Genomic DNA, 288,358 nt, shown 5'->3' with positions numbered 1-288,358 from the left:
GACTCTGCCACATCTCCGCAATGTGATTCTGTGGCTGTGGTGCTGCCTGCACTGTGCCTTCTTTCGATGGCCTCCGGAACAGAGACGCTGCTCACGCTTGAGGCAGCCTCACTCCCCTCCTCCCCTCCCAAACTGCTGGCACTGATAGTCCCAGACTGCAGATGCTCCACTGCAGTGGTCACTCTCTCCAGGGACTTTGCGACATCCCCGCAATAATAACCCAAATTGACCTGCAGGGACACAGATCTGCGCGACAGCACAGCTGTGCTATTGCACAGCTTAGTGATAGGTCTATGGGTGGCAATAGTACGGACCATGTTCTGGCGATGCCTATGGCGCTCGCTCTGTTGGCCTGCAATTACAGCACATGTGAGTTCCTGCAGGCACAGTTTGATGTCCCTGTTGCCCTCAGCAACAGCTGTGGTCATCTCGCGCATTGCGTCTGTCATGGTGCCAATTTTGTTTGTCAGTTTCACAATGTTGATGTTCATAGCACCCATGTGTCTCCCCTGCAGGCGCTGGACACACAGCATCCGTGTCTCCACCACTCCGTATCCGTGTGCTGGATCATCTGCTCTCTCAACAGCTCTACCTAGGGGCCTGGCCCGCTGCCTGACTCGGACACGTGCTACTGCTTGGGTGGTTGGAGCAACGACTGTCTGTCATGGGACAATTGTGTCAGCTGGCCTCTGCTCTGACTCCATCAACTGCAGGGAGGGGACATTTGCCCTGTGGCTCTGTGTAGTTGGCGGTGATGTCCGCCGTGGTGATGGTGGGGGTGGTGATTTCCGCCGTGGTGGTGGTGGTGGTGTGGGTTCAGGTTCCTGCGGGGTCTCAACATCTGTCACCACTGGTGTCACTGAGATGACGAGGCGTCCGCTGTCATCTGAGTCGAGGGGTGATGCATCTGTATGTGAAACAGTGCATAGTTAATATTTTGCCATGATGTATCTGTGTTGCATGATTTAACCTACATAAAGGAGATTTTGCAGTGACATATGACCATGTGCAGCTGGTTTCATTTCTATTACATCAGGAGTCAGACATTGTTTGCTTTCCAGAGAATCTGTGCCATGTGCTCTTTTTGGGTGACTGAAAGATAGCCAGCGTACGCTGTAACTACCCCAGGCTGACATTTCATTCTTTTCTTCCCTGAAAACCTAGATACAACATTTACATGTTCACAAATTATTATGTTTTAAATATTAAGGAATTCTGAGTTAAGAAGTGATATCGCCCCTGTGAAGATTTCGCTGTACAATCTGTAATTTGTAAAACCAGCGCTATTTATAATGGGAAACACCCAACTCAGGTACTGATTTTGATGTGTGTTTTTGTGGAGTATAATCCATTTTTGGAGGCTGAAGTATTTCCTCCAGAATCGGTATTAGCATGCTATTTTGTTTCTTAGAATAGTGGTCAGATTTACAAGCCCTGTACGGCACATTTGCTCCGCCGTTGCGCCACTTTTGTGACGCAGCAGTGGCGCAAAGCCAGCGCCATGCTGCGGGGTATTTACAACGTGACGCATCTAGGGAGATGAGTCACATTGTAAAGCCCTTCGCCACATGTGGGCGTTCCAGCACAGTTCCTGCGCAGGAACGCCTCCTAAAAGTAGCTGAGTGAAATCTACAAGATTTCACCTAGTCACTTTTATGGCCATGCTGCGTCAAAACCCTACACCTGCTTGAAGCAGGCGTGAGGAGTGATGCAGCATTTTAGACATAGGGGTACCCCGAGCCTTGCTGGAGCTGCGTTGCGCTTGCAACGCAAATCCAGCAATGCGTCACCTTTCCAGCATCAGATGCGTCACGCATCTGTCTATTCTTGCCCCATGGTGCGACGCATTGTAAATGCAGGGCATCCATGGTGGCGCAAGCGGTGTCTGCTGTGATACACAATAACTGGCGCACCCCTGCTGATATGCAGGGATGCGCCAGTTATTGTAAATCTGCACCAGTGTCTTTAACCAGCCCATTACTCCAAAACTATTGGCGGTAATAACATTTCCTCCACTGACAGTTCATCTCCAAAAATCTGGAGATCATTCCATGTCTACCACTGCTGTTGTTTTTTTTTATCCCAAATGAGTTAATATGCAGCTAATTTTGATTCCACTTACCTACAGTTTTCTAGAGTTATTTGTGGAGGTATTTTCCGCCAGGGAGAAGCTCGAGTCAGCTACTTCATTTTACCTCACTGACAAGGATTGTGGTCATTTCATCTCAAGAAACTCGTTATATATTTGTCATTTGTGTATTTTATCATAGAATACACGTTTGTCAAAATGGCAGCTATAGGTGCTGCTTTGCGGAACAACGTTTTACATCTTGTACAGACACAAGTGCCTGTTCAGTCTGCTGATTATATCCAGAGCCACTGGGATTAGATGGCAGGAGAGGGCCAGATTGTTCGGTAGGGTTAATTGAGTTATGCGGCCAGAATAGGCCAAATATGCATGCATAATGCGGCACATTTTGTAATTGTATTGCTTCATTATTTGGTCATTTTTAAACTTGGTTACACTCTCTTGGCATTAGTTGCACCCCATTAATGCCAGTTTAACACCAAAATATAGCAATAGGCAACAGAAAGTTGACCAGTCGAGCTTTGCAAAGGGCCTTCCATTGTGCAGCAACACGTGTGAGGTAGAAACATTTTTTTTATTAAAATCTGCAGACTAATGCAGCATATGATTGATTATGTGGCAAATGCGGCAAATCTGCAATAATGCAAAAATCTTGGCAGCCGCACAATTGCATAATTCCAGTGGCCCCTTTTATAGCACAAATTGCTTGCTTGCATCCATTTTTGATGAGAGAACTCATCGCTCGCTAAATACATAGTGCAAAAAACAGGACTGCATCAGCAGCCTCTAGAGTTCTGGTCATTCGCATTGTTCTCTGCTACATATGTGTTGCCTATGAGGCTTAATTGTGCGACATCGGCTATACATTCATTTTGGAAATGTTGCTTAACAAGTGTAATGTAAAACATACCAAAATTCTGCGAGATTAGGTTCAAGTAATGGACATTTCATTAGGGCCTAAAGATAGTTTATTTGAACAAAACGAGAAGGGCAAAAGCTTGCCAGGCTATTTATTTGCTGCACATTCCAGAGTGGTATCAATTCCATCCAGCAGGATCCATAATCTCCAACACTATTAATTCAACATTACTGAGGTTAAGCCCTAAAGGACACCTGCCACCTTTCCCTTTAGCGTGCTGCTTTGCCTTTCTATAATATTCACACACTTTCCTGCGCAGATCACACCACCTCTTTTTAATATCAGTTATAAGATGTTTGGTACTGAAGATGGTATGTATCCTAATTTCCCAGATACCATTTATAATGTGCAGAGATGTATGAAGGGACTGTGCACCAAATAAAAGATCCTAGTTTTCCAGAACAGAGTCAACAAACAGTTCCAAAGATTGTAAAACAAATGTAGCCTTCCTTTTTCGCCATTGATTTGCATTGCTCATGTTTGCAAATAGATTAACTTCAGTGGAGTAGCCTTGATTGCAATAACTAATCTGCCAAACAATCCTCTGAACAGAAAAAATGTTTCTTTTGTCTTCTGAACCTGGCTTTTCCAGAAGCAGCTTGAAGAATGATTTACTGGCAGCTAAATTAACAGGTCAAATTATCTGTTAGCATACAAAAATGTAAACACCCCTGATAAGGTTTGCTTTTAACTCCACAAATCCAACTCCCACATATTTCTGACAATTTGTAATGGTTGTCAGGCAAGCTCTTCTAAAATATCAACAGAACACCAACTCCCTACTGAGGACTTAATTGGATCCTTTGAAATAGGTACATAAATATCATTACACGTCATATGCTAAACTGTTGAAAGAGAAATGGAGATAATTAATTGCACTTCTTTTTTTAACAAAATCAGCACCTTGGGTTGGCGAACACATGTCGTATTATTGGTGATATCCCCCATTCCATTGTGCGAAATTGGCCGTCGTGTAGAATCTGCATTTCAATTCCACAATAAACAATTGACATGTGCAGTTTTACCTCCCAGGATCTGGGATTACACAGAACTAGTAGGTTCTAAATTCATTTACAGAACCATACGTGACACTGTTATTGACTACAGCTATATAATGGATCCATCCCTGTGCGCTGTGTGAGGAATTCATATTGTGAACTCACATACCTTAGATGTGAACCAGAAACCTCGAGTTGGTTTTTGATATGTAGTAATCCGTTCCAAAACCTTTTGAGCGTCAAATTATTCCTACATGTTATACATGTGGATTTCATCTGTATCTTCTTTGATATTCATTATCCTGTCTCCTGTTTCCATTCTCTTCTCTGTGGCTTCATCTTAAACACAGAGGTTTTATCATGATTTGTTGCCCATCTCCTTTCAATAACAAACCAACCCTATACACAAGTATGATAAAATATAGAGAATGAAATACTGCACACTGCCCAGGAAACTCACTTTATGGACAATGGCAAAATTAGGGAGCTTCTCATATTATTTTCATCAAGTCAAGGTCATGCATTTTCAAGCCCTGTGTGCTACAGAATAAAGTTACACCTTGGAAAAAGAGACAGCATGCTGAAATTGAATCAGGGTAAGACAAATGTAATGGTTGATTTGCCTGAGACCAGGCTATGAAGGTGTCAGGAATTGGGTGATGCTCCATTTATAATCGAGTAAAAGCTTCTTTAATACTTAAGGTATGGTGCTGGGGGAAATATCTAATTTATACATCAAGATGGAAACTGGTAGCTGGCACTGTGTGAGTAGGGTCTTATTTATCCATACTATTGTACTGTAAGATCTCAATTTTTTTTATGGAGATCAAGCTATTTAAAGTACAGATACTAGACTGTTGAAATTAAAGTTTAGTATTTTTAGGGGGATTTGTGATTTCTTGTAAAATCCGTATCTTCAAACATTGCCTTGCTTTGTTTTCAATTTGCCAATTACTCGCTTAGTTAACATGATATGCCTACTCAAAAGCTGCATTTTTTTATTACGTGAAATAGTAAATACAGTTGTATTACAAACATACTGCAAAATGCTATTCAAGAACCTATGGACAGGAAACTCCCTGTCTCCTAGCATTTCTGTGCGGAGATCTCTGCCATGGTAGCAGAGATCTCAACACTTGTAATCCTTTGTTTTGATGGAAAATGAAGATGGTCAAGAAAGAGTAGCTGCAAAATGGGGAAAACGTATTAAATGGGAGGAGTGTAGGAAAAAGTACAGAAATGTTTTCAAAGGGACAGACTTCTACACCCGTCCACAAAAGTTCACTGAGGTTCCCAAACTATATAAGTTACTAAAGGGTGCAGAAATGTAGTAAATGTTCTCCGGCCCAGTCTTAGCATAAGTGAAACACCACACATGACCATACACATTTACTGCAACACACTTACAAACAAAATAATGGAAGCAAGAACTTAAAATAACACCCAAGTGAATTATTTAAAAATAAATACAATTATTGCATAGATGCTGAAGACCACATTTTCGAAGGGTATGTATATATATATATATATATATACATATATATATATATATATTCACAGAAAAAACCATAGGTTATAGACCATATATAGTTAGGAATTAGCATTTACAAAACCTTGAAAATTCACTGAAAAAACCATAGGTTATAGACCATATATAGTTAGGAATTAGCATTTAGAAAACCTTATTTTACTCACACAAAACCATTGAAATTCCATATATAGTTAGTTGCACTAACTATATATCGCGCACCCGCAATCCACTGCTGATGATGTCACATATTACATCATTCATGACATGGTCAGTGACATCACTGATAACAACATCCAGTGATTTTTTGTTTCTATAAAGTTTAAATATGTCTTACATATTGAAGAATGAGTGGATGTGTAAGTGTCTGGACGAAGGATTTAGTAGGTGCATGACTGACTGTATGAGTGAGTGATTAAATGTGTCTCACTGACTGCATGGGTTAGTGACTAAACTGTCTTAATTTGTGCATCATTATGTCTGTTGTTCTGTAAACTGCTGCATGTGTTGATCAGTAGCTATATGAGTAACTATATGGGTTATTGATTGATTGCCCAAGTATTTGTATGGGAGACTGAGTGTGTGTGTGGCTAGCTGGGAGGTGTGTGACTCTGTGCAGATCAATCTGTACTTGTATCAATGATTGTATAAGAAGGTAAGTATGTGTTAGTATATGTTTGAAAATGTAAGGTGCTCTATGTTTAACTGTATAGACAAGAAAATGGAAGTGTCATTGATTCTTTACAGGACTGACTAGGTTTGTGAGTAACTCCATGGATGAGTGGCAGACTGTGAGTGTCTGTATAGGTGTATGAGTGCATATGATAGTGTTGTAAAGATGAGTGATTGTATGTATGAATGATTGTATGGGTGAATGAGTGAAGGTGTGTGTAGACGTAGCAATCAGTGAGTGCGTATGTAGTAACTAGTATTGGTGTGTCAATGGTTTCAAAAATTATACTCTCTTTTTAACACTGGGTGAAACAGAGGTTATATTAAAATGTGAGGAGATGCATTGTATTGTCACATGAATGATATCATCAGTGATGTGGTCATTGATGTCAAATGAGATGTCATCAGTGATGTCATCAGTGATGTCATTTGAGATGTCATCAGTGATGTCATCAGTGATGTCACTGACCATGTCATGAATGATGTAATATGTGACATCATCAGCAGTGGATTGCGGGTGCGCGATATATAGTTAGTGCAACTAACTATATATGGAATTTCAATGGTTTTGTGTGAGTAAAATAAGGTTTTCTAAATGCTAATTCCTAACTATATATGGTCTATAACCTATGGTTTTTTCAGTGAATTTTCAAGGTTTTGTAAATGCTAAATCCTAACTATATATGGTCTATAACCTATGGTTTTTTCTGTGAATTTCATTGGTTTTTTAACAGCTAATATCTGTAGCTGTAAAATGTATTCTTCTTTAAATCCAAAAATATATTTTATATGTTTATGAATAATTTTTTTTTTTAATATTTTTTTTTCTTCGTTCCCGCTTCGCGAATCGGGAAGCTTCCCGTTAGCTGACCTTGATGCCGCGAAATAGACCGCGAGCCGGTAAACGTTTCTTTACCGCAAGTGCCGCGTTAGAAAACAACATCTTGACGCCTCCCGTCCGCATGACGTTTCACGTTGTCGCGTGATACGTCATATGACGTGCTACGTTAGCGAACTGGTACGCGAAGCGAGTCGCAAAGCGCAGGTTTCTGGAAGCAAACCGGGAGGCCCTGCAGAGCGCTTAACGTAAACACAGCAAGTCATGTGACTTGGTAATAACACTTTTCATTGGTTCATTTCACTTTTGGTTTCCTAATGATGTAAGACTAGGTCATATAATCTAAAATGAACACTTTTGATTGGTTGAGAACTCTTGTTTTTCCCAAATGATGAAAATCCCTCCTTCTTTCCTCACTCTGACTTTCATCATTGTGAGAGAAAGACCCTTTGTGATCACTGAGCAATGGCTTCTTTAGTAGCTTCAGCTGGTGCTTCCCCACCACCTCCACCACATCCAAGGAAGAGTGGACCACCTGCTCAAGTTATAATTCAACAAGAAGAAGAAGAAGAGGAACAGAACGACGAGCACGAAGAGAGGCAGTTTTTGCCTGAGCAGCCCAGGACGTCTCACCGGAAAGAAAACTTCATTTGGCAATTTTTTTAAATTCCCAAAGGTCAGAAAAAAGTAAATGCAAGATACGTAACTTGCCTTATATGTCAAGATAGACTGTCCAGAGGAACCTTGAAAAAATACAGTTTCGGAAACTACACAATGCATCGCCATATGACTAGGTGGCATACTAACAACTACAGTGCTGCACAGTTTCGGAACGACCTAGATAATCTCCCTATTATGGCCAGAAGATCTGTTGTACCGGAAGTAACGGGACCAGAGGGCAGGGAGATGGTGCCAAATATACAAATGAAATTTGGTGAAGTAAAACACACCTGCGTATTTTGCGATGGATTCATTTCCTACGGAGAAAAAAGCATCACTCTGATCAATAGAGCTATTGACTATCATATGCAAGTTTGTACGAAACGCCCAAAATAATAAATACTTCTTTTTTTGTTTTGTTGCTCCTGTTGAGCCCTTTACAATGAATCGTTTTCATTGCCCCCTCCAAGAAAAACCCCAAAAAATATAAAACTTCAGAAAAATTCAAAAAAAGTAAAAAAAAATTCCGAAAAATAATAAAAAAAATATAAAACAACAAAAACAATAAAAAAAAAAGTTCTTTTCAGAACTACCTCCCCGTTATTAAAAAATTGGTACAATATTTGGAACTGTGCCAACCTCTATTTCTCTTAGTTCGCTTCCCAGTTCGCTCGCCGGTACGCGAACTAGAAGCGAACCAAAAACAGTAAGTATAAGGGAAGGAAACAGACACTTATGTTAAAAGAAAGACAGCTATAGGGGAGTAAACTAGAGATACTATTACCCGTAATCCACTGCTGATGATGTCACATATTACATCATTCATGACATGCTCAGTGACATCATCAGCAGAGGATTGCGGGTTTTTTGGCAACGTGCCTTATCCACGGTTTAATAACGCTGCCTTTTGCTTTATATAAGTTTTCAAATTGTATGAAATATATACCAATAGGTCGTTATGAACCTTTAGGTAGTGCTTTTCTTCATGAGGTCTGGTCGCTTCCATACACATACAGATGTTTCAAAGATGATCAAGAAGTTTATCTGAATGGAGAGGAATGCACTGAGACGCCAGATCATTCACTAATGTGTAGGCACATACAGTTACACGGTTCATGCAACAAACACCGACCAAATATGGCTTGCGTGTTGCAAGGCACGCCAGTTCCTGCTATCATCCCCACGTTCAAGTTGTTGGAAAATGGTAGTTATTTGATGCTCAATAATGAAGATTGTTCTGAGTTAATTGAAAAGGGTCTGCACCTCTGTACGGGTGTTCGCTATGTGAAGCACGAAAGTTTCACGGGCCGAACTCAAGGCCACCTCTCTCTGAGACAAAAGAGCTCTTATTCTTGCCATGCCGTTGAAATCTGTCCCAAGGTTGGTATTTGTGGCCAGATTGAAAACTCCCTATGTTCATGTGTGGGAGGAAATAGAACATTTCTGCAGCAAATAACCCGTTCACTTACTGTTACGATAAAAGGAATACTTTTAATTCAGATTTGCCTTTCAATTTCAGCAAGATGGTTCCGACTATCTTTAACGCATCCTCCACAAAGACCCTGGCGCACTTTTTTAAAGTTGTTACCAGTGGTCTCGTGACTTCATTTGAGAAAATCTTTGGAGTCATCCCTGCTTCCTTTCATTCTATTTTCTCCACTCTGGTTCGTGGATTGGCATTTTTACTTGCATTACCAGCGGACGCTCTTGTGCTTTTTTACATTTTTAAATATGGATGTCCCTCCTATGCAACCTCCCACCCTGCAGCTGCTGACACTGTTCCGCAATCGCATGCTAGAATATTATGGCACAATGCCGTTGGCGATATTAAGCACGGCATATGGATTATCTTTTCGATTCTCCTACTTCACCTGTGTCCAGCCTGTATTTCACTGCCTGACCTGTGATTTCGATTGGGCCATTGATTTGTGTCTCTGCGGACCGGTTTCTCCTGACGTCGACTTTAATCAGCTGATGACTCCTATCATTACTCACGAGTTGGTTTGTCCTGGCGAAAGGATTATGGCTGTGGCATTGATGCAAGGACTACTTGGTCCCTGGAATTTACTGGCGGCAGCACAGTCTTTCTTGGAACAGAGCTTTCTTGAAAACCCACCGAGCTGTCCTCTGATGGTGATAGAGGATCCGGTGCTGGGAGAGCACGTATGTTCTTTTCCGCTTTTAAATTGGATGGCTGAACTGTTTTCGGATGAAGACGGTGACTTCCTATTGGAGGCTGTTGCAGCTTATTTTGCATACACAGTTATGTCATAGACCTTTTTCATGTTTGATATGCTGAGTACTAGCATTTCATTGACAATTCATTGACTTATTTGTCAAGTTTTTATTATTTACCTTGCCTATTGGCTTAAGACTCGATAAAGTACTTGGCTGTTTTATTTTTCTTTAGCATTACATTTTCCTAGTTTTTAATGCTTTACCTTGCGGACCGTCCACATATAAACTTGCAATCTGCTCTCATGAGATGGCACTTCTATTATCTTATTCAGTTCGTTTCCGGATCATGGGGAGGTGTCATCTAGGTCCTGGATATCTTTACACCGTGTTAAGTTAGCATGGGCTCATTACCGGTTTAAACGCCATTTTTCCTTTTTTGCAACTTCTGCACACGACACTTAGTTGTTGCTTTAGCTTTCCACCTAGTAGTTCATCGTGGTTTACATGAGAATAATATGTTATTGCTCTACTATCTGCTTTGCTTGTTAAACTATATCTGTACAGCGAGTGCTAAAGTTTCAAGAACAACACGATACAGAATTGTTATGAGGTCTGATCTCCACGACTTCATACTCATAACATAAGTGCAACTTCTGCCAATTCTGGGCATGAGGCGGGTTTTATATTGCTTTGCCGAACACACATACACAACAGTTGATGCGGTTCACATGAAGAGAGAGCTGGTGTATGCTGATGTGATTCCTTCAAATCTAAGACACTAAAGTATGGGCACGCCCTAAACCAACACAAAGAGACCTTCTTAGCAAATAATATAATATGTGTATTAGGGAGGGTGAGATATAAGCAGCCGCGGGCCGTGGAGGGAGTTACGGTGAGGCAGGGAGGCGGGGAGGGGGAGAAGCAGGGTGGAGCCCTCTCTACCTTGCCCCTCCCCCTCCCCGCCTCCCTGCCCCACCGTAACTCCCTCCACGGCCCGCGGCTGCTTATAAGTGTTGCTAACTCTTATTCATTTACAGCATGTTAACATACTGTCACCATTTGATTTTTATGTACTAGTAACTATGCTGGTAATTTTGCTACTGATAATATGTGTACTTGTATTCTCCACCCTGCTTCTCCCCCTCCCCGCCTCCCTGCCTCACCGTAACTCCCTCCACGGCCCGCGGCTGCTTATAAGTGTTGCTAACTCTTATTCATTTACAGCATGTTAACATACTATCACCATTCGCTTTTTATGTACTAGTAACTATGCTGGTAATTTTGCTACTGATAATATGTGTACTTCTATTATCTAAGATACTACGCCTGAGAAGACGGCATTAGTAAATAAACATTTCAAATACACATGTGTTCTTCTTAACTCCATGTTCTGGTTTCTAAGAAATATATAACGACCGACTGTTCATGAGTTCCACGTATCCTGAGGTACTATAAGTTCATATTCTGGATTGTCTAAACATTGAGAGTTTGTTATATCCAATGTGACACTGTACCTAGCTTGCTAAGGAGTTTTTGATTACTAACGTGAGTTTTGGGACACCCTAATTCGCCGAGGTTCCAATCCTCTGTCCACAGTTCTGTGTGAGAACAGAAACCCTGCGACAGGGGCACCCCCGACCCTTGCTGGAGCTTCATTACACTTGCGATACAACTCCAGCAATGCGCCACCTTTACGGCACAGATACATCACGCATCTGTGCTGTTTTTGCCCCATGATGCGCCGCATTGTAAATGCAGCACACCATAGGTGACGGAACAGCGGCACAGAATGACTAACACATCCCTGGTGATGCGCCAGTCATCATAAATGTATCCCTATGCTTCTTATCTTGTTAGAGATGAACCGCCATATGTATCATCAAAGTTTTTTGCATTTCCTAAATAGCGAACTTTAAGGAATAAATAGCGATTCTTTACCATTCCTAGTTTGCGATGAGCTATTTGCTAATTACAAATTACCCATTCATTTCCTTCATTTCCATAGGGCGGTTGGACTCACTTTTAGCTCGAACGGCTGAATGGATTTCCACGAAACTTGGCAAAATTGTAGGGACTGGTAGCCCGATGTGCCTTTGCTATGTCTCAAGATATATGCTCCAGTGGTTTTTACGAAAATTAACTTTGAAAAATATATATTGGGCTACATTGGCCTATATATATGTTGGAGCCCAAATGTAGCCCAATGTAGCCCAATGAAGCCCAATGTAGCCCAATGTAGCCCAAAGATGGCCGCCAGACACACAAAAAAACAAATGTAGCCCAAATATCAGCCAGATGTAGCCCAACTATAGCCCAGTGACAGAATGACCAATCAGCTTCGCAAACCTCCGTTACGCGAAGCGGAGCGCTGTTACAGATATATATCTTTTTTTTTTTTTTTGAACGTTAATTTCTCAAAATCCACTGGAGCACATATATTGAGACCTAGCAAAGGCACATCGGGCTACCAGTCCCTAATATTTTGCCAAGTTTCGTGCAAATCCATTCAGCCGTTCGATTATTATTATTATTTTATTTTTTTGCCCCGCGGGGCCCTTTTAAAACCTCCACATCAAACCTAGGGGGTCAGCGAGGATCTACTATGCCCCCTTATAGTTATTTCCCCCTTTGTTTTGACCTCCTCTTGTCTCTCGATCCTACCGAGAGACAAGATGGCGGCCGCTACGGACTTTTTGGAATGTTGACAGACGCCAGAGAACCAATCAGCTTCGCTTCACAAAGCTCCGTTGCGCGTAAAGTACGCGTCCTGGGACGCTGCCAGGTCCGCTGTTACAGATATATATCTTTTTTTAAACGTTAATTTCTCAAAATCCACTGGAGCACATATATTGAGACCTACAAAAGGCACATCGGGCTACCAGTCCCTACAATTTTGCCAAGTTTCGTGCAAATCCATTCAGCCGTTCGGGCTAAAAGTGAGGCCAACCGCCCTATGGAAAACTCAATGTTAAAAACACGTTTTGGGACCCCCCTTTTTTCTCAGCCCCCCCTTGACGAACCCCCCCCAAATTTTCAAGGGCTGCTCAGAAACAAAATGTGCCATTTTCCTGAAAGTTTCAGCCAATTCCGTCCACAAACGCCAAAGTTATTAGACATAGAATTTTCAAAAATCCCATAGAGAAAAAATCCTAACTATATATACCTACTGGCGACCGCCAGTAGGTAACATATATATATATATATATATATATTTATTTATATTATTTATATACATATATAGATATATAGATATGTATCCTATATATGTTTTCGAAGGATATATATATATATATATATGTATATATATATGATGAATCTTGTCGCATAGAACAGCAAACAGCAAACAGTTCAAATACTCAGCAACAAAGAGCCGACCCAAAAGGTGCTGGTGAACGGTGTCTTTATTCCATAAAAGCCAGCGCTGCCGCCATGACGCGTTTCGCCTCCAGGGAGGCTTGATCACATGACAAACTGCGTGCATCAAGCTAGACCATTTAAAGTGACAATGCATTACCTCGTGTCATAGAAATGGAAGAAATATTCCAAAAACACACTTGCTGTAAATATAAACAGCGGAAAACGAGAGGATGAAGCCCATGTGAGCTACCTTGATTCAAGATAAAGCAATATACATATTTACAATCAATTATGTATCTGAATTTACAAAAATACACGATAGAAACATGTAAAAATTGCAAAACTTGATCAATACAAAAAACACACTACAATTATTATGCACATGATAAATTAATTCATCTATGTACAATCTAAAGTGTAAACATCCCAAAACTTTATTTCCGCCATGTGTAAAAAAATAAAGTATTTACAAATAGTGCAAATAGTACAAATCCAAGTATCAGCAAGAGTAATGACACGCAAAAATATGTATTCTTAAATTGGGCCCCAGTGGGCAAGTCACTGTAATAGTCATAGACATGAAAGTGCATATATAAAGTGCAAAAGTGCAAAGAAATAATCATGAGTGATTCCAAGGTTAAAATCAGAAACAGTTGTATACTGAAGTTAAAAAGAGAAAATGTCATCATGTGTACATCAAGGAACAGATAGGAACAAATTGGCAGGGAACAATTCAAAAAGTACTCAAAAAATACTCAAAAAAGTGCTCAAATCTTGCTCAAATATCCGGACAGGCATGAATAGGCAAAAAAATGGGGACTAAAGACAAGTGTAAAGGTCTTCCCTGTCATTGAGGCCGTTAGGATTCTTAGTATTTAATTCCAGAATGTATCTGGTCTCAAGGAGACGGAGCTTGGCCTCACGGTCCCCTCCTCTCCTTGACGCCTCGACACAATCAATTAAGAAAAATATAAGTGAATCTGGGACCCCTGAATGTTTGTCCTGAAAATGCCTGGCAACCGGATAGTTTTGGTCGTGACCCGAAATTGCACGTATGTGTTGGAGTATTCTTTTGTGGGCGGGCAGCTTAGTGCTGCCCACATACTGTAGCCCACAGGGGCACTCCAACACATAAACGGCGTATTCCGTTTTGCATGTAAGCCACTTTGAAATGGCAGTAGGATGCTCAAAAAAAGGACTTTTAAAGTGTGTCCTATTACTACCGAAACGGCAGGCTTTGCACTGAGGGCAGATCTTAAAGCCCTTCTTCAGAGCTGACCAGGTAGCAGAAACCTTGGGTTCCAGAGTGTTACTAACCAGAGCTTTGGACAAAGAGGGGGATCTTCTGAAGGTCAGGGTTGGCTTGGTGTCCACCAAGTGACCAATCACAGGGTCACTGAGAACCAAATTCCAATTCCTATTGATAATTTTTCGAAGAGCCCCATGCTGTCTATTGAATGTTAGAATAGCCCTGGAGGAGCACGTTTGAGCATCCTTGGTCACATCATTGGTCAATTGAGCAATCTTAGTTCTTGGTATTAATGCCTCCTACCTGCTCATAGAATTGGAACGTGTGATTGCCTTTGCCAAAATTTCAGTGGAATAGCCCCTAGTCAGGAAGCGTAATCTGCAAGCTTCCTGCGCAGCCGCGCATTCGGCATTAGTACTGCAGATTCTTTTAATTCGCAGCATTTCCCCAAAGGGAAAACTGCGAATTAGATGTGCTGGATGTTGACTATGGGAGTGCAAGATGGTGTTTACTGCACTCGGCTTCCTATACAGTCTGGTATTTAGACTGGTGCCCTCTACCACAACCTCAACATCTAAAAAACAGATAGATTCAGTGCTAAAGTTCGCTGTGAAATTAAGATTGATGGTATTCAGGTTAATCAAATCAACAAACTTCTTGGCCTCATTTACTTCACCCCTCCAAATCAAAAAAACATTGTAAATGTAACGCAAATATAAAACAATGTTGTCAGAAAAAAGATCATGGTGCTGCCCGACTAGGACCTGTTCCTCCCATAGCCCAACGTGGAGACACGCGTAGCCAGGTGAGAAACAGGCCCCCATCGCCACACCTCTAACCTGATGATAAATTGCGCCATTGAAAATGAAAAAGTTTTGTTCCAGGCACATTCTGGTCATGTCCACCAGCATTTTATTATGTGCCGTTGGGAGCGGTAAATCTTTGTTCAATATATATATATATATATATATATATATATATATATATATATCTCAAGCTCGTGTTAGCGCCCGTCCTGCCGCTCAGTTTGCACCACCCACGGAGCTTGTTGTATTTAAAAGCTCGCATGTGGAAAGCAAGTATGGATTTTGGGCACGCGTTAATGGAGGGGTTCATGCGGACCTTTCACGAAGCACGGAATGAAAGCTGCATCCATTCAGATTTGAAATTGGACAATTTGTATTCCTAAGGTGACACACACAATTATGAATTAGCACGCCAGGGAACGTGATCATGCCAAATGAGGAACTCAAATGCCCATAATGCAGCTTCCTGACTAACAATGCCCTGGAAGAACTGAACTCACGAAATGCGTCGGCACAAGTCAGGTGCTTAAAATTTACTCCATGTGCGAATACCCATACCTATTAAAGCGCTTGGGGAAAAAGCGAACTTGCTGTCGAGTGCTGCTGATACCTTGGACGCATCCCCAAGAGCTTGATATGTTAGCGGCTGTCCTGCCGCTCAGTTTACACCACCCACGGAGAGTGGGGCCACAGAGCTTGATGTATTTAAAAGCCCGCATGTGGAAAGCAAATATGGATTTAGGGCGCGCATTAATGGAGGGGCTCATGCGGAACCTTCACGAAGCACGGAATTAAAGCTGCATCCATTCAGGATTGAAATTGGACAATTTGTATTCGCAAGGCAACACGCACAATTATGAATTAGCCCACCAGACAACGTGATAATGCAGAATGAGGAACTCAAATGCCCACAATGCAGCTTCCTGACTAACAATGCCCTGGAAGAAGTGAACTCACGAAATGCGTCAGCACCGGTCAGGTGCTTATAATTTGCTCCATTGGCGGATGTCCATACCTATTAAAGCTCTTGGGGAAAAGCTAACTTGCTGGCGAGTGCTGCAGATACCTTGGACACATCCCCACGAGCTTGATATATATGTATATGTATATATATATATATTCACTGAAAAAACCATAGGTTATAGACCATATATAGTTAGGAATTAGCATTTACAAAACCTTATTTTACTCACACAAAACCATTGAAATTCGCATATATAGTAGTTGCACTAACTATATATCGTGCACCCGCAATCCACTGCTGATCATGTCACATATTACATCATTCATGACAAGGTCAGTGACATCACTGATGACATCACTGATGACATCTCAAATGTCATCACTGATGACATCACTGATGACATCTCCAATGACATCACTGATGACATCACTGATGACATCTCAAATGACATCACTGATGACATCACTGATGACCTCTCATTTGACATTACTGATCACATCACTGATGACATCATTCATGTGATAATACGATGAACCTCTTCAGACTCTAATATAACCTTAGATACACTCAGTGTAAACAGACACTCACAGACTGTCACTCATCCATGGAGTGACTCACACACCTAGTCAGTCATGCAAAGAATCAATCACACCTCCATTTCCTCAACTATACAGTTATGCACACCTTACTTATTCAAACATATACTAACACATATTTACTCTCTTATACAATCCCTGATACAAGTTCACAATGATCCATACAGCCACTCACACATTCACTGGCTCTTATGCACAGTTATTTATATATGTCAACTCTCACCTGTACTGTGTTTTACATATGTACTTACTTTGACATGTAGCACTGAGATATCCATTCACTCACCAATACACTCATGCACACAGCAGTCAACCGCCCATACAGCTGTTTCCACATGCACTTTTGAACCCATACATCTAGTGAATCAACTGCTCACACATCTATGCACAGAGTCATACACCTCCCAGCCACCCACACACACACTCAGTCTCCCATACAAATACTTGGGCAACCAATCAATAACCCATATAGTTACTCATATAGCTACTGATCAACACATGCAGCAGTTTACAGAACAACAGACATAATGATGCACAAATTAAGACAGTTTAGTCACTAACCCATGCACTCAGTGAGACACATTTAATCACTCACTCATACAGTCAGTCATGCACCTACTAAATCCTTCATCCAGACACTTATACATCCACTCCTTCTTCAATATGTAAGACATATTTTAACTTTACAGAAACATACAGTCACTGGATGTTGTCATCAGTGATGTCATCAGTGATGTCATTTGAGATGTCATCAGTGATGTCACTGACCATGTCATGAATGATGTAATATGTGACATGATCAGCAGTGGATTGCGGGTGCGCGATATATCGTTAGTGCAACTAACTATATATGCGAATTTCAATGGTTTTGTGTGAGTAAAATAAGGTTTTGTAAATGCTAATTCCTAACTATATATGGTCTATAACCTATGGTTTCTTCAGTGAATTTTCAAGGTTTTGTAAATGCTAATTCCTAACTATATATGGTCTATAACCTATGGACATCTCAAATGACATCACTGATGACATCACTGATGACATCTCAAATGACATCACTGATGACATCATCTAGGGTCTGTGTGTTTTGTAAAGTTTAAATATGTTTTACATATTGAAGAATGAGTGGATGTATGGAAGACTGAGTGTGTGTGTGGCTGGCTGGGAGGTGTGTGACTCTGTGCATATCAATGTGTACTTGTATCAGTGATTGTATAAGAGAGTAAGTATGTGTTAGTATATGTGTGAAAAGTATGGTGTTCTATGTTTAACTGTATAGATGAGGAAATCGAAGTGTGATTGATTCTTCACAGGACTGACTAGGTGTATGAGTGCATATGATAGTGTTGTAATAATGAGTGACTGTATGTATGAGTGATTGTATGGGTGAATGAGTGAATGTGTGTGTAGACGTAGGAATCAGTGAGTGCGTATGTAGTAACTGGTATTGGTGTGTCATGATGTCATCAGTGATGTCATTTGAGATGTCATCAGTGATGTCATTTGAGATGTCATCAGTGATGTCATCAGTGATGTCACTGAAGTATGGTGTTCTGTGTTTAACTGTATAGATGAGGAAATGGAAGTGTGATTGATTCTTTACAGGACTGACTAGGTGTGTGAGTAACTCCATGGATGAGTGGCAGTGTGTGAGTGTCTGCATAGGTGTATGAGTGCATATGATAGTGTTGTAATAATGAGTGACTGTATGTATGAGTGATTGTATGGGTGAATGAGTGAATGTGTGTGTAGACGTAGGAATCAGTGAGTGCGTATGTAGTAACTGGTATTGGTGTGTCATGATGTCATCAGTGATGTCATTTGAGATGTCATCAGTGATGTCATCAGTGATGTCATTTGAGATGTCATCAGTGATGTCATCAGTGATGTCACTGACCATGTCATGAATGATGTAATATGTGACATCATCAGCAGTGGATTGCAGGTGCGCGATATATAGTTAGTGCAACTAACTATATATGGAATTTCATTGGTTTTATGTCAATAAAATGTCCAGCTAACTATATATGGTCTCTAACCTATGGTTTTTTCAGTGAATTTTCAAGGTTTTGTAAATGCAAATTCCTAACTATATATGGTCTATAACCTATGGTTTTTTCAGTGAATTTCATTGGTTTTTTAAAAGCTAATATCTATAGCTGTAAAATATATTCTTTATTACGTGACGTATCACGTAGCCACGTAAGACGCCTCATGACGCGTCGCATAACCGTGACGTATCGGCTCTGCAGCGCAAACAAAACCCGTAACGTAAGCGTGCCGGAGCACGCTTACAGATATATATATTTTTTTTAACCTTAATTAGACAAAATCCACACGTGCACATATCTTGAGGCCTTGCAAAGGCACATCAAACAAACAGTCCCTACAATTTTGCCAAGTTTGCTGGAAATCTATTCCCTTAATTTTTTTTTACTGTTTCTCTTGGTTTTCCCCTTGTTACGCTTACCTGGACGCTACCTGGTACGCGAACCGGACGCTCCAAAAACACAAGATGGCGGACTCCCGTTACGCTGCCGGTTAGCTGCCCGGTTCGCGTACCGGGAAGCGCCTCTACCGCGAAAAATCGCGGGGGACTTTAATATCCCCCTCATCAATCCTAGGGGGTCAGGAGGGGTTTACCTTGCCCCCTTTCCTTCATTTCCCCCTTCTTTTTTCACCACATCTTGTCTCTCGAACCTACAGAGAGACAAGATGGCGGCCGCTCCGGACTGTTTACAATGTTGACAGACACCGGAGAGCCAATCAGCTTCGCTTCGCGAAGTTCCGTTACGCGTCAGGTACGCGAACCGGGGCGCTAACCGGAGCGCTGTCACAGATATATATATTTTTTTAAACGTTAATTTCTCAAAATCCACTGGAGCACATATATTGAGACATAGCAAAGGCACGTCGGGCAAACCATATCTACAATTTTGCCAAGTTTCATGTAAATCTATTCAGCCGTTCGAGCTAAAAGTGAGTCCAACCGCCCTATGGAAAAATGAATGGGAAAAACGCGTTTTGGGACCCCCCTTTTTTCTCGGCCCCCCCTTGACGAAACCCCCCCATATTTTCAGGGGCTGCTCAGAAACAAAATGTGCCATTTTCCTGAAAATTTCAGCCAATTCTGTCCACAAACGCCAAAGTTATTAGACATAGAATTTTCAGAAATCCCATAGAGAAAAAATCCTAACTATATATACCCACTGGCTATCGCCAGTAGGTAATATACATATATAAACATATATAATCTGCATATCTATATAAATATAAATGCATGCATACATATACATATATGCATACATATGCATGTTATTTACATGAAAGTTTTAAAAACACTAATAAAAGCAAAGCTAAAAAGCCACCTCATTACAAACAGAATGGCTTTAACTTAAACGAGGGCGAGATCTATTGCATTTTCAATGCTTGTTTACTTTGGTTCTATCAAGAAGGCATTCAGATGTGTCACACATTTGCCATAAATTCTGAATGTTAGCACTCTAGTTGCTCATTAGATCACTGTAGTAAAGCTAGTGCTCACCAGGGAAGTCTGCTGCTAATCATGGTTTGCAGCCATTTTCCCGCATTTTTTATCCCGCAGACTTTCAGTCCGCATACCATTATCCCGCAAGGTCATTGACCTCGCATACCATTATCCCGCATTTTTTCAAAACGCATGTGCATTTATCGCGCATGCCTTTACAAAGAATTACGTTTTAAAGGCATATATGGTAAATGCATTTGCGTTGTGAAAACCACGATGACGAGAGAGGTAAGTGGGTTTGTGTTAATTTTTTCGTGGGTTAGTGATTGTGTAGTGTAGTGTAGTGTTGTGTAGTGTAGTGTTGTGTTAGTGTAGTGTAGAGTTGTGGTGGTTGTTTAGTGTAGGGTCATGCTGGGGGTAGTGTTTTAGGGTTTAGGGTTGTGTTGTAGTGTTTGCGTAGTGTAGGGTCATGCTGGGGGTAGTGTTTTAGGGTTTAGGGTAGTGTTGTAGTGTTTGCGTAGTGTAGGGTCATGCTGGGGTGTAGTGTTTTAGGGTTTTGGGTAGTGTTGTAGTGTTTGCGTAGTGTAGGGTCATGCTGGGGTGTAGTGTTTTAGGGTTTTGGGTAGTGTTGTAGTGTTTGCGTAGTGTAGGGTCATGCTGGGGGTAGTGTTTTAGGGTTTTGGGTAGTGTTGTAGTGTTTGCGTAGTGTAGGGTCATGCTGGGGGTAGTGTTTTAGGGTTTTGGGTAGTGTTGTAGTGTTTGCGTAGTGTAGGGTCATGCTGGGGTGTAGTATTTTAGGGTTTAGGGTAGTGTTGTAGTGTTTGCGTAGTGTAGGGTCATGCTGGGGGTAGTGTTTTAGGGTTTTGGGTAGTGTTGTAGTGTTTGCGTAGTGTAGGGTCATGCTGGGGGTAGTGTTTTAGGGTTTTGGGTAGTGTTGTAGTGTTTGCGTAGTGTAGGGTCATGCTGGGGTGTAGTGTTTTAGGGTTTTGGGTAGTGTTGTAGTGTTTGCGTAGTGTAGGGTCATGCTGGGGGTAGTGTTTTAGGGTTTTGGGTAGTGTTGTAGTGTTTGCGTAGTGTAGGGTCATGCTGGGGGTAGTGTTTTAGGGTTTTGGGTAGTGTTGTAGTGTTTGCGTAGTGTAGGGTCATGCTGGGGGGTAGTGTTTTAGGGTTTTGGGTAGTGTTGTAGTGTTTGCGTAGTGTAGGGTCATGCTGGGGGTAGTGTTTTAGGGTTTTGGGTAGTGTTGTAGTGTTTGCGTAGTGTAGGGTCATGCTGGGGGTAGTGTTTTAGGGTTTAGGGTAGTGTTGTAGTGTTTGCGTAGTGTAGGGTCATGCTGGGGGTAGTGTTTTAGGGTTTAGGGTAGTGTTGTAGTGTTTGCGTAGTGTAGGGTCATGCTGGGGGTAGTGTTTTAGGGTTTAGGGTAGTGTTGTAGTGTTTGCGTAGTCTAGGGTCATGCTGGTGTGTAGTGTTTTAGGGTTTTGGATAGTGTTGTAGTGTTTGCGTAGTGTAGGGTCATGCTGGGGGTAGTGTTTTAGGGTTTAGGGTAGTGTTGTAGTGTTTGTGTAGTGTAGGGTCATGCTGGGGGTAGTGTTTTAGGGTTTAGGGTAGTGTTGTACTGTTTGTGTAGTGTAGGGTCATGCTGGGGGTAGTGTTTTAGGGTTTAGGGTAGTTTAGTTGTTTAGTGTATGCTAAAGGCATATTCGTTCTAAAAGTTTTCGTTATTTTAATTTGCGGCCTAATAGTACATGCGGGATTTTTTTTGCGGACTGATGGTATGCGGGATTTCGTCATATATTCGCTAATCATACTTTCTATGGCAAAATGAACCCCCTCATTTTGTTCCTTTTTAAATTAAATGTTCTAAGAGTTACCACTTTCTTCCAATCAAGATGGCTTCAGGTGTGCCATACCTTTGTAATAAGTAGGACTGTTAGCACTCTAGTTGTTCTTTAGAACACTCTGGGACATTCTGTCATTGGGCTATAGTTGGGCTACATCTGGCTGATATTTGGGCTACATTTGTTTTTTTTGTCTCTGGTGGCCATCTTTGGGCTACATTGGGCTACATTGGGCTACATTTGGGCTCCAACATATATATAGCCCAATGTAGCCCAATATATATTTTTCAAAGTTAATTTTCGTAAAAACCACTGGAGCCTATATCTTGAGACATAGCAAAGGCACATCGGGCTACCAGTCCCTACAACTTTGCCAAGTTTGGTGTAAATCCATTCAGCCGTTCAGGCTAAAAGTGAGGCCAACCGCCCTATGGAAAATTGCATGGGAAAAACACGTTTTGGGACCCCCCTTTTTTCTCGGCCCCCCCCTTGACGAAACCCCCCCAAATTTTCAGGGGCTGCTCAGAAACATAATGTTCAATTTTCCTGAAAATTTCAGCCAATTCTGTCCTCAAACGCCAAAGTTATTCGACATAGAATTTTCAAAAATCCCATAGGAAAAAAATCCTAACTATATATACCTACTGGCTATCGCCAGTAGGTAATATATATATATATCCTTCGAAAACATGGTCTACATAAATAAAGAGAGATGAGGAGGATATTTAACTAGTATATAGAATTATATAATCATTAAATTATTAATTTATTTCATTTACATTCAATAAAACACCTAATTTAAAAATGTAATTGCATTTTCACATTTTTGTTGAAAGATATTTCCATATTTTACAATAAGAGCTAGATTACAAGTACAGCAGTCCGAAAACTGCCATACTTGCGGTGGTGGTCCGACCTCTGTCTCCTCAGCAATGGAACCGCCTGAATATGACCATGACAGTCAGAGTGCCACAAGACTACCTCCAGGATCCTGGATCCTGAGGTGGCAACGGTGGGGAAAGCGGTGGGCATAGGAGACAGTGCAGATGCTAGAACCGGCATCCCAATTATGATCTGCCATTCTGTCAACCTTTTAATGACCAAGACCTCGCCATGTAAAGGTTAGTAGAAAGGCAGGGAAGGGGCTCAGGATGATTTTGCTGATTGACCAAAATGCATTGTACAGAGTGCACCCGACATGCAAATGGCACTGCCACGGTGGTGGCATATGCTTCCAGCTCTCTATGAGTCGAAGCATTCTGCCATAGCACCACCAACAGAACACCACCAGCCAGGCAGTGTAATCGTATTATGGTGGTCAGGATGCCCCCGGCTTGGCGACGTTCTTCCAATCGCCGCAACGGGACTACGAATCTTATAATCATGCCCATGATCTACACATAACTTTTAACAAAATGTAATACATATCAAATAAAAATAATAATGTTACTGTGGGTGGAATTTTTAAAATGAGGCCCTGATTACGGCTCATTGTGACGGAGTAACCCATCCACCAAGATAATAATCAGGCTAGTATCCTTTCAGAAATATTTTGTAAGTGTAATTGCTAAATTAAATATATATATTTTAATTATTTAATTATGTAACAACACACATTTCCTTTAATGAGTTAATGTAATGTAATATTTTATTTTAATTCTTACAGGTCTAAAAAAGCTATTTTTCATTATTTGAAAGTTATATTGTGACTTGAAATAAGTTTATTTTTTTTGAAGGATTAATATTTTTAATATGTGTTGCTATACTTTCCCATAGGGAGTTCTCCACCATTGTGGTGCCGATCTCGACCTACCTGTGGGAAGTTACATGTATTGACTTTTTACTTGTCCTCTTGTAAGAGGCTCCACCGGGGAATGGAGACGTAAGTTAACACTTATGAAAGCTTCTCTTAGAAATAGTGAATTGCAAAAAAGTGTAGATTTATACTAGGTGTAGTAGTAGATTTACACTCGTAAATTTACCCTTGTGAGTCAGGTGTATAAATTGTTTTCTGACATAATTATGAATTTCCTCACTTGTGTATTCTAGATAAATACCTTAAACCTCTTATGGAAATAAGATATTTATTTTGTTGATTTGTAGATTTGTAGCACACATACATAATGTTTGCAGATCCTGCATCACATAAGAATTATAAAGCAAATTATTTGTTTTTGGTGTATAACACATACATAGCTGAGGAGAAAGTTTTAGGAAGCGCTATTTTGGTTATGCTGTGACATGCTGAAGCTGGGTCGAGGTTCCCCTTCCAATGTTGGAGAAACAGACATAGGTACAGTCTCTGTATGTCAATACTTTCACTGTCATCTTGCTGTAGATGAGTTGAGGTGATTAGTCCGGTAATGGACCGAGAATCTGTTAGCTCGATTATGGCGACAACCCATTGGTGTTTATTTTGCAAGGTTTGCATTTCTTTCATTTGTAATGCTGGTACATACATTCAACAGTTTATCCCTTGAGACATCTACTGCCTTCCCTCAAATTCTAACACAGAAATATACTGCTGATATTATTCTGGCTGGCTTTGTCAAGACCAATGTGTCCCTAAACAGTATATGAGGAATCCTATTGTGATTCACGATTTGTATATTTTGTCACACAAGTACATGGACACACTAATGCAAACTTACATACATGGGAGGAGGCATACATTTACAATGTGCCTGTACAAAATGCATCTAATCATTAAAGACCTAACAAGCTGTAACCATTCCGCACTCACCTTAATTAATAACTTGAAGGATGGACACAAATTAGACAGGATAAAAAAAAAACAACAACATTGTACTAAACAACCGACCGGTGGTTCAACTACTAGAAATACAAAATACAGGCTCATGAAAAAAGAGTCAGGTCTCTTAATGGAGTAGCTAGTACTATTCATAATATGTAGTGAGTCATAGACTGCTTACTGCTTTCATTTAAACAAGACCACAGTTCAGCTACAGGAATAGCAACCAACTACCTGCCATGCAAAGTTCTGTATTGTACCAACGCGTAAAAACTATTTAGAGGTTAATTGGTCAATAATAGGCAATAACAACCACAAATTGGGACTAGTATTGAGCCAACAATCACAACAATCAGAACCTGCCGTCATTTTAGCATGTCAATCATCTATTCTTTAATCTACATTTTGTAAGGTATATCTAAAAACAACTTTCTAAAATCTTTTCAAAAGAGTCAAAAGCACAAAAGAATGTAACAGCACCCATGACAGTCACCAAACTACACTGAGATAACAACATAGTACGAGGCCGTCACTTGTGCTATAAATGACTAGAAAAATAATGGGAAGCAGATTCTAAAGAGCCGTGCCCTTGATAGAGATCGCGGCCCGCGGGTCACCCGACAAATAATTTCACCAGACACGTACTAGGCCCATGTATCTCTCTCCAATCAAACCCATATACATTAATCGGGTGACCTTAACACTCTCTACTACCAGTAACCCTGGGTTCCTTCCTATGCAATTTCTGATGTACCCAACTTACCAATCCACCGTCACAGGTATCTAATGACCACAATGGATCAGGGAGCTAGCTGTAAAAGAAAGGCAGGCAAAATACAAATACCAACTTATATTCTTTTGTATTCATAAAATGACCACGGACAACTGGGAAGTTTTAAAAGTTAATCTTAGTATTTCAGGGTCTAAGAGTAATACATTCCACTACAAGGAGGCAGTCTATAATCAGATTAGCAAAGAGTACATAACCATACAAAAAAAATATAAGGGTAACCATTTTATGAGTCTAGGATGAGAAGAGAACTAGAAACATACTAAGCAGATAAATTGAAACTCAATAATAGACATCTATAAAGGGGAAGCTTATGCACGTACTAAAATTACACTATTGGGACGTATTTCATAAGTGAGACTTTAGGAAAACCTATACTTCTATAGGAAGGGTAAAAAGTGGAACACACTATAGTTCTAGCATCATTACTTCAAATCAGATTTCAGGAGAAAAAATATAAACCACATCTATATTTCATAAACAGTATGGAGAGAATTGTATTCTAAAAGGTAGGGAAACATAGGAACATGCTATGGAAAATATATGCTTTGATTCTTCATATAGTAGATTTGCGGAAAGCATGGAAAATTAACGTATGCAATAGTATGTCTTTATTGAAGCAAAAGACCGAGCAGTATAGAGTTTCGCTCTTATAATTACCTAGACTGGTGTGAAAACCAACCCTGGCCACGGGTTAGTTAAAGACAGGAAAAACCCTCAAGGAAGGACAGTCATCAGTGGGACAGCAGATGCAGAATGGACACCCCAGGACAGGACAGGAAAACCAGATTAGGATCAGAACAGGACCACCAAGACACGACCAGCACCCGCAGTTTGGAAGCAAACGCCTGCGCTCCACCCTCTCTGCAGCTATCAGTCAGAACCCCGATTAGGTTATCGAACTCCCCAGCAAAGTGCTCCGCCAGCACTTAAGGTTTAGTAAAACCTTTGAGTCTATGGTCAAATTCGGACAGAGTGCTCCGCAACACCTCTGTATTCAGTCACCTATTGAGTGCGATGGGTCAGTGACAGGTCAGCTATTCGGACAAGTCGGGCAAAATCTCGAGCTAGACCTAGGCTAGATATACTGTTTTCGGGTCAGTGTACCACCCCCCAATGTTGCAAAGTGTCAGAATCCCCAATTTCGATTGGTCCCCATATAGGATAGGTTAACACACCAATCAGAACAAACTTTCTACAAGCCTAAATTTACATACTCAGGGACCGCCTAGTGAATTTGGGGTTCTCATGAGACAATCTTTGGAATACAATGGAATATTAACAAATGTTTCAACTTGGGTACAGACAACTCCATCCTGCTGGGTCGCAGGTCATTTTCTCAGGAGCATCTTGACTGTGGCTGCCAGCTGGCTGAGTTCCACTGCTCAAGGCTGACTTCTCCCTGGCTGCGCGACATGCGCAGAAGGGACCTTCAAGATGGTTCTCGTCTCATTTAGACACCCCAATTATCGTGGTACATGAAAAGTAAGCGAAAACAAATTAAAACATAGAAATAAATGAATTCACGACATACCATGAGTAACTACTTTCGTACTCCTTCTAAAACAAAACATACTATTTGCATTATAATTAGTGCAACAACATTAACACGAGAGCATCTGCGCAAGCTTCACCAGGTTTAATACACAAGCAGCCATCTTGAGGCTATTACGCATGCGCACATTTTCCCACCAAACTGCAACCACGTCACGTCAAGTGAGTGTGACTAACGCATGCGCAGAAGCAAATTCCAAAGCGGCGGCCATATTAAGACAAGGGTTATTCGTATTAGTAAAACACATAAGCAAGCGTCTCTAAGATACACGTACATCCAAAATAAAGGGAAATTAGTAAGACATACCCATTGGATTACGGAGTTATAAATGATTCGAGGTTCTTGACTCAAGCAAGTCGCGTAATATGCGAAATCTTGCTCTGTCAATCCCCTCTTTGATGATATTTACTATCATCATAATCTAATGGAACCAGATGCCAACTTTTCAGACTTTGTGCATTTCCATCTCCTCCAACATTCGATTCATTTTCTCTTTCACATCTTTATCAGGGTGAGAATTTTTCATCTTTTTGTAAATCTTATTATTTAGGTCTTCCAATTCAAGCTCGTCCACACTCCGTTTCACACCTCTTCGATTCACAGTGTATTTCTTTGTGTGTTTGCGACATTTACAACAGACAAATATGAGGAATATGATGAAACCTATCACTCCAATTGGCATCAGTACCTTAAACAATAGACCTTTAACTAAGTTAGAAAACCAATGACCTATATTGGAGAGACCATCAACAAGTCTCCTCCAGGCACTATCAACCTCCAGTGGTTTGAGTTCCTTTTCCAAATTAGTAATGTTTTTCACATATCTTTTGATCTGTACACTTTTGTCCGGTATGTAAGTACAACAATGTTGCGTTTTCAGCATCAGGCAGACTCCGCCCTCTTTTGCTAATAGGGTATCAAGAGCAAGTCTGTTCTGTAAAACCATTGATCTGATCGCAACCATTTCGGTATTGACCAACAGAAATCCATGAGCTGTGTCAGTAGACAGCACATCCACTATTGTGGTCAATTTGCAAATTCTGTGTGTGTTCAGAACCACTCCCACTCCAGGTATCAGTGCACTAAAAATACTACCCATTATTTCACCTACGCTTTCTCTTTTACTACGCACTAAGCCATTAGTGTTTTCATTGCTTCCAGCAATTTCATTCACATGGTATATTTTCGGGAAGACAATGCCAAAGTAGCAGCTTCCATACCAGTGATCCGGCAATTTGAAATAAGCTTTGTTTCCACATATATAATAAATTCCGGGAAACACAGGTTCTGACCCATTTTTGAAACCCCAACCTCCAATTACCTTATAATTGTGCTCACATTGACAGGAACCAATGAAAATGTTATTATAATAACTAGTCTTCTCGCGGTAAAGACAGAGTTTCCCTTTCCTTTCGAAATCCAGCAACAAAGCAGGACCAGCCCCACCATTTGAGGTGCTTTCCATGTTTTCAGCCCATTTAGGAGTTTTCTGTCTTTTGTCATTTGCCTTTCTTTGGAAACTCTCCCTTCTTTTCTCTGCCATGTTTAAAATATTTTCTCTTGTTCATGTAATGACCAGGTCAAGTTGTCTCTGTGTGCTTCATTTAAGTCTATGGTACCTATAGTCAGAAAGTATTCTCCCATATAACGTGTAACGTCACTTTTAGTAGGTACAGGATTCAGATTTCCACGTATAGGAAGTTCAGAAAATATTACGTCTGCGTTAGAGTAGTAGTACTGTAACGGTCCTCTTTTGTAAAATAAGCTTGCTAAAATACTGCAGGAAATTCCATAAGTCAGGGGCAGGTGATGATAAGTCACGCCTTCAGCTACAGAAGTAGGTAGCTTCATGCAGACATAGCAGTCTTCTATCTCCATAGTTTCTACATAATGCACTAGCAGGTTTGCGAAAACATTGAAATGAGTCTGATTCTTAACTCCGTGGTAATGTAGTCCTTCCTCATCTGATGCTTCTAAGTCTCGTTTTGTTTGTCTGAGTGCTTTTTCACGTCTTCCTACACTTCGTGTTGTCAGTTCTTCAGTGTCAGTAGTCACAGTCTGTGTAGGGTCTATATTAGTACCTTTGCTCATCATAAAAGGAATGAAAACTGTTAGTCCTATCCATATTATTAACACTATAGCTGTACTACATATACATACTTTGCAGCATGTTTTGCAACAATTGCGTTTAGGCCTTCCATTCACATTTGAATCAGACATTTTTTTGTTCAGAAGAAGTTTCCCAACCCCTCTTTGTAACTTTACACAGGTAGCTTACACTGGGTAACTTCAAGTGAGTTCGTCTTCTTCGGCAGACAGATCAGCAATCTGTTCTTCGTCACTTTCGTCAGTTATATCAAGATCCTCAAACTCTTCCAAAATTAGGTATGTCCATTCAGGATCTTGGTATTTCTCATTCAGTCTTTTTATTCGATAACTTCGTCTTTTGGAGCTTTCTCCAGCTTGTTCTGTAATACGGGAACTTTTCCTTCTTTCTGCAAGTTTTTCTTCTACTGTTTTTATTCTCAGTCTCAGTTTCTTAATATATCCTGGTTTAATATTTTTCTTTTTCTTGAGTCTTTTAGCTGGCACTGTGATTTGGCTTTCTTCTAATGCTCTTTTATTTTCATGTATTTTTGGCACTTCTACTTCTGTTACTTCCCTTCCTGTCTGACTAGTTCCAGGTCTTGTATCTATTTCTTCTGCCTGGTTACTAAGCTGACCTGGTTCAGGTGAATTTTTGTTTTGGCTTTCGAATGTATCTATTTCTGAGTCCTGAACATGTTCTTCTGTTTCTATCTGATCCTGTTCAAGCACTTCGATCTCTTGATTTTCTTCTGCTCGAACTTTTGCACTAGTTCTAGTCTGTCCCTTTTCAGTTTCAGGAGTATGTGGAGGTGTATCAATCACTTGTTCTGTCCCTGTCTGACCTTCTCCTTCCTCAGACTTGACGTTAATCTCAATAATCTGAGGCTCTTCGCCTGTGCCTATCTCCTCCTCTCTATTCCACTCTCTATCTTCGTAGGTTCGATCTCTTGTTCTGATTGGGTCTTCAGTTAGGTCGATTATGGGTATCCAATCATCTTGACTGCTGCTCGGTTGTTCGTCATCAGCTACTTCAGGACCAACGTCTGCAGACCCCTCAGCTGGACAACCTTCAGCGCCTTTTTTCTCATCTGGAATCACCTTCTGTGTATGGCTGGCATGGATCCACTTGGGAACGCCTGCACACTTCACCGCTGTCGTGGTCACCAGTATTATTTGGCGTTTTTCTCCCCACCTCGGTGCAAGGCAACTCGAGCGAGTATGTTTCTTGATTCTAACCCAGTCGCCAGGAACCAATTTGTGGACTGGAGTTGTTGGATTGGCGACGGCGTCTTCCCCAATCTGGCGAGAGATAGAACGCACTTGGTCACCTAGTTGCTTGCAGTACTCAAGTACCAAATCATCAGAAATGTTTAACAGTTTGTATCCTAGTACCCATGCTTGTCTCATCACTCTTCCCATCGGGATTTCATGAGGGCTCATGCCTGTTTTTCGGTCTGGAATACTTCTGAGTCCCATCAGAACAAGAGGCAAGGCATTTATCCAGTTCATGCCAGTAGTATCACACATTTTTGCTAATCTCGATTTTATAGTGCCATTTATTTGCTCTACTACTCCAGAAGCCTCTGGACGATATGCACAGTGCAGTTTTTGTGTGATCTTGAATGCTTTACAGAGCTGATCGATTACCTCATTCTGAAAATGTTTGCCTCTATCTGATTCAATAGTGACTGGAACCCCGAACCTAGGTATCAATTCTCGTAGTAACAATTTGGCTACTGTTATGGCGTCACTCTGTTTGGTAGGGTAGGCTTCCACCCATTTTGAAAACAGGCAGACGATGACAAGGACATATCTTTTTCCCTCACAACGAGGCATGGTGATGAAGTCAATCTGTACTCTCACAAAGGGACCCCCTGATTTCCCAATTTTCCCCAGTTCAACTACTGTTCTTTTGCCAGCGTTGAACTGCTGACATGTCAAGCACCTTTGGCAGAGTGATTCTGCTACTTTCCTGAACTTCGGATTGTACCATGTTTGTTGGAAAACCAGAACCATGGCGTCCCTACCAGTGTGTGAATCTCCATGTATCAGTCTGGCCATGGAAGCAAGCAGATGTCTAGGCAACACAGGCATACCATTTGGGCCCACAATGACACCATCCTCACTTCTCGGTCGACAACCAAGTTTCCTCCACTTTTCTTTCTCTTTCCATGGCACAGCATGCTGCCAATCTCTCACTTCTTCCCAGGTAGGCACCTCTTCAAACACCATAAGTTGGCTGCTGTTTCCAGGTCCCCCCAGTTTAACATTTACAGACATGCGATTTTTGGCACAATGTCTGGCCACTTCATCAGCAAAATTATTTCCCAAAGTTATAGGGTCAAGGCCCTTTTTATGAGCAGCACATTTGACCACTGCCAATTCTTTTGGTAATTGGATTGCCTCCAGTAAATCTTGTACCACCCTTCCATTTCGAATGGGAGTACCAGAAGAAGTCAGAAATTCTCTTTGTAGCCACAATTGGCCAAAGTCAGGCACAACCCCATAACAGTACTGACTATCAGTATATACTGTTATTCTTTTGTTTTTCCCAATTTTACAGGCTCTTATCAATGCAATCAATTCGGCTACTTGTGCAGACTTTACTCCAAATAAACAGGATGCTTCTTTAATGCTGTCCATAGTGACTACAGCATAAGCGGCACTTAGGCCTACTAATTCGTGTCTCATACATGAGCCATCCACAAACAGTTCTTCATCTTTAACAGGCGAAGGCATTTCTTTAATGTCTGGGCGGGGTTTAGTACTGAATTCTGTCAAGTCAATGCAGTCATGCTCGTTCTCTCCCTCAGCTTCTACAATCATTGAGTCAGGGAGTTGGGTGGCTGGATTCAGGATATTACACCGAGTAATGACTACATTTGCAGCACCCACGAGAATCCTCTTGTATTTAGTCAGCCGACTAGGGGTGAGATACTGAGTCTTAGTTCGGGTCAACAAAATCACAACTGCATGAGGAACATACACAGTTACAGGATGTCCCATTACAATGGATTCAGTCTGTTCTAAACTCGTGCAAGTTGCAGCTACTGCTTTCAGACATCCTGGTAATCCGGCAGCCACTGGAACCAAAGTGGCAGAAAAATATGCCACTGGACGTCTAGTCAAACCATGCTCCTGGGTTAAGACTGACAGTGCACAATTGTCTCGTGTGTCACAGAAAAGGGCAAACTCTTTAGAATAGTCAGGCATTCCCAAAGCAGGGGCTGTACAGAGACAATCTCGTAATTTAGTGAATGCTGTTAAGCTTTCATTATCCCATTCCACTGGGTCCTTTGCTCCTTTCTTTGTCATATTTATCAAAGGCTTTGCCAGGACTGCGAATCCCACAATCCATTGCCTGCAGTAACCTACAACCCCAAGGAACATTCTGATCTCTTTCTGAGTATGGGGTAACTGCATCTTTTGAATTATTCTGACTCTCTCTGAAGTGACTTTTCTGATGCCTTTTTCTATCTGGTGCCCCAGATATTTCACTGACTTTGAACAGAACTGCAATTTTTCAGGGGCCACTTTATGTCCCTATTCACCTAGGTGATTCAGCAAGGCAATGGTGTCAATCACACAATCTTTATGACTTTTAGACGTCACCAAGAGGTCGTCTATATATTGCACCAAAACAGACTTTCCAGGTAAGACTAGTTCAAGTTCAAGTTCAAGTTCATGTATTTATAAAGCGCACTACTCACCCAGAGGGTCTCAAGGCGCTGGAGGGAGGGGTTTACTTTTTATCGAATAGCCATGTTTTCAGTTCTTTTCTGAAGGAGATGTGATTCTGAGTAAGGCGGAGGTGGGTGGGGAGTGAGTTCCAGGTCTTGGCAGCTAGGAAGGAGAAGGATCTGCCACCCATGGTGGTTTTTCGGATGCGCGGGACTGCGGTGAGGGCTTGATTGGATGATCTTAGTTGGCGGGTGGGATAGTAGAAGGACAGTCGGGTGTTGAGGCATTCGGGTCCTAGATTATAAAGGGACTTGTGAGCGTGGGTAAGAAGGCGGAAAGTAATTCTTTTGTTGACGGGAAGCCAGTGGAGGTTTTTTAAGTGACCGGTGATGTGCTCTTGACGCGGGATGTCTAATATGAGTCTCGCTGATGCGTTTTGGATGTGCTGGAGTTTTTTCTGCAATTTTGTTGTAATTCCGGCGTAGAGTGTGTTGCCATAGTCCAGTCGACTCGTGACCAGTGCATGGGTGACAGTCTTTCTTGTTTCGAGGGGGATCCAGCGGAAGATCTTTTTGAGAATGCGAAGGACGTTGAAGCAGGAGGACAATACGGCGTTGACTTGTCTGGACATTGAGAGGGAGGAGTCTAGAATGAAGCCAAGGTTGCGTGCATGGTCTGTGGGTGTGGGCGCAGATCCCAAAGTGGAAGGCCACCAGGAGTCGTCGCAAGCTGAGGGGGAGGATCCTAGGATGAGCACCTCCGTCTTGTCTGAGTTGAGTTTTAAGCGGCTCTGTTTCATCCATTCGGCTACTTCTTTCATACCTTCGTGAAGGTTGTTTTTGGCGGTGTTGGGGTCTTTGGTGAGGGAAAGGATTAGCTGGGTGTCGTCGGCGTAGGAGATGATGTTGAGGTTGTGTTGACGTGCGATGGAGGCGAGGGGACTCATGTAGACGTTGAAGAGGGTGGGACTGAGTGAGGAGCCTTGAGGTACGCCGCAGATGACTTCGGTGGGCTCTGAGTAGAATGGGGGGAGTCGGACTCTCTGTGTTCTCCCGGCTAGGAATGAGATGATCCAGTCCAAGGCTTTTCCTTGTATGCCGATGTTGTTGAGGCGTTGTATGAGGGTGTTGTGACAGACAGTGTCGAAGGCGGCGGAGAGGTCGAGTAGAATGAGGGCCACTGTTTCACCGTTGTCCAGGAGTGCTCGGATGTCGTCGGTCGCCGCAATGAGGGCGGTTTCGGTGCTGTGTTTGGCTCGAAAGCCGTTCTGTGAGGGATCCAAGGAGTTGTTGGATTCAAGGAAGGCTGCTAGTTGGCTATTGACGGCTTTCTCGATGACTTTGGCCGGGAAAGGGAGTAGGGAAATGGGTCGGTAGTTTTTCAGATCTGAGGGGTCTGCTGTTGGTTTTTTCAGAAGGGCGCTGAGTTCGGCGTGTTTCCATATTTCTGGAAAGGTGGCGGAGTCGAAGGAGCAGTTGATGACATCGCGGAGTTGGGGAGCGATGATGGAGTCAGCTTTGTTGAAGATGAAGTGGGGGCAGGGGTCAGAAGGTGAGCCAGAGTGGATTGAGTTCATGAGGCGAATGGTGTCTTCAGTGGTGATTGGGTTCCAGGAGTTGAGGTAGTTAGTTGGAGGGGTGGGATCTGAAGTGGGTGGGGTGAGTTGGTCATTGGGAGTATTCTTGAAGCTGTTGTGGATGTCGGCAATTTTGTTGTAGAAGAAGGAGGATAGCGCATCGCAGAGGTCTTGGGAGTTAGGGATGTCGTTGGATGCTGCGGGAGGGTTGGTGAATTCTTTGACGATATTGAAGAGTTCCTTGCTGTTATGAGAATTGTTGTCGAGACGGTTCTTAAGTGCTGATTTCTTGGCGGATCGGATCAGTTGGTGGTGTTTGCGGGTGGCTGTCTTGAGGGAGTCCATGTTGTCTGAAGTTGGTTCTTTTCTCCAATTCTTCTCCAGGGTGCGGCATGTCTTCTTGGATTTTTTAAGGTCATCATTGAACCAGGGAGCTTTTTTGCTGGATGATTTCGACTGGTGTTTTTTCAGGGGTGCTAGTTCGTCCGCACTGTGGGTAATCCATTGCCTGAGGTTGGTGGGCGCTAGGTCTGGGTCCGTTGCCAGGGTGGGAATGTTTTGGCTGAGTGATGTGAGGAGTTGTTCGGTGGAGATTTTGTTCCATTTTCTTCGGGGAATGGGTTGTAGACGGTTGTTGGTCAGGGTTGTTTTGTAGCTGAAGTGAACACAGCTATGATCCGTCCAGTGGAGGGCTGTAGTATGATCGAAGGAGATGTGCTTGCTGGAGGTGAAGATAGGGTCGAGCGTGTGTCCGGCTATGTGAGTGGGGGTGTCAACAAGTTGTTTGAGTCCGAGATTGGACAGGTTGTCCAGAAGGGTGGTGGTGTTGTTGTCGTGAATGTTGTCAAGGTGGTAGTTGAGGTCTCCTAGAAGAATGTAGTTCTCGGAGGCGAGGGCGTGCGGGCTGACGAAGTCAGTGATGTCGTCACTGAATTGAGATCGGGTGCCTGGGGGCCTGTAGATAAGTGTTCCTCTAAGTGTGGTCCTGGGGTCGGTGTGGATCTGAAAGTGGAGGTGTTCGGCGGTTGCGAGATTTACGTCAGAGCTGGTTGTAATTTTGATGGTGTTTCTATGGACCATGGCGATGCCTCCTCCAGTTTTTTTATTGGTGCGGTCTTTTCGAATGATCTTGTAAGTGTCCGGTATGGCTATGGCGATGTCGGGGGCAGAGGATGCATTCATCCACGTTTCAGTAAGGAAGGCGATGTCAGGTGACGCAGTGTCGATTAGGTCCCAGAGTTCGGTTGCATGTCTGTGGACCGAGCGGGTGTTCAGTAGGATGCATTTCAAGTCGTTGGGTTCGGAGTTGTGTGTGGAGGAAGTGTGTTTGGTGAGGGTCCTGACGCAGTTGAACTTACAGGAGAGGCAGGAGAATGGGCCGTGGGTACGTCCTGGGGTAGCTTCGCAGCAAAGTGGGGTGCGTCCAGCGTTGAGGGCGAGGAGAGTAGCGGCATCATAAGTTACTCTGGGGGGTTGGGAGCGGCAGAGAGCAGGGGGACGGGCGCTGGGTGCGGTCCAGGCGCGGACGGGCGCAGACGGGCTTACCTTTGGCGCACCTTCGGCGCGAATGGGGCGCGGTCGCTGCGCGTGGACGCTGCGCGTCTAAAGATTCAAGGCACTTTTTCAGGATCTGATTAAAGATAGAGGGGCTTTCTGTGTACCCCTGGGGGACCCGATTCCAAACATACACGTGACTGTCAAAAGCAAATGAGAAAAGAAATTTGCTGTCTGGATGCAATGGGATTGAAAAGAATGCGTGACATAGGTCTATCACAGTAAACCATTCGGCATCCCAGGGAATCTGATACAGGATGACTGCTGGGTTCGGGACAATGGGACAGCAAGGAACAACAATTTTGTTTACCTTTCTCAGGTCCTGCACTACCCTGTACTTGCCACTAGGTTTCTTGATTCCAATTATGGGTGAATTACACGGACTACTCATCACTTCTTGTATAATGTTTGCTTCTAGCAATTTTTGTAATTCAATGGCAACTCCTGCTCTCACTTCGGCACTCATTTTGTATGGCTTGGTATTGGGGTAAACTGCATTTTCTTTCATGGCTATTTGTATTGGGTCTACATTTGCCATTAATCCTACATCTTTTCCAGTAAAGTCCCATACTTCTGGTTTCACTGTCTGTTGGAGTTCTTCGGGTAAGTCTTGTATAGTCATTCGTTTAATTTCTGAGTCAGGTCTTATTAACATTAATTTATAGATGCCATCTTTGTCTGGGGTCTGAATTTCAACGCCCTTTGGTGTGCAAAAGATGGTGCAATTCATTTTGCACAACAAATCGCGTCCCAGTAAGTTTACTGGACTGATATCACAAACGACAAATCTGTGCATTTCTTTAAAGTTCCCTATTGTGATCTCCATGGGCTCAGTAACTGGGGTACTAATCAATTGATTAGATACACCCACCACTTGGATTGCTTCTCCCGAGAGGGGTAGGTTCGGAACGTCCGCTGTTCTCACAGTAGAACGGGTAGCACCAGTGTCCAATAGGAAGGTGACATCATTTCCATCAACCTTTCCTTCAATGTATGGCCCTGTCTGGTCTACCGGCAAGGAGGCGCCAAGTATGCACTCCTCGTCCTCCCCTCTCAGGCCCCGTCAGTATCGGTCGTCACAGAGAAAAGTATCATTCAACAGAAACTGCGAAGTTGCTGCATTTCTATTCTCATGTCCTCCCCAGATTTCTATGTCGTCACCCTGCGGTGATTTTCCCTTATAATTTTGTCTTGGCGCACGGGGCAATTGACTTGCTTTTACCTGTTGCTGGGTCTTTCTTGGTTTTTCATTCTGCGTCTGTGGAATTAAATCAGGGGTTTGGGTATTATCATGCTGTAAATATGGACACTCGTCTCTCCAGTGCCCGATTTCTCCGCACTGGTGACAGGAAAATTTCTTTTTAGCTTCTTCTCTGCTCATTTTTACTTTGGGTTTCCCTCCACCCCCAGATCCTTGATTTTGGGTATTCTTATTCATTTTACTCAATTGTTTTTCCTGCTGTTCGGCTAACTTTACTTGTGCCCACATCACCTTTTCCTTCAAGGCCTTTCGCTTTTCTGCCATCTCATCCTCACAGTACTTTGCGTACCGTAGGACCTCATCTATTTTCTTAGACTGCCAACAAATTTTATTATCTTTGATCCACTGGCAAATTTCGGGTCTTAAACCGTTTACAAACCTGTAAATGAAGTGGGTCATGTCCTTCATCTCGATGTTATCTATACCACTGAAGGTTTTGAACACCTGTAACAGTCTTTCATAGAAGGAGTGTACAGTCTCATCCCTTTCCTGCGTGGTTCTATCTATCTTGGTCCAATCAGTTTCCTTCGCAGGCACTTTTCCTTTCAGGTGTAATATTACCTGGTCATATTTTTTCATCACCTCATTAGAGGGTGCTCCTGTGTTAGGGTCCCTCGGGTATTCCTCACTAGGCCAACCTATGGCAATCTTACATTCAGTCCATAAATCCACAGGAACCACTATATCGAAGAACCCATCCAGATCCTTCCATAAGCACTTTTGTACTTTCACAAATCTTTCCACCTGCCTGTACCAATCCACAGGTTTCTCTCGTAATTTTGGGAAATCATTTGTAAAGGACACAATATCCTGTCTGGACCACGGAACATGTACATATTTTTCACCTGGCACTTCGCGCATGGGGTATAACTGTTCTGGCTTATCAGCTTCCTTTAGAACGAATTCGGGAGTCGCCTGTTTGGATCTAGCCTCATCTTTCTTTTTGGCCCATCTGGTTTTTCATCTTTCTACGTTTCCCCATTTCTGCAACACAGTCAATAATTCTTTTGACCTGTGCCTTTTTTCCTGACACATTCAGGCTTTCCAAATCTCTGTCTGAGAAATCTGCTCTGTACGGTTTCTGTAAAGGTTTTGATTTCGAAATATCTATTCCCATACTAGCTGCAGTGTCAGTTAGTTTTTCATGGAGTACCCTGGCATTTCGGGTAAGACTCTTGCAGATAAACAGCAGTTCTTCCTCGGAGTAGGTATTTAGTCTGTCCAATCCTACATTTCCTGCCATTAGTTCTTCTATTTCTACTCTCAGTTTGTAGAGATCTAAATGTTTCGACTGAGGAACTTGTTTTTCTAATTCTCGACTCCATCTCTCAATTGCTTCAGGAGTCACTAACGTGACACTCTTGGTACCCGAAGTTGATTCCATTTGAATCTCCCTCGTGTTGAAAGGATTATGGGCCAGATGTAGGTAATTCTATTTTACCGACTCATAAATACCGAATTTTACCGATTCGGTATTTATGAATCGGTAAAATAGAAGTACCGAGATGTAGGTAAATCCAGATGTGGATTTACCGAATCTTTAAAAGTCGGTATTTACCGATTCGGTAAATACCGACCGGTAATGCCCCATTCATTTCTATGGGCTTTGAAGCCCATAGGAATGAATGGGGCATTACCGGTCGGTATTTACCGAATCGGTAAATACCGAATTTGACAAGGGTGCAGGGGGTGTCACTTTGACACCCTCTAGCACCCCCAAAAAAGGTTCGGGGGCCATGTGGCAGGCATACCTGCCCTAAGGGCAGGTCTGCCTGTCATATGGCACAGGTGTGCATGCACACATGTGCATGCACACCTGAATCGGTATTTTACCATCAAATTGAATTTGATGGTAAAATACCGAATTTGTAGGGCTTGTGGGACTCAGAAGAGTCCCACCTACATCTCAATTTTACCGATTCTGTAAAAATACCGGTCGGTAAATTTACCGACCGGTATATTTACCGAATCGGTAAAATTACCAAAATGGCCTGTTTCCTGCCCCCTACATGTCAAAAGCCAAATACCGGTCGGTAACGGCCGAAATCGGCCGTTACCGACCGGTATTTGGCTACCTACATCTGGCCCTTAGTCTTTTCTGTAATCTTTTCCCTGCACTGCTAATGGGCAAATCCATTAACGAAACCTCAGACTCGCATTCGCTTGTCTGATCATCTACGATTAAGGGTTCTGGTCTCGGCTGTGCTATAACTGGGGTAATAACTGGAGTTTTTGGACTCCCTTGCAGGTCCCCATACAACAGAACCACTGGTCCAATAGTTACCGGGATTGTTAATGCTTCAGGGCTTGTGTTTAACTGGGAGATTTTATGAATTATCTCAGCTCTCTGTTTTGCTAGAGCCTCTCTCTCTTTTTCTTCCAATAACCTGTCTAAAGATTTTTCATGTAATACCTGCGGGGTTAAAGTTGGAGCAAAACTCGGGGCAGTGGGATGCGTCTCACTTGGTCCTTCACCATAGTTGGGTTTTGGAAACGAAGTTCCTGTGCCTAGGGATCTTGGTTCTTCCTCATAAAGAGGGTTTAGGAACGGCATTCCTGAACTGGATGGTCTTGCCTCACCTTCGTAGAGAGGTCTAGAGCAAAAGTCTCTTTCGCGTGAGTATCTCGCCTCTCCACTAGTGGATATTCTTGGATAAATATCTCTTGCATCTATGGGTCCTAAACTCTCGGTATAGGGAGGTATTTGACAACTCCCTCCTACACTTGCGGATCTGACCTCATCCTGGGGCGGAGGTCTTCGAGAATTATCCCCTTCACTAGAAGGTCGGTGTCCTTCATTATAAGGAGGCAGACTTCTTATAAACATGTCATCTAACAACTCATTATCCGACTCTCCAATGGGCACCCAGTGTTTGCATTTTTCTGTTTTCTTCTCCCCCCCAGGAGGACCACCCATGGGCATCATTGGAAACAGTCCTTCTACAATCATATTCTGTCTCCACTGTTTCATCTTTTTGTCTCGGGTCTCCTGTTTCAATTTCGGATAACATTTTGTTAACCCTTTATCCATTCAGGGCTTGTCTCTCTCAAAAGCCTCAATTTCCCATTCCTCTAGGGCTTCGTACTGTGTTAATCTAGGTCTGGGATGTAAATCATTCATTCTGGTTCTCAAATTAAATAGAATCCTGCCATTAAAGGTGCCCTCTAACGGGAAAGCCAATATTCGGTCATCCTTTGTGTATTCCGCCCAGTTTTCCAACCATACACACGAGTGGTACCCTTAATCAAACATAATGAATGATACGGGAGTATTAGGTGGCGGAATGACAGCACCTTCTCTGGTTCTAATCGGTTTGTCTTTTTTGAAATAATTTTTCACCTTGTTTACAAGTGACAATTTTCTTTTATTTCCGTACATAATGCTAGTGTTATGACCTTTCCACTGATCGTTCTCAAACCCTAAATGTCTTGGATCCGGTCTAGTATGTGGTCTGTACATATGCCACATATAATTTCCTTCAAGCGACTTTTGTTTACAAAATCACTCCCAATCTAAACGCGTCTCTTATTTTCCGTGCGGCCAATGAAATGCACGAATTCAAATAATCTCGACCAATGGGTGCGCGGCCTTTTCGCGAGACAGTTCTCACGCTTCGGCACTCACCCCTCCTTTACAATTTCAGCTCCGCTACACACCCGCTGTGTCTACCAATCCCAGCGCGGCACAGAGTGACATCAGAGCAGCTTCGCAACTGACTCCCTCCTTCACAAGGTAACGGAAACTTAATTTCTTTCTCTCTAAAGTGCAAGTGTTTTGTTATTTAACAACTAATACACATTCGCCACTGTACTCAAGTGTCTAGACAGTAAAGATTTGTTTCACTGCAAGTAAACTTCTTCTGTCTACCTTTCACACACTACGGATAGATCTCTTCTGCCTACCCTTCACTCAAGCATTAGGGAACCTGTTACTTCCTCAGACTCATCCACTTTCTGGGATATATGCTAAGTCTAAAGTTTCACCCGCGAACCCCTTTGCTATCACCCAAGCTCCGATGAACCTGCTACTCCTTCTGGTGTGACCCTTAGTAGGTTGTATCACGATAGAAGTTTTGCCAGCGATCTCGTTGCTAACATTTATTCAAACATGCATTCAGAAAACCCTAGTTAGTGCTTCCAGTTCTACCTAACCTGCACCAACTTTCCTAAAGCCAGTGACCTCAAAGCAAGTGGATTCTCTTCACCACTCGTTTATTCAATTCCCCCGGGGATTCCCAACAACATAAAACGCTTTACTAACAAATGTGTTAATACATATATCAGTACAATAATAGGAAAAACAATTTAAAACATTTCATATTTTTTTCAAAGCAAACATTTCACGTGAGTGATCAAGTCATACGAATTGTTTACTTTCGTAGCCGCATAAACACAAAAAAAAAAACTTTTAGCAGCATCCAACTTATCTAGCTTAACAAGTCCTACCTAACTTTAACTAGTCCCTAACCATTACCTCTGCTACCAGAAAATTACTGATAGAGATCGCGGGTCACCCGACAAATAATTTCACCAGACACGTACTAGGCCCATGTATCTCTCTCCAATCAAACCCATATACATTAATCGGGTGACCTTAACACTCTCTACTACCAGTAACCCTGGGTTCCTTCCTATGCAATTTCTGATGTACCCAACTTACCAATCCACCGTCACGGGTACCTAATGACCACAATGGATCAGGGAGCTAGCTGTAAAAGAAAGGCAGGCAAAATACAAATACCAACTTATATTCTTTTGTATTCATAAAATGACCACGGAGAACTGGGAAGTTTTAAAAGTTTATCTTAGCATTTCAGGGTCTAAGAGTAATACATTCCACTACAAGGAGGCAGTCTATAATCATATGAGCAAAGAGTACATAACCATACAAGAAAAATATAAGGCTAACCATTTTATGAGTCTAGGATGAGAAGAGAACTAGAAACATACTAAGCAGATAAATTGAAACTCAATAATAGACATCTATAAAGGGCAAGCTTATGCACGTACTAAAATTACACTATTGGGACGTATTTCATAAGTGAGACTTTAGAAAAACCTATACATCTATAGGAAGGGTAAAAAGTGGAACACACTATAGTTCTAGCATCAATACTTCAAATCAGATTTCAGGAGAAAAAATATAAACCACATCTATAATTCATAAACAGTATGGAGAGAATTGTACTCTAAAAGGTAGGGAAACATAGGAACATGCTATGGAAAATATATGCTTTGATTCTTCATATAGTAGATTTGCGGAAAGCATGGAAAATTAACGTATGCAATAGTATGTCTTTATTGAAGCAAAAGACCGAAAATAGAAAGAGCAGTATAGAGTTTCGCTCTTATAATTACCTAGACTGGTGTGAAAACCAACCCTGGCCACGGGTTAGTTAAAGACAGGAAAAACCCTCAAGGAAGGACAGTCATCAGTGGGACAGCAGATGCAGAATGGACACCCCAGGACAGGACAGGAAAACCAGATTAGGATCAGAACAGGACCACCAAGACACGACCAGCACCCGCAGTTTGGAAGCAAACGCCTGCGCTCCACCCTCTCTGCAGCTATCAGTCAGAACCCCGATTGGGTTATCGAACTCCCCAGCAAAGTGCTCCGCCAGCACTTAAGGTTTAGTAAAACCTTTGAGTCTATGGTCAAGTTCGGACAGAGTGCTCCGCAACACCTCTGTATTCAGTCACCTATTGAGTGCGATGGGTCAGTGACAGGTCAGCTATTCGGACAAGTCGGACAAAATCTCTAGCTAGACCTAGGCTAGATATACTGTTTTCGGGTCAGTGTACCACCCCCCAATGTTGCAAAGTGTCAGAATCCCCAATTTCGATTGGTCCCCATATAGGATAGGTTAACACACCAATCAGAACAAACTTTCTACAAGCCTAAATTTACATACTCAGGGACCGCCTAGTGAATTTGGGGTTCTCATGAGACAATCTTTTGAATACAATGGAATATTAACAAATGTTTCAACTTGGGTACAGACAACTCCATCCTGCTGGGTCGCAGGTCATTTTCTCAGGAGCATCTTGACTGTGGCTGCCAGCTGGCTGAGTTCCACTGCTCAAGGCTGACTTCCCCCTAGCTGCGCGACATGCGCAGAAGGGACCTTCAAGATGGTTCTCGTCTCATTTAGACCCCCCAATTATCGCGGTACATGAAAAGTACGCGAAAACAAATTAAAACATAGAAATAAATGAATTCACGACATACCATGAGTAACTACTTTCGTACTCCTTCAAAAACAAAACATACTATTTGCATTATAATTAGTGCAACAACATTAACACGAGAGCATCTGCGCAAGCTTCACCACGTTTAATACACAAGCAGCCATCTTGAGGCTATTATGCATGCGCACATTTTCCCACCAAACTGCAACCACGTCACGTCACGTGAGTGTGACTAACGCATGCGCAGAAGCAAATTCCAAAGCAGCGGCCATATTAAGACAAGGGTTATTCGTATTAGTAAAACACATAAGCAAGCGTCTCTAAGATACACGTACATCCAAAATAAAGGGAAATTAGTAAGACATACCCATTGGATTACGGAGTTATAATTGATTCGAGGTTCTTGACTCAAGCAAGTCGCGTAATATGCGAAATCTTGCTCTATCACCCTGATTGTCCCACATAATATGCGGCCACCGAGGCATGTCCTAACTGGCCAATGTAGCCATGGCCTGGATCGACCTCCCTCCCCAAGTCCGGCAAGCTCCCACACCGCACCAGTTCAGGAAGGACCTCAAGACCTGGGGCCTCATTTATGAGGCTATGCGTCACTTTTACGCCGCTGGTGTGTCACTTTTTGTGACGCACCAGTGGCGTAAAAAATGCACCTTCTTGCGCCATATTTACAAAGTGACGCATCTAGGTAGATGCGTCACTTTGTAAACCCCTGCGCCACATTATACCTGCGCCAAGTATAATGTATGCAAGGGGGCGTATTGACGCAAGAAATGATCGTAGAAGTGACGCAGTGAAATCTATGTGATTTCACTGCGTCACTTCTAGGACACAAATGCGTCAATTTCTTACACCTGCCTCACAGCAGGCGTAAGACTGACGCAGGCCCTTTCACATCGGGCTTGCCCCATGTGAAAGGACACATTGCTGGAGATGCGTCACTTTTGTGACACACTCCAGCAATGCGCCACTTTTGCGCCATACAGATGCGTCAGAAATACTGACGTATCTGTATCTCCTTGCGACATGATGCGTCCTACAGTAAATATGACGCGTGAATCATGTCGCTAGGAGGGCGCACTGAGAAGTAACACATCGCTGCTTTCACGCAGCGATGCGTCACTTCTCATAAATGAGGCCCCTGGCTCTTTGGATGACCCAAGCACTCAGCGTAGCAAAGCGCCTTGAGACCCTCGCAGGTGAGCAGTTGCGCTTTACCAACCCCTGATTGATTGATAGCATATGATCATCATAGTGTACATCAAGCTCTGACGCCAACAACACTGATTAAAGGGGGTGTCCGGACCCAACACTTCAACATAATGGAAGTACGGAACCAAAATAGGTATGAATCCGGGTCCCTTGATGACATGAGCAGGACACTGGACGAGAATGTTGCATGCACCTGCCCATTTGAATAGGTGGCTTTTGATTGATGCACTGCAACTAACGTTTGGAGAGTTTCTCTCTCTTTACTTTTGTGACATATAGCCCTGCCTGCATGTAGCTGCATGGTGCTAAGTAAAAGCCCTAAAGTAGGTGTCTAAAGTGCCATATTCTTGATGTTATGATAAAGAGTCCTCCGAACTCTAAAATACAGATGATTTATGTTGATGTGATGCTCGCCCTCGTGATTTTGCTCTTTTTTATTTGCTGATCACATGCGAGTGTGGGAGAGCGAGCATAAGGATGAATATAGATGTGCTTTGCATCGATGTGAAGAAGTCACTGTTCACCGCACAAAATGAATATTTTTAGACAATTATCAAAGCGAGGAGTGAAACACCAGTGTCAAACAGGTGTGTCGGGAAAAATTAACTGACTGAAAATTCTGCTAAAAATCTATTTATTTCCTATTTGGCATAAACGTCAAACCGGATAGTCCCCAGCAATGAAAAGTTCTGTATTTTACAATTATATGTGTGTGCATGGTATGAATGTTAAGCATGGGCGGATTTTGCGGATTCGCAATCCGCGAATTTGCGTATTTGCGTATTTGCGGATTGCGAAAATCCGCAAATTCCGCGAATTCTCGCGGATTTGCGTATTTTTTGGGGGGGGTGTGTTCGCACGGGTTTCTGCAAGTTCGCGAGGGTTTTGTACGATTTCGCAAATTGCGAACTTACTTGTCGGGTCGCCAGTTTTGCGAACTTGTTGTTTCTACTTGCCCAGCCTGTTTGCAAGGCTTTCTTCATCACTGCCACCCTCTGTCACCACTGGCACTCTCTTTAGTCACCCATGCCACCCTCTGGCTCACCCATGTTACCCTCTGTGTCATCACAGCACCCTCTGTACATTATTGGGGCAAAGCAAAGCACTGCCATCCTCTGTCAACACTGGCACTCTGGTTCACCCATGCCACCCTCTGGCTGACACACCCATGCCACCCTCGGTGTCATCACAACACCCTCTGATTGACCAGTGAGTGTACATTATTGAGGCAAAGCAAAGCACACCTGCTAAGTGCTTTAAGTTTTGCAAACAACAACACCTGCCCTGCCCCGACTGACATTAATGAAGGCTGGCACCTGCTTGTCTGCTCCCTTTCCTTTTTGTTGCAATGTAAAAAAAATTTAACAGGATGCAATGGCATACTTGTAACTATTCTGTGACTGTCAGAGCAGGGTCACACAATAGTTGCAAGTAGGCAACCGGATTCTGGAGGGCCCCTTCAGGAAGCACTATAGGTAAATGGTTACAAATGATGAGCTTGAACTTTTGCACCTGCTCGTTGGTTTTGCTTTTGCAAAACTCGTTTTTCGGTAATTTCGCATATTCGCGAGGCGCGGCGTCGTGCGAAATCGACCGTGGAAGCCGCGAACTCGTGCGAGTTACCCCAAGGTTGAGTATGGGCGCCGCCATTTTGTTTGCGTGACGTATTTCCGTTTCCGCCCGCTATGTGTAATCTCGCGCGATGAGCGCCTTGCGAATACAAGTTTGCACGAGTTCGCGAGAGAAATCGCGTGCGAACTTACTTACACGCACGTGTTCGGGCGGCCATCTTGTTTTTCATTCATTCCTATGTGTCTGGGCATGGTGTTTCTATCCTCTGTATATCTCTGCCATCCTTTGCTTGGTTTTTTTTTTTTTTTGATCTATTAAACTTTTTTTCTATCCCTCTTGTTTTCTAGGTCTATATTTTTGTGTTTTAGTCTACTTTTGTTTACTTTTCAACTACTTTTTTAAACTTTTATTTCCTTCTTTTCTACTCTTATTCTTTTTCATTTTGTCTCCTTACCTGCCCAGAACATGGTGAAGACAGCAGTCAAGCTGCCCAAGACGGGCGATCAGCCCGTGCCCGGCTCCCGTGTGGCCGCTTGAGGGCGGAAATGGTGGTGCCCCGGGAGATCTTCAGTCCTGAGGAGGTGGGCTCACTGGTTTATTATGTGCAGCGCCGTCTCCCCAGGACCATCGCGGCAGGCGGCAGGATCGCTGCCGGTTACACCAACAGCCAGGAGCGACGGAAGCGGTGGGGGCAGGTGTGCCGGGCCCTTTTTAACATCACGGGGGTCCAGCGCACCTATAATCAGGTGACCCACCGCTGGACCGATATCCTGGACCGGGAGCACGACCTGCTCGACCTGCTGGGAGTGGAGGTCCCCGGGCTTGGTGAGTAGTAGTAGCAATTTTTTCATCACTCGTCACTACTCTGTTTTCTCTCCTGCTCTGTGTGTTATATAATATTGCAAATGTTTGCTTTAACTTTTTTACAAAGAGCAATAATGCTGCTGATTACATTGATAGGAGAGGTAAATTAATATTTCAAAATCTTCTGTGCATTTCAGGTGCACTGCTCTCCTTCTCTGTGGCGGTGCCACTGCTTATTTGTTTTCTATTTTGTGTTCATTTATTTGGGCTGAGTAATGTATGAGTGTACTTTACAGAACTGCGTAATGCTAGACACAAAGGGGCAGATTTACAAGCCCCTTGCGCCACGTTTACGCTGCCTTACCTGACGCACAGCGACGTAAACGTGGCGCATCCCTGCGAGTCATGTACGTGATGCATCTAGGGAGATGCGCCACATTAAGACCTGGGCCTGCGCCACAATGGGAGCGTTCCCACGCAGGGGGGGGGGGGGTGGCGGTCAGGCAGATGTGTGCCTCGCAAAAGTGCCTGCGTGAAATCTACAAGATTTAACGCAGGCACTTCCGCGACGCTGCTACGTCAATTCTTTATGCCTGCTTGCTTGAAGCAGGCGTAAGGACTGATGCGGTATGTTGAGTATTGGGCAGCCCTGAGCATTGCTATAGTTGCATATACATATATAGCCTGCAACGCGACTCCAGAGATGCACCCCTCTTTCGTCACGAGATGCGTCACGCATCTGCCTACCCTACCAACGATGGCGCAGCTCCAGCAATGCTGCGTCAAGCCGTAAGTCTGCTTCATGCAGGCGCAGGGTTTCAGTGATGCATCATTGTCCTAAATGACTGATTGAAATTTTATATATTCCCCATAGCCACTTTTAGCATGCGTACCTGCGCAGGAACGCCCTCCCTTGCGCTGGACCGCTCCCTTATGGCGCAGGGCTTTAGAATGGGATGCATCTCCCATATGCGTCACGTTGTTAATATACGCCACACCATGGCGCCTCTCTTGTTGTGGCGCTGCGTCACAAAAGTGACGCAAGAACGGAGCAAAAGAGCTGCAAGGGGCTTGTAAATCTGCCCCTAGAGTAGAGGCTCAGATGCAGTCCTTCCTTTGTAGCCCTCTTTTTGGCTGAAATAGTTGGTTCTTGTTCTTTCTAAATGTTTGATTTGGTTGACAAGGACATCGACACGCAGCAATCATCAATTTTTTCTGTTCTTTCTTTCATGTTGTACGTCAGGTCCGCCCAGGGGCAAGCGGACAGAAACAGTGAATGCAGTGGCTCCAAAGGAGGAGGAGGATGCAGGCCAGGGCGGCGAGTGCTCCTTTGCTGGCCCCAGTAAGTTTTCATTTAAATATAGAGGACCTATTGTTGTCCAAGCGTTCCTAATTTAATTTTTTCGAAACAGTGTTTAGATAGGAGCAAAATCAATAATACTACTGTTGCAGGGACAATTCTCCACAAACCAAACTATGGACACCAAAGACCAGAGTCATAATATTTCAGAGTGGTGTGTTTGGCACACTGTATAAACCTGGTAATGTCAGCGGCATGGACTCCTCCTTGCAAAAATTACAAAACCTTTCGCTCAGTCACTCTAGTCTGGAGGACCAAAAACCACAGAGTCTATTCAAGTTTAAAAGCTTTATTAAAAGTAAAAGTAAACACATATATTAAAATAAAGTTAGCTGGAAAAGGAAAAGTGCTTGGTGCTGAGTTGATGAGTAATGGAAGTTGGAACACATTTCTTGTGGTCGAGCTGAGCTTTCACCTGGTTTAGTTGATGTTGCTCTTGTCCGTAGAAGTCCAGCGTCTGTCTGTTCAGAGAAAAATGGTGTGTGTTAAAATTAAGCAAGCATTCATCAATTGTGACAAAAAAAAGCAGCAAGACAACAGCCTTCCATGGAAGGAGGGACATTTTTACTTTAGACTAGAGTAGACAGTCAATTATTTTTTCTGTTGTTTTCAAATTTCTTCCTTCCTAAACCAAATACTAGTGAGTGGTGTAATCTAACAGTCTTAAATATATTTTTTAGGTGGAACATCTGGTGGCGGGGCCAGCTCGGACGTGATCGTGATTGACTCCGAGTCTGAGGAGTACTCTGTGGAGGATGCGGCGCCAGCGGACAATCAGACTGTGAGGAAGCAGGCAGTGGTGGTGGCGAGTACAGGTAAGCTGGATCATGGTACTATCTGACTCTTAGATAGCATATGATGTGTATCCAGTGCTGGCCCAGTGACAAATTACAATATGGTAATTACAGCAGGCTGGGACCGACAGACAGATAGAGGCAGAGAGAGAGGAAGACAGAAGGAGAGAGAGAGAGAGGGAGGGAGCCAGAGGGAGGGTGAGGAAGGGAGACAGAGAGAGAGAGACAGCGAGGTAGAGGGAGACACAGGGAGACAGAAAGAGGGAGACAGAGAGAGCGAGAGAGAGAGGGAAACAGACATATCGCCTCGGCCTGGTGCAGATGATACGGTTGCTGGTGTGGTTAACGGCTCAGAGGAAAAGTCACTCACTTCTGCCAGATCTCTTTCATATGAAAGAGCACCAAACCATAAGCGCCCCACCTTGCTCCTCCATGCAGACGCCCATGATACTGGCCTGAATAGATTTGTACTGTGCTGGCTAGTTGCTAGTTGTACTGTGACACAACTTCCTGCTGAATCATTTTGTGTTAATCATATTTTTAAAGAGCATTTGTTACAGATTATGTCTTTCTTTCTTCATATAGTTGGTAATACTAAAACTGCAAAACCGAGCAGGAGTATGCTGGCTGTACTGGCCCGGCAACGGAGGCTGGATGCCACTGTTGCGCAATATCGCCGGCTGGTGGAAATGGAGGGGGACGACACGCACTCAAGTGCATCAAATGTTACATCTTCTGCATCCTCCTCCGTGACCCCACGTTCTGCCGGTAAGCGCAGTGCTCCAGCCAACCAGAGCCGTGCTGGAAGACGCCACCGCCGAGCAGCAAAGGCTGCACCTCCTCACAGTACTGTAAAGGCTCGCTTGCGCCGTGCACTCCGCAGAGTGTCCAACCTGGAGGCGGAGGTCAAGAAATGGGAGGAGTACAAAAAGGTGATGGAGGGCCTCCGCTTAGATCACGTCATGCTCTGGGAGGAGTACGATGCCCTGGCCCTAAGGCATGATGCCCTGGAGGCCAAAGTGAACAACCTGCATCCGTAGAGTGTCCCTTGCCCCTTTTTTAGAGACTTTTGGGGGGTGGGAATTGGGAGTTGGGTTTTTTGGGGACTTTTGATGGACTATTTATTTGGGGTTAGGGAGGGTCTTGCGGGAGATTATTTTGTTAGGGAAATAAATATACTTTTTCAAACTTTATCTGAGCATACCTGTTTTTTACTACTTTTGAGCCTGGTGGGTGGTGGTTTTGCAGTAAGTTCGTTTTACTGAACACTGTCATCGTGTTGGTTCACGTGTAATAGGCCAAATGTTTTCCGAAGTAAATGCCTGTCACAGAGTTTGTTAATTCAAGAGCCCTAGGACTTTACTGCTAGTACCACTGTCACTCTCTCGCCTCTCCGAACACTCCATTATACTACCTCCCATCCAAACGCTTATCTTACCTGTAATTTGTGTTTGAGGGCTGGCTCCACCTGGAACTCACAGTGTCCTAAGGCGTTCTGCAGCAGGGCCCCAACTGGAGTTTCCCGGCGTGGATTTTCTGCAAAACAAAAGCAATCAACATTAGAAATGTGGCAGCGGTGCTCACACAACCCAAAAACCTAGAAGCCCCACAGACAGCACCCCTGAGACAGGCAAGCGAGCAATAATACCGCCTAAACGTTCACGTGTAATAGGCCAAATGTTTTCCAAAGTAAATGCCTGTCACAGAGTTTGTTAATTCAAGAGCCCTAGGACTTTACTGCTAGTACCACTGTCACTCTCTCGCCTCTCCGAACACTTCATTATACTACCTCCCATCCAAACGCTTATCTTACCTGTAATTTGTGTTTGAGGGCTGGCTCCACCTGGAATTCACAGTGTCCTAAGGCGTTCTGCAGCAGGGCCCCAACTGGAGTTTCCCGGCGTGGATTTTCTGCAAAACAAAAGCAATCAACATTAGAAATGTGGCAGCGGTGCTCACACAACCCAAAAACCTAGAAGCCCCACAGACAGCACCCCTGAGACAGGCAAGCGAGCAATAATACCGCCTAAACGTTCACGTGTAATAGGCCAAATGTTTTCCAAAGTAAATGCCTGTCACAGACTTTGTTAATTCAAGAGCCCTAGGACTTTACTGCTAGTACCACTGTCACTCTCTCGCCTCTCCGAACACTCCATTATACTACCTCCCATCCAAACGCTTATCTTACCGGTAATTTGTGTTTGAGGGCTGGCTCCACCTGGAACTCACAGTGTCCTAAGGCGTTAGGGGACTCGTCAACGTAAGTTTCTTCATTGTGCAGAATCCAGGCATCAGCATTATGGGTAATGGATAGGGTGAGTCTGGAGGAGGAGGACTCAGGATAGACGACCAGGACTGAGTTCTTGTCAACTAACTGTTGTGAACCTGAGGAATGCTGCGGCATCAAAAGCAAGACAGTTCTGTTGATGGGCTTGTTGTTTTATTGGTTGATTACAGTTTTGTTGGGAATGTGATGAAGCACTTGCTAAAGAAAGACAGACACACAGGAATAAAAGTGAATAAGGAGGACTAAATTTACAATTAATGAATGATTGACTCGTTTTCAGAACTCGCTGTCAGGGAAGCAGAACTCGTCCTCATACTCTGCTAAATCATCAGTCGGGGTTACTTCTAGTAACTGAGGAGAACTTTCCTCAGGTAGGTCGGTGTCCTCTTCTTCCTGCGTGGATTCTCCTACTCTGTAATCTGGTGGTATGAAGTGCTGGTTCATCTTTATCAAGGTGAGCCGCTCCACATTTGCGGGCAAGAGGCGGGACCTTTTGGAAGTCACAATGCCACCAGCAGAACTAAAAACACGTTCTGAGGACACGCTTGCGAGTGGGCAAGACAAGTAATTGATAGCCAGGTTGGTGAGCTCTCGCCATATTTTTCTTTTCCCATGCCAATACGCCAATTGGTCCTCAGTAATATTGACCTCTGTTGAGTCATCCAGATAGGCCTGCACCATTGAAAGAATGTCCTCCCGGATTCCTGTACTTTGCACTTCTGTGTCCTTTCTAGGACAAGGAAACCCTAGCTGAGTTAGCCAACCCGCTTCAGACATATCGCCTGGGCCTGGTGCAGATGATACGGTTGCTGGTGTGGTTAACGGCTCAGAGGAAAAGACACTCACTTCTGCCACAGGCACAGATGCAGAAGTGCTTTTTTGGGACGCCTGATGGCCTACTGATTCACTAGTAGTACTGTCTTCTCCTACAGTTTCCTTCCGCTCTCTTTCAAAACGAATGGCTAACTGAGCTAGCCAACCTTTGTACTCTGTAACATCCGATGTTTCAAAAGGAATTATTACTTTGCCAAACAATGGCTTTTTGTAACGTGGATCCAGAATAGTAGCACAAATGTAGTGCTGTTGTTTCTTGATTTTTACAAGCCGTTCATTGCTAACTAGGCGTTGTAATAATCTCTGCGCCAACTCATGTGCTTCGTTCTTTCCAACGTCCTTTAATTGTGAAGACACCACCTTGACTTGGTGCTCGAGCTTCAGCAACAATGGGATAGCTTTGCTCAAAGAACAGTCCTCCCTGCTGACGTCACGCGTGAAGACCTCAAAAGGACGAAGCATGTCTGTCAGGCTTTTAACTAGCTGCCATTGCTCCACCGCTAGCATCATTTCTGTTGTATCACCACCCAGGTTGTAGAAATACTCATTGACTACTGGAAACAGCTCATGCAGACGCTCAAGCATGTAGAAGGTTGAGTTCCAACGTGTTGCCACCTCCTGGATAAGTGCTTTCACTGGCATTCTACGTTCATTTTGCTTGCGCCTCAGCTCCTTCCGGGCCTTAAAAGAATGGTTGAAATGTGTGCATATTCTTCTGCAGATGGTCAGTGTTTTGTCGACTGCAAGTTCTTTTTTCAAAATATTTTGCACAACAAGGTTGATACAGTGCGCCAAACACGGCACTCTGAAATAGAAACCGTCCTCCATGGCCCTAACTACATTGCTGCCATTATCTGTAGAAACATAACCAACCTTGCAATTTCTTGGGGGCAGCCATTGCGAGACCTTTTTGTTAAAGTCAGCCAAAATGTTGACTGCAGTATGACTTTTCTCCATGCCAAACATGGCTAATGTTGCATGTTTACGAGCACCCTTAAAAATCTCGACCAAGTCACCACCTGCATTTATCTGTTTTATAACCCCTGAAAAAGAGACCCAGTGTGCAGTGATGCACATGTAATCAAGGGCTTGGCAACTGGTCCACATGTCTGTTGTCAGGTGTATAGTGTGAACAGCACTCTTCTGCAAAGCTGCCCCCACCAACTCAAGCACCTCTTTATGTAGTGCTGGAACAGCAACCCTGGCAAAATAGAACCGGCTAGGAACCTTCCATTTAGGGGCCAGTGTTGCCACGAGTTCAAGGAAACCCACACCTTCGACAAACGAAAAAGGGAGAAGGTCCACCGCTAGCATTTTAGCCAGCTTAGTGTTATACAGGCGTACAGTTGGGTGGTTGCGTTGAAATTGCACATCTGAGGAGAACATGGCTGAAATGGTGCGCTGGACAAATTTACGGGATGATGCTGATGCCTTCTTCGACCCACTTCTGATCAGTGTTGACATTTTCCGCATTGGTGTGTCTCCCAGACTCTCAGTGTGCCTTCTATGTGTTCCGGAGGGTGTGGTGCTGCCAGGGGTACTGGGTGCAACCGGACACATGTCTGACGCTTCTTCTACCTCCCCGTCATCTTCAGATGAAACACCTAGTATGGGTATATTTTGGCCACTTGCCCTTTGGGATCGCTTTCCCTTGACGTTTGCTAGGTGCGGAAACCATTCGACAGCGTGTTTTCTTTCAAGATGACCTATCTGGCCTCCGGTTCCATAGTTGGTACCAGTCTTACCACGGCTAACGCTAGTCTTACAAATGCAACAAACGGCTATGTTATCATACTTTTCATGGACACTAAAAAAGTTCCAAACTGGGGACTGGAAACTTCTGGTTTTGCCGCACGAGGTGATACTGCTGCCAATGCCAGATGAAGCAGTGGTGGATGAGCCTTGCAGACATCCACTGGGTTGTGCAATTATTGCAGCAACCTTACTTGAGGGAGTCGAGCTGGATGGAGTCCCCCTCTGGGGATAAAATATGGGAGCTGTAGGTTTTGTTGAACTTGTTGTACTACTTGACTGCGTTGGTGGTGCTACCAGTGGCACGTCGCCAAGGTCACGCTCAGCATGATGTCGGGATAGGGTATAAATGTCTGTCTGCTGCATGGCCGGTGTGGCTGGACTGACATGTGTTATGACTAGGTCATTGCTGTCATCCTGTTCAACAACATCAGAATGCACCACTTCATCAAGTCCAACGTTCGGATCCATAAGTATGAGCTTTCCGGTGCCCTTCCTTTTAACATTTGATACCTTTCTCAGCTCATGGTGTGCCTCCCTCTCAGACGTCAGAGATGGTTGCCAATCTAGATCCAGATCATCATCTGATGGAGCGGGGCTTGAAGAGGAACTTCTACACACCCTCCTTGATCTTTTCCTTGCTGGGGAGCTCGGAGAAAATGAATCATCAGGAGGAGTGGCTTCGTCTTCCTGACATGATACCCCGGCTTTCCTCCTGTGCCCCTACTTCTGGAAGAACAACCATTGTGGGCACTTGCACCGATCCATGCGCCGCTACATGGGCATCTTCACTGACCTCTACTTGCAAGTCTCCATGGACCTCTCCTTCTCGGTCTTCTCCTTCTCGGCCTTCTCCTTCTCGGCCTTCTCCTTCTCGGCCTTCTCCTTCTCGGCCTTCTCCTTCTCGGCCTTCTCCTTCTCCTTCTCGGCCTTCTCCTTCTCCTTCTCGGCCTTCTCCTTCTCGGCCTTCTCCTTCTCGGCCAGCTCCTTCTCGGCCAGCTCCTTCTCGGCCAGCTCCTTCACAGCCAGCTCCTTCACCGCCAGCTCCTTCTCGGACAGCTCCTTCTCGGACAGCTCCTTCTCGGACAGCTCCTTGCGCATGTACTTCTGCTTGTACTAGTAGCCCATGCAGTTGTTGTTGCGGCTTTGGTTGTTGAATAGTACTTGTGAGATGAGTTACAACCTGTGTTGATGGTGTGCTGCTACTTTCTTGCGATGAACCAACATCACTGGTCGTTGGTGATTCAACAACTAAACAGGCTACCTGTGCAGCACTCATGGTGGGCATTTGTTTTTTTTGTTGTTTTTCCCCAAAAAATTTATTGGTTGAGCCACCAGTCTCCTTGGTAAGTGGTGCCACTTGCTTCTTCTTCTCCTTAGTAGAGACATCTTTCTTGCAACAGGACCTACGGGCACCTCTTTTTGGAGCCATCTTCTTCAGATGTCGGAACAACAGGCCGCAGCAGGACTTCTTCCTGGCACTGATGCTCAACGATGATGCGGAGTTTTGTGCACCTAAAAGCAAACGAAGACAGAGGAACATCAGTAAATATATGTTGCATATGTAGCGCTTCAATAAACAGTTTGCAAGTAGGCATTTATGAATACACACGTGCACACCACACAATATGGAAATTTCAAAATTAGGATTTGCTAAATTTTTGGGAAACAGGAATTTAACATTGATCCAAGAGAGCACACACAGAGAGGGTTGTACTTTCATGTACCCCTGACTCCGCCTGGGCACAATGGGTGAAAGCAAGGCACAATGGGTGCAGGCCTATGTCTCAAAGCTCACTGCCTGCCTTCAAAATGGCCGCTTGACCCCCCCATCCACATGGCCAGGACCATGCCTCAAAATGGCCACCACCAACATAGCCAGCCCCCAACCCCTACTCCAAAAAGTGAAAAAACACAACACAAATCAAATCATCACCACAATCCAATGCCATCCATCAAGTTTCAGAAGGCTTATGCTGCCTGCTGGTGGTTTTCCGGTGCAAAATTTCAATTTTTACAATTTCGCGAGTGCGAGATTGTTGCTTCACGGCGCGAACGTGGCGAAAAACCAGCAAAATCCGCGAACAGACCGATTCTGGGCCCCCTGGGCATAATGGATGACATCAGAGCACACTGGGTGCAGGCCTATGGCACAAAGCACACAAACTGGCTTAAAAATGGCCCCTAGACCCCCACCCACACGGGACCAGGCAATAAAATGGCCCCGACCCACATAGCAAGCCCCCAACACCACCCCAAAAAGTCGTAAAACACACAAAGATCACTACAATCCAATGCCATCCATGCCCTGGCCAGAATCATGTTAAAAAAAAATTCAACAAAACAGTTGTATCATGCATGCACCCATAACTAAGCCTGGTGGTTTTCAATTCATGTGCAGAATTGTAATTTTTACAATTTCGCGAGTGCGAGATTGTTGCTGCGCGGGACACGAGCAGTGCGAACACAAGCAAAAACATCCTCAGCTCGCGAACTTGCAGATTTTCCCCCCAAAAAAGTCGGAAAAAAAGCAACACACACAAAAATCACCACAAACAAACAACATCAACTTACTTGTTTGTGAAATCAAATTTCGAATCCAAAAGTAATCCAAAAGGCCTCAAATCCAAATATCCAGCAGCAACCACAAAAAGTAATCCTTCCCAGTCAAGATCGAAATCAAAGTGGCCAGGAAATGGAGGAGCTTGCTGGACAGGAACAGGAAGTTGGAGACTGGGGCACTTCCTTCACCCCACCCCTATGAGAGGAGCTTGCTGGACAGGAACAAGAAGTTGGAGACTGGGCCACTTCCTTTACCCCTCCCCTTGTAATTTTTGTACTTTCGCGAGTGCGAGATTGTTGCGAGATTGACCGCGAGCAGTGCGAACACAAACAAAAAATCCGCTTCGCGCGGATTTGCGTATTCTCGCCTGATCCGCGAGAGTTCGCGGATTGCGGATTCTCCGAAAATACGAAAAATCCGCGAGCGTAACGGATTTTACGCCCATGCTTAATGAATGTAGAGAAATTCGTATTGTGAACCCTAGACATATGTTCAGGACCTGGAAGGTCCAGATGAAAAGAAAGCTGGGTGAGCTTTTTAGGCAATAACAACCACCTAAAACACATTGATCCATGGATTTGTATTGATTCTCCTGAGACATTTGACATCTTCTCCTTTAAGGTGTTCCAGGGTGTCCATAGAATAAACTGTTTTATTTTAAGGCATTTTAACCTACTTTGTTCCTGGTCCCAATTGCATGCTCCTTCATGATATGAAAGTGCTCCCCCCTAAACTGGGGGAGTTGGGAAACATCCTTTACAACGCAACTTTTACCACGCAGTGCTTTTACATCGCAACTTTTACAACGCAAACCATTACAACGCATTGCGCTGGGGGGCGCTCTAGGATAGGGAATAGATTTCATTTACTATTCAACACCTTCCCTACTATCCACGTTGGCTGGAGTTGGAATAGTAAATTAAACTATTCACTATCCAGCACCCCAAAGCGCTATGCGTTGTAATGGTATGCGTTGTAGGAACTGCGATGTAAAAGCATGCGTGGTAAATGCATGCATTGTAATGTCATACATCCCGGGGAGTTGAGACACCCATGTTTCTTTCAGTATACCGGGTGACAACTTGATGATGAAGCATGCCACATAGAAAAAATTGGACAAGAATCTGATTAAAACTCTTTCTCTGACTTGCAGTTGGAATATCAGTCAGCACCCACAGAAAATTCCGATAAGTCCAGATAAGACATGCACTGGGGAGGGCAATTTCCAAAGGGGTAGGACCTCCCTGAGTTCGCCCCGTTGAAAGACAGACTACTAGATGATTTCATGCAGGTAAAAGCAATGTCCCTAACTTATCAGAAAATATTAAATAATGCCCCAGACAACATGGTGAAGGTGCATGACAAATGGATGGCAGATCTGGGGCAATTGGAGGATGATGAGAGGTAGGAGGCACTGGTGTCTCCTAGGGAGGTGGCCATTCACTCCCGCTTTAGACTGGTGCAATAAAAGTTATTTTTTAAGGCTGTATTTTGCATGCACAACATTGGTTAGGATGGGCAGACATGAGTCACCATTGTGCCCCAAGGGGTGTGGCCAAGACAGCACCTTTTTTTGAAGTGGGTGGTGGTACTATCCATCAATTCAGGAATACTGGACGGCAGTGTAAGCCAGTATGATGGCATTGTGTAAAGAAAATATAACAACCTCACCTCAATGGTACATGTTGAATGTCTGGGAAGCAACGGACATAAGACCAGGAGAAAGACCATGGGTCACACTAGGCCTCATGGTAGCCAAACGCAACATCGCCAAGACATGGAAAGCGGCCTCACCACCAACATTGGGAGACTGGCAGGCAGACCTGGATTCGTGCATGGAAGCGGAAAGTGTGGTATACAGGGGCGGCTCCTCCATGTGGGCGGAGGAGTGTCACCCCACTGCTTTCTTGTAGTGTGAGACACAGAAACATAAAATAGTATTATAACTACCATTTTATGTTTCTGCTTCTCACGCTGCGAGAAAGCAGAAGGGTTTGGTTGGGGGTGGGCGGATCTGCTCTAGGGCAGGAGAGGTGTGGTTTGTCCACTGCTGAGGGTGCTCACTGTTTGGCCGGCCCTCTGGGGCCAACCAAACCAGTCATGCACACTCTGCCTTTTCTCCATGTAGACTGCATGCACCCCACATGGAGAAAATGGCCTCCCCATAGACGCCTGGCTTTTTCGGCTTCCCGTCCAATCACAACACTGCCATTGCAGCATTGTGATTGGCTTAGGGGAGGGGAGGGAGGCTGCCTGCTTCCTGTTCAGGAGCAGAGAAGAGAAGCAGAGGCAATGCGGGACCAGGCTGGCAAAGGTAAGTTAACTTTTTCTTTTTATTGAATTAAATCTCCCCAGCGTGACTCCCTCCCCACGCGACCCATGCGAGTCATGCAGGTTTCAACTTTTGGCATTTGAGGGCAGAGGGTGCCCACAGAAATGGACAAGAAACAGGGGGAGATGGAACGAACATAGTGGAATGCCTTGCGCGCCAGTTAATGTTGGACAGTTCATCTCCATGAGGAATGGCAGGAGGGGATGAGTAGACTGAGCCATAAAAGGGGTATACATGACATGATGTTTGTTAGGACATACCACGCTAAGCTATATGCTATAACTTTTTATACCGAAAGTCTTAAAATTGGGATTTTCTCAGTTTAGTAGTAGTAAAGTTAGGACTCCTAACTTTACTACTCCTAAACTGAGAAAAATCCTAATTGTATGACTTTAGGTATTCACAGAAGGCATTTAGGAGTCCTAAAGTTATGAGTCCTAACTTTACTACTACTAAACTGAGAAAAAACCCAATTTTAAGACTTTCAGTATTCACTGAAGGCATTTAGGAGTCCTAAAGTTAGGACTCCTAACTTCTGTGAATACCGAAATGAGTAAGTGCCCTCTGTGAATACCAAAATGAGTAAGTGCCTTCTGTGAATACCAAAATGGTAGTAAATTTAGGATTTTGTCTTAAGTTAGTTCTGTGAATCGGGACCAGAGTATCTATTTGAGCATGAAATAGAGGGAGAAATTGACAGAGCCCTGAAATACAGAGACAGCAGTAGATATAGTACTCATGATGACATCCTGGAAACCAGTTTGCAGAGGAATATCAATATATATATAGCATCCCACATAAAGGTGATGTAAAATCTCTACTCCAGAAATGTTATCGGTTAAGATAATATTTGATGGGATAGAGCCACGCAAACACATAGACACAAAAGATAGCTTTTGATGAACACACACTGATCATCTTGCAAGCGGCACCATTTGGTCCTTCTTAATCTCCTCTATCCACTGTTCCTCCAAAATGGCTCAACCAGTGACCTTGTATACTTTGATTTCCTTGTCGTACAACTCACCACCAAAGATATTCTCTTTCTTGTCATTCTGGTGGTTCTCGCAACACATTCTAAATACACAATCCACTAAGATGTTCTTAGCACCAGGAACATAAACAACACTAAAATCAATTTCCTGCACTGCAATCACCCACTTGCACATTCGGGTGGAAACTGAATCAATTCCCTTAGATATAAATATTTGCTTCAATGGCTTGTGATCCATCTTAAACACAAAGTTACTATCCTATTAGAATTTTCTCCACTTTCTAATCACCCAGAACGCTCCCAATGCCTCCTTCTCAATCACTGAAACATTTCTTTCTGCACCTTTCAAACTCCTAGCAACAAACAAAATATTTCTCTCCTTTACCATCAACCACATATATAAGAACCGCTAACAAGCACTTTGAGCTGGCATCAGTCATGAAAAACATTTCCTGCCCAGGTTTGAAACTGTACAAACTGGGAGCATCCTTCAACTGTACATTTATGAAGACACAAATTCACTCTCACATTCGTTGTTCCTCATAAATTCAATACCCTTTTTAAGCAACCCCATTATCTTCTTACTCTTCTCGGTAATATTTACCAAAAAGTTGTTGTAGTATTCAGCCATGCCAAGGAACTTCACCAACCCATCTTTACCTTCTGGAAGAGGCATTACACTGATTGTAGCCAACAATTCTTACATTGGGTGGGTACCACCGAAGGAAATCTAATGTCCCAAATACTCAATGTTGTCCACATTAAACTTACACTTGCTTAGCTTCAGAGAGAGAACACATGAATCGAATCTTGTAAGGACAGCTTGCAATCTGTTGTCATGCTCTACAACTGAACTATTTTACACCAAAACATATTCCTTGTATATCTTGACCTGAGCTTTCCCTTTCAATATATCCTCCATCACCCTCCAGAACATGAACAAGGCCAATACTAATTTGAATGGCATCCTGACATACTTAAACATCCCTTTTGGAGTGATAAAAGAGGTCAGATTTTGAGACAATGGAAGTCACTTAATCTGATGATAAGTGGACGTCAAGTCTAGGGAAGAGAAACAATCGGCATCCCCTATTGAACTAAGCTGCTCTGTTATATTGGGTTGAGGGTATCTGTCCACCATGACACACTAATACAGCTCTCTCAAATCGACAGTCAACCACACCTCCCCATTTTCTTTCTTCACCATCACTACAGGGTACAACCACTTGGACCCTTCCCCCTTTTCAATTTTGCCCTCTTTCTCGAGTCTTTCAAATTTACATAACATGTCATCCCTTAATTTCAACAGTATATTTCTTTTCTTTATAAGCCTTGGGCCTGGATCTCGGCTTAATCTTTATAAAATGAGTGTACTTCTTCACAAAACCAAATCCCTCTCTGAAAACATTAGGATATGAATGTTCATACTTTTGCCACATTACCACATTCACTCTTTCTGTCAACTATTCTGCTCGAGACTCATCGGGTCATAATAAACACCTAACTCTCTCAATCACTAAAGTCTGGAAGATGTTTACACACTTCTTATCCCTCCGGACCCAAGAAGTGTATCACAATAGATGTTTTACATTCAGAGCTTAATGACTTGCCACACACCAGTGGTAAAGACTTTCTTCCACTTCAACCAGCAAAGGACAGGTTACACAAGGGATGATAAGGAAAATGATAAGGACTTGTGCTCTGCATAGTTATAACTAAATGATGCAATTCACAAGCTCAATTACATAAGATATTATCGAAAGGGATATTTTCCTTAGTCGATAACCAATATGTTACCTTAACAATGTCACCGGTATTTGAATAATAAACAAGAGTCCAGTCAAGGATAGCTTGACTCCAATTGCACTAGGCCAAGGATACTTATTTCTGGGTCAGGGAGGCCAAGGCTTGGCAGTTGGGGCTGACCTGTTCCATGTGTAACAGGGTCAAGACTGCATATGGCTGGTTCCAAATTGGAATGGCGTGGTGAGCACAAAAATGACAGAGTTAGACCCAGATCTCTGACTGGGAGTGAGTGTGTGACATTGTTCAGCATTGCGACCAAACATTATTCTTCTGCATTTGTCACCCCAAGTGGGACGTGGATAACAAGACGTGGTCCCATGCTTGCCATGCCACTGGATTCAAGCTATGTTCGCCGATGAGGGTTCATACCCCAAAACTGGTACTAAGATGCTTGTTTCCAGTTCAAGGAGGACCTGGCCTGGCAGTTCAGGCTGGACTATTTCCAAGGGGAGCAGGGTCAAGACTGATTTGCATATGGATGGGCCCAAACTGGAATTGCGTGGTGAGAAAAAAACAATAGATTAAAGACCAGATCTCTAACTGAGATGAGTGTTTGACATTGTTCAGCATTCCATTCATCAATTGTTCTTTTTGTATTTGTAACTCCAAGTGGGTGCCGGTATGCCCAGACGTGAGTCCCAAGCTCACCATGCCAGTGGATTCAAGCTATCCTGACAGATGGGGGGTGGTACCCCAAACCTAGACCTAGGATGCTTTTTTCAGGTTCAACGAAGTTCTGGAGGGACTGTTTTCTTGGGGAGACTGATTTGCATATAGCTGGGTTCAAACTGAAATGAATTTAGGCTAGGCCTTGGAGGAACTTGTGGACCTTCACTGAGGTTACCAACAAATCTGCCTAATTCCAAAGAGTTCTGCGAGGGGGCAGAGTATTGCTCTGCCAGTGCCCATCCCTAGTTAAAAGGCGGCACTGGTGGTATGGGGGCAGTGCTTGGTGTGGTGCTAGTTGAGCCAGTGGCTGGGGCTCTCCTTGAACGAGATGGAGCGTAGTGGAAGTCAGGTGAGCAGCTCCCTGGTGAGGAGGAAGGAGGCTGCTCTGACACTGTAGCTGCCATCAGGGAGGGGGCAAGCCGAGAGCAGCACATGCATGTGTTCCCATGGGGAGAGGGGCCCAGAAGCTGAGGACACTCCACTTAGCCCCAGGAGGGGTGATGCAGTTCTCCTCCTCCTGGACCTTGTCTTGCAGACAGAAGGCACCTAGCAGCAGGGGCTGAAGCTGGCCTCACCTACTAGCGCTTACCCCACCTGCTTCACCGTCACATGAGGTCCAGCTTTATTTGCTTCTGCACACAGAAACTGCAGCCCTACCAAACAAAGCGGTACAAAAGGGGGTGGTGATGGACGGAGCATCTGAACCAATCAAACACTCACACCCAGTCAACAGATCTGGGTTTAATCCATCACCGTTCTTTAGCCCACTCTGCCACCCCAGTTCAGACATGGCCAAATATGCAAATCAGTCTGACCCTGTGGATCATGGGAACAGTCCAGCCCGAACTGCCAAGTCATGCCTTCCCTGGACCGGAACAAGCTTCCTAGGACCGGTTTCTGGCATTACAGCTGTCTTCAGCCAGGCTTGCTTGAATTTAGTGTCAAAGTGAGCAAGGGACTCAAGTTTGAGCATACCCTGCCAACTTTTGGCGAACAAAGCAGTACAAAAGGGGGTGGTGATGGACGGAGCATCTAAACCAATCAAACACTCACACCCAGTCAACAGATCTGGGTTTAATCCATCACCGTTCTTTAGCCCACTCAGCCACCCCAGTTCAGACATGGCCAAATATGCAAATCAGTCTGATCCTGTGCCTCATGGGAACAGTCCAGCCCGAACTGCCAAGCCATGCCTCCCCTGGACCGGAAACAAGCTTCCTAGGACCGGTTTCTGGCATTACAGCCATCTTCAGCCAGGCTTGCTTGAATCCAGTGGCAAAGTGAGCAAGGGACTCACGTCTGAGCATACCCTGCCAACTTATGGCAAACAAGGCGGTGCAAAAGGGGGTGGTGATGGACGGAGCATCTGAACCAATTAAACACTCACACCCAGTCAACAGATGTGGGTTTAATCCATCACCGTTCTTAAGCCCACTCTGCCACCCCAGTTCAGACATAGCCAAATATGCAAATCAGTCTGACCCTGTGCCTCATGGGAACAGTCCAGCCCGAACTGCCAAGCCTTCCCTGGACCGGAAACAAGCTTCCTAGGACCGGTTTCTGGCATTACAGCTGTCTTCAGCCAGGCTTGCTTGAATCCAGTGTCAAAGTGAGCAAGGGACTCAAGTCTGAGCATACCCTGCCAACTTATGGCGAACAAAGCAGTACAAAAGGGGGTGGTGATGGACGGAGCATCTAAACCAATCAAACACTCACACCCAGTCAACAGATCTGGGTTTAATCCATCACTGTTCTTTAGCCCACTCTGCCACCCCAGTTCAAACATAGCCAAATATGCAAATCAGTCTGACCCTGTGCCTCATGGGAACAGTCCAGCCCGAACTGCCAAGCCATGCCTTCCCTGGACCGGAAACAAGCTTCCTAGGACCGGTTTCTGGCATTACAGCCGTCTTCAGCCAGGCTTGCTTGAATCCAGTGGCAAAGTGAGCAAGGGACTCACGTCTGAGCATACCCTGCCAACTTATGGCAAACAAAGCGGTACAAAAGGGGGTGGTGATGGACGGAGCATCTGAACCAATGAAACACTCACACCCAGTCCACAGATCTGGGTTTAATCCATCACCGTTCTTTAGCCCACTCCGCCACCCCAGTTCAGACATGGCCATATGCAAATCAGTTTGACCCTGTGCCTCATGGGAACAGTCCAGCCCGAACTGCCAAGCCTTCCCTGGACCGGAAACAAGCTTCCTAGGACCGGTTTCTGGCATTACAGCTGTCTTCAGCCAGGCTTGCTTGAATCCAGTGTCAAAGTGAGCAAGGGACTCAAGTCTGAGCATACCCTGCCAACTTATGGCGAACAAAGCAGTACAAAAGGGGGTGGTGATGGACGGAGCATCTAAACCAATCAAACACTCACACCCAGTCAACAGATCTGGGTTTAATCCATCACTGTTCTTTAGCCCACTCTGCCACCCCAGTTCAAACATGGCCAAATATGCAAATCAGGTTGACCCTGTGCCTCATGGGAACAGTCCAGCCCGAACTGCCAAGCCATACCTTCCCTGGACCGGAAACAAGCTTCCTAGGACCGGTTTCTGGCATTACAGCTGTCTTCAGCCAGGCTTGCTTGAATCCAGTGTCAAAGTGAGCAAGGGACTCAAGTCTGAGCATACCCTACCAACTTATGGCGAACAAAGCAATACAAAAGGGGGTGGTGATGGGCGGAGCATCTGAACCAATCAAACACTCACACCAAGTCAACAGATCTGGGTTATATCCATCACCGTTCTTTAGCCTACTCTGCCATCCCAGTTCAGACATGGCCAAATATGCAAATCAGTCTGACCCTGTGCCTCATGGGAACAGTCCAGCCCGAACTGCCAAGCCATGCCTTCCCTGGACCGGAAACAAGCTTCCTAGGACCGGTTTCTGGCATTACAGCCATCTTCAGCCAGGCTTGCTTGAATCCAGTGGCAAAGTGAGCAAGGGACTCACATCTGAGCATACCCTGCCAACTTATGGCGAACAAAGCAGTACAAAAGGGGGTGGTGATGGACGGAGCATCTAAACCAATCAAACACTCACACCCAGTCAACAGGTCTGGGTTTAATCCATCACCGTTCTTTAGCCCACTCTGCCACCCCAGTTCAGACATGGCCATATGCAAATCAGTTTGACCCTGTGCCTCATGGGAACAGTCCAGCCCGAACTGCCAAGCCATGCCTTCCCTGGACTGGAAACAAGCTTCCTAGGACCGGTTTCTGGCATTACAGCCATCTTCAGCCAGGCTTGCTTGAATCCAGTGGCAAAGTGAGCAAGGGACTCACGTCTGAGAATACCCTACCAACTTATGGCGGACAAAGCGGTATAAAAGGGGGTGGTGATGGACGGAGCATCTGAACTAATCAAACACTCACACCCAGTCAACAGATCTGGGTTTAATCCATCACCGTTCTTTAGCCCACTCTGCCACCCCAGTTCAGACATGGCCAAATATGCAAATCAGTCTAACCCTGTGCCTCATGGGAACAGTCCAGCCCGAACTGCCAAGTCATGCCTTCCCTGGACCGGAACAAGCTTCCTAGGACCGGTCTCTGGCTTTACTGCTGTCTTCAGCCAGACTTGCTTGAAACCATTGGCAAAGTGAGCAAGGGACTCACGTCTGAGCATACCCTGCCAACTTATAGCGAACAAAGCGGTACAAAAGGGGGTGGTGATGGACGGAGCATCTGAACCAATCAAACACTCACACCCAGTCAACAGATCTGGGTTTAATCCATCACCGTTCTTAAGCCCACTCTGCCACCCCAGTTCAGACATAGCCAAATATGCAAATCAGTCTGACCCTGTGCCTCATGGGAACAGTCCAGCCCGAACTGCCAAGCCATGCCTTCCCTGGACCGGAAACAAGCTTCCTAGGACCGTTTTCTGGCATTACAGCCGTCTTCAGCCAGGCTTGCTTGAATCCAGTGGCAAAGTGAGCAAGGGACTCACGTCTGAGCATACTCTGCCAACTTATGGCAAACAAAGCGGTACAAAAGGGGGTGGTGATGGACGGAGCATCTCAACTGTTAGAACTGGCTATTTCTGGTAGACTAAGGCTGATGCCAAAGGCAGGCAGAACCCAACCATTCTAGTCAGGGCAAGGGAGTCACATGCCAAGATAACCCCTGCTCACCCCCTTGGTAGCTTGGCACGAGCAGTAAGGCTAAACTCGGAGGCAATGTGTAAAGCATTTGCGCCAGCACACAACAGCAACAACATACTAGGCACACCACAAAAGGAGCTCCACACAAGGTTATATAAAAATAACTTCTGTATTGTCAAAATCACATCAGATTGAAATCACACATGTACATTGTGCCAACTGGCACGGGCAATATTCATAAGGGATTATTTACAATACAGGGCCACGTGGGCTACTGTCAGAATCAACACTTTTAGAAATAGAATATAGGATGTAAAATTACAGTAGCACAAATTAGCAAATATAAATCACAACCAGTAACTACTGGTAACAGGTAAGTACCACCTACGCAACCCTAACCACCTTAGGAAAATGTCACGCAGGGGACCAGGACCTCACTAGGACCACCTGTACTGGAAAGAACAACCACCTAAGAATAAAATACATTTAGGGGTATCAGCAAGAACATATTACACATGATGCATCACAACATTCAGAGGTGCAACATAGGAAGAACACATGATGCATACAAATACATTCAGAGGTGCAAGGAAAGAAAACACATGATGCCTAAAACATTCAGAGGTGTAAGGAAAGAAAACACATGATGCCTAAAACATTCAGAGGTGTAAGGAAAGAAAACACATGATGCATAAAAATACATTCAGAGGTGCAAGGAAAGAAAACACATGATGCATAAAAACACATTCAACGGTGTAATAACAAGACACATGATGCATCAAAAACATTCAGAGGTGCCAGAACAAGGAAGACACATGATGCATAAAAACATTCAGAGGTGCCAGAACACAACTCAACAGCGCAAAAACACATGATGCCTAAAACATTCAGAGGTGCAAGGAAAAACCACACAATTGTGCAAAACCTTACATAAGCCACCACCTGTGGCAGTCCCTAGGCCAACTGGCCTTGTTCGGGCTAGGACGCCCTGTAGTCCAAAAGTCAGGGGCCTAAACGGTACAGGTGCCCACTACTTGCTGGGCACCTGTGGACAATCCCAAGCGCCTAAACGGTGCAGCTGCCCACTAATTGCTGGGCAGCTGGGAACCAAAACTGCGACAGGGTCCTCACTGACCCTAGAACAGAACTGCGCCAACTGTTGGAGCCACACAGGCTCTGAAGACACATATGCGCAGGCTGTAGCCACACGGGGCTCTGTAAATAAAGATGTCCCCCAAGTCCCTCGTGGGGACGCTAAAATCACTGTGGCCTTGGAGCACCTTGGCTCCTCTCACAAATAGGGGGGGCAGGGGGAGCCAACTCAGCTACTTAAAACAAACATGCCCCTGCACCGGTGGAGCCTCTTGGGCTCGAAATACAAACTGCGCCCTCTGAACCTTGGGGGCTCAGAAGAAAGAATGCCCCCTTCGTTGGAGTCCCTCTCTGGGGACTCGAAGTAATCTATGCCCCCAAGAGCCTCTCAGGGCTCCTCACCAATGCCATCTTTCGTCGGAGCGGCCCGCTATCAAGTGGGGCTGCTCAATGACACCACCTGCCCCCGACGTTGGAGCACCCCCCTAGCAGGCGGGGGCTGCTCTGAATAGGATGCTGCCCTGCCCCCTGCACAGCCCTCACTTACCGGGCTTCGGGGACTTCTCTATCCGGAAGCAATCGCGGGGCTCTCCTCTTTTCCGGTCTCCCTCTCATTCATGGGAGACCGGCAACACCGTCCATTGCACCAGCAGGGCTCTCCCCAGAACACGGGAGCCCTGCTCACACCGGCGCCGCCATTCTCATTCTTCCTCTGGCCGGGGTACTGGCCAATCAGTGCGCGGCGGCGGGGACTTCCTCCGAAAACCGGAAGTCCCGCCCCGCGTCAGGCCCTACGATGCCTGACTTCCTGATGGCGGCGCGAGAGGGCCGCAACGGTGATTAACAAGGGCCAAAATGAGGGGTGGGCACCCTCGGTATCACAAATAAGAGTAGAAACGGGGTGAGCACCCGTTAGGCAATAAAATAAATGGGATGGCACCCGTAAATAAAAATATAGCGATATCGGGCATAAAGCAGGGTGGCACCTGCAATTCCTCACGCAAAATGCGGGGCGGAGAAACGCTCCCATAAAGTAAAAAGCGCTCCCAAGCGCTAGGAAAGACAAATCAAGCGCTCCCAAGCGATATAGCAAAGAAAAAGCACTTCCAGGTGCTTAGGGGAGCAGAAAGTCCAGCAACAAAGTCCTTTCAGGGGTCCAGGGGCTGGGCAGGGCAAAGCAAAGTCCTTCAGGAGTCCAGGGGCTGGGCAGGGCCCAGGGATTCCCCTGGGCCCAAGCAGCAGCACGCCCCTGGCAGATTTAAGTTAGAAACAAGAACATTTTGTGAGGGGACACAGCCCCTTTTTATACAGAAAAATCCTTTGTCTAAAGGGTGCAGGCAGTGTGAGAACCAGCTAGAACTGGTTATAGGGAACTTCTTTGAGTGTGAGGGGCAGAGGCGACAGTCGCCCAGCAGGAGGTGGAGCCAGCATTGTGGCAGGCAGGCACAGCCCTCTTCACTCACAGGTGCTATCTCCTCTCACTTCCCTGGCAGCAGATGCAGCCTTTCATCCACGGGCTGACTCAGACAACCTCCTGGAACTCCCCAGCCCCTGCCACCCTCAAACCAGACAGTCAATCCACAAGCAGGCCCAGGCACTCCTGGAGCCAGGCTCCAGCCAATCACGTGCCAGCAGACTCACTACACATGCACCCACATGTCTAGAAGTGGCACTTCTACACTAGACACAATCATGCCGCATATACCATTGCGCAGCATTCAATCTCACGAGTTCGTACATACCAAACTCGACCCTGCACTCCCCACACATCAGGAACTACCATCGGCATACATATTCCCCATTCATTCCTATGGGAGGGCAGGTCACTCACCACACATACACAGAGAGCACACGCACTTTACACTGTACCACAGTGAAAAAGTGCGCAAAGGCCTAAAATCACCAACACCAGGTTCCAGAAACAGGCTAGGAAAAAGCAAAAAGTTTCGGGGTGAACCTGCCAAAAAGGGCCAGGTCCAACATGAACCAATCAAACACTGACACCCAGTCAACAGATCTGGGTTTAATCCATCACCGTTCTTTAGCCCACTCTGCCACCCCAGTTCAGACATAGCCAAATATGCAAATCAGTCTGACCCTGTGCCTCATGGGAACAGTCCAGCCCGAACTGCCAAGCCATGCCTTCCCTGAACCGGAAACAAGCTTCCTAGGACCGGTTTCTGGCATTACAGCCGTCTTCAGCCAGGCACTGCTTCAGACTTCCAGGACCCTGAGTATGCAGTGCCAGCTCTTCACAAAATGTGCCAACACCTATCACTGAAAGCCCTTGGACTCCCTTGAAATAAATGTTGGCTGGTCTGCCCTTCAATGTGCAAATAACTCACCCTCTTCTCCTACCTGCCAGGGCATAGAGTGTATCGCTGTGAACACACTGGCACACTTTGTACTGCCCCCTCAGCACTGGTGACGAATGGGCACCGTTAGTAGAATTTTGGGTTACTCTGAGCCAGCTGAGTTTCTGCTGCTGATAAGGGTAAAGAACAGATTGCTCCTAAATACTTGCAATTTGAGCCTGAGCTCCCTGTGGCAAAATGGGCAGCTGAGATCAGTTGTTGTGGAAAACATGTGGGCATTTGCATTTAAACAGATGAAAAACAGAAAATGCAGATCAAGATATCCCTTTGAGCTTTCTTTACATTGCTAGAGCCTCCCCAAGTTTGCAGTCTTCTAGCACAAGCCAACAAAAATGCCCTCGCAGTGTAAGCACCAGAGCACTCATTTGGGCCTCAGGCACCTGCGAAAAATGCACCGTCGTCACCTCCTTGCGGAGCTGCTTGTAGTGTTTGCCTTGGGGCGCCTATGACTCGCGGTTCTTGGTGGGGGGCCAACCTGCTGGCCTCTCAGGGTGGAGCTCTGTGGATCCCAGCAGCTCTGCCTCGTTGGTCAGGCTCGATGTCACATCACATGTACTCCTCGCAGCCTCCTTTCACTGCCAGTGAGAGTGCAATACTACCTACAGCTTCTAATTGCCAAGGTGCACTTCTTACTGGCAATAGGGCCACAATCCAGATGGACCCACCACCGCAGTGGGAGTGGAGGCTCTTCTGTGGTAATGCTTGGAGGCTGTAGCAGAATAGGCTCCGCCTAGCACCTACAAGGTTTGCGCATGCTCTTCAGATGCGAAAGGGCGAGGCTATACTGTTCTGTCTTCTTTGCGTCAGGCAAGACTTCATCCTCTAAATACTTTTTTTCTTTGTTCAGTTGCAACATATTGTTTTTTGGCTACTTTAACGTGACTGCAGGGCTTGGGAGGGTTTGTGTATTTGTCTGCTTAGTGCACCAATAATGCCGCTCCACCAGTAGTTGACGGAGTTTTGCGAACTCCATGCTCCATGGCAAAAACGCTGGGGACTTAGCAGGCGGTCCAGAGTTTACCACCCAGGCCGAATTTAGGCCCAGATCTATGACTCGGGGTGAGCGTTTGACATTGTTCAGCATTCCATGCATCAATTGTTATTTTTCACTTTTAAAATAGTGCATTTTCCTGCCATAGCCATTTAGTGCCTGCAGCCTGACTCTGCGTCACATGACTGGGTGTAGTTGGCAGTTGGTCTTTGTGTATTCCTCCTAGACAGCCACACACAATTGAGAGCTTAGGTGTGTCTGGTTGAGCCATCACTGGCAGGATGTGAGGGCAGAACTAGGCACAGCTCACTTACACCTAAATAGCCTGTGTCCTGCCTTCCCACACAAAGAATTGAATAACCTCTGTAGTTGTTCTGGAGCATCTCCCAGTTCAAAGAAAGCACCAGACACCAATTCTCCAGTACACTTTTGGACCCGTGAATGACAAGTCAATAAGAAGTACTGTTGTGCTGCAGAAAGGACTACCACTCCACTGGACTGCTGTCCTGAACAACTGCTGCCCTGCTGTGCTGGCCTGCTACCCTACTGCCCCTTACCTGGAGGAGAAGGACTGGACCAGCATCCTATACCCAGCTTCACCAGAGTAATTCCAAGGGCTAATCTTTTATAACTGGCACCTAGACTGTGCAACTATGAGTCCTACCCTGCCAAATGGTTTCACCCAAGTACTGGCCCCTTATAAGTTGGCCTGAGAGTGCTCTGAGAGCTCTTCTGTGGACTCAGTAGAACTGCCGAATCCCCTCTGCTGTGCAGCACTACCCCAAGAAGAACTGATGCATCACCTCTGCTGCACAAACTTTCCCAGCACCAAGACTCCGCTTCGCAAACCACAGCCACATCAGAACTGTTGCTGTGCAATGCATCCTTGACGTAGGCCCTTGCATCGCAAGCCACTCATGAATGGCAGCCTCAACGACAAAGCACGATTTGGAATCGCAAGTCCCACAGCTTCTTGGGTACCAGTCGCTGCACAATGCATCCTCAGTGCAAGAATTTGCAATTAAGGCTCCCTCGTTGACTATCTTATTGACTATAATTCACAACCTCATATCTCAGCCTCAGAGAACCCTGGAACAGGCGCTGCACAATGCAACTCTGATTCGGATCTCGGCTGCATAATTCATCCTTGAGGGTGGACCTCACAATGCTCTACAATCTGGATTTTAGGTACTGTTGTTCTGTGAGCGTAAAGCGTTCCCTGTAACTAGTTCACACTCCATCGCGGTTGGCCTGAACTTGTGAATTTGTCCCAGTCTGGCACAACCTGATAACCACAGTTGGTGCTGTGTCCTTTTTGGTGCTATATTCACTAAAATCTTTAGAATTATATATCTCCGGTACAACTGATTTTTGTCATTTTGGTCTTGGTTTACTTATTAAAATGTACTCTATTTTTCAAATGTTGTTAGGGATGTTTCTTCTGTGGTGTTTCTACTTGATTACTGTTTCGTTGCTGCATAAATACTTTACACATAGCCTCTAAATTAAGACCTGACTGCTCTGTGCTAGACTGCCAAAGGGATGAGCACAGGTTAATTTGGGGTTTGCTGGTGACTTCCCCCTGAAAAGATTGTGGTTGCTCCTTAAGTAGCGTTTCACCCTCTCGACCAGTAACCCAACTTCTTACATCTATCTAGTGGGATATACCTGAGTTTGTGTGGTATTTCAGCATAGCTACTAGTATTGAGAAATACCACAAAATAAAAAAAGAGATGTAGTGACATATCAAGTACTGGTCACCTCTGTATTTGACAGAAAAAACTTTGAAACTGTGAGTGATGAGGCTGTGATGTAATGGGAGGATGGGTATAACAACTCCATTAAGCAAACAGCCTTCTGAGAAATGCTGGAGGCTCTTTTTCAGTTGTCTTTGGTTGTGTGAAGCATGTACACATTTGACCTTACAAGAGCCTTATGTAGAGTTCGGCTAAGGGAATAATCCATCAAAATGTGATGGATTTCCATTCTACTGAAGGTAGAAGGTAGATAAATTTGTTTATTAGTTAACTAAAACTGTAAACATTGTTAAAAAACATACAACGCACTTTATATACTTCAATAAAATCTTAAAATAAGGTTTATCGATTGTAGTAAAAACACATAAAGCGATGTCGTTGATACAGTGGTTGCTAGGCTAATAATTATGCAAGTAAAGCCTAAAGTGCATAATGTCTTGACTATCTGAATCTCTAAAAGCAAGAGCAATGTATACATTTTCAAGGAAAGGTCTGCCATTTGATCAGGATTGCATCTAAGCATCAGTTGTTCAGTGTAAAAGCAGTGTGTTTAGCAATAAACAACTCAGGCTTAAAGTGCAATAGTGCCAGACATTGATATCTCAGACCAAAGGGCCCAATCATGTGCAGATTGTAATAAGAATGCTAACCTTTATCCAAAATAACATGGGACACAAGTTTTTGATGCTAGAATAACAGGGATTCAGTAAGCAAATCAGAGTGCCAAACATTGATATCTAGAATTTAAGGTGCCTCACTAATGTGCAAATTTGCAGGAAAAGAGCTGACATTTAACCAAGGTAGTATTTTAAAAATGTTTGACAAAACATGAGAACAAGTGCCACGGTTTATAATGAACTTGTTATAGGGATTGTCCCATCCGCCAAACTCTCTATAATGCTTTTGGGTGCATATTTATTAACATTTCACACAACGCAGCACAGAAAGACAACTTGCTGGATGAAAGGGAGAGAGCAGGAATGTGCCATATTTACCGTTACATGACGCATTGCTGTCCCCTATTGCGCTGGTGCACACAGTGCAGCCTAGCACCAATGCTGGTACCTTCGCATCAGGGTGAAAGGTTCCATGTGTTGCAGGCAGGATTCTTTTTGTGCAGGAAGGGACAACAATCTTAGAGGCAATTTCGTCTTTCTAAGTGTGCTGCAGAAAACAGCCCACTTACAAAGATGATGCGAGGAGAAATAAAGATATTTCTCCTTGTAGCCCTTCTGAATCAGAATGCATAGGTGGATGCATGGGAACACCCACGATCCACCCATGTAACATCTCCAAATCGGAGTGTAACGCAGGGCAATGACTTGCGCTACCATGCGTTACACGAGATTTAACAAGTCATGTAGGGTGGCTTTGCTTGGTTTGGTAAATCTGATTCTCGGTTTTGCGTCGCCCTACGTCGCCTTGCGTGGTGCATCAGCCATGCAAAACGATGAAAATTCTGCCCCCAAGTTTACAACGACAGCTATGAGTGGCAGCATGTTATGGACTCCAAGAAAAACTGACCGCGAATTGTCAGTCAGTCAGTCAAAGGCTTTTATTCGATATGCAAGATATCTTATAAGCACACTTACAGTACAATCATTTTCAATATAACAAAAAGCATCACTTAAAGAAGTCAGTATAAAAAACACATTTAGGAGGAATAAAAGGACAAAAGATGTCCGCTGATAAATTAGCTAAAACAGAATTAAATCGCTACTGACAGTCTCTTACAACGAATGAGCCAAAACTGTTTTAAAAACTTAGCAATTCCACATACGATCGGGGGGGATGTGTCCGTGGTTAGGATGCGTAAAGCTGTTAGGTGGCTGCGTGTGCCCATATTTTGGCAGAGGGGCTTCAACCAAGTACCCCTGGGCCTTGCATAATCTGGGCATTCAAACAGAACATGCGCAACAGACTCTACCTTGCTCGGACAACATGCACAATTTGGGGACTTACGAACCCTGGAGCTCCAGTTAGAAACAAAAGCACCAAGAGGAAGGGAACCAACTCTAAATTTAAAATAAAGGGCACGATCAAAGGGAAGAGTAATTAAGTCCAGATAGGGTTCAAATGCCACAGTGTCTTTAACCAGTAAAAAGGCGGCTGTAGACTTGCAATGGGTCGAGTTTGTAATGAGGTGCTCCGCGGCCCATTTCCAAAAAAGGGCCTTTACCACATCTTTCGGTGGAGCTGAACATGATGACCAATAGTCCCCCAAACCAATTTTCTCCATAAGATTTTTGGTGTCTCTTAGCCATCTTATCTTTGCCCAGCCCCCCAGACTCATTATATCCCTCAGGCCATCAGCGTAGGATTTTAACTCTTCACCCCTCCAGATTCGTGTCCATAGGAGGAGAGGGCGAAGCAAGGCTTGATCTTTAATGCTTCTGCAGCCTGTGTCCAACAGCACTGGTACAGATGGAGTGCTCAGGGGGATGGCAATTATTGATTTCAGAAGCTTACTCTCAGCTGTCACCAGAGCGTCCAAACGGGAGTGGCCCCACAGTTCTGCCCCGTATAAGGCTGATGTAACTACCTTGGTCTTGTAAATTTCAATTACCGGGGTAAGCGATCTCCTTGGTGAGGCCCGGTACTCCCTCATAAGAGCTCCTCCTATAAGCATAGGTGGACGGCCCAATTTCCGTGGAGGGTTTAAGACTAGATATTTGGTTTTGTCCACGTTTATTATTAGCCCTTTTGCAACACAAAACTCCTGGAAGCGCGTTAGCAGTTTCTGGAGGCCTTGAGGAGTCTTCGAGATCAAAAGCGTGTCGTCCGCAAAAAGCAGGGTGGGGATCCGAACTCCTCCGAGACAGGGAGCGTCAGCTGGTTCTTGTTGGAGATGTTCCACCACCCCATTTACATAAAGTGAAAATAGGGTAGGCGCCAAGACGCAGCCCTGCCTTACACCCCTGGACACCGGGATTTTTTCAGTGACCTCTCCGTTTTTACCCCAACGGACCTGTGCATAGGTATTGGCATGGAGGTTAATAAGAAGGGACAAGATGTAAGGGGGTAATCCCATTTTATGAAGTACCCTCCATAGTTCTTCCCGGGGGACCAGGTCAAAGGCAGTCTTCAGGTCTATAAAGGCCAAATAAAGACTACCCTTGCCTAGATCCACCACCTTCCACCCCAAAAGTGCCAGCCTAAACACCTGCTCAATTGTCCCCATTCCTGCCCGAAAGCCTGCCTGGTAATCTGATAAGATTTTGTTCTCCTCCACCCAATGAAGAATCCTTCCCAATATAGCTTTACCGGCTATCTTTTGGGAGGAGTCTATCAAACTTATTGGGCGGTAGTTCCCCGGGGTTTCCCTGCACCCTTTTTTGTAAATCGGGACCACCACTGCCCCTTTCCAAGAATCTGGTACTGCTCCTCCCATCATGATGTCATTGAGGAGAGCAGCAATCACCCTTCCCCATTCTACTGGATATGCCCTCATAAGGTCCCCCGGGAGGCCATCTGGGCCCGCTGCCTTGCGGGGTGCTACCCACCCTATGACCCCCTCAATTTCTGCAGGAGTGAAGAGATCATAGACCGCGAATTATAAAACATCTATGAGAACATGAGATGTTCAAGGTTGCTCCCAAAAGAAGAGAGCTGTTCTTGATATTCCAAGCCAGGGGATTCAACTTGCCTCTTTTGGTAGTTTAACATGGCTACTAGAAGCTACATATATTCCCTTCCCCTGAGATTCACTGTCTCTCATGAGTGCACATAGCACATAACAGGTCTTAGAAGCTGTTCAGCATTGGCTACGCCTATCTTTTATAGTAAAAGCTTTAAAACTGTTCGTAATGAAACTTTCCAAGAACTGCGTGTGTAGCAATGCAATGGAAATGACTGCCAAAAACAAATTGGGAATATGTGAAAACACTTTGAAAATTGTTAAAAACTTCTCCAAGTGAAAAGAGGTGCTGTTTGTTGTCCAGGCCAGAGAGACACATTTGAGCTAGTCGTGTACTTTATGACAGCTACCAGGAGGAACATGCTAGGTACCCCAAAAGCAGCGCCTTCCTCGATAAACCATATGCCTGTATTTGACTATGAATGAGTCATGAGACTTATGAGAACTGCATATCCCAGAATGCCGTGGGAATGGTGGCACTAACATGTCAGTGATGCACAAATTAGACAACTGGCAATTCTTCAAAACTCCACTCAAGAGGGTAGAGCAGCTGCTGTTTGCCCGTGGCCATTGATATAGATAGGAGCCAATTTGGTAGTATATCAGAGGCGTTTTAAGGCATGGGCAAAGTGGGCTTTGGCCCAGGGCCCCAGCCTTTCAGGGTGCCCCCCTCATAGAGCCAGCTATGTTCTGCAGAGAGTCTTGACCTTGAATACTTTTTAAACAGAATGCTGCAAATTGCATTTGTTATCATGTATTTGTATTGTGCGAGAGTCTATTACAGAAATTTTGCAGACAAAATGTGTTTATGTTTCATGCAATATCCAAATAAAAAGTTTCTTTTAGATCAATACACGACCTCACATATGTGAGATGGGAGGGTGTGAAGGAGATTATGTGCAGTAACATTAGTGAGCTGCTGGTGTGTTACAATACTGAAAACGCACATTACTATCCCTAAATATCAGATGTACAGACATTTATAATTAGACCAGGAGAGGGTAAAGAAGCTGAAACTGTATCATAAAATCAAAGTCGTTCAAACAGGGGAGCCCAAAATATATTTGGCCCAGGGCCCCCAAAATCCTTAAAACGTCCCTGTAGCAAATATACCCCAGCTGTTAAGAGGATCTACATGCAGTGCTTAATTTGAGCTGGTGATTTCCGGTGCTCGACACCAGGCACTTAATTGTCGGCACAGTCATTTAATTGTCGACACTGGCACTTATGACAGGTTTCGCATGGTGGCGCTGTAGATATGAGCAGACCAGACCAGACCAGCAATTATTTATTAATTCAGTATGCATTAAAAACAACTAATACCTGCCGACAAGCTATTTTTATAGCTTTTGGAGCCTGGACTAGTCGAAATTGTCACACTTGTATCAGTGTGCTTTTAGTAGTTGCTTGGTTACTGTCATTGGCAACGCTGGCAGTGGCAATGGCTGGATCAAGCTGCAGGAACCTCCTGACTGGAGCCCTGGCACTTATCTTTTTACAAAGTAAGCACTGTTAACATGTGTCAACAAGGGATGTCTGGTTTGATAAGTGCCTGAGAGCACAATACACAAATATGTAAGCAGATGTCCAGCGGTTGCTTTACATTTATTTGGCAGTGGAAACTTAAATGTGTGTAACACGAATCTGGAGAACTGTGTATATATACTGGAAGCACATATAGCAACGAACATGCCCGCATATTTGTCAATCATAGCCTTAAAAATTATTGAAGGGTTCTTTCAAGAGTCAATACTTAGCGTTTTTAGAATTGCCTAACACCTGCTACTCAAACATGTTATAGACCCCAAGGGACGTTCTCCTTCGGATTAGTATCAGATATCTTGAGAAACGTGAACAATATAGCATGGATGTGATTTTTTGTACAGGCTTTTGAGAACTCTATACGTCAGATTGTAACTGGAGCACCAGCACACAAAGGTCAGCAGTGTTCAAACGAGACTTTGTAAATATTTCAAGGCTGTTCCTAACAAGAGAGAGATTTTTGTTTTCCAAGTTAGTGGAATTACCATGAGCTCATTTGATACAAGGCTACAACTGCTAGAAACAACGTTTTTTGTGATCCCAATGAGCATTCTTTTCTAATGAGCAAGAAACAAAACTGCCACAGGCGTTGTTTCTATTTGACGGAGAAAACTTTAACATAGTGATGGGAGGGTTATTACACACAGGCAAGCAGTATTTCTGCTATACCTTTGCAAATATTTAGATTGATCCTAGAAGCCATTTGTTTTTAAATGGAAGGCCATGATGGTAGGCAAATAACCAATTTTAACTCCACTGTTCATCACTATTTTTGTAACCCTTCTGAGATGGATAGACACCAAATTTGTGAGTAGCTGTATGATGTATGTCCATGATAATCTTTCGGACAGGGGTTCTTAACTTTTTTTATTTCTGTGCACCTCTACTTAATGATTACTGGAACCCAGGGACTGCCACTGAATCAGTATTGGAATCCCGACCGAGTCTTTACAAGAAGCGGAGGACCCTAGCCAAAGCATTTTCAATTATTTGAACCCAAAAACAATAAATACAAATACAGAAGCTAGCATTCAATCAATCAATCAATCAATCTTAGCTTTATTCGATTTCTGTATAAGAATCATAAAAGCAACAACAGTACATAAATATACACCAGAACATTTCATCAAAATTACATATGTAAAAATAAAATCAAGTCGATAAAATAAACGGATAAACATTCTAGGGCGAGAAAAGAGTCAAGTTGATCAGGCGTGGAGATGAATATAGCCACTTAATACAGGACCCCACCTGCCCATTAGGTGGTTGCTCTGTGAATTTTTTACAATTCAACTAAACATATAATGACCTTGGGTAGAAGTCACTTATACTCCAGATAGATATGGGACCATCTCCTATTTGAGGCTGCCAAAATTGGAGAAAGGGAACAACATATTTAGTCCTGAATTTGACAAGTACCAAATCGCCCACCAAGTCCTTGCGCAGAGGTCCTAGCCAACCCACCCTTCTGACACTAAGTATGGTTCCATCGATGTTGGGTGGTAGAGGTCTATTTTTGGTTAACCAAAACGTAACCTTGTTTCTTAGGTCCATATGGCTTTCATGTTTCCCCCTCATAAGTTCTGGTACTCCCGAAAGGACACACACAATAGGGGCGGCCTCTGGAGGCATATGTAGATGGTTGGTTTTGGGCAACATATTGTTATGATTGACCACTGTTCCCTTATTTGATGTCAATTGTTTGTTTAGCCCTGCTCTAGGGCGAGAGCTCCGTACAGTTGTGACAGGGGGATCAAAACTTTTCACATGTGGTGTTACTAGTTGGTTATGAGTGGTCTTGCTTTGTATAGAGGTTTCAGGCATTTCTGTGGCCGCTAAACACTGTGGTTGAGTGGATATTGCCATAGTTTTTGCAGGTAATGAATTGGCCTTGATGTCTTCCTCAACGCCCGTGAGCCTGTTCCCTAAACTAACCATTTTATCCATCAACGGGGATATAATAGTCCTAATCATGTTCTCAATCGAAGCCATTAATGAAGTATGGATAGGTGGATTCAATATAACAATGTTGGGAGTGTTGGGAGATACGGGGTAAGGATTTAGTTTCTGATGCTTGGCCTGTCTCCCCAATTGTTTGACCCCATCTCTCTTCCTTTTAGCGATAGTGAGCTGAGGGGACAAAGCCGAATGCGAGTTTTCTTTTGGTCGTATTAAAGGGGGTGCATCCTGAATATTGTGAGTTGGTTGAGGTTGATTGCAAGACCGAGGGCTAATATTTGCTATGGCACGGATAGGGGAATTAATTTGCACATTGTCTGATTCCACAGGAGCATACGTGGATTTACACATGTTGTTAAGTTCCTCCAGTAAGGATATCTCTGGAGCAACATCAGCAGTCTGTAAAGGAGAGCACATAGTGCGCGAACTATCCAGGGCAGAGGATCGCTCTATTCGCTCTAGTTCTCTGACAATGGGGAGCGTTACCCTCTTTAGATAGTGGTCCATCGTTCCTCTGAACAAGTCACTGTGGGCGGAGATAATCCTGGTACCCCCCTTGCAGGTCATATCATCAGCCATTTTCCAGTGTAAACAGATCAATAGTACCACAATGATGGCGAATGAGAAAGACCTATTAGTAAGAGGGGGATAGATAAAGGGTAACAGTACCTTTAATAATTTTTCTTCTTCTCCACGATCCGAGCCAAGGGGACTGGCCCCGTCCCGGCCTCCTCTGGCCTCTGATGGCCGCAGATGGCCCCGCCCTCGCCCCGGGCTTCTCCCGGCCAGCTCCCGCGCGCGACTCGCGGGGCGAGTGGAGGGCGCGAGCTATGAAGCGCCTTCTGTCGCGCTGGTGACTCCTCTCTAGTGCGCCAGTCCCGGGGCTGCTGGATAGTGTAGTTCCCCGATGGGAATTACCGCAGTTCCCTCACGGCTTCCCTGGTCAGCGCGGCCGTTCCCCTCACGGCGCTGGTGTTGGGTGGAATTCGCCCCTGTGCCCCTGCCACGGGCTGTGCAGGTAAGGCTTGATCTCCCCCAGGGGCTCGCAGAGGGCGTGAGCTATGAAGCGCCTCCTGTCGTGCTGGTGACTCCTCTTTAGTGCGCCGGTCCCGGGGCTGCTGGATAGTGTAGTTCCCCGATGGGAAATACCGCCGTTCCCCTCACGGCTTCCCTGGTCAGCGCGGCCGTTCCCCTCACGGCGCTGGTGTTGGGTGGAATGCGCCCCTGTGCCCCTGCCACGGGCTGTGCAGGTAAGGCTTGATCTCCCCCAGGGGCTCGCCGAGGGCGCGAGCTATGAAGCGCCTTCTCTCACGCTGGTGACTCCTCTCTAGTGCGCCAGTCCCGGGGCTGCTGGATAGTGTAGTTCCCCGATGGGAACTACCGCCGTTCCCCTCACAGCTTCCCTGGTCAGCGCGGTCGATCCCCTCACGGCGCTGGTGTTGGGTGGAATGCGCCCCTGTGCCCCTGCCATGGGCTGTGCAGGTAAGGCTTGTTCTCCCCCAACAAATCAAAAACTGTTTTGCATATGGCCATGTCTGAACTGGCGTGGCGAGCAAAATAACCATGGATTAAACCCAGATCTGTAACTGGGGGTGATTGTTTTGGCATTGTGCAACATTCCGTACATCATCTTGTGGGTTTTGCTGTTCACCCTATGTGGGAAGGGTATGTCCAGACGTGGGTCCCGTGCTCACTACGCCACTGGAGTCTAGCCGTCCTGGCGGAAGACGGCTAATAGCCAGAAACCGGTCCTAGGATGCTTGATTCCAATCTAGGGAAGACATGGCTTGGCAGTTAGGGCTGGACTGTTTCCATGAGGCACAGGGCCAGGACTGCTTTGCATATGGCCATGTCTGAACTGGGGTGGCTTGGTGAGCAAAATAACAATGGAATAAACCCAGATCTGTGACTGGGGGTGAATGTTTTGCCATTGTGCAACATTCCGTCCATCATCTTGTGTGTTTTGCTGTTCACCCTATGTGGGACAGGTATGCCCAGACGTGGGTCCCGTGCTCACTACGCCACTGGAGTCAAGCTGTCCTGGCTGAAGACGGCTGATAGCCAGAAACCGGTCCTAGGATGATTGATTCCGGTCCAGGGAAAACATGGCTTGGCAGTTCAGGCTGGACTGTTCCCATGAGGCACAGGGCCAAGACTGATTTGCATATGGCCATGTCTGAACTGGGGTGGCTTGGTGAGCAAAATAACGATGGATTAAACCCAGATCTGTGACTGCGGGTGAATGTTTTACCACTGTGCAACATCCCGTCCATCATCTTGTGTGTTTTGCTGTTCACCCTATGTGGGAAGGGTATGCCCAAACGTGGGTCCCGTGCTCACTACGGCACTGGAGTCAAGCTATCCTGGCTGAAGACGGCTGATAGCCAGAAACCGGTGCTAGGATGCTTGATTCCGGTCAGGGAAGACATGGCTTGGCAGTTCGGGCAGGACTTTTCCCATGAGGCACAGGGCCAAGACTGATTTGCATATGGCCATGTCGGAACTGGGGTGGCTTGGTGAGCAAAATAATGATGGATTAAACCCAGATCTGTGACTGGGGGTGAATGTTTTGCCATTGTGCAACATTCCGTCCATCATCTTGTGTGTTTTGCTATTCATCAAACGAAGACACATATGATGAAATATTAAAATGTTTAATTTAAATAGGAGGGCTGCAGCTTTGCTAAATTCAATTGAGGCTCCTCATCATCCATACTATATTCGGTCTGATGCATTTGCACTGCTCCCGCGAGTCAGTCTGAGGACACAAAATGTTAAGCCTGTAATTTCAAATGTCTTCATTTACAGATAGTTTTTTAAATTTCAATTGACATTTTGCTAACTTATTTGCAGACTTTATTAATCCGTTAATATTGTTTAATTTTGTAAGCGGTTACATAACTCCTGAGCAGGCGTTGCGGATCACCATTGGTCTATAAACCGTGGGTTAAGAACCACTCATTTAGGAGGTTACTGTTCAAGTTATTTTTTCGTAATTTTCCACAGGTATTGCCTATTTTTATGTGAAAGAAATAATGCAATACATCATCCTGGCGTCGTTTTTGTTGTAGTTTTTAACATTGGTGCAATAGTGAATTTAAAGTTAGCTCTGGTAAATCATTTGCACAATTGCCTAAATGTATCAATCGCACAATGGACAATTGGCATTTTATAAAACAGCAGCAGTGAACACATGTCTGAAAATCACCCAATCATTGCACCTGATTTGGCCAATTATGGGGACAGGCCAACACTGATTATCCTTTAAAGGTATTTGAAATAACAGCAACAAATCCGGTCCTACCCTCTGTTGAAGTGAGCCATCTTCTGTACAGAGCAGAGTCACTGGACAGAATCCCTCATAACCTTCCAAATTATCTCAGGCGTGATACTTAGATAGGATATTACTCTACTAGTCAGTTGCATTTTAAACATCCACAGCACAATCCTGCTGGGATATGTTTAAATAAAACTCTGAAGCTCTATCCTTTGAATGCATTGCTTTATGCACCCATCCCTCCTTTTTATCTCTATGTCAATAACACACAGTTGAAGTTCAAATTATCACTGCCTCCTGGCAAGGTTAGATCACATTTTTCTTGCATTTCAAAGAAATAAACAGAATGTTAGTTAATGGCAGTTCCAAACAAATTCCAATCATATCAGAAGTCTGAGTATGAACCCCCTCTCTCTCTCTGTGGCCTACATGTATCCTGTGGGATACTGTGTTTTTGTTCCAGTACCCCTCCAGTTTTTGCCTGTTTATTGATGCAACTTTGTCTGAGGTGTACTAGGTCCCTGCTAACCAGGTTCCCAGTACCCGTGTTCTTTCCCTAAAACTGTACCATAATTGGCACAACTTTAGCCCCCATATAAGTCCCTAGTAAATGGTACTCCGGGTAGTAACTAGGGCACTGGGACCGAAGATGGACCACTAGGGCTGCAGCACAATTTGTGTCACCCTAGGGACCCCTCATCAAGACTATGCATACTGCCATTGCATGCTGCATGTTTTGGTACAAGGAAAACTGAGCAGTCAACATGGCACACATCCCTGTGTTATGTGAAACTACAGGGAGAGAAAGGGTGTTTTACTGGAGGTACGGAGGAAACTCCTGGTCCCCTTAATCAATTTTCAAAAAACAAATGGAGGAGCATTGAAAAGCCTCTAGGAGGTACCCCTCCATTTGTTTGTTGAACACATCCCTGTGCGCCATGCCCCCAGACACTGTGTGAGGCATAGGCAAGTCACCGCTACTGCAGGCCTTACAGCTATAAAGGCAGGATACAATATATCATATGTGTGGTTCTATCTGCCTGAGCAGAAATAACCCTACAATAAGTACATTCTTGAAGATTATAAGTGCACAGAGAAGCCATAGAGAGTACATGGTTTGGACACCCAACATTATGAGTTCCCCTGCATTATGATGGCTTCCCTGTACTCAGGAATGTTTGGTACCAAACATCTCCTCTTAATTTATCCACACTGATGCCAGTGTTGGATTTATTCATAAATGCACACAGAGGGCACCTTGGAGTGCTGCCTGAAAACCTACCAAGCACTGGTGTGGTCACTGACTAGTCTTAGCCAGCCTGCCACCATAAGACATGTTTCTCATCTCATGGGGTGAACACCTTAGCTCTCAGAGGACTGGAAAAATGCCTGATTTGAACTAAGGTGCTTAACACCTTCTCCAGGCCAGAATGGCTTTCTAAGGTGGTAAGCTTCAAAGGTGATGACGCTTTTGAAATGCAAGCCAGACATCTCCAGATAGTGAAGGGGGCCAACCCCCCTGTTCTGCTCCACATTTGGAGGGAGAACAGGTGGTAACATTGGTTAGATTATGAGGTAGGCCGAAATTATTTAACATTGTTTGAGAGGGAATAATTAGCCACTTTAGGCTCAGGGTTGTTCCGGCTCCACAAAGAAGTGGTCACATAGAGGGTGTAGATACCCCAAAGGTAGGTAGACCATTTGCTATTACCTGTCTCTCCATGTAACTTCCCTAAATGTAGCATTTAAGTGGCACACCTGGATCCTGAATTTTAGATTCATGGGATCTAAGAAGAAAATGGACAAAGAAGAGCTGTTGACTTGAGAACAGAGTTTCTGCTGCCAAAGTTTGGCACAAAATGCTGCCTGCTGTTTCCAAGGACTCGACAATCGTGGTGTGCTGTCTCGACCTGCTGCTGTGAAGCCTCCAAGGACCCTGCAGTACCTCTTCTCCAATCAACAGAGAACTCCATTGGAGTAGAGAACCTGCAGTCTGCAGGCACCAAACCCTCAGAGTCCGGTTTACCGACTTGCAGCTCCCTTGCAATGCCAATTCAGCAACTGAACCAGAAGTGGTATACCAGTTCAAGAGGGTCAGGTCTGTCTGCCACCAAGCGACACCAGGATCTACCGGAGCCATGCCATATCAACACCCGAGGCACAAGACCACCTGCAACCAATACCGAGACAAAGAGTTCAATCCGGACTCTAATTGCCCAGTGAGCAAGCAAGCACCCATCAAGAGACTTCAATACCCCTGAGACCCATTTCATTAGTGGCCTAGCAGTCTGGAAATCATCCCTGCAAGCTTCTTGGCCTTGACCACAAAGATCATCTTGATGCACAGAGCCCGGCTGACCTATCTGCTCTGCACCTAACCCGCCCGGTCTGGGTAACAATGAATCAGCTGTGATCCCATGCTACTGAGGCCCTTGTTACCGGATCCCTTGTTTGGGGTCCCCTGGACTTACCTGTAAGTCCGCTTGTGCAGACTGTTTTGAGGTGACCCCTTTCTTCGCAACGCACCAGCTACCAGCTTCGAAAGTCCTCAGCACCCTGCTCCTGGGCGAATCTGGTACACTCCCGATGATCCACTGGTGGAACATTGATCCTTGCCCTGCTGCTACCCTAAACCTCGAAGGTGAAACCTTAGAACTGGCTGTACGATTTTATATGCATTTTTGTGTTTTCTCAATAGACTTTCAGTGCGGTAATTGTGCACAATAGTGAGTGTTTCTTCCCTGTGAAGGAAGTTCTTGGTCTTAAAAATTATATAAAAATCAGTGTTATTTTTCCAAATTGATTCTGATTTATTCTTGAGTGTGTGTTACATTTATTGCCTCTGTAGGTAGAACAAATTCTTAGCACTACCCTCTGATAAGCCTAACTGCTCACCAACACTACCACAAATAGAACGTTAGTATTATCTACTTTTACCTCTGTATACCGCTCTGAGTCTCTGTGGACTTTCTGCACAGTGTACTTTATTTAAGTGCACTATGTAGAGAGCCAGCTTCCTACATATCCTCTCCAGCACCTGACGGAGAGGTTTTCTCCAGTGCAATCTATGCAGTATCTCAAAGTCCTCTTTGACTTTAATCTTTAGTTTAAATATCAGAGAGGTATATTCTCAAGAACGTGTGATAATTACCGCACAATTAGCTAAACGCAACTCTTAATATTGCTGTCTATCGCAGGAAAATAACTCTGTGTAAATGTTGTATTCACAACACGGAGGTACCATGCGATAGGCCGACGTGAACCCGTCAAATTTCCGCAATAAAGTTAACACAACGCCACAAAAATGTGAAACACGAACGCAAAAAAAGTGGCGATGAGGTCAATCGCGATATAAAAAACAGCGAAAACCAGCGACAGGCCTGCAAATCCCAAAGGTCATGTGGGAAAATGCACTATAAAAGCAACAAAAAGAACACACCAAGAACAATTCAAAGTGCATAGCACCATGGATGCACCAGGACCAAGTGCAATGTCCAACGCGAACCCCACAAGCCCCACAGACCACCAGCAAGGAACCTCCGTGTCGGGGAAGGCCAAGGAGAAGACAAAGGTGGAGTGCACTCCGCAGCAAAACCAGATCAGCGTCACAGAGGTGACAGAACACTACCATCAACTGAACGCCAATTTGACAAGCGTGAATGCCGTTGGAGTGTCGAGGAGGTCAAGAGGCGCTCTCATGATGTGAAAAGCCAAACCAAGCACAAAGCCGCTGCCACAGGAAGGCAGCAACGGCAACAGGAGGTGTGAGTCCTGCGCCACAGGAGGAGCTGGAGGAAATGGAGGCCACAGTCATCAGTGTGGAGACGGTGCAAGAAGTTGGGAATAAAGGAGACAGCTCAATAGGACCTGACACAGCATCAACAGGGTGAGTAATGACCAGGGACTGGGGGACGGGGGAGAAAGGCACAATGGCACACATGCCCAATGATGTGTAGCACACTGCACACCCACAATGACTCAGGATCATTTCCCTGATCCCCATGGCACACTGCAGCACTCACATCCGTCATGTAGTCCAAATGTTCACTGTCCCGCATCAAATTTTCAGCACCTCCCAAACAGTTACAATGTACATTGTCATACAGTCTGCATATAAACAAGAACAATGCGCCAACATACATGTCAACACAATGTCAACATGCATCTCTCCTTCACATTGCAGAGGGACAAACAATACCTCCAGCAGAGCAGACCAGACAACTCATCAGTGATGCTGGAGAGGACCACCACACCTTCGACACCGACGCCCTACAACAGCTCTTGGAAATTTCAGACAACCCACCCCCAGGAGCAGGGCAGCCAATCTACATAGAGGGGACCCCATCTCCTGCACAGACCACACAGCAGGAAGCACCCACTACCACGGCTGGCTCCCAACACTCCACTGAGGCATACATCGCATTCAAATGCAAGGTGTCAGAATGCCAAAAGGAGGTGGTCGAACAGGTGCTGGTAGGGTCTGAGCTCATGGCAGCTGAACTATATCACTTGCGTGGGTGTCTAAGTCCCATCAGGGACCACCTACACCCCACAAAGAAGACCTACACTGCGACAGAGGCACATACATTTGCCCATTTCCTGTACTGTACCACACCCAGAGACCAGGAATTACCATTCACACACCCATGGTGGACCTCCGTAAAATGGCCCAGTCTACTCCTCTTACATATTGAGTGGGTGATGACAAAGCTACATGTCCAAAATCATACCCGCTGCCAGCGGGAACATGGTTGCGTCCGCTGTACACAGCACAATGTAATGTTGTTGGGCCTGGGGCTCTCATGCATACATTATGACCACACGGACCCACGCAGGTAGCTTGTGGAACTGGCTACAGGCACGTGCTCCCGTCCCCTTTATTGGCAGGGTCACATGTACAGTGACACCTGTGCTGGATGTGTGTGGAGTGAGTGTAAGCCAGCCCGCAAGGAGTGGTTGGTGTTGGCATCAACTTAATGAGTGAACACTATTAAAACAGAAACAGAAAACATCAGCATTACAGAGACAGCTGCGGAGCATCATGGTGGTAGCCGGAGCAAGTACAGAGGTCACTCACTGAGCAAACAGAAGTGTCTGTGAGTTGCAGTGCACTGAGGTTGGGGCACTAGAGCTGAGCGCGCTCATGTGAAGAAAATGTCTAGGATTGTGTCCCTTCAGGATATTCCTGATGAAGTTGCAGTGGGGTGTGTTACACCTGCATCATCTTCCTTATCATCGTCCCAGGTCTCCCACACTGCCTGAGGTGACATTGCTGTGTGAGCTCTCCACAGCGCAAAACTCAATCATAAATGGTCCATGAGTTGTGTGGTGCAATGAGTTAGTGGCATCTGGAGTGCTGATCAAGATATCAGGCAGATGATGGCATCCACGACAGGTGTGAGCAACTCTGATAGTCTGGCAGTAAGACTCTTTCGACTCTGGCAGTTGGTGTTTGGAGGTGGTCCTGGTGGTGGTGGCATGTGCCTCCTGCGTTGATGCGACGTCCAGGCAGGTCAGGACTCGATTTGATGTGGGAGACCTGGTTGACGCAGTGTAGGCCGGAGGCAGCAGACAGCCAAGGGCCACATACACATGGCGTTGACGACCCAAGGCTTTTGTCTCAGAGGCCATCCAATATCTCAGAAGACAGGGTCCCTGAGTTGAGCTGCACGGAGTTGTTGGCCAGGATGCACTGCGGCCGGCACAGGCACACCGCCACGGGACAGTGACTTGCAGTGCACTGAGGTAGGGCCACACGGACGGAGCGGGTCCTTGTCGATTTCCAAGGGGAATGTGGCAGAGGGCTGCGGGGACAGTGGAAGGTGTCCTCCAGGACATGATGCAGAGGGCAGAAGAAACCCGGCACCAGCAAATTGAGGAGTAGAATGCTACTGCCTCGTTATTACCACCAAGTCGGTATCAGCTACATGAGGATGAAGACAAGCCCCAGTCCATAGACTCAGACACCACCAAAGTTCAACCAGAGAGTGTCGATGAATGTCGTGAAACAGACTTAGTGGCTCTGGAGCTGAGAGGGGATGCAGTCTGTGATGAGGCCGGTACAATATATGAAGTCTGCCATTGCTAAATCAAGACTTAGTGCCAAATGAGTGACCTACTCGACCACAGTGTAGTCCGGAGGCAGCGGTCAGCAGGGCCCACAGACATGTGTCGTTGGCACGCGATGCACAGAATTAGTGACACCAGGGCAGTTGTTGGTAGTGTTCGATCACCTCCGTAACGATGATCCTTATTTCCTCCTGACTGACACGCATCTTCCTCTTACACCTCTCCTTGTGTGCAATGATAGGAACTCAGCCAATGCTAAATCAAGACTCAGTTCCAAATGCGTGACCTGCTCGAGCTTAGTGTGGCCCGAGGGAAGCAGTCCATGTGGGCTCACACACAAGTGTGGTTGGAATGCTATACACAGACTTGGTGGCCTCAGAGGCCATCCAATATCTCAGAAGACAGGGTCCCTGAGTTGAGCTGCACGGAGTTGTTGGCCCAGGATGCACTGCGGCCGGCTAAGGCACACCGCCACGGGACAGTGACTTGCAGTGCACTGAGGTAGGGCCACACGGACGGAGCGGGTCCTTGTCGATTTCCAAGGGGAATGTGGCAGAGGGCTGCGGGGACAGTGGAAGGTGTCCTCCAGGACATGATGCAGAGGGCAGAAGAAACCCGGCAGCAGCAAATTGAGGAGTAAAATGCTACTGCCTCGTTATTACCACCAAGTCAGTATCAGCTACATGAGGATGAAGACAAGCCCCAGTCCATAGACTCAGACACCACCAAAGTTCAACCAGAGAGTGTCGATGAATGTCGTGAAACAGACTTAGTGGCTCTGGAGCTGAGAGGGGATGCAGTCTGTGATGAGGCCGGTACAATATGACACGCATCTTCCTCTTACACCTCTCCTTGTGTGCAATGATAGGAACTCAGCCAATGCTAAATCAAGACTCAGTTCCAAATGCGTGACCTGCTCGAGCTTAGTGTGGCCCGAGGGAAGCAGACCATGTGGGCTCACACACATGTGTGGTTGGAATGCTATACACAGACTTGGTGGCACCACAACGAAGGGAGTATAGTGACATAAACACTGCCACACACATTCAGCTAGATTCATCAAAGACCCGTTTTGCGATTCTTTAATAGCGATTCATATGAAATCGCTATTACAGACTCGCAAAACGGGATTCATGTAGGAATCGCAATATATATTTATTGCGATTCCTACAGCTTCCTTATTTGCGATTAGCTAATAACTCCCCATTCCTTATTTGCGATTAGCGATTAGCTAATCGCAAATAAGGATGCGAATTCAAGGGTGCCAGGGGTGTCCAAAGGACACCCTGTAGCACCGCTGAAATGCAAATGTACACATATTTACACAGGTGTTGCGCACACACATGTCCAGAGGACATGTGTGTGTGTAACATGCAATTGAGAAAAATGCACTAAAGTGCTTTTTTCTATTTTTTCGCTATTTACCACGAAGTCAGACTTCGTGGTAAATAGCGACCAAAAATTGCGAATTCGCAATTTAAAAATGGTTAATGAATTGCATTTAAGGAATCTCAAATAGAGATTCCTTAAATGCTATTCCCCGCAAATATGCGATTTCGCAAATAGCGATTTTTGCATTTGGGATGATGAATCCCAAATGCAAAAATTGCGCTCGCAAAGGGCCAGATTCGCTGAATCTGGCCCTTTGCGAGCCGATTTTTCTTTCATGAATCTGGCTGTAGGTCCTTTGCCATAGTGTAATCAAGACTCAGTTCCAAATGTGTGACCTACTAGTCCTCTGTGTATGCCGGTCCGAGCAGGCTGCCAGGGTCGCGGACCTCGGCTTGGAGCTTGCACCGGCAAGTGGTGGGCCCTCCTTGACACATGCTGGTGTCGGCAGGTGAGCAGTGAGGCGTGAGTGTGCAGGGGCGGATAAGACGGGTTCGGGGACCAGTGGCCCGGAGTGCAGCAGGCGTACAGGATCGCAGGCAATATCGCTCACGGCGTCGGCCCTGTGGCAGGGTGAGAGGAGCTGACCTGGCAGAGACGTTGGGCCTTCCGGAAGAGAACCATGCCCAGAGATATGTGCTTTTTATTCACAACCCGATGCTGGCTTGGCGTACGCCGGGCCAGCCCACTCTGCTCACACTTACAGGGGGTGGACGTAACAAGCTACATTTCCGTGGTCTTCCCCAGTGGCTGGGGTGACATGGTAGCGTCCACTGTCAACCACACTCCAAACAGCAGCAGTGTATGTCGACATGGATCTGTCTGTCGTCTGCATACTGCAGTCTGTCCAGCACATACATGCCACACTTGGCAAAGGGTACATTCTCATTAATGGGTCACTTGCCTTCTTCGCACATGCCTGGTCCCCACCTCTCCCCACAATCTGCGATCATGTGGCTGAGGTACCATGCCATTAATGGCTTATGTACATGGCTGGACCAGGTTCCCGCAGTCAGTTGTGCTGTGGTGTCTGGTGGGTGGGCATGTTGTTTGATTGTGGAATTGAGGTGTGTGGTGTGTCTTCATTTGGTACTTGCTAACGAGCAGTGTTTTTCCATGGGTCCCATCCTGGTAGCACTGGTTGATGATGGACTGTCGGTAGATGTGGGAATCATGTACACTGCCTGGGTAGTTGGCGACGACGTTGGTGGAGATTCTCCGCTAGTCCACTATTGCCTGCACATTGATGGAATACGTGTGCTTGCTGTTGCGGTTATTTTGTGCAGTGTTGCCAGGGGGCACAGGTAGGACATGTGTGGAGTCAATTGCCCCCGTGACAAGTGTGGGAAGCCAATTATGGCGTAGATGCCCTGCTTGGTCTCCCGCTGTTCCTGCGTAGTGTGGGGGTAGTATAGGTAGTGGGGTACCAAGCTGATGATGTCATCCACGACCGTTGTGAGGAACTTGGATTGGGCTGGCTGTGAGACTCATCTGACTCTGGCGGTTGTTGGTTGGACGGTACCAGAGGCCAACAAGTGCAGAACTGACAGCAGCTTTGTCTGAGGCGGGATGTTGGTTGTCTGCTGTGTTGGTACCGTCAGTCTGTGGGCAATGCTGTTCAGGATGCGGAGAATGGTTGTCCTATTGAGCCTGTAGTGGGCTATGTCATTCAATGGTGTTGGGTCTGTGAGGTTGGTGCTTTTTCTGAGTGTGGCTGTCTTTGTCTGCGCTGCCTCTGTGGTGGTCTGGGGGGGCGGTGAGGGTCCAGAGGGGGGGTCCTAAGGGTGGTGGCGGTGGGTGTTGTGGCCCAGTTGGGGCTCCCAGCTCCATGGCCAGCGGCTGCCTAACATCTGTTGCCCTTCAGGTGGGGCTGTGGGCTGGGCTCCCTTTTCTGGTGCAGGCTGTCATCCGACTTTACACCAGGTCAGAGCATGTGTTAATTTCCTGCTGCTAACATGCCTTATCGCCTATTTTGGGATATTATCGCAGATCTGGCTGGTCTTTGAGAATGTTGTGACGAGGTGTTGTTGTGGCTTTTTGCACGGGAACGCCTACTCTGCATCTCATTAGCGATAGTTGTGGGGGTCATCCGTGGCGATGTTTTTTGTGGCTGCTATTGCAGGTAAACTGGTGATATGGGCTGTTAGCACCAGCTTGTGAATGGGGAGATACATTTATCACAACTTTGGCTGCAATAATGTGCAGATAACTCGGCGATAGATCCTTGAAAATATGCCCCAGAGTGTATGTTCAGTTATTTGTTCACAACTTTGTTGCACCTTCTGTTCCTTTCTATATTATGTGTTCTGAATATAGTCTGTGTGCTCCATAAATTCAGAATGTATAAGTTAGAGTGGTGCTATTATAAATCTAACAAGCTAATACAATATTGCCCAAATTATATCCACTGCCTTAGGGTCATGTGGCAATGCTTGTTTTAGAGCTAGTCCATGTTAGCAGTAGCACTAATATCTTTTGTTCACAGGATATGAGAGTAGGGATACAGGGTGAACAATCTTTAGATCAGCTATGTCTAAGGTGGACTTCCATAGAAGTAGAGTTCATGGTGCACAGTGTGAAGCCTCTCTGTCCTTGTCCATGCTTCAGTATTGGATCAAGCAGACTAAGGGGTTTACCTCACTTCCATGGGTGAATGTCCCTATGCAAAAGTGTTAATCTTCTTTGATAAAATTGCTTTTAGAGGAATGGGCATGCATTTCCTATAGAAGATGAGAGAGTGTGGACCTTGACTAATCCAAGTTTCAAATTATACATTGATTACAACATATTTTGAATTACTTATTTTTATGTATGGGCCTTTAACACACAAAAAATACAAAATGCCACATTTTATAATCAAAGACAATGAGATAATGGAAGGTGAGGAAAGGTTGAGAGGAAGTAATAATATGAGGCAATACAAAGAAAATGGTAACTATTATAAACCATTACAAGAACAGTATAAACCTTAAACAAATCCTAAAATTCAGACTTGATTTTAGTACGGTTAGAAGTAAAGAGAGAAAATTGTACAGCGGCAATGGAGTAAAATGAACTGTGTCAGGTAAAATAGCTTCATGAATACATATACAGTAAGCATAGTATAGGAGTCACATCTGTCAGATTTTTTGATCCTCCAGATTCCTGTTATGGTAATGAAAATGTTTCTACAGTGTTTATAGCCAAGAGAGCGCTGTTAACTTCTCCAGATCACCTCCCATGTATGGTTGGAATAGTAATTGTTCTCTTTTTTATTTGGCAAGAGTGGCTAATACTGATGCAATGGGCTTCAGTCAGCTTCCCCTGCCATCCGACTCCTCCTATAAATGTACTAGGCTTTCTACTGTGGTGTATTATGTCCAAATCAATTGAATATTCCAGTTCTTCATAGCTGGCTACAACTAGCTAACCAATTCCACCTATGCTCATAGCAACAATTATATTGGAATCTAAGGGCCTGATTATGAGTTTGGCGGTCTTACAGCCATACCACCGCAGTGGCAGAGCCAAGAAGACAGCTGCAGTAGCGGTCTCCTGTCCACCGTATTGAGATGTTCCCAATGCACCAGCAGCGGTCTTTCTGATAGCGTGAGGGTTTTTTTTATTTGTCAATGCATGTGTGTATATTTTGACTGCACAAGTGTTGAATGTACACACATGCAGGACAAGTGAAACACTACCCATTGCTGGCGTCTGGATCATATGGGCCCAGTTCAGTCAATGGGTAGATACTGCAAATCATAATTACCTGGATTTCAGTGCCAACAAGGTCATTTTCTTCGGGAGTCAAGATGCTGCTGCAAATGGAGGACCTGGAGAAAGGGATCCACATCAGAGACTGAAGGAAAGAAAAGGAAATGGGTCAGTATGCACCCCAAATCCTTCGATTTTGATGACTCAAAGTAGGCAGTCTTCCTGCCGTGGTCGGCTCATAATTCGGACGAGGGTGAAAATCTGTACCACCCTATGACAATGCTTTCCACAACCGATGCCTCGACCATCTACGAGGGACGGTTAGAGTCAGCGGTGCTTCATTGGTCTTCAACTCTGAAAACCAACAACATCACAATACAGTGATCGGACCACCAACTGCCTGCCAGTGGATCCGACACGATGGCAAAGGTGTGACCGCCAAACTCGTAATCAGGCCCAAAGTTAATTCCACGGAAACTTTCATTTATTTTGTGATAATTGCACTGCTGTGGTTGTGACAATCATTTAATTAATGTATTCAAATTCACTGAGAATAATTTTAAGCACTCTTATGATCCACTAGCTTCAGACATTGACTATACATTTGATTTTGCAATATCAATCACTCTGCCAATTATTATTTGGAATTTGTGCATTCAATAATATTAGTGTAGTGTCATTAGGTTTAGAAGGTCAGGAAAATGAACTACAGTTCATGCCTGTTATATTAAATGTTCATTTAGCAGTCTGAAATACCCGGAATATCGATGACTTTTGGCTGACTAAAAAAGCCAGATCTGTTTGTTGTTATGGATACTTGAGGCCTGATGTATTAAAAGTTTGTGAGTGCCAATCCATATCCAAAATGGATTACGACCACTAAAGCAGAATGGTACAATTAATCAAAGGGGACTGTTCACAAAAGTTCAGAAGCAAACCGAACCAATACTGTATCAAAATACTTCTGTAATTCCCAACTAGCTGTTCCTTATTTTTTGAAGTGCAATTGATGGGTATTATTCATTCACAAATTGCGAATGGTCGCAAAACGAATGTTTAGCCCATGCTAATTATTGCCATGCGGCAACAGAGGATTCCAAAAGATCACACTGATCACGTGATGTCATGTCGTAGCAGTAATGATGACTGACAAATCTTTATATTTCTAAGAGCTTTATTCTTCACTTCTGACTCTGACCCTGTCCCTACTCTAACTGCCCTTTCCTCTTCATGCTCCGCCTCTTCCCTCCAGCCCCGATGCTCCTCCCATCCCAACTACTAGACTGCACAACATCACATCTCCCCCCTTGTTAACAAAAGAAATTTGAACAGCTTCTAATCCATTTCTTCGATTAATCTTCTTGGTTTGACAATGTCTCTTCGTGGTCTGACATAGGGTTCACGGTCAGTTATCGCATTTCCTGGCAACTGACCCGACCGCAATGACGGGCTCGGTTGAGTTGCTTCTCTAATGTCTGGGTGCATCGTGTCCTTCTCAAGTATTTCCTTCATACCTGGTGTGCACTTCTGAAAATGGGACGCGTTGCGAGTAATTCGTCTTTGCTCCGACTCAGCCGTAATCATGGTGCCTTTGTGCTGGGTAACAGTGAGAGGCTCGTCTTTGAACCTGCAGTCAATCTTCTTGGTCTGTTCTTGCTTAACCACTACACAATCTCCAGTTTGCAAGGCGGGGGGCTTGGCATGCCATCGGGCATCAGCGTATATCTTCATTCGATTCTTCTCCGCACAGTCAGCTTCTGCAGTTTCGTGATGAAGGCGTGTCGGAGACACCGGTGTTAGAGCTCCTTCCCACGTAGGAATCCTTGTCCTGATGGGCCTGCCTGCCTAACATGAGTGTGGCAGGGCATTTCCCGGTGGTCGCGTGGGGTGTGGTTCGATACGGTCTTAACACTTCATTCAGAGCCATCTGCAGATCTTTCTTTTCTAGCGTGGCTTGTTGAAAGGTCTTTTTTAGGGTGGCCAAGAATCTCTCAACGGTGCCGTTTGCTTGTGGCCATAGAGGGGTGATCTTCCGATGGTGAAAATTCAGGTGTTTGGCAAACTCACTGAATTCATGACTATTGAAAGGAGGGCCATTGTCTGTTTTGAGTTCCTTAGGAACACCCCACGCAGCAAACACTTCATCCAGTACCGCTATTGTGCTGGATGCATTGGTGGATGACACAAATTGAGCGATTGGGAATCGTGAGTATTCGTCCATGATTGCCACCACATACCGACCAGATTGGAGGGGTCCATAGAAATCCATGGCTAGTTCCTGCCATACTCCATCCGGCAATGGAGTCATCTGAAGTGGAGCGGGAGGATTACCTGACTTTACCAGTTAACATTGTGGACAGTCTTTCAACGTGGACTCTACTATTTTATCTAGTTGCGGAAACCACACTCTCTCTCTCTTAAGGTCCTCTTGGTGGCAACCACTCCTCTATGAGCTTCATGCGCAAGATTAACCACTCCTTGGCGTAGTTGTCTAGGGATGATGATCCGATGGTCCCTCAGCAAGAGCCCTTCTGAGGTGGTTGATAGCTCATCCCTGACGTGACGGAAGGCTTGCATCTCCTGACGTATCTGTGGGTCTTTCATTTCATCTTCACTCTCATGTCTCCATCGATGTGTGCCTAACCGACGCATTACTTTCTGGAGGATATTGTCGTGGGCCGTCGCCTCCTTAATTGCCTCAAGAGGAACGTCAGGTGGTCGGGCTACACTTACCACGCAGTGTATGTATTCTTCAGCCATCGACGGGCGTGATTCATGAGCTGCCAGTGGGTGTCTGGACATGTAGTCCGCAGGATTCTCACCCTTCTCGGGGTTGTGAATGATTGTGAAGGTGTATTCCTGCAATCTCAGACCCCACCGTTCAATGCGAGGAGGCATCTTGGCCTTGGGGTTGCCAAAAATCGTGACAAGGGCTTGGTGGTCTGTGACCATAGTGAAATGTTTGCCAAAAATGAACTCATGGAAATGTTCACATGCCCACACAACCGGTAGGCTCTCCTTCTTGGGCTGCGAGTAGGCTTTTTCAGTGTCTGAGAGGCTGCGACTGGCGTAGGTCACAATGAAACGTCGCTCTGTGTCATTGTCATATTGTGCTAGAATGGCTCCTAGACCAACAGGACTGGCATCCACAGTGATTTCCGTCTTCCTTTTGGTGTTGAAATAGGCCAGGTTGTCCGCTGACTCTACTGCTTGCTTGATTTCTTGGAATGCCCTCTCACACGAGGGACTCCACACAAACGGTTGGCCTTGCTTTGTGAGGGCACGGAGAGGATGACTGATTGTTGCATAATCTTTGATGTATCTGGAGCAGTAACTGGCCATGCCCAGGAAGGATCGGACGTCGCTGACATCCATAGGGCTCTTGGTGGTATTTAGCGCAGTCACTTTCTCGGGATCAGGTTTCATCCCAGCTCCCGAAAAGACGTGACCAAAGAACTTGAGTGTTGATTGATGGAACTCGCACTTGTCTTTGTTCAACGTTAAGTTGGCTTCCAGAAGAGCGTGACACACACGATCCAAAGCCTGATCATGTTCCTGAGTGTTTGACCCATACACCAGTATGTCATCACTGTAATTCAGTGAATTGGGGATGTGCCTGATGACTTGGCGGATCACCTCTTGAAAAATTTCTGCTGCGGAATAGAGTCCGAAACTCAGTCTTTTATAGCGAAATAAACCCAAGTGTGTTGCAAAGGTCGTGATGTATCTCGATTTTTCATGTAATTCCAGTTGATGATAACCTTTGTTGAGGTCTAATTTGGAGAAAACCCTGGCTCCATTAAGCGCTGCTATTATATCGCTCAAATGAGGTCCTGGGTGTCGTTCCCGTTCAATTGCAGTGTTGGGGATTCTCATGTCCACACACAATCTCACTTTCTTAGGTGTGCCCTTCTTGGGGACAATGACCACAGGGGACACCCATGGTGTGGGACCGTCTGTTTTTTCAATAATGACCGCCTGAAGCAGTTCTTGAATTTCGTCCTCTACGGCCTGTTGTAGGTCGAAAGGGACTCGCCGTGGATGTTGGGCAATGGGACGCACTTGATTGTTTATGTGTAAACGAATCAGGCAGTTCTTCATTTTGCCAAGTCCTTGGAAGAGTTTGGGAAACTTCCGAATAATGTCAGGATTGTCATGGACTCGATATAGTATTTCAACCAGCCTGAGTCTTTCAGCTGTGGGCAAACTGAGGAGACAGTCAGCCTCCGGTCCATGGATGACATGAATATATGCTTGAATTGTTGTTGACTCATGCTTAAGTGTTGTGGCGAACTTGCCCAGATAGTGGAGTGGTTTTTTCGACATCCAGGTGAATACTCTGACGTGTGCAGGGCTCAACATAGGCTGCGGTCTCATCTTATTGTATTCAGTCACTGGCATGTAATTGAGTGACGCCCCACTATCAAGTACAAATTTGGTGGCATGAGTCCCCACTTCGCTGTCCAGCGGAGGATATTTTTTTAGTTGATCCGGGTCTGCCACCATGCAGACATATTCGTCAGTGTATTTTGTCTCTCGAGAGGTCGACCTGGAGTCCCTGGACGTTGACCGCCTAGTCCAGTGCGAGTTGTGAGACTCTCTGCTGGAATGTGACAAGCCAGAGGGTGACACGGCCCTGTCTTGCACAGCCTTTACATGGTGGCGCCTTTCATCAGTTCGAGATCTTGTTTTTTCACTCTTCCTCTCCGTGTTGTAGACTCCACACATGATTTCGAAATGGTTCATGCGTCCACATTTACGGCACAGCTGGCCCACCGCTGGGCAGGTGTCTGTGTGTGGAAAATCATAACCACATCTGTAGCACTACCGTGCGCGTTCCGGCTTTCTGGCATAGCTCAATTTCTTTTCTCCTCTACTTGATTCATAGCGTCGGTGACTCCTTTGGGTGTGTCGGGACGCTGGACGGGATCTTCTCTGGTGGTCACCTGATCTTCGTTGGCCTCCTGAGCTTTGAGTCCAATACGCTTGCTCTTTTCTTTCTCCCTTGCCGGTTTCCATGTTTTTTGCGTGTGCTTCCGCTTGGTCATATACCCTCGTCATTTCTTCAATCTCGCCGAGATTGTGACTCTTCCTTAGTAACCTCCTGCGGAGGGTCTCCGAATGACAGCCGTCAATGACTCTCAGCCGGATGGCATCTTCCGTTGAGAATGTGTCAAAATTGCAATATTGTGATAGTCGGCGCAGTCGGGCAATGAAAGTGCCCATCGTTTCATCTTTGTCCTGACGCGCCTGATGGAACACGTACCTTTCGTAGTCCACATTTCTCTTGTGCACAAACCTTTTGTTAAGGGCATCACGTACTTTGTCATACGTTCCTCTGTCATCTGTCGGTAACTCTTTTATCACCGTCCCAATTTCCTTGCCAACAAGATTACGGAGTGCAATGAGTTTGTCTCTGTCTCCCATGACTTTCGATCTTTCTAAGTAGTCCTCAAAATCCTCCAGCCACTCCTGCCACCGAGGACCCATGCTTCCGCCTGCCACCAGGGTCAATGCATCTGGGGGGCGCAAATGCGAGACGAGGGGCACGACTGGGGCAGCCGCAGCCGCTGCTGTCCCACCTCCGTTTTGGGTAGGTGAATTTGACATGGCTGAGTTGATGTCAAAGACACTCCGATCTTCTAGCTACTTCTCACTTTGGAGAGTTCAATGCTTGTTCCTGCACCAGTCACTCTCGTATCGTTTCGTTACTTGTCTTCTTCACTTGCATTCGCCAATGCTTGTTTGCATCTGTCAATGCTTGTTTTTTGTTTGTTTTTGGCTTTCCAATGCTTGTTTTGCCTTTTCACTGGCAATGCCTGACTTCAAGATGGCCACCCATTCACTTCATAGGGATGTCCTTTCCTGTTGCCTGACTCCAAAATGCCCGCCACCAGTCATCCACGAGGCTTGAGCTCCTCTTCAGCCTCACTCACACTGGGGTCCCTTCTTCCAGTAGCAGGGATTTGGCAGCTCCACCTCTACTTCTGGGCCACTTTCCACCTTTCAGGTAGGCCTGGGCAGGCTCCAGCGTCTTCCGTTCGCCGCGTGCCGTTTCTCACGCATCGGGGGTGAGACCCGGTGTTGGCAAAATCGGCGCTTTTGTCCTGGCGCCTCTGCGGGTTTCACTCGCCTCTTGCTGCGCTCCTCACTTGAGCAGGACGCCTCAGGAAGGCTGGGGTGGGCTCCCAGTTCCTTCCTCTTGATGCAGTCTTCGTGACACACTCCCGATTTTTGGCGCGGAATCGCGCCGGACACCGGAGGAGCAGTGTTTCACTTTTCACTGCTCGGGAGTGGCCTCACACGATCTCCTGGTCGTGAGACGACTCCTCCACCGCTGGCCTCTAGCTTTAGGCGGCGGCGACCTCAGGGCACAGACGTCACAAACGGCGATCGCGTCTTGCTAGTGTCCAGGACAGGTCATTTTTTTTTTTCTTGTTCTCTGGCAGGACTAACAGGTCACTTGTATCCCATCCTCGTCGCCAGTTGTCATGTCGTAGCAGTAATGATGACTGACAAATCTTTATATTTCTAAGAGCTTTATTCTTCACTTCTGACTCTGACCCTGTCCCTACTCTAACTGCCCTTTCCTCTTCATGCTCCGCCTCTTCCCTCCAGCCCCGATGCTCCTCCCATCCCAACTACTAGACTGCACAACATCACACGTGAGAAGGGTAATTCTGTGTTTACCGCTTTTTCTTAGTGCAAATATTCCCTCTTGCTTCCAAAATGGACGTGAGGAATAATTTTACACTAAGAAGGAGAGCTAAATGCAGCAAAACATGGATAGTGAAGGCGAGCAGCTGCTAGCACTCTCTAAATTTGTTCAATGTAGGATATTTTTTCTCAAATTATTTTTATTTATGCAAGAGGAGTAATTGCATAATTATCAGTAATTCTGCATCAAACAGTAATGGGGAATTACAAAATGTACTCTGATTACTATTGTGTAATTGAAATTGTACCCAGATCTATATTTGAACTTTTTGCTAACATACACTCACTATCACATTTAAACACCCAAATACCAGCAGTTGCTCGTTGTATAGGCTGAGGGCCATGACCCCCTTCTGTTTCCAGGCGAGAAGAGTGTCTGTCTGGCTGAACAAAGGTTAGCCTGACAGACACTCTTCTTGTTCAAGTCAGGCAGATAGGACCTAGACAGGCGCTAAATGCGCAGGCTCTTGGCTGCCTGAGCTGAACTTTGCCAGGATGAGGATTTTACACCCCTGTTGGCCTCACCTCCCCAGTCTGACAAAAGTGCCTTGTGGCCCTTCCCCTCTTGATGAAGGAGAGTATCAGTAATTGCCTCGAAACTGGGTAATGCAGTGTTAGGCCCTGCAGTGCTAAGGCTGAGTGTCATTCAGTGAGATTGGGACTGCTGCCTTCCTTCATTGGCTGACCTTCGGTAGACCAATAAGGAAAAGCTGCAGGCCCAACCCTCATGGGACCCCAAAGGCTTGAGACTGTTGCCTTTCTTCATTGGCTGGGGAAGGCTGCAGTCCTAATCCTTCTGGGACTTCTGAGGCTTACCAGTGGGTAAGTTTTATGTGTTTTTTTGTTTGGTTTGTGCTTGTATGAATGAATGTATGTGCATTTGCTAGTGAATGTTGTGGGTGTGTGTGAATACATGAGTGTGAGTGAGGTGTATATGTGCATGCCCCCCCCCCCCCGCTCCCCTCCCTGGTAAAATTACCGCCCACCACTGCCAAAGAAGTGTGGATATACCGACAACCGGTGAAGATTCATTGTTCATTACACTTTATTGTTTCAGGAAGTTTGCAGGGCATTGTAGCAACTCTGGGAAGTGGGTTGCAAATGTACTTTTTAGTTTTTTCTATAGATTTTCTTGATGCAACGTTGTCCAGGATTCACAACCATATTTACATGCATAACACATCCTTGATGGTAGTTACATATTAGATAAGGCCAAAGTAGACCCGCATGGTTTTACACCAATCAATGATTTTTACATTTAAGTCTTAGTTTTCCATTATTATACAGTTAATACACTCTTCAGCCCTGCATATCTGCACCAAAGCTGAATGCAGTGGCACACAGAGAAATACATTACAAATTAATAATGCAGGTATATATATACAGTGGTGAAATGTTTATTTGGCATTCTACAGAGCAGGTACTGGTGAATGCATATATGTGGAGGTGCACTACAGTATTCTCCTGCAACAGGATGCAAGATTGTTGGCTGGAGTGCTATGCTATACACTCCCTGTTGAACAAGATAAGATAACAACACCTTTATCTTAATAATGTTCTCTCACGCTCCCCTTCAGCCACAAGATGCAACCTGGGCTGCAGAAGGAAGAGTATGAACAGTTGAATTTACAAGGAACCACTTCTAATGTAAGGCTATTATACAGCACACTAATAAAGAAGTATACATTTACCATATTTGGTTTTATAACCAAAAATCTGTTGCTTTACAGATACAATATAGAAATGAGGTACGACAAACAGATCATCTGGAATTGTCACATGTAGAAAATATTGTCCAAGTGTGGGGGCAATAATTAACAAAAGAAAAGTTTTCATAAAGTACACAGTTTTTTAATGTGTTTCTTTTTCCTTTCATCCAGGAACATTTGGTGCTGTTCCAAAAGAAGGTGTTTTAACAATGCATACTATAGTGCAACATCCTGTACGCACCTTAGAAACTGACGCACTTTTTAAACCAGAGGTGTCCTCGCTCTCCTGTGCACGGTTTGCACTTTCTTTAGTAGGTTTTTGCAAAATGTACATTTACAATAGGGCGGTTGTTACCTGGCCCAGGCCCCTTGAAAGATTGATAATGCACTATGCCAACTCACACTGAATATTAATGATGAGGCCTGAGAATGCACTTCACTGGTGGCTCTGACCACCTTTTTCACATGATTACCCATGGCCTTTTAGAGTTGAAAGCATGTGATGGTGATGATTAGTGACAGTGCCACACCATGCTGTAATGGCCTCCAAGCGGGATCACATGGTGCTTGAGACAGTACTGAATGCAGTATGGAAATCAGGACACAGAGCATCAAACTTTCTTCCTTATGCTTCCATGGCTAACAGTTGTTTTTGCTGCACTGCTAACACTGATTTCTCTGAATAAAGAAATTAGTTTTTGGAAGGGATCCCTACAGCTGGGTCCTGATAAACAGGTGATCTGCATGTGCGTATAGCTCTGTCCCACATATAAGGTCCTTGTATGGTTAGAGTTGGCCGTGCAGCAGTCAAGCTTGGGGTCATCTTACAGTGGTACTCTATGTGTGATGTACACCTGCGAATGTGTGACACAAGGATGGTGGTTGGTCTTGCTTCTCTCTCAGGTACACTCAGTGCAATTATCAACTCATTCTCTACTTCTTCTGGTTCATCAGTCTGCATGGGAACATTCTCTTTGTAAGAATAGATGTAGAATAATTGCATTGTATGAGCCTGATCTTTGAATGACTGGAAGTGTTTTAAGTCAGAGGTATCCCAAGTGTTCTGTAATCAATTTCATAAGTAGTATTGAAACATTGTATGTGGGGACAGGAGAATAACGCAGGAGATTAACACTTTATAATTACTGTGGTTAAGTAGTCATTATTACAAGTCCCACAAAGTATTGCAATTGTATTCCAACCTAACCTGTGGATAGATTTCAAACATATTAGTCATATTTGAATTAAGTTAATGACATTAACGAGCCATTGAAACTCATTGGAGTTCATACCCATTGAAATATCTTTGTCACCTCGTGTATGTTCAGGCATTACATTCCAAAGAGTGTGCCAATATTAGACACACATTCCTCTATAAGGATTTCAAGCTCCATTTAGAAAAAACATACAGGGCCACATGTATGACCCTATTTTGCATGTGCAAACGGGTTTGCAAACCGTTTGTGCATGTAAAATGTCACAGGTCTATGAACAATTCCTAAATAGTGAGTCGCAATTTATTTGCGACTCGCTATTTCGGAATTTTGAGTTGCTATTAGGACGGGGCGTTCCCTTCCTAATAGTGGTCCCAAAGCCATGTATGAATGTTTTGCGACTGTAATTGTGGTCGCAAAACACCCTCAAATTACCACCCTCTTCAAGAGGGTGGTAATGCACTTGCAAAAGGGAAGGGGTCCCCAGGGGACCCCTTCCCCTTTGCAAATGCAGGGAAAATATTTTTAGGGGCAGGCGGTGGTCCCAGGGACCACTGCCTGCCCTTAAAAAATGAAACAAAAACGTTTCATTTAAAAAAAATAAAAAATGATCCCGTCATCCTTTAAGGAAATTGCGAGCGGCTCAATATTCATGAGCCTCGCCACTTTTTGCGACCCCATTGGGAATCACAATCAGTGTCTCTGGCACTGTAGTACAGTGTAAATTGCGCCTTGCAATTTGCCATTTGCAATCAAGCGCAAATTGCGAGGCACAATTGTAGGACGTGGCTTTTTGAATAAAGTTCCCTAAACTTTTTGCTTTCCCCTTAGACCGTTTTCCTGACATAGAGATGCCAATTTAGATGCTTTGGGTACTTTGCCACTGCTGATCAGTGTCAAAGTACAAGTGTTCCCTATGTAAGATGTAATGGTAATTGGTTGGCCATGATTGGTAAGTTGTAGTAATGCAAAGGCGCACGGAGAAGGGAACCCAGGCCTGCAGTATAGGGCCTGCGTGCAGAGTGCTAAATTAGCATGTTGTCCTGCAAGTGCAACCACTTGTCAGGCCTGACTTTTCCTTTTACATACACATTGGGCACCCCTGTGGTAGGTCCTGGGTAATCCCTGGGCAGTGTGCAGTGTAGGTAAAAGGCAGGATATAAGGTGTGTGTTATGTCCTGACAATGAAAAACACTCCATTTAGTTTTTCACTACTGAAAGGCCATCCTGGCCATAGGACAGAATGTGGAGGCTGGGTGTTGTGTTTGTTAACTTAGTTTCCTGTTATTTTATAATGGAGAGGTGAAGTGTAGGATCTATGAACTCACAGCGTCATAATACATCTTTCTGTGAAGGTGGTTTTGTCACTGTGTGTTCAGAAACCACTCTTTTAGAAAGTGGGAGAGTTTTGTGCTCTAGGCATTTCTGTGTGTCTCTCCGAAATGTGCACTGTCTGTCTGGATCTGAAAGGTGAGAGGAGCTTGGAGAAGTCTTGACCCAGGGAGGGGTTGAGATGGATTAAAAAGAAACAATTGATGGCAGTGGTCCGCAACAACCAGAACCTCTGAATTGTTTGCCACAAAGTTATAAAATGAACAGGATATTCTCCAGCGTGCTCAATGTCTAACACTGTGCCATCCACAATGCTACTCTATATGCAGGATCCCTCCATATATACAAAACAATATATGGGTTGACAGAGCACAACACAACAAAGTTACACAACTGACTGTAACAAGTCAGAATTTAGTTTAGCAACAATAGCACAACTCCAATGATATGAAAAATAATAGGTTTATTCGCAGATCTTCACCAATGTTGACACGTAGAAGCAACAAAAGAACTGCCGACACGTGTTTTGTCTTGAAACAACTTTTTCAAGGATCAAAAAACTACGTTGTATCACAAATGCGATTTAGTGAAGTTTCTTTAGCTTCTCAGGATAGCGCACAGAGCATGGATATAGTTGTCCAAGCTCCTGTGTTTCCAGTAGATGAGCAAACTATACATCAATTCCCAAAGAGTTAATAGCCCACGGTGTGGAGAAAATGTCCCAAGGTTAGTGTCTACTTGACAATGTTTCACCGTGCAAATTGAGAAAATAGCAGTCGAAAGGTAAGAGCCAGTAAGCTCACAACGTCGAATATAATATAAGGGGCTGAGATGGCACCAGGCTGCCCTACACCTGGAGAGGAGGGGGAGGAGAAGCCCGGGAGGTGAAAAGGCCTTGGCTGGTGCTATTAACCAATTGACCCATTTCCTGCTGAGTGATTAAGGATTTAAACCCCCAGTATCAAAGGGAGAGACGTGACACTGGGAGACAGACACCGAGAACTGATTTAGGGAGGGGTCAGGGACCCCTGAGCACAAACGGACTTCAAAGACAGTAAGGGGTATAACTATGAGAGCTGAAACCCCTGAACATTGGAATGAAATAGAAATGGATTGAGACTGAAAAGATTGGACCCATTCTGTGGTCAAGAGGAGCCTCTGCTAAAGAAGGAGCAACTGAAGAGAATGTTGTGGAAAGACCAATCCTTGCTTTGTGATCTGTGGCTGGTCTGCAGTTTGCTGTTCTAACCAACGGAGAGGCTGTTGGGAGGATGTATGACGTTACAACGCATACTTTTACTCCGCAGACCATTACAACGCGACTTTTACTCCGCATACCGTTACAACGCATAGCGCCTTGGGGCGCTGGATAGTGGTAAGTATAATTTACTATTCTAACTCCAGTCCCCGTGGACCCTAGGGAAGGTGTTGGATAGTAAATTATACTTATTACCTATCCTAGAGCGCCCCCCAGCGCAATGCGTTGTAATGGTATGCGGAGTAATGGTCGCGTTGTAATGGTAGTGCGGAGTAAAAAATGCGTTGTAACAGGTGTATACCCTGTTGGGACTGTGCTTGGAAGCGCTGGGTCCCCCTGCTTGAAGAAGACTATGCTTTGTGCTGTGTCTTGTAATCCCAAGGGCCGGAGGTGAGCTGGCTCCCTGTTTGGAAATACAGGATCATAAAAGTTTCTGGAGAAGTCCCAAGCAATGTGGTGTGCACATGCTTTTGCAGCTTGAGACCCTCAGAAATTGTGCCTTGTGATCGTGGGCATGCAGGAGTAAGCTGAGTCTCAGGCGCGCTGGGTGTGTGTCATGGTGCAGGCCAGAGGGTGGTGAGGAGCACCTGGACGTTGTGTGCACCAAAAGAAGAAGTGAGTCTCAGATGTGCAGTGTGCATGTAGTGCTGCAGCCAGGCATTGGTGAGGAGTGCCTGGTCATCGTGTGCACCGAAAGAAGAAGTGAGTCTCGGACACATGGAGTGCGTGTCGTGCTGCAGCCAGGGCATCGGTAAGTAGCGCCTGGTCATCATGTGCACCGGGAGAAGCGAGGAGAGACTCGAACGCGCAGAGTGCATGTCGAGGTGCAAGCAGAGGTGCTGGTGAAGAGTGCAGGGTCATCATGAGCATCAGAGAAGAGGCTAGTCTTGGACGCGCAGTGTGTGTGTTGAGGTGCACCCTGAGGCACTGGTGAGGAGTGCCTGGGTAGGGTGTGCACTGAATTTGAAGTAAAGTCTCCACAGTGCTGAGGGCGGGTCTAGGTGTTCACTGAGACCGTCGGAAGGAGGGCCACATTATTGGGCCCTCGAAGTAAGACAGCAGCGGCACAGACCGGTAGCCCCAGAAGAGCTGAGCCACCAGCGAGAGCCCACCACACCCCGTGATGGAGTTCTGGATCAAGGCCCAAGTTGCTGATGTCGGAGAGGAGAGTGGGGTTGCGCCCCACCAGGTAACATGGATCACCACCTGGGGTGGGGTGTGGGTAAGGAAGGACACACTGTCAGCCTCTCGCTTTTGTCAGCTGCGCGAGTCTATTGTTCGGCTCAGATCCAGGCCCATGCTTACCCAAGCAGTACTAGGGCCGGAGTGGGAACCAGTACTTTGTGTCATCATTGATCCATATCGGGGGCACTGTTAACGGAGCACATAAACTGTTGTATTACACTTTGCATTATTGCTGCTAACGAACTATCGAACTGTCGTCTGACGCCTGACCTCATTTGTGCCTGATGAACTACATGCTTGGTGCGCTACGCACTGCGTTATTTTTCCCTTGCAGATTACCTGATTGTAACGTGGTGCATTGCATTATTTCTTCATTGCACAGTATTTGATAATAACGTGGCGCAGTGCATTATTTCTTCATTGCACCGTCCAGGATTGTAGCATGACGCATTGCTTTGTTTCTTGCTGGTACAGGGCATACTGGTAGTGATATGCATTGCATTATTCCTTTTATTGCAAAGTACATGACTATGGCACTGCATATGGTATAGTTCTCTGTTGACACAGTACAAGAGAATATTGTTACACATTACAGTATTTGTTTCCTTTTGCAAAGTGTGTGATTCTAGCAATACGACTGGCCTAACCTTTTCGAAATGGTTAGATGTGAGCTTAACTGTTGGTTAGAAGCGGTGTTTGGGATTAGAACCTACCAACCCACCAGAAAGAATACTACCCATTCTTATATGTTGATTTTGTATCGTGTGGTCATATTGTATAACTTCTTATATAAAGATTATACTCATTTTATAAAAACTCGTATTTGTGGTGACATCATTGGGTCGCTGTGAGTCGAATGTATGTCATTATATCGTATACCAATACCACATGTGCCATTACAACGTGGGTATTACTACATTACACCGCAAACTTTTACCATGACTATGCCTTTACCAAGCATGCCATTACAACGCAAAAGCATGCGTGGTAAAGCTATACTTGTGGTTAAAGTTTGCAAGGTAAGTGACTCTACCCTACCCCTGCACAAGTACTCCCTACAATAACACTACACTACCCTGCATGACCCCCTGACACTACCCTAACACACTACATTACAGAAAAACTACCACACTACCCTAAACCCTAAAACACTATACTACACAAGCACTACAACACTACCCAAAACACTACACTACACAAACACTACAACACTACCCTAAATGACTACACTACACAACACTACAACACTACCCTAAAACCTAAAACACTACACAAACACTAGAACACTACCCTAAAACCTAAAACACTACACTACACAAACACTATAACACTACCCTAACCCCTGAAACACTACACTACAAAACACTACAACACTACCCTAAAACCTAAAACAATACTCTACACAAACACTACAACACTACCCTAAACCCTAAACCCTAAAACACTAGACTACACAAACACTACAACACTACCTTAAAACCTAAAGCACTACACAAACAATACAGCACTACCCTAAAACCTAAAACACTAAAACACTACACTACACAAGCACTACAACACTACCCTAAATCACTACACTACATAAACACTACAACACTACCCTAAAACCTAAAACACTACACTACACAAACACTACAACACTACACTAAACCCTAAACTACTACACTACACAAACACTACACTACACCACTAACCACACTACTCCCACCCCTACACTACCCTAAACCCTAAAACACTATGACACTACAACACTATCCTAATCCAGTACCCACACTACTCCCACCCCTACACTACCCAAAAAACACTACCTCTAGCACGACCCCCTACACTACCCAAGCACCACTACATTACCCTAAACCCTAAAACACTACGACACTACAACACTACCCTAAACCTCTACCAACACTACTCCCACCACTACACTACCCCTAACCCTAAAACACTACGACACTACAACACTACCATAAACCACTACCCACACTACTCCCACCCCTACACTACCCCTGACCCTAAAACACTATGACACCACAACACTACCCTAAACAACTACCTACACTACTCCCACCCCAAGCACAATGACCATTACCTCTCTTTCCTCGTGGTTCTTCTCCAGCATCACCGTCTCTGCTCCCGGTTCCTGCTTCCTGCATCACCTTCGAGGGGTGGTGCACGTCGTTGTGAGGAAACTGAAGAGCCCTAGTTTCCTCACAACGAGGTGGATTGGCATTACATCCCGTACGTTGTAACAGCACATGCGATGTGATGGTATGCGTTGTAATGGCTATGCGTAGTTACATCACTTGCATTGTAAGGCATGCGATGCAATGGCATTGCGGGGTAAAATCTGCATAGTGATTGCTATTTCCCCTGTGAGTGTGGTTGCACATATTGAACACTTGTGCCTTGGAGATAAGCCTGGCTGCTCGTTACAAGCTACTAAGGGGGTGAGCAGGGCTATCTCAGACGGTGTCTTTAATTAGCCTAACGTTAAAGCGAGGGGTCGGGGACTCCCGCCTCCAGAATTTAGTGACCGTGGTAAGCGAGAAGTACCGTATACACACATGGAGGGGTGGAGAGACTAAAGGACAAGTGTAACTTCACAAAACAGAAAATAAATACACATGTTTTGAAAAACTGCCCTCGCTCACACACCGAAGTGTGTGACATGCTTCATCATCGGGTCTGCTTACAAAACGCCCCTGTGTAGCCACACTCAGGGCGGAGCATAAGGGAGGGGGTAAAAAATAATAAAAGATGTACACAATCACAAGACACAACATACATAAAACATATATAACAAAAATAGTGATTATCACCCTGTACCTAGGAATAGTGATACGACAAAAGTGCAGTTAATGAGGAAGTGCTCTAAAACTGGTTTGGGGATACCAGTCAAACCTTTATTCATAGGTTCCTCAACCAGAGTTAAAAAAGAAATAGGAAGGGTCGTGTTAAAAGAGAAGATTAAGTTCTCAAAACACCCCTCCTGATACTGCTTGTGCCAACATGTTTCTATCGACTTTCTGCGCCTCAATAAGTCACCCCGGTCTTCTTCAGGACATCTATAATTCCATGTCCTGGTCTTGGCCCAACCGCAATTCGGTCAATGTGCCATACAATAAAAACAATCTCTAGAGATCAACCAGCGTATGCATTCTAAAAGAACCATTAAAACGAATCATGCTACATAAAAATGATCACCACGTCGTCCCATCAGTGCACCCTCTTAAGATTTTTCATAAAGTAGAGGTATACACCCACTTTGCATCGCTATAAAAAGTGGACTGCCATGTACTCACCGAGTTTATCAAAAATCCACTGGGTGGTAACTGAGACTACCGGAGAGGGGCTGCAGCTGTGAATATTCGAGGCATGTTACCCTATCAGGGGTATAGGATAGACACAACAGATATGAATGCCTATTCAGGATTTCCTGGCTCGGTACATGCAAGTAAGCGGAGATACTTCTGTGTTTGCTTTCAGTATATGTATCTGTAAACGTGCGCTCACATTCCAATTCCCATCTGGATCTCGCTGGGGATAGTAAAGGAGCGGTTGAGGTGTTCAAAATGGAGTAAATGTCAGAGAGCAAATGCCGGTCCTCCCTTCTCGTGAGGAGCCAGAGCTCAAATTGCGTTAGGGGTCTGCTAACGAGGGGTTGCATTCCCGGTTGAGTCACCCGGTGGCGAATAGCTGCATATCGCCATTTCCCCTATTCCGGGAGGCCATAATCTTTTTGAAGCCCTAGGAAACCTTGAAGTCTCCCTTCGTCGAAGAGATCGCCTATTCGTTTACAGGTGGCATCTTGCCACAGGGAGAAAGCTGAGCCGCTCACGGTGGGAGGAAAATCCGCATTTCCTATGATCAGGGTGAGTGGCGATATCGGGGAGGAAAGACCCTTAAAGATGCTCTAATTTTGCAGTTTTGAACAGACACTTTACATATCTATTTGCGATTTGACAAATCTTATTTGTTAAAAACATCAAATTGTGAATTGCAGATTTAAATCATTGTACATGTAGCCCTTGATTCTCAATAAATTTCAAGGTAAATTTAAACTGTATATTTGGTAATACTTACAAGGCAACATGCACCTAGTGAGCAGGGTAGAAAAGGAATAGTGGTTATGCTTATAATTCTTGACCACTTTGTTTTTACTGGAATTTCTTTGTTGTCTTTCTTTTGATTGAAAAACGTGAATGTAGGTCCCATTATTACAACTTTCATTGATAACCCCCTCATTAGAACAACACATTTCTCACTGAGTTCCAAATATGTTGTATTTGCAGATATTAGCCACGAACATTCTGTAACAATGTGTTTTAGTCCAGTACATGAAGGCCATTCCCTTTCAAACAGGTTAGGTTTGACTCATTGACTGTAGGGTTCTACACACAATGCAGTTCACTTTATGATTTAGTATAAAGTGACCCAATATAGGCCCTAAATTTATTCTGGTGTCATGATCAGATTGCATGTGAATTCAATTTCAGGCACATAGTCCTTTTAAAGTCCTAATGTGTACATAACTCTGAAGGACTGTTTATGAGGTGAACAGGAGCCTTGAATGTGTTACAAGCGAAGATTTGTTTCTACCTCAATGTTCTGAACTGTCTGTACGACTTTAGGAACGTTCTGGCTGAACATTTTCATTCATTCCAGAAGAAGATTTTGGACATACTAATGCCACAAGTGGAGCATGACCGGATCAAATGAGGACAACATTCAGGTCCTCATGTATGTTAAAGTCGCATCGCTGAGGAAAAACAGCAGTGCAACACTTTTCATTACAACATACTTGCAACACCATGGATGCGCCATATTTACACGATGGCGCTCCATGTCGCAAGGATTGCACAGATACATCAGGATTCCTGATGTATCTGGTGGCGCAGTAATGATGCATTGCTGGAGTTCGTTGGTAAACTGGCGCAACCCCAGCAATGTGTCATTACACATGAGGTGAGCCTTATGTAAAAGGCCCTGCACCACTCCTTAGGCCTGCTTGAAGCAGGTGTAAGGATTGTGCCACAGTCAAGCCACAGTCAAGTCATAGGAGTGGTGCTATGAAGCTATTTTACGTGGGAAGGCCAAACCTGCATACAATATACCTGACACAGGTATAATGTAGCGCAGGGCTTTACAAATTGAGGCATTTGCCTGGATGAGTCACTTTGTGAATAGGGCGCAATGTGGCACTTCGTTTACGCCACTGCAACATCACAAAAATGTGACGCAACGGCGGCACACGCCCTCATAAATAAGGGTATCAGGTAAACAAGAAAGCAATTCATATGCCTATTGGAATCCGCAATACCTTCATGGCTTCTCAGGGTAGGGTGGGGGCACTGTGCATTAGCTGGAAGGCATTTCATGGATCAACACCTTGGACCAGATTTACTGCGAATTTGCAGCAGCCTTTGTGTGATGCAAAGTGACACAAAGGAACAGAGGATGTAGCCTACGGCTAGATCAGTCGACTTTGAAACTGGGGAACCGGGTTCGAGTCTTGGCAACGATGTTCAACAGCCTGTGATTCTGGGCAAATCACTTAATCTCCCTGCGCCTCTCCCTGAGTTTTATATAGTTCGCGCTACATAAAACTCTGAAAAACAAACAAAAAAAAAACCACATGATATTTACTATCTAGAACAAAAAGCATTTTGGGCTGGACAGGTGCACTTTCTATGCACAATAACCACTTAGCACCACTGTGCATCATTGGAGTGTTACTTCGCTGAGAGGCGGTACAAAAGGGGGTGGTGATGGACGGAGCATCCGAACCAATCAAACACTCACACCCAGTCAAAAGATCTGGGTTTAATCCATCACCGTTCTTTAGCCCACTCTGCCACCCCAGTTCAGACATGGCTATATGCAAATCAGTCTGACCCTGTGCCTCATGGGAACAGTCCAGCCCGAACTGCCAAGCCATGCCTTCCCTGGACCGGAAACAAGCTTCCGCTTTTGGCCGCCATAAGTGTGGCAGGGTATGCTCAGACGTGAGTCCCTTGCTCACTTTGCCACTGGATTCAAGCACGCCGGGCTGAAGACGGCTGGAATGCCAGAAACCAGAATGTTTGTGGCTAATATCTGCAAATACAACATATTTGGAACTCAGTGAGAAATTTGTTGTTCTAATGAGGGGGTTATCAATGAAAGTTGTAATAATGGGACCTAAATTCACGTTTTTCAATCAAAAGAAAGACAACAAAGAAATTCCAGTAAAAACAAAGTGGTCAAGAATTATAAGCATAACCACTATTCATTTTCTACCCTGCTCACTAGGTGCATGTTGCCTTGTAAGTATTACCAAATATACAGTTTAAATTTACCTTGAAATTTATTGAGAATCAAGGGCTACATGTACAATGATTTAAATCTGCAATTCACAATTTGATGTTTTTAACAAATAAGATTTGTCAAATCGCAAATAGATATGTAGAGTGTCTGTTCAAAACTGCAAAATTAGGGCATCTCTAAGGGTCTTTCCTCCCCGATATCGCCACTCACCCTCATCATAGGAAATGCGGATTTTCCTCCCACCGTGAGCGGCTCAGCTTTCTCCCTGTGGCAAGGTGCCACCTGTAAACGAATAGGCGATCTCTTCGATGAACGGAGACTACAAGGTTTCCCAGGGCTTCAAAAAGACTATGGCCTCCCGGAATAGGGGAAATGGCGATATGCAGCTGTTGGCCACCGGGTGACTCAACCGGGCATGGAACCCCTCGTTAGCAGACCCCTAACGCAATTTGAGGTGCTAGAGTGGGCTAAAGAACGGTGATGGATTAAACCCAGATCTTTTGACTGGGTGTGAGTGTTTGATTGATTCAGATGCTCCGTCCATCACCACCCCCTTTTGTACAGCTTTTGGCCGCCATAAGTGTGGCAGGGTATGCTCAGATGTGAGTCCCTTGCTCACTTTGCCACTGGATTCAAGCAAGCCGGGCTGAAGACGGCTGAAATGCCAGAAACCGGTCCTCGGAAGCTTGTTACCGGTCCAGGGAAGACATGGCTTAGCAGTTCGGGCTGGACTGCACAGGGTCAGACTGATTTGCATATAGCCATGTCTGAACTGGGGTGGTAGAGTGGGCTAAAGAACGGTGATGGATTAAACCCAGATCTTTTGACTGGGTGTGAGTGTTTGATTGATTCAGATGCTCCGTCCATCACCACCCCCTTTTGTACCACTTCGCTGAGAGGCGGCATTCATTTAAAAAGAGTACATCTGAGAAACCCCAAAGAGTTGAAATTGTGATACAAATTATTAAGCCCCTGGATCATCCGATATATTTGGACAAGAGCATATTACAGAAAGTCCTATCTTTACATCAATTAATCTGCAAATAAAAACGTGTTCTATTCTCACACCACACTTTCCCTCGACAAGCAGGTAAGCAGAACCGTCTCCACCTGCTGCGGGGTCCTAAGGATCCTACGTAAACTGTCAAACTATCTTTCCCTGGACTCCAGAAAACAACTTGCGGTGGCCCTTATATCTTCATGCCTAGATTATTGCAATGCACTTTATCTAGGCATAAACAAGAGGCTGATTCATCGTCTGCAAGTTGTGCAGAACGCTGCAGCCCGGTTCGTCGTCAACGCCCCTAGACGGTCCTCTGGCTCTGCCATAAGAAAACATCTCCATTGGCTCCCGATGCTATCCAGGATAGACTTCAAGGTTCTCTGTCTCACCCACTGTGCCCTTCATGAATCCGGTGCACAAGACATTAGGTCTCTTGTTTCTTTTTATACCCCTGGCAGGGCCTTGCGCTCTACAAACAAGAACCTCCTGTCCATTCCATGGACGAAGAAGGCCAGATGGGGAGGGAAGGCCTTCTTCGCCCTTGCCCCAAAGCTTTGGAACTCTCTTCCTGAGAAACTCAAGGGTCTTGCGTCTCTTGATCTCTTCCGCAAAGCCTTAAAGACCTGGCTCCACACCAAAGCATACCCGTAGACTCCCCCCTTGTTCTTTGCACTGCTTTCAGCCTTTCCATCCCATGCGCCTTGATGCCTCTGGGCAAAGTTTGCGCAATACAAAACTCATTTCATTCATTCATTCATTCTCAGACTTGATAATTAATGTACGCTGACCCAAAGAAAAACGATGAAATGAGTTGCCCATAGTATCAGAACTGTGAAGGATGATATCAATAAAAGAGATAGAATCATCTTATTAGTGTTAGTTTTAGGTGTATCTAGTCCAATACAATGTGATCCTAGCTATAATTTCCACAAACTCTTAAAACATGATAATCATAATTTTCTTGCCAAAAACAAACATGATTTCGATAATGCGTTTGAGTATTCTATAGCTGAAAATCAATGGTCTGGTTACTTGAAAAACGTATCAAGGGCTGCCCAGAGGTCATGTCTGAGATGGCGGATGGATAGGGCGTACCTTTCCGTCTCTCTGTCACCTGCAGCTGTTGGGGGCCTCCTGCCCACTGCCCCCGAGCTTTTCTCGAATCCTAGTGTGTGGTATGCACTTAGAGCCCCCAACGAGCACCAGAGGGAACTGGCCAGGGGTACGTAGACCCCCCCCCCTCACGGGCTCGAACGGTGCTGTAGAGGCCACCAGAAAGGGAAACAAAATGGCGGCGGTTGCGGCGAGATGAAGAGTGCACCAGCCCTACCTTTCCAAGGATCCGCCCTGGAGTTTGATGGCATTTTGCCCTGTGTGCGAGTGCCTCTGCTGGAGGGGCTGGGGGCACAGAGGCCAGAAGAAAGGGCAATGTCAATTGACCTCTAACACCACAGGGGGGGGTGCGGAACAGCCACTCTGTGTGGCTGAAAGTCCAGGCTGTGCTTGAAAGCTTAATGGAGGGTAGCTGCAGCTCTACCCTGCCCAGACCTCTAGAAATGTGAGGGAAGCTGGAACAGCGGCGGCTGCTCCATGCAGGTTATTAAGGGCATAGAGCATGGCAGGAACCAGCTGCACAAAGTTATAGGTGACAGCCAGTGGAGAGCTTGTGGAGCGCACCTCCTGCCTCATGTAGCCTGACTGAAAACATTGCGCCTGCTGATTCTCTCCCAGACCAAATTTCAGCAGCAGGAACCTGAGACCCTTTCTAGTGCTGGCACTCCCCTATAGACCTGGAACAGGAGGATTGCTTCAGTGAAGGGGGGGCACTGCAATACAGCATCAGTCGCAGGCCGGATAAGGTGCTCTGTTGGAAGCCATCCTCCTCAGACACAGTGAAGAGCCCTCAGAGGAAGATTTACTGCCATACACCATGCTCCAGGCCAATGACAGACTACAGCTACCATAAAGATTGGCATGTCACTTGCTTCCCTACAGTGGCTACTGCTAACAGAAATTGCCAACCTTCACTCCATCACATCCAAGTGCCCCCCCCATAGCGCATAAAGAAGGGTGACAGCTGGTTATGGGAGCACTGGTGCTCTGGAGCTAGAGGAACCAAGCTGCTGGACGTTGGGGCACTCCTGCTGAGCTGAAGGATGCTGGTGAGGTGCTGACTCAAGATTGGCAGCACTTGGAGGATTGAGCGTGGTACTGGGGGAAGCAGAAGCAGTAGCAGTGGGTAGGACCGCAGCACCGACCTGGTGATAGGATCCCCCCTATTGGGAGTGTAAGTGTGGAACAAGACTGGCCCACCACTGCAAAGCCAAGACACTGCATTGAGGGAATTTAAAGAGACAGGCATCATCCCACATCTCAAGACCACACAGTGCTAGAGACAAAACCCATCGTAACTTGCAGCTTCCGGGACCAGGCGCATCCAGCAAAGGCCATTCTATACTGACCATTGCAAAACCTCGGGGATGAAAGAGAGTTCCCTCCAAGGGATGCTTACCAGGTAAGGTAAGGTAAGGTAAGTTTATTATGCTTGATTAATTAAAACCATTGCATACATAGACATTAATATCAAACAGATTGTGTTAGTACAAAAGTTACATAATAATAAATAAAACATCCCACTTTTTTCTGTGCATAAAACTATTAAGATTATAACGTACAAAGTTGTTTCCTCAACAGTTGATGCTCAGTCTAAAGAAGAGATGCTTACCAGGCTGTCTTGAGGTCCACCAGAGGAGAGACTTTCTCCCCAGCAATTGGAGCAAGCAGCCTTTTGCGATGAGAACGAGGGGCCAGTGATGAGATCCCACATGGAGGCTCTGTTCACCTCCCTCTGGGAAGACCTTCAGACGTGAAAAAAGATCTTTTGTAGGACTTGAAGGATGTCCGTTGGGACCTGACATCTCTGTAATCAACTGGAGGATCACCAGGTTCATGCGGGAGATTAGGAGAACACCTTGCGAAGAAACAATATGTGCAGTCAAGTAGCACAAGATAAGGTGGAAGGTACAGATATTAGAGCATATATGAAGGCTCTGTTCCTGCAGATCCCTGACACACCTGCTGATACAGAGCTGCAACTTGATTGAGCCCAAGGGGACACACAGACAAGAGAACGCCCATCCGTCTGATACTCTAGTATTCATCCATGTTTTCCAACTAAAAGAGACAATCCTCCGGTAAGCCAGAGGCATGCCTCTCTTCCAGTTTTGTGGGCACAAGTTGACCATTTATCAAGTTTTTTCACCCTCCACCCTCCAGAAACGCAAAACCTTCTGGCCAGTGATGACCTTTCTTCGCAATAAAGGCATCTCCTACCACTGAGGGCACCTCTTCCACCTAATCTTCCAGTGGGATGGACAACAGAAACAGCTGCAATCCCCGTCCGAGACCTGCCACCCGTTGAACATTGCAGAGGAGAAGGAGGCAGCGAGCCCACAGAACAGCTCCCACGGAAGGATTGTAAACATCTTTGATGGAAAAAGGGCTTGGTCTCTCCTAAAGGACTGCATCCAGACTGCGTGGTCATGGCCTTGGAGAGACGAGCAGTGCGGTACACCCTGACTGGTAAACCTGACTGGCTGGAAACAACATGAGGCACACTCAGATCTTCACTACACCACATGATAAACTGAAGGTCATCACCCTTAATGTGAAGGTTTTTATCGAACCAATCAAGCTCAAAGCGACAATGTCTTATCTGCAGCAGGCTGGGCCAATCTCTGTTTCCAGTTGGAGACACATTTGTTACCGGGGAACTGGCATAAGCTCAAATCCCGAGCCTTCCTAATCTGTCACCACCAAAGCAGCAGGGGTGGCAATTCAGGTTTCTCACTCTTTTCCCGGCCAGTGGGTTCTAAACTGGCTGACCTAAAGGACAACTATTAGCCTACTGATTGAATCTTGGGGGACTCACCTTTACTTTGGCCCCTTTTTACGCTTCCAATGAAGGTCTGGAATGCTTTCTAAAGGGTGCCTTAGCAGAGCTTCTGACCTCCCAGGACCGGCTAGTTATGATTGGTGGAACCTAAACCTCAATTTTTGTAATAACTTCGACAGATCTGCGCAACATACTGGGGCACTTTCCCTGGAAGGATCACACTGGTTCCAGAGATAGGCATACTGGACATCTGGAGGAACAAACATCCCCAAACATGGGACCTTTTATTTGCATGCCAATAAGACATATGCTCAGCTCGAATTACTTCTTAGGCACCAAAGAGGTCAGAGCCCTGCTGGAGAGGACTGAGATTGAGCCGAGATCCCTTTCAGGTCACACAGCAGTGTCTTTCCCCCTTAGGGTGTCTTCGGTGCATTGGGTTGCCGGCCTGTTGCGAAATAGGGCGAGCTTGCTACAGAAACCTGAGGCAGTGCAATGCATTACCCAAGCAATGGATGATTTTGTGGCTTTTAATGATACCCCTGATACTTCTGTTGCAACACTGTAGAAACCCTAAAGGGTTGTGTTCAGTGGGGAATTGATTGCAATATCAGTGGAAGAAAATAAAATCCATCGGAAAAAGTGGTAAGGCCTCAGAGAAAGTGAAAGAGATGGAGCTTATTAAAAAAAAAACTAGGCCCCCCGAGCTTGGAGGCAGCAGAAGCAGCACACGTGCGATTGAGTGACTTGGACTTAGACCGGGCTGAAAATACGCTACTCAGATTACACCATTTCTTCCATGTTGGGGGAGATAAATGTGGACGGTTATCTCTTCACCACATGCCCACCTTTCAGATGGTCCTCAAACTTATATCCAAGGGGTGCACACCCCCGACTAACACACACACAGGCAGATGCTCTGGACCAGCCTATCTGATGAAATGAAGTTATCTGGACCATTTCTGAACAGAATGTACAAAAATACTCGGGTTCTGATGGCTTTCCTGCTCTCATTCTGCAGCACACTCGCCTCGGTCCTAACCAGGCTCTTTAACTTTATTGTTGAGTCAGGCTATGCTGCCCTCAATGCTGGAAGCCTCTATCATCATCGTTATTCCTAAGCCAAGAAAATACAGGAGGCAATGTAGCTCATACTGCCTCACATCCCTTCTTAACTTGGATGTTAAACTCTTTATCAGCATCTTAGTGGTGTGGCTGGGCCCATTTATGCCAGGGTAAAAGGACCAAACTGGGTTTGTCCCTAATTGTCAATGCAGCAACTATACTCAAAGGGTCATTCACCAGGCCAACAAGGCTTAACCTTCTCAGAGGGAAATCATGCTCCTCGCCATTGATGCTGAGAAGGTGTTTAACCGGGTGCCCTATTCGAAGACAACACTACAAAACTTTGGTTTTGGGTAGAGGTTTTGCACTTAGGGACTTAGTATCTATGGCTGGCCACTGGCAATGGTACAGGTCAATGGTCAGACCTCAACCCCCTTTTATATCAGCAGAGGAAGAAGGCAGGGCTGTCCATTTTCTCCCCTCCATTTTCTCTCTACATAGAGCCCATGTCCCAGAGGGTGCAGGACAATCCGAATATTACTGGAATCCTCTTCGGTGGGGAGGAACACTCCATTTGTCTCTATGCCAACAACATGATGGTTGCGTTTAATAACCCAATGAGGGCTTTGACTGCCTTTTTTGGCAGAACTTGAGGATTCTGGGGAAGTGTAGGCTTTCAGATTAACCTTCAGAAGTCGCAAGCCCTTAACTTCATGGTGTCGCCGGCCATACTCATGCTACTAGCTCCCAGTACCTAATACAGTGACCGCCTACCCCGATCCCTTATCTAGGGGTCCAGATAGCTCCTACGGTGAAAAGCAATGGTGGGTATCATTTACCAGATCTGGCTTTGGCAGGTGCAGAAGGACTAGGCCCAATAGAAGCATTATTGTCTTTCTTGGCTCAGAAGGTCTGGGAGCATTAAAGATGACTGTTCTCCTGAGGGTTCTTTTTCTATTTCAGGCCCTTCCAATTGAGCCCCCTCTGGGCATGCTTATGTCGGTGCAAGGGAAACTCAATTGTTTTTTCTGCGCTAGAGGGAGACCTTGCATGAGTCATGAACAAAGTTACTGCTCGACCCAAAAATGGTGTCTAAAAGTCCCTAATCTACTATATTAATACCAAGCAGCACAGCTCTACTGTTTAGTAGAATGTAGCCATGATGAGTCCAAGAAACAACGGCTATTCATGGACAGAGCGGTGGCAGGCGATGAGAGGAGAAAAATTCCATTCTTGCGATGTGGGCAGAAGGTATGGCAGTTGTGTCACTAGGACCATATTTGAGGTGTTGGACCGAGTGACTGCGCAAAAGGCTCTGACAATGTTCCCATCCCCATTCATGCCAATTCTAGGTAATGCAGACTTCATACAAGGTTTAGATTAGAGCATCTTCTTGGCCAGGCAAAAGGCGACCTGCAGATCTATTGGCCACCTCTTTGACATTTAAGGACCTGTCTCTTATGAGCTGCTCCGTAAAGGACTTTGGGCTGCACCCAGTCAGAAAGGATGCATTAACCACTGGGTCATCCATCCAACTGTTCACACCGGGACACAACACCCACTTACTCATGACTAAGGGTAATGACTGCCACCTCATAAGCAAACCCTATACTATTCTTCAACAGACCAAAACTGCGGTCAAAACCTTATGACAGAGGAGACTGGTGCTTCAACTGGTGCAGACACTGTCACAAAAAGAGTGGGATTTGATTTATTACAGGGCAAGACACAGTGCATATTACTGCCAGCATTGAAAATATTTCTAAAATAGCAAGTTACTGGTACCTCACCCCAGTGCGACTCCATTGGGGTAATCCTTCACACAGCGAGGACTGTTGGAGAGGCTGTGGGTCTCCCAGGACTCTGCTCCATCTCCTGTAGGATTTCCCAAAGCTCACATGCTACTGGGATACTGTTTTGTCAGACATAGACACAGCTCATAATACTGCTTGAATTGAGACTGCTACTAAAATAGCTAGTTACTGGTACCACACTCCTGTGAAACTCCATTGGGGTAATCCGTCATGCAGCGAGGACCGTTGGTGAAGCTGTGGGTTTCCCAGGACTCTGCTCCATCTCCTGCGGGATTGCCCAAAGCTCACATGCTACTGGGATACTTTTTTGTCAGACACAGACACCAACTTCAACACGCAACTACCCCACTTTCCTGCATAATTTATCTTGAATTTACAAAACATCCTCACATTCCCACTCAAATCTTGCAGGGGCATCACTTAGGTCTAGCGCTGGGAGCAGTCCTTAAAAACATATTTTCCATCTAGGGCACGGTCAAACTTCAATCCTAAACTGTATGGCTCCACCGGCTATGTCATACCTTAGGGATGGAGGGATGAACCCTTCCACTGAATATCCAACAGGACTACTATAGAGATCTGACTCCCTTTTATTGCCCTGCTGTCTACGGAATTCTGGGAACTGACTTGTACCAGATACCTTTGTTTGTTAAGCTTGACAGAGACTGACACCTCAGAGGAAGACCGGGAGAGGTCCCTGAGTGTGCACGCTTAGCAGTAGACTTTTGAAGTGAGTACTCAAAGGGGAGGGGGATTGTCTGTTCTTTCAATGTTGATTTTGCTTTACCCTTGAGGCGAATCTTTGCTTATAGTTATGTGGCATCTTCTTCTTGTACTATTGAAAGGAAAACATACAGATTTGCTCCTAAAAACATATCAAAACTGAGGGCCTGATCCACAAAGGTCAACTTAAACATTTCTGTGCAAGTTTATGATTGTTCAGTGTTCACACATGTAGTTTACTTGTAGGATCCTTACAACTGCACATAAAAAGACACTTGGTTGGCTAGAAGATGAAAAGTGTTGGTGATGCAATGCACAACAAGCTGGATATCAGAACATGTTTCTAGAATGCCATACTATTTCAGATTGGAGGAGGGAAGTGCACACTAAAATAAAGTTTGCTCTAGGCACCCATATGATGTTATCTTCCAAGGTGTTTATATTTAATGACATTACAAGTAGTAGGATTCACTTAGAATATTGCAAATAACTGCTGACTTCTTCAAGGGATAATGATGGCCAAAATCATCTTTTTAGGGAACTGGAACTCATCTTTCATTCTAATTATTGAAATATGGCTTATTGATTTGACAAAATTAGCAAACATGGAAAAGGTAACTTTTCAATTGAAAGGTGAAGAGGATCGGTGGGATCTTATCTGGAAAAAATCTATCTATACTATTGAGGGCCCAATTCCAAACTCGCTTGGAGGGGCTCCTGCAGCATCCGTCAGGAGCGACTCCGTCTCATACGCGCAATTTGCGGATGACTCCTACTGACTTATGAGCGAGCAAGTACAATGCGAGGATCACCTCGCACTGCGACCAACTCGTACCCGTCAGCGATGCTGTCCGGACGACTCCGACTTCATCGACTCGCACAGCGCAATAGGTCCGATTCCCGAGCGACCAAGTATGATGTGCGCATTGGGCAGCCAGATCGACTAGGACCCTCCAACTCGAAAAAGCTCCAGGAAGCGGACCCACCTTCACCTGGGGCCCTATGACTCCATCATTGAGGGGAGTCCCAAGGATCCCCCCTACACATGCATGCACTGTGCGGGACCAAGGCATCCCCGCAACAGGGGGCGCCTTTGTCCGAGACATGCGTTTTCTGTCTATTGGAGCCTATGTACGCAACGTACACCAGTCTCCCATAGACATCAATGGGGCTCCGAGGGACCCGAGTCCATCAGCGCTGCAGCGCAACATACTCTGTCGCTCGGAGCCCAAGAGCACGAGTCGTTGGAAAGCTCTACGGGCGTGAGTCGGCCGGAGGGCTTTCCCAGCGAGATTGGAATCGGGCCCTTAGTGTTAAAAAATATTTTGGTTTTCAGAGTGCAGTTTTAATTTTTATGTTGTTAGTCTTTCCCTCCCCAGATTTCTTTGTTGAGTCTTCTGTAAATCGTATGTTTTCATAGGTGTTGTTTAGTGTCTTTATTATTGGTTTTTAACATATTACACATATTAATATTGTCCAGTAATTGTGTAATATCCACATAGTTATTTTTGTGATAATTACATCATGCATACTAAACATACCTATTTAATGCTTTCATTTTGGAATATGCTAGCCATATAGGATAGGCTTGTAAATATCGCCCCTTCTCACGCAACACTTTGTATCTTAGGGGCGTGACATGGGTGTTGCTGTGGGTGTTTCCAAGCAACACCCATGTCCACTGATGCATTTCCAGAATTACAAGCAATCGTAAATCTGGACATTTTGTCAGAATTCTAAGCCACCCCAGGGGTGGCGTAGTGAGGTGCAACAAGGAGAATTTTTTCATTTCTCCTTGTTTTTTTTACTCTTTCAACGAGTGCTGCGTTCTGCAGTACACATTGGAAGAGGAAATCACCCCAATGAATTGTTTTTGTGCAGGAAGGTGCCCTTTCCTGCACTAAAACAATCTCCCCACAATGTAGGCATCCTTGCACAATGGTATAAGGGTGCCTGCGCCAGCCAATGGCAGCAGTTTATGCACCAGCACAGGGGGAAGCACAGAGATGTGAAACATTGTTGTAAATATGTCACATCCCTGTCCTTCGAAACAAATGCAGGCGGCACAGCAAAATGACTTGTGGCACTGTGCTACATTAGTTTCTTTTAAATCTGCCCCTAATGTACTAAAGTGAGTTTTACACTTTTTACGATTCCCAGTGGGTCACAAATGGACTTAACACATGAATAATAATGAGTGAGGTCTCAGTTTGCAGCCCAATGTGAATAGCAAATGTCACTGGGATGGTGGCCTGCTAGAGTCAGCAGACCACCATGTCGGTGATTGCTTTTAAATAAAACCATCTTTCTTTTTATTAATGCAGCCCATTTCCTTGAAAGAAAATGGGATGCCTTTTAAACAAAAATTTAAGATTTTTTAAAAATTATTTAAGAGTAGGCGGGATAACTGCCTACTCCATAAAAAATATTCTTTTCAACCATTTGCAAATGTGTTTCCACCAACTTGAAGTACGTGGTAAAATGTGAATGCTTTGCAAATGCATTTCTGTCCCAAAACATTTGTACATACCAATGCAATTCGGTATTTGGAATGGATGCCCGAAACTCACCCCCTCCAAATACCGAATCACAAACATAAATTGTGATTCAGTAACATGTTACCGAATCGCAATTTGTGTTTTTTACATCGGCCGTTTCAGACCACAAAAATGAGGTCCCTGGTTCAAACTGTTAGAGTGTGTCATGTTTTTAAATTGAGTGGCCTGTGGTTTTATTATAGTATTGCTTTTAATGTGGATTGGCGCCATTCAGCTAGGTTGAGCCTTGAAATGGTTCACACAGTGCAAAATAATTATAGGTAACTAAATTAAACATTCTATTTTCTTTGGAACATCCCTTTATTTATTCGCTGGGGTATATGAAATCAGTATTTACACCGCACTAATGAAGTTCATTAGATGACATGTATTTAGCACTCAATAGAAGTTAGGAACACTTAAATTGATTTAGGAGGTAATTAAAGAAAACACACCTTTTAGTTGTGTTGAGAAAGTAGATGAAGCGCACTCATTTTAATATGTTCTCTATAAATGGTAAACAACTATATTTCTAATTAAAACTTCATTTAGATACTGGTATAACTGTATGATTAGATCAAAAAATAGCTGTAAATAAAAATGTGCAATTCGTAAGCTGATTACAAAGAAACATGGACTTGCTTGGATCTTAGGATATGTAAACTGTTAATACAATTAAAACAAAATACTGGCGTGACCTACTTTTTTTTACACTGCAATGAACTGGCACATATTTCATCTCATCTCAAGTGTGCTTTCTGATTGCTTCATGAAGTATCAAGGGTATTTATTACACATTAACTTTCAGTGACAGTTCTTAACTTTAATTATTTCATTTAGCAAAAGACAACCACGAAATAGAGTGACAGCTGTTGTGAGCTGGTTTGCATAAACTTCTTAAGAAGTAATTCAAAATCTTTTAATGAAATAAAGTTTTGAAAGCAAAAATGTAAATTACTGTGAATAGAAAGGGATTGCCACGGGCCCTTTATTTCGCATTTTGAAAGGTACCCTTATGCTCTACAACAAAATGTTCAAAATGTTTGCTCATTAGCCTGTGGGATGTTGAAGCTATTAGCATGTTGCTGTGTGCCAAAAATGAAGAAAGAGTAACACACAAAAGTAGAATTTTCTAAAACAAATAAGTCATAGTACTTAGAAAAACACGTACAAATTCGAAGGCAATATAAAGTCGGAATGCTTTATCGATTGTAATACATTTCTTGATTTCCTTAATCTAGAGCACCATTGATCATAGGAGAAAATCTTGGGGCATATTACCAAGATTAAGCGATAATTATCGCTTAACATGGTTAGCGGCAATATTATTATCGCCGAGCTCCGCCGATTTTTATCGCAGATAAACCTTGCTATTATCAAGGTTTATCTCAAAAGCGATAAAAATCGGCCGTAATGCATGAATATCGCTGAAAAGTCAGCGATATTCATGCATTACTGAGATAATGCTCTTAGCCATGTTATCCACCTACCATTGGATAACATGGCTAAGAACTGCTCTGGGCAGGCGTTAGCTTTTGGAGATATTCGCGCTTAGCACAAATATTTCCAAAAGTACGCCTTTGTAGGTAATATAAGATAGTACAGTCGCTAACATCTTGGCACGCCCACTTTGCATGTCATCAGCGATATATATCGCTGACATGCAAAGTGGGCCCCAAGATGATCGCTATCTCCTACTAGCTGTCGCTAACTGGTGTTAGCGACAGCTAGGTAATAGGGCGATAAAATTATCGCCTCTTTAGCGGCGATAAGGCCCTTGGTAATATACCCCCTTGAATCAGCCTCGGTATGGATAAAAGGATGTGAGGGAGAGGAGTGTGTGTAATATAAAATTGCCACAATACTACACAGAAGAGAAATATTTTCCTCTACTCTGATTGGAAGGCAGAAGATTCCTTAATGAAACTTTACTCTGATCAGCCAATCTAAAGTCTTACATAGCAAAGAAAATTATGAAGGTCCCTGTGCAGGTGTGCATCTCAACACTTTGGGCCTCATTTACAAACTTTTGAAGCATCAAAAGGTCGGGGCAGGAATTTGCTGTATCTACAAGACACAGCGCATTCCTGTCCTTTTCACTGCACCGGCACACCAACAGCAGCAGTGTGCCAATGCACACACCCTTGTGTTATGTGGCTAGGGTGCCTGCCTTTGGGGATGATTGTTTTTCTGCAGGAAAGGACACCTTCCTGCACAAAAACAATAATTGATGGCAGTTTCCTCTTTCTATGCATGCTGCAGAATGACTCTCATTTAGGAGGCCCTCGCAGCACTGTTGCCCCACCAGAGCGTCACTTTTTTGATGCTCCGGTAGTGTAATGTGCCGTAGCATATTTAAACGAAGCTATCCTTTTCATGGCCTTGGGGCATTCCATGGGTGTTCCGATGCAACATCCATGGAATCTGATGCATTCCCAGATTTATGAGGAATCGTAAACCTGGGAAAGTGTCAGAATCATACGCCTCCCCAAGGGAGAGCCGTAGGTGTGGGGAAACAAGAAGAAGTACTTTTATTTCTCCTAGTTTTTTCCACTTTCTATGTGTGCTGCAGAGGAAAATGCCATCAATGGTTGCTTTTGTGCAGGAAGATGTCCCTTCCCGCACAAAAACAATCATCCATTCAGTGTAGGCACCCTTGCAACATAACGCTATGGTGTCTTCTTTGGCTCACAGCTGGTGTTTGTGTGCCAGCGGTGGGCAGAAGGCAGGAATGCACCATATCTATTTTTTTTGTTGTTTTATATAGCGCAAACTAGACCCGAGACATCAGGTATCAAAGTGCTTTACATTAGCACCAGTTACGTTACAGATGGACAGAGACATTCATTTTTGTGAGGCACGGGGAGATTAACAGGGTGATTACGATGGCCGAGCATCCGCCACCGCCAGCCACGCAGTGGCGGGCCCTCCGCCATCAGAAAGTAATTTTCCCCGCCATATTACGATGGCGGTGGAATGGTTCTGGTACTGTGGCGGTCGCAAAGACTGCCCACCACGGTTCTGCCTCAGACAATCGTTCCGATTGCCAGGTGAACCAGCCCGCATGAAGTAAATGGTGGCAGTGCCTACTAGGCACCGTCCGCCATATTGCAATGCTTTCCATGGCGGTGAAACCACCATGGAAAGGTTGTCAGGGATTGGCTTTGGGGACCCATTGCGGGCCCCCTTGTGTAGTTCCTTCAAGGTTTTCCCAGGTGCTTGGCAGAACTTAAGCTCCTACCTCAGGACCTGCTAGAGCCCTGGCCTCATTCCATGCTTCTGAACCCAGCCAAGCAGGGAAAGCCTCCCCGGGCCCACAGGACCCTCATCCCTTGCCCTTTGCCACACGGCAAGCTGGAGAAGGGAGCCCAGTCCACGGTGCCCACCCCATGGCCCAGCAGTGGGTCTTGGGCCCGTTTAGGTTCTCCGAAACCAGCCACGCAGGGGCAGACTCCCCTTTATGACACAGCGGGCCAGAGAAGGGAATTCAGGGCCCTGTTGGGCTCGCAGACCAAGATCTGCTGGCTCCCTGATCCTGCGGAGCCCCGTCCTGTGGCTCAGAAGCCTTCACTGGGGCCATGGTCAGGTTTTTCCAACCGACCAGCACACAGTCGCCAAATTGGCCCAACTATGCCTGATCTACTAGAGTCTGGGCTGGACCCTCCCAAGCAGTCCCTTTGTCCTTGAACGTGGAGCCCATTTCCTCCCGTCATACTCTTGGCGGCATGGAGGGCCATTGCATGGAGCCCGGGCCCTGCCCGGGCATTGCCAGAGGGTGCAAACACGGCCTCCATCCCTGCCGGAGAAGGGACACAGAGTCCCTGTCCCCTCCAGGGACAAGCGGAAGCACTTTTGTTGAGGCACAGCACAACTAGAATGCAGCACACATGGAAAAAGGAAAAATTAGGACAGATAAAGTTATTTCTCCTCTGGGGAGGCATATGGTTTTGGTGTATCCCCAGGTTTACAAGGTTTTTAAAATCTGGGGACACATCAAATTGCATGGGTGTTGCATGAGAAAACCCACTGCAATGCCCTTGGAATGCCTCCCTAGTACAGAGTAATGAAATGTAGTGATTAGAGGTGTCTTGCCTTATTCCACATCCTTGAGGTCATTCACAGCTATGCAAAGTGGATTTGCATGGTCTCCTAGATATGATTTATTTCCCTTTATGGTATTGTAAAGACACTTACAGAGTTTATCAAAGTTTATTATTTCCCAGGAGGATCGATGTGTGAGAGCAATCACAGATTTTTTAAATTCAAACCATGTGTTGGAAGATCCACTTACCACCCGTTGTGTAAGATTAAATACTGCACATTTCTCTTGACTTGTGATGGATACATTTGCATTAGTAATCCATTTAAAGCTGTGAGAGATCATTTACTGAATTCGGGGCAGGCATAAACAAAAGTTTTTATGCTGTGATCAGGTGCTTATGGCAGGACTGCTAACCTAAAATGCATTTGAGAATTGTAAAAGTGGCTTCATACTTGCAATATTAGGCATTTGCATGTCTAGGTTGTACCTAGCACTGCAAATCTCTCTGGGCCAGATGTACATGGCGTTGTGTTTGCAATTACTAATAGAAATGGGGGTCTCAGGTTGGCAGAGGTAGGTTCCTTTGTCCAAATAGGGACCTTTGCTTCTAGTCAGGCTAAGGGGGATAGACTTCTAAAATAACCCCAGTTCACCCCCTAGGAAGCTTGGCACAAGCAGACAAGCTTATCTCAGTGGCAGTGTGTAAAGCATTTGTGAACACATACAGTAATTCAGTGAAAAACTACAAATGAACACCACACTAGTTTAGAAAAATAAGTAATATTTATCTAAACCAAAGAAGAACAAAACAACAAAAATGCACAATACAGTAATATGAATATGACTTTCAAATGGTAAGATTAGTTCAGTTCGAAGCAAATTGCAGATGTAACACATTTCATACAAAGTACCTTGGATGTGTCACACACTCAGACAAAAAGCGTCACAGGGAAGGTGATGTGATGGTTCCTTGCTCAGGGGAAGTGATGCGTCAGTTCCTTACTGCTGTGCAGGGGAGGTGATGCGTCGGTTCCTTACTGTAGAGGAGGTGATGCATCGGTTTCTTACTGCATGGGGAGGTGATGCATCGGTTTCTTACTGTGTCCCCCAACGATGCGACGGACTTGCCGCCTCAATATGATGTGACGATCCCGGATGACGCGTGGGTTCTTGGAGACGCACAGCAGGCCTTGTGTAGGAATCAGTGCAATGATCCCGGACTTCGGAAATCGGTGCACTCGATGCGTCATGCGGCGATTTCTCGAGCCGCAGGCAGGCACTCCGATGCTCTCTTCGGCGATACGTCAGAGACAGGTGCAGATGCATCACGCTTCTTGAAGTTGCATTACTTTTTCCAGCTCCCTGCGGCAAACAGCCTCCGGAGGTCAAAAACGGTTCACTGATAGAATATCTATTCCCAAAATATCCCCATACATAAATATTGATACAAAAACATTGATATCAAAAATATCTACATCCTATATTTAAAATTGTAAGTACAAAAATATTGAAACAAACAAATCGATGTAAAAAATATAGTTGTTCAAAATATCGATTTTTTATTTAAATACAAATGAATGTTAAATATATTAAATAATAAAATTAACTTGAAAAAATATTTAATATACATTTTAACAAATATAATAAAATACATTTAATTTAACAAAATATTTAAACACATATATAAAATGTAATATATATATATATTTCCTTTAAAACAATTAATAAACTATTTATTCCAATTTATTTTATAATTTCATAAATATATAACATTTTACAAATGATTATATGTATATTTACATACATTTATAACATAAAATCTAATAAAATAATGATATTATAAATTAAAACATTAAAATATTTATAGTTGGCTTTGTCCACTGAGCTATGGCAGATCCCACCTGCACCTTGCTCCAGGTGATCATCCCCCCGCCCTGTACCTGGAAGCTCTGACCGTTGCAGAGGATTGATGGTGGTGGGCTGGTGAGGGACAGGGAGAAGCAGATTTCTCTGCAGCTGCTGCTTGCTCTGTGCCTTGGGTGCTGCAGGCTGCAAAGAAGAGAGGGGCGCTTTTCTCGGGTTTGACTGCGGTGTTGGCCCCCACTGTGGTTGCTTCCCTCGGCAGGGTGGTTTACCGGTGCTGAGAGACCCTGGTGGTGTCGGGGGCGGGCTGCCTAATCGAGGAGGGCCCACTTGCTTTGGACGGTTGGCTGACCCTGTGTTTTCCCTTTGAGGCTGCAGCGAAGGATTCAAGGTTCGGAGCAGATACCAGTGGCTGGGGGTGTAATGCGAAATGGGTGGGAGCTACTAGAAATTGTATTTCAGTATGGAAGTATCTTGATCAAATAGAAAAGGATCTTCAGGGGTAGACATATTTGTTGGGTTTATGGCACTTTAGCACTTGCATTAAATGTTTTTTCTAATGTATAATACTTGTGGTGAATACATCTTCTCTTTAATGAAAAGGATTGTATAGTATGAATTGTGTTATTTTATTTACTTCTATTTTCAGTACCTTTTTGTTTCTACTTATTCTACTCAATAGAAATTGTACAAAATATATATATATATATATAATATTCTTTAAAATTAAATGTTGCACTCCATTGAGTGCAACAGTAGGGAAAGTGCTGGATAGCAGAGGGGTAAAACGTATTATTTCCACTTCAGTAAGTGCAACAGTAGGGAAAGTGTTGGATAGCGGAAGGGTAAAACTTAATACTCCCACTCCAGTTAGTACAACAGTAAAGAAAATGTTGACTAGAGGAGGGGTAAAAATTACTATTCCCACACCAGTGAGTGCAACAGTAGCGAAAGTGTTGGGTAGTGGAGGGGTAAAACTTAATATCCCCACTCCATTGGGTGCAACAGTAGGGAAAATGTTGGATAGCGGAGGAGTAAACATTAATATTCCCACTCCAGTGGGTGCAACACTAGGGTAAGTGTTGGATAGTGCAGGGATAAAAATTACTATTCCCTCTAGAGTGACTACAACAGTAGGAAAAGTGTTGGATAGCGGAGGGGTACAAATTACTATTCCCACTCCAGTTTGTGCAACAGTAGGGAAAGTGTTGGCTAGTTGAGGGGTAAAAATGAATATTTCCATTGGAGTCAGTTCAAAATTTAAAACAGACAAGTTAACAACAACACAAAAGATTTTAAAAAACAAAAAAATAAAACATATATAAAAGTTTTAAATATTATATAAATTAGAAACAGATTGGAATGTTAAACAGATCTTACAAATACCTAGAAAGATTCTTAAAAAAAGTAAAAAATTATTTAAAAACAAAAATCTATTTTTCAATAATAATTTTTTTTATAAACAAAAACATTATTTATTACATAAATGTAACATTTTTTATTTCCTACCCTAGAACACCAAACAATTCATAACCCACATTTTTTTAAATGTACCTCCATTATTATCATAATTAATTATCAATTAAAGAAATATTAACAAATCTTTTTTTAAACAAAGACAAATAATTTACTCCCCAAACCTTACTCCTATAAAACAAAACACACACACAAAATATCAATAAACACTTACCATAAATATTAATCAATATATACATTAATATTAATAATCAACTAATTATGAATTATTTAAACATAAATTACTTTCCTCCCTCTACCACAATAAACACCACAACCCACAACTAACAATCATTACATCATTTCCAGAAGTAAATTTAAATTACTTTCAATTAATTTCAATTAACAACAACTTATTAATTAATTTCAAAGAATTTACTTCCCACCCTTTACCACTATAAACCCCACAATTGACATTGGCCCGCAATGCCAGAAATGTTAATTTAATTTAATTTAATAACGATTTCTAAAGCGCCTGGTGACCCAAGGGCATCCCCGCGCTATAAGGTTAGTGATCCTGTTGAGGGGGAGGGAGAGAGGAGAGATACTTATAGAGGGAACTCTATTTAGGGAATAGGTGTGTCTTTAATTTCTTGCGAAATGCCAGGTAGTTAGGTTCAAGTCTGAGGGAGCGGGGAAGGGCGTTCCATCCAGCAGCTGCTTGAACGGAGAATTGTCGTCCTCCTGTGCGAGTCCTTTTGAATCTAGGAATGTTGGCTAGGTTCTCATTCTGGGATCGTAGGGATCTGGTTGCTGTGTAGGGGGTGATCATTTTACTGAGGATCGCCGGGCCAGATCCGTTGATCAGCTTATGTGTCGTGCACATCGCTTTGAATTGCACCCTTTGGCGCACAGGGAGCCAGTGCAGAGCTTTGAGGGCCGGCTTGGCGGACATTCTGGAGGGGAGGTTGGTGAGCAGACGTGCCGCGGCGTTCTGTGTCCGCTGGAGCTTCGTTAGGGTGGCCTCAGGGGCTCCCAAGTAGACCAAATTACTGGAGTCCAGTACAGAAATGCATGTTGTGCATTTGCATGCACAACGTGACATGCACTGGGCGGTGCCTGCCACCTTGTGAATGCAAATGCAGGGGGGTACCATAGAAAGGCTGATCTCCGCCTGAAGATCAATGAAGATCTGCAAAAGAGGAAACAAATCCTTCGTCAAGCTGAAAGATTATGGTGTAAACTATACCATCCTGACGCACTTGAACGCTCTAAAGTCCTGTTAACGTTATATACAAAAGCCATAATAGCCAGGAAGAGCAAATACTATGAGGCCAGAATAACGGAGGCCGCCAATAAACAGAAGGAACTTTTGGAATTCTCAAGGAGCTTAGCCAGAAGCCAGAACAAAAATTGGCAGCTGAGGCAACGGACTGCAATACATTTCAGGACTTCTTCCTCCAGAAAGTCAGGGACATTCTCAGTGAGATAGACAACATCCCAATGTATCAGGTTGATAATTAGCCCGTATATCATGTCGGATGAATGGATTCAAATCAGGCTCCCCCGCGACCCCTGTCCACCAAGGATTTTTCATATATGGCCCTTTCAGGGCTAGAAAGTATGATTTTTTCGCTACTCAACCACTCCTTGGAGACAGGCTATCTGCCCATTAGCATGAAGGAAGCCAGAGTCACCCCTCTATTGAAGGAGCCAGGGGCGGATGTGGCTAACCTTAAAAACTATAGGCCTATCTCCCAGCTCCCCTTTCTAGCAAAAATTATGGAGCAACATGTCATCACAATACTGTCAGCTTTTATTGAGAAACATAATCTACTCCAAGTGAGGCAGGCTAGCTTCAGAGCCCATCACAGCACTGAACTTGTGATGGTGGTCGTGCTTGATGAGCTCAGAATTAGAGCTGATAATAAAGACGACAGCACTCTGATTTTGCTAGATCTTTGAGCAGCGTTCGACACAGTCAACCATGCACAACTCTTGCTGAGAATTACTAATCTGGGTATCGGCAGTCTGGCTCATCAGTGGATTGAGTCCTTTCCGTCAGGAGGGTCCCAAAGGATCCAATTGGGCGACCAAATATCAAACAGGGGTAACATTACCTGTGGAGTCCCTCAGGGCTCAGCTTTGTCTCCTCTTCTCTTTAACATGTATCTGCAACCATTAGTGGCAGCATTAGCCACTATGGACTGTCAAGTATTTAATTATGCAGATGATACCCAACTTATTCTGCAAATTAATAACTCCCCGCAAGCTCAGTCTTGCGCCCAGAACATCCTCAGATACATGGTGAATTGGACGACAGCCAATTCATTAAAGTTAACCCGGACAAGACTGAGATCCTTGTAATCTCTCCTAAGGGGAACCTCTGGAATTACCTCTTTTGGCCCCAGGAGTTTGGCACTGTCCCTAGGCCAGCGTCCGTCGTTAAAAGCCTGGGCATTAAGATTGACGACAACCTTTCCTTGACCAATCAAGTGTCCTCATGGTTGGCACCTGCCTGGTTCTAATGTGACAGTTGCGGAAGCTGGCCCTCCGGCTCTCACCTACCACTCTAAAAATGATCGTATCTGCCACGATCGGGTCCAGATTGGACTATAGCAATGTTTTGTACATTGGCGTCCCAGAGAAGTTAATCAGCAAGATGCAGGTGATCATGAACGATGCAGCTAGGCTGATTTTTGCTGAACAGGTTACATTAGCTCCCTATTAAACAGAGAGCCAAATTTAAGGGCCTTTGCATTGCCCATAAAGCCATTTTTGGCCAGGGTCCGGGCTACATTAATGAATTATGTTCCGGAATGTACATTGCGATCATCCATGGCAGGCCGTTTGGCCCTCCCAAGAGCCACATTGGCATTGAAAGGTGGCCGAGCATTCTCTGTTTTAATTCCCCGAACCTGGAATGAATAACCCGAGAACCTTGGGAAGGACTCTGCCCTCCTTTCCTTTAGGAAAAGTCTTATGAGTTATTTGTTTAGGGAAGCCCTGGCTACAGTATAATACACTGGCCTGCGTGTTCCTGGGATTTCAGTGGCTACCTGAGCATTCTCTACAAGCACTAAATGACCTGCAGGTGATTATGCGCTTTATAAGCTACAATTACCAATAACAACAATAACAATATGGATTGCAGTGTCTTGCAGACACCGCCACGATATTGAAGATGTTTTAAGCCCGGTCGATGAGTCAACCGACGGAAAAGCGGCAGACGGTCTTTTCGTCCGCCGCGGACCCCCCAGCCATGTTAAGATGGCAGAGGGACTGTCTGGTGTGGATTACGGGTGGTTCGCCCCCACTGGGCCGGCAGGGGATACCGCCCGCACACGGGGGCAAACCGCCCGCCATCCTAATGGGCTCCTATATTTTTGCAAACGATATTAACAACTTCAGTATTTCCAAAAAACAATTTTTACCTGCAAGTCGATATTCTTGAACACAATATTCTTTCTCTTGATATTTCTGCATCACTATATTTAAAACTCAATATTTGTGTATGCCAACATTTTAAACTCAATATTCTGTCTGTGCACCGTCCAAAACAACAGCAGGCACCTCTTAGCAGGTCAGAACTCCCAGCAAGGAAGTTCAGGGGAGCTGGTGGTGAGGTCTTTGCGTCCCTGACACTTCAGAACAGGAGGCAAGCTCAGTTTCAAGCCCTTGGAGATCTTCCACAATCAAGGGACATAGCAAACAGAAAAATTACTTTTCCCTTTCCTTGTCAGAAAGTAGCCATTGCAGGCCAACCCCAGACAGCAAACAGTACTGGGGCAGTATTCCTCCTCAGTTTATCCAGCTCTTCTCCTTGTCAAAGGTTCCTCTTGAGTAAGTGGCTGTGTTCAGAGGCTGTATGGGTGAGTGAGTGGGTGTTTAATTGACTGTGTAGGTAAATAATTGGGTGTGTGAGTTGCTGCATAGGTCGGTGTGTGTCTATGTAACTGGCTATACAGGTGAGTGACTGGTTGTATGAATTGCTGTATGGGTGAGTGAATAGTTGCGTGAGTGGCTGTACAAGCGAGTGAGTGGATGTGTGAGTGTGTGACTTTATGGAGGATTTAGTGGGTGTGTGAGAACTGATATGGGTGTGTAAATGGGTGTGTGAGTGGTTGTGTGAGTATGTGAATGGGCATACGAGAGGTTGTACAGGGTTGTGGGTGGGTGTCTGAGTGGTTCTGTGGATGATGTCATTAGTGTTGTCATTTGAGATGTCATCAGTGATGTCACTGACCCTGTCATGAGTGATGTAATTATGTGAGGTCATAAGCACTGCATTTAGGCATAGGTTATAGTTAGTTCTGGCAACTATAACTACTGAATTTCACAGGTTTTCTATGAATGATATAAGAGCCTAACTAAAATGTCCCTGTAACCTTTGGTTTTTAAGTGAATTTCTATGGTCTTTTACTAGTAATCTCATTTGCAGATTGCTGGAGAAAGGGGGCAGGACCTCCGACCATCTCTCTGGAACCCTGCTGTGTTGGACTTATTGGAGAGAACAGGTGGGCTTCTGGGTCCCTAACAACCCTCAGCATCCAAGAGGACTTCATCTCCCAAACAGTAGTGCACCTGGAGGTGCATTTGAAAAGTGGTGGATAAAGGGGGATGGCCCTCTGTACAGCTCTCAACAATCAAACTGTGTGGGATTTACTGGAGGTAACAGGAAGGGCTCTTGGCCCTCAAGAACCCTCAGCATCAAAGGGGACTTTATCCCCCAATCAGCAGTGTGCCAGGAGGCGCATTTGCAGACTGGTGGAGAAAGAGGGTGTGGCCTCTTGAGTCCTCTCAGCAATTGCACTGTATGGGACTTACAAGAGGTAACAGGATGGATTTTTGGCCCCCAAAGACTCTCAGCACCCAAGGGGACTTTGTCGCCAAACCAGCGATGTGCCAGGAGGATTGTTCGCAGAGTGGTATAGAAAGGGGGCATGGCCTCCGAAGTCCTACCAGCAATTGTGTTGTGTTGAAATTACTGGAGGTAACAGCAGAGCTTTTTGGTCCCCAAGGGCCTTCAGCATCCAAGGGGGCATTATCCCCCAACCAGCAGTGGGCCAGGAGGCGTATTTGCAGAGTAGTGGAGAAAAGGGGCATGGCCTCCGATGACCTCTCAGCAGTCCCACTGTGTGGGACTTACTGGTGGTAACAGGAGGGCTTGTTGGCCCCCAAGGACCCTCTGGAGCCAAGGGGACTTCATCCCCCACTAGTAGTGAGCCAGGAGGCACATTTGTATAGTGGTGGCTAAAGGCAGTGGGCCTCCACGACTTGTGGGGGCTTTATTTTTATTATTTTTAATTTATTAGCTGAGAGGGGGTGCGTAGCCCTTCTTTCCTGGGCCTATTTCATCCCAGTGGTTCCCATTCCCCTGGGCCATGCCTTTTTGAAATGGCGGAGGGGCTGTGCTGCCTCCCTCCCCAGGACGATTTTGGCCCCAGAGACCCATTCTCTGGTGCCTTGCCTACCTGCAATAGAGGAGTAGGCCCCTCTCCACATGTGAATTTCCACCCCAGGGACCCCATCCCCGGGGGCCCAACCTTTCTGAAATGTAGGAGGGGCCATAGGGCCCCCTCCATTGGTTGATTTCTGCCCCAGGACCCCATCCCCCAGGGCCCTCAGTAGCATGTATTCATTTTAGACATAGGGAGCAGCTAAACATGCAGCTTCCTTTTCTGAAATCAACTCTGCTCCCCTTCCAGCAAGCGAGAGCACTTTTTATGCTCTTTCTTGCTCAAAGCAGAGCTCTGCTGTGGCTTGGCAGGAGTTCAATGCTCCTTCCAAGCCCCAGCAAACAGCTATGGTCCCAGGAGTGGGCACCCTAGGACATAGCAGGAGCAGGTCCTGGGACGTGGTGGTCCCCAGGGCCATATATGGATCTAGGAGGGGGGCATGGCCCCTCTCCATTGCACAACACAGCCTTGGGAGGTAGTGGTCCATGGATCTAGGACATGACACAGCCCTGGGAGGACGTGGTCCACGGAGGTGCCGGGGCTGCGTGGCCCACCATCTTCAATTGTAAACAATTGCACCTGGGAGGTCGCTAGCCCCGGGGCTGCGGGGATGGCCCACTGGCCACCCACATTAATTTCATTGTAGCCCTGAGAGGTGGGAGTCCCAGGGGCTGTGGAGGGGCAAGGCAGTCCCCCGCATTAATGCTATATTTAGGCCCAGGGAGGTAGTGTTCTCTGAGGCTGCATGGGGCCACATGAGCCCCTCACATTAAATGCAGCTTTGCCTTGGAGGTGGTGTTCCCCAGGGCATGGGGGTTGTTGAGCAGGCAACCTCTGCCTGAATTAAAATGTGGTGCCCTGGGGAGGTGGTTGGCCTAGTGGCTCTATGAGCCCTAGGAAGGGGCCCCATGCACCTGGCTCACCAGGACGCTCAAGATTACAGTAGTACAGGAGCCCGCACTTTTGTTTTTCAAAATTGTCAGTGGTAGCCAAGGACTGAGCGAGACTCCTGCCAAAAATCTAAAAACAAATGCTTTTTGGCCCTGCAGGGTGCCTGTGGGACCCCCAAGAGTCCTAATACAATAAAGAATTACCCTTCCCTGCTCACCCTTTCTTATTTGTTACGTTTTTGGTGGGAACCATCTCAAGCCTAGTCCCAAGACCGATGCTAACTCTATCTGGTTTGACCTGTTGGCAGCCGATCAGATTTGAGCATAGAGACTGTCGGATACTCAGAGGATCCATATCTCTGTATATACAAATTTGGATTTAGTTTAATAACTCCGCAACTACTCAATGGATTTAAACCAAATCACAAAGTGCACTTCCCTGGACTAACATCTACCTTCCTGCCAAAGTCAAAGTAATTCTGTTCAGCTGTTTGGGCTGTAGCCATGTCTAAAAGTTCAGTGGAAATTAACATGGGAAACCCATGTTTTTTACTCCCCTTTTTCTCGGCCTCCGCTTGACGAATCACCCCAAAACTTGCCGGGCCCAACAAAAATCAAGCAGGCACCTTTTTTGGACAATTTTCCGAAGATTTGCCAACCGGTGCCAAAGTTATAGGCAAGTCAAAAATCACTTTTCCTATGGAAACTTGGGGGCATATTTACAAGCCCCTGTCTCCACAGGAGTGTCAAATTATTTGCTGCTCCATTGGCGTAGCACCATTTTCAATATTAGCGAGGAGGTGCTAAGCCACTTAGTGTGGCTTAACGCCACCATGTACATATGCCCCTTTCCACCACAGTCCTCTGAAGCAGTGGGGCATGCAATGCGTGTTGCTCTGGGTGGTCCACCACAACACCCATTGCTTTTTGACACTGCCCCAGATTTACAAAGAGATGTAAATCTGTGGCAGCACCAAAAACTAGCACCATGCAAGAGCACACGTTAGAATGGGGCACAACTATAAATGCTTTTATCTCTCCTCGTTTTTGGTTTTTCTATGTGTGCTACATTCTGCAGCACACAAAGAAATAGCAAAAAGCCACTAATGATTGTTTATGTGCAGGAAGGTGCCCATTCCTGCACATAAATAATCATTAAATAATGACGATTTGCTACTTCTATGTGTGCTGCATTCTGCATGGATGGATTGTTTATGTACAGTAAGGGACACATTCCTGCACACAGGCAATCATTCCCTACAATGCAAGCACCTTTGTACTCAGGTGCAAGGGGGCCTGCATTGGCACTTGGCAGCTAAATGCAGAGCCGGCACTAGGGAACACACAGGGGTGCACCATATTGTAGTAAATATGGTGCATCCTTGCATTTTGAAAAACAGAATATTTTTAAAATGCATATATGAACGTTTTAATATTATTTTATGTATAATTGTATATTTTCATTCCACGTTTTTATTTTTCAATAATTTATATAACTTATTTATTGTTAAGATATTGTTTGTGGAAATATATTTTATGTTTTTTTAATTTATACATATGTAATTTATTTCCTATTACATTAATATGGGGAAATTAAATCTGAGCTTTCCAAAGATGTATATTGTTCCTACTGTTCCTTATGCTAGAGTAGGAATAATAAATCTAATCCATCCAAAGTCCAGCACTTTCTTGACCGTTGCTTAGATTGAGGGAACACTAAACTTGAGCCCTTCAGTGTCCAACATTTTCCTGGCTGTTCCTCAAAGTTGGAGTTTGGAAAACAAATCTAACCTCTACAAAGTCCTACGCCTTCTGTACTGATGCTCAGGCTGGAGTGGATATAGTAAATGGGACCTCTTCAAAATCCGAAACTTTCCCTACTGTTTCTTACATCTGAATGGAAAGAGTAAATCTAACCCTTCCCAAAGTCCAAGACTTTCCCTACTGTTTCTCAGGTGGAATGAGAATAGTACATCTGACCCCTCCAAAGTCCAACACTTTCTCTACTGTTGCTTAAGGGGCACTCACCTGAGGGCCATTGTCTGCGGAGGTGCGGAGGTCCAGAGGCACGGGACCCACAAACCGACACTGGTTCTCCAGCAGCGCTCGGAGCGGACTACATTTCCCAGCGCCCCCTGCTCTTCCCGGGGACGCCGGGTCCAGCGTCAGCAGCGCCAGCCCTCAGCGCCCGGAGGCGCATAAGTAACAGTGGCTCCTGCAGAGGAGCGGGGCACTCACCTGAGGGGCATTGTCTGCGGAGGTGCGGAGGTCCAGAGGCACGGGACCCGCAAACCGACACTGGTTCTCCAGCAGCGCTCGGAGCGAACTACATTTCCCAGCGCCCCCTGCTCTTCCCGGGGACGCCGGGTCCAGCGTCAGCAGCGCCAACCCTCAGCGCCCGGAGGCGCATAAGTAACAGCGGCTCCTGCAGAGGAGCGGGACACTCACCTGAGGGGCATTGTCTGCGGAGGTGCGGAGGTCCAGAGGCACGGGACCCGCAAACCGACACTGGTTCTCCAGCAGCGCTCGGATCGAACAACATTTCCCAGCGCCCCCTGCTCTTCCCGGGGACGCCGGGTCCAGCGTCAGCAGCGCCAGCCCTCAGCGCCCGGAGGCGCATAAGTAACAGCGGCTCCTGCAGAGGAGCGGGGCACTCACCTGAGGGGCATTGTCTGCGGAGGTGCGGAGGTCCAGAGGCACGGGACCCGCAAACCGACACTGGTTCTCCAGCAGCGCTCGGAGCGAACTACATTTCCCAGCGCCCCCTGCTCTTCCCGGGGACGCCGGGTCCAGCATCAGCAGCGCCAGCCCTCAGCGCCCAAAGGCACATAAGTAACAGCGGCTCTTCCCGCGTCGCGGGACGCGCGCAGGCGACGCCGGGCGGAGCCCGGGCAGAGGGCGGGCCGTCTAAGGCCGTCCAAGGACGACCAGGGACGGGACAGGCCACGTCCTTTACACCATGGGTAAGCGAAAGTTACCAACGTCTGCGGTGGGGGAAGTGAAAGCTAAAGTTCCAAAATACACTACCAGTATTATAACATATCTGACTACGAAAGTGGACGAACTCTCTACTCAGATTGCGGTCACAGAGCGGGAGCTGGGCCCTGAAAGCACTCAGGAGGGCTCAGGTACATCTATTACTTCTTCCATCAACTGTATACCATTGGAACCGAGGGTCATCATTGAGACATGTAGACCAATCATGCCGCAGACCCCCACTACACTTCCTATTCCGGAACTGCCAGAAACAGTGACACCTCCTACACCTGTTGTCTCGGGTGTTAAGGAGAGTATATCAAGTGGTCAGATTGGGGGTCAATCTGCTATATACATTACAGAGGAGGGTATTTCGTCTTTATTAGAAAAACTATTTTCTGACAGACTGGAATCCGCTCTAATTCAGATTGCCAGCGATATAACTGAGACTTTGAAGGACTGTGTTAAGGGCCTTATGGTGAAATGTGACCGTATAAATGATTTTTTAAACAAACAGGTCTCTACGCCCCCATACAAACTGTGTTGTGTACACCAGCTTTACAGGTACCTGCACCCAAGGCTGGCAGTCCCTTGGCTAACATGGTCACTGGTAACCTTGTGCCCAATAAAGGAAAAGTTGAGAAGGGTATACCTACGCCTACTTTGGAAGCTATGCCAAGTTCCACACCATCGGAAAGGGCTCGAGGCTTACGGGGGGGGCGGTCGGGTATGGTACCCCCAGTCAATTTACCACCAGATGCAACACCTTTTGTGGCAATACTGGTAAATGTGCCTAAGTTAGCTGATGGGGAGGTAGAATCACACGAAACCTTGCTTAGTCATATTAAAAAATGGTGCAATGCAAACTGTTCGGGCAAAAGTAACATTGCAGATAATATATTGACGGGCAGAAGGGTTAACTGGGTGGGTCACACAAAGAAATGTGTGATAGGTGACTGTGTAATAGTACATTTTAAATCACGTAACATAACTAGCCGCCTCTTTTGGGATGCTTCTCCCCTGGACCCAGTAGGTAAGGGCGTTCGTGCCATGCCCCTGGCTTTTTTCTATCCGCCTATACACACGCTATCTGGAGGCGAGAAAACTAGGCTTTCTCAGAACAAAAACCCATGGGAAGAAGACAAGGCAATTTCCCCTCTACAAGCTAATCAATGGGTTACCCAGCAATCGAGGGGTGGAGGCGGTACAGCTAATACTTCAAGGTTTATGCCCAGAGAAGATTTAATTTCCCCTCTACAAGCTAATCAATGGGTTACCCAGCAATCGAGGGGTGGAGGCGGTACAGCTAATACTTCAAGGTTTATGCCCAGAGAAGATTTAATTTTGTCCAATAGATTTGCGGCACTTGCCAATCAAGCAGATACTGACTGACTAGTGCACGCTAAAATGAGAAAAAAAGCTTACGGCCATGATAACGCTATTGCCATGTCACCCTCTAACATATCATCTATAGTTTGTGATGGCCCAACAGATCTTGGCCGGGAAAACGTCAGGTTGCTGTCCTGGAATATTGCGGGATTACGTTCAAAGCAGGAAGACCCTATTTGGTTAAAAACGCTAAAAGAGTATGACATAGTGGCCTTACAAGAAACTTGGTCCAGGGACACTGTTTTTTGGCTGGATGGTTACACAACATTCTTTGTTTAAGCCCAGAGTTCCCCAGTGGGAAGGGATAAAGGGGGTTTGATGCTCCTAGTGTCCGTCAATGTAGCTGGTAGTGTTAAGGAAATTCCCAGCTCTTCACACTATTTTCAATTGTTGGAAATCCTCTTACCAGATAAAAACAAGATGGTTATTATAAATTGCTATAATTCAATGCAGGGGGGTGCTCCAAATTTTGTTTTAGAAGGGTTATCTTCTTTTTTAACTGATTATGTGTCAAAGCAAACCACTTTTGTACAACTCATATTAATGGGATATTTTAATGTTCATTTGTGTGGGCTACACTGCCAGATTGAGGTTGTTGATTGTCCTGATCACACGACTTTGCCACATTTTGAGCACAGCATAAAGGGTGCAGCAATGGAAGATTTGTTATCTTCCAATGATTTATACGAACCAGGGTTTTCTGATCCAAGTGATCGTGTGGTTACATATAATGCAAGGGGAAGTGAGTCCATTATTGATTATATATTTATGTCCCCAGGTCTTCTTCATTATGTAATTTTTTATAACGCCATATTAAGTGGGTTTAGTGACCATAACCCGGTGTCGCTTGTTATGGATGGGTCTCTTTGTCTCCTCAAAAGTGCCTTATTGGGCACTTCTGTGAAGGATGTCAGGAGCAAAGATCAAGGGAGGCGACTAAAATGGTGCAGAGTGTGCCCTGAGGACTTTCTAGGTCTGGTCGAACAAGAATTGGCAGTTGAACTTGATACATGCAGGGATCCAGACATGGGGGGGAAGGAGGTAGTTGCCGCCTTTGAGGCCATCTGCTCTAGAGTGGATGATGAGCTCACAGTTAGCCCAAGGAGGGGACCGGCCCCAGTCCATGGTTGGTTTGATCATGCATGTTCTAAAGCTCACTCTGCATTGTTGAGAGCGCTTAAACACACTCCTAGAGACAAGTCACTGGTAGCCCAACTTAGGAAGAACTACGCTGAGGTGGTGAAGATACGGAAAAAAGTCATAAAAGAAGAAGCTTGGGACTCATTAATGGAATCTACCACTCTCAAACAAAGTTCTAAATTCTGGTCAATAATTAATAACCCTTTATTTGCCCAATCATGAAATACAGATCTTGAAGTAAATATCCCTGAAGCAGACTGGCTTAAACACTTTTCTGCAATTTATGGGAGTAATGAGGTATTTGAGATATTTCATATGCCTTGCCCCTCCAATATGCTACACAAACTAGATTTTAGTGTATCTGAAGTTGAGGTAGCGATAAAAGGTTCTTCTGGGAACAAAGCCCCGGGACCGGATGGGGTGCCATTGGATCTCTATAAATTAAATCCAAAGATGTGGGCAATAATACTTGCAAATGTTTTTAACTGTGTACTTGAATGGGGTTTTCCTAAAACCTGGCTATGCTCAATCATTGTGCCTATTTTTAAAAAAGGGCAAAGATGTGACCCCAAATGTTACCGTCCTATATCCTTGTTGGATTCTTCTATGAAGGTCCTGGGCAAAGTATTGCTTGCTAGAATTAATAAGTGGACGTTGGACAATGATATCTTGTCCAATGCCCAGTACGGGTTTCGATCAGGAAGAGGCACAGAGGACCAATGTTTAAATTTACATTTGATAATTTCTAAATATACAAGGGCCGCAAAGGGGTCAATTTTTGTGGCCTTCATGGACCTGTCTACAGCGTTCGACTATGGTCCATGCTGTTAAAATGGGGCCTTGACCCACCTCTTGTACATTTTCTAGCTGAACTTCATAAAGATCTAAAGGCATCTATTAGAATGAATCAAGAAGGTAATCGAACAACATGGTTTAAATCTGGCAGGGGTGTGCGCCAAGGCTGCATTCTTGCCTCCATGTTGTTCACTCTATATATAAATTCTCTGGAGTCAAAACTTTGCAGGAGATACTCCTATTCCTGTTCTCCTGTATGCGGATGACGCTGCATTAATAGCCCCGACACATCTAGGTCTTCAAAGATTATTAAATACATTTAGCGAATTCATGTCCTCACTTGACCTAGTGGTAAATAATTCAAAATCACATGTTATGGCAATTGGGGCTGTTAAAAATAACACTAAACTCTTTTTTTGTAATGGTAAAGCAATCACTAGTGTCAAAGTTTTTACATACCTTGGAGTAATGTTTGATAACAAGGGGAGCTGGACCCCACAAATAATAGCCAAAACTAAAGCAGTGAGGAGCTCGGCTAATGCAATTTTAAGCTTTTCGAGGAGACTTGGAGGGAAACCGAGCGGTGCATTAATAGCCTTGTATAAGGCAAAAACACTTGCAATAGCAAGGTACGGAGCAGGCCTGTGGGGTTATGCTAAAAGTGATACTATCCAAAGGGAGGAAAATAAGTTCCTCCGGTCTATGTTAGGGCTCCCTCAGTCGACAGCCACTTTCTCAGTCCATCAGGAACTTGGACTGGGGTACATTACTGATATCCTGTCCATGGCACCTATTCTTTTATGGATTAGGGTTTGGATTAATAACAACCTAGGCCTGAACCATAAAATATTGATGGATTGTTTAAAACTTGATAAATTTAAATTTAAAGATATTGATTGGCTGTCATATATTTACAAGTGCTCAATAGAACTTGGGCGCCCTGAGATATTCTCCTGTCCTTTGGGATTAAAAAAAGCAGACCTAGAATGGGTCAAGCATAACTTCCTTAAACTGAAGGGGTTGGATCGGGAGGCAAACCAACTAATTAAGCCCTCAGTCAGAGCCCATTACATGACGATCACCTGTTTAGCTATTCAACCGTACCTTGCTGTAGTAAATATCCCTTTTCACAGGTGGCTCTTGGTTAAATTTCGATTTAACCAAATCTATATGGTCCTCTGGGATAGCTATGGTTGGTATAAGCCTGAAGAAGCACCTGTGTGCAAATGTGATAGCTTTTCATTACAAGATAACATGCACCTCACGTTGTTTTGTCCTTTTTTTAACACCCCATGACAGAAGTATTTGGTGCCTTTGCTTAAAGGTAAAGCTTTTTTACAGGCAAAACCAGCTCTCTTGTATCTTCAAATGCTAGAATCACCTCTGGTTATGTTTAGTGTGGCCAATTTCCTTGTTGCAGCTGTCAGGATCAGGAGGAGGAGAATGAAAATGTAGCATTGGGGTCTGTGATGGGCCACAAACTGTTTTTTAGACATGACAAATTTTCTTTTGCTACTATTTTTATGTTTTTTAATCTTTGTATAAATCATGACATCTTATTGTATGCATTTTTAATGAAATTGAAATGCCCTTTTGATTGTAGCATGCTTTTATGATTTTTAACTAAATCGAATAAAGTGGTTTTTTTGACTTGACTTTTGACTTAAGTTGGAGTCGAAATAGTAATTCTAACCTCTTTCCCTACTCTTGTTTACATTTGAAAGGGATTACTAACTCAGACCCCTCAAAAGTCCAATACTTTCCCTACTGTTGCTGAGGTCAGAGTGGGAGTAGTGAACTTACCCAACCAAGTCTATTTTTTCACAGCTGTTTGTTTTAAGGTTGTTTTAATGTATATATTTTTATTTTCATTTTAAAAGTTGATTTAATATAAACATTTATTTATTTTTGTTATTTATTTGCAGTAGTTGATATTCTTTCTTTATGTTGTCACTGCATATTATTTTATTTTATTACCTCTGGTGTTTGCTATTATGATTGATTTTGATTTGTTTTATTATTTCTGTTTAAATAGTTTGTTTAAATGTTATGTTTATAGTTTTTTTGAAGTCATCATAAAGTCTCTATTTTTATTTTAGGCCTGTGAGATACATTGTTAGAAATTCTTTATATGTATCTTTTTAAATGCAACAATATAATTAAAGTTATTATGTTTTGATGCTAATTTACTGCATAATACTTAAGATTCAATACATGTAACTATTTTTGATGATTTTTGTGTGGTCTTCTACATTTTTGCCGTCAATATTTTTGACTTTTTATCCCAATGTATATAAAGTTGATATTCGTGTGCTCACAATTATTTTTGTGATATTTTGCTTGCTATTATTTTCGTTTGCTATATTTCATCAAACAACCAAGCAGCAAAATGTGTAAATATCAACAATTATTTTTATATCTATTAAAAAAACAGATCAAAATGACCAAAAGAAATGCACCATATCTGGCACACTGAAGTTGTAGATGTTGTAGCAAGATACCAATGGGGCTCATTACGACTTTTGCGCTCCTGCGCTTCCTCTCTACCTTCTCGGCAGTGCAAAAGTCCTTTAAAGACCATCTTCCTGAATAAGAATTGACATCGTGCAGGCGGACGGTTCTTCTGGAATTGCCACGGCTGTGCCCTGAAAAAAGGCACCGCAATGAGAATGGCAAAATGCTGCATCATGGCATGGGTTGTGAAGTCCATGCCTTACTGGAACTGGGAGTGCAAGCAGACAGGGGCGGCAAACGTAGTCCCCCCCAAAAGCATCCCGATGTCAGTGGGGGCATAGGAGCCCTGTAGGGCCCCCTTTGTTTCCCCTCCACCAGGCATTTCATGGCGCTGAGCCCGTCATGAAATTCCTTGCGGAGGGGAAACTCTAGTATGCTCAGCGGACCGTGGCGGTCCAGCCTTGCACATTATATAGGCCCTTGTTACTGCCACCACCAGGGAATGACAGTTCACTGTCGCAGCTGGTGCAGAAGTGGCTGGTCCTAAAACCCACCTCGTAATGAGGTGGACAATGGACTGCCACCTCTGCGAGTCTGGAGGTCCAAGTTCGCCAGACTAAAAATCCGGCCCTAAGTTCCCTTCAGCTGTTCATTGCTGTACTCAAGTATGCTCTCTGATTACAGAAACAGCCAAAACATTTTACTTCTTAATGCTTGATGTCTTTATTCTTGGAAGCCATTCTACTGATACACTTATGCATGCATATTGTACCCTACAGCTCTTAAGAAAGGTTTCTAAATGGAAAGAGGCGCTTCTAGGACCATAGTATTGCTATCAAGTAAAACCAACACAGAAGCTCAATTCTAAAACAAAATAGAGATATTCAAAGTGGAATAGACACACCTTTTATGACATGAAATGCAGTGCCATAGTTGAACTACCGGGGGGGCCTCTGCCACATACATTGCGGGCCCCACCACACTTCGGACCCAGTCCGGAGTTCTGAGGTAAGATACCCGCTGCCAGTACACTGTACCAGAGGGGGGCTGCGAGGGCTATTGTTACACCCCTGATAACATGCACACAAGTAGGGTTGCTTTACTGAGAGTAAGACTATATGCTTGATAGGTGTTCCTGTGATGTTGCAACAATGGCGAGGGGGTTGGTAGGTAAAATCACAACAAACCCAAAAAGTGAGTGTTCCTTCACTCATAATTTTAAAAACGTCTCCACCCCAACACTTTGCTCCTCACAATATAAACTTCCTAGACATTCAATAGGACCTTGGAACTATTGATCCTCTCAAATGTCAGTATTTCAAAGGCCAGACCAGGAACAATGTACAATATACTTAAAGCAAAAAAGACTCATCATGAGTTTTAATCCTGCTGACTGCCTTTACCCAGCCAGCACAAATAACTACGATTCACTCCACAACAGTCATATTAATAGCTGCCAGAATTATTGGCATTGTCAGAGTTAGCCAAGTCTGTTCATTCGAAAGGATTTTGAAAATATATTTGTGTACCCATAAGGAATGCACAACACATTTCCATTGAACAGGATGCCAGTGCTCCTGTTTGTTTTGAGGTTTTCCCTCCAGGAGAGGATGTGACTGAGGCTGTGAATGTATGATGCATCAAGGGAATTATCTACGAAAGCAGCTTGCCCTATCTTTGAATGCCGGTTCAGTAAATCTTTTAGAATAAATACATGCACCACTGAAAGTTGTTTTTCTACATGGGCATTTGGTCACAGCAATTAAACAAAGTTCATCTTCATTAGGATTCTTCTTGCAGTGCCAATGGTGCACTGGAGCGTACTGAAACTGAGCTGGCCGGGATTATGTTCAAGAAACATCCCACTGGGTTCTTCTGATACCTACAGACATAAATTCCAATAAACCTATCCAGGTGGCAGCTGACAACAATGATTTCCAGGAAGTAACTCCAGATGGTAAACAACAAAACATGCAATAGAAGTGTTTGATTGCCAAAGCTCATGATTACTGAACACTAAGAGCAAGCAACATTATTCAATTGCTGTTTTCCAGGGCAAAAATCTGTGATATGACCTATAAAAATGTGCATCATTTTTGTGCCCTTCAGGTTGTTAGTTGTTATTATTATGATCATTAACATTAATATTACTATTATTATTATTATTATTATTATCATTATTTTTGTTGTTGTTGCTGGTTTTGTGGGTGTTGTTGTTGTTGGTGTAGTTGTAGGATTAGCAGAAGCACAATAGGTATGGTATTACAGATACCAAATTCTTCTTATTATTATTAATATAATGACTAATTTTATTATTATTGTTGTTGTTGGTTGTGGTGGTGGTGGCAGTTATGTAGTGGTAGTAGTAGCAGCAGCCCAATATTTGTATTAATATTGCTACTAAAGTATTATTATTATTAATATTATTATTATTGTTTTTGATGGTGGTGGTGGTGTAGCTGTTGTAGTAGCAGCAGCTCAATAGTTACAGTATTATTGCTATTAAATTATTATTTTGATGATGGTTATTATTATTATTCACAGTATAACAACCTATCATAGTCCTACGGATATCAAATCATGAAAATAAATCGTTTTGCTGCAAACTCCGACCCGCCCACTTAACGTGAGTCCTGCCTTGATTTTACATTTTCCAGCCGAGTAAACGCTGGCTAAGGTCCCGCCATCTTGGGTGAGGAGGAAGGTGAGGGGAAGCAGATTAGTGCTAAGCCCCTCCCCACCTCACGACCGGACCTGTACAAAATGGAGCACACTCACCGGAGGCGCAGCGGACGGGCGCAGCGGGCGCGCCGGCGGCGTGCCGAAGGCGCGCCAAAAGCAAGCCCGTCTGTGCCTGTCCGTGACCGCACGGGACCAGGGGCCACAACCCCTGGCGAACATGAGAGTCGCATACAGTGGAGTGCGCAACAACTCCATGACCTATGTCCCGATTATGCCAAAGCCTGCCTCCATAGTTTGAATGTGGAAGACTCCATGAGCTGTAAGGTATGTCACTATAACTGGCCGAGTAGATCTCCTACCAGGACTGAACACACTAAACTTAGGTGTGGCCTACTTAACACCAGGTCCATGAGGAAACACTCTCTGGACATATATGAGCTGTTATCTGACATGAAACTCGACCTACTGTTTCTTACTGAAACGTGGCTTGACTCTAACTCTGAGCCGGATATAGTCGCCTCTCTTCCTGCCGACTACACTCTGGCTCATTTGGACAGACCTGTAGGCAGAGGCGGAGGGATAGGGATAATATCCAAACTGACATTGAGCTGTCATATCGAATCTCTTGCTGTTGCCGACGGTGAGGCAGGAGCATTCTCAATTAAGGTGAACACGGGGAATACGATGAATGATTTACCGTCCCCCTGGCCCCTCTACCCAATTTATCACCAGCCTGACTGAAGTTATTACCGAGACGGCCCTGCGTAGGGACAAGTTTCTACTGTTGGGAGACCTTAATATCCACTTGGATAATTTAGCAGATAAAAATATCACTGATTTCTACCAGCAACTTCACTCTCTTCAACTTTCCATTGGATCTAAAGCCCCTACCCATCTTAAGGGTCATCTGTTGGATCCTATTTTTTCCAACTGGGCAGGGGTTGAAGTCCAGTCCCCAGTCCCGGTCCCCTGGTCTGACCACTTCTTAGTTCCTTTTACAATAACAATTCCTGCCGGTAATGCCCAAAAGTTCTCCAACATGAAGTACTTGAGTCGCAAATGGACGGCGTTCTCAAAGGCAGGGTTTGATTCCGCCCTTACTAGGGGTGGCAGACCTGGAGGGAAGGATGCTGTTATAGCATCCAATAGACTGGATGAGCGCATTATTAATGCCTTGGACAGCATAGCCCCCCTCTGCCATAAGAAACCCTGGAGTAGACCTCACAAATCCGCCCCCTGGTTTACTGCGGAACTTCGCCTATTGAAAACTGAATGTAAGCAACTAGAAAGGAAATTGAGGATAGCTTATCTTGATCAAACCAAACTGAGCTATATTAGTAAACGCAGGGAATATCATAATCTAATCAGGCGCGCCAAAACCAACTACTTCTCAGACAGGATTGGAGATGCCCACAACTCCACTAAGGAACTATTTAAAATTTATAAAGAAATTTCCCTATGTAGCTCATCTATTGATCCCTCCTTGGTTTCGGAGGAATCCTGTAACCGAATTGCCATCTACTTTTCGGAAAAAGTGGCCACGATCTATTCTGCCTTCACAGGGGGAAAGGAGAAGGCATTAGAGTTCTGTGAAAATCCATCTTTAGCTAAGGGCACTAACAGTCTTGGCAACTTTATCACTCCTCCATCTAATGAGCTTCAGCAGATCTGTCGATCAAGTCAGGCTCCCCCCGTGATCCGGCATCTCCTAAACTTCTGGGAGGAAGTTTGGAAATTCTTGAGCCCTACATTAGAGATGTTCTGGATCTCTCTTTTTCGACTGGCACAGTACCCAAAAAATGGAAACAAGCGATTGTGCTACCACTCCAAAAAAAACCTAATCTAAGCTGGGATCGGTTAGACAATCTCCGGCCCATCTCCCTTCTTCCATACTTGGCCAAGGTGGCAGAAAAGGTGGCCAATCGCCAACTTATGACTTTTGTGGAGGAAGCCAACCTTCTTCATCCCACCCAGTTTGGTTTTCGTGCACATCACTCTACGGAGTCGGCGATGCTCCTGGCCAACGAAACCATTAGGCAAGGGGTAGATGAGGGGCATACTATGGCTCTTGTCCTACTCGACCTAAGTGTCGCATTCGACACTGTAGCACATTCCACCTTGCTACAGTGTCTCAACAGTGGTGGAGTGAAGGGGATGGCACTCAGTTGGATGCAGTCCTTTCTGATTGAGAGGGGTTTCAGGTTAGACAGGGAGAACACTACTCTCGGGTATTCAATCTCGATCAAGGGGTCCCACAGGGCTCTGCCTCAGCCCCACCCTGTTTAACCTTTACGCCTCCCCTGTAGCCACCATTGTTGAAAGGTACGGCATCCAACTGGTATCTTATGCCGACGACACACAACTGGTCATCTCCCTGTCACGGGCACCCGAAATTGCGGCACTCAACTTCAGTGCTTGCATGCAGGAGCTTGCCTCCTGGATGTCTAACAACTGCCTGAAGTTGAACGGCTCCAAAACGGAAGTGCTTGTGATGGGGGGGGGCCCTTCTGTGTGGACCTCGGCATGGTGGCCGGACTGCCTCGGTCCTATTCCCGTACCAGGTCAACAGGCTAAAAACCTTGGGGTTCTATTTGATTCCGACCTGTCTTTTACCCCTCAAGTAAACAGGGTGGTTGGACTTTGTTTCGGGATACTTAAAAGCCTACGCAAAGTTCTTGATATGCTCCCTGTGGGTGCCAGACAAACGCTTGTGCATGCCTTGGTCACATCGAGACTTGATTATGCCAACCTACTTTACCTGGGTATCACGGCAAAAAATCTCAATCGTCTCCAGGTACTGCAAAATGCCACAGCCCGCCTGGTGCTGAGGCTTCCCAGGAGAGCACCCTCCACAGCTGTGCTAAGGTCCCTTCACTGGCTTCCAATCCATGAAAGGATTACTTTCAAAGCCCTATGCATGTGCCATCGCATCTTTGGAGGTAGAGCACCCAGCCCTTTGAACAGCCTCATCACCCCTTACAGACCAGAGCGGATGCTCAGATCCTCTGGCACGGGTCTGGCTGTTGTCCCCAAGATACACAAAGCTCGAATGGGGGGCAGATCATTCAGGCTCCTTGCAGCCAAGAATTGGAATATGCTACCTTCCGAACTACGACTTGAACCTTCTGAGACCAAATTCCGCAGAGCCCTCAAGACCCATCTCTTCCGCCAAGCATTGCTGTAAACTCTTGTCTTCTCATCTGTATACTCTCAGCGCGGGGACACGCCGGTGCGCGTAACCATGCGCTTTATACATTTCCTAAATAAATAAATAAATTTTGTATGCTTGTTAGTATGCAATGCAAATCATTCTCACCGTGTGGATGATAATTTACGGTAAAATGGAAAGTGTTTGTTTTGTTTGTTGCTATGTAATGTAAACCCTACCTGGGATTAAATGGGATGTTGAAGATCCAGTTGCATTTATAGTAAAACAAATCTTGGCCTCTATTCACTTAATAAAACATATCTGTCGATATCAGTACGCATGTAGAATTCTGCCTACACCTGTGCAGAAATCTCTCATTCACCAAATCCTGGTTGAGATATCTGATAATGGCCTGCTATGTGGCCTGAACTATTGCCAAGGGCTAGTACTCATTCAAGCATTTCCATCACTTTGTGACTTGTTTCGTTGTTGAAATGATGTCTGTGACAAATATTGACATTATCACAAACCAATGTGCCCTGTGGCATGCAAGGTTAATAATATTGCATGCAACTTTGAACAGTGGGGGACTAGGGTTAACAAAGTACAACTTAAGCACTTTTTTCCCTCAAACATAAACCGTTGGCAAAGATCTATACACCGTTTATATCACCCCAGCACAAGGAAAACCTTGACTTACTCAAGGAATGTCACCCTCACATTACCTCATGGTGCAAAACAGTGTTATAGGCACAATATTGGGGGTCACAAGTAATAACTGAAGGCTGCTGCATGCATGTAGATGAAAAGTGGTTCTTGATATTTCAAAGTGTACATTTCATGATTTGACAATGATAATTCTGTGTGTTTTAATATGTCAGATGTGTAGCTCACATTGTCTATGATCTGTGTCTGACAGGAACAATTAGATATGAGTATAGGAAGTACATAGATTTAACAATATAGTGTACCACAGTATGAAAATTAGGTCATATTGACCATGGTGACCTGACATTTCTTAATAAACCTGCACATGATATAAAATGCCCCAGTGCCAGTGTGCCTACATATGATACAACAAAATTTCACATATCTACCTTAGACAAAATGACAACTACAAACAATAGTTAAAATGACAACATGCGCTCAACTAGGCATGCTAGAAGACAACACAATGCAAACAACAGGGACACAGTTAATTTTCTATATTGCAAAACCTACCAACAGATCATGAGCCTCCAGCTGAGCATGCAGGGTTAGCCATTATGTTTTGAGGCCCTTCCTGCATAGTGGAGAAAGTCTGAGGTTTCTCCACATGAAATCCCAAGCACATCCTATGTCTTCAGATGTGCTCATGGTTCTATGGGTGTAAAATCAATTTTAATGAGTCTGGCGATGTTACTCCTTATTTTCATGCACATTGCATTGCTTAGCTGAGTGTCTAATCACCACGGTACAGCTGAAGAATTGACACAGTGCCTGTCTGCAACCTGAAGAACTGCAGAAGCCCGATTCAAGTGCACCATGTCTTCGACATCAGAGACCCACGCTCCGATTTCGACGCAGGCCCTGCTGTGCAGCTGAAAGAATCAACACATCACTTGTCTGCGGGAGCGGATATCGACTCAGCTCCTCTTTCGCTGCTGTATCGACCTGCAGCACCTGAATTTTCTCATGCATCACACAAGTGCTCCAAGTTTCCAATGCCTTGCCCTGCTGAAACTAGTCCCCTCTGGAAATCAACGCATCGCTTCTCCTCACAGTAAGGCATCAATGCCATACTTTTCCTGTGTGCAGCATAACTGATACATCCATTTCCCTGCGATGCAAGAAACAATGCATCGCTTTGTTTTTTTAGGCGTTCCTCCTTTACGGTTGTTTTTTACTTCAATTTTGATGCATCAAAGTCACTTTGTACTAAAATCAACTAATCCATAGAGTTCTATTAACAGAATTGCTCATACCTTTTAAAAGTGATATTTGTAGTTATGTATGTTGGATTTTTTTCATTTTGGTCTTGTTTGGTTTAGTTAAAGATTGGTTATTTTTCCAAATTGTTGTGGTGTCCATTTGTAGTGTTTTAACCGTGCTACTGTGATGAATATGTAAAAATACTTTACACTTTGCCTCTGAGATAGGCCTGATTGCTCATGCCAAGCTACCAATGTGGTGAGCAGGGTTCTCTTGGGTGTTAACTCCCTTATCCTGACTAGAAGAAAGGGTCTCTACTTGGACAGAGTGCATGCCACTGCCAACTAGAGACCCCCCTTTCTGACTCTGGTGGTCAGCAATGAGGATAGGACTTGTGTTTGTACTACACATACAGTAATTGGTGTACACTACTTTGTAACGCAGACCATTATGTGACCATATACTGATTTTTGATTTTTCCTCTTTTTGATTACCCTTGAAGTCATCTACAAATCATGTCTCAGTTTGATGAGCCAGCAGTTGAAGTTGCAGAGGCTGTGTTTTGAGATTGAGAGGTTGAAATCCTACTCAGTGCCTCATCTGAAGCAGTTCTGCAATGATCTTAATTTTCCTGTTAAAAGTTCCTTTAGGAAAGAGGAACTACAGAAGATGCTGATGGTCTTTTAGGTAGCAAAAGAAGCTGGTGAGGCTGAGAATGAGGATCTGGATCTGGGGGTACAGACCCAGCAAGGACATTTTTGAGCTCCGGATCTGCCTGTGGAGGGAGTGTCCCCCCAGGGGTGGAAGCAGTGTGTCATCCCGGAGTCTTTCCCCAGAAGAGCTGGAGGATAGGAGACAGGCCAGAGAGCATGAACAGGAGCTTGAGAAGCTCAAGTGGGAAAAGGAAACCAAAAAGCTGGAAATGGAAAAAAGGCGACAAGAGAAGGAGAAGAATCAGACCCTTGCTCTGGAGGAAAGCAGGTTGCATTTGGCCCATGAACTGAGTATGAAAGAGCTTGACATCAAAGCCAAGCAGGCAGAGTCCAGCCCAAATGGTGGCAGCGTATATCCAGTGCAATCTGAGGGGAGGGTGTTAATTCCTAAGGATATAGTAATGAATTACAGAAGGGATAATGACATACACAGATTATATTTTGGGTATGAACCAGCTCTCCACATATACCAGGTCCCTGGCATACACTGGGGGCAGGTCTGTGGAACAATTTTGAGTTAGGGGGGGGAGACTTTGATAGCCCTAGGGCCAGCCCAGCATCTCAACTACTCTGCCATGAAGGATGCCCTGATCACTAGGTATGATCCCACTCCAGAGGAGTATAAGAACACGTTTAGGTCCTTAAATAAATCTGATTAGCATACTTGGCTTGAGTGTGTTGATTATTTTTGGAGAGCACTGGATGGTTGAGTGAAGGTCAACAAGTTAACTCACTATCAGAGTTGTATAACTTGATTGCATGGGCGCACTTGTAAAGGTCTTTGTTTTCCAGAGCTGCACCAGCATCTGATTGATAGCAAGCTGACTGACCGCAGGAAGCTTGCTCAGGAGGCGGACGGCTGGATGAGCACCAGGGTCCACAAGAGCTACAAGGGAGACTCCACCAACAGTGGGCATGGTCCCCAGCTGAAGAGTGGGGGAAGGGACAAGGGTTAACAGAGGGAATTGTCTAAAAGGACCAAATCTAGTTTCCAGGGTAAGGATTCACATCCCCCAACTGATAGGAATCCTCGGATCTCTACAGGAAAGCCTGCAGAAAGGGCTCCCTGCAAGTGTTATGCATTTGGTCAGGAGGGTCACATGAAGGGGGAACACAAGTGTTCCAAGTGGACACTGGCACACACTGGTGGGTAGTCATGGTGGTTGGTTAGTGTAGTGATTGGGGAGGAGTTGGCTCAGGGAGAAGGTAGAGCCAGCTGAGGGGACCCTTGTCTCACTAGGGGGCAGTGAGATGGTCCAGAGAACCCCTGTGCTTGAGAATACTAGGAAGTACAGGTAGTGGGTGATCATCAATAGACAGATGGCGGAGGCTCTGAGAAACACAGGACCCAGTGTGACTCTTGTCAGGTGTCACTTGGTGTCTGAAGTGCAGGTGGTCCCAGATACATTTCACCAAGTACTTGCAGTGGACAACTCTGATGCCGGTACATGGTAGTGCAGTTTCCTTTGAAGGGGGGGGGGGTCTCAGGTTCCTTGAGGGTAGCTGAGAGTTCATCCATGCCTGTTCATTGTCTGCTGGGTAATGACCTGAAGGATTCCCCTTGGGGTGAGGTGGAACGCTGGTCACACTTGGAGATGGTGGGGTTGCCTGAGTAGGCATGCATGACCACTCAGTCCATGGCAGCCAATAAGGTGGATCAGAAGAACCTGGAGCCTGACAGAGTGGCCCAGGTGTGTGCCGGAAAGAGGAGGGGCAGGGGGCATGGCAAACCTGGCCCAGCAGTAAGTTCCCATGGTCCTGAAGGAGGCTGACCCTGAGGGGTACGCCCCAGAGCCTACAGGGGAGCAAGTGGCCAAACTGGGAGAATTACCTGAGCTGACCCATTGGCAGCAAGAAGGGGGTCCCGCCATTAAGGAATTTTGCAAGGAGCATTAGAAATGCCCTTCTCTTGTGGGTCTGCGGCAGCAGGCTGTAGACTAGGCAGCTGGCCTTTTTTCTCCTGTATAGTGAGCCTAAGGTTACTGAGCCTAGGGCAGCATGTGTGCTTCAGAACCTTTACTGGGTGTAGCTCATGATGTGCCTTTGGCAGGACATTTTGGGCAGGACAAGACCTTTGAAAGGCTTGTCACCCACTTGTTTTGGCCCCAAATGTGAAGCACTCTTACACTCATTGTAGGACTTGCCAGACTTGGTAGGCAAGTGGCAAGAGTGGAAGGAGATAGAAGGCTCCACTCCAACCTTTTCCTGTCATGCGCACCCCTTTTGAGTGGGGGGCATCAACATTGTGGGCCTCTGAACCCCAAGACAGCCATGGGGAACAGGTTTATCCTGGTCCTTGTGGACCCAATCCCTTTGAGGGCAGTGACGGCCCCTATGGTGGGCCAGGCACTGATGGAGATTTTCACCTGCATGGGTTTCCACAAGGAGGTTGTATCTGTCTGACTGGGGTACCTATTTCATATTCAAGTACATGACAGTCATGTGGTACGTGTGTGGGGTGAACTACAAATTCACCAAACCTTACCACCCCCAAGGAAATGGGTTGGTTGAACTGTTCAACCATACCCTGAAAGGGCTGATTTGGGGTCTGACAGACTCCATGAGGCATATGTGGGATATGAACTTGCCATTCCTTCTCTTTGCTTACAGAGAGGTACCTCAGAAGGGGGTTGGATTTAGCCACTTTGTACTGCTGTATGGGCACCCTGTGAGGCGACCTCTTAGTCTGGTGGAGGAAGGCATGGGGCAAGCTCCCAGGAAGTCCCCCAGGATGTATTTAGTTATGTGCTGGCCTTCAGAAACCAGACTGTGTATTCTTCAGGAAAGTCGCTAAGACAAACCTCAAAGCCAGCCAGGAGGACATAAAATGCTGGTGTGACCAGAATATCACTCCGGTTGAGTATCAGGCTGGCCAGAAAGTCTGGATCATGGCCCCAGTGACACCATGTGCTCTACAGGGCAAGTGGTCCAGGCCTTTTGAGGTGAAGAAGCCCAAGAGTGATGTCACCTACCTTGTGGATTTGCAGACTCCAAGAACCCTTTGATAGTCCTACATGTGAACTGCCTCATACCACACTTTGAGAGGTCTGGATTGACCATGGGCTCGGCAACAGATGATGGAATGGAAGAGGGGAATGAGCCACTTCCTGACCTCCTGTTAGACAAGGAGCAGGATGAGTCTAAGAAGGGTGTGAATCTCTCCCCAAAACTGACCCTGGAACAGCAGAGTGACTGACGCCAGCTTCTGGGGCAGTTTGCCTCTCTGTTTTTTTTTACCTCAGGAGTCACCCATTGTTATACTCATGATGTAGATACCCGGTATAGTCCACCTGTGAAAGATAAAATCTTATGGTTGACTGACAATGTTAAAGCCAGCATCAAGGAAGAGTTTTCCAAGATACTAGTGTTAATGGTGATAAAGCCCTCCAACAGACCTTGGGCCAGCCGAGTGATCTTGGTACCAAAGGCTGCTGCACCCGGTGCCTCACCTGAACTGCAGTTCTGTGTGGACCACCATGGGCTCAACGTCATCACCAAGACTGATGTGCACCCTGTCCCCAGAGCTGATTACCTCATAGATTTGCTGGGAGCTGCCAAGTTCCTCAGTATGTTTGTCTTTATGTCTGAGTACTGGCAGACTGCCTTGACCAAAAATGGGGCCAAAGAGAGGTCAGCATTCCCAACAGCGGAGGTGCACTTCCAGTTCTGTGTCATGCCCTTCGGGTGTAAAAAGATCCCTCCCACCTTTCAGAGGTTGGTCAACCAGGCCTTGCTTGGGCTGGAGGATTTAAGCACCGCCTACCTGGATGACATTGATGTGTTCAGTTCCAGTTGGAAGGAACACTTGCCCCAGTTCTGGGAAGGGTTGAAGGCCTTGCAGTAGGCAGCCCTCACTAACAAGGCCAGTAAGTGCCAGATAGGGCAAGAATCTGTGGTGTACTTAGGACACCAGGTAGGAAGCGGCAGATGGTGCCCTGACAATTCAAAATTGCCACCAGACTGGCATCCAAGACTCAGACAGAGGTGAGAGCCTTTTTAGGTATCACTGGTTATTTAGAGAGATTTGTCAAGGGCTATGCACCATTGCCGCCCCCTAGACTGAGCTGACTTCTAGAAAGCAGCCCAGGAATGTGATCTGGACTAGGCTTGTCAGACTGATTTTGATGCCCTGAAGGGTGCTCAAGGCACCTGATTTCTCCAAGTAATTTATTGCGCAGACAGATGCTTCAGAGCATGGCATGGGGCCAGTTCTAGCACAGGTAAATGAAGGGGGTCTAGACCAACATGTAGCCTTCATTAGCAGGAGGTTCTTTTCCCAGGAACAGAGGTGGAATGCAATTGAAAGACAAGCTTTTGCTGTTGTCTGGGCACTGAAGAATCTAAGACCCTACTTGTTTGGGACTCACTTCCAGGTTCGGACAGACCACAGGCCCCTCAAATGATTAGTGAAGATGAGGAGTGCGATGTTGCGGTGATCCATTCCCTACAGAGTATTGACTTTACTGTGGAACACCACCCTGGTACACAACACGCCAATGGTAATAGACTGTCCAAAGTCTTCTGCCTTAGTGATGAGAACCCCCAGGAGGTTGGGTAGTTGTCCCTTCTTTCAGCTGGAGGGGATACCTGTTAGAACTGGCATCCTTGATGTGGTTTCCCCTGTCTTTTTGCCTCTACCACCTGTATTTTTGACTGCATGCTGGACTTCGTTTTTGCTGGTTTGTGTACTCTGGGCACTTTGCCACTGCTGATCAGTGCTAAAGTGCAAGTGCTTCCTGTGCAAATTTTCATTATGATTGGTCATCCATGATTGGCATATTTGATTTGCATGTAAATCCCTAGTAAAGTTCACTGTGTGTTCCGAGGGTCTGTAAATCAAATGCCACTAGTTGGCCTGCAGCACTGAATGTGTCAACCACAGGAGTATCCTGCAAACATGTCTCAGGCCTGCCACTGCAGTATCTATGAGTGCAGTTTTTCACTGCCACGTCAACCTGGCAAGTGCACCTACTTGCCAGGCCCAAACCTTCCCTTTTTCTACATGTAAGCCACCCCTAAGGTAGAACCAGGGTATCCCCATGGGCAAAATGCAGTGCGTATGAAAGGAGGAGATGTACTGGTGTGTTTTGCATGTCCTGAAAGTGAAATACTACCAATATTGTTTTTCGCAAGCACTATCTCTCCCATAGGTTATCATTGGAGCTTTGTAACATCTTACAAGTGTACCTTTCAATTGGGTAAAGATAGGGATTTGGATTTTGGATTCCATGAACTTATGATTTTAAAATACAACTTTTAGTGAAGTTGGTGTTTAAATTGTGTGTTTGAAAATGGCACTTTTAGAAAGTGGGCATTTTCTTGCTTTACCATTCAGTGTCTCTGCCTGCCTGTGGAACCAACATCTGGGTTAGACTGACAGCTGGGTTGTTTGAGCTGTCACTCTAGACCGTCACAGAAAGGGGGCTGAGGTGTGCCCTGCATATCCTTATGGCTCACATCCAGTCTTATGGGCCTTTTGAGCTAGAGTGGTGGGAGGAGTTGACACTGGCACTGGAATAGGGCTGTGCCTGGCCTGTCACAATGCTACCTCTGCCATCCTACAGTGTGCCTGGAGCCAAGGCAGGACAAGGCAGAATCTTGTGGACAACAAAGACTGTCTTTTGAAGTATGCCTTCTTCCAAGGTCAAAAGGGGTATGAGTGTTGGACCTATAACCCCACTTCTTTAGAATACTTCTGGACTGAGGACCGTGCCAAGAAGAAGAGCTGAAGTGCTGTCAGGAGGAGTGCTTCCCATTTGATGTGTGTTGCTTTGCTGGGATGGTCTGCAGTTGCTGCTTCTGTCTGTGGGCAGTGAAAGAACTGGACGTTGCTCATTGTATCCTGCTTTTCCAAGATTCCCCAAGGGCATGTGTGTACCTGCCTACTGTTGGTAGTCTCAGGGTCATCAAAGTCTTCATTTGCAGCATCTCTGAACTCCACTGCTGGTTTTCTGACCTGCCAAGTAGTGCGTGGAAAAATGTACACACTTGTGGCACCCTAAGTTCAAAGACAAATGTGTGTGACCCATATAGGCCCACTTAACAAATTGGTCAGAAAATGTGAGTGGGAATTCAAGGGCCATATTTAAAGTATTTCTGAATTAGAGTCTAGCCATCAAAGGTTGATGGCCCCAGAATGAGGTACAGCTTTAGGACTTAGAAATTACCAAGTTTTTCTCAATTCTGGTACCTTTTCCATAAAAATGGAAAGAGTCTGGGGAAATCTGTGTGCTCCTGTAAATCTTGGAAACACAGGGCACCTCAGAATTGCCAGAACAGTAGCTGCCCAGGGATAGTGCTTGGGGCAACTTGTTATGAGGACCTTAAAAAGTTTCAGAATGAACACCTCGAAAAAAAACCTTTGGTCCGAATTTGGCCGATAGTGTACTTAGTCATAAATTTGGTGACACTCCGTATTACAAGTGCAATAGAACTTACTGTACCTGTAAAATAGAAGACGCGTTTTGATGGAGTACCTCTTCGACCAGACTCTATATAATGCCCTTCATCAGTTTTTATTACTCACCGTGGAGCAGATTTACGAGCCCCTTGTGCCACTTTTGCGCCGTTGTTGCGCCCTATTTACAATGTGACGCATCTAGGGAGATGCGTCATGTTGTAAAGCCCTGTGCCACATGAAACCTGCGTCAGGCTTCATGTGGGCATTCCGGCATGGGGGGGGGGGGCGCTCTGGCGCAGTAAAGCCTTGGTAAAGAGCCTGAGTTAAATCTACAAGATTCCACTCAGTCACTTTTCCGATGCTGCTGCGCCAAAACCTTGCGCCTGCTTGAAGCAGGCGTAAGGCATGATGCCCCACATTATGTATGGGCAGACCATGAGCATTGCTGGAGGTGCGTCACGCTTGCGACACGACTCCAGCAATGCGCCACCCTTCCGATGGGAGATGCGTCACGCATCTGTTAATACTTGCGCCACGATGCGCACATTGTAAATATGGCGCATCTGTGGTGGCGCAAGAGTAAACTTGCGTGACTCATCCTACCTGGCGCATCCCTGCTGATTTGCAGGGATGCGCCAGGCGTCATAAATCTGCCTCGAAATGTCTACTCTGTCAACCCTTCTCGCTTGGATTCCACTAACTATGCGTCTCTCCCATAGTGCAAAAGCATATCACGACTGTGCGATATTTCTTGAGGTCCATACAGAAATGGACTGTCAGCTTTTTGTAATGTAAATCGAGAACCGATAATTCTGCAGTAATGAAAGTTATTTTCTTTTTCAAAACAAAAAGTTACTTCGCACTAAAAGAAAAAAAAATCATTGCATCGTCTGCCACGTGCCTGTTGAATGTTGACATCTCGTTAAATATGTCCTCGGGTGGAGTGTCAAGCCGCATTAATTATGTATCCGCAAGAAAAAGTCGAGTTTGGGTCTCAAAGAGAGCGATAGTTGGACTTTCATGATCAGAAACATACGCCTGTATCAAAGGAAATACCCAAGAGAAAGCCATCTAATAGCCTCCAGCTAAAGCATTAATCGTTTGAAACATATTCTAGTTGATATTATTAATGCACTAATGATGAAACCCACGATTTTAAAATGACAAACAAAATTCTATTTACCTAGTAAATGTCTACACTTGGACAGTTTTGAAAGAACCTCGCCTGCTGCTGGTGATTATTTAAATTTAATTAGCTCTACGGTCTTCTAAGGAACATGATTCGTAACAGAAGCATGTAGGTGTATTAAAGATGCACCACTGAAATGAGACCACATACTGTATTGACTACCCCCTAGAAAACTAGTCATTCATCAAAACTTATTTCTATGTCCCTGTCTAGGGTCCCTAGAATGTTTCATATTTAGGCCAGGGGCGCCTTGTTTGGGCTCCTTGGGGCTCAGGCTTGGAATGCACTCCCCGCTTCACTGAGAGCAGTGACAGACTTAGTCACTTTTAGGAAACGCCTTGTGTTCACAGCTGGGTAGGAGAAAAGCAGCAGGCTTCCAGGCAGTGTTGGAGTGGCAGAGATGGCGCTGTTCTCATAGTATGAGAGCAGCGTTTGGATTGGGTGATTAGCCTGCGCCTTCCCACAGACTGCTGCCAGTCAAGCACTGAGGCGGCCAAAAGCTTCAGGGCAGCGTAGAAGGGAGTATAGCTGCATGCCTGTTCCTGTGTGTTATCCGCCTACACTGGGCGAGAGAGAGAGAGAGAGAGAGAGAGAGAGAGAGAGAGATAGAGAGAGAGAGCAGTGTTAGTGGGTAACACACAGGAGCAGGGATGCAACGATACTCCCTCCTACCCTACTCTGCACCAAAACCATCCAACACCATCTTTGAGCTATGCAGGAAAGGTTCTCACAGGCCCCTCACCACTCTTAGATGAAATGAACAAGCCACTGTCCACCTCACTCAGGGTTCGCTACACCCTGAAGATGCAGTTGCAAGCCCTTAGCGGGAAGTCTGGCCTTAATCTGCAGCACACAGGCTGGGGTCTGTAGCTTCCTAAATCCTGGTGGGATGGCTCAAGATCCCTATAAAAGACAGCCCACTCAAAATGTTTAACATTCTAATGACAAACAGTTATGTCTGGGACATTGGCATGGTTCTCTGCTGACACACCAGAGTCTAACACCCCAACATCAGCTGTCAGACTACTGTTACTCACTACCACACTGGCAGTATCAGGAGAAGTGATTTCTGGAGAACCTACAGTACATTCCCTGGGCTGCTCTATCAGTGGGAACCAACCCAAGGTACTAAGGGTCACCTGCCTTTTGTCGTAACAGCGTGCATGTCCTCCACCCGGGGACTGTCAAGCACCATCTGGTCACCTGGAAGGACCTCTGGACACTATGCAGGCTTTGCCTGACACCCAACTTTGGATAACTCCCCAGCCTCCAAGTGTTCAAGCTGGAGACCAATAAGATTCTCTAAAGAAAATTGATAGGTTGCCTTTTCGGTATATACTGTCACATGCTATCTCAATAAATTAATGTCTTGTGAACAAGGATTTATAAGGGGTCTTTAAGGATGGTACACCTACAGTGTGCAAGGGAGGAGTCTGCAATGGCAAATCCCTCTACAGCTTGTCGTTCCAATAGCTCAGTACAACAATCCCTAAAAGAAGTGTCTGACACCGACAAAGTCTGATGCTCAGCATCCCCTCCACCTGGAGAAGGCACAACCAAACCACCAGGTTGTGCCACTGCAGGTTCTATCCTCCTCCAATACCACCTCCTCTTCATGGGTCTCCACACCTTGTCAATACGGTTTGATCTCATAGGACTTGCCAGAGTGCTCACTGGGCATCACCACACAGCCGACAATTCAGGATCTAGAAATGCAGCCTCACGGGTAACCTTCTTCACTGAACACAGCAGTTTTCTATCATACCCTGAACCTTAGGGTTCACCATTTGCCCTTCCTGGGAATCTTGAGAGTCCACTATCCACTCTCTGGTCTCTGTAAGGTCGGTCACTAGCCCAACCAGGGTATCTTGGGTACTTACTGCCCTCTCATGTCTCCTCACAAGCTGCCACTACACCTTCGTCAATGACCATTCCTTACTAAGATGGATCTCCCTGGGACAGCTCCTGTCCTCAGCAGTAAACCTATGGAAACCTTGGGAACTGCAACTTTTTCTTTTGCTCCAATCATGGAAAAATATCCTAAGATCCACCCCACCCTTCTGGCAGGTTTTCTGAGGGGTTCCACTGGAATTCCAGGCACTCTCCTGCCACACTGAGCAAACTGCTTCTGACGTTTTGGCCCGTGCCAATGGCCGGAAATTCTCCACTAAACAATGACTAAGGGTAAGCTCCTTCTTGTGAAATTTGCATTGCCCTTGATGAGTGCAAACATTTCTCAGAGTCTCCCAATCATATCCAATAAAGAAGCGGGTTGCACTCCCTCTTCCCAACTTTTGTGGAATGGGAACTTCTCAAAGTCTCTAAACCTGCAGAGAAATGTCTTCTTCATACAGGTTTACGGCCTGAGTCACATTTACGATTGTTTACTGTTCCCAAAGCTATCTTATGAGTAGTATCTTTATGACTGCGGATTCTCCCGACATAAAAAGAAAGGACAGTCCTAATATTTTCTGTTCAGAGATTCCGCAGTCGTAAAGATAGAATTAGTGAAATACCTTTGTGAATAGCAAATAATCATAAACTCCCACAAAAGAGGAAGCTTGTGATTCAAAGGGTACTAAAGCCTGTGGTCCCTCTGATGAAAAATGTTCTGAGAGCCTTCCCTGCCTTAACTTTATCCAAAATTTTAAACTGGTCACAGTGAAATCTAAAAACTACTCCACAATGTATTCATATAGATAATAATCTTGAATTCCGGCAGCTACACCTTTGAATTCCTTATGGAGCCTCCCATGCTGATATTTGCTCTTAATGAACCTGATCCACTAACTGCACTTCATAGTATGTTTTGTAGTACTACAAATACTTCTACAAAGCACTATTCACACATTGTACTTTTGTAGTAACTTACACTTTTGAGTAAGTGTATTACTTTTTGTTCTTCACAGAACTGAATCTTTCTAGTAACATACGATTGTTTAGTAAACCCCTATTTCTATTATTTTTTTCTGTGAGGGTGTAGCTGTACCAGGTGTTGGTAACTTGTAGGCATGGACTCAATATAAAAGCGTAAGTTACTACAAAAGGGCAGTTTGTGACTGCCAAAAAGTAGTACACTTATTTAACAGTGTAAGTTACCTTTTTGAATCAGGCCCTATGTGTAGGCCCTGAATATATAATATGAGATTTAAATGTTATTTGTTTGCCATGGAATTAGACACTAGTGATCCAAGCACCAACAACCAATATCACAAATTGGGTTATTCATTTTGGAGGATGTGGTGCCACCTACCAATCTAATAAACACAATCTGACAAGGTCAAACGAATTTCTGGGAGAATTTCTGCTCAACACCTGCTAGCTGTGGAAGAAACAGTAGGCAATCCCCACAGAAGTGAATGTTAAGTTCAAGCAGTACCCACAAGAAAGCAACTCAATAAAATTCCAAGAGCAATTTAGGAACAAAATGAAAGAAATGTAATCTTTTTACTACTTCAAGTATAAATGCTGCTTTGGTTGAGGCCTCTGCTTATTTTAATGAGGGAGTGCTGTGGCCGATGAACCACTACTATTAACATGTCCTACTAATGCAACAGTTATTGCAACCATTAGAGCAGAAATGGATGCGGCTGGAGACGCATTTATTAATTCGAGATTATAGCTCAAAAGGATAAATTATGAAGCCGCTTATTTGTTACAAAATAAAGTTAACTATTACTTTGTGCATACACACGTATTCCTGTCAGCAATGAAGACAGAATACTGGGCATTTGTAAAACAGTCATTTGTGATTTTACAATTCCGCAAAACTGATTGCCTCAAATATGGTACCATAGTCAAATATTAAATTAAAAAAACATAAAAAAAAGGGGCCAAAGGACGTTCTTCACTCTGTCTTATCTCGCTACATATCTGATGCCAGTGTTAATGTATTTAGATACATGCCCTTGATATTTGCATGTCTACTTTTAATCCAATAGTACAGACTTTCATTGTTTTTGTCAACGAGAAAAACTACTTTGGACTGGAGAATTATTTGTAAGTCTCCAAGGGATACAACTTTAATTTTGTTCTGCATTGTTCTCTTTGTAGGCAGAACTTGCTGATCTTGATAACTCAATTAAATTATGCTGCACATTTGAGGATTTGCTATCTTGAGCTATGGAAATCCAATTAACGATCTGCGTCTTTTTCTCTGGGACACAAATACCAATTTTGGGGAGTCGTTACTGTGCACTTCTTGTCTGTTATCATTAAAGTTCTTGACAAATAAACGGTGGTCATGATGATCAAAATAGTCATTTCCATTTTCATTGTCACTTTGGTGCGAATTTGGAAAAGAAAAAAGAAAAGAAAAGTCCAAAGCAATATGCAAAATGGGAGATAGCATAAAATCTCCTACTTTAGAAGAAAGTGAATTATTTAAAGCAGGCGACCAACTGAATGATAAGCAAAACGGTGGGGAATTTTAATAGTACAAACCTTCCAGAACCCAAAGATCCAGCTCTAAGTCCCTCCTGATACAGCCGAGGGCCAGGACATCGAGAAATGGATGCAGAGCTTTTTCTTACATAGCCCCCCCCAACTCTGGAACAAGCTGCCTGCAGATCTCCTGTCCCTGTCCAATCACCGGGCCTTTCGTATGGGCTTAAAATCATGGCTCTTTCCCAACTAATTTCTTGACTCCCCCCTTTACACATGGTTGTCGTCTCTTTCTCTGTTGCCAAGCGCCTTGAGACCTTTTTGGTTAACCGTGCGCTATACAAGAGCCTATGACTATGACTATGACTAATAGTAGCACCCACCTTTATTAATTTATGAGCAGAAATGTTCTGGTATCCTTCGGTTACAGACCTGTGAAGTATCCCATACCTTGCCAAGTGGAAATAAACTTAAGCACAGGCTGAATATGCTCAAGAGCCACATTCTCAACCTCACTACAAGAAATGTGGTGGTTTTACGGTTATGTTTAATGCGGTGGCGATTGTGAGCAAAACTGCTCCTTTTTCATTTCTCTGAGAAGCATGACAATGAAGGCTTCTGCAGAGATAAGACCATCTGCACTCGTTTTGGGAAATATATGAACACAATGACAAAAGGAGAAAGCAGGGATGAAAAACAAATGGCTATTCAGAGTTAAAGAGATATGAAGTATAGGGTGGTGGAAAAAAAGTCTGAGGTGGAGTCAAGATGCTTCACAGTTGTGGGCACTCAGCTTCATGACTGCTAGAAAGAGTTGTGCTGTGAAAGGGAGAATAGGGTTGAATGCTGAAGATGCTACAACCACAGTCTCTCAGGGATAAGGAATGCAGTAAGAAAAACAAGAACATATAGATTAAACCCTTGCTAACTGCATATTGATACTCCCTGAGTGCTAGCTCAGGTAGGAAACCCATATATGTGTGGAGATTTAAAAAATGAGAGAGCTCAAATACGCCGGCAGCCCTTTTGTTTTTCTCCCAACATCTTCACTAGTTTAGTGGCCCTTTCCATGTTATCCCTACCTGCTGTTGATAAGAATGAGCCTCCAACCATTTCCAGAGGGGACAGGCTAGAAAATTATTTGTGACTACCAACAGACATCTATGTTTGTGGGTGTACACACATCTCCAGTGCATTCATTCCCCTGGAAAACTAACTACCAAATCACAGGAGTAGATTTACTCAAAACTACTTTGAATGATCCGAAATGCATTTTTGAATAGTTCCAACAAGTCTTACTCACCCATTCAAATAACTTCAATAATGAGATATTATGAGAAATTGGGTTGTTGGTTGACTGGGGTATGAGCCCTGGTCAAGCAACAGCCACAATCCCTTGCAGAATGAACAACACAAAGTTAACCTGTGCTTAACCCTGGGTAGCTTGGCACAAAAAGCAGTCATGCTCAACTTATAAGCAATGTGTAAAGTATTTAAGCAGCACACAAACAGTAGTAGTGAAACACAATACAAGAAAAATCTCAAACCAATTTGGAAAAATAGAGAAACTCTTTTTCAAATTATTTGACACCAAAATTCCATAATCCAATCAGTAGAACCGGAGTTGTGATGTTGAGATGTTTTTACTAAAACATGCGCCTAAGCAATCAAAGAGCCAGCTGCAGACATTTAGTCGCGAAGACCGGGACAAAGAAGAACAAGCATTAGAAATGCAATCGGGCTCGGATTTATTTGAGTTTGAGCTAATGGCATTGTAAATGCCAATGTCTTTTTGCCATGTGTTATGGAGTGTGTGCATGTGGTGTGTAGTGGAAGTATGTTGGTTGAATTGTAATTTTACCAATGGTGGCATGCTGTGCTTTATATGAATATGTTTAAAAGTAAAGTGTACCATACTGCGATTGCTTGGTGGAAAAGTGCACTGCCGGCTGGAGGTGTGTGTGCCTGGTGGAAGGGTGCACTGACGGCTGGTGGGTGTGTGCTTGGTAAAAGCGTGCACAGATGGATGATGGTTGTTGGTGTTTGTGCATGGTGAAAGCATTCATTGACGGCTGGGGGTGTGTTGTTGTGTGTGTTGTTTTCTGTGTGCTGGTGAGTGTGTGGTGGTGAGTCTGTGGGGGTGAGCCTGGGGAGTGAGTGTGGTGGTGAGTGTGTTGTGTTGAGTGGTGATAAGTGTGTGGTGTTGAGAGACTGAGGTGTGTGGTTTGTGTGTGCGTTATGTGTGTGTGGTGTATGTGTGTGTGGTGTTTTCTGCACACTCACACACTGCCCCTACACATTCACACACTGCTCACCCGCACACTCCCAATGTCACCCTGCATAGTCACACACTGTTTACCCTGCACACTCATTCTGCACACTCACACAATGTGCACCCTGACACACTGTCTCTGCAGTCACTCTGCACTCACTGTCACTCTGCACTCACTGTCACTCTGCACTCACTGTCACTCTGCACTCACTGTCACTCTGCACTCACTGTCACTCTGCTGTCACTCTGCACTCACTGTCACTCTGCTGTCACTCTGCACTCACTGTCACTCTGCACTCACTGTCACTCTGCACTCACTGTCACTCTGCACTCACTGTCACTCTGCACTCACTCTACAGTCACTCTGCACTCACTGTCACGCTGCACTCACTGTCACTCTGCACTCTACAGTCACTCTGCACTCACTGTCACTCTGCACTCACTGCCACTCTGCACTCACTGTCACTCTGCACTCATTGTCACTCTGCACTCACTGTCACTCTGCACTCACTCTGCACTCACTGTCACTCTGCACTCACGCTACAGTCACTCTGCACTCACTGTCACTCTGCACTCACTGTCACTCTGCACTCACTGTCACTCTGCACTCACTGTCACTCTGCTGTCACTCTGCACTCACTGTCACTCTGCACTCACTGTCACTCTGCTGTCACTCTGCACTCACTGTCACTCTGCACTCACTGTCACTCTGCTGTCACTCTGCACTCACTGTCACTCTGCACTCACTGTCACTCTGCTGTCACTCTGCACTCACTGTCACTCTGCACTCACTGTCACTCTGCACTCACTGTCACTCTGCACTCACTGTCACTCTGCACTCACTGTCACTCTGCAGTCACTGTCACTCTGCACTCACTCTGCACTCACTCTACTGTCACTCTGCACTCACTGTCACTCTGCACTCACTGTCACTCCGCACTCACTGCCACTCTGCACTCACTGCCACTCTGCACTCACTGTCACTCTGCACTCACTGTCACTCTGCACTCACTGTCACTCTGCACTCACTCTGCACTCACTCTGCACTCACTGTCACTCTGCACTCACTGTCACTCTGCACTCACTGTCACTCTGCACTCAGTCTGCACTCACTGTCACTTTGCACTCAGTCTGCACTCACTGTCACTCTGCACTCAGTCTGCACTCACTGCCACTCTGCACTCTCAAACTGCACTCTCAAACTGCACTCTCAATCTGCACTCTCAATCTGCACTCTCCACTCTCAAACTGCACTCTGCACTCTCAAACTGCACTCTCAAACTGCACTCTCAAACTGCAATCTGCACTCTGCACTCTGATTCTGCACTCTCAAACTGCACTCTCAATCTGCACTCTCAAACTGCACTCTCAATCTGCACTCTCAACTCTCATACTGCACTCTCAAACTGCACTCTCAAACTGCACTCTCAAACTGCACTCTCAAACTGCACTCTCAATCTGCACTCTCAAACTGCACTCTCAAACTGCACTCTCAAACTGCACTCTCAAACTGCACTCTCAATCTGCACTCTCAATCTGCACTCTCAAACTGCACTCTCAACTCTCAATCTGCACTCTCAACTCTCAAACTGCACTCTCAAACTGCACTCTATAGCTGCACTCTCAAACTGCACTCTCAAACTGCACTCTCAAACTGCACTCTCAATCTGCACTCTCAATCTGCACTCTCAATCTGCTTTCTCAACTCTCAAACTGCACTCTGCACTCTCAAACTGCACTCTGCACTCTCAATCTGCACTCTGCACTCTCAAACTCCACTCTCAAACTCCACTCTCAAACTGCACTCTCAAACTGCACTCTCAAACTGCACTCTCAAACTGCACTCTCAACTCTCAAACTGCACTCACAACTCTCATGCTGCACTCTGTAACTGCACTCTCAACTCTGAAACTGCACTCTCAACTCTCAAACTGCACTCTCAACTCTCAAACTGCACTCTCAACTCTCAATGTGCACTCTCAACGTGCACTCTCAACTCTCAATCTGCAATCTGCACTCTCAATCTGCACTCTCAAACTGCACTCTCAATCTGCACTCTGCACTCTCAAACTGCACTCAAACTGCACTCTCAAACTGCTCTCAAACTGCTCTCTCAAACTGCACTCTCAAACTGCACTCTCAAACTGCACTCTGATTCTGCACTCTCAAACTGCACTCTGCACTCTCAATCTGCACTCTCAACTCTCAATCTGCACTCTCAAACTGCAGTCTCAACTCTCAAACTGCATTCTGCACTCTCAAACAGCAATCTGATTCTGCACTCTGATTCCCACTTCACGTGCCTTTTCAAAATTCAGCAGCAAGAACTTGTGCACTTGTGTTTGGGATTGGAATTGTGAAAGGCGGGTGGGAGTTCCGTATTGTGTAGGAAAAGCTCTTGGGTGTAATCGAATGTCACAAAAACAATAATTGTTCTCGAAAACCAATGCTGCATTAAAAAAAATAGAATGTGAAGCAGTACTGAAAGAAATAGTAATTCAATAGCCTTAATTAAGTTACTATTCACTCAACTGCGTCTTGACAAAAAGTTATGAACAAAGTTTAAAAAACTGTTAACATTTTTTTTAACGATAGTCGCTGGATCGGATAAAAAAAATAGAAAAACATCAGCAGAATGGAAAGGCATGGAAAAAAAGAGGGTCTGGAGGGTTGGTTGTTAGTATTTAATGTCAACAGAAGTCCACACAACGAACTTTCCACTGCACGGCTCTGGTCTGTACATAGCTCATAAGAAAACATTAATATGCAATGAATAAAGGAAGGAAGGAAGCAACATCAGACAGTTAGACGTCACAGAAATTCTTCTGAGAACGTTTGGGAAAAACATTTGCATCTATTCAAGAAGACTCGTGCAATGAGTTTGTGTGTAGAAGGCACGTGGTTGTTTTTTTGGACCCACTAACAAAATAATACAATTTTCCTTTGATGACTAAAACACGAGTTAGGTGATGCCTAATAAAAGGCATGACATTATTACAAGTTGTGAAATGAATTCTCTTTTCTACAGCCCATGACAGAACGTCAGACTCTTGTTCTTGAACTAATGAAGCCCTTTCCCGGCCTGGCATGCAGGAGCTGCGCGCTGAGCGCTGCTGAATGGTGAACGCGCCCGGCCATCTGGATTCACTTACGGAGGCACCCTGACAGCTCCTAATTATAATTAATGTACTTCTTTGCGCGCACACGCACGAAAAATGCTACACATGCCCGACGAAAACGACATTTAGCCTATCACTTCAAGGCTATTAAAAAGACACCACAGCGAAGACGAATCACTGGCCAGATGGCATAACACACTAAGGAATGTGTCTCGCCAAAGCCCTAGAGATACTTTTTTTTTTCTCTTTAACATTAGGAGCTCGAAACTCCTCCCACTTCGTGGGCGTAGGCCGAGCCCTAAAAATGTGGCTGACCGTGATGAAGTTTGGTTCGGATTGAAAAGTGTATTGTTAGCCCTTACCTTCTTCATACTTAGAAAAATCTTGAAAAAACAGTCTGAGAAGATAGAGTTTAACACAGCGAGGCTGCAGGAGGTGTCCAAGGAGGGAGTGTTGTCGTAGGATGGCCTTGGGTCGAAACCGCCGTGAGGATTTCTATGTTTGGATTTCGTCGCTCAAATTGAAGTAGAAAAACTGCAGCTGGATGAGGCGGAGGGCTAGAGCCGAAGACAATTCCACGAGTTCCCATTTGTGTCAGATCTATAAGAGTTAGTTTGCAAAATAGGACAGACCAGAGGTGATATCTCTATGTCAGGTTGGAATTGCTGAATAGAGCATTCCAGGGAGTAGAACTTGGTGTCATGACACTTGGCCATAATATTGTGCCACCTTTGTTCATTCATTCATTTGCAAATGTATATATCACATTCCACAAATATGGGTCCTGAGTACAAATTTGACGGTTGACCCACCAGGCTCTGTTCTAAAAACGCTGCTTAAGTATTTTGTCCATCGTATTAGGAGTGTCATGCAGGGCTGCTGGTGGCACATCCGCAGAGTCCAGCAGGGTTACACTGCTGACTGCTGGACACAACCAGAACATTATCCCAGCCAGTCAGGGGTATGTGTATATTTAATTATTTTTTACATTTTGTGATAGCGCTAATCTGAACCGAAGGTATAAGCTTTGTATGTGCACCAGTGACATACCGTAAGTACACAATCACGTTGGGTTAATATTTTCAGCAATTTACATGCCTTTCTGCCGACTCTCACATGGTGGTGTCCCTGCAAGGAAAAGGTGTAAATGCAAAATGTAATTTGAATGGCAGTCCATATGCCTGCACCGCCTCCATTGACTACCTCTGCCTCTTCCACCATGGTAGCTCTAAATGTTGGTGGTGTTGGCGGTCTTGCAGTGGTCTTCCTGCTGTGTTCATAATCTGGTGGTCGGCCACCAGGGAAGCGGGTTGTCAGACCGCCAAAAATCAACCATGGTTCCTTAACCACCAAAGTTGTAATCGGGCCATAAGTTTGTGCTAGTTTTGTAAGACTATTGACTCTCCTAATATTTACTAACTATTGCAAGGGAGTTATGGCATTCCTTTGAAGAATTTTGACTCAGTTATACCATTGCATTAAAAGTTATGGCAAGGGATTCATTGTTTTGCCTTTAAGTAAAACTCATTTTGGATCTCTGAAGAATTTAGTTTTTCCTCAGGCAAGCTAACACATGCTGTGACAGAGAATACCCTTCAGGTGAAAGGCATTTTATTCTTTTGGGTTCCCCTCATGAGGTAATCACATCTAGACTGATGTTTTCACTGGCTTGCATGGTGGCTTTCTTATGCTGGAATAATGGAAGCACTTTCATTTTTAATCAGCCATGTGCATATTCTGTGCTTGGTAATTACCAAGCAAGAAAGAATTTCGCATTCCTTTTTTATAGGAACACTGTCAAAATTTAAGGCATGATTTATATTTCAGCAGAATCGGTACTCCATCGCAATAGCGATGGAGTTCCCTACCTGCCAACAGGAAATGCTGTGACGTCAGCTCCTGCCAATACCTTTATAAATCAGTCTACGTGGGGTTCATTTAAAAATTAGGTGGGTGGCCTCTCCATCATGGGGACGTAGTAATTTACTCCGTCCCCATGTTAGATTGGTTGGACGCCCACCTAAATATTAATCCGCCCCATACTCTGCGTCCTGGATTTGCATATATTTGGGTAAGTAATTTTTACTGCGCTCGAGGTACCATTATATCTCCATTAAATAGTTGAAAATTAGTAAAAACTAAGAAGGTATGAATACATATGCTAATATTGGCAAGTAGTTTGTTACTCCTACTTCCCTGCATCTTTGTCAATTGCCCCAGCCCCAGCAAACAAGCCTTTTAAAGCATTTAAGAAAGCACACATTAGCATCATCAGAATGCGATAGGTCTAATACAAGCCATTTTATCAATATTTATTACGTGTAATGCTGAGTACATTCAGCTTCAGATTGAAAACAAATACGATTAGGAGAGATTGACATTCTCTCTTTCTCAATCATTTCAATGACATGGCTGGTGTGCTCACCTTAAAATTCTTTTAATATAACCTAATTTCCCATGGAAGTTTCCGAGAAGATCTTTGCTCTACTGTACTTTAGGTTGTTATTTCTCAATAAGTGTTGTATATTAGTTTTAATGAGAGACATTAGGTAGGTTCACTGGAGAGTTAAACTCGAGTGTACAAATTACATTCGCTGAAGGAATATCACTAGTTTCAATACTTACATCTGCTGACTCACTTTGATTTGCAATTAAAGAATTCCTATACCGTGCTGTACAAATATTAATTTTCATATACTTCGAAATTGTCACGAAAGGGAACATTTTGTTAAGATAAAATCCCATTTATCCATTATTCTTATGTTTGAACTTCTGAATATGTCGGCGTTAGAACAGTGATAAAACATGCATGTCTTGGAGATTATTTTGTTTTAACCCCTTCTATGCTGGTGACGGAACCATTCCATGACCAGCCACGGGTGGGCTGTGCTAATGATGGAGTGATTCCGTCACGGCCCGGCCGCCGCGCCTGCGCGGCGTTGATTTCGCGCCTGAGCGGTGCGTTCTATTAGTGCTAATGACGGAACAACTCCGTCATTAGCACAGCCCACCCGTGGCTGGTGACGGAGTGGTTCCGTCACCAGCATGTCAGCGCCGCGCAGCCCTCCATCCCCCCCAGCGCCGCGGCGGAATTACCACCGCGGCCAAGGGGTTAATGGGGTTAAGTTGTGAGGCCTGGTCTTGTAATTCTGATTTGGGCATAAATGATTTTCTAACCAAATCAGTATTACTGTGCATGAAAGTAATCCACAAAAGGTGAAAATCTTCAAGCAACCCAATTTGTCACCAAACAAGGCCTGGAATTAGAAATAACATAGGTTAATCTTTTCAATAACACCGATTTTGCTGTTATTTCCTTACTCAAAAGAGTAAAAACTGGATTATAAGTACTTTTCGATAGTTCAGCACTGACAGATTACCGATACCAATTGGTTGTCTTGTGTGTAAGTGTACTGAGCACAAAAATTACCCTGCAAAGTTTTAAGATATTGTAACAGAGGACCAGATAAAATCTTTGCTTTCTGATATCTTACATTTATTCATCTAGTCATTGCCTGAATGTCATACAAAGAATGTGCTGTTGAATTGAAGCATGTCTATGTGAAAAGTCATCGGAATTTTCTCCACTTTTTATCATTTAATCAGGAAATGGATTCTTCACTTTAAAACGAATAATAAATGTGTATCCTGCATCCAGGCTACATTACTGGTCTTAGGTTGGAGCAAACCTCTTTCCTGGATACGAGAGAGTGAATGATTAGTTGGGGTGGATGGTAGTTCACCACGCATAATGACACTATTCATGTTAGGTCCAGTAAAGGTTTCAGTAATTTAAATTTGAGCTTAAGAAAATGTGTAAATTGTTTAAGAAAATGTGTTAAGCAATACAAATCCTACTCCAATGTATAAAAAACACAAATATTCTAAATCATAACATGACACCAAAGTGACTAAAATCCAATAAGAGGAATTGAAGATATAATTTTTTTAAAATTTTAAATAAATATTAGCAGCAAAAAATGCAAAGCAAGAACCGCGTGCAACTGGTCGCTCTAGACTGGGACACAAGTAATTTTTACGACTGACAACAGTGGAGCATGGGTTGTATTCAAGGACTAGGTTGGTCCTGGTCAAAGAGTTACCTTCTGACTTACAACATTTCTGAGAAGGTAGTGACCTGAGCAGGAAAAGGCAGCAGGCTTGATTAGAAGACAGGGTTGTCAGTTAAGTGGTGATGAAGGATGAAGTGTCAGTGAAGTGGTCCATGTAGGCATGTAAAGCTATGGTGGTGATCATTCAAAAACATGCATTTTCCTACATTTTCTGGAATTAACAAAAACAGTTAATACACTATGGAATTTGGGTGCTATTTACCTCTGAGCTGTAAGCGAAAAATGTAATCTGTTCATGTCTACTGGGTTAGCAATCCATGCTTTGCCTATTTGACATGCAATCGAGAGCACAGATTAAGAGGGCATGATTAGAAAGAATTGGTGAGAAAATGCTACCCAGTGCTCTCCTGCAGATGGCTGTATTCGAATACTGACAAACCAAAGTAGACCATTTATCACACTGTGTGACTGACGTCAAAGGGATGAGTCTGGTCTTGCACAATCAAACACGCTGTTAGCATAACACAGGCTCTGACATTTTATGTGGGAAATGCAAAATGGAGTATAGTAAAGGAAGAGAGACCAATGGAGAGTTGAGACAGCTAGACTAAGACACACTCATCTTGCCAGTCGAAGTTAAATATTAAAAAGGCAGCTGCTGTTCACGAGAGTATCTTGTGTGTGTTAGTGTGTGTGTGTGTCTGTGTGGCTGTGTGCACATAAGTGTGTACATGCATGTTCATGTGATTATGAGTTTTATTCCCAAGCTTTCTTCGGGGGCCAAAAGGCTCTGCCAGGTTGGATTTGCCTCACAACAGTGCACTGTGGAATAGCTTGCTGTAAGGCAGGCAGGATATGCTGCATAATTGGGAAGAGTTGGTCCTGGGAACATATTTCTCCTTGGTTAGGGTTTGTCCAAGATTCACCCCACCCACGAACAAGTGAAACCTACAAAGATGGCACTTCACCCACAGCTTATAAGAATGCTCCTTGAAACTGTAGAAGAGCAGAACAGGACTTCACCTGCTGTTTAAGCTTTGTGTGGAGACCTCAAGAGATGTACCTGCTTCCACTTGTACCAAGGACTAAGAAGGAGACTTTAAGGTCCGTTAACTGATATCTGTTGTGACTACAGTGACACTGTAATCTGTGAGAGGCGAGTTTCTGAAGTGCCCAGCAGACCGGTAGCAACTAGGACTAGATGGAACCCTGCTGGTGGCCTCTGCTGGAGTGAGCCCTAACACCTAAGTGCTGTTCTTGAAGTAAGAAATTATGAAGATTAGCAGCTTCAGAAAGTCTAAAAAGTTGAGACTTAGAACATGTTTGGACTTTCGATTTCAAAAGTTTTTATTGGTCGTTACAAAACATAACATACAGATGTAGGGCAGTAAAGCATATGTAAAATACGAAAACAATAATAAATGATCGGACTTTCAAGACCTCTGAAGTGTAAGCAGGGCCTCATTACAAGGATGTAGGATTCTGAAGTGACTTAAATGCCTGAAATGTTGGCTAGATGAAATCAGAAAAAAGTATCCACCTGATGCAAGGACTTTATCAGTCATGCAGTTTTCATTTCTCCCATCCAGAGCTTTTCCTATAAACCAGCAGCTTCGGTGGGGCCTTGTCCAGCAGCTACCAGGCTTAAAAAGGACTTCTGCAAGTGCAGCCTTCAACCATGACCCGCTGGAGGATTTCAACTTCCATTTAGAAACTTCCATTTCAGAGACTAAGTTTGAAGGTTCCATTTTTTACCAGGACGAACCTGCTTGGTCCATCTGAACCACACTGCAACACAGTCAGTCTGAAGTTATGCCAAGGTACCGGTCATTCATGACCACTGACCAGTGATTGGTGCTTGCTTTACTTTTCTCTTGGTGCTTTTTGCTGTGCATCTTTGAAAATACATATCTTTGATTCTGCCTCTTGGATTTTTTGTTATTTTGATTTCATTCTATTTACTACATTTTTCTCTATTTGCACACATTTTTTGTTGGATTCTTTACGTGTGTTTTAACTTTTTAATTGTTTTAGTACTGCCGAATATTTCACACAACTTCCTACTTTTAACGGTCTGCTCTGTGCCATAGTTACTAGGGATTGAGACCAGGTTTAAATTATGTAAACTGTATGCTACACACTCAGTTTTGTAATCCTATTTCTGGACTCACATCCACCGCAATTGTTAACCCACTTTCTTACAGTGATGTATAGGTAAGCATATGTTTGAGAAACTTAACACCTCTTATATGTACATTGATGACATATGTATTGTCAAGGTATTTAGATGTGGAAGTAAGAACAGTAAACCTATACTTATATAACTATATATACTTACCATCTCAATATTGTGGTAGTCAATATTGTTGTCCCAATATTTTGGAAGGTATCCATTTTTGTCCTCGCTATTCTGACATAAAGGTGCGTACCATTCAGTGTGCACTTGGGAATGCTATGCAAGATAACAGTGAATCAGCAAAGCTTCAGCAACATATGCAAAGGAACATCCATAAATGTTAAGGCGGGAGATATTCAGATACCAACTGCAAAATCATCCCTTCTGATATACTTCCGTTGTGGCAAGGGGTGCCACAGGGCTCTGCACTGAGCCCTACTCCGTTAAATCTTTACATGCTCTCCAGCAGCCATCATCTAGCATCATGGCTTAAATATCGTATTATAAACCAACAACACACAATTTATTATTACTGTATCTCAGGATGAGGGAGCCATTGAGGCTCAGACCCTGCCTGGTTGAGCTGGCAGAATAGATGGACTATAGCCGACTTCAGCCTAATGCTGGAAAAAGTGTGGTACTAGTCCTAGAAAAGCAGACATGTATCTGGTCCAGTGCCTGGTGGCCAGACTTTCTTGGACCAGTCCCAACTCCTAAGCCAAAAGTAAAAAACCTTAGAATTTGGTTCAATGCTAACCAATCATCTGACAGCCAGGTCTCCAGTTTAGCAGGAAAACAGTTTTGGAATTTCAAAAACATTAAACAAAATCTTGGGCCATCTCCCTGAAGCGGCTGAGAAATCAGTAGTCCACGCACTAGTTATATCTAGGCTGGACTGTTGTAAGGTGTTATCTTAGAACCTCACAGAGTAGACTGAGAAAGCTTCAGAGGGTGCAGAATGCAACAGTGCATCTGCTTCTCAATCTCCCTAGGTGCTCATCCATGGGGTATGTCCTTGCCAAACTTTATTGGCTCTCAGTGAGCAAGACAGTAGCTTTCAAAGCTATGTGTTTTACTCATTTAAGTTGCACAGGAAGGGACCCCAACATTTGGCTACACTTGTGAATCCTTATTAACCCTGAAGAAGTCTTAGGTCTGCAGGGGCCTCACTTATTGGGATACCCCTTGGTGTTCCTTTAGCTTTCTAGCTTCTCAAATGTTAAATAATATGCAACTGGCTTTACAAAAGGAATGCTCAGAACTAGCTATCTGAAAAACACAAAACCTGCTTTATAGACAAATCTAGTGGCTGTTGAGAGCATGTGTTTAGGCCTCTGTAAGTAGAGAAAGAATCCTCTGCAGGGGCACCCCGGATGGAGTAACCATTTTTATTATTATCAAAGCAAACATTTGGGATGTATGCTTCTTACTGTTTGCTGTGTTTATTTCTTTGAGGCTACTGTAATGACTTTCATAATCAATTGAATAGATAGAAATGCCTATTTGTGTGAATTATGCATTGCCTTTGTTTACATTTAATGCTGTCTTATATGTTTTTTCTCAAACTTAGGGGCCTGTTAGATGTGTCAGCCTTAGGGTAGTCTTCCGCCAAACATTTTGCCGACTTACTTTCAATTTATGCTGGCATTTGTTTTTGTTGGCCTTCAGAGTCTGTGGACTTTACCACTGCTAACCAGTACTAAAGTGATTGTGCTCAAAATAATTAATTTACTTATAAGTCCTCTGTAGAATGGTATACTATATACCAAGGCCTTGTAAATTAAATGCTACCAGTGGGCCTGTAGTACTCATTCTGCTACTCACTTAACACTTAAGTAGCCCTCTAAAACATTTCCCTGGCATGCTATTGCAGTCTGAATGTTACACTGTCATGTCAACTTAGCATTTAAACCCTGTTTCTATGCCTTAAACGCCCCTCTTTAAATACATAGGTCACCCCTAAGGTAGGCCCTGGGTACCATAGGGCATAGTGCTGTGTATTACAAAGGTTAGGCATGTACGTTTACCTTTTACATGTCCTGGTAGTGAAAAGCTCCTAATTATGTGTTTCACTGCTGCGAGACCTACCACTTTCATAGGGTAACATTAGGGATTCCTTATTGCATTTAATAAACTATAATTCCTAATTGGAAGCAGGTAGATATCTCATGTTTGCTGCCAAGGAAATTGCAATGGTAATTCCTCTTTAATGGCAAAGTCAGGTTTTTCATTACAATTTTCAAAATGGTACTTTTAGACTCTTGGCATTTTTCTACCTTTAGCCCTTTCTGCCTGCAGTCTGTCTTGGGTCACATGACTGGTTGTAGCTGGCAGTTGGACTTTTTTGAATTCCCTCCCTTAAAGTTGCAAAATAGAGGAATTAGGTGTGCCTCAATGGGCCATATGCTGGAAGGATGGTGGGGCGGAGCTGAACTCAGCCCTAATTACACATGAATAGCCTATGCTATGCCTACACACAATCGTCTAATGACCCTATATTGTCACTGCAGCAAGATTGGACCCAGGGGAGTGCAGTGAGGGAATTTCATGCACTACAAATAACCTTACCAGAAGCTTTTCCCAACTCCTAGAAGAAGGGCACCAGGGTGTAAAAATAAAACCTTCCGACCCACACTTCAGTTCACTACTGGAACTGCGGAAGGACTCTCAGAGGCTTGCCTGCTGCTGTGACCTGCTGTCAACTCTACCACACTGCTGCTATACCTGGAAGGACAGCTTTGCTGCCTGGAACCTGCTTTGAACCCTCATAGTCCAGCCCTGCTGTTGAACTTAACATCTCCACCTGCACCCAGGACACCAGAAGTGACTCCAAGAGATAGTTGCTGGTCTCCTCTTCAGACCCACAGGGACATAAAAGGCTCCCACCAGCTTGAATCCACACCTGGACCCATCCTGAGTGAGTCCTGAACTCCCAAGCAGTGTTCCACCCATCCTGGATCCTTGGTTGAGGTGCTAAATGTGCCCAGATCGCCAATTTCCAACACTGAGGCTTTAGACAACATTTAACCAAAGAGACTTCTGAGAACCAGTAGGAGACTAGGACCAATCTGCCCGCCTATCCACCCAAGGTGCATTGTTGGTAGAATTGACTTTGTGGCTTCTCCAGCTAAGTTGTTCTTCACAGCAACAAATCTGTTTCAGGGACACATTTACGGAACAGGAATTCATTCTTTAGTGGAAGAAGAGGAGTTTCTGAAAAACTGTATGTAAGTATGTAAGTAATGGAAACTACTACCATGTATCTAATTCCCCACTGGGAGTCTATTTGAGCCTTGGTTGCACATGCACTGATGAAGATATTTGTGCACTCCATCAACTTGATAACAAATAGAGAGTTGCTACAGATTTGTATGCGTGCATCATTGCCAATTATACTATTTTCAAGGTACTTGACTGTTGGGCACCCTACACCTATTCTGCCATGCAAGAAAATATATTGTAGGCATCCGTTGCATTCTAAAGTATTGGAAAAGCACACACAGCTGTGAATATTCTGAAAAAAAATAGTTTTGAGTAGATTGCACCTATGGACTTTATTATTTGTGTCTTTGACACCGACAGTGGTAGTAATAAAAATGCCCATATTATGGCAGGTGGCAAATACTTCTGTGAGGTCTGTTTTGTTCTTTACATGAACCTTATTGTGGAGGATTTCCTAATTAAGGAAGTAGATGATTACAAGATACAGCCCATTTGTCATAATATTTCTGCTCATTTCAGACATTGTTTTAAAGTCAGGAAACTGTTGAGGGAGCTTAGGCAAGCTAATGGCCTCCCAATATTGTCCTCATTCAGGAGGTTTTCTCTGGTCTAGATGTAACTGTCATGGAAACAGTAGGCAATAATTTGCCAATCCGATGTCTTTAATGTATAGGATATGGGAACTGAGTGCATCATTAAATTGTTTCCACCATTTGAGTCTCTGACACAGGAAGTTAGGGGGAAAAATTATACCATAATCAAAGCTACCTCATGGTTTCATATTCTTTATTTCAAGATGCACATTCTAGAAAGTGACATCACAAAAAATTATGAACATACTGTTATCCCTGCACTTGGAGTCAAATCCCAAGCTGAAAGCTGAGATGTTGGTCAAAATGGAGTACACACAGGTTGCTAATGTGGATCACCTTAAAGATTTACACAGATTACTTTTTCCATTTTAAAAGGAGGTTATCAATAATTACAGGAGACGGATCATAAAGCTAATGTCTCCATCCGAAACTGAAATGCTACAGGGAGAGTAGATCGCACCTTAATATCACACTCCTGGCACAGCTGCAGCTACCATTTTTAAATGGAGTTCACAGCACCAAGAGTCACTAAAGCAGCTCAATTTCCAAATCCTCACCCTTGGCCCAGTTCATCAGAGTCATCTGCATTACTGAGCTCCATTTATCGATACTCTGCATTAGTGAGACTAGCAGAAACCTCATAATTGCTGCAAACTCTTTTTTTTCTTTTGTTTTTACATTTTTATTGAAGCCAGAAATTTTTAACATAAACATAAGATCAATGCATCATTAAACCATTAAAAGATCTCCCTTAGGGCAAGTACACAAAAATGTATACTACACACAGCAAGGATTTATAAATAAATGCATTTACACAATAATAAAATCCCAAAACGCAACCCTACCTACTTAAGCATCATAAAACAGTCTCCCAGCCCTATTTTAATCAAAATATATACCCCATACCTTTTTGAATTTCTTAATGCCTCCCACCCGTAATGCAAAAATACGGTCACTTTTCTTAACTATTTCCATCTTATGACCCCATTCAAAAACAGAGGGAATCAAATCTGTTCGCCATTTTTGCAATAAAAGCGATTTAGCTACTGCCATTGCTATATATAAAAATGTTATCATTGGATCCATGAAAGGAAGATCAGGATCGAACCCAAAAAGAATTAATTTGTCATTCACAGCCAATTGCATGTCACAATAATACTCCAAATAACTGAATAGATCAACCAAAAACTTGTGAATTTTGGGACAACTCAACATAATATGAGACCAATTAGACAATGGATAATTCATACAGCGAAAACATTGAGAAGCCTGGTTGGCATACATTTCTGATAGAGAGTAGGGAGTTTGATAAAGCAGCCATTTGCTAAAAACCAACATCCTTCGCCAATTCGCCCCTCTCAATGTGCTAAAGTTGAGTTTATTGATAGCTGACCAAATATGAGATGACATCTCTAAATTTTCATGATCCGACCATTTTTTAATTGCCTTTTGCTCGAGATCCACTCCCTTGACTGAAGCTAGATATTTCTTCCAGGCGCCAGGCTTTTCATCCGATGCCCTCACTAGTAATTCATCAACCAACTGGCTCCGTTCAAACAAATGAGAAACATCTATTCCTGCTAAAAACGTATACAATATACTGTATGAACTTAGCAAAATAAAATCATTAAAAATCAATTGTGACATTTCAGCTACAGTCAACCATTTCCCATTTCTCAAAAAATCCAGAACTTTTACGAATCAGACGCTGCCCATTTTGACGCAAGATGTAGCGATTGTTTAACCCCAGCCAGAGGCGGGATCCCTTCTAACAATGTAGCTGAATTAATTACAGGAATAGAATATCTGTTGAACCAAGCCTGCCGTTTTTAAAAAAAACAGTGAAGGCACTTATAACGAACACGTTTCGGGGATCTAAAAATCAACAAAGGGGAATGAATTTGACTGTCTTTACACATTAAATTCATAAAACTATTGCAAAAAAAGTTTGATTGCGGTAAAAATTTAAATCTAGATAACTATTGTGCAAAATACGCATGGTAATAATCCCTAAGATTTGGAAGACCTAACCCTCCCTGATCCAAATCTTCATGTAAAGTGCTGAGTGCTATACAAATTGTTTTTTTTGCCCAAAGGAAGGCTGTAAACATAGACTCTACCTGAGTAAAAAAAAAACCTGATAAAGTGCATGGAATAGTTGAAAAAAGAAAATTAAATAACGGAAGATCAGACATTTAAATTAAGGCCACTCGCCCCAAAATAGAAAGGGGGAGCAAGCTCTACCTAGAAAACAAGCCCTGAACTTTCCTAAGAAGAGGAGCAAAATTCAGTTGATATAAATCGCTGACAGATTCAGTAAAAAATACCCCAAGGTATCTCTTTGGATTAGTGTTAACAGAGGTATGAATATCATGGTGCAGATCTAAAGCTACTCTCCCACATTGCAAAACTTCGTTCTTCCCTTTATTAATACGATAGCCACCTTAGGCCTCAAAGTCTTCAAAAAGCTGGAAGACTCTGGCTTGGACCTCTATTTTTGGTTTAATTATAAGCATGATGTCATCTGCAAATGATTTCAATTTTGGCATTGATGGAATTTGGGGACAGATATCAGCACAGTTCCTAATTGCTATCGCCAAGGGCTCGATGAAAAAGGCAAATAGAACTGGCGATAAAGGGCACCCTTGCCTTGTGCCTCGTTTAATTTTAGGTGTCCCTGCCACAGCCGTATTAATAACTACATTGGCTACAGCATCAGCATGAAGATTACGGATCAAAGATATAATCAGCAATGGAATACCGAAATGCTGCAAGATTGTAAACAATGTCTCCGATACCACGAGGTCAAAAGCCTTCTCGGCATCTAATAATAAAACTAAAGCTGGTATCCTCTGTGTGTCAAAATAATCCAAAGCCTCTGTCAAAAAGTGAGTATTAGTAACTAATTGTCTGCCAGCGATAAAACCATTTTGATCCGAATGGATCAATTTTACCGCAGGCTGATTAAACCTAAGTGACAGAAGTTTGGTGACAATTTTGTAATCAGAATTTAGCAGCGTTAAGAATTAGGATCCCTACTATTCTTGCCCTTCTTCACAAAGCTCACTATGTTTCCTTGTCTAAAGGATTCTGCAACTACCCCTCCTTCTAACATAGAATTTACCAATTGAAATAAAAAATCTGAAAATGAGCCAAAAAAAACCTTATAAAATTCTGATGGAAGCCCATCCGGACCACAGGCCTTACCATTAGGTAAATTCTTGACTACATACTCCAACTCTTTCATTGAAATGGGATTAGCCATAGATCATTTCTCTGTTTCCGAGAGTATTGGTGGTCGATTATCATGGAGAAATGTTTCTAATATTAGACCATCCGCCGTCTGAAGCTTACCATAAATGGACTCATAAGGATTGAGCATTATTTCACCCAATTTTCACCGGGTCCTCTGTACACGAGGCAGTCAAGGGGCAAGTTATTGCTTTAATATGATTCGCCCCCGCCTGCTCCCTGGCCTGCCACGCAAAGAGTCTGCCCGTGAAATTGCTCTCCTCATATGTCTTCTGACGATGCTGTTGATAAACAGTTTCACTTTGAGTATAGTAAGCAGAACTTAGTTCACGTTTAGCCTTTTCGAGCTGGCTTTTGTTAGAAACAGAGGGATTATGCAAAAAGACCTTGTGGAGTGCTTAAATCTTATATTCCAAATTTTTCTTATCCTTCCTAACTTTTTTTTAAATTGCTGCATCCTTTTCAATAATTAACCCACGAATAAAAGCCTTGAGTGAGTCCCAGACTACATTTATTGAAGCAGACTGATTATTCCGAATTAGAAATTCTTTGATCTCTGACCCCATAGATTTCACCCAGTCCTCATCATTGAAATATTGTTTATTTAATATCCAACGCTTCGGGAGTCTAACACCAACCCCCAAGTCTATCTCCAATGCCAGCATTGCGTGATCGGAGAATCCGTTATAAAATAATTTTTGGTGGGAAAAGGGAAACACTGGGCAACCCAAAAAAATCAATGCGAGATGAAGAACGAAACCGACCTGACCAACACGTGTACTTAACTTTCGAAAGGAATGCTGCTCGCCAGGGGTCATGCAAATCTAGAATTGCTCCATAATTTTGCAGAACCTTAAGAGACTTAGGTTTCGCCTGTCTTTTCCCTTGCACCGAAGAATCTAATTGGGGATTTATAAGAATGTTAAAATCCCCCCCCTACAATTCTGTCACCAGGAACCTGAATCAAAGATTGACACTACTCCTCATAGGCTTTAGAACTTTCTTCCACTAGTGCGTAAAAACTAATAAATGTTAACGGTCTATATTTTTCTGTAAATGAGCATGTAACAAAGCACCAACGCCCATGTTGATCTTTACCAAAATTAACATAGTCAGCTTGCAGATTTTTACTCACAAATATGGCGGTCCCTCTATGAGAGGCAGAGGATGACAAAAATCCCCTATAAGCTGTCCAAGATCTAAACATCAGAAATTATGGAAGTTTTACAGTTGAAATATGGGTTTCTTGCAAGAGAATCACCCCCGGATTTTCACCTTTTAACCACATTTCAATTGCACGCATTTTTTTGTGATTATTCAGACCGTTAACATTAAATGAATCCACTTTCAACAATTGGTTATTAGCCATAGCGGAACAAAACCAAAACTTTAACCGACCCACCATCTTACCTAGAATCATTTTAGTCAATAGATGCATATAATCAACACAAACTTGAAAAATAACAGGCTTCATTTTCTCCCCTTTTATGCTGTGACCCCCCTGAAAAGTGGACCTTCCTCCCTCCACCACACCCACCACTTCTCCCTCCCATTATTAATCCCGGGTGTCATGTAATTACACCCCGGTGATCCTACCCCAACCTACCCAGCAATGTGACCTACTTCGTGAGACCTTGATGATTAAACCTAACATTCTTTTTTAGTCCATGTAAGAACTGGGGTCACCAGTTCCCCTGGGGTAGGCCGGACCACCTCCCCCCACCACCACCCTCCGCGCCTGGACCCCGATCAGCACCGAAGACACCGTCCGCACGATGAACTCCATCCACTCCGGATCTCCGACCGACCCCTGCCCCCACCACGTCTTCAACAAGGCCGACGCTGTCATCGCACCCCACCTGCGGGACATCATCAACACCTCCTTCGACACCGCTACCTTCCCGGAGAGCTGGAAGCACGCCGAACTCAGCGCTCTTCTCAAGAAGCCATCAGCCGACCCCACCGACCTCAAGAACTACCGCCCCATCTCGCTGCTCCCGTTCCCTGCAAAAGTCATCGAGAAGACCGTCAACAAGCAGCTGGCCGCCTTCCTCGAGACGAACGGATCCCTCGACCTCTCGCAGTCTGGCTTCCGGGCCAACCACAGCACCGAGACCGCCCTGATCGCAGCCACCGATGACATCCGAGCACTGCTCGACAACGGAGAAACAGCAGCCCTCATCCTCCTAGACCTCTCCGCGGCCTTCGACACTGTCTGCCACCGTACACTAGTACAGCGTCTCAGCAACGTCGGAATCCAGGAGAAGGCACTGGAGTGGATCACCTCCTTCCTCGCCGGAAGGACACAGAGAGTCCGCCTCCCACCGTTCAGATCTGAAGCCACCGAAGTCATCTGCGGCGTTCCCCAAGGCTCCTCGCTCAGCCCTACCCTCTTCAACGTCTACATGAGCCCCCTCGCAGCCATTGCACGCCAGCACAACCTCAACATCATCTCCTACGCAGATGACACCCAGCTGATCCTCTCCCTCACCAACGACCCCGCCACCGCCAGAGCCACCCTTCACGAAGGGATGAAAGAGGTAGCCGAATGGATGAAGAACAGCCGCCTGAAACTGAACTCGGACAAGACGGAAGTCCTCATCCTGGGATCTTCACCCTCCGCCTGGGACGACTCCTGGTGGCCCCCCGCCCTGGGCAGCGCACCCAAACCAACAGACCACGCACGCAACCTGGGATTCATCCTGGACTCCTCCCTCTCCATGACCAGACAAGTCAACGCCGTCTCCTCGTCGTGCTTCAATATCCTGCGCATGCTACGTAAGAACTTCCGGTGGATCCCCACCGAGACCAGGAAGACGGTCACCCAGGCCCTCGTCACCAGCCGCCTGGACTACGGCAACTCCCTCTACGCCGGAACCACTGCCAAACTCCAGAAGAGACTCCAGCGGATCCAGAACGCCTCAGCACGACTCATCCTGGACATCCCCCGTCGCAGCCACATCTCCGGACACCTGAGAGACCTGCACTGGCTCCCGGTCAACAAGAGAATCACTTTCCGTCTCCTCACCCACGCACACAAAGCCCTACACAACCAAGGCCCAGGGTACCTCAACAGTCGCCTCAACTTCTACGCTCCCAAACGCCAGCTCCGATCGACCGGCCACACCCTCGCTGCCGTCCCCCGCATCCGAAAAGCCACCACAGGGGGACGGTCCTTCTCCTACCTCGCCGCCAAGACATGGAACTCCCTCCCGACCCACCTCCGCCTGACCCAGGACCACCTCGCCTTCAGGAAGCAACTCAAGACCTGGCTGTTCGAGCAGTAGCGGACCCCCCTCCCCTAGCGCCTTGAGACCCTCTGGGTGAGTAGTGCGCTATATAAATGATTTGATTGATTGATTGATTGATTGAGCCAGGCAAGAGCAGGTAGGCACACGAAAGCTTAGGTGTTAAGTGACTACCCAGCACACGCATCCACTGAGACAATAAATGCACGCACAATGACTGACACCACACCCGTGAGTTTGATTAAAAATCAACAAATTCTTTATCTAAGATTAAGGTTCAGGGTAATCAAAACTCACAGTATCTATTACTCATCAAAGCATTTAATCAGAGGGGAGTAAAGGGAGCAATCCAAGAGTCAGAATAACATATCTCAATAACGCATTTCATTAAGGGAGGAAAGAGAGCATTTCATTAGAGCTTAAACATGTCCTTACCCAACCATAACATTTCGCTAGGCAAGAATAAAACTTTTCATCTGGCAAGGTTATCTATCGCCTCAGGTGAGAATAAACATTTCATCATCTACTGGTAGGTAATTACTCCACATTTTCCTATGGAAGAATAACCATTTCATTAGGTATAAACCAACATGTCATCAGGTAAGTGTACACATTGCCTCCAGCATGGGTAAAATATTTCATTAACAAACAACCCCTGCAGTATAGCACTTTAGGCATTTGGGCAACAGTTCCTTAGATAGAATAAACATTTCATGAAGCCCGCCCCTGCAAGGAATTCATTACAAAGACATTCAATTATCTTTCCAGTTAGCAGGAATAAAACCTTTCCTTATATCACTGTAGGCATTCGGGAACCTCTACCCCAGACAGGAGTAAAACATTTCCATTTCACAGGAATAAACAATGCACCAGCAAAAGTACTTCATCAATCCCCAAATAACCCAGGTGTCAGGAATCAGCATAACACTAAACAAGAGTAAAACATTTCATTGGGGGAGAAAAGGGTACAGTAACCCATATAGCCTGACTCCCTAACCATTACCTAAAGGAAAATCAAGGGTCACTACTCTGGCATCAACCAGTTCATTAGGTGAGACTAAACAACTCCTATTGCGGTGCTAAACACTTCAGTGTACATCAGGCAACATTTCATTAACCATATGTAGGGAATTTCATTGAGGCCAGAATAAGCTGTGCCTAAGGTAGAATGAGCGTATATACACTTGGCATCAGGTAACTCAACATTTCTTTAGGCCAGAGTAAACATATTAAGACTTACTTCCAGGGAGAATAAGCAGATCTCTACAAGTCAGGCCAAAATGGGCACTTCAGAAGGCAAAATAGGCCATGTATAAGGCTAAAGTAACTAACTTTACCCCAGGCAGGGGTTAACTCGATTAGCCCCGGCCCTAGGGGGCTTCCCAAAGTTTTGGCCCAGCAACAGTACTCTTTTTGGACCTGCCTAAGGGCAGGTAAGACCAGCCAGTCCCATTAAGCACTAAAGGAGCAATTCAAGAATTACTTGGGGACATTTCCTCAACCTTGCATTAAGGAGTGAATACAGCATTCCATTAGCAGAGTGAACAGATCATTATAGACCTTCGCAATATTACTTGGTAGGGAGTAGTCAACACTTCATTATAAACCTCTCCCTGTTGAACGCGTCCTCCTGTAACAGTATTGGCCCCATTCACGGCCTGAAGGCCTGCAGTCACTTCCCCAGTCTCACAGGGCCAGCAGGGCCCTACTACAACTCTCCCCGGGGGAGGGGCGAACTCGGGCCTTCCCCGGCCTTCCGCCCTCCTCCCCGGGGACAACCTTAGGTTTCTTCGGCTCCTCGGGGGAGCCCTGGCAGAGGTTCCGCTTGCTGGGGGGGGCTCTCTCTCTGCACAGAGCCCTCCGGCGGTGTTCGCAGGCCTCGGGGGGTGATGGGCCAGTCAGGGGAGGCCTGTGCTACTTTGGCGCTCTTCCCGGGCCTCCTTCAGGCCCCAGGGCAGTTCCGGCTCTCTTCTCGGAGCCCTTCGAGGGTTCAGCAGGCTGTCCCCGGGCCTTCCATGGCTCGCAGGCCCGGGGACTGATCAGGAGGAAGCTGTGGGGGGGGGGCCCTGGCCTTGCGGCCAATCGCGGAATGGCTGCCGGGGGTGGGTCACTTGCAGCCAATGGCTGCGCGGCTATAGGCGGGGCGCGGCCAATGACGCGGCCGGGCACCCCCGTCACGTGGGTTGAGTGCCCCGGCTTCCCAGGCCTAGTGGGGCCTGACTGAAATTCGCGGCGTCCTCCCTAATGCTCCGGGGGCCGCCGAGGGGGGTTCCTCTCACTCGTGGGCAGGGCGCGGCCCTCAGCGACACGGCGGCGGCCCTCTCCGGATACCTGCGGGCCGCCGGGGGTGATGCTGGCAGCAGTGGGGCCTGGACAGCCTAGCGCCAGGCAGCGGCAGGAATGCAGACGGCACTTCCTTCGATACAGCGCTTCCAGGCTCCACAGTGGTCTCTGGCGGCACAGCACTTCAGCAGGCGGCAGGGGCACAGCACCAGAAGGCGCAACAGCAGTTCTGGGCACTCAGGGTTCCTGTGCTTCGGCAGGGGCAATTACCACAGCGCCTCGGACAGCAGTCTCAGGCAGAGTCAGCGCTGGGGCAGTCTCCACAACAGCGCTTATCAAAAGGCACCGCAGTTCAGTCAGCTGTAGTAGATGAGGCAGTTCTGTGGGCTAGCGCTATGAAGGAAAAGCGCTTAGCAGTACAGGCAGATTAGTTATGGGGATGATGCAGGACAGGCCACACGACCGTGGCAGGATAGCGCAGGATACCAGGTCAAGACTAAGGGGGGCAGAAGGAGCACAGCCCAATACCTGGTTGATCCCCAGTAGTCCTTGTTGCATCAGAAAGGGGTCTTCTTCTTGGCGCTTGATGGTTCTGGCGCCCTTTGTAAATAGCAGTTTCTTACTTTCTTGAAGGGGGTTTGAGTTGAGGGCTGCTGACAGGAATCCTCAGCAGGTCACTGTAGATGGTCCATGGGTTCCCCTCCCGCCAGGCCAGATCAGTGGGCTAGTTCAGGGTTCCTCACTCAACTTGGAAGGCAGCACCTAAGCCCTGTCACTCCCAGTGGCATAGGTCCCTGATTAGGCCCTACCGCCTAAATCTCCTGCGTGGGTCCTCCAGGTCTTTGATGCCCCAACTGACTGGAAAGTTTCCCTCCCTTTCTTTATATAGGCCCAGGTCAGGTGAGCACCCTCTAAGGCGGCAAAAATAGGCTCCGCCCCTATTATAGAAGGTGCCAGGAGCTCCCTACTCTAACTGTGGCAGGCAAGGCAGGCTGGAATGGCAACAATGTTTGGGGTCCCAGCCAGCTCCTGGCAACTAGAATGCGCCTTAACAAGACCACGCTGCAGTAGCAGGGGTCAGTGGCAGCCATGTTGGGGGAAGAGGGCACCTGCACCTAGCATTGATTTTAATAATACACAGGGCATCTCAACCTCACGGGGCCTATACAACTTTATTATGAGAGGGGGGCATCCAGAATTAGGGGAGCGAAAAGCGAAAAATTTCAGGAAAAAGGGCCAAGTCCAACACAACTCCCCCCAGCCAAAAGCCAGGGTAGACCAATCATCACCTTGATGGGCTTCCCTGCTTGGGGCGGAAAAAGGTGGACGCAGGCCCGTAACTTCAATGGCATCTGCCAGCTCTTCACCATTCAAACCACCCCACTGGTGTTCCCTAGTGGGATGCGGCCAGGACTGGCCTCTGACAATCCAAAAGTCTCTGGCCCTAGCTCTCTCACAGAGTGGGGGGCAGTAGCCCCAGGCCTGTGGTACCATTTGACCACTCTCCTTCTCCTCCTTGCAGCTCCAATCGACCACTGGTCATGCCACCTGGAGTCCAAACCCTCAGGCTGACCAGCCACCAGGGGCGAGGCTCTCCTCCCCCTACCTCTCCTTCTGGGGTTCCGCCCTTTCCTCCTAAGCGGGACACCCTCAGAACACTACTCTCTCCCCAACCTAGAGTCTAAACCCTTAGGTTGAACTGGTGACAGGGGCGAGTCCTCCCTCCCCCTGCACCCCCTCCCAGAGTTCCGCACCCTCCTAACTGGAGTAGTACCCCTGAGAGTCAAATCCGGGGGGACTCTGATTACAGATGTCCCACCGCCAGGTCCGGCAAACCCTCAACCTGGCCACCCAACCCGGGATCTGCGCCCTGTGGCCGAGCCGGTGATAGAGGAGAGTCCTTCCTCCCTCCGCACCCTCTCCCAGAGTTCCGCACTCTCCCACCGGGAGAAGTACCCCTGGAAGTCAAACTGGTAGGGACCTTGGTTACAGGTACCCCACCCTCCATGTCAGGCAACTCCTGAACCTGAAACCCCAGTCCAGGATCTACGCCCTGCGACTGGTCAGAACCCCAAACCCCTGGAGCTCTGATTACTGATGCTCCGGGTTCTCCTGACACGAAGGGATCCCCTTTACTGGAAGGCACAACAGGACAGCCTAGGCTCCCAACCTGGGGCCCCCTCATGGAACTCTCCAGGCCCTGTGACTGCGGTTGGGGCACCTCGGGACACCTCCCCGTCTCACTCCCTCCTGTAGATGGGATGTGAGGCCCTACAACACTATCACTATCCTGGGACCTAGCTGGGCTACTCCTCACCTCTCCCGCCTCGCTTGGTCGGAAGATCCCTGCACCATTCCTTTCAGGATCACACCCCCGAACCTCGGGTACGTTGCCACCATTAGAACTTCTTGGCGCACCTAATTGTAAGGCTCTCAGCTCCAATTCCTTAAGCTGAAGCTCGTGCGCCAGCTTCTTCTCTTCCAATGCTAATCTCTCTTCTTCCATTGCGAACTCTCTATCTTCCCTTTCTCTCTCCCTCTCGTGCTTTAGCTTGGCAAGCTCCAATCTCAATCGCCTCTCCTCCCTCCTGTCCTCATACACCTTTGACGACGCACTCCTCCTAGATACACTACTGCCTGTCCCAGAACGTCTTCCTGGCAACACATTTCCACTCACCACAGTGTTCAGTAGGTCTAGTCCTTCTGGAGCGCCCGCCTCCCCTTGTGTGACCTGCCCCTCCTGTTCCCCATCCCCTCTCCCCTTTGGGTGGGCCCCTACCCATGCCCTCAAGGCAGTACAGAGTTCTTCCTTTGTGGCTCTCTGCCCAACCGGCACCCCCATCCCCTGACAAAATTCCCATAGCTGTGCCCCTGTGTACTCTTCCAGGTTGGCCAGCTGGAACTCCATTTTGCCAGGTGGGGACCCAGATAAAATCAAGGAAAGGCACTAGGACGTAGGTAACAATACTGGGTCAAACAGGTCTCTACACACCCTACAGGCTAGACAGTGGGGGCAATTAATTATGCTTGCAGGCACGATAGGTGGCCAGTCTAATTGCGGCGCACTCCTTCTCACTGGAGGGTGCTGTATAGTCACAGGTCCTGAATCCCACCGCTCGGCACCAATGTAAGAACTGGGGTCACCAGTTCCCCTGGGGTAGCCTGGCACGAGCAGGTAGGCACCCGAAAGCTTAGGTGTTAAGTGACTACCCAGCACACGCATCCACTGAGACAATAAATGCACGCACAATGACTGACACCACACCCGTGAGTTTGATTAAAAATCAATAAATTCTTTATCTACGATTAAGGTTCAGGGTAATCAAAACTCACAGTATCTATTACTCATCAAAGCATTTCATCAGAGGGGAGTAAAGGGAGCAATCCAAGAGTCAGAATAACATATCTCAATAACACATTTCATTAAGGGAGGAAAGAGAGCATTTCTTTAGAGCTTAAACATGTCCTTACCCAACCATAACATTTCGCTAGGCAAGAATAAAACTTTTCATCTGGCAAGGCTATCTATCTCCTCAGGTGAGAATAAACATTTCATCATCTACTGGTAGGTAATTACTCCACATTTTCCTATGGAAGAATAACCATTTCATTAGGTATAAACCAACATGTCATCAGGTAAGTTTACACATTGCCTCCAGCATGGGTAAAATATTTCATTAATAAACAACCCCTGCAGTATAGCACTTTAGGCATTTGGGCAACAGTTCCTTAGATAGAATAAACATTTCATGAAGCCCACCCCTGCAAGGAATTCATTACAAAGACATTCAATTATCCGTCCAGTTAGCAGGAATAAAACATTTCCTTATAGCACTGTAGGCATTCGGGAACCCCTACCCTAGACAGGAGTAAAACATTTCCATTTCACAGGAATAAACAATGCACCAGCAAAAGTACTTCATCAATCCCCAAATAACCCATGCGTCAGGAATCAGCATAACACTAAACAAGAGTAAAACATTTCATCGGGGGAGAAAAGGGTACAGTAACCCATATAGCCTGACTCCCTAACCATTACCTAAAGGGAAATCAAGGGTCACTACTCTGGCATCAACCAGTTCATTAGGTGAGACTAAACAACTCCTATTGCGGTGCTAAACACTTCAGTGTACATCAGGCAACATTTCATTAACCATATGTAGGGAATTTCATTGAGGCCAGAATAAGCTGTGCCTAAGGTAGAATGAGCGTATATACACTTGGCATCAGGTAACCCAACATTTCTTTATGCCAGAGTAAACATATTAAGACTCACTTCCAGGGAGAATAAGCAGATCTCTACAAGTCAGGCCAAAATGGGCACTTCAGAAGGCAAAATAAGCCATGTATAAGGCTAAAGTAACTAACTTTACCCCAGGCAGGGGTTAACTCGATTAGCCCCAGGCCTAGGGGGCTTCCCAGAGTTTTGGCCCAGCAACAGTACTCTTTTTGGACCTGCCTAAGGTCAGGTAATACCAGCCAGTCCCATTAAGCACTAAAGGAGCAATTCAAGAATTACTTGGGGACATTTCCTCAACCTTGCATTAAGGAGCGAATACAGCATTCCATTAGTAGAGTGAACAGATCATTATAGACCTTCGCAATATTACTTGGTAGGGAGTAGTCAACACTTCATTATAAACCTCTCCTTGTTGAACGCGGCCTCCTGTAACAGTATTGGCCCCATTCAGGGCCTGAAGGCCTGCAGTCACTTCCCCAGTCTCACAGGGCCAGCAGGGCCCTACTACAACTCTCCCCGGGGGAGGGGCGAACTCGGGCCTACCCCGGCCTTCCGCCCTCCTCCCCGGGGACAACCTTAGGTTTCTTCGGCTCCTCGGGGAGCCCTGGCGGAGGTTCCGCTTGCTGGGGGGGCTCTCTCTCTGCACAGAGCCCTCCGGCGGTGTTCGCAGGCCTCGGGGGTGATGGGCCGGTCAGGGGAGGCCCGCGCTACTTTGTCGCTCTTCCCGGGCCTCCCTCAGGCCCCAGGGCAGTTCCATCTCTCTTCTCGGAACACTTCGAGGGTTCAGCAGGCTGTCCCCGGGCCTTCCATGGCTCGCAGGCCCGGGGACCGATCAGGAGGAATCTGGGGGAGGTCCCTGGCCTTGTGGCCAATCGCGGAGCGGCTGCCGGGGGCGGGTCACTTGCAGCCAATGGCTGCGCGGCTATAGGCGGGGGCGCGGCCAATGACGCGGCCGGGTGCCCCGTCACGTGGGGTGAGTGTCCCGGCTTCCCAGGTCTAACGCGGCCTGACTGAAATTTGCGGCGGCCTACCTAAGGCTTCGGGGGCCGCCGAGGGGGGTTCCTCTCACTCGTGGGCCGGACGCGTCCCTCAGCGACACGGCGGCGGCCCTCTCCGGATACCGGGGGCCTCCGGGGGTGATGCTGGCAGCAGTGGGGCCTGGACAGCCTAGCGCCGGGCAGCGGCAGGAATGCAGACGGCGCTCCGATGGCGGCGCTGCCGGCCGGAGCGCTAGCGGGGACACAGGTATGCAGCGCTTCCTTCGATACAGCGCTTCCAGGCTCGACAGTGGTCTCTGGCAGCACAGCGCTTCAGCAGGCGGCAGGAGCACAGCACTAGAAGGCGCAACAGCAGTTCTGGGCACTCAGGGTTCCAGCGCTTCGGCAGGGGCAATTACCACAGCGCCTCGGACTGCAGTCTCAGGCAGAGTCAGCGCTGGGGCAGTCTCCACAACAGCGCTTATCAAAAGGCACCGCAGTTCAGTAAGCTGTAGTAGATGAGGCAGTTCTGGGGGCTAGCGCTATGAATGAGAAGCGCTTAGCAGTACAGGCAGATTAGTTATGGGGATGATGCAGGACAGGCCACACGACCGTGGCAGGATAGCGCAGGGACCCAGGTCAAGACCAAGGGGGGCAGAAGGAGCACAGCCCAATACCTGGTTGATCCCCAGTAGTCCTTGTTGCATCAGAAAGGGGTCTTCTTCTTGGCGCTTGATGGTTCTGGCCCCCTTTTTCAATAGCAGTTTCTTGGTTTCTTGAAGGGGAGTTGAGTTGAGGGCTGCTGACAGGAATCCTCAGCAGGTCACTGTAGATGGTCCCTGGGTTCCCCTCCCGCCGGGCCAGGTCAGTGGGCTAGTTCAGGGTTCCTCACTCAACTTGGAAGGCAGCATCTAAGCCCTGTCACTCCCAGTGGCATAGGTCCCTGACTAGGCCCTACCGCCTAAATCTCCTGCGTGGGTCCCCCAGGTCAGTGATGCCCCAACTGACTGGAAAGTTTCCCTCCCTTTCTTTATATAGGCCCAGGTCAGGTGACCACCCTCTAAGGCGGCAAAAATAGGCTCCGCCCCTATTCTAGAAGGTGCCAGGAGCTTCCCTACTATAACTGTGGCAGGCAAGGCAGGCTGGAATGGCAATAATGTTTGGGGTCCCAGCCAGCTCCTGGCAACTAGAATGCGCCTTAACAAGACCACGCTCCAGTAGCAGGGGTCAGTGGCAGCCATGTTGGGGGAAGAGGGCACCTGCACCTAGCATTGTTTTTAATAATACACAGGGCATCTCAACCTCACAGGGCATATACAACTTTATTACGAGGGGGGGGACATCCAGAATTAGGGGAGCGAAAAGCAAAAAATTTCAGGAAAAAGGGCCAAGTCCAACAGTCCCCTATTTATCTTCATAGCAACAATAATCAGTACAACATTTCTTTTAACCCTAAGGAACTGACATTCTTTCTAGATCCCTATTTTATCCTTATTGTCATAATAACCATAATAATTCAAGCAGCGTATCTTTTAGTCCTTCGGAACTTGTGAAATCTCTCTTAGAAACTCCTGAGCCTCAATTATATCAGTAAACATAAAAAATATCCCCTTTACAAGGACTCTCAACTTAGATTGCTGAGCAATTGTAGCTTGTGCCCCATTCGCTTTAAATACATTTTAACAAACTCCTTCCTTCGACGTGCCGCTGCAGCTGTCATGTCTGAAAAAATTCGGCACTTAGTTGTATCATTTACTACGAACTGCCGCTGCTGAATCGCATTCGTTAGAATTGGTTCCTTTACACAGAAATTAGCAAAATTTATCAGAATGGTACGAGGCAGCGTAGAATTGGGGAATGGATGAGCTGGCACACGATGAGCCCTAGTGATCGTAAGATCACCTTGAAATTCGGGGATAACTTTTTGTTTAATGAAAGTGTTCACCCATTGCAGGGTTTGGGAACCCTCCAGTCCTTCTGGAATACCTACTATATGAAGGTTAGATCTTCGGGAATGGTACTCCAACTCTTCCACTTTATTCTCAAGCGAATGCTTGCTTTTAGCTACTGCTTTGACTTCTCACATAACCGTTGATAACTGGTCCTCTAAGACTGAAATCCTTTCTTCTGCCTCCTGGAGCTTGACTGGGAGGCTTGCCATTGTAGTTTTGATCTTCTCTAATCGTGAATTGAGCGAGGCCAGTTCCGCTTTCTGAGTTTTTTTCAAGTCGCGTACCTCCTCCAAGATTAATTTCAGCATATCTTTAATGCTCATTGGAAAGCCTCCCACTGACTCTGACTCTGGGTCTAGATTAGAAAAGGAGCCGGCAGACTTTGCAGCTGGAGAGAAGACTCCTTGTCAGAGCTCCTCCTGTTGAAGGGGTATAGATTGAGCCAAAGTCGTGACCAAAGGTATCGATGTGCTATGTGGAGTATTAGCATTTGCAGCCTGATCAGAAACTTGCACAATTTCGGTAGTCACTAAATTTGCTGCGAACGTCGCACTGTGGACAGAAAGTAAAGCAGTTGCTTCCTCATGGTGGAGAATCAATCCTGGCAAGCTTTCCAAATCAATAGTGGCGTCAGAATTTGAACAGCTTGTTCATTACCTGCTCTAGGCGCAGCAGATCCTATTTCTGATGCTCCAACCCCACCTATGGGTCCTATCATTCCAGAAAGTTCCTTAGTATTCTGTATGTTGAGATCAGAACCAGGAGAGGAGAATTGAGGGGTTGTTTTTTTTATAAACAATGAAAATTGTTTAACTTCTTTCATGGTGCCCGCTTTTTTTGCGCATCCAATTCGCCTTCTTCTTGCAGCCGTAGTGCAGAACTCGGAGTAGTTTGCTCCTTACTGGATGCCCCCACCGCTTGGCTTAGCTGCACTCTAGCTGCTATAGCTACTACAGAGGATCCGTCCTCCCCTTTAAAGCTTTCAAATGTAGAATCAAGGCAATGTGGAGAAGGGGCATTTTCCATCCCCGCTAAGCGAGCTGCCTCTTTCGCCTCTTATACCTCCTTAGCTTGGAGTCGCCGGGTTTTAACCTTAGGGTTCGAACATTCAATATTTTCCCCATCTTAGCCAAGATTTCCTCACTTAAACTCAAGCCCCCAGAATGCAGTTGAAACTTAGGCTGCACCAATTTTAAGAGAATAAAGCAACTACCTAATATGCTGGGGAACGCGAGCTTACCCACAGCATAGTAGCGCAATCGCCGATGTCCAAATGTCCAAGCCTCACTCCCTCGACTGCCGGGCCGCCAAAATCGTCAAGCCAAGCTGCCGCTAGCCAGACCGCCTACCGCCGGCCGCCGACCGCCTACCGCCAACCGCCAGGATGAGAAAGCCGCTCGAGGAAGTCACCGCAAGCTGCCGCAGGGCACCACTTCCACCAGTTATATCACCACGAAAACCAATTTCGCGGAGAAGCCACTGTCCAGATTGCCATTTCCAGTTTCTCTTTTCGATCCACGGGACATGAGGACGCCGACTTACTGACGGCCAGAACAACCCACCATTGCTGGGGGGCGGGGCCTCGATCACCTGTGGCTAAGCAGAGGCGTGGTACTCCGCAGCCATTCACACCTACTCCAGTACATAATTGCTGCAAACTCAAGAGGATCTGTTGTAAAAATTGGCCACAGGGAAGATGATAACATATTTAGATGTGCACGTATTTCCACTAGAATCTCAGTAGAACAGGAGCTCTCAGAACAAAAAGAAATAAAAACAAAAGAAGGTTAACCTACCACGATGTAGTAATGTGTCCTTGCAAGGCATGAAAACAATTTATCAGAAAATGAATGTGACCCTCTGAAAAGTTGAACATGAAATTGAATTCCTGGCAGTAATTGACTTAAGCTATTGTTCTGCGAAAATAATGAATAGTTGCAATATAATTCATCCACAAACTATGTCATGCATTCTGGCTCTGGTTTAAGAAGGATTAGCAATTGATGCTGTCACATCATGAAGAAGTGTTGAATATCAACTATTCTTCTTTACCTTTACCAAAAAAATTGAAATTCTGCTAAATCAAGAAGAATGGTATGCTACTCATGTGCCTGACTTGTAGTGGTAATAACAATAGCTACTTGAATATTATACTTGTGAGTGATCAGTAAGGATAATGAGGCATCTGATAAAGTACCAGGTAATAAGAAATGAAAAGGTGAATGTTTAACTATATTTATGCAAGTGTAAGTTAATTGATTATATTGGATTTTCAGCAAAATGACTATTATTTATTTAATACAATTATCATCTTCTTACCCGCTGGTCAGCCTGTTCTCTGCTGAATGTGAGCACATTCCTTTCTTGTATGCAAAATATATACCTTATTTTGTATGTTTACTGAGGATATGTGCCCTTGGCGTTGTTTCATTCACAGGCAACAGTAATGTAAATATGTATATATATATTCACTAAAAAAAACATAGGTTTCAGAGACGTTATAGTTAGTTGAACATTTGACTCATATAAAACCGGAGAAATTCGCCTGTTATAGTTATTTGAGCTTACTATAACTCGCGCGCCCGCAATGCACTGCTGATGATGTCACATATGACATCACTGATGACATCTCAAATGACATCACTCATGACATCACTCATGACATCATCCACGTGACAATCTGATGCACATACTGATGCTCTAATATAAACTTTGATACACCGATTATAAAATGCTGACTACTATTTTTGGAACCATACACAGAAGAATGCCAATTACTACATAGCACTCATATATATTTCCTAGGTCTACACACACATCCAGTCACAGGCGATTTTCTCTGGTTTTATATGAGTCAAATATTCAACTAACTATAACGTCTGTAAAACCTATGTTTTTTTCAGTGAATTTCGGAGGTTTTTCAAATGTTAATTTCATATTTTAATGTTTATAAAACCTATATTTTTTCTATTACATTTTAAAATATTTTGGAACTGTATTATACTTTATTAACTTTAAAAATCATGTAATGTTTTACATCTTCCCCTAAAAATATGTATTTTGTTTTTGGGGTGAAAACTGCACTCCCATACCGGTAGCGTACCAAGCTCCATCACCACTCAAATCCTATCCGCCATATTGCTAAACTCGTAAATGATGCGCATTTCGTATCCGACGAGTTTGTGGCACCGCATCCCACGTAACATCATATACGTTATGTAGTCACCCCAGGTACTACTTTGTTATCCGACGGGTACGCAGTACCAAGCCACGCATTACGTCATGTACGTATTGGGTCGCGCCTGCTGCGCAATGCGTATATGTCGAGTACACGCTGCCAGGCCCTGTGTTACGTCACAGACGTATAGTATTGCGCCGTGTACGCCATTCCCTTTTTTTTGTCCCAAAAGTATATCTAAATAACTTTAAACAGGATATGACAGCACGCGAAAATCTAAATTATTTCAAACGTGCATATATATCTAACTGTAATAAACTTATATTATGGTAAATATATTTTGTTAAAATCGCGTCGGGTGTGGCGTCCTTGCGCGCTTTGTGCACAATTGTCATGTGACCTTGTGAAAACTTTCTTGTTCCCTTAAAATTTGTTTTTCTTGCTTTTTATTGACTAGTTGTGTTGTGCTGCTACCTTGTCGGGCGCCAGGACGCTCCTTCGCTGGAGCATCTGTGCGCTTAATAAATGAGCATAACATAACATAACATAACCTTAAAAAACAGCATTTGATTGGTTCATAACATTTCCCATTGTAACAGTTGTACGACCCCACCCATTTTACTCATTCTCTTCACAGTGTTTGATGAGAGACACCTCTTCTGCTTAGAAAGCTTTTTTGAAAAGTGTTTTCCTCTATACACATATCTTATACTACACACAACATGCAACGATCATCTTGATCAATATTCATGCTCTGTACATTAGCCTTCCACGTGTGATTGTCATGCATCTCAAACATTCCATCAAAAAATAAATATGTGTTACACGATGCCTCTGGTGTGTGTGCACATTATTGTGCTTCCTTTCGGCCTGTGTATTGGTGGCTATAAGGAGCATCATCTGCCACAGGCAGACTGCACATCCTAGATCACATGCCATCTCAGTAACGATAGTTTCCGCCCGACACATGCTACACTAATCTAAATTGCACACTCTGTGAGGTCAAAACTACAAAAGAATCACACATAAGTGTACTTCCTGGCCAGGCAGGAACTGAACAACGCCCAAGTCGCCAGAATAATTATTCACACCCCTACACTGGCCTGGCGTACGTAAGCCCAGTCCACTTTGCGTACATATAAATAGGATAACCACAACGCCACACGTCCATCTTCTTCCACACTACCTCAAATGATATGACGCATCCACCACGCATATCACAATGCGCAATTAAAAAAAAGAAATGGATTCATGAGGTGTACACCATCCTGGCAATCAACACGGGCTCTAAATTGTGAGCCCTACTGCCTGTCGTCTACAAAAGGGATCCATGTCAACGCATCCAAAACGCTTCAGCCAGACTCATACTGGACATCCCCCGCCAAGCTCACATTTCCGGCCACCTGAAAGACCTCCACTGGCTCCCCGTCAACAAGAGAATAACGTTCCATCTCCTCACCCACGCACACAAAGCCCTCTACGACCTAGGACCCGAATGCCTCAACACGCGCCTGTCCTTTTACACCCCCACCCGCCAATTACGATCATCCAATCAAGCCCTCGCCGCAATCCCGCGCATCCATAGATCCACCATGGGGGAAGATCCTTCTCCTACTTAGCGGCCAAAACCTGGAACTCTCTCCCCACCCACCTCCGCCTTACACAGAACCACCTCTCCTTCAGAAAGCAACTTAAAACTTGGATAAAGCACCCCCCCTCCCTCAAGCGCCTTGAGACCCTCTGGGTGAGTAGCACGCTATACAAATTTCTGAACTTGTAGTGTACACTCTCCTGCAATCAACACTCCATCTGAATTGTGAGCACTGCTGCCCGTAGTGTTTTCTCACACAACAATGACAGCCAGTAAACAGAGCGGCCTGGGTGCACAGGGCCTCCAATTGAGCGCGGTGCAGCGGGAGGGGTGGGGTGCTTCAGCCTGGTTGCGCAGGTGCCAACAAACAATGTTGCTGTGCGTAATGATGTGATCTCTGACCTCATTCAGTCTCATCTCTGTCTTATTTTAAAGACCTGCTGGACCGTACTGTAGGCCTGAGCCAGAGGGCAGCACTGCCCTACAGACACCTCATCAGCGCGGTGCTGCGGGAGGGGTGGGATGCATCAGACAGACTGCGCTCGTGCGAATAAGCGATATTGCCATGTGTTATGATGTAATCTTTGACCTCATTCAGTCACATCTCTGTCTCATTTTAAGGACCTGCTGTACCATAAGGTAGGCCTGAGCCTAAGGGCAGCGCTGCCCTACATACACCTATTAGGGCGGTTCAGCGGCAGGGGTGAGGTGCATCACCCTGACTGCACACGTGCGAAAAAACAATGTTGCTGTGCGTAATAATGTGATCTCTGACATCATTCAGTCACATCGGTCTAATTTTAAGGAACTGCTGGAAGGTACTGTAGGCCTGAGCCAGCGGGCATAGCTGCCCTACAGACACGTGGCGTTAGCTTTTAGGGTACTGTAGTGAGCTTGTTACTAAGTGTACATGCACACAGGCTTCAGCCACTGCATTACACGCGCACATCATGCTTCTAGCATGCGCTCTGTTCCTCATTTATGTCAACCTTGGTATACCATATTATTTAACCTTGTGTAGTCACATGCACTCCAACTCCTCTTTGAACCACGATTACCACTAACAGTTGGTAGATCGTACTTCAAAAACAAAGGATGCACTCAACTCCTATTTTCTAAAAAGCTTGAAATAAACCTTTATTTACCTCCAGACGTTTCCACCATTAAATTATTTCTCCCTTTTAAGACATTCCATTGATTGCCACAAGAAGGACGGATTGGGAGCTGACCCCGCTATGATGCCCTGGCATTCTGACACCTTCCATCGTGGTATCAAGACACCGTCCCCGACCGGAGACCTGGTCTACCGTACAAACGTACCCTGGACTAGGAGTGGTGCCAGGTGAGCAGTAAAGCCTCGGTGTGCAAGACCTAGAATGAGTGCACAGGTGCATGCAAGCAATTTTCCCTTTGCTAATAATGTAGGACTATATTATAAAAGTACGGCGATAACATTATCACCACTTTAGCGACAGGAAAATGCCGCTAAAGTGACGATAAGGGGTTGATAATATGCCCTTGTGAATTCCCATAGAAGCCCAGGTTCACACCAGAACCTGGGCTTCTAAGGGAATTCACATGTGCATATTATCAACCCCTTATCGCCCTTTTAGCGGCTGTTTCCTGCTGCTAAAGCGACGATAATGTTATTGCCCTTCCTTCATAATATGGCCCATAATCTCTGGCCTCATGTATTTAATTTTAAGGACTTACTGAACCACACTCTTTCTTGCAGACCCAAGAGTCCTAGACAAACGGGTGACGAAGGATAAACACTAAGGGCTGGGTGCAGTAGGCTGATGCTCTGTCTCCTCCTCCTTCTCTTCTTTTGACTCTCCCTCCCCTTCTCCCTTCCACCCACTTCTTCTCCCTTCCATTCTCACTGTGGTCCTTTCATTCAGACTACCTTTCTATACCTCTTCCACATAGCACACATACTTATGTTTAATTTTTGTCTTGCAGGTTTCCAACGTTGCTTCCGCGTTTTTTTTATTATACTGTTCTATTAAAGTTATGTTTCTATTTATTTCTGTTTTAATAAAGGTTACTTTTTTTCAAATAAATAACTGAGTGTATAGTTCTTTTTCTAACAACACTTGATTTATTGTGAAAATCATCTGTTTATAGGAGATTTTAAGGACAACATTATTTAATATTAGAGTGCACCTACCAAACATAATCTAACTGACTATTAGACAAATTAAGCCTGGGTAATTGTACAACTGCAAGAGTTTAATGAGTGTATCACTTTATAACACCATAAGTACTGCCCTTATGATTACAGAATAAATAAGGCACTGACTAGGACCACCGAGGCTTCAGGGACTGCTGAGGCCCACCCTGCATATTTAAATAAAGACCCGGAGTGTGACGATCCCCGGACTTCAATTGTCCTTGAACCCCCTGAACAATTAGTAAACAATACCCGGGAAAGTGGCGCTCCCCGTGGCTGCAAAACGTCTCTGTGCCCTTCCGCGCCTACTTTACATGTGACATTAAGATCCCCAGTCCTACAGAGACCCTGTAATATAATAATTGGATTGCCAGGGAACATTACCCACCCATCAGGGGCCTCATTTAAAAGAACGGGTGAGACCCCGCTTTTGTTTTTCTTTTCTCTCCATTTTTACCATCCGCTTCCCCTCTATTACATCGATACAAGGTTTTCCTCTTCTCGCTTCAAGTAGTCGAACAAGTATTTGATATCACAGGGTGGAAGCCATGCACTACCCTCTAATAGCAAACACAAATGTCCAGCGAATGCACGCCCCGGGACATTGTATGAGCTGCACCTGAGAGGTCGCCCTCCCTACTACCATCATGCATTTGTTATTATAAACGCATACTAACACTACTTACACACGTGTAGTACAGCAACCAGAATGTAGTGAAGAAGCAGAGGAAGCGCAAAATCTAAAAATATAAATCCTACCAGAAGTCGGATGACATAGTTCTATGAGCCAACGACCCTGGCATGAGCAGAAACAGCTACATGAAGAAAACGCGTCTTCAGCACAACGCAAGCAATTTTAAAATATTGGTGAGTGGTGCCTTCTTTTTGCCTTCTCTCGCTCGTCGCCAAATTTATGTAGTGAAGAGGCAGACAGCAGTGGATGTAATAAGTAGATTTATTACAAGAAAACAAGACACCTGAAACACCCACCAACAGGAGCAGACAGCAAAACAACCGTCTAATCCAGCACTGTGTACAAACTCCGCAAGGTTCCCCTCATGACAGCCCTACATTCTAACATTACATACTTAGGGCCATATTATCAAGGAACGGCGTTAAAATTATTGCTGCTTTAGCTGCAGGAAACTGCCGCTAAAACTGCGACAATGGGCTTGATAATATGCTGTAGAGAATTCCAATAGAAGCCCATGTTCTGGTGTTAACATGGGCTTCTATTAGAATTCTCTACGGCATATTATCAAGCCAATTATTGCTGTTTTAGCGACAGTTTCCTGCCGCTAAAGCGGCGATAATTTTAACACCGTTACTTGATAATATGCCCCTTAGATTCTAGTACAATTACATACTAACATTCTACTATGACTTACAATGGAATACTACACAGAGCACATGACTTTTCAGCAATGAGCTCATGGTTTTATCCACAAGTCTTGAGACCAGTAGGGGTAAGACTTTTGCTTCCCACTCTTTTATTGTATAAAAGTAAACTAACATTTCTTCCACAAGTATGCTACAGTGCCCAGAGCACATCACTTTACAGCAATGACCTCACAATTTAGGCTCACAAATTAATCCCTGAATCATCACGCCGGTAGGGATGAGTAGTTCGCTTCCCACTCCCTATATACTATAAACGCATACTAACACTACTTATACACTTATAATACACCGGCTAGTATCCTACAGTGCCCAGAACCCATCACTTTACAGCAATCAGGTCGTACCCAAGTCTTCACACCGGTAAGCGTAACTACTTCGATTCCCCCTTCCGGTATACTATCAACACACAGTAGCGGTCAGTAGTTTGCTTCCCACTCCCTGCATGGTATAAACGCCTACTAACACTACTTGCACACGTATGCGACAAACACCAGACCACATAACTTTACAGCAATGACCTCAGGGTTTAGACTCTCAGTTTCATACCAGAGTGTAGCACCATATCATATCACCACCATGCCACTCTGAGCAACACCGCACTTTCAGACCTGTAACAGTGATAACTACCTACTGGCGACCGCAGTAGGTAATTAAGAACAAATTACAATAGTTCCTTGATTGTTTTAGCTTTCAAAAATTCTCTCTATTACTGTCTTTCTACTTTTCCATATAAACAGTTTTTTTAATATTCAAGCACACATCGAAGTCAGAAATGCAACTTATTCTATCAACACACTTTCTAGAACATTCTACAACACGTGGAGGTTAAAAGTTCATAATTTTTTTAAAACCTAACAATATTTTTTTGCAACATTTTCTCGAACATTTAACGGCACGTGAAGGTTAAAGGTTCACAATTGTTTTAAGTTCGAACAGTGTCTTCCAAATGCAAGTAGCAGGTGAGATTGAGTTGAGTAAATTTTATCCTATAATATGTACTCCAAGTGCAAACTGCTTTTTCTCACAAAGATACTTTTCCACAAAACAAATGTGTACCCTACTTTCAAAAAAACAATGCTTTTAATTTCCCAATCAGGTACTGTTTTGTATGCGAAAAGAAACTAGTTCCCCATTGTTAAACATATCTTTTATTCTACGAAGGAACTGCATGAGCTACAGACATCTTTCTATAACTTCAAAACGTTAGTGTGGATCATAGGACATAGCTATGTTTTCTGGTGCAAAAGGTATGCAGAACAGAGACGCATTGACTTAGACCTAGGTTTACAAAATGTGGACATTAAAAGGTTTGGACAGAGAGGATTGAAGTGGCACCAATTGTGGCCTTTGGTTAAAACCTGTTTGCATCTCCAACACCCTGACCTCATTATTGTGCACTGTGGTGGAAACGACCTAGGCACATTGACTTGGGTAGGTTTGGAAATGCTTATGAAGGACACCTTTGGACAATTGATGTTACTTTTTCCTCAAACTGTCTTTGTATACTCCAATATATGCCAAAGACAGAAGTGGAAATGGTCCAAACAATTTTGTCCTCAGATTGAAAAAATCTCAGAAAAAAAGTCAACAAAGCTGTCTCTGCATACCTCAGAGACCACAAAATGGGGTCCATATACAACAACAACATACGTTTTGATATGGCGGATATATACAGAAGGGATGGAGTACACTTCACAGATCAGGGAAACCGAGTTTTCCTGAATAACGTGAAGCTGTGCATCTGCACTTATATGCAGCTCCAACTAATGAACACAAGGGCTCTTTTTAGGGCCACCCTATAACTTACAACGTAGGCCCGCTGTTTTAGGGCCATATAACGCCAACTCTCACAGTCTCACCAAAATGTATTCTCCACACAGCTGTGGCGCAGCTGCCAGACCATCTCACTTTGCAGCACAGACCTCTCGCTTTGATCCCCAACTCTAATCACCCATTGGGGTGAGTAGTTTGCGCTTCGCACTCCCTAAACACCACCTAAGCACCACACACAAGCTACAAAGTTCTAAACAAAAGTTCATCCAAGTAGCTATAACTACATGCTGACACTACTTGCACAGAAGTGGCACAGCCGCCAGAGCACATGCCTTCACAGCATATGACACACAGTTTAGGCTCACGCTTTAATCCCCAATTCCGGCAGCAGCTCAGCTTAGCAGCATGAGACTATAGACACTACCTCACATATTTTCAGTACCCCAGGACTTTCAGACCAGTACGGATCAGTAGTTTGTCCTAGTAGTTATAAACACATCCGGACACTACTTCCGCAACTGTAGTGCAGCGGCCATGGCACATGACTTCACAGCATAAGACACACAATTTGAGCTCACGCTTTAATCCCCGAGACCCGCACCAGCTCACCTTACCCGCATTAGACTCTACGCAATACCTCACTTAATTTCCGTAGCCCAACCACTTACACAACGGTAGGGGTAAATACTTCACTTCACAATCTAAACACCCCACAGAGGTTACAGTGCTCCTACCCTCCTATTTCACACATTTTCCTCCCTTTGTTCACCTTACTCACTTCAACGGAATCACAAAATGGCGGCCAACACTTCCTAGTTGCAACCCCTCACACCACTCGCAGCCAATCAACAAACTTGTGCTCGTAACGCCTCAGCCAATCAGATGGTGGAATTCCCAAATATCGATATCTGTAAATTTTGATATTTCTCAAAAACTACTGAACGAATTTACACCAAATGAATGAAAGCATGCTGTCTAGACCAAGACCCTTCTCCCTGCCAAATTTGGGGTAATTCCGTTCACCCGTTCGGCCTGTAGCCTTGTCTAAAGTTTCCTGTGGAAATTAACATGGGGAAAACACGTTTTGGGCCCCCCTTTTTTCTCGCCCCCCCTGACGAATCACCCCCAAACTTTCAACATAGGAGCTGATCTCAATAAAGAATTAGTTTTGAAAATTTCGCGAAGATTCGTCATTCAACGTCAAAGTTATTGGGAATAGAATGTTGCCATTTTCCTATGGTAACTAGGTCCTAACTATAGCTACCTACTGGCAAACACCAGTAGATAATATAATATATATATATATATATATATATATATATATATATATATATATATATTCACTGAAAAAACCATAGGTTATACACCATATATAGTTAGGAATTAGCATTTAAAAAACCTTATTTTACTCACACAAAACCATTGAAATTCCATATATAGTTAGTTGTACTAACTATATATCGCGCACCCGCAATCCACTGCTGATCATGTCACATATTACATCATTCATGACATGGTCAGTGACATCACTGATGACATCACTGATGACATCTCAAATGACATCACTGATGACATCACTGATGACATCTCAAATGACATCACTGATATATAAAAAATAAGGTTTTTTAAATGCTAATTCCTAACTATATATGGTGTATAACCTATGGTTTTTTCAGTGAATTTTCAAGGTTTTGTAAATGCTAATTCCTAACTATATATGGTCTATAACCTATGGTTTTTTCAATGAATTTCATTGGTTTTTTAAAAGCTAATATCTATAGCTGTAAAATTTATTCTTCTTTAAATCCAAAAATATATTTTATATGTTTATTAATAATTTTTTTTAAATATTTTTTTGTTTCGCTCCCGGTCCGCGAACCGGGAAGCTTCCCGTTAGCTCAACTTGATTCCGTGATCCGGTCCGCGAACCGGTAAGAAATCAACATAGTGACGGTATCGCGTTGCCGCGTAATGCGTCTTATGACGTACTGCGTTAGCGCACCCGGAAGAGCCCCGGGGCGCGGACCGAGGCGCGAAACGCAACTCCCAGGAAGCGATCCGCGGCGCGAAAGCGCGACGTATCGCGTTGCCGCGAAATGCGTCTTGTGACGTACCGCGTTAGCGCACCCGGAAGTGTCCCGGGGCGCGGACCGAGGCGCGAAGCGCAGCGAACCGGAAGCTAACCGGGGAGCGTTCCGCAGCGCGTAACATGAGCGTTAGAGGTCATGTGACTTGTTAATAAAACTTTTCATTGGTTCATTTCACTTTTAGTTTCATAATTATGGAAGGCTAGGTCAGGTGACCTAAAAATAACACTTTTCATTGGTTGAGAAGTATTGTTTTTTCCAAATGATGAAAACCACTCCTTCTTTCCTCACTCTGACTTTCATTATTGTGAGAGGAAGACCTATTTTGCTTCTTGGAAGACCTATTTTGCTTGTGTGAAAATGGCTTCATTGATTGCTGCAGCTGGTGCACCCCCACCACCACCTCCACCTCCTCATGGGAAGAGAGGACCACCTCCCCAGGTGGTTACCAACACTGAGGAGGAAGATGAAGAAATGGATGAGGAGGGAGAACAACCACAATTCCTGGAAGAGTTGCCCCGGGTTTCAAGAAAGAAAGCCAGTTTCATCTGGCAGTTTTTTTCCATCCCTCCTGGCCAAAAAAAGGTCAATGCCAGGTACGCAACATGCCTCATATGCAAGGAACAATTGTCCAGAGGGACGGACAAAAAATACAGTTATGGTAATCACACCATGCATAGGCACATGACGAGGAAACATCCCCTAAATTACAGCCGGGCGGAATTAAGGGATATGATGGACAATCCTAGACCAACTCCTGTGGCGAGACCAACAACATCGGTTTCTTTAACACCAGAGGAGGCACGGGAAACTGTGCCAAATATCCAACCAAATTTTGGGCATATGATACATTTATGTATGCACTGTCGTGCATTATTAGCTTGTGGCAACATGAGCATCAATGCACTCAACCTTGCATATGAACACCATGATTGCCCTAACCGCCCCCAGTAATTTTTTTTTGCTCCTGTTGAGCCCTTTTCAACGCCTGTTTTTTGTTGTTTCCCCCCCCCAAAAAACAAAAAAAAATATAAAATCGTTCAAAAAATACAAAAAAAACAAAAAATGTTCAAAAAATACAAAAAAAATATAAAACAAAAATATAAAAAAATAAGTTCTTTTCAGAACTACCTTCCCTTTCAAAAAAAATTGATACAATGTTTAGCACTCTGGCAAGCTCTATTTCTTTTGGTTCGCTCCCGGGTTAGCTTCCCGGTACGCGGACCGGGAGCTAACCAAAAAATTTTTTTTTTTTTTTAAAAAGTGTAAGTATAAGGAAAGTAAACAGAGAGTGATGTTAAAAGAAAGACAGCTATAGGGAGTAAAGAAGAGATACTGTTTAATAGATCTATTTACCGAAGAAAAGACAGAAGAGGGTATAATTGTGAAAAACAAAATAGATAACGAAGTGAAAGAAAAACAAGCATTGGCATAGCCAATAGGTCTCGCCTTTGGGACCTTCTAAGTATTTAGTTATGCAGCATAATATCCTTGGTGCAGCAACATCAACTGTTGCATGGCTAAACACGTATAAGGTCCCAAAGGCGAGACCTATTGTCTATGCCAATGCTTGTTTCTTAAGTAGAATTGCAATACGTCTGACTCTTCCATGTGAAAAGATCTTATCTTGTGCTCTAAAGATTGCTAAAGTCTCGACAGAGAACAGGCTAGGCTGTAAGTAGGGTAAATTGCGCTTGGTGATCTGTTTGAGGGAGCGTCTGCTTTGCCTGGTGTCTTTGGAGAGCAATTTTGATTGTTATACTGGACAATATAGCCCTAATGTAAATAACATAGGGGCATATTATCAACATAGGCAATAAAAGTTTTGCAGCTTTTATCGGCAGAAATGTGTCGCTAAAGCTGCTTTTGCGGCAGAAAACTGCCGCTAAAGCCGCTTTTGCACCAGTTTTCTGCCAATAAAAAGAGCAATAATTTTATTGGCTGTATTCATAATATGCCACTTAGTGTGCTTCAACTACACAGAGAAAGCATTATGAACAAATAGTGATACAGTGATCAGTCAAAGACACTAAGAGTAATAGAGACGGAGTGAGTGAACAAGAGTGAGGAACTATGAGAAGAGAGGGACTGAGAAAAAGAGTGGAAGGAGTTGAGTAAGTAGGTAATAGAGAAAGGAATGAGGGAAGTAGCAAAGGCAGGAAACTGAGGATTAAAGAAATGAAGCTGTGGAACTAATAGTAGTTCAATGTGATAGAAATGTAACGAAAAGAGTACAAAATATTTACCTTATAATTGTCGTTAAATTACTCACTTTTTGTTTTTATACTTTCAATCTGTGAAAGAGAGAACAAACATTTGAAAAATATAAAAACATGTATTAAAAAATTACAAAAGACAAGGGCAAAGATTGAAGGACAAACAGTTTTTCAACAACTTTGACACTTACAGAAGCTACACAGTCCTAAAGATATACATTTTAAACTAACACTATCTTGATGCAGATGAAGTGAGGCCTATCTTAAAACATGGTGCATATTTTGCATTGCTGTTGTTTCAGAAAAGTGTTGCAAGACACTAAAATTTTAAATAATTGCTTCAGGATGCCAATAAGATGTCTACTATCCAGAGTTTTGTTTCAGGTGAGGCCTACTCAGGGTTGCAGATGAAATTTCGAGTTGTTGAAGAGAATAGAGGACATAATACATGTGAAGGTCTACCAATGAAGTGAGTCATGTCCACTGCAATCTTCAACAAAGTCCAAACCTCCTATGTTTCCCTGGACAGACCTAAACTTGATCTGCACAATGTGATTCGTAATGATAGGAAACACAGGTGATGTAATTGAAATACATGCAATTTATTTTGCTCATTTCACAATCACATCACTTGTGTTTCCTTTGCTTAGGTATCTCATTGTGCAGATGTAGTCTAGCATATGAAAGAATACGCAGAAGTGCAGCACTGCATGCAACAACTTTGACACTTACAGAAGCCTCACCTTCTCCATGCCTCCTACACAGTTCTACATATACATCATAAATGCAAACAGTACAGAATTAATTATACATGTTAAATGGTTTATTTTTGCTATTCTCAGAATGTATCAAAATTCACTAAAAACAGTGACTTGAAGGTATTCATCATGTAACAGCGGGGAAAAAAAAACACAATCAAAATGATTGTGTTTAAAAAACCCATACAACATCAGAAATCAAAATTCAGAACTCCTTAAAGTTAACTTACTTTCCATGACGTCCAAGGATGTCCTATGAACAGCTTACACTCTGTTGTGCTGTTATTACTTTCAGCCCGCCACTTTCTGAAAGAAAATCTCCATCGTTTTTAAAAACATGTTACATACAATAAATGACTTCTTGCTCTCTACCACAAGATTCCACAAGGCCAAATCTTGTCAGAGCCATGTATAACTCTTGGATTTCTTGTTAGCCAATCCCGTCTTTTCGCATTTCCGCAACTTTCAGAATTAAAATGTTGAAGATCATTTTCACAATCCTGGAATAGTAATATCTTCCCCTTCTTGCTCAGTCATGTTCTACATTTCCTATGACACTGATACTGCTTACTATGAAGCAGACTTACACTAACTCTATGACTACTACAATTATTTAATTCTCTACATCACTTATAATCACAAAGCAATGTAAAACAGTAGACAGCATTGCAGACTTACATTCCCTCTACTCCATGTTTTGATTGGCTGCTTCAATTAGCTTATAAAAAGAAACAGTTTTTCTGAACTCATTCAAAGTGCACTTATTTCTCCATGATGTCCAGTCTTATGGTTAGAAGTTATGTCTCTGAACTACACTTATCCTCAAGGCCAAATTGTGTAGGAGCCATTAGAACTTCTTGAAATTCCACAGAGCACATCCCGAAATTATTTCCCTAAAATTTTGGTTTTAAAAACACCAGGTAAGAGTTTTTAAGGTCATACGGCAATTTTTTTTTGAAAATTAAAACAGAATCATTGCAGAATGACCAGCCATTTCTAGACTTTAAATAAGCTGTGTAATGTCCTGATGTTATTGAAGGGCCGTCATGATATATAATTGCTGCAGTTACAAAAGTCCTTCCTGATATTGACAACTGCGAAGCTACAAATTTTTTTATTAAAGTTGTCAATTTTGTTCCATCAGGCCTACATCGTTGGAACATTAAAATGACGTACTGGCCATATGTTCGTATAAATAATGTGGACGTCATTTCAGATTTACATTGGCTACACTCCATGTTGTGATCAGCTGCTTTTACTAGCTTATTAAAGGAGACTGATTTACTGTCTGGCAAAGTTAAATATATAAATCTTTCTGAGTCTACACTAGTAGTACTTGATACCATACAGTTCTCGCAGTCATGCTGCCATTGATAAGAAAGCCCAAACAGCTGATCTACATCTACACCTTCAGCATGTAATACATCAAGCATATACATTAAAAACTCCTGACAATCTTGCTGAATATTTTGAGAGAATTGTGTTTGGCCTGAACATCTGTCTAACAGATTTCGAATTTCAGACACACTTTCTATGTTTCTTCTATCAGTGGTACATTTCTCTAACACAGAATTTAACAAACTGCAAAATCTTTGATCAGAATTGACCACAATCTCTTCTTTTACATTTTTTAGAGAAAACAAAACATTAATCACTACATTAGCATAGCAGTTGACACCAGAACTGTTTTCAAACTGAAAACCAACAACATCTTCAACAGAATCCTTTTTGTTTCTGCTTGTAATTTTAGGTTCATTGACTTTTTGTCTTTTTGCTACAACCTCCCCAGTATTGTTCTCATTTCTTCGTTTCCGGCCTACCACACGTTTCTCAAACAAAGGATACTGAGGCAAATGTGGCACATACTCTCTTCTTAACCTATTGTATTCCTTAACACAATCTAGATCCGCACAAATGTTTGTGACATCACACTCAATCAAGTACAATCCCGATAAAGTTCTAACTCGTGACAATGCCACATATGCCATACCCTCCTTGAACACAGAACTGCCAATATTCACCAATGCACTGTCTACACTTAAACCTTGCGATTTATGGATTGTCACTGCATATGCCAAGCAAACAGGAAACTGCTTACGGCGAACATATAAGTCTTTTACAAGCAAAAATCTAGCAGAACAACGAGCAATTAGCTGTACTTCCTCAATGCCATCAAATTTAATTTTTAAAAATTCAATTCCATCTCTATTTCTGTATTTTACAAAATCAACAACATTACCCATTGATCCATTTACCAGACCTCTTTCAACATGTAAATTCCTTCTTAAAATTATACGGCAGTTCAAGCACACATTCAGAGTCTTTTCAAAACCTGCAGTTTTAGATATACTCTTCTCTAATGAATCCAATTTTGTTTTCAGATTCTCAGACAAAATAATTGTTGATCCCATATGCTCTACTCTATCAATAGCTTCCAGTTTCACAATCTCTTGCTTTTCTAAATGCAACATTTTGTTGTTAAATTTGGCACATTCTGCAAGAGTTGGCATCAAACATATTCCAGATTTCTTCTCAGTAATTTTCTGAAAAATATTCTCAGGCACAACATCTTGTTCTGGATATAAATTTGACAGTAATCGTGCATGTAAAGCTTCTTTCCCATGCTCGGTCACTTTTCCAATTCTAACATCTTGTAGAATAGTCTTGTAAACTTCATCCTTCGCCTGACGCATATTTTCATGCAGTTCAGCATAATTGAAGTTTAACCATATATTGACGTTGCCAATGCTGCCTAGGCACTTCCTGGTATCTTCATGCGTGAGCATTTTGAACACAGGTTGCCCTTTCACTGGTGTCAGCTGCAGAAGATCTCCGAAAACAATGATGTGTTTGCCACCAAATAACACATCATACTCTGTTTTGAGAACTTCTTGCATTCTCAAATGCACAAAGGCAAGCATGACATTGGAAACCATGCTTACTTCGTCAATGATAAGAAGTTTCATTTTCCTCAAGATTCTTGAAACTTCAAAACAAGCATCTCCAGATAGCTTGTGATATTGTAATTTGTTGTCATGCTCCACTGGCAGCATCAGTAAACGATGTAAAGTAATCCCTTTAATATTATGTGCTGCCAGTCCAGTTGGAGCAGTGACAACACAAGACAGCGATGACTCTGTCCTTTCCTGCAAATAGCATGAAATTGCTTTAATGAGGAAACTTTTTCCAGTTCCCGCTTCTCCACTCACGTACAGTCGGACAGGCTTCAACGACGTACATGAGCACTCTTTCTTATCATGACTTAATCCATGATCAATTTGCATGGTAACTTCGTCATATATTTTCCTCTGCTCAACGTTGAGTTGTCTTTCCAACTCTTCTAAGTTAACCGCATCCTCTTGAGCATGTGCCATGGCTCTTTCCACTTCATTCATAGCAGTGGCAGCTTCATTTTCGATAACAGGTCCTCCTAGTGGATCCTGACTCAATGAAGCAGAACTCTGACTGTCCTGAGAACTGTCTCTGGCAATCTCGGCTGCAATCGTTGCTTCCTGCTCAATTTCCGCATTCAACATTTCTACATATTTGGGAAAATCAGGACATTCTATGGTCTCCTTGGCGGCATTGAAAGAGTCTTCGTAACAGAGGAAATCTCCAAGCAGTTACTCTTCTGCAAGCCAAGGCTTGAAAAGTTGCAAAAGTGCTAAATAGAAAAACTCCTTTTTTTCAGGAGATTCGCCACTCAATTTTCGATGGTTTACCAAGTGGCATTTTCTTTGCTTGACCAGACATCCCTCACTTCCTATTACAGCATACACTCCTTTCTCAGTATCTTCTTTGATGTTCCTCTTGAATATGTAATTTTGCAGAACCTCATACAGACAAACATTCTCGAGGTGACTGCTTCGATTTGGATAATATGTATCCAACATGTTTGTCTTCAAAATGTCGGTACTGTTTGGCTCCTTTTCCGCCAAATACTCAATTTCCCGCACAGGTTTGAGAACTCGATTACGCGTTGCAGCAAGACCAAGACTCGCCCAAACGATACTCCTGGACTTGGCATAGAGACTTGCTGAAGACAACCGGTCAGAACATTCGTACGCTCCGATTTCTCGATGCGACAACATCTTCAGACTGAAACTGTACAACTTCTTGCTGAGGCTCTTTTCATGGGAAATGTCCTCCCACATATCCTTCAATTCTGTCTTCTCTTTTTTGGTGATGTAAGACGTCACATACCGAGCCACAGTCATACAGTTATCAGCCACAAACTGTATATCCATGTTAGCATTCCACATGGACAAAATCACCGGGTTGTAGTCGTTGATGTACTTGGACTCTTCGTTCCTCTTCAAATTGTAAGTGTTTTTAGGTGATTTCTTCATGACATTATGTCGCAGCGAAGACATCAAACTGTTTACTCTTCCTTTAGAAATCACCGGTCGTGGAAAGCCGAAACGACATTTAGTGTAGAACTTGTCCTTGTTTCGGAATTTACGACGGCAGTACTTTCCACATCGATGGCTTTGGAAACGCAGAACTTTTTCTCTTAGGCTTTTCTTCTCCTTTGCGTTTGGAACAGCACACGTAGAATACTGTTGGATGAAACTCATCACTGAGTCTTCTGGATCCGTTCCAAATTTAGGTGCATCCTTGATCCACAGCAACATATGTATATGAGGAGCACCTCTTGCTTGGTACTCCTTTCTCCAGAAGAAATCCAACACCTCTCCAAGAGGTGGATTCTTCTTATTCATGATGAAAGACATCATAGCTTCAAATCTATGATTGAAGTACCTACATACATTGACTGGATCCAAAGAGCACAGTTCTCCGGGTGTCTTGAATTCGATGTTATCTACGTTAGCATTTGCCTCTCGTAGAAATTCAAGTAAGTCTTCCCAGCCATACTCGGCACAGCTCAGAGTGAGGAACCATGTGGGAGTACCTAAGTTCCTCAGCATACATTTTAAATCACCATGACGACGGTACCAGTACTCATTAGTACCACGCTGACACGCCATGAGATTAATCAGGTGAGAATCCAAAATACTATCTTGGACATTGACTTTATCCATAAAGTCACTTGCCGAGATGTTTTGCATGTGTATACCACTTTTCAAGATGTGGTTCACTGCATATGACAGTCCAGACAGATCGCTTTCAAACAGGAGATGAAACAAATAAGGAATGCATTGTCGAAACCTAGCATCTCCTGCATACAATCGCAAAGTCCGGTATTCAGAAGCAGGAATTTGATGAGGTCGCTCATCATATCTTCCTCCCTGACCTGTTGGAAAAAGCTGTGGGAAACACCGAGCTTCCAAACTTTCCTCCCAAACACTAATGGGACTCCCTTTGGCTTGTTTCATTTGAAACAACTCAATAGCATTCCCCATGACTTCCTTGGAATGCAAAGGATGAACACTATAATGTTCATATATTTCTTCACTAGTAGAGGGTTCTACTTTCTCAATTTGACCAGCACACAAATCGCTATCCTCTTCCTCACTTACTTCCTCTTCTGCAACATATACATTCTTATAGTATTTATTATTTTTTTTCAAATACAATGTTGCCTTTTTGACTTTCCTAACATCTACTAAATCTTGCCATATTTTCTTATTCTTTGTCGGAACCCCATTAACTAAGATAACCAGAGGTTCCTCTTCCACTTTTTCTACTCCAATTGTGTTAATGTTTTTCTTCAAATCTAGAGGCAAATAAACAACTCTTCCCTTTAATCCTCTCTGTAAATCTGATGGAGGCAATTTCCCTGTCTTTGGCTCCATTCTTACAATAGCCTGAAAGGGATGGATACTTTGAATCAAAATAGATTCATAAGTATTTAAATCCTTCAATTCAGAAGGAATCTCAACCAATTCCAGATTATTATGAACTGCTCTAGCAGGCATCTGGTTTTGATTTAATTTGCAACAACAATAAGTACACACACGTTGATCCAATCCCAAATCAAAACAATTTTCTACCATCAAGTATGTTGCAAAATCCTTCCATTCACTATTATTTTCCCTTTCACTTTTTGCATATAAATCCACTAACTTAGTCTGATTCTTATAATAAGTGCGTCGACAACACACACAAGTGAAATTAGGCCTCTCACTTGATTTCACCTCAAACGTCGCAATTTCCCTCTGGAAATTATCTGTACTGGAAACCTGTACACTATCTTCCACATGACCCTCTTCTTCTTGCTCAATTTCAACATTCTCCTCTTTACTTCCAAAGTAACAAAACTCAATTTCTTCACATATATTCTTCACATCTATTTCAGAACCATGCAAAAGAGCAGCGCATAATTGTTTCAGCATAATTGCTGGACTCTTAGCATAATACAACATTCTAACTAATTTCCTCACTTTGTTATGATGCACTGCTAGCATCCTGAAATGATGAAAAACACTCTGGCATACTCTCCTGGAAAGACAAGCCAGTGAATGACCATGCAAACCTGTCACTTCTCTTACTCTGCAAGGATCTAATTCTTGCAACAACATCATTTTCTGCTTCAAACTTTTTTTATTAAATGACCGTACAAAATCACAAAGCAAATTGATGGAATCCTGTCGCACACTGCAAATACTACTACACTTCCAGGTGTACACAGGACCCTTACCACGTCTTCCTAAAACCTCATTACCTAACACCTCTTCTGCCTCTGTTGTCACAAGTTTTTCTTTTTCAACTGGACAACCATCTTTCACTTCATAAGCACGACCACTGGTGTCAACTGCATGCACCAAATCATTATCCTGGAAATAACTCTCCTCATTAAAAAATGCCTCACAGCTTGAACTATGCATCCATTCTCCAGAAAAAACTTCACAAAAATTACTACGATTAACTATTCTCTTCCATCTACTATTTCTTTTGAAATCAAAAATTGCCTTGTTTAGCTTCCTAATTCTATTGATTATCAAAATAAATAACTTACGTTTAATTTCAAATGCCTGATCAATAACTTTCTCAATTTTTTTTTTTCTCTTATAAAAAACTAGTTTCTGTTGACCTTTCTTAATATTTTTTAACAAATTGCCAATTATCCTGTTCCGGAACATTCGTTTACGAATCTCCCTAAACTGTTGTTTCCTTCTACTATCATGCACAGATTTATCTCTTGCTCTAGCAGTAACATTTTTCATTGTCCTTTCCTTTCCATTTGATTTCCTTCTCGTTTTATGGACTGAAACATTTTCTGTAGTAATATTTTTTTTACTACAAATATTTCTTATGAAATATTTAGAGCTCTTACCCGGTGCTTTCTTCGTGGCTTGAGAAATCTTTTTGTTAGAGGACTGCTGCGTTTTTTTTTTCACCTGCTGTCTTTGACGTTTTGCAGCCTTTATCTGTCTTTCTATTGTAGGCATGGTGAAATCTTGAAATGATCTGCAGTTGAATCTGTGGAAAAATATAATAAAAAATGTTATTAACCATTATTACCAAACAGTAAATCAGTAACAGTGATCAAAAACTTAACACACTACTTGACATTTTAATTAGAAGATTTTTTAGTCGTTGGCAAATTTACAATACAGAAATACCAGAAAAGAAATGACATTTATATTTATGTTACCTATGCTATTTTATATGTGAATCTGATCTAATTTTATGAGCATATTTTAATATTTTATTGAAGACACTACACAGAACCTGTTTTTGAAGGTGTCTTTATTTTTAAATTAAACAGTTTACCTTTTTACTTTTTATTAATTATAAATTTTAAAAATAAATGTTTATATTTCCAAAGGCTCAAGCAGGTCAGCTTCCCATCCTATATCATATAGTTCGGACAAATCTGCATCCTCATCACGCTCTTCTTCATCCTCAGGATTTAAATCATCCAAAGGATCAACATCCACTGATGTTTCAATTACAAGTTCAATGATGAGGTCAAAATCAACTGATTGCAGATTGTCGCTCATGTTGAGGTTGTCTTTATCTTTAAAGAAAGATAACAACAATGAGATGTTGCAAGGTAAGTGACAAATCTCAGAGATTATAATAGTAAAATTGTTTAACAAGAGTATCATTTTGCAGCTATTATTTAGCCATGTCCAGCGATGCTGAGCAGGTGAAGCCTATGTCTAATTTTTCACTGAACAGGACTCATCTCTTCTTAACCTTGGATAAGCCTCACCGACTCTGTGTCCCCTGCACATACTTAAATGTAAAGGGGCAGATTTATGTTAAATAGCACATCCCCAGGCATGCACCAGTTAACGTGCACCACTGCTCTGCCACCCATGGTGTGCCGCATTTACAATCAGATAGGAGAAAGCTGCGTCAAAACCCTGCGCCTGCTTGAAGCTGGCATAGGTCTTGACGCAGCATTGTGGAGATGGGGCACCCCTGAGCCTTGCTGGAGCTGCATCGCACTTGCGATACAACTCCAGCAATGCGCCACCTTTACGGCACAGATGCGTCACACATCTGTGCCGTTTTTGCCCCATGCTGCGCCGCATTGTAAATGCAGCACAACATGGGTGGCGGAACAGCGGCGCAGGATGACTGGCACATCCCTGGTGATGCGCCAGTCATCATAAATCTATCCCTAAGCTTCTTATCTTGTTAGAGATGAACTGCCATATGTATCATCAAACTATTTTGCATTTCCTAAATAGCGAATTTTAAGGAATAAATAGCGATTCTTTACCATTCCTAATTTGCGATGAGCAAATTGCTAATTGCAAGTTACCCATTCATTTCCATGGGCTAGGAGGCTCATAGGAATGAAGGTTTCATTTGCGATTAGCAATTTGCTCATCACAAATTAGGAATTTTTCCAAGGGTGCAGGGGTGTCTCAAGAACACCCTGCTGCACCCCTGAAAAAGAAATTTGGGGGCATATGGCACACATACATGCCCTAAGGGCATGTGTTGGCGTCATATGGCACCTTTTGTTTTTTTGAAAAAAAGCTTTTTGAAAAGAATTCACAAATTACCACCAATTTACCACAATAGTTTCCAAATCCTTAATGTCATTTTTTACATAGTTTTTGTTTGATACATTGCATTTAAGTAGTCACAAAATTTGCAAATCCTTCAGTGCAATTGCAAAATAAGGAATAGCAAATTTTGCTACTCTTTATTTTGCATCAAACTTGTTTGATACATACCATTTGTCTAATTAACATTCGCAAAGGCCAAAATTCGTAGAATTTTGATCTTTGCGAATGCTAATTAGCTTGATACATATGGCCCCAAGTGAGGCCTGTCTTGCGACATGGTGCATCTTTTGCATCACTGCTGCATCGGTTTCATGGGGTACGTTTTTTTTACACCATGACATATCTGCCTAAATGCATCAATTTGTAATGTTGTCGCCTCATAGCAAATCTTTTTCACCGCCGCTGCATCAAAAAAGTGACGCACAGTGGCAGAAAAGAGGCATACACCTATCATAAATCTGTCCCTAGCATTTTAAATGATTAATCCAGGATGACAATAAGGTGTGGCCTATCCAAAGGTTTGTTTAAGGTGAGGCCTACTCAGGATTGCAGATTAAAGTTACGCTTGATGAAGAATACAGAGGAGATAATACATGTAAAGCTCTACCAATGAAGTAAGTGATGTCTACTTCATTGCGCCAGTCAGCATAAATGAATCCATAAGCTTCTTATCTTGTTAGACATCAACCGCCATATGTATCATATAACTATTTTGCATTTCCAAAAAAGCGAATTTTAAGGAATAAATAGCGATTCTTTACCATTCCAAATTTGCGATGAGAAAATTGCTAATTGCAAATTACCCATTCATTTCCATGGGCTAGGAGGCTCATATAAATGAAGGTGCAATTTGCGATTAACAATTTGCTCATCACAAATTAGGAATTTTTTCCAAAGGTGCAGGGGTGTCTCAAGAACACCCTGCTGCACCCCTAAAAAAGAAATTTGGGGGCATATGGCGCACATAATTTTTAACAACATTCCTTTACCTCAAAAACGATTTTCAAATCATAACTTCAAAACACTACACATGGGAAAATTACTTAAAATGTCCTTAAGACACATAAAAGCGTTTTTTGATTGGCTTTCCTGCATGGTAGGGTCACTTTTAACATGGCTATGTAACACAAACATTCAAAAACAAAATTTTCCATGCACATGTGGGAGCATATTTACAAGCAATTTGCGCCACAGAGAAAGGTCTTACACTAAAATGAGAAAAATAACATCAGGGACAGTCAATTGCCTTATAAAGAAGCATACACCATTATGTCCTTGTCATGAATTTAAAAACAATTCCTTTTCCCCAAAAACGATTTTCAAATCATAATTTCAAAACACTGCACATGGGAAAATGACTTAAAATGTCATTAAAACACATGAAAGCGTTTTTTGATTGCCTTTCCAGCATGGTTGGGTCACTTTTAACATGGCTATGTAACACAAACATTCAAAATCAAAATTTTCCATGCACATGTGGGAGCATATTTACAAGCAATTTGCGCCACAGAGAAAGGTCTTACACTAAAATGAGAAAAATAACATCAGGGACAGTCAATTGCCTTATAAAGAAGCATACACCATTATGTCCTTGTCATGAATTTAAAAACAATTCCTTTTCCCCAAAAACGATTTTCAAATCATAATTTCAAAACACTGCACATGGGAAAATGACTTAAAATGTCATTAAAACACATGAAAGCATTTTTTGATTGCCTTTCCAGCATGGTTGGGTCACTTTTAACATGGCTATGTAACACAAACATTCAAAATCTAAATTTTCCATGCACATGTGGGATCATATTTACAAGCAATTTGCGCCACATAATTCATAATTTTCTCCTTAAAGCACACTATTCTCTATCTAAATTAAAGAAATATTTTCTCACCTTAGCAAATACTTTGAGTTTGAAAACAGTCTCAGAAACACACCAATTTGTCTTCAGCAGAGCAAAAGGTATGCACTCCAGAGTCTGCAGCTATCAAAAGCACAGAAATGCTGTAATTCTTCACACATATTTCTCATGTCACCCAATCAAAACTCTTCCCTCACTTTTTTTCAAATGAAAACCCTTCCCCCCTCTGCCCTTTCTGCCTATTTTGCATAGCAACCACCTCTTGGAAGACTTCTGGTGTTTGCAAGTTCACACAACTTTGTTGCAATTGAACTCTGAACTCTCAGTGCACCTGCATATCCAGTGCATTCTTTCATTTAATGATTTTTTATTGACCATTCAAAATACATCTTTCAAAGAACACATCCGTGCACCCTAACTTTCTGTTTTCATCAATCAAAATCCACCAATCACTGTTACTGCTTCATGAACACAGAAACTCCACAGTTTTTTTTTCATTTTACACTCTCATTTTTTCAACTGCCATTTCATTGCCACACTTCATCTGACTGCAGGAGAACCTTCTCTCACCATGTTTTCTGTCTGGATTGTTGGACATAGTTATATTCACTGGGCTCAAAGGTACGTTGAAAGCAGGAATTTACCTAACCTCAATTTACAAGATGTGGAAATTAAGTGGTTTGGCCACAGAGGATTAAAATGTCACCAATTGATACCATTGGTGAAAACCTTTATGCATTTGCCAAAACCTGACCTGTTAATTGTGCACTGTGGAGGTAATGACTTGGGCACTTTGACTGGTGTAGGTCTGGAAATGCTTTTAAAGGACACCTTTGAGCAATTAATGGCACTTTTTCCTCAGACTGCCTTGGTATATTCAAATATATGCCAAAGACAGAAATGGAGGTGGTCAAACCAATTTTGTCCACAAATTGAGAAGTCGAGGAAGCATGTAAACAAATCTGTTTCAGCTTACATGAGAGACCATGGAATGGGCTCCCTGTACAACAATAACTTGCGTTACTACATGCAAGATATCTACAGAGGAGATGGAGTTCACTTCTCAGATGAGGGCAACAGAATTTTCACTCTGAATTTAAGAATGTGCATTGGTACCTACTTATAAGTACCTAAATGTACCATAAACCCAAAAGCTCTTCTCAGAGCTACCCTACATCTGATCACTCACAATTATTATTTAACTCTAACATTTTTCACTAATTTTCAACAAAGTACGCTACCGGGGCCGCTACCCGGTACGCGAACCGGGAGCTAACCTCGTGAAATTTTTTTTAAAAATGTTTTTTTTTCGCACATATAAGCCTCCTCAGCCACCCTCAGAAAACCTAGGGGGTCAAGATAACTCTACCGTGCCCCCTTCTACCCATTCTGAACATTATTTGCCCTCCATCTTGTATCTTAATTCGACCGAAACACAAAATGGTGGACTCCCGGAACGCTTAAGGTCCGCGAACCGGGGCGCTCAACGGTTCGCGTACCGGGTCGCTCCCTGGGAAGCGCACCATCAAAAAAGGTGGGAAAGTAGTTCACAGAAAAGCCACTGGAGACAATTTCACCAAATATAGATTAGCTCATACTACATACCAATCCCTACCATTTTCACAAATTTGATTGGAATTCCATTTAGCCATTTAGCCTGTAGACCTCTCTAAATACCCTGAGGTAAATTACTTCACAAAACACATCTGAAGTGTTGGAATTGACAACCAATGAAAATGTTACTTTCATTTTCTACTTTTTTTACCTGACATTTGATTGGTTATGTACCTGAATATATATAAAGGAAGAGAGAGAAACACAGCCATTTTTGACTACTACTTCCTGAACTACATTGCAAGATCATTTTCACCCACAACTTAAACTTGATTTTAGAAGGTGAGATATTATTTTATAAATTTGAAAACATTTTCAGATAGTTATATACTATCCCTCTGTAAGAGTTAGACATTGAGAAAGGCTTCTTTATTATAATTATGGATTGATTTAGGTTTCTGTGGTATAATTATGAATTTACTTAGGCTTCTTCACAGGCACTTTTTAATAGTACTACTTCACGCCTGAAACCATACAGTGCCCATAGATTACTTCTCTGTTATAAACTCACAAGTACCTGTCTGAACTTAAACCCAACAGTGCCCTATCTCTACTGATATATTTATTTTTTATGCAAATTACAGCAAGAAAATGGAAGGTGAGCAGAATGTTTCCTTTGAAATTGTTCTGGAGAACAACACAGAAAAAGATATTGAGGACAATGATGACTCTGATTTCATGGATGAATCACGGGACCATGAATTAGTTCAATGTGTAGAATCTGTGGATCATTTACTTCATTATGATGACGGTCAAATGTGGGAACTTATGTTCACTCAACAAGAGGACATATCGGACAGTCAAATGCTAGACGTACTAATAAATTTTGAAAAACAATCCGAAAAATAAAATTGTATGTAATATTAAAAAATTGTTTGAGTCTTTAATCATTTTTATATGTAATTAATAAACTAGTTAAATGTTAGAAATGTTATTAAATTTTCAACCACAATCACAATAATAAATAATTGCTTAAAAAAGTTAAAAAAATAAAAAATAATCAACAAAACCAACAATCAATTAACATACTGCATTTGAAAAGTCTCTCATTCATTTTTCATTGCAGTACGCTGCCCAGAACGCTTCCCGGTTCGCGGACCGGGCGCTACCCACGAAAAAAAACAAAAAAAAAATATTGTTTTTTGCCCCGCGGGGCCCTTTTAAAGCCTCCACATTAAACCTAGGGGGTCACGGAGGATCTACTATGCCCCCTTATGGTTATTTCCCCCTTTGTTTTGGCCTCCTCTTGTCTCTCAATCCTACCGAGAGACAAGATGGCGGCCGCTCCGGACTGTTTAGAATGTTGACAGACACCGGAAAGCCAATCAGCTTCGCTACGCGAAGTTCTGGTACGCTCCCCGGTCCGCGAACCGGGGAGCTGCCCGGTCCGCTGTTACAGATATATATCTTTTTTTAAACGGTAAATTCTCAAAATCCACTGGAGCACATATATTGAGACCTACAAAAGGCACATCGGGCTACCAGTCCCTACAATTTTACCAAGTTTCGTGCAAATCCATTCAGCCGTTCGGGCTAAAAATGAGGCTAACCGCCCTATGGAAAAATCAATGTTAAAAACACGTTTTGGGACCCCCCTTTTTTCTCGGCCCCCCCTGGACGAACCCCCCCCAAATTTTATGGGGCTGCTCAGAAACAAAATGTTCCATTTTCCAGAAAATTTCAGCCAATTCCGTCCACAAACGCCAAAGTTATTAGACATAGAATTTTCAAAAATCCCATAGGGAAAAAATCCTAACTATATATACCTACTGGCGACCGCCAGTAGGTAATATATATATATATATATATATATATATATATATATATATATATATATATATATATATATATATATATATATATATATATATATATATATATATATATATATATATAACTGGCGTCTCTCACAAAGTGAATTACATGCGCTCTCGGACAAGAAGGCACGTGAACAAGGCTTTCTTTGCTGAAACGCGTTGTGCATTAAACTGCATTATCTACTATTTTGACCCCCTTTGCCTTCTTGTCCGAGAGCGCATGTAATTCACTTTGTGAGAGACGCCAGTTATATCAATTCAACCGGACTGCTTCGCCGGCATTTGCGCCAACTTCTACGGGTTCCAAGTGCTCCAGAAGAAGCTGTTTGATTTTCTCATATATATATATATGTATGTATATATATATATATATATATATATATATATATATATATATATATATATTACCTACTGGCGGTCGCCAGTAGGTATATATAGTTAGGATTTTTTCTCTATGGGATTTTTGAAAATTCTATGTCTAATAACTTTGGCGTTTGTGGACGGAATTGGCTGAAATTTTCATGAAAATGGAACATTTTGTTTCTGAGCAGCCCCTGAAAATTTGGGGGGGTTTCGTCAAGGGGGGGCCGAGAAAAAAGGGGGGTCCCAAAACGTGTTTTTAACATTAAGTTTTCCATAGGGCGGTTGGCCTCACTTTTAGCCCGAACGGCTGAATGGATTTGCACGAAACTTGGCAAAATTGTAGGGACTGGTAGCCCGATGTGCCTTTGCTAGGTCTTAATATATGTGCTCCAGTGGATTTTGAGAAATTAATGTTAAAAAAAAGATATATATCTGTAACAGCGGACCAGGCAGCGCTCCAGTTCGCGTACTTTTCGCGTTACGGAGCTTTGTGAAGCGAAGCTGATTGGTTCTCCGGCGTCTGTAAACATTCCAAACAGTTCGTAGCGGCCGCCATCTTGTCTCTCGGTAGGATCGAGAGACAAGAGGAGGCCAAAGCGAAGGGGCAAATGACCATAAGGGGGCATACTAGATCCTCCCTGACCCTCTAGGTTTGATGTGGAGGTTTTAAAAGGGCCCCGCGGGGGAAAAAAAAAATAATAATAATAATCGAACGGCTGAATGGATTTGCACGAAACTTGGCAAAATTGTAGGGACTGGTAGCCCGATGTGCCTTTGCTAGGTCTCAATATATGTGCTCCAGTGGATTTTGAGAAATTAACGTTCAAAAAAAGATATATATCTGTAACAGCGCTCCGCTTCGCGTACTTTTCGCGTAACGGAGCTTTGCGAAGCTGATTGGTTCTCCGGCGTCTGTAAACATTGCAAACAGTCCGTAGCGGCCGCCATCTTGTCTCTCGGTAGGATCGAGAGACAAGAGGAGGCCAAAGCGAAGGGGCAAATGACCATAAGGGGGCATAGTAGATCCTCCCTGACCTCTTAGGTTTGATGTACCATTTTGCCAAGTTTGGTGTAATTCCGTTCAGCCATTCAGGCTGTAGACGTATCTAAATGTCCTATGGAAAATTGCATGGGGAAAACACATTTGAAAGCGTTGAAATTTAGAACCAATTAAAATGTTACTTTGGTTTTGTATTTGTGTGTGATGAAAGTTAATTGGTTATGTATATATCTAAAATGAGAGGAAACCACAGCCATTTTGTGATACTACTGTCTGAGGTACATTTGTGAGGAATTTTTGGTGCTCAATTTCTGGTGTTTGGTTTACACAGTACTAACACTTCTCCTACTTTTAAAAAGGTGAGTTGTTAATTTGTAAGGGGAACTATGTTGTACACTTTAAGATAATTTGAAAAATGTTTTCTGTTATTTATTTACAGTCCTTCTGTTATACTAAATACTTGATAAAGTTAGTTTTATATTATGTATTACTAAAAACGATAAATGAAAGTGATTATTTTTTTCTGCAATTTACAGCAAGCAATTTCAAAATAAAATGGCTCACAATGAAGACACCGTGGCAATTTCTTTTGAATTATCCACTACATTTATTGAAATTGACAGCACCAATAATGAAGTATTCTCACAAGGAGGAGATGACTTGAATGATTTTTTGGATCAATCTCTTGATGGCGAATTTATCGAATGTTTGGAGACCATAGAGTTACAAGAATCATCATTGCAGACTTTTCATGAGGAGATTCCAGATGAGATGATTGAAGAGGAAATTCCTGATGAGGACATGTTACTAGTTCTTTCAAATTTTGAAAATTCAGAAGAATAAATTTATATTTAGAAATACAAAAATTGTTTGAGACATTATTCATTTTTATTTTTAATTTATGAGGTTGTAGCGAAGTGATTGTAGTATAAAATGAGACTTATAGTATAGAGTGGAACATTTTTATGTTACATGGTAAGTTTACTCATATTTACTTTCCTTCTTCCACTATATTATCTCCAATGTGTATTTGACATCTCTTCTTCATCTCCGGCCTCCTTTCTCTCACTGTCTGTCTCTGATGCATCTTATCGCTGCCATTTTGTGTAATTACAGAAGAGAGTAAAATAAAATAGTTCGGAACGTGAAAAGGGGGCAAAGTAGAGTACCCCTCACCCCCTAGGCCTTCTCAGGTGGTCCCAAAAGGATCAGTTTCTGCTTTCCTGAGAGATTATGGTATGAGTTCCATATACCACAATAACTTGCATTACAACATGCAAGATATCTATCTCCTATTACCAACTTTTGGAGATATTCGCGCTAAGCGCGAATATCTCCAAAAACTAACACCTGCCCTGAGCAGTTCTTAGCCATGTTATCCAATGGGAGGTGGATAACATGGCTAAGAGCATTAGCTCGGTAATGCATGAATATCGCTGACTTTTTAGCGATATTCATGCATTGCGGCCGTTTTTTATCGCATTTGCGATAAACCTTGATAATAGCAAGGTTTATCTTCGATAATTTCTGACGATGCTTAGCGGTAAAAAAATTCGTTGCTAAGCATCGTTAGCGATAAATATCGCTTAAATTTGGCAATATGCACCAACGTCTGTTAATGTTCGATTCGAAGGAAATGAGGAAGTGTTGAAAAACATTGTCTGCGCCATCTTGCCTTTTTTGAAATGCCACACTTTTGTTGTGCACGGCAGCCATTTTAGATGCCTTGACCAGACCCACTCTCTGCACGCTGTCGATTCGTAGCATGGCTCCCCACCCTCGCAAGCATCTTCCCCAGGCACTGCTCACCCCCGCTCTCTGTCTTATGCATGGGCAATAAACCTTCCCCCATCTGCGCTGCTCTTCCCTGAGAATCACACTCTGTGCCCGCCCGACACCTCCCTTTCGCCCTATTCACTACCGCACCCTCTGACACTCCTCTTCTTCTGTGTCCGATTGTCCAGGCCGGTCCTAGGCTATCAGCTAGCCCTGCAGATGTAGTTTATGGCCCCAACTGTAAAGAATCACCCCTCTTCAAAGGAGTTATGGTAGATCAAGGCCCACACCCGATGAGATCCGTCACACCACACGTGTTCATACTATCTGAAAACCATCCTGTATTGTGATTGGGGAGGGGACCGAGCCTGAAGCGGAAGATTCCAGGGATGACTCTTTGTACATCAAAGTTTTTACAATTATGTGTCACATTAAAAATATATAGCACTCCAACAAAGTAGTAGGAATATAAAACTTTAATAACTTATAAATATATACAACAAAACAAAAACAGTAAAAACATTTAAACAATGAAGAGACCGTGGCAATTTCTTTTGAATTATCCACTACATTTAATGAAATTGACAGCACCAATAATGAAATATTCTCACAAGGAGGAGATGACTTGAATGATTTTTTTGATCAATCTCTTGATGGCGAATTTATCGAATGTTTGGAGACCATAGAGTTACAAGAATCATCATTGCAGACTTTTCATGAGGAGATTCCTGATGAGATGATTGAAGAGGACATTCCTGATGAGGACATGTTACTAGTTCTTTCAAATTATGAAAATTCAGAAGATGTTGCCTGGGGGTGGGTCGTCAGTAGCAGTCTGTTGTGCGAATAGTTCCAAGGCAGCGAAACGCGCTGAAATCTAGATGGCACGAAGGTGATGTCTAGTAAGTTGCCGCCCAGCAAATAACGGCGTGGGGCGCCCCGGGGGGGGGGGAGGCAGTCCAAAGTTCCGTTAAAAGGGCAAAGGAAAGGATCGGTGGTTTGAACCATCAGTCAAAAAGGGGAGGGGGTGCAACAATTTTTCCTACCGGGTCACACTGTGCTTTCACCGGAACTGAGGTCTGCAGGATTCTAGTCATTCAAACTGAGGCTGGCGCCAGCATGGGAGCGCCGACGTCCCGCGGCTACAGTTTCGTCACTCCACGGGCGATCATGGCAGTCATTCCCCATCGGGGGTGTCTGCGGGGGTCGGGGACTCCCGCGGCTCCTCTAGAATCTTCAAGGTCGTGGAGGACTACGGTGGTGGAGTCAACCAGTGACCGGGCCATTTCTTTATGCTGGGCCCGCTCTTGCCAGGTCGACCGCCATTTTGAGAGTTCGGTAGCTACTGGCGATCGCGGGGTCAAATGAGCGGACGGGCTCCACCCTGCCGGGCGAGACGTTGCAGCATCGCCACAGTGGAAGAACCCTTTTCCGGGCGCCTGGAGCGCTGAGGGTGCAGGTGGGAAGCCTCCACCTGGGGAGGCGGGAGAGGCCTGTTCGCACCGTCTCTCCCTCCCAGTGCACCCCACGGTGTCTCGCTTGAGATTTGTTATGGCCGGACCAGGCGATGAGGACGAGAGGGGGGGGGGGGGTAGGAGGCATGTGCAAGACATCCCCCCCCAGGGTTGTTGCAGCAATTATTCAAGAAAGAAGAAATGTCCCGTCCGTCTTTGGGCCGGACCTCCGGTGGATGGCGGCCGGACGCCCTTTGCTCTGGCCCCATGAACGGGTTCCTTGGCTCATCGGCTGCAGCCGGATCCCGTCGGCCCCAGCCCCCGGCCGTTGGTGGCCGGACCAGGAGAGAGTGTGGAGGGACAACCTGCAACTCTCAAGGGCCACCGCGGCTGGACTGGGAGAGAGAGGGGAGGGTCGAGGACACGGACATTCCCCCCCCCTAAAACTCTCCAGTGTTGTCAATCCCCCTGGCCGGGTCCCGCTGGCCTCGGCCTCTCCTCCGGCTACACCCTACGTGATGATCTCCTGGCCGAGGCGTGGCAGCAGGACCCGCCTTATATGTGTTGCTTCCGGCTGGGCGTAGCCGAAAACCTATTGCCCTTTGGAAGTTTCTAGAATGGGGCGGATGTCTGCTGACTTCTATCTTTCCCAGTTTGCCGTTATTTGGCCGTGGCAGGCGGTGGGACAGACACGTTTTGGGGCAGTGAGGGGCGATGTTTTCAGGTTTCTTATTACGGGCTTACTTCTAACGTTTCTTGTTTCTAGGACAATAATAGGTTTTATCATTACGTATTGTTATCGTTTCTTTGTTTGTTATTTAATAAAAAGTTCATCAGTGGCCTACTGATTTTCGTTTTCCTATTCTTTTCTTTCCAGGTTGTTTCATGCTAAAGTTTCTGTTATCAGGATACAGTGATCACTTCGTTATTATTGCATATGTCCTTTTCACTAGGGGTGCTCTCTTGTCGGGCCAGATGACCTATCTCTAGTAAATGGTCCGGGTGAAACAGGTGCATCAATCAGTGGGGAGTAGATAGGCATGACAGATTACAACGGGGGAGAAAGGTCCGCATTACGTACCCTTTCACTACTTGCAAAGATTTTCCTACGTTTATTTGCAAACAGGGAATACCTCCAAAAAGAACTAATTCCCAAACAGTCAATGTTCGGACAATCAATCAATCAATGAGGAATGAAATAGGTACGACGTGTTAAAGGCTTGCGTTACCTACCCTTCACTATCTGCAAAGGGAGAGAGAATATTCCTATTCTTCCTCGTTTGCAGGCAGAGAAGATCCTTAGGAGAACCAACTTCGAACAATTCAATGCTCGATTCAAACAATCAACAAGGGGTACTGTGAACACAAATGAACGCCGCTTATGTACATTCACATTGCTATTTTCAACAGGTTGTTCCTAATGTTTCTATTTTAGCGAGGTCAAAAAGAGATCCCATTAGTGGCCTACTGATTTTGCTCGATTTCTTTTGTTTTTTTACACGATTTTTCGCTATCTGCAAAGACTAAACAGAGTATTGCGACTCTGTGCTTGTTTGTAAATAGAGAATGAACCAAAGAGAACAATCAATCAAATGGAGAGAGAAGCAGGCACGACGGATTACAACGGGGGCAAAGGCCTGCGTTAACTACCCTTCACTATCTGCAAAGAGAGAGTACTCCTAATAGAAATGAGGGGTGGGGGGCAGCATTTAAAGCAGATCAGTGTGCATAAACACGAAAATGTTTTTACTTACCACGTACTTGACATTCGACAGCTTATGATATTTGCTATTAAAAAACCATTGAAATTCACTGAAAAAACCATAGGTTATAGACCATATATAGTTAGGAATTAGCATTTACAAAACCTTGAAAATTCACTGAAAAAACCATAGGTTATAGACCATATATAGTTAGGAATTAGCATTTACAAAACCTTGAAAATTCACTGAAAAAACCATAGGTTATAGACCATATATCGTTAGGAATTAGCATTTAAAAAACCTTATTTTACTCACACAAAACCATTGAAATTCCATAGATAGTTAGTTGCACTAACTATATATTGCTCACCCGCAATCCACTGCTGATGATGTCACATATTACATCATTCATGACATGGTCAGTGACATCACTGATGACATCACTGATGACATCTCAAATGACATCACTGATGACATCGCTGATGACATCTCATTTGACATCAATGACCACATCACTGATGATATCATTCATGTGACAATACAATGCATCTCCTCACATTTTAATATAACCTTTGTTACACCCAGTGTTAAATACAGAGTATAATTTTTGAAACCATTCACACACCAATACTAGTTACTACATACGCACTCACTGATTCCTACGTCTACACACACATTCACTTATTCACCCATACAATCATTCATACATACAATCACTCATCTTTACAACACTATCATATGCACTCATACACCTATACAGATACTCACACTCTGCCACTCATCCATGGAGTTACTCACACACCTAGTCAGTCCTGTAAAGAATCAATCACACTTCCATTTTCTTGTCTATACAGTTAAACATAGAGCACCTTACATTTTCAAACATATACTAACACATACTTACTCTCTTATATAATCATTGATACAAGTACACATTGATCTGCACGGAGTCACACACCTCCCAGCCAGCCACACACACACTCAGTCTCCCATACAAATACTTGGACAATCAATCAATAACCCATATAGTTAATCATATAGCTACTGATCAACACATGCAGCAGTTTACAGAACAACAGACATAATGATGCACAAATTAAGACAGTTTAGTCACTAACCCATGCACTCAGTGAGACACATTTAATCACTCACTCATACATTCAGTCATGCACCTACTAAATCCTTCATCCAGACACTTATACTTCCACTCATTCTTCAATATGTAAGACATATTTTAACTTTACAGAAACATACAGTCACTGGATGTTGTCATCAGTGATGTCATCAGTGATGTCATTTGAGATGTCATCAGTGATGTCATCAGTGATGTCACTGACCATGTCATGAATGATGTAATATGTGACATCATCAGCAGTGGATTGCGGGTGCGCAATATATAGTTAGTGCAACTAACTATATATGGAATTTCAATGGTTTTGTGTGAGTAAAATAAGGTTTTTTAAATGCTAATTCCTAACGATATATGGTCTATAACCTATGGTTTTTTCAGTGAATTTTCAAGGTTTTGTAAATGCTAATTCCTAACTATATATGGTCTATAACCTATGGTTTTTTCAGTGAATTTTCAAGGTTTTGTAAATGCTAATTCCTAACTATATATGGTCTATAACCTATGGTTTTTTCAGTGAATATATATATATATATATATATATATATATATATATATATATATATATATATATATATATATATATATATATATATATATGTATATATACATATATATATATATGTATATATATATATATATATATATATACATATATATATATATATATATATTCACTGAAAAAACCATAGGTTATAGACCATATATAGTTAGGAATTAGCATTTAAAAAACCTTATTTTACTCACACAAAACCATTGAAATTCCATATATAGTTAGTTGCACTAACTATATATTGCGCACCCGCAATCCACTGCTGATGATGTCACATATTACATCATTCATGACATGGTCAGTGACATCACTGATGACATCACTGATGACATCTCAAATGACATCACTGATGACATCACTGATGACAACATCCAGTGACTATGTTTCTGTAAAGTTAAAATATGTCTTACATATTGAAGAATGAGTGGATGTATAAGTGTCTGGACGAAGGATTTAGTAGGTGCATGACTGAATGTATGAGTGAGTGATTAAATGTGTCTCACTGAGTGCATGGGTTAGTGACTAAACTGTCTTAATTTGTGCATCATTATGTCTGTTGTTCTGTAAACTGCTGCATGTGTTGATCAGTAGCTATATGAGTAACTATATGGGTTATTGATTGATTGCCCAAGTATTTGCATGGGAGACTGAGTGTGTGTGTGGCTGGATGGGAGGTGTGTGACTCTGTACAGATCAATGTGTACTTGTATCAATGATTGTATAAGAGAGTAAGTATGTGTTAGTATATGGTTGAAAACGTAAGGTGCTCTATGTTTAACTGTATAGAGTAGAAAATGGAAGTGTGATTGATTCTTTACAGGACTGACTAGGTGTGTGAGTAACTCCATGGATGAGTGGCAGAGTGTGAGTGTCTGTATAGGTGTATGAGTGCATATGATTGTGTTGTAAACATGAGTGATTGTATGTATGAATGATTGTATGGGTGAATGAGTGAATGTGTGTGTAGACGTAGGAATCAGTGAGTACGTATGTAGTAACTAGTATTGGTGTGTCAATGGTTTCCAAAATTATACTCTGTTTTTAACACTGGGTGAAACAGAGGTTATATTAAAATGTGAGGAGATGCATTGTATTGTCACATGAATGATATCATCAGTGATGTGATCATTGATGTCAAGTGAGATGTCATCAGTGATGTCATTTGAGATGTCATCAGTGATGTCATCAGTGATGTCACTGACCATGTCATGAATGATGTAATATGTGACATCATCAGCAGTGGATTGCGGGTGCGCAATATATAGTTAGTGCAACTAACTATATATGGAATTTCAATGGTTTTGTGTGAGTAAAATAAGGTTTTTTAAATGCTAATTCCTAACTATATATGGTCTATAACCTATGGTTTTTTCAGTGAATTTTCAAGGTTTTGTAAATGCTAATTCCTAACTATATATGGTCTATAACCTATGGTTTTTTCAGTGAATTTCAATGGTTTTTTAATAGCAAATATCATAAGCTGTCGAATGTCAAGTACGTGGTAAGAATTTTTTTTTTCGTGTTTATGCACACTGATCTGCTTTGATTGCTGCCCCCCACCCCTCATTTCTATTAGGAGTACTCTCTCTTTGCAGATAGTGAAGGGTAGTTAACGCAGCCCTTTCCCCCTTTGTAATCCGTCGTGCCTGCTTCTCTCTCCATTTGATTGATTGTTCTCTTTGGTTCATTCTCTATTTACAAACAAGCACAGAGTCGCAATACTCTGTTTAGTCTTTGCAGATAGCGAAAAATCGTGTAAAAAAACAAAAGGAATCGAGCAAAATCAGTAGGCCACTAATGGGATCTCTTTTGACCTCGCTAAAATAGAAACATTAGGAACAACCTGTTGAAAATAGCAATGCGTATGTATATAAGCGGCGTTCATTTGTGTTCACAGTACCCCTTGTTGATTGTTTCAATCGAGCATTGAATTGTTCGAAGTTAATTCTCTTAACGATCTTCTCTACCTGCAAACGAGGAAGAATAGGAATATTCTATCTCCCTTTGCAGATAGTGAAGGGTAGGTAACGCAAGCCTTTAACACGTCGTACCTATTTCATTCCTCATTGATTGATTGATTGTCCGAACATTGACTGTTTGGGAATTAGTTCTTTTTGGAGGTATTCCCTGTTTGCAAATAAACGTAGGAAAATCTTTGCAAGTAGTGAAAGGGTACGTAATGCGGACCGTTCTCCCCCGTTGTAATCTGTCATGCCTATCTACTCCCCACTGATTGATGCACCTTTTTCACCCGGACCATTTACTAGAGATACGTCATCTGGCCCGACCAGAGAGCACCCCTAGTGAAAAGGACATATGCAATAATAACGAAGTGATCACTGTATCCTGTTAACAGAAACTTTACCATGAAACAACCTGGAAAGAAAAAAATAGGAAAACGAAAATCAGTAGGCCACTGATGAACATGAACTTTTATTAAACAACGAACAAAGAAACGATAACATAACGTAATGATAAAACCTATTAATGTCCTAGAAACAAGAAAACGTTAAAATATGCCAGTGGTGAGAGACCAGAAAAACAGTAAGAGAAACCAAATCACCCCTCGCTGTCCCACCGCCTGCCACGCCAAAAAAATCGATAGACTAGGGAAAATGCAAGTCAGTAGAACATCCACCCCCACTCTGGAAACTTCCAAGGTGGGGCAGGGTTCCGGCTACGCCCAGCCGGGAGCAGCCCATATAAGGCAGGTCCTGCTGCCACGCCTCGGCCAGGAGATCCTAACGTAGGGTGTAGCCGGAGGAGAGGCCGAGACCAGCGGGACCCGGCCAGGGGATTGCCTTTACAACGCTGAACAGTTGCAGGGGGGGGGAATGTCTCCTCGACCCTCCCCTCTCTCTCCCAGTCCGGCCGCGGTGGCCCTTGAGAGTTGCAGGTAGTCCCGCCACATGCTCTTCCGGTCCGACCACCAACGGTCGGGGGGCCGAGGCCGACGGGATCCGGCTGCAGCCGATAAACCAAGAAACCCGTTCATGGGGCCAGAGCCAGGGGCGTCCGGCCGACATCCACCGGAAGCCCGGCCCGAAGACGGACGGGACACTTCTTTCTTTTATAATGGCTGCGACAACACTGGAGGGGGATGTCTTGCACATGCCTCCGACCCCCCCCTCGTCCTCATCGCCTGGTCCGGCCATAACAAATCTCAAGCGAGACGCCGTGGGGTGCACTGGGAGGGAGAGACGGTGCGAACAGGCCTCTCCCGCCTCCCCAGGTGGAGGCTTCCCAGCTGCACCCTCAGCGCTCCAGGCGGTGGCATCCTAACAACTACAGTGCTGCACAGTTTCGGAACGACCTAGATAACGGTTCTTCCACTGTGGCCATGCTGCAACGTCTCGCCCGGCAGGGTGGAGCCCGTCCGCTCATGTGACCCCGCGATCGCCGGTAGCTGCCGAACTCTCAAAATGGCGGTCGACCTGGCAAGAGCGGGCCCAACATAAAGAAATGGCCCGGTCACTGGTTGACTCCACCACCGTAGTCCTCCACGACCTTGAAGATTCTAGAGGAGCCGCGGGAGTCTCCGACCCCCGATGGGGAATGACTGCCATGATCGCCCGTGGAGTGACGAAACTGTATCCGCGGGACGTCGGCGCTCCCATGCTGGCGCCAGCCTCACTTTGAATTACTACAATCCTGCAGACCTCACTTCCGGTGAAAGCACAGTGTGACCCGGTAGGAAAAATTATTGCACCCCCTCCCCTTTTTGACTGATAGTTCAAACCACCGATCCTTTCCTTTGCCCTTTTAACGGAACTTTGGACTGCCTCCCCCTCTTTTACATTTTCTAGAGAAAACAAAACATTAACCACTACATTAGCATAGCAGTTGACACCAGAACTGTTTTCAAATTGAAAACCAACAACATCTTCAACAGAATCCTTTTTGTTTCTGCTGTGACCCTGCTACAGCACAGGCATTGTCCCCAGCAGTAATTCTGCAATGCCGGTAAGAATAGCTGTGGTGCCTACTGGACTCACTCACCCCCGCGGCGCCCCACGCCGTTTTTTGCTGGGCGGCAACTTACTAGACATCACTTTCGTGCCATCTAGATTTCAGCGCGTTCTGCTGCCTTGGAACTATTCGCACAACAGACCGCTACTGACAAGAATATTTCATTATTGGTGCTGTCAATTTCAATAAATCTATTGGATAATTAAAAAGAAATTGCCACGGTCTCTTCGTTGTTTAAATGTTTTTACTGTTTTTGTTTTGTTGTATATATTTATATGTTATTAAAGTTTTATATTCCTACTACTTTGTTGGAGTGCTATATATTTTTAATGTGACACATAATTGTAAAAACTTTGATGTACAAAGAGTCATTCCTGGAATCTTCCGCTTCAGGCTCGGTCCCCTCCCCAATCACAATACAGGATGGTTTTCAGATAGTAGGAACGCGTGTGCTGTGACGGATCACATCGGGTGTGGGCCTTGATCTACTATAACTCCTTTGAAGAGGGGTGATTCTTTACAGCTGGGGCCATAAACTACATCTGCAGGGCTAGCTGATAGCCTAGGACCGGCCTGGACATTCGGACACAGAGGAAGAGGAGTGTCAGAGGGTGCGGTAGTGAATAGGGCGAAAGGGAGGTGTCGGGCGGGCACAGAGTGTGATTCTCAGGGAAGAGCAGCGCAGATGGGGGAAGGTTTATTGCCCATGCATAAGACAGAGAGCGGTGGTGACCAGTGCCTGGGGGAGATGCTTACGAGGGTGAGGAGCCATGCTACGAATCGACAGCGTGCAGAGAGTGGGTCTGGTCAAGACATCTAAAATGGCTGCCGTGCACGACAAAAGTGTGGCATTTCAAAAAAGGCAAGATGGCGCAGACAATGTTTTTCAACACTTCCTCATTTCCTTCGAATCGAACGTTAACAGACGTTGGGGCATATTACCAAAGTTAAGCGATATTTATCGCTAACGATGCTTACCAACCAATTTTTTACCACTAAGCATCGTCAGAAATTATCGAAGATAAACCTTACTATTATCAAGGTTTATCGCAAATGCGATAATAAACGGCCGCAATGCATGAATATCGCTAAAAACTCAGCGATATTCATGCATTACCGAGCTAATACTCTTAGCCATGTTATCCACCTCCCATTGGATAACATGGCTAAGAACTGCTCAGGGCAGGTGTTACTTTTTGGAGATATTCGCGCTTAGCGCGAATATCTCCAAAAGTTGGTAATAGGAGATAGATATCTTGCATGTTGTAATGCAAGTTATTGTGGTATATGGAACTCATACCATAATCTCTCAGGAAAGCAGAAACTGATCCTTTTGGGACCGCCTAAAAAGGCCTAGGGGGTGAGGAGTACTCTACTTTGCCCCCTTTTCACGTTCCGAACTATTTTATTTTACTCTCTTCTGTAATTACACAAAATACCAGCGATAAGATGCATCAGAGACACACAGTGAGAGAAAGGAGGCCGGAGATGAAGAAGACATGTCAAATACACATTGGAGATAATATAGTGGCAGAAGGGAAGTAAATATGAGTAAACTTACCATGTAACATAAAAATGTTGCACTCTATACTATAAGTCTCATTTTATACTACAATCACTTCGCTACAACCTCATAAATTAAAAATAAAAATAAATAATGTCTCAAACAATTTTTGATTTCTAAATATAAATTTATTCTTCAGAATTTTCTAAATTTGAAACAACTAGTAACATGTCCTCATCAGTAATTTCCTCTTCAATCATCTCATCTGGAATCTCCTCATTAAAAGTCTGCAATGATGATTCTTGTAACTCTATGGTCTCCAAACACTCGATAAATTCGCCATCAAGAGATTGATCAAAAAAATCATTCAAGTCATCTCCTCCTTCTGACAATATTTCATTATTGGTGCTGTCCATTTCAATCAATGTAGTGGAATCATTCAAGTCATCTCCTCGTGACAATATTTCATTATTGGTGCTCTCAATTTCAATCAATGTAGTGGAATCATTCAAGTCATCTCCTCCTTGTGACAATATTTCATTATTGGTGCTGTCCATTTCAATCAATCTAATGGAATCATACAAGCCATCTCCTCCTTGTGACAATATTTCATTATTGGTGCTCTCAATTTCAATCAATGTAGTGGAATCATTCAAGTCATCTCCTTGTGACAATATTTCATTCTTGGTGCTGTCCATTTCAATCAATCTAATGGAATCATACAAGTCATGTCCTCCTTGTGACAATATTTCATTATTGGTGCTCTCAATTTCAATCAATGTAGTGGACAATTCAAAAGAAATTGCCACGGTCTCTTCATTGTGAGCCATTTTATTTTGAAATTGCTTGCTGTAAATTGCAGAAAAAAATAATCACTTTCATTTATCGTTTTTAGTAATACATAATATAAAACTAACTTCATCAAGTATTTAGTATAACAGAAGGACTGCAAATAAATAACAGAAAACATTTTTCAAATTATCTTCAAGTGTACAACATAGTTCCCCTTACAAATTAACAACTCACCTTTTTAAAAGTAGCAGAAGTGTTAGTACTGTGTAAATCAAACACCAGAAATTCACCACCAAAAATTCCTCACAAATGTACCTCAGACAGTAGTATCACAAAATGGCTGTGGTTTCCTCTCATTTGACATATATACATAACCAATTAACTTTCATCACACACAAATACAAAACCAAAGTAACATTTTAATTGGTTCTAAATTTCAACACTTTCAAATGTGTTTTCCCCATGCAATTTTCCATAGGACATTTACATACGTCTACAGCCTGAATGGCTGAACGGAATTACACCAAACTTGGCAAAATGGTACATCAAACCTAAGAGGTCAGGAAGGATCTACTATGCCCCCTTATGGTCATTTCCCCCTTCGCTTTGGCCTCCTCTTGTCTCTCAATCCTACCGAGGGACAAGATGGCGGCCGCTACGGACTGTTTGGAATGTTGACAGACGCCGGAGAACCAATCAGCTTCGCAAAGCTCCGTAACGCGAAAAGTACGCGAAGCGGAGCGCTGTTACAGATATATATCTTTTTTTCAACGTTAATTTCTCAAAATCCACTGGAGCACATATATTGAGACCTAGCAAAGGCACATCGGGCTACCAGTCCCTAATATTTTGCCAAGTTTCGTGCAAATCCATTCAGCCGTTCGATTATTATTATTTTGGTTTTTTTTTGCCCCGCGGGGCCCTTTTAAAACCTCCACATCAAACCTAGGGGGTCAGCGAGGATCTACTATGCCCCCTTATAGTTATTTCCCCCTTTGTTTTGACCTCCTCTTGTCTCTCGATCCTACCGAGAGACAAGATGGCGGCCGCTACGGACTGTTTGGAATGTTGACAGACGCCGGAGAACCAATCAGCTTCGCTTCACAAAGCTCCGTTGCGCGAAAAGTCCGCGAACCAGAGCGCTAACCGGTCCGCTGTTACAGATATATATCTTTTTTTAAACGTTAATTTCTCAAAATCCACTGGAGCACATATATTGAGACCTACAAAAGGCACATCGGGCTACCAGTCCCTACAATTTTGCCAAGTTTCGTGCAAATCCATTCAGCCGTTCGGGCTAAAAGTGAGGCCAACCGCCCTATGGAAAACTCAATGTTAAAAACACGTTTTGGGACCCCCCTTTTTTCTCGGCCCCCACTGGACGAACCCCCCCCAAATTTTCAAGGGCTGCTCAGAAACAAAATGTGCCATTTTCCTGAAAATTTCAGCCGATTCCGTCCACAAACGCCAAAGTTATTAGACATAGAATTTTCAAAAAACCCATAGAGAAAAAATCCTAACTATATATACCTACTGGCGACCGCCAGTAGGTAATATATATATATATATATATATATATATATATATATATATATATATATATATATTCACTGAAAAAACCATAGGTTATAAACCATATATAGTTAGGAATTAGCATTTAAAAAACCTTGAAAATTCACTGAAAAAACCATAGGTTATAGACCATATATAGTTGGGAATTAGCATTTAAAAAACCTTATTTTACTCACACAAAACCAATGAAATTCCATATATAGTTAGTTGTACTAACTATATATCACGCACCCGCAATCCACTGCTGATGATGTAACATATTACATCATTCATGACATGGTCAGTGACATCACTGATGACATCACTGATGACATCTCAAATGACATCACTGATGACATCACTGATGACATCTCAAATGACATCACTGATGACATCACTGATGACATCTCAAATGACATCACTGATGACATCACTGATGACATCTCAAATGACATCACTGATGACATCACTGATGACATCTCATTTGACATTACTGATCACATCACTGATGACATGACTCATGTGATAATACGATGAACCTCTTCAGACTCTAATATAACCTTAGATACACTCAGTGTAAACAGACACTCACAGACTGTCACTCATCCATGGAGTTACTTACACACCTAGTCAGTCATGCAAAGAATCAATCACACCTCCATTTTCACAACTATACAGTTATACACATCTTACTTATTCAAACATATACTAAAACATATTTACTCACTTATACAATCCTGGATACAAGAGCACAATGATCCATACAGCCACTCACACATTCACTGGCTCTTATGCACAGTTATTTATATATGTCAACTGTCACATGTACTGTGTTTTACATATGTACTTACTTTGACATGTAGCACTGAGATATCCATTCACTCACCAATACAGTCATGCACACAGTCAACCGCCCATACAGCTGTTTCCACATGCACTTTTGAACCCATACATCTATGCACAGAGTCATACACCTCCCAGCCACCCACACACACACTCAGTCTCCCATACAAATGCTTGGGCAACCAATCAATGACCCATATAGTTACTCATATAGCTACTGATCAACACATGCAGCAGTTTACAGAACAACAGACATAATGATGCACAAATTAAGACAGTTTAGTCACTAACCCATGCACTCAGTGAGACACATTTAACCACTCACTCATAGAGTCAGTCATGCACCTACTAAATCCTTCATCCAGACACTTATACATCCACTCATTCTTAAATATGTAAGACATATTTTAACTTTACAGAAAAATACAGTCACTGTATGATGTCATCAATGATGTCATCAGTGATGTCATTTGAGATGTCATCAGTGATGTCATCAGTGATGTCATTTGAGATGTCATCAGTGATGTCATCAGTGATGTCACTGACCATGTCATGAATGATGTAATATGTGACATCATCAGCAGTGGATTGCGGGTGCGTGATATATAGTTAGTACAACTAACTATATATGGAATTTCATTGGTTTTGTGTGAGTAAAATAAGTTTTTTTAAATGCTAATTCCTAACTATATATGGTCTATAACCTATGGTTTTTTCAGTGAATTTTCAAGGTTTTTTAAATGCTAATTCCTAACTATATATGGTTTATAACCTATGGTTTTTTCAGTGAATTTCAATGGTTTTTTAATAGCAAATATCTATAGCTATAAAATGTATTCTTATTTAAATCCAAAAATATATTTTATATGTTTATTAATAATTTTTTTTAAATATTTTTTTTGTTTCGCTCCCGGTCCGCGAACCGGGAAGCTTCCCGTTAGCTCAATTTGATGCCGCGACCCGGTCCGCGAACCGGTAAAAAATCAACTTAGTGACGGTATCGCGTTGCCGCGTAATGCGTCTTATGACGTACTGCGTTAGCGCACCCGGAAGTGCCCCGGGGCGCGGACCGAGGCGCGAAGCTCAGCGACCCGGAAGCTAACCGGGGCGCGTCGCGAAAGCGCGACGTATCGCGTTGCCGCGTAATGCGTCTTGTGACGTACCGCGTTAGCGCACCCGGAAGTGTCCCGGGGCGCGGACCGGGGCGCGAAGCTTAGCGACCCGGAAGCTAACCGGGGCGCGTTCCGCAGCGCGTAACATGAGCGTGAGAGGTCATGTGACTTGTTAATAAAACTTTTCATTGGTTCATTTCACTTTTGGTTTCATAATGATGGAAGGCTAGGTCAGGTGACTTAAAAATAACACTTTTCATTGGTTGAGAAGTATTGTTTTTTCCCAAATGATGAAAACCCCTCCTTCTTTCCTCACTCTGACTTTCATCATTGTGAGAGGAAGACCTATTTTGCTTGTTGGAAAATGGCTTCATTGGTAGCTTCAGCTGGTGGACCCCCACCACCACCACCACCTCCTCATGGGAAGAGAGGACCACCTCCCCAGGTCCTTACCAACACTGAGGAGGAAGAGGAAGAAATGGATGAGGAGGTAGAAGAACCACAATTTTTAGAAGAGTTGCCCCGGGTTTCCAGAAAGAAAGCCAGTTTCATCTGGCAGTTTTTTCAATACCTCGTGGCCAAAAAAAAGTCAACGCGAGGTATGTCACCTGCCTGATATGCAAGGAACAATTGTCCAGAGGGACGGACAAAAAATATAGCTTTGGAAATCACACAATGCACAGGCACATGACAAGGAAACATCCCCTAAATTACAGCCGGGCGGAATTAAGGGATATGCACGACAATCCAAGACCAACTCCTGTGGCCAGACCAACAATACCGGTTTCTCTAACACCAGAAGAGGCACGGGAAACTGTGCCAAATATTCAAGAAAATTTTGGGCACATGATTCACTTATGTATGCACTGTCGTGCATTATTAGCTTGTGGCAACATGAGCATCAATGCACTCAACCTGGCGTATGAACACCATGATTGCCCTAACCGCCCCCAGTAATTTTTTTTTGCTCCTGTTGAGCCCTTTTCAACGCCTGTTTTTTGTTGTTTCCCCCCCCAAAAAAAAACCCAAAAAAATATAAAATCGTTCAAAAAATACAAAAAAAACAAAAAATGTTCAAAAAATAAAAAAAAAATATAAAACAACAAAAATATTTTAAAAAAAGTTATTTTCAGAACTACCTTCCCTTTCCAAAAAAATTGCTAGAATGTTTAGCACTCTGGCAAGTTCTATTTCTTTTGGTTCGCTTCCGGGTTAGCTTCCCGGTACGCGGACCGGGAGCTAACCAAAAAAAAAAAAAGTGTAAGTATAAGGAAAGGAAACAGAGAGTGATGTTAAAAGAAAGACAGCTATAGGGAGTAAAGAAGAGATACTGTTTAATAGATCTATTTACCGAAGAAAAGACAGAAGAGGGTATAATTGTGAAAAACAAAATAGATAACGAAGTGAAAGAAAAAAAAAGAGAGTATAACATTAACAAAGAAGAGTTTCTTGGAGAATGTGAGTGAATGTTCAAAATAAGATTAAAACATGAGGAATAACAGAGAGAAAAAATAGAAAACAGAAAACAAAAAATAACAGAAAAAGATTAATTGAAACAGCAAAGAAATGTAATTAACATAGAGCCATATCATCAACATAGGCAATAAAAGTTTTGCAGCTTTTATTGGCAGAAATGTGTCGCTAAAGCTGCTTTTGTGGCAGAAAACTGCCACTAAAACCACTTTTGCACCAGTTTTCTGCCAATAAAAAGAGCAATAATTTTATTGGCTGTGTTCATAATATTCCCCTTAGTGTGCTTCAACTACACAGAGAAAGCATTATGAACAAGTAGTGATAGAGTGATCAGTCAAAGACACTAAGAGTAATAGAGACGCAGTGAGTGAACAAGAGTGAGGAACTATGAGAAGAGAGGGACTGAGAAAAAGAGTGGAAGGAGTTGAGTAAGTAGGTAATAGAGAAAGGAATGAGGGAAGTAGCAAAGGCAGGAAACTGAGGGTTAAAGAAATGAAGCAGTGGAACTAATAGTAGTTAAATGTGATAGAAATGTAACGAAAACAGTACAAAATATTTACCTTATAATTGTCGTTAAATTACTCACTTTTTGTTTTTATACTTTCAATCTGTGAAAGAGAGAACAAACATTTGAAAAATATTAAAAAATGTATTTAAAAATTAGAAAAGACAAGGGAAAAGATTGAAGGACAAACAGTTTTTCAACAACTTTGACACTTACAGAAGCTTCTGCTTCTCCAGGCCCCCTACACAGTCCTAAAGATATACATTTTAAACTAACAGTATCTTGATGCAGATGAAGTGAGGCCTATCTTAAAACATGGTGCATATTTTGCATTGCTGTTGTTTCAGAAAAGTGTCGCAAGACACTAAAATTTTAAATAATTGCTTCAGGATGCCAATAAGATGTCTACTATCCAGAGGTTTGTTTCAGGTGAGGCCTACTCAGGGTTGCAGATGAGATTTACACTTGTTGAAGAGTACAGAGGAGATAATACATGTGAAGGTCTACCAATGAAGTGAGTCATGTCCACTGCACTCTTCAACAAAGTCCAAATCTCCTATGTTTCCCTGGACAGACCTAAACTTGATCTGCACAATGTGATTCGTAATGATAGGAAACACAGGTGATGTAATTGAAATACGTGCAATTTATTTTGCTCATTTCACAATCACATCACTTGTGTTTCCTTTGCTTAGGTATCTCATTGTGCAGATGTAGTCTAGCATATGAAAGAATACGCAGAAGTGCAGCACTGCATGCAACAACTTTGACACTTACAGAAGCCTCACCTTCTCCATGCCTCCTACACAGTTCTACATATACATCATAAATGCAAACAGTACAGAATTAATTATACATGTTAAATGGTTTATTTTTGCTGTTCTCAGAATGTATCAAATTTCACTAAAAACAGTGACTTGAAGGTATTCATCATGTAACAGCGGGGAAAAAAAAACACAATCAAAATGATTGTGTTTAAAAAACCCATACAACATCAGAAATCAAAATTCAGAACTCCTTAAAGTTAACTTACTTTCCATGACGTCCAAGGATGTCCTATGAACAGCTTACACTCTTTTGTGCTGTTATTACTTTCAGCCCGCCACTTTCTGAAAGAAAATCTCCATCGTTTTTAAAAACACGTTACATGCAATAAATGACTTCTTGCTCTCTACCACAATTTTCCACAAGGTCAAATCTGGTCAGAGCCATTTATAACTCTTGGATTTCTTGTAAGCCAATCCCGTCATTTGGCATTTCCGCAACTTTCAGAATTAAAATGTTGAAGATCATTTTCACAATCCTGGAATAGTAATATCTTCCCCTTCTTGCTCAGTCATGTTCTACTTTTCCTATGACACTGATACTGCTTACTATGAAGCAGACTTACACTACCTCTTTGACTACTACAATTATTTAATTCTCTACATCACTTTTAATCACAAAGCAATGTAAAACAGTAGACAGCATTGCAGACTTACATTCCCTCTACTCTATGTTTTGATTGGCTGCTTCAATTAGCTTATAAAAAGAAACAGTTTTTCTGAACTCATTGAAAGTGCACGTATTTCTCCATGACGTCCAGTCCTATGGTTAGAAGTTATGTCTCTGAACTACACTTATCCTCAAGGCCAAATTGTGTAGGAGCCATTAGAACTTCTTGAAATTCCACAGAGCACATCCCGAGATTATTTCCCTAAAATTTTGGTTTTAAAAACACCAGGTAAGAGTTTTTAAGGTCATACGGCAATTTTTTTTTGAAAATTAAAACAGAATCATTGCAGAATGACCAGCCATTTCTAGACTTTAAATAAGCTGTGTAATGTCCTGATGTTATTGAAGGGCCGTCATGATATATAATTGCTGCAGTTACAAAAGTCCTTCCTGATATTGACAACTGCGAAGCTACAAAAATTTTAATTAAAGTTGTCAATTTTGTTCCATCAGGCCTACATCGTTGGAACATTAAAATGACATACTGGCCATATGTTCGTATAAATAATGTGGACATCATTTCAGATTTACATTGGCTACACTCCATGTTGTGATCAGCTGCTTTTACTAGCTTATTAAAGGAGACTGATTTACTGTCTGGCAAAGTTAAATATATAAATCTTTCTGAGTCTACACTAGTAGTACTTGATACCATACAGTTCTCGCAGTCATGCTGCCATTGATAAGAAAGCCCAAACAGCTGATCTACATCTACACCTTCAGCATGTAATACATCAAGCATATACATTAAAAACTCCTGACAATCTTGCTGAATATTTTGAGAGAATTGTGTTTGGCCTGAACATCTGTCTAACAGATTTCGAATTTCAGACACACTTTCTATGTTTCTTCTATCAGTGCTACATTTCTCTAACACAGAATTTAACAAACTGCAAAATCTTTGATCAGAATTGACCACAATCTCTTCTTTTACATTTTTTAGAGAAAACAAAACATTAACCACTACATTAGCATAGCAGTTGACACCAGAACTGTTTTCAAACTGAAAACCAACAACATCTTCAACAGAATCCTTTTTGTTTCTGCTTGTAATTTTAGGTTCATTGACTTTTTGTCTTTTTGCTACAACCTCCCCAGTATTGTTCTCATTTCTTCGTTTCCGGCCTACCACACGTTTCTCAAACAAAGGATACTGAGGCAAATGTGGCGCATACTCTCTTCTTAACCTATTGTATTCCTTAACACAATCTAGATCCGCACAAATGTTTGTGACATCACACTCAATCAAGTACAATCCCGATAAAGTTCTAACTCGTGACAATGCCACATATGCCATACCCTCCTTGAACACAGAACTGCCAATATTCACCAATGCACTGTCTACACTTAAACCTTGCGATTTATGAATTGTCACCGCATATGCCAAGCAAACAGGAAACTGCTTACGGCGAACATATAAGTCTTTTACAAGCAAAAATCTAGCAGAACAACGAGCAATTAGCTGTACTTCCTCAATGCCATCAAATTTAATTTTTAAAAATTCAATTCCATCTCTATTTCTGTATTTCACAAAATCAACAACATTACCCATTGATCCATTTACCAGACCTCTTTCAACATGTAAATTCCTTCTTAAAATTATACGGCAGTTCAAGCACACATTCAGAGTCTTTTCAAAACCTGCAGTTTTAGATATACTCTTCTCTAATGAATCCAATTTTGTTTTCAGATTCTCAGACAAAATAATTGTTGATCCCATATGCTCTACTCTATCAATAGCTTCCAGTTTCACAATCTCTTGCTTTTCTAAATGCAACATTTTGATGTTAAATTTGGCACATTCTGCAAGAGTTGGCATCAAACATATTCCAGATTTCTTCTCAGTAATTTTCTGAAAAATATTCTCAGGCACAACATCTTGTTCTGGATATAAATTTGACAGTAATCGTGCATGTAAAGCTTCTTTCCCATGCTCGGTCACTTTTCCAATTCTAACATCTTGTAGAATAGTCTTGTAAACTTCATCCTTCGCCTGACGCATATTTTCATGCAGTTCAGCATAATTGAAGTTTAACCATATATTGACGTTGCCAATGCTGCCTAGGCACTTCCTGGTATCTTCATGCGTGAGCATTTTGAACACAGGTTGCCCTTTCACTGGTGTCAGCTGCAGAAGATCTCCGAAAACAATGATGTGTTTGCCACCAAATAACACATCATACTCTGTTTTGAGAACTTCTTGCATCCTCAAATGCACAAAGGCAAGCATGACATTGGAAACCATGCTTACTTCGTCAATGATAAGAAGTTTCATTTTCCTCAAGATTCTTGAAACTTCAAAACAAGCATCTCCAGATAGCTTGTGATATTGTAATTTGTTGTCATGCTCCACTGGCAGCATCAGTAAACGATGTAAAGTAATCCCTTTAATATTATGTGCTGCCAGTCCAGTTGGAGCAGTGACAACACAAGACAGCGATGACTCTGTCCTTTCCTGCAAATAGCATGAAATTGCTTTAATGAGGAAACTTTTTCCAGTTCCCGCTTCTCCACTCACGTACAGTCGAACAGGCTTCAACGACGTACATGAGCACTCTTTCTTATCATGACTTAATCCATGATCAATTTGCATGGTAACTTCGTCATATATTTTCCTCTGCTCAACGTTGAGTTGTCTTTCCAACTCTTCTAAGTTAACCGCATCCTCTTGAGCATGTGCCATGGCTCTTTCCACTTCATTCATAGCAGTGGCAGCTTCATTTTCAATAACAGGTCCTCCTAGTGGATCCTGACTCAATGAAGCAGAACTCTGACTGTCCTGAGAACTGTCTCTGGCAATCTCGGCTGCAATCGTTGCTTCCTGCTCAATTTCCGCATTCAACATTTCTACATATTTGGGAAAAGCAGGACATTCTATGGTCTCCTTGGCGGCATTGAAAGAGTCTTCGTAACAGAGGAAATCTCCAAGCAGTTCCTCTTCTGCACGCCAAGGCTTGAAAAGTTGCAAAAGTGCTAAATAGAAAAACTCCTTTTTTTCAGGAGATTCGCCACTCAATTTTCGATGGTTTACCAAGTGGCATTTTCTTTGCTTGACCAGACATCCCTCACTTCCTATTACAGCATACACTCCTTTCTCAGTATCTTCTTTGATGTTCCTCTTGAATATGTAATTTTGCAGAACCTCATACAGACAAACATTCTCGAGGTGACTGCTTCGATTTGGATAATATGTATCCAACATGTTTGTCTTCAAAATGTCGGTACTGTTTGGCTCCTTTTCCGCTAAATACTCAATTTCCCGCACAGGTTTGAGAACTCGATTACGCGTTGCTGCAAGACCAAGACTCGCCCAAACGATACTCCTGGACTTGGCATAGAGACTTGCTGAAGACAACCGGTCAGAACATTCGTACGCTCCGATTTCTCGATGCGACAACATCTTCAGACTGAAACTGTACAACTTCTTGCTGAGGCTCTTTTCATGGGAAATGTCCTCCCACATATCCTTCAATTCTGTCTTCTCTTTTTTGGTGATGTAAGACGTCACATACCGAGCCACAGCCATACAGTTATCAGCCACAAACTGTATATCCATGTTAGCATTCCACATGGACAAAATCACCGGGTTGTAGTCGTTGATGTACTTGGACTCTTCGTTCCTCTTCAAATTGTAAGTGTTTTTAGGTGATTTCTTCATGACATTGTGTCGCAGCGAAGACATCAAACTGTTTACTCTTCCTTTAGAAATCACCGGTCGTGGAAAGCCGAAACGACATTTAGTGTAGAACTTGTCCTTGTTTCGGAATTTACGACGGCAGTACTTTCCACATCGATGGCTTTGGAAACGCAGAACTTTTTCTCTTAGGCTTTTCTTCTCCTTTGCGTTTGGAACAGCACACGTAGAATACTGTTGGATGAAACTCATCACTGAGTCTTCTGGATCCGTTCCAAATTTAGGTGCATCCTTGATCCACAGCAACATATGTATATGAGGAGCACCTCTTGCTTGGTACTCCTTTCTCCAGAAGAAATCCAACACCTCTCCAAGAGGTGGATTCTTCTTATTCATGATGAAAGACATCATAGCTTCAAATCTATGATTGAAGTACCTACATACATTGACTGGATCCAAAGAGCACAGTTCTCCGGGTGTCTTGAATTCGATGTTATCTACGTTAGCATTTGCCTCTCGTAGAAATTCAAGTAAGTCTTCCCAGCCATACTCGGCACAGCTCAGAGTGAGGAACCATGTGGGAGTACCTAAGTTCCTCAACATACATTTTAAATCACCATGACGACGGTACCAGTACTCATTAGTACCACGCTGACACGCCATGAGATTAATCAGGTGAGAATCCAAAATACTGTCTTGGACATTGACTTTATCCATAAAGTCACTTGCCGAGATGTTTTGCATGTGTATACCACTTTTCAAGATGTGGTTCACTGCATATGACAGTCCAGACAGATCGCTTTCAAACAGGAGATGAAACAAATAAGGAATGCATTGTCGAAACCTAGCATCTCCTGCATACAATCGCAAAGTCCGGTATTCAGAAGCAGGAATTTGATGAGGTCGCTCATCATATCTTCCTCCCTGACCTGTTGGAAAAAGCTGTGGGAAACACCGAGCTTCCAAACTTTCCTCCCAAACACTAATGGGACTCCCTTTGGCTTGTTTCATTTGAAACAACTCAATAGCATTCCCCATGACTTCCTTGGAATGCAAAGGATGAACACTATAATGTTCATATATTTCTTCACTAGTAGAGGGTTCTACTTTCTCAATTTGACCAGCACACAAATCGCTATCCTCTTCCTCACTTACTTCCTCTTCTGCAACATATACATTCTTATAGTATTTATTATTTTTTTTCAAATACAATGTTGCCTTTTTAACTTTCCTAACATCTACTAAATCTTGCCATATTTTCTTATTCTTTGTCGGAACCCCATTAACTAAGATAACCAGAGGTTCCTCTTCCACTTTTTCTACTCCAATTGTGTTAATGTTTTTCTTCAAATCTAGAGGCAAATAAACAACTCTTCCCTTTAATCCTCTCTGTAAATCTGATGGAGGCAATTTCCCTGTCTTTGGCTCCATTCTTACAATAGCCTGAAAGGGATGGATACTTTGAATCAAAATAGATTCATAAGTATTTAAATCCTTCAATTCAGAAGGAATCTCAACCAATTCCAGATTATTATGAACTGCTCTAGCAGGCATCTGGTTTTGATTTAATTTGCAACAACAATAACTACACACACGTTGATCCAATCCCAAATCAAAACAATTTTCTACCATCAAGTATGTTGCGAAATCCTTCCATTCACTATTATTTTCCCTTTCACTTTTTGCATATAAATCCACTAACTTAGTCTGATTCTTATAATAAGTGCGTCGACAACACACACAAGTGAAATTAGGCCTCTCACTTGATTTCACCTCAAACGTCGCAATTTCCCTCTGGAAATTATCTGTACTGGAAACCTGTACACTATCTTCCACATGACCCTCTTCTTCTTGCTCAATTTCAACATTCTCCTCTTTACTTCCAAAGTAACAAAACTCAATTTCTTCACATATATTCTTCACATCTATTTCAGAACCATGCAAAAGAGCAGCGCATAATTGTTTAAGCATAATTGCTGGACTCTTAGCATAATACAACATTCTAACTAATTTCCTCACTTTATTATGATGCACTGCTAGCATCCTGAAATGATGAAAAACACTCTGGCATACTCTCCTGGAAAGACAAGCCAGTGAATGACCATGCAAACCTGTCACTTCTCTTACTCTGCAAGGATCTAATTCTTGCAACAACCTTATTTTCTGCTTCAAACTTTTCTTATTAAATGACCGTACAAAATCACAAAGCAAATTGATGGAATCCTGTCGCACACTGCAAATACTACTACACTTCCAGGTGTACACAGGACCCTTAGCACGTCTTCCTAAAACCTCATTACCTAACACCTCTTCTGCCTCTGTTGTCACAAGTTTTTCTTTTTCAACTGGACAACCATCTTTCACTTCATAAGCACGACCACTGGTGTCAACTGCATGCACCAAATCATTATCCTGGAAATAACTCTCCTCATTAAAAAATGCCTCACAGCTTGAACTATGCATCCATTCTCCAGAAAAAACTTCACAAAAATTACTACGATTAACTATTCTCTTCCATCTACTATTTCTTTTGAAATCATAAATTGCCTTGTTTAGCTTCCTAATTCTATTGATTATCAAAATAAATAACTTACGTTTAATTTCAAATGCCTGATCAATAACTTTCTCAACTTTTTTTTTTCTCTTATAAAAAACCAGTTTCTGTTGACCTTTCTTAATATTTTTTAACAAATTGCCAATTATCCTGTTGCGGAACATTCGTTTACGAATCTCCCTAAACTGTTGTTTCCTTCTACTATCATGCACAGAGTTATCTCTTGCTCTAGCAGTAACATTTTTCATTGGCCTTTCCTTTCCATTTGAATTCCTTCTCGTTTTATGGACTGAAACATTTTCTGTAGTAATATTTTTTTTACTACACATATTTCTTATGAAATATTTTGTGCTCTTACCCGGTGCTTTCTTCGTGACTTGACAAATCTTTTTGTTAGAGGACTGCTGCTTATTTTCTTTCACCTGCTGTCTTTGACGTTTTGCAGCCTTTCTCTGTCTTTCTATTGTTGGCATGGTGAAATCTTGAAATGATCTGCAGTTGAATCTGTGGTAAAATATAATAAAAAATGTTATTAACCATTATTACCAAACAGTAAAACAATAACAGTGATCAAAAACTTAACACACTACTTGACATTTTAAATAGAAGATTTTTTAGTCCTTGCAAATTTACAATACAGAAATAGCAGAAAAGAAATGACATTTATATTTATGTTACCTGTGCTATTTTATATGTGAATCTGATCTAATTTTATGAGCATATTTTAATATTTTATTGAAGACACTACACATAACCTGCTTTTGAAGGTGTCTTTATTTTTAAATTAAACGGTTTACCTTTTTACTTTTTATTAATTATAAATTTTAAAAATAATTGTTTATATTTCCATAGGCTCAAGCAGGTCAGCTTCCCATCCTATGTCATATAATTCGGACAAATCTGCATCCTCATCACGCTCTTCTTCATCCTCAGGATTTAAATCATCCAAGGGATCAACATCCACTGATGTTTCAATTACAAGTTCAATGATGAGGTCAAAATCAACTGATTGCAGATTGTCGCTCATGTTGAGGTTGTCTTTATCTTTAAAGAAAGATAACAACAATGAGATGTTGCAGAGTAAGAGACAAATCTCAGAGATTATAATAGTAAAATTGTTTAACAAGAGTAATATTTTGCAGCTATTATTTAGCCATGTCCATCAATGCTGAGCAGGTGAAGACTATGTCTAAATTTTCAGTGAACAGGACTCATCTCTTCTTAACCTTGGATAAGCCTCACCGACTCTGTGTGTCCTGCACATACTTAAATGTAAAGGGGCAGATTTATGTTAAATGGCACATCCCCAGGCATGCACCAGTTAACGTGCACCACTACTCTGCCACCCATGGTGTGCCGTATTTACAATCAGATAGGAGAAAGCTTCGTCAAAACCCTGCGCCTGCTTTAAGCAGGCATAGGTCTTGACGCAACATTGTGGAGATGGGGCACCCCTGAGCCTTGCTTGAGCTGCATCGCACTTGCGATACAACTCCAGCAATCACTACCTTTACAGCACAGATACGTCACGCATCTGTGCCATTTTTGCCCCATGATGCCCCGCATTCTAAATGCAGCACACCATGGGTGGCGGAACAGCGGCGCAGGATGACTGACACATCCCTGGTGATGCACCAGTCATCATAAATCTATCCCTAAGCTTCTTATCTTGTTACAGATGAACCGCCATATGTAGCATGAAACTATTTTGCATTTCCTAAATAGCGAATTTTAAGGAATAAATAGCAATTCTTTACCATTCCTAATTTGCAATGAGCAAATTGCTAATTGCAAGTTACCCATTCATTTCCATGGGCTAGGAGGCTCATAGGAATGAAGGTTTAATTTGCGATTAGCAATTTGCTCATCACAAATTAGGAATTTTTCCAAGGGTGCAGGGGTGTCTCAAGAACACCCTGCTGCACCCCTGAAAAAGAAATTTGGGGGCATATGGCACACATACATGCCCTAAGGGCATGTGTTGGCGTCATATGGCACCTTTTGTTTTTTTGAAAAAAAGCTTTTTGAAAAGAATTCACAAATTACCACCAATTTACCACAATAGTTTCCAAATCCTTAATGTCATTTTTTACATATTTTTTGTTTGATACATTGCATTTAAGTAGTCACAAAATTTGCAAATCCTTCAGTGCAATTGCAAAATAAGGAATAGCAAATTTTGCTACTCCTTATTTTGCATCAAACTTGTTTGATACATACCATTTGTCTAATTAACATTCGCAAAGGCCGAAATTCGTAGAATTTTGATCTTTGCGAATGCTAATTAGCTTGATACATATGGCCCCAAGTGAGGCCTGTCTTGCGACATGGTGCATCTTTTGCATCACTGCTGCATCGGTTTCATGTGGTACGTTTTTTTTACACCATGACATATCTGCCTAAATGCATCAATTTGTAATGTTGTCGCCTCATAGCAAATCTTTTGCACCGCCGCTGCATCATAAAAGTGACGCACAGTGGCGCAAAAGAGGCATACACCTATCATAAATCTGTCTCTACCATTTTAAATGATTAATTCAGGATGACGATAAGGTGTGGCCTATCCAGAGGTTTGTTTAAGGTGAGGCCTACTCAGGATTGCAGATTAAAGTTACGCTTGATGAAGAATACAGAGGACATAATACATGTAAAGCTCTACCAATGAAGTAAGTGATGTCCACTTCATTGCGCCAGTCATCATAAATGTATCCCTAAGCTTCTTATCTTGTTACAGATGAACCACCATATGTACCATCAAACTATTTTGCATTTCCTAAATAGCAAATTTTAAGGAATAAATAGCAATTCTTTACCATTCCTAATTTGCAATGAGCAAATTGCTAATTGCAAATTAGCACCGCCGCTGCATCATAAAAGTGACGCACAGTGGCACAAAAGAGGCATACACCTATCATAAATCTGTCCCTAGCATTTTAAATGATTAATCCAGGATGACGATAAGGTGTGGCCTATCCAGAGGTTTGTTTAAGGTGAGGCCTACTCAGGATTGCAGATTAAAGTTACGCTTGATGAAGAATACAGAGGAGATAATACATGTAAAGGCCTACCAATGAAGTAAGTAATGTCCACTTTATTGCGCCAGTCATCATAAATGTATCCCTAAGCTTCTTATCTTGTTACAGATGAACCACCATATGTACCATCAAACTATTTTGCATTTCCTAAATAGCAAATTTTAAGGAATAAATAGCAATTCTTTACCATTCCTAATTTGCAATGAGCAAATTGCTAATTGCAAGTTACCCATTCATTTCCATGGGCTAGGAGGCTCATAGGAATGAAGGTTGCAATTTGCGATTAGCAATTAGCTCATCACAAAATAGGAAATTTTTCAAGCGTGCAGGGGTATCTCAAGAACACCCTGCTACACCCCTGAAAAAGAAATTTGGGGGCATATGGCACACATACATGCCCTAAGGACATGTATAGGCGTCATATGGCATCTTTTGTTTTTTGGAAAAAAATGCTTTTTGAAAAGAATTCGCAAATTACCACAAACTAGAAGTTGGTGGTAGTTTCCAAATCCTTAATATCATTTTTACATATTTTTTGTTTGATACATTGCATTTAAGGAATCGCAAAATTTGCAAATCCTTCAGTGCAATCGCAAAATAAGGAATAGCAAATTTTGAATTAAGGACATTTTAAGTAATTTCCACATGTGCAGTGTTTTCAAATTATGATTTGAAAATCGTTTTTGGGGAAAAGTAATGGTTAAAAATTTATGACAAGGACATAATGGTGTATGCTTCTCTATAAGGCATTTCAGTGTCTCTGATGTCATTTTTCCCATATTACATTATAAGACCTTTCCCCATACAGCACATTCCTTGTAAATATGCTCCCACCTGTGCATGGTGAATTTAGATTTTGACTGTTTGATTCACATAGCCATGTTAAAAGTCACCCCAAAAAATTGCAAACGCTTTAAAAAAACACATTCATGTGTCTTAAGGACATTTTAAGTCATTTCCCCGTGGACAGTGTTTTGTAAGTGGCACAAAAGAGGCATACACCTATCATAAATCTGTCCCTAGCATTTTAAATGATTAATTCAGGATGACGATAAGGTGTGGCCTATCCAGAGGTTTGTTTAAGGTGAGGCCTACTCAGGATTGCAGATTAAAGTTACGCTTGATGAAGAATACAGAGGACATAATACATGTAAAGCTCTACCAATGAAGTAAGTGATGTCCACTTCATTGTGCCAGTCATCATAAATGTATCCCTAAGCTTCTTATCTTGTTAGACATTAACCGCCATATGTATCATATAACTATTTTGCATTTCCAAAATAGCGAATTTTAAGGAATAAATAGCGATTCTTTACCATTCCTAATTTGCGATGAGCAAATTGCTAATTGCAAATTACCCATTCATTTCCATGGAGCAGGAGGCCCATAGGAATGAAGGTGCAATTTGCGATTAGCAATTAGCTCATCGCAAATTAGGAATTTTTCCAAAGGTGCAGGGGTGTCTCAAGAACACCCTGCTGCACCCCTGAAAACGAAATTTGTGGGCATATGGCGCACATAAATTTTAACAACATTCCTTTACCTCAAAAACGATTTTCAATTCATAATTTGAAAACACTGCCCACAGGGAAATTACTTAAAATGTCCTTAAGACACATGAAAGTGTTTTTTTATTGCCTTTCCAGCATGGTTGGGTCACTTTTAACATGGCTATGTAACACAAACATTTAAAATCTAAATTTCCCATGCACAGGTCGGAGCATATTTACAAGCAACTTGCGCCACAGAGAAAGGTCTTACATTAAAATGGGAAAAATAACATCAGGGACAGTCAATTGCCGTATAAAGAAGCATACACCATTATGTCCTTGTCATAAATTTAAAAACTATTCCTTTTCCCCAAAAACGATTTTCAAATCATAATTTCAAAACACTGCACATGGGAAAATTACTTAAAATGTCCTTAAGACACATAAAAGCGTTTTTTGATTGCCTTTGCAGCATGTTTGTATCACTTTTAACATGGCTATGTAACACAAACATTCAAAATCTAAATTTTCCATGCACATGTGGGATCATATTTACAAGCAATTTGCGCCACATAATTCATAATTTTCTCCTTAAAGCACACTATTCTCTATCTAAATTAAAGAAATATTTTCTCACCTTAGCAAATACTTTGAGTTTGAAAACAGTCTCAGAAACACACCAATTTGTCTTCAGCAGAGCAAAAGGTATGCACTCCAGAGTCTGCAGCTATCAAAAGCACAGAAATGCTGTAAATCTTCACACATATCTCTCATGTCACCCAATCAAAACTCTTCCCTCACTTTTTTTCAAATGAAAACCCTTCCCCCCTCTGCCATTTCATGCCTTTTCTGCATGGCAACCACCTCATTGGAAGACTTCTGGTGTTTGCAAGTTCACACAACTTTGTTGCAATTGAACTCTGAACTCTCAGTGCACCTGCATATCCAGTGCATTCTTTCATTTAATGATTTTTTATTGACCATTCAAAATACATCTTTCAAAGAACACATCCGTGCACCCTAACTTTCTGTTTTCAGCAATCAAAATCCACCAATCACTGTTACTGCTTCATGAACACAGAAAATCCACAGTTTTTTTCATTTTAAACTCTCATTTTTTCAACTGCCATTTCATTGCCACACTTCATCTGACTGCAGGAGAACCTTCTCTCACCATGTTTTCTGTCTGGATTGTTGGACATAGTTATATTCACTGGGCTCAAAGGTACGTTGAAAACAGGAATTTACCTAACCTCAATTTACAAGATGTGGAAATTACGTGGTTTGGCCACAGAGGATTAAAATGTCACCAATTGATACCATTGGTGAAAACCTTTATGCATTTGCCCAAACCTGACCTGTTAATTGTGCACTGTGGAGGTAATGACTTGGGCACTTTGACTGGGGTAGGTCTGGAAATGCTTTTAAAGGACACCTTTGAGCAATTGATGGCACTTTTTCCTCAGACTGCCTTGGTATATTCAAATATATGCCAAAGACAGAAATGGAGGTGGTCAAACCAATTTTGTCCACAAATTGAGAAGTCGAGGAAGCATGTAAACAAATCTGTTTCAGCTTACATGAGAGACCATGGAATGGGCTCCCTGTACAACAATAACTTGCGTTACTACATGCAAGATATCTACAGAGGAGATGGAGTTCACTTCTCAGATGAGGGCAACAGAGTTTTCACTCTGAATTTAAGAATGTGCATTGGTACCTACTTATAAGTACCTAAATGTACCATAAACCCAAAAGCTCTTCTCAGAGCTACCCTACATCTAATCACTCACAATTATTATTTTACTCTAACATTGTTCACTAATTTTCAACAAAGTACGCTCCCCGGGGCGCTACCCGGTACGCGAACCGGGAGCTAACCTCGCGAAATTTTTTAAAAAAATGGTTTTTTTCCGCACATATAAGCCTCCTCAGCCACCCTCACAAAACCTAGGGTGTCAAGATAAGTCTACCGTGCCCCCTTCTACCCATTCTGAACATTATTTGCCCTCCATTTTGTATCTTAATTCGACCGAAACACAAAATGGTGGACTCCCGTAACGCTTAAGGTTCGCGTACCGGGGCGCTCACCGGTTCGCGTACCGGGTCGCTCCCTGGGAAGCGCACCATCAAAAAAGGTGGGAAAGTAGTTCACAGAAAAGCCACTGGAGACAATTTCACCAAATATAGATTAGCTCATACTACATACCAATCCCTACCATTTTCACAAATTTGATTGGAATTCCATTTAGTCATTTAGCCTGTAGACCTCTCTAAATACCCTGAGGTAAATTACTTCACAAAACACATCTGAAGTGTTGGAATTGACAACCAATGAAAATGTTACTTTCATTTTCTACTTTTTTTACCTGACATTTCATTGGTTATATACCTGAATATATATAAAGGAAGAGAAGAAAACACAGCCATTTTGACTACTACTTCTTGCTGTACATTTCAATAGTATTTTCACTAATTCCTTCAACTTCTTTCTAAAGGTAAGTTTTTATTTTTAAAACTGAAGTATATTGTGCACTATAAGTTAATATGGTAAACTTTTTCTGATAGATATATACTATCCCTCTGTAGTAGTTATAGATTTAGAGAGACTTCTCTGTTATAGTTATGGATGGAGTTAGGCTTCTCTTGTATAATTATGAATTTACTTACGTTAAATCACATACACTTTTTTAAATTCCTACTTCCACTCTGATACTATACACTGCCCAAAGATAAATTCACTGATAAAAAATGCCTATCTAAAATTATTCCCAACATTGCCCTATCTCTACTAATATATATTTTTTTAATCCAAATTTCAGGCAAAATGGAAGGCGAAAACCAAGTTTCTTTTGAAATGGACCTGCAAGAGAGCAGCCAAGAATTGATTGATACAATTGATCAAATTGACATTGAATTTTTCGATGAAACTTGGGACAATGAACTACTGCAATGTGTACAAGCAGTAGATAACCTCCTTGCAAATGAGGACATTTTACACCCTCAGAGACTACAATGTATATTCAATGATAATTATGAAATTTCTGACAATGAAATGTTAGAAAGTTTAATAAATTATGAAACACAATCACAATAAAAAAAATGCTTAAAAAATAAAGAAAATAAAAAATAATCAACAAAACCAACATTCAATTAACATACTGCATTTGAAAAGTCTCTCATTCTTTTTTCATTGTAGTACGCTGCCCAGAACGCTTCCCGGTTCGCGTACCGGGCGCTACCCACGCAAAAAAAACAAAAAAAAATTATTATTTTTTGCCCCGCGGGGCCCTTTTAAAGCCTCCACATTAAACCTAGGGGGTCAGGGAGGATCTACTATGCCCCCTTATGGTCATTTCCCCCTTTGTTTTGGCCTCCTCTTGTCTCTCAATCCTACCGAGAGACAAGATGGCGGCCGCTACGGACTGTTTAGAATGTTGACAGACACCGGAGAGCCAATCAGCTTCGCTACGCGAAGTTCCGGTACGCGCCCCGGTCCGCGAACCGGGGCGCGGACCGGAGCGCGCTTACAGATATATATCTTTTTTTAAACGTTAATTTCTCAAAATCCACTGGAGCACATATATTGAGACCTACAAAAGGCACATCGGGCTACCAGTCCCTACAATTTTGCCAAGTTTCGTGCAAATCCATTCAGCCGTTCGGGCTAAAAGTGAGGCCAACCGCCCTATGGAAAACTCAATGTTAAAAACACGTTTTGGGACCCCCCTTTTTTCTCGGCCCCCCCTTGACAAACCCCCCCCAAATTTTCAAGGGCTGCTCAGAAACAAAATGTTCCATTTTCCAGAAAATTTCAGCCAATTCCGTCCACAAACACCAAAGTTATTAGACATAGAATTTTCAAAAATCCCATAGGGAAAAAATCCTAACTATATATACCTACTGGCGACCGCCAGTAGGTAATATATATATATATATATATATATATATATATATATATATATATATATATATATATATATATATATATATATATATATATTAAAACCCAACAGTGGTCAGTTAGCTCTGCATTTCTATAGTAAATGCCTTTTCTGGCTTGCAAATAACTTTGGTTCGGCTTGACGAATCTACACAAAGGGGCCAAATGAACTGCACATTATCGTAGCCAAAGTCGTGATAAATGTACCTCCCCATTCACAAGCTGGTGCTAACAGCCCACAGCACCAGTTTTCCCACGATTACAGCCACAAAAAACATCACCACAGAGGACCCCAGCAACTATAGCTAATGAGATGCAGAGTAGGTGTTCCCGTGCAAAAAGCCGCAACAACACCACACCTAAATATTCACAATTTACCAGACACATCAGCTATAAGAACACAAAACACACGATAAGGCGTTAGCAGCACAATATTAACACCTGCTCTATCCTGATATAAAGTCGGACGGCAGCCTGCATCACAATTGGGATCCCAGGCTAGGGCGTCATTGGAAGGGCAACAGATGCCATGGAGCAACTGAACATGCAGCATGGACACCCAAGAGGGCCACACCACCCGCCCACACCACCCCCAGGATCACCACTCCCTGCCTACCCCCGACCAAAGACATGCCACATCAGCCACACCGAAATGTGTACGAAATACCGCGCCTGATGTCGCACAATCACAACTGGTGACATGCATGTGTCGTCACAGAAATGATCATCACACATTCACTTTCAAAGTAAACAATGAAACTTTATTGAAATTAACACAGAAACTAAATGAAGACACATGGCGGCTCCCCTCGACACAATCCATCGGTCACAGCCTGCAAGACAAAAAACATGATGAGAAGGTGTGTCTTGCACACATCAAAGGACAGAGAGAGAGCAAAGGAGAGATAGAGAGAAGAAGAGATGGGGAGAGAGGGAGAGAGAGAGAGAGAGAGAAGAAGAGAGAGGGAGAGAGACAGAGAAGAAGGGAAGGGTAGAGAGAGAGAGAGAGAAGGAGAGAGGGGGAGAGAGAGAGAAGAAGAGAGGGGGAGAGAGAAAGAGAGAAGAGAGGGAGACAGAGAGACGACCCTGTGCACCCAGGCTACACAGCTCACCTGCTGCACCTGGTGTGTCTCCAACCACTCACCGGTACATATAGCAGTACACCAGGTCACACATCTGAGACAGAGCCATCATCTGAAACAGAGTCCAGAGACATAACTGGCACAGTACACACACTTGCACATGACAACATCGCCCGCCCACCAATGCACACCCAGGCAGAGGCATCCCAGCCCCTCCCGCTGCCCATCGGAGCATGCCCTCCCATGCACACCTGGGCCTCCCTGCCCACCTTCCGCCACCGGTGTGTAGACTGCAGGTCCCACCATGTGCCAATGCAAGCCACAAGCCCGGGACCCGCAGACATGGCACCCTCTACACCATGCATCCACTCTGCGCAGGCCACCAGGTAACACGTCTGGTGCTAGGACTTGATCACACAATGGCATAGGACATACCAGGGCACCCGGCAACAACGCAGCCTGCACATCCGCTTAGTCCAATGGGTGCCACTAACCCTGTGAACCCGGAAGCAAGGCCATGTGGCGGTACACTGCGGTCCAGCAAGGCACAAACATTCTGAGGTGTACGGACCGCTGGGATGGGGCATCATCGCAGCCTGCACACCCGCTCAGCAGCTCAAGGTGCCAATGACCAGTGCACCCAAAGTCACCGTCCCGTGGAGGGGTGCCTGTGCCGGCCGCAATGCAGCATGTGCCACAAACCCTGTCCAACCCCAGTCAGCGTCCCGTGGCGGGGTGCCTGTTCAGGCCACAATGTAGAGAGTGCCACAAACCCTGTCCAACCCCAGTCAGCCCCACGTGGCGGTGTATCAGGCCTGTGAAGGCAGCAATGCAGCATGTGCCACAAACCCTGTTCAACCCCAATCAGCGCCACGTGGTGGTAGGCCTGTGCCGTCCTCAAGGCCTCAGGTCCATTATCCAGTCACCACTGGCAGAAGGGTATGTGACATCATCGGCCCCTTATATTTGCGGTGTCACATGGCCTGTGACGCTTGTGCCGGGTGGGTGTGGTGTGTGTGCAAACCTGTCCTCAGGAAGTGGCTGTGACATGCTGACAACTAGACCAGTGACTTACACACTACCAGCAAGTACGCCTGCGACAGGTAGCAATGAGGCCCCCCCTCGGAGCGTCAGCAGAGTGGTCTGGCCGCCGTATGCCAGAACAGCTCAGGGCTTGCAAAAATGACTTGTGGGCACTGGGCGTGGTTCAGTCCATGTCCAGACAAGGAAGTGGCTGATGCATGTGTCCCTGTTGTGGTGTCCACGTGACCCGTGACACAAATTGCTATGTAGCACCCTCTGACTGGCATCCCACAGGATGAGCATATTGACGCAAGGGAAATCACTGTCCCTACATTCATCCAGGAGGTGGATTGTCAGACGCACTGTGTGCCACTAACACCTCAGGTGCCAGAGGTGGATTGTGGGTCGCACTGTATGCCACTGACACATAAGGTGCCGGAGGTGGATTGTAGGCCGCACTCTGTGCCACTGACACATCAGGTGCAAGAGTGGTTAGGTCTGCTGTACAGGGAGGAATTGACACACCAGGGTGCAGAGATGTGGATGGTGTGGGGGCAGCAGCATTCAACATCGCCACACCTTGTGGCAGCAATGCCATGATGAGGATCTGCAGTGCATAATAGATTCCAGCTACATTCCCTGATGTGCAGCGGTGGCTGCCATCTTTTCTACCTCTATTCGCACCATGTCCTCCATGAGCCTCCGCATGTATGGCAGCTCACGGATGGTATCGCTTGAGCCACTCTGAGCAGACAGGTGTTCTTCTCTCCGCGTCATGACTCCAGCAATGTCAGTCAGGGCTCGTTGGAGACCATTGAGCGGGGCTACTCACCCAAGGATGGCGTCAAGCTTGGTTGCCATGTTGCCGAAGCCCAACCGCACCTGCTCTGCGGTGTTCCTCTGGCACTCCAGCACACGGTGTTGGAAGCCCATGTGTTGTTCCTGGGGGTCTTGGGGCAGTGCCGGGGCTGTGGGTGCCTCCTGCTGGGTGCTTTTGGAAGTGGGTGGGGTCTCCTCGATGTAGCTGGGCTGCCCTGATCCTGGAGGTGAGTGGCAGATAAGGTCAATGATGTCTTGGATCGCTTGGGTGTCAATGCTGGTGTTGTCCTCCTCGTCATCAGTGAAGAGTGGCTGGGACTGCTCTGCAGGAGGTGTTGACGGTGCCCCTGCGATGTGAAGGAGATATGGTATATTACAATGTGTCCAGATGTATGTAGCCGCATGGTACATGTTGACAATCAGACAGCATGGCATTGTACATTGTGACAGTCTGTACATCTGGGCGAGGGCCCAGAGTCATTCTGGGTATGCACTGTGCTCTGCTTGATTGTGCATGTGTGCCATTGTGGCCATCTCCATCCGTCCCCCCAGTACCTGGTGGGCACTCACCCTGTTGCAGTTGTGTTGTGTCCTGTCGAGCAGTGTCCGATCCTCAGACTCCAGCCACAGTCTAAACACTGATGAGTGTCCAGACCAGCTCCTCCATGTCATTAATCTCAAGCTGTGGCACTGGGCCCCCACCTCCAATCTGCGTTGCTGACTTCTGATTGGCATGGAGTTTCTCCTTGGTCTGCCGCTTAATGTCATTCCATCGCCTCTTGACCTCGTCCATTATCCTTTTTTGCTCACCGACGGCATTCACCTTGTCCACAATGTCCCACCGTATTGCATTTTTGGTGCCCAATGACCCGTTGGAGGTGACGTACAGTTGTACAGTTGTTGATGCTGTTCTATCACCTCCGTGACTATGGTCCTGTTCGCCTGCGGACTGAACTTTGTCTTCGTCTTCTTCTTCTCCTTCCCCTTCCCAGTCCCCGAGGTCCCGGGCTGGTCGTCTGGGGTGCTTGTGGGGTTGCGCTCGTCCTCTGTGCCTGCTCCGGCTACCTCCATGGTGCTTGGGTGTTGGTCAGTTTGTGTTTGGGTGTTTTTTCCCATCTGCCAGGTGTGTGTTGCAGGCCTGGCGCTGCTTAATGCTGGTTTCCTCATCGAGCTTAGGCCCATCGCAGGTTTTTTGGTGTTGTGGTTTGTGTTTTTGCCTCCATCGAGGTAGTTGTATCGCGGACATAGTCTATGGTTTCAGCAGACTATTGCATGCTACCCCCCCCGTTGTGAATTCCACGTTGACACATGGTTATTTTCCCGCTATGGGCTGCGATGTTGAAAGTTGCGTTACGCTACTCTTGCGGTTGTTATCACTTGTTCTTGTGAATATACCCCAAAGCTTTCTAAAAAAAGTGTTCTTTTTTGCCTGTTTTTTTTATGGTGGTCGAGAAACAGAGGTGTCTCAAAATGCAAAATCCCAATAAAATGTCCTTAGGTTACACAAGAAGACGAATTTCGCATTATTCGGTTTTCATTTTGAGACAAAAACAAACCATAAAAGCACAATTTACAATAATATTTCATCAATATATACAATAATCATAAAAAGAATTATTATAAAAAATTAGCACAGTTGTTTTATACAATGACATTTCATGTTTGTTTATACAATTATCCAAAAATATTAATGAGCGTTTACAGTTGTATAGTATAATTTTTATACTTGTTCATACATTTAATTTTAGAGGTTTAAAACTTATAAAATAGACCTGATATTTCGAGTGTGCTTTCTTATAAAGCAGAGTTCAGAGAAGCTCATTATCCAAAAGCTGCAGTGCGAGAAAGGCTGTGCGACATTGCCTTAAACCCCATATTTTTAATAATGGTTTAATCCACCTCTTCCTTTGATCTTGATAACATTTACAGAAGAGAATTACGTGGAGGGTTGATTGGGGCGAAACACCGTCACACAAACAGTTCGGTAAATTCCGCAATCAATCGTTCATGGTCGGGAAACTTACCAATCGGTGTTAAATATCTAATCTGAGTCGCACAAAAACAAATCTGTCATAGCCACTTAATAAGTATGTTAAGTATGGCTGGTTACCGATGGTGTACCGAATCATTTGGCTGTGTTGAACCAAAGGTCTTGAAGTTTCGGTTGCAAAACTAGTTGCTTCCAGATGGGCCATACAATGTTTTTGAAATAATTTCCTAGGAAAAGTTCCCAACAGCATTGGTTTATCATAAAATGCTGACCAGCCTAGATCCTTCATGAAGTCTTTAATATACTTTAACCATCCAATATCCAGAGCATGATCTAGTTTAAGACAATCAATTAAAACGGCCCGATTAAATGTAGTTTTTGGCAAAGTCCAAATCCGGTACCATAACAATATTGGTTGTGCCTTTATATGGTAAACTCAACTCACTATGACAAACATAGGTTGAGGTACAACGTGGAACTGCCAATAAATACCTTAAAAAATTGTTTTTCACCTTCTGGATTTCTTTTACGGCACAGTACCCCCATATCCCAGCCCCGTAGGTGGCTACAGTGACACACTTGGCTTGGTATATTTGTAGCATCTCTTTGTAACATCTCTGCTGGAGGCCACTTTCCTAGTTTTTGGCAGACACGTTTTTGGCAGTTTTTGGCAGAAATTAACTAAAGCCGTGGTGGATCTCATGAATAATAATTTCCTTGCTTTTACAGCCTGGCCCCATCAGCCCTTATTATCAATAAAAATTCCTAGGTAGGGATATGTTTTAGTAGATTCCATCTTTTTGTTATCTATATATATATATGTCTTTCCGCATTCTTCCGGCTGACCCACAGCTCATTATAAAAGTTTTAGAAATATTGATCTTTAGATCTAAATTTTCCATGAACTTGTTATAACTGTCAAGGGCCCGTTGTAGCCCTATTGGTGTACAGGGCATGACTACTGCGTCATCCGCATAGAGTAGGGCGGATATAGAGCATCTTTGCGACTGCGGTGTGTCCTGGCACCCCACTAACATGGCTTGCTCCAAGCCACTTGTGTATAGAGTAAATAGGAAGGGTGCCAGAACACAGCCCTGTCTAACCCCCCTCTCCACTTGGAATGATGCCATACATTCTCCCTTACGACCATATCGTACTTGCGCACTTGCATTGGTATAGAGAATTATGGGGCCCTCCACCCCCATTAATGCCAAGATACTCCAGAGTTTACTATGGCTTACACAATCGAATGCAGCTGTTAAATCTACAAAGGCCAGGTACAGATTTATTTTCTCGTCTTTGTATATTTACCTATAATAATGGTCAGGTTCAGGCCCTATTCTATTGTTCCTAGCCCTTCCCTGAAACCAAATTGGAGGACCGATATGATGTTATTTTCCTTCGCCCACTGCTGGAGACCATTCAGGACTATACGGCCTGCCACTTTACCCACAGAATCCAGCGGTGAGATGGGACGGTAACATCCCAGATTCTGTTGATCTCCCTTTTTAAAAATCGGTACCAGAATAGAATCAGACCATGAATCCATAGGTTACAGTAAAACAGGCTGAACCGAATTACACCAAATTCGACAGAAAGCTAAATATTGGTCCAAAAAGCATACTTTTTTGTAATGTGGTGTAAATCCATTTAGCAGTTCTTGAGAAATTGAGGTACAAATATATTTGTATATCTGGATTGTTGGGTATGACCCATTCTTGTATAGAGTCCTGCAAGCACAACTTAAGAAATAAAGAGCATTCTGGGCTGAGAGAGCTATTTTCACTTGTGTCACCTTGCTCATGCGGGAGTGAGGCTTCCATGGGTGCGAGCGCTCTGACTGGCTGGCCACACCATGAACAAAAATGTTGTGGCAGCCATAACAAGACTCCTGTGACTTAGTTACCTGTCCAGAACATAGTTATGAAAACGATATAAGAGTGCAGGGTAGAGAGGCCATGCAACCTATCTTTGTGGGCCACCTGTGGCAGCAATTTTAAAAATAGAGGGTTTGCTGTGATCCCATGGTTTTCCTGCGGCATCCCAGCAAAAAAAAAAAAAAACACAACAAAATGGCAGCCACCCTTGTGTGATTAAAATAACCCCATGAGTGGGAAGGGCTCGGGGTCAATATTATGTAATTGTTTGGGGATGGAAGTGCGTGGGGCTGTTGGATGTACTGCTTAGTGTAAGTGATGTGCAGGAAATCAGCCATCAAAACCTACTCAGACTCGGCTCTTTTCAGTGATGGGCTGGTGGTCATGAGAAAACACTGGTGCTGTCTGAACTGTCTGCACCAGGAAGACAGTGCACAGCAGTATGCCAGCAATTAACTACAGTTCTGAGCAGATTACAAACTCTCACATATTCTAGAAAAACAGTGACAATCTTGGATAAATGGGTATAATGCATTTTGTGGTTCACATCTTCTTTGGATAGGCAATTGTGCTACAATGTTGCAGCGGCTAGGACTAAATGAGACTCAGATTTCCCTTGACAAGACAATGTTGCTGCTTAAAGGATTCTTCTGATGGACATTTGGATTGCTGAATGGTATCGTGAAATTCAAGTGCTGATAAAAACAAACTGTTGAACAATTTCCATGAACTGTATTTAAGACTGGGTTGCATTTGTCAGAATTCCTGACTTGGATTTGCATATTCTTCTACAGATAACCTCTGAAGTAACAGTAAAGATGCCTTAAAAGACTACATTGCATCTGTACATATGCAAAGGTTATGTGTAAGGTATTAGATTTCTAGTATGCACATATATTTGCCAAAAGTAGGGAACAACGGGATGTTAATGGTATTTATTGCGTTGCAGTTTTCCAGAAGTCAAGTAGAAAATATTCTAGTATTCCACAAAAGAGTGCATAGTGATGAAGCATAAGGAAGCTATTCTAAAAATAGACAGAGGCATTTTTGAGATACGTATTTTTAATCAGTTTCATTTTCAGGAGTTCCCAATTTCATGTTGAAGTACAGAGAGATTGTTAAACGGATGTATTGCTAAGGTACATGAATTCCCAATTAAAGTTATGATTAGCATGCTTAATCAGTGGGTAGCAAGGGAAGGTCCCCGGGCGAAATGAGTTTTTGGGGGGTGATGCCCCCTCCCCCCAGCTCTTTTCTGCCATCTCGGGCATCAATCGCCAGCACCCCCCTTCAGTGCGGCCATCGTGGGGCGGCAACAGCATTTCAGGAAATCGTCAGCACAACCTCCCCCGCTCTTCAATGCCGCAGAGTGGCCAACGCAGGGAATGCCCTGGGTGGTCTAAGGTCTAGCTATGCCACTGTGCTAATGACAAGTAAATAATATTTTTGTATAGGTCCACCTGGAAATTAGGTCCAGTAGATTTTCCTTGAACCTTAAGCAAGCGCAGTTTTTAACCTACACATCAGTTTGAGACAGAAAAATAGACAAACTGTGACTGATGCATTTCTCATGACTTAACTAGAGATTATATGTATCGGGTAACAACCAATGTATTGTGTAACAAACAATTCTGCCATAAACTGCCAGGAATACACATTAAGTAGATGTGGGTCGCTGGAATACCTTTGCTCTGGAAGGATGCATGCACATATACATATGAAATCCACACTATTATTTTAAAATATACAGGGTACATGAATAAGTGTATTGAAAGATATACATTTTATGGCTAGGTAAATGAAGGCAATTCATGTAAATATAATAACATTGTACAAACTATTAACAGCATTAACATCATAAAAATATAATAAATTGCAATATGTAGATGGGATCAATGATGGATTACCATCCCCAGCTAATGTCACATTACCATTAAAATTTTGACAAAAATATGAGCTTCCTAAATGGCCCGCAACACAGATACCTGATCACAAGTCCGTGTTTTTCTTGTCTGCGGCTGCCTGTGGCGTGCTTAACGCTTGCTGAGAGGCTGTCACTCGAATCATATATTCTATTTCTCAGAATTGATGAGAAAAATGAGCCTTGTAATTTGTGATGTAAAGTTTAAATAGAAACATGTGAATACCCATGCCCTTTTTTCTAAGACTACTGTGTTCTCTCTCTTAATGATATATTAAATGAATATGTGACATATGAACTCATTGACACACTATCAACCTACATGAAAGCATTGTTATACTGTTAATATATGTAAATGAAATGATAAAATCATGCTTTGTAAACTATATGTAAATAATATATAGAACACAAATCAATGTATGCTTTTAGGCGGCTTCAAAACCTAAATAAGTTTCAAGTTTATTTTATTTTTGCATAGTTAATTAAAACCGTTGCAATAGTGACACTAAATAATTTCTAAAAAATTGTTGTTAAAACCAATTAAAAACCGAAAAAGGAAAATTCGTTACAGTTTAAAATCACATTTAGGTTGTACTAGTTAAGGAAAGTCATTGGGTCGCTGAATGCTATAATGTGCTTTTCTCAAATGTTCTTTACTCCAGCACTACTTGCCCATTTGTCGCATCGTTCAAATTGAATCTGCTTATTGCAAGGTTTGTCCCTCTGCTGCTGGTAGGCATCCATATTAAGGTTCCGCTAAGTCCTTTTATTCGTCTGTAGTCAGCTTGCGATGGTCGGCTTTGTGGAGCATTTTTTGGTATTTTTGGCATTTTTTGTTCAGCCACCGTCAGGAATTTTACTTACCTGCAGTTTAGTTGGATATTTGTTGGGTTTAAGCAGGCCAGTACAGCTTGCCTTCTAGTGCGGATACCTTTCTGTTTATGAGGTTCTTTTAGGAACTATTGCCGCGCTTGGTGCAGTTCTTCACAAAAAGCAAATTAAATGAAGAATGTCAGCATTGTTGATGTTGCACAGCCTGCAAGTATTTTGTCATTTTGTCCTCAGCCATGGTGGTAAATGCTGGGTGCATGGAAGGATCCCCAGTCTGTACCTTAGGAAGTTCATTTTTATGGCCCTAGGAAAACCCTGGTTAAAGAATGGTTGTGGGGCGAGTGATTTGTAGGAGTTGAGGGTCATCCAGGCATGAGATCTTTTCAAGAAGCTCGCCTTGTCCTCCAATAAGAAGATAAATTGTATGTTTTTCCAGACTCGTTTTTTTGAGTTGAGATAGCAGAGTTGCCCATCCCAAAGTCCAGAAAGTTTGGTAGATTCCAAGGCTAACTGGAGGTGGTTTCTTGCCTGAGAGAACTCCCTGTGTTGTATGTTGTGCCACAACATATAGTTTAGCGTGTTTGTAGTGGCACTTCTTATCTTATGCCAACAGATGATGTAAGCGCCATACCTGGCTAAGACTTGTTGTTGAAGGCCAAACTCCAACCTTATTTGAGCAGGTGATGTATAGAGCGGAAGGCAGAACATAGTTCTATAAGCTTTAACCTGCATCCTGTCCAGCTCCTTAGCGTCTCTTCCCCACATCACCTCACTGCCATAAGTAATTGAGGGGAGAAATTTGGCCTGGAATACCTTCAATAGCGGGATCAGAGTCGGTCCCAACAATCCTTCCTTGTCAAATATGACTCCTAAATACTTGTACTCACAAGCTGGGTCATTTTTTGTGCTGCCGAGGAACCAGTTCCTCTGTGGGTTCTGTTTGTTATTTATTGACATTGTTCTTGTCTTGCTCAGGTTTATTTTTAAACCCAAATTTGGCAATGCACACGGCATTCCCTAAAATATCTCTTGTCTTATAAAGTTCCACTGCAACCTGCAGAACTCCTTTACCTTCAGAATTGACAAGGCAGAGTGGTGAAGTAGTGTGTCTATGTTTCCTTTCTTATCCCAATCCCCTTTCACCGCTTCTACCTCTGACCCTCAAATCCTTGTGTATGTGATCCTAGTGGGAGCACATAAGTGTAACGCAATCTGACAGTTTCACACTGCCATGAAGCAGAGTTCCTCACAAGCGTCATGTCTACATTATCCTTACACGTCGTACACACTTCTCTTGTCGTCACTCACATTACAAACCCCTATCTACACAAACATCAATTGAGTAGGTGGCAAGATGTGCCTATAGTGATAGTTTAAAAATTCCAACCCCGTATTAGCCATAGGAAATGTATACAGGACTATCCTTTAGTTTCTGCATTTTACAATTATAATATTACAGGAGTAGGACGTCCAGTGAGTTAACACGAACAACATATGTACATATATATATTGACATGTAAGGTGGTCTCATTACACTTGCTGTTGAACTAGATAGGGGTTGTCAACAAATGCCACAATATGACATGCAGCCAAATAGGTAAAGGAGATAGCACCGTTGTTCTAACACCAATCAAGAAGGACAGCACAAGGTAACATTACATCACCTTACGTTTTTACACATTGCACTTCCACCTTCACCCTGTACATGTGAAATCACATAACCCAATCTGTAGCCATTTGCAGCTGCAGTGGTTCAACGCCCCCTGGTGGAAATCCTGAAACTTCACATTGCAGTGTCTTAGACCCACAGCATGCAGAACATCATGCTACTGAGGCCCACACTAATGCGGTTTGCCCTTGTGCTGTACAATGTATCCTGTAAGGAACTAACGTATGTTTATCACAGATAATGTTTTGGGTAGGTCTTTGGTAGTAATAAAAGTCATGTGTCAAGGCTCTTGTCTTCAAAATATTTTTTGTATCAAATCTGATTCAAAAGTTCATCCTATACCATGTAATTGCTCCATTGTTTCCACCAATATATGCATCTCCCAAGTTCATCATACCAAACTGTGGGAGAACAACATGCATCACAGGGGTCATCAGAACACTGACCCCTTGTAAACCCGACAGATATGTAAAGATGTGGGCCAATTACACCATGACCAATTCATGCACCAGTGAGAAGCTGACTCTTAGTGTTAAGACATGTTGCCTGTGCTGAAATAAATGTCCACTGCCATTGAGCAATAAGTTGAGTTGAAAAACATTTAGTCATAGGGTGTCCCAGAATGATTTGCCTTGTGAATATTAATTGGGCAGGTCACTATTTGCAACCCCGGGGACTGCTACCAACATAGGCATTATGGCAAAATTAAGCTGGCCACCATCCGTGTTTTTTTAAGTAGCTTGTGTTTGTCAAAGGAACTGATGCTATGAAAAAACTTTTTTCGTATTTGTGAAGACATTGGGGTTCTCTGGATCACTCCCAGATATGATTCCCAAAGGGGAATCCGGCCAAGAGGTACAGGCTCTGCTTAGGAAATATGTTACCACTCCTTTGAGTAGTTGGCAACATGCAATGATTTCTGACTGCAATTGTGGTAAAAAACCATTAACACCTTCGCTGTGGCGGCTATTCCGCCGCAGCGCTAAGGGGGCGGGGGGGGGGGGGCTGTGCGGTGCGCCCATTCTGGTGACGGAACCGCTCCGTCACCAGCCTCGGTTGAGCTGTGCTCATGACGGAGCGGTCCGTCATGGCCCCGCCCGCTCAATAGAGCGCGCCGTGCAGGCGCGTCGAGCGGGCCATGACGGAACCGCTCTGTCATCAGCACAGCGCTACCGCGGCTGATGACGGAGCAGTTCCGTCATCAGCGTGGAAGGAGTTAATACATTTCACAGCGATTCTCATTTAGATGGGGACGGTCCTTTCTCGCCCTTTCCTATTTGCGATTTGGAATGAGTTGCGAAACCTCTTTTGCGATTCAGAAAGCTTTATCGAATAACAAATGGGGGTTTGTCAATTCTGAAATTTCATTTTACAGTCACAAAAAATATGATTTTGCGAGTTGCAGGGTTTGCAAACTAAAACAATTGACTATATTTGGCAAAAAAAGCCTTAAAGTTAATTTGTACAACAAAATAATTCCTAGAATACTAATTGGTTTAAACAAACACACACATGGAAATGTTGGTTTGAATATTGGAAAATACTGAACAGTCATATAACCTCCTTGACAAAAAGACAGCCTTGGATTTCATAGAACTCCAACATTCCAGTTCACTTTTCCATAAGAAGGAGCAACATATCCAAAGGAATCCAAAGGATGTTTGTCCCTCGAAATCCCTTCACAGTCCAAGGTGTTCAAAAAGGAGAATAGCCGGCAATTTCTCCAAGTGAAATTGACTTTGTGATTCACAATCAATATCAGCTTTGAAATGTCGTGTAAATCACAAGGAAATGTCTGCAGTAAAGGTGCACAGCCCGTTCCTTGCGATTTGCAAGACCATCTACCAATGGTTTGCGAGGACTAACGCTGTTGCAAGACATTGATTGGTTTTTATCTGCCCTTGTCAATCAATAATCATTGGTACAGTTAAAAATGCTAATGATGTAGAGCCCATGCACAGGAGAGGCACCCTCCTTATTCGAATGACAGCTCTCGGACGGGGGGGGGGGGGGGGGGTGGGAGGGGGGGGTGCAATGAACAACGTGCTGTCCCACCAATGACTAATTCACACAAGCATCTTTTTTGTATATTGATTCTCATTTTTGAATGAGACAGAGGTCGCAGTGCTGGTACTTTGTAGATTCTATACAGGATTTAAGACTTTCCAGAAGGTGTTCTGAATCACGAATATTGATGATGTAGGATACTCTGTTGATCCTCCTGACAAGACTCTTTGTAGTGTGCCAGTGTAAAGACTCTTCGTAACCTGCATAATGGAAATAATAGTTTAGGTTGCCTTGCAAATGCAGCACAAACATAGGGCTGTAATGTTAACTGGCTAAAGATACATTTGGCCTAGTAGTTTCTCACTTAAAGAATAACATACCACCTTGAAACACTGATTGCATTCTGTGTTAATGCTTTGGGGCAAATTTAGCATCAACATGCTGGACCAAAGTAGCCTGTTGAAGGACTAAGAAACGCTCCTGTGGAAGGAACTGGGGGCAAGATTTACAAAGACTTTGTTTACATTGGTTCGCATTACTTTTTAACACAAACCAGATGCAAAGTGTTCTGTTAGTATTTACAAGCCAATACAAAACACGATTTGTGTTGGAGTGTAATTAAAAGTAATGCAAGGCTGTGCAACGGACTGCCTTGTGTTATATTGTGTCATGAGGGAGTTCCATGGGTGGTACATGGGTGCTCCTGTGCAACCACATATTGGTTTTTACAGCAAATCCCTATCCCACAAAAACTTTTAGCCAGGTATTTGAGCCAACAATTCTGTGTCTCTCCAAAATCTTTTTACTTTTCCTTGTTTTTCCTCATTGAATATGTGCTGCGTTCTACAGTACACAATCAAAGAGGGAAATGCCTTAAAGCATAGTTTTTATACAGGAAAGGACCCCTTCCTACACAAAAATGAAGCTTCTCGCAATTCAGATACCAAACAAAGCAGCACTGCTCAATAACTTTTCTTGCTCAACTAGGTGATATGATTTCTTCATAAACTAGGCCTAGGGCTTGCACCAAAAACATGTGGAACTGATGAGGCAGGAGACAGGGCAGTGGCAAAATGAGATGGTGAGATGCCTATTCTTGGCCCTGATGGATTGGTTTTCTTGCACAACTACAAATTCCAGCTACTCATGGGTTTATCTATTAGCCAAATCCCCCAACCCAGACAAATACAATTGATATAGTGCAGATAATTGTTTGCACTGCATACGCTGCTCAAACAAAGCACTGCAATGCGAACTGGCCAGTGATTCATTTGTCCTAACCAGTGTTGGTTTGTGTCAGGGCTGGGTGGCAGGGCTGGGGAGGAGGGACAGATGCACTAGGAAGGGGAAAAAAAGAAGATAACAAAAGATCATGACTTCAGCTGCATTGTGCTTCTCTGCTCCTCTGCAGACAGGCTCCCAGAATCCCCTGCGGCCAATCCTGACGCTGCTCTCACAGCATGAGAGAAGAGTCAGGATTGGCCTGAGCACCCTCAATTTGCACTCCCAGGGAGATTGGGAGCCTGTGCCTGCTGTCTCCAACTTGGCAACGCAGCTCGGGTTGGAGACAACTCCAGTGCGCATGTGTCCTGAGACAGCTGACCAAACCCAAATGCCCACTGAAGGCAGTGCTCCTACCACTCCCCCGCAGTGCCTGTCATCTCCTGGATCCGCCCCCAAAACTCGGCACACTTAAAAGAAAAAATTGTAACGATAGTGTTGTAACAACAAATTGCTCTTGTCACTTTAGGAGCAACTTGTTATTCTTGTGCGCCTGCCTAGGGCGATGTATTCGTTTAATGCCCTCTCCGCGAGGGGGGACCCAGGGAGAGCCGTGCGCGAGCCGGTCTCTCCCTGGGTGGGTTCGCACGAGGGAGGCTGGCCACGGACAGGTGGGAGAATTAGCGTGAGGGACAGAGGCTATAATTAGGGCCAGAGCAGGTGGGAGAGGAACGGGACTGTGGGAGGCGGTTAGCGGGGATTTGTTTTGCCCCACCCACCCTTCCCTCATTTTATCTTTAGGCCTTTTAATTTTTCAGTGCTTTAGGTACTGATTTAGCTTTTTATAGGCTTGCCACGTTAAGACAGGTGAATTTTTTCTTTTGTAGGCGGGTTTTTAGTGAGGGGTGGGCAGCCTGGAGCGGGTTGGTCCATCCTCAAAGGGCAGTTAAACGAAAGGAGGGGGTATCTACAAGAGTTAGTTGCTACTGGTTTGGTTAGGGTTAACTTGGTGGAGGGTTTACTCTTTGGTAAGGATGCTCAGTTAAGCTAAAGAATTTGATTTATTAAATAAATAAATAAATGTGTTGATCAGATGTTTTGTTTCACACCTGTCTTAACCCCTTCGACGCTAATGACAAAGCCAGCTCGTCATGGGCGTTACCTGCGCTACGCGGATGACGAGCTGGCTTTGTCATAAACAGCGCAATTTTTAAAAATCAGCGCACAGCGGGAAAACGCGGTAGCGCGGTAGCGGTTGAAAAGGGGGGGCCCTCGGCCCCCCCGCACGCATGGCGGCGCGGCGACCGTCGCCCCCACTGTCTCCTTTGTTGCCATTCGGCGGTGGGGGCGTGCCCTGGGGGGCGCGGCCCACCGCCGATTGGCTGGCGGCCTCCTTGACCCGGATCCTGGGAAGTGGGTCCGGGTCAGGGGGGGCGGGCTAGAGGAGGGGCCACCTGGCCCCTCGGGAATAAAGAGATAGGGAGCGCCCAGGAGACCCCCTTGTCCCTGGACGCTCCCTCGCCGAAACGGTGTGCCCCGCGCTCGGGGCTTCTTTGTTTTCCCACCCACCATCCCTTGGAACAAAAAGTTTGGTAGCAGTTATTATCTCTGGTTGAAGCGTAAGTTCTGGATGTACGGTCCACGGGTCTCACAGGGTAATAGAGAGGAACTGTTGGTGTATTTTGTTGATGCTTTTGTCTAAGGAACTTTTTCCCCTTCTTAGCAAGTCATGTGTGAGGTGAACTGTACTTAATGCTATGTGTCTTTAGGCCTTTTTTCCCTTTGTAGCTATACGTTGATACTGTTTGAAGTGAACTGTATGTAATGCTATGTGTCTTTAGGCCTTTTTTCCCGTTGTAGCTATACGTTGATACTGTTTGAAGTGAACTGTATTTAATGCTATGTGTCTTTAGGCCTTTTTTCCCTTTGTAGCTATACGTTGATACGGTTTTATTAGCCAGTGTAGCTGTCCTTTAGAATTTTTCCCATAGGTCGTCGTATTTATTAGGTATGGGGCATGCGGTAAGGTCATTATCGGTGAGCACATATTTGAGGTCTGAGGGGGCGGGCATCATCCTATGGAGGTTCCCGCCCAGGGGGAGGGGCCTGCGGGCCACTCCCACAACTCCAGGGGCAAGGTAATGGATGCTACAAAGCAAAGGAGCGCGGGTAGGAGTAGTTCACGCTTTCCTTAGGCTGGTAGCCACCCCGCGCGCGTGGACTCACGACGCCACCGGCGCAGAGTAAGGGCCCTCCTTTAGTGGGTAAATGGAGTTCAGGGCGTAGACCGGGCAATTCCCGGGGTAACACTGCGCATGCGCACATCCAGAGGGGAGGCGCAGCTAGTAGGACCTGACACCGGTAGTGACCCTGCCATATGGCCAGAAATGTACAAAAATTCTAGATGAGGATGTTTAGTATAAGTTAGGAAAATAACATGTATTAGAGTTTTGTTAAAGTCAGGCTCTCAAACGTGTTGCTAAGGATGATGTACCTAAATGTCCTGCAGAATTTTTGTATAAATTGTTGATTATGCAATTAAAACCTTTTTTAATTTCATACTTTAATAAATACGGCCGGGCGACTAGCGCCCGCCTTCCAAAAAGTAAAAGACGTCTCGTGTCCACGTTCCTGGGTATTGGGTGCCGGATTGGGGGGGAGGCGGCAGCTAGTCGCTGACCATGTAAATAAAGTGGCCTTTCTTGCTTTCAAAGAAGTGGTGGACAGTGATTTCTTGCGCGATCTGGCGTTCTCATCTAACTTGCTGTAACTGTTAACTTGGGCAGTTACGACGAGAGCGCCAGAGTGACCAGTTGTGGGCTGTTTGTTTTCCCATGCTTACAGCCTGAATAAACACTTTACTTAAGTGCAACGCTTGGTGTACCTTTCTTCTACTTCCACATGTAGCAAAACGGATTTAAAACCCATTTTAGTATTGTTTTCTTTTTCAAGTTTTTGAGGGTGCTGGGGTGGGGGTGCTTGTAGGAGGGCAATGCTCCAGAGGAGCCGCCGTTATGAACAAGCACATCAAGCCAACTTGGTCAGACCAAACTGGGTTGTTAAATGACATTGACAGGACCACAATTATCACTTTTGTTATCGAGTGCCTGATAAGGTATCTTTTCCAAGCGCACGCTAATGAATATTTCATATGATTTTTTTATCCATGACAAACGTGTTTATAATGGTAAACATAGCAGCCGCGCTTTGCCATTGCCCACAAACTCATAGAAACATTTGATCAATGTTAGCTTTCTGCACGCTCCCCACCAGAAATATTGCTCATGCCTTTAGAAAGCATTTCAATGCAAGCGCTGACGTCTAATTGCTCGCGTTCTAATGACTTTTTATGTTTAACTGCGCAATGCACTTTCATGCATAATAGTGCAGGTGTCATTAGACGAGTGCGCTTCAAAGAGCACCTCCCATACTCTGGCATGTTCCTCACTATTGATTAATTGTGAAGAGAATAATGTTTTCCTAAATAAACATTGAAAGGTTGCCCCACTTACTCGGGCGCTGTCCCAGGCTCTGAACGTCACGCTTGAAAGAGTCGCTGATTCCTCAGTCCCTGAATAAATGAATCGTCTCGCGCGCTCGGGCGGCTTGCCGCGTGCACCAGTGATTCGGCACAATGACGCAGGTTATATTGCATTCAGCAGGCAAGTGGGGAGTGTGGATTCTGTGGAACACCTTTCAGTCCCAGAAGTTTGCTTTATTAAGCAGTGATTCAGAATCTAAGATGTTTTCCGCACTTTGCATTTCCCGAGAGAGAGAGAGAGGGAAAAAGAGAATGTTTTTCAGGCGTTGATGATGAAAATTAATCAAGTGACTTGTTTTGAAAAGAGATGTTATAGAAAGTGGTTTGCTTAACGAGGTCCAGAGTGCAGGAAATATGCAAATGACTATCTTTTTTTATCACCAGCTGAAAATATTCACATTTATGAATCATTTTTTTAAACATTTTTGCAAATAGTTGATTGCTGGCAGAAATGATAATTTTGGCGTATATTTAATCTCTCGTGAAATCATTACTTCGCCCTGTCCATCGCGCAAGAACTTATTGTCCACAACTTCTTGGTAAGCAAGAAAGGCCACTTTATTAAGGCAGGTGTAGGCAAAACATCTCTCAACATATTTCGATTATTTATTTATTAATACTCAAATCCTTCAGCTCACTGAGCAACCCTGATAAGAAGTCAACCCCACACCAAATAAAACCTAACAAACCCAGGCAACTGAATCCTGTACTATCCCCTCCTGTCCTTTACCTGCCCTTTGAGGATGGACCAACCCGCTCCAGGCTGCCCACCCCCCACTAAAAACCGCCTACAAAAGAAAAGAGTACAACCTGTCTTAGCGTGGCAAACCTAACAACAAAATTATCTAAAGCACAATCGCAAGAAAAAAGGCCTAAAAGACAAAAAAGAGGGGAGGGTGGGTGGGGCAAAACAAACTCCGCTGTCCACCTCCCGCCGAAAAGCCCTCTCTAAACCCTGCCCTGGCCCTATATATAGACTCTCTCCCTAATTAACCTCACCTGTGGCCAATCCGTCCGCGCGAACCTTCCCAGGGAGAGACCGGCTCGCGCACGGCTCTCCCTGGGTCCCCCCTAATCAGGGGGTGTAGAACATAAAGGAGGAAGCTGGCAAGTGTTGTGCTCATTATAAATATTATCCATCAATTTCTTATACTGAGTTCGGCGGTCCAACACAACTTAGGTGTATACATGGCATACGATATGCAGCACAATAAAAGGATCTTTCCTTATCATTTAAACATCCATGATAATTTCCTCCTGGAAATGGTGGCTTAGTTTTTACACCGCCATTTTGAAGATCCATTTGCTGGTGATTGTCACGTGTACATTTACTCAAGTTAAGGGCATGGCACATTTCGCTCTAGGGGCCTCATTTATGAGGCCTTGCGTGAGTTTTGCTCTTCCGATGCGTCACTTTTTGTGACGCATCGGCGGCGTAAAACATGCCTCCTGATGCGCACTATTTACAAAGTGACGCATCTAAGTAGATGCGTCACTTTGTAAACCCCTGCGCTACATTATACCTGCGTCAGGTATAATGTATGCAGAGGGGGCGTTCACCCGCAAAAAGCCTCGTAATAGTGACGCAGGGAAATCTATGAGATTTCACTGCGTTACTTTTAGGACGCTGTTGCGTCAAAATCTTGCGCCTGCCTCACAGCAGGCGTAAGACTGATGCAAGCCCTTTCACATGGGGCTTTCCCCATGTGAAAGGAAGCATTGCTGGAGTTGCGTCACTTTTGTGACACACTCCAGCAATGCGTCACTTTTGCGCCTACAGATACGTCAGAAATACTGACGTATCTGTAACTCCTTGCGACATGATGCATCATATTATAAATATGACGCATCAATCATGTCGCAGGGAGAGCGCAGTGAAAAGTGACGCATCACTGTTTTCACGTAGCGATGCGTCACTTTTCATAAATGAGGGCCTTGGTTTCCATTCTGTTCATGGTTGGTGTGGTGGAATGCCTCACCCTTCTGATGAGGGACATCTTTTTCCTAAATCTTTGTTTCATCCTTGAAATGCTCGTTCTATCAGGGTATTATGGGATCTCCTACCATTTTGCTCCCATTCCAGCATTTACTCTATTAGGGACGCTCTGTGGTTCCACAAAATACTCCTAGGGACAGACATACCAGTTGTGAAACTCGTGCCATTCACTTCCTTGCACAGATCACTCATGTGGAGAGGCAAAGCACTGATGCTTCTCACCAATGGATTCCCTCTGACTATTTCTTACTAGTTAGGCCTTATTTGAGATCCTATCACGGGGAACATGATTTCTCCTTTATTTACAATTAAGAAGTAGATTATTCTATATATATATTTACGGCCACTTGATTCTAAATTATGATTGTGATGCTTCGGATCCACACTACTGTATTATAAAATATATTGATTCATAAGCAACATACATTATGATTTATTAGGGGACAGCCATCTGACTGTAATAATTCTGATGGAGCAGGATTTTCACAAATTAAACCTACTTGGATGAAACCTCATTCTGTGTGAAAATTATTAACAAGTGTTGTGAAACTAACTGAGAAAAATATTAACGTGGGGTATTTGGAAAGGGAATTGAGAAATGTGCAGGAGAAAATGACAAATGATTTCTGTAGGACACAAATGATTTCGGCACAAAAGATAGCAGATAAATAATGTTAAGAGGATTGAGTTTTATATTCAAAGTAAATGAAATGTGTTATTAAAAGAGCTTTAGGTGAGTGATATTAATTGAATTGAATACTTGTTGAGAATATTTGCATTTATATTAGAATAATAGAAGACTAAAATGAATAATGTAATGGAGCTTTTGTGTGAGCAAATAACTAAGTTTGTTTATTTTTCCTAGAGAAAATGGCATGCATTACAGAGAAGGCCTCAAATCACTGTTAGGATTCATTTGCTTTTTAAACGTAGGCTGCAAAGAATTGTATTTTGCCTATCGTAATGATTGTTGTGTTATTTTCTTGTCGACGGCTACGTGGAAGAGATATCAATGGAACTTCTTTACTGTCCGAGGAAATGTTTAGTTTTGTGGATAAATGTTCTAGTAAAATGTTGCAAATGTTTAAAAAATGTGTGCGAGCCTAGGAAGGAGAATATCATGAGTTCCTCTGCTGAAGTACAGTGACGGCAGCCTGGCTCTAACAAAGAATTTTGAAAGTTAGGTGTGATGGAAGTGGTGCGACTGAACACCCTATGTTCCTGGACCAGTGAGAACTATGAAATGTCTGGTCTTTTGGTACAAATTAGCGATGGACTTTAACCCCTTCACCGCTGGGCTAATTCCCCCGCGGTGCGGGGGGTAGGGGGGCCGCGCACGGCACTGCGATGCTTGTGACAAGCTCAGCTCGCCACACTGCACAGTGGCGCTGTGCTCATAATGAGCTGAGCTCGTCATAACCACGCCCATTTCTGTAGAACGCTCAGCACAGCAGGGGAATTATCCCCGCATGGGAGCGCTGCGGCGGTCATGACGAGCTCAGCTCGTCATGAGCACACACCACTGCGCCTCATGACGAGCTCAGCTCGTCATGAGCACGCAGAGTGTTATTATTTAGGGTATAACTACTGGTGTTAGAATTTACTAGAGAGAGCATTTTGAGAGAGCATTTCCTTGAGAGCAAGCATCTTTGTGCGTCGAGGTGAGAGTGAAGCTGTTTCCTGTGATGAGAGAGCTGTGTTGCTGTTTCCTTAATCTTCTCTTTGGCTGCTGCTGTCTGATCCTGACTCTTTAACTTTGCTCCTCATATCTTTCTGAGGTTCGCAGCTTTCTCTTCTGGCCAGAGGGTTAGCTCTTCAGACTATTAGCACGCTGTGCTATAGTTTCCTCTAGGTTCGTATGTTCCTCTGTAATTGCATTGATCTTATTACAATGCTCTTTTGTCTCTTGTCCTATCCACTCACTCATGCTCTTTAAATGAGATGATATTTTGAATGACTTACTTTCCTTTATGTGATGGTCTGTGATTCAATGCTGTGTCGATTGTTTGACCATTCATATACTTAAGGAATAGATAAAAGAAAAGTGATAAGTAAATCAGAGTCTGTCATTATTGATGATTATGGTAATGTGATTTGTACATTGTATTATTTAGCTTGTTCGTAGAATAGTACCTTTGTTGTAGGTCCTCATAAGGGTGATATTATCTGTATTGAGAAGTCCCTAGCAAGTCCCTAACAACTCTCAAAAGATTAATCAGAGGACCCAGTTAATATAGGTATGGGCCAAATTTAGTTTATGCGGGGAAAAGACATATTGTTCTTGAAATTGGTTGTTGGTGGTAAATATTTTTGCCGCCGTATCCACTGCATCAGTTTTTATTAGCAGAGGATGGTTATTTTAGATTGATTTTACTGGCAATTGATTAAGTCCCCGATTCTGATGCGGGTTGGAAAGCTTCCCGACCTAATCGGTTTGGAAATGGGTTCCGACCCACTCGGATCGGGAGAGTCCAGCCAACGGAGTACGATGCATACAGATGCTTCCTGATACGATTTGGTTGGACTCCCATTGACTTCAATGGAAGCATATGTTCCTAACCGCATCATAATTGGGCCATTGGTCAGTAAGATATGTTCCCGATCCGATTTGGAAGGAGGAAATGCCATTAGGAGGCCTATCTAACCGCATCAGAACCAGGCCCTAGGTGAAAATGCTTTCCTAACCCCATCAGAATCAGGCCCTAAAATGGAAATTATGTTCTTGTTATTAATATTGTTTACATACCTTTTTTTGTTATATGTTGTGGCCCACTGTTTGATCTTAAAGGAATTGAGTTAGCAGGTCCGCAGTAGGCCTAATATCCCGGGATAAGCCTAGGGGCGTGTCTTAGTGTGGAATACATTATTTGGAATTGCGTTGTCTGCTGTTGATGCAGTGCTGAGCAATGGTTGTATTGTCAGTATTGTAACCGCAACAAATAATGGATGAAATGCTGAATGATTCAAACATTCTCCCCCAGTCAAGAGATCTGGCTTAAATCCATCGTTCTTTTGCCCACTACGCTACACCAGTTTGGACCCAGCCATATGCAAATCAGTCTTTACCCTGTACCTCATAGGAACAGTCCAAACCGAACAGCCAAGTCAGGTCCTCCCTGTACCAGAAACAAGCCTCCTGGGACCGGTTTCTGGGTATGTCACCCTCATCAGCCAGACTAGCTTGAATCCAGTGGCACAGTGAGCAAGGGACCCAAGTCTGGGCATACCCGTCCCACTTAGGGCGAAAAGTGTAACTGCAAGAAATGATGGACGAAATGCTCAATGATTCAAACATTCTCCTCCAGTCAGGAGATCTGGGTTAAATCCATTGTTCTTTTGCCCACTACTCCACCCCAGTTTGGACCCAGCCATATGCAAATCAGTCTTTACCCTGTACCTTATTGGAACAGTCCAAACCAAACAGCCGAGTCAGGTCCTCCCTGTACCAGAAACAAGCCTCCTGGAACCGGTTTCGGGGTATGTCACCCTCATCAGCCAGACTAGCTTGAATCCAGTGGCACAGTGAGCAAGGGACCCACGTCTGGGCATA

The sequence above is a fragment of the Lissotriton helveticus genome, chromosome 11 (assembly GCF_964261635.1).
Source record: "Lissotriton helveticus chromosome 11, aLisHel1.1, whole genome shotgun sequence".
NCBI lineage: Eukaryota > Metazoa > Chordata > Amphibia > Caudata > Salamandridae > Lissotriton > Lissotriton helveticus.
Note: the sequence above shows the minus strand (reverse complement) of the source record.